Source organism: Somniosus microcephalus, chromosome 23, assembly GCF_052327205.1.
Source record: "Somniosus microcephalus isolate GS21.2 chromosome 23, FLI_Smic_1.0, whole genome shotgun sequence".
In the NCBI taxonomy this organism is placed as follows: domain Eukaryota; kingdom Metazoa; phylum Chordata; class Chondrichthyes; order Squaliformes; family Somniosidae; genus Somniosus; species Somniosus microcephalus.
In genome coordinates, this window is record NC_141009.1 from 35,945,488 (window position 1) to 36,221,014 (window position 275,527).

At 45.7% G+C, this 275,527-nt stretch overlaps 4 protein-coding genes across 6 annotated transcripts; all 4 read left to right on the plus strand.

Annotated features, from left to right (window-relative positions):
- Positions 1 to 589: 589 nt before the first annotated feature.
- Positions 590 to 5,948, plus strand: LOC147101819 (P2Y purinoceptor 4-like). The gene has a single exon (XM_085965780.1). The coding sequence runs from the start codon at positions 1,272 to 1,274 to the stop codon at positions 2,250 to 2,252; it is 981 nt and encodes a 326-aa protein (XP_085821906.1). The 5' UTR covers positions 590 to 1,271; the 3' UTR covers positions 2,253 to 5,948.
- Positions 5,949 to 22,443: 16,495 nt separating this feature from the next.
- On the plus strand, positions 22,444 to 53,457 carry LOC147101820 (lysophosphatidic acid receptor 6-like). The gene is made up of 2 exons (XM_085965784.1): positions 22,444 to 22,528; positions 51,953 to 53,457. The coding sequence occupies exon 2, from the start codon at positions 52,022 to 52,024 to the stop codon at positions 53,021 to 53,023; it is 1,002 nt and encodes a 333-aa protein (XP_085821910.1). The 5' UTR covers positions 22,444 to 22,528; positions 51,953 to 52,021; the 3' UTR covers positions 53,024 to 53,457.
- LOC147101821 (glutamine synthetase-like) lies at positions 22,508 to 137,311 on the plus strand. Of its 3 annotated transcripts, none has more exons than XM_085965783.1 (7): positions 22,508 to 22,528; positions 128,523 to 128,696; positions 128,824 to 128,985; positions 129,256 to 129,402; positions 131,653 to 131,780; positions 131,870 to 132,069; positions 136,443 to 137,311. In XM_085965783.1, exons 2-7 carry the CDS (start codon positions 128,531 to 128,533, stop codon positions 136,738 to 136,740), a joined length of 1,101 nt encoding a protein of 366 aa, XP_085821909.1. In that variant the 5' UTR covers positions 22,508 to 22,528; positions 128,523 to 128,530; the 3' UTR covers positions 136,741 to 137,311. The 3 variants fall into 3 exon arrangements, with proteins under 3 accessions (XP_085821909.1, XP_085821908.1, XP_085821907.1); XM_085965782.1 differs by lacking the exon at positions 22,508 to 22,528 and adding an exon at positions 53,648 to 53,733; XM_085965781.1 differs by lacking the exon at positions 22,508 to 22,528 and adding an exon at positions 128,298 to 128,436.
- Positions 137,312 to 195,322: 58,011 nt separating this feature from the next.
- On the plus strand, positions 195,323 to 262,671 carry LOC147101822 (arrestin domain-containing protein 1-like). The gene is made up of 8 exons (XM_085965785.1): positions 195,323 to 195,514; positions 213,569 to 213,679; positions 244,517 to 244,567; positions 245,920 to 246,074; positions 248,582 to 248,764; positions 252,674 to 252,850; positions 257,346 to 257,751; positions 258,012 to 262,671. The coding sequence occupies exons 1-8, from the start codon at positions 195,397 to 195,399 to the stop codon at positions 258,074 to 258,076; spliced, it is 1,266 nt and encodes a 421-aa protein (XP_085821911.1). The 5' UTR covers positions 195,323 to 195,396; the 3' UTR covers positions 258,077 to 262,671.
- Positions 262,672 to 275,527: the final 12,856 nt, after the last annotated feature.

The window sequence follows — 275,527 nt, forward strand, 5'->3', positions numbered from 1 at the left end:
ACCGATCCGAACCTAGACTCATGTCCAAATTCCTGCCCGCTCCCCGTAACCTTTAATTCCCTTTACTTCTAGGAAACTGTCTATTTCTGTTTTAAATTTATGTAATGATGTAGCTTCTACAGCTTTTTGGGGCAGCATATTCCATGGACCTACCATCCTCTGAGTGAAGTAGTTCCTCCTCATCTCAGTTTTGAAAGAGCAGCCCCTTATTCTAAGACTATGCCCCCTAGTTCTAGTTTCACCCATCATCGGGAACATCCTCCCCGCATCCACCCGATCCAAACCCTTCACAATCTTATATGTTTCAATAAGATTGCCTCTCATTCTTCTGAACTCCAATGAGTAGAGTCCCAATCTACTCAACCTCTCCTCATATGTCCATCCCCTCATCCCCGGGATTAACCGAGTGAACCTTCTTTGTACTGACTCGAGAGCAAGTATGTCCTTTCTTAAGTATGGACACCAAAACTGTACGCAGTATTCCAGGTGCGGTCTCACCAATACCTTGTACAACTGAAGCAATACCTCCCTATTTTTATATTCTATCCCCCTAGCAATGAAAGCCAACATTCCATTGGCCTTCTTAATCACTTGCTGCACCTGCATACTAACCTTTTGAGTTTCGTGCACCAGGACCCCCAGATCCCTTTGTACTTCAGTACTTTCCAGTTTCTTGCCATTAAGATAATAACTTGCTCTACGATTTTTCCTGCCAAAATGCATAACCTCACACTTTCCAGTATTGTATTCCATCTGCCAAATCTCTGCCCACTTACTTAGCCTGTCTATGTCCCCTTGCAGGTTTTTTATGTCCTCCTCACTCACTACTTTCCCTCCCATCTTAGTATCATCTGCAAACTTTGATATGTTACACTTGGTCCCCTCCTCCAAATCGTTAACATAGATTGTGAAGAGTTGGGGACCCAGCACTGACCCCTGCGGAACACCACTAGTTACTGATTGCCAGTCTGAGAATGAACCATTTATCCCAACTCTCTGCCTTCTGTTAGATAGCCAATCCTCTATCCATGCCAGAATATTACCCCCAATCCCGTGATTTTTTATCTTAAGGCCTGTTCCCTTCTAGCAGATTCACAAGTCATGGAGAGCACCTTGGCAAAATGGCCCACAGTCACCATTTTAAACTGGCCTGCTAAATTCCACAGGATCCGTCTATTTCCTAAAAGAGGAAACTATACCTCTTTGTATTAGTAAACAATATTTTTTATGAAAATTATATTTCAATTTCCTCCCAGGTTCAAGTGCTAAAGATGGATGACACATCCTCCACTTCTTCCTACTGGGAAGTGAGCTCCAATGGCTCGGCTGGGAGTCCTCCCTGTAGACCTGAGGAGATTGGTGCTTTCATTCCAATTTTTCTAAGTTTGGTCTTCTCGGCGGGTTTCATTTTGAACAGCATCAGTCTGTGGATCTTCTGGTTTTGCATCAAGAAATGGAGTGCTGGAATGATTCTGCAGTTCAATCTGGCTTTAGCAGATGCCATTATAACGCCTGCTGCACCATTTATGATTGTCTACTTCTCACTGTCGCACTGGCCCTTCGGACAATTTCTCTGTCAGCTGAAGGTCTTCCTGTTAAGCACCCACATGTACGGCAGTATTTACTTTCTCACCCTAATTAGCATACACCGGTACATCGCCGTTGTACACTGTACAAAGAAAACCATCTTTAAGGAGGGGAAGTTTGTAAAGCTAGTTTGTGCGGGAGTCTGGGTTCTTCTGTTTGCCCAAGGAATTCCATTCTTTTTTGTCCTCAAGACGACTGAAATGAACAATTCCACCCAGTGTTTGAACATACATCAGGATGAGCTGGTGGTTTTGTACTTTGTGTGGAACACAGCTATTTTCTTCACTGGCTACCTCATTCCGTTTGTTGCCTCCATCATTTGCTATAGCTTACTTGGCAGCTTCATTGTTAAATTGAACCCCAATCAACTCAACAGTAAATATATGAAGATGAAGTCCATGCGAATGATTATAGTGTCCCTGGTGATTTTTATAATTTGCTTCCTGCCTGTACATGTGTCCCGAACAGTTGGAATTACAATTAAACTCTTTCACCCGGATCAGTGTCAATTACTGAACGACATCGAGCTTGTTTATTACAAGTGTTTGGCGCTGTCGAGCTCAAATTGTTGCCTGGACCCTTTATTGTATTTTTTTGCTTCTAAAAAATTCAAGCAGTCATTCAGCAGTGTTGTGAGTTCTGTAAGATGCTGGAACAAGCAGTGAAAATGAGTATTTCCTTACCTCGTCTCCACTTGCCTGGATGAGTGCAGCTCCACCAACACTCAAGAAGCTCGACACCATCCAAGACAAAGCAGCCCACTTGATTGGCACCCCATCCACCACCTTAAACACTCACTCCCTCCACCACTGGCGCACCGTGGCTGCAGTGTGCACCATCTACAAGATGCACTGCAGCAACTTGTCAAGGCTTCTTCGGCAGCACCTCCCAAACCCGTGAGCCCTACCACCTAGAAGGACAAGGGCAGAAGTTGCATGGGAACACCACCACCTCCAAGTTCCCCTCCCAAGTCACACACCATCCTGACTTGGAAGTATATCACCGATCCTTCATCGTCGCTGGGTCAAAATCCTGGCACTCCCCCTCTAACAGCACTGTGGGAGTACCTTCACCACACGGACTGCAGTGGTTCAAGAAGGTGGCGCACCACCACCTTCTCAAGGGCAACTAGGGATGGGCAATAAATGCGGGCCTTGCCAGAGATGCCCACATCCCATGAACGAATAAAAAAAAATACTTGTAGCTCCAATCACTTGTTATCCAAGTCTGATGAAAGATCATCAACCTGAAAACGTTAACTCTGTTTCTCTATCCACAGATGCTGCCTGACCTGCTGAGTATTTTCAGCATTATCTGTTTTTATTTCAGATTAACAGCATCCGCAGTATTTTGCTTTTGTTCTTGTTTTCTAAACTGTACTTGGGTTAAATAAAACACAATTATGTATTTTCTATGATTAAAACTTAGCAATAATTAGAATTTATGCAGATCATTCTACTTTTACAATCACTATGAATATTAAAGTGAGGACAATCAAAACTTTGTAGAGGAGAGGGCAGCACGGTGGCATAGTGGTTAGCACTGTTGCCTCACAGCGCCAGAGACCCGGGTTCGAATCCAGCCTCGGGCGACTGTCTGTGTGGAGTTTGCACATTCTCCCCGTGTTTGCGTGGGTTTTCTCCGGGTGCTCCGGTTTCCTCCCACAGTCCAAAGATGTGCGGGTTAGGTTGATTGGCTATGATAAATTGACCCTTAGTGTTAGGGGGATTAAATACGTGGAGTTACTGGGATATGTGTTGGTGTAGGGGTTACGGGGATCGGGTGTGATATGTGTCGGTGCAGGCTCGATGGGCCGAAATGGCCTCTATCTGCACTGTGGGGTTTCTGTGATACTGTGTTTGGTACCGTTTATTGCCATTCAAGCTGCATTCTCCCCTAATCCAGCAGGTCGGTGACATGTTTGCAAAATGCAGTGGCAAAAAGGACAAAGCATAGTGAAAGTAAGAAGTGGAGTTTTTTTTAATTGCCAGTAACAGTGATAACAGTGAATGAAAACAGAAGTTGCTGAAAATACACAGCAGGTTCATCGGCACCTAAAATTCAATCAGAAATTATTTGCCACCACTGTTCTGATGGTGGTCTACATGTGTGACATTAACCTATTTTCAGAGACCCATCGAATCTGCCGTGTCTTTCGGCCATTTTCTACTTTTATTTCAGATTTGTAGTTTTTACTTCAATCTCTCTTCCTTGCCACCAAGGGGAAGACCCTCATTTGTGAAGGGGTGTCTCTGAGGACTTGCGACCCTCACCCACGCCCATCTGTGGAGCATGGACTAAACAGCAGTCCTGAGAGACTGAAAGCCATGATGGCTATGTGTGGGAGACCAGCTCCCTATTTCCTGTGCCTCAGTGATTTAAACCTGTGAGAATGATATTGCAAAGAGGAAATGGCTGGTGTTCCTTAAACTGGAGAGGGGCGATGTAATATCAACATTTGGAGAGCTCAGAAATAGCCAGGACAATTTAGATAGTTTGTATTCAAATTCAGTGTTTAAATAGAGTAAGTCACAATTCCCAGCGCTAAAAGAGTCAACTTTTTCTGAATGCACTCCTGTGAAGCGCCTTGGAATGTTTTACTATGTTAAAGGCGCTATATAAATGCAAGTTGACGTAAGAAAACTACTAGGCACTTGGTCTGAGTATTAAACAAGGCTTCAATCAACTGTTTTTCAACATGGAGATCTAGTTGTGTCCTTCACTAGTTCCTGTAAAAGAATGTCCTGAGCAAGCTGGGCCCATGCCCGAGTATTTATACTCTCCCTGGACAGCGCCACCAGCAGGCTGCCCAGTATTACTTCATCAGTCATTTCCACATGAATGACCAGATTCATGTCACAAGTTGTTGCTGATATTTAATTTGAGTTTGTAGGCGAACAATTTGCATGCAGAACACAGAATAGTTTTTTTAAATACCCGCATTTACCATATAAATGGTGAATAATACACATTGAATCGAATGTCTCTGTATGCCAGTTGTATTCTCTACTATTTTCCAAATATACACAGTATTTGCCGAAAAGGATTTCTACCCTGGGTGTTTAAATGTACAAACACTGCTACAAAATATCCTCAATAACAATTGCAGCTTTCCAATCATTGCTGCTTCCAAAAATGTTCTTGGAAGCTGTGAAATGAAAGATATCTGCAAGCCTCCCTAAACTGTTCCTGAACAGTTTATATGTCTGACAGTCACGCCCAACTGTCCTCAAGATGAAATGACTGAGTGGGCAAGTTCAGCAGGAACTGGTCAGTCAACAGCACCCCCTGCCCATCCATCTCTAATTATACCAAGGATAAATTATCCGAATGGATGAGAAGTCATGGCATGTGTGCCCCACAGCTCTTGCTGTATGCTCCTGGCATTCAAAATCCTGCACTCTGTGTCCAAGGAAAGAAAGAATTGCATTTATATAGCACCTTTCACAACCGCTGGACGTCCCAAAGCGCTTTACAACCAATGAAGTCATTTTTGAAGTGTAGTCACTGTTGTAATGTAGGAAACGCGGCAGCTAATTTGCGCACAGCAAGCTCCCACAAACAGCAATGTGATAATGACCAGATAATCAGTTTTTTTTGTTATGTTGATTGAGGGATAAATATTGTCCAGGGCACCAGGGATAACTCCCCTGCTCTTCTTCGAAAGAGTGCCATGGGATCTTTTACGTCCACCTGAGAGAGCAGATGGGGCCTCGGTTTAACATCTCACCCGAAATACGGCACCTCCGATGGTGCAGCGCTCCCTCAGCACTGCACTGGAGTGTCAGCCTAGCTTTATGTGCTCAAGTCTCTAGAATGAGCACTTGAACCTATGACCTTCTGACTCAGAGGCGAGAGTGCTACCAACTGAGCCACTAGCTGACACACAGGAATGCTGAAGATGAAGGTTAACCCTTTGTGTCGATTAGCTCCTACTCCAGGGCATTGGGCTTCACGATGACTGACTGACTGATGCCAGAACTCGTACTTAGAATGGCAGCAGTAGGGCCGAGCTCAGTGCTGCTGAACAGCTCTCTGAACAGTAACAGCTCCTCCTGGGTTGGATTGGGAAAATCTGGGAAGTTGAATCAGAATACACAGTAAATGATGGGAAGATTGAGGTCTGTCCAAGAAGCTCTTTTCTTATAATATTCATGCCTTTTATAGCTCAATAGCACCCTGATTTTACGGAATATAACAAAGAACTTCCTCCCCCTCCCCCTCCCCCATGCATTTTTCCAATAAGAAGTTCTTGGGTTTTGTCCACAAGCAATAACACAAAGTCACTGCACTTCCAAATAACTCATTTTGTGATGCTCTTTGAAATGTTAATGTGTAAAAATAATGGCTGTAATTAAATAAGCGGTAAAATAAATTAAGAAAAATACAAGCCTTCGTTCAAATGGCTCTCCTTGACTGCACCTAATCCAAACTGCATTATCTACATTTTTGCTCACTGCTCCATCTTATCTCGCTGTCTGTCGGGAATTCAGCGGCAGCAGCGGGGCTATAAAAGTCCCAGAGACCAGGTAAGGCCTCAGTGCGTCGGCGGGAATTCAGCGGCATCAGCGGGGCTATAAAAGGCCCCAGAGACCAGGTAAGGCCTCACAGTGTCGGCGGGAACTCAGCGGCAGCAGCAGGGCTATAAAAGGCCCAGAGACCAGGTAAGGCCTCAGTGCGTCGGCGGGTGTGTCAGCGGCAGCAGCGGGGCTATAAAAGTCCCAGAGACCAGGTAAGGCCTCAGTGCGTCGGCGGGTGTGTCAGCGGCAGCAGCGGGGCTATAAAAGTCCCAGAGACCAGGTAAGGCCTCAGTGCGTCGGCGGGAACTCAGCGGCAGCAGCGGGGCTATAAAAGGCCCCAGAGACCAGGTAAGGCCTCAGTGCGTCGGCGGGAACTCAGCAGCAGAGCAGGGCTATAAAAGGCCCAGAGACCAGGTAAGGCCTCAGTGCATCAGCGGGAACTCAGCGGCAGCAGCGGGGCTATAAAAGTCCCAGAGACCAGGTAAGGCCTCAGTGCATCGGCGGGAACTCAGCGGCAGCAGCGGGGCTATAAAAGGCCCGGAGACCAGGTAAGGCCTCAGTGCGTCGGCGGGAACTCAGCGGCAGCAGCGGGGCTATAAAAGTCCCAGAGACCAGGTAAGGCCTCACAGTGTCGGCGGGAACTCAGCGGCAGCAGCGGGGCTATAAAAGTCCCAGAGACCAGGTAAGGCCTCAGTGCGTCGGCGGGAACTCAGCGGCAGCAGCGGGGCTATAAAAGTCCCAGAGACCAGGTAGGTTTACCAGTCTCCAGTCTGGGAACTCGGAGGGAAGGAGAGAGGTAAAAAGTAATCCAAGTGTGACGTCACCAGAAAGCGGGTAAGTGATTGGTTGGTAAGTATTTCTCCCTTTTTAAGCTTAAATCTCTTTGGTTTATAGTTTCTAAGGTGTGATATTCACCATCTAGAATCGGGGCAGAGGGTATTTAAGAATAATATTAATAAATTTAATTAATTACATAGAATGGGAGATCAGGTGATGTGTTGCTGCTGCAATATGTGGGAGCTGGTGGACACCATTGATGCTCACGGTGATCACATTTGCAGTAAGTGTTGGCTGCTCGAGGAATTCCGGCTCCGTGTTGAAGAGCTGGAGTCCGAGCTTCAAACACTGAGACACATCAGGGAGGGGGAGAGTTACCTGGACTCTGTGTATCACGAGGTATTCACACCAATTAGATTAATTAATTCAGATGTAGTCCGTGGCCAGGGTCAGGATGGTGTGACTAGAAGTGAGGCAGGTACGGGGATCCAGGAGGTAGTGTTGGAGGAGCTGCAGCCCTTGCACTTGTCCAACAGGTTCGAGGCTCTTACTCCCTGTGAGGATGGGAACAGGGACTGCGGGGAGGATGAGCAACCTGGCCACAGCACCGTGGAGCGGGGGGCCATTCAAGTGGGGGGAGTTAAAAGAAATGTTGTAGTGGTAGGGGATAGTATCGTTAGGGGGATAGATAGAGTTCTTTGCAGCCGAGAGCGAGAGTCCCAAAGGCTGTGTTGCCTGCCCGGTGCCAGGGTTAAGGACATCTCCTCTGGACTGGAGAGAAACTTGGAGTGGGAGGGGGAGGATCCAGTTGTCGTGGTCCATGTTGGTACCAACGACATAGATAGGACAAGGAAGGAGGTTCTGCTGAGGGAGTTTGAGCAGCTAGGGGCCAAATTAAAAAGCAGAACCACAAGGGTACTAATCTCTGGATTATTACCTGAGCCATGAACGAATTTGGCTAGGACAAATAAAATTAGAGAGTTAAATGCGTGGCTCAAAGACTGGTGTGGGAGAAATGGGTTTTGCTTCCTGGGACACTGGCACCAGTACTGGGGCAGGAGGGAGCTGTTCCGTTGGGACGGGCTTCACTTGGCCAGTGCTGGGACTAGAGTCCTGGCGGATCATATAACTAGGGTTGTAGAGAGGGCTTTAAACTAACTAGTGGGGGGAGGCTCCTAGAGAGCAAATAATAAAAATGACAACAAAGAAGGTCCTAGACTTAGGTAGCAGTGGGGAAATTTAAAACCAGAGCGTGTCAGGAAGGGGCAGAAGGTATGGAGTAAAAGGTAAAGTGATAAAAAGGGCAAAAGCAGGAACTAAGTGTCACAAAACATCTTTGAAAGTTCTCTATCTGAATGCACGTAGCATTCGTAACAAAATAGACGAGTTAATGGCACAAGTATCTACATATGGGTATGATCTTGCGGCCATTACAGAAACATGGCTGCAGGATGACAATGCCTGGGAATTAAACATACCAGGTTATTTAACGACCAGGAAGGACAGGCAGGAAGGAAGGGGAGGTGGGGTGGCTATGTTAATAAAGGAAGGAATCACTGTAATACAGAGAAATGATATTGGGTCAAAAGATCAGGATAATGAAACAGTTTGGGTGGAGGTAAGGAATAATAAGGGGAAAAAAACACTAGTGGGCATAATCTATAGGCCTCCGAACAGTGGCAACTCTGTTGGACGGAGTATCAATCAGGAAATAGTTGAGGCTTGTAATAAGGGAACATCTATAATTATGGGGGATTTTAACTATCATATTAATTGGACAAATCAAATTGGGCAGGGCTGCCTTGAGGATGAGTTCATTGAGTGTATTAGGGATGGATTTCTTGAGCAGTATGTAACTGAACCGACCAGGGGGCAAGCAACCTTAGATCTGGTCTTGTGTAACGAGACAGGATTAATTAAAAATGTCCTAGTAAAGGATCCCCTTGGAATGAGTGACCATAACATGGTTGAATTCCATATTCAATTAGAGGGTGAGAAGGTTGGATCTCAAACAAGCGTGCTAAGCTTGAATAAAGGAGACTATGAAGGTATGAGAGCGGAATTGAGTAGAGTGGATTGGGAAAATAGATTAAAGGGTAAGACGATACATGATCAGTGGTGTACATTTAAGGAGTTATTTTACAACTTCCAAAAAAAATATATTCCACTGAGAAGAAAAGGGTGTAAAAGAAAAGACAGCTATCCGTGGCTAAGTAAAGAAATTAAGGATAGTATTCGACTAAAAACAAGGGCATATAAGGTAGCCAAATCTAGCGGGAGGATAGAGGATTGGGAAAACTTTAAAAGACAGCAAAAAATAACTAAAAGATTGATTAAGAAAGGGAAGATAGATTATGAAAGTAAATTAGCAAAAAATATAAAAACAGATAGTAAGAGTTTTTATAGTTATATCAAAAGAAAGAGGGTGGCTAAAGTAAATGTTGGTCCCTTAGAGGATGAGACCGGGAAATTAATGTTGGGAAATATGGAGATGGCAAAAACACTGAATGAATATTTTGTATCAGTCTTTACAGTAGAAGACACTAAGAATATCCCAACACTGGACAAACAGGGGGCTAAAGGGGGGGAGGAGCTAAACACGATCAAAATCACTAAGGAAGTGGTACTCGGTAAAATAATGGGACTCCAGGCGGATAAATCACCTGGACCTGATGGCTTACATCCTAGGGTCTTGAGGGAAGTGGCGGTAGGGATTGTGGATGCATTGGTAATAATTTTCCAAAACTCCCTGGACTCGGCAAAGGTCCCGGCAGACTGGAAAACTGCTAATGTAACACCCTTATTTAAAAAGGGCAGTAGACAGAAGGCTGGAAACTATAGACCAGTTAGCCTAACATCTGTGGTAGGTAAAATTTTGGAGTCCATTATTAAGGAGACAGTAACAGGACATTTGGATAATCATAATTTAAAAGGACAAAGTCAGCATGGTTTTATGAAGGGGAAGTCATGTTTGACAAATTTGCTGGAGTTCTTTGAGGAAGTAACATATAGGGTGGATAAAGGGGAACCAGTGGACGTAGTGTATTTAGACTTCCAAAAGGCATTTGACAAGGTGCCACACAAAAGATTATTGCTTAAGATAAAAAATCACGGGATTGGGGGTAATATTCTGGCATGGATAGAGGATTGGCTATCTAACAGAAGGCAGAGAGTTGGGATAAATGGTTCATTCTCAGACTGGCAATCAGTAACTAGTGGTGTTCCGCAGGGGTCAGTGCTGGGTCCCCAACTCTTTACAATCTATATTAACGATTTGGAGGAGGGGACCGAGTGTAACATATCAAAGTTTGCAGATGATACTAAGATGGGAGGGAAAGTAGTGAGTGAGGAGGACATAAAAAACCTGCAAGGGGACATCGACAGGCTAAGTAAGTGGGCAGAGATTGTGAGGTTATGCACTTTGGCAGGAAAAATCGTAGAGCAAGTTATTATCTTAATGGCAAGAAACTGGAAAGTACTGAAGTACAAAGGAATCTGGGGGTCCTGGTGCAAGAAACTCAAAAGGTTAGTATGCAGGTGCAGCAAGTGATTAAGAAGGCCAATGGAATGTTGGCTTTCATTGCTAGGGGGATAGAATATAAAAATAGGGAGGTATTGCTTCAGTTGTACAAGGTATTGGTGAGACCGCACCTGGAATACTGCGTACAGTTTTGGTGTCCATACTTAAGAAAGGACATACTTGCTCTCGAGTCAGTACAAAGAAGGTTCACTCGGTTAATCCCGGGGATGAGGGGATGGACATATGAGGAGAGGTTGAGTAGATTGGGACTCTACTCATTGGAGTTCAGAAGAATGAGAGGCGATCTTATTGAAACATATAAGATTGTGAAGAGGTTGGATCGGGTGGATGCGGGGAGGATGTTCCCGATGATGGGTGAAACGAGAACTAGGGGGCATAGTCTTAGAATAAGGGGCTGCTCTTTCAAAACTGAGATGAGGAGGAACTACTTCACTCAGAGGGTGGTAGGTCCATGGAATATGCTGCCCCAAAAAGCTGTAGAAGCTACATCATTACATAAATTTAAAACAGAAATAGACAGTTTCCTAGAAGTAAAGGGAATTAAGGGTTACGGGGAGCGGGCAGGAATTTGTACATGAGACTAGGTTCGGATCGGTCATAGCCCTGTGGGTAGCGGAGCGGGCCCAGGGGCCGTGTAGCCCGATCCTGCTCCTATTTCGTGTGTCTAATTCTGTTAGATTCAGGAGATGGTTCTATGATAGTTGATTGGCGGTTAGGATCAGATCAGCCATGATCTTATTGAATGGCGGAGCAGGCTCGAGGGGCCGATTGGCCTACTCCTGCTCCTATTTCTTATGTTCTTATGTTCTTATGTAAATGTCTGTCATACATCAGACAATTCAGTTAACAATGTCAAAAGTATAAAAAATAGAAACAGATGATCATTTTTTTTTGAATGGGAACTGGAAATTTCTAAGCATCTACCCAACAGCAAGCTTCCCTCACCAGCAGCAGCTCACTTTCAATTGACTTCAGTATTACAGCAATTAGAACAGGTAAGAAGCCAGTGTTAAGGACATTATAATGTTGGTGATTTGAACTTCTCTGTCAATATGCAGTGCAGTGACATCAACAACATGTGCATTCTTGTAGTTTTATTTTGATTCATAGAAAATTACAAAGTAATACGTCCTTTTGGTTCTTTTGTTTTATCTTGAGCTGAGACCAGAAGCTTAACTGGACCAGCCACATAAATACTGTGGCAACAAGAGCAGGTCAGAGGCTAGGTATTCTGCGGCGAGTGTCTCACCCCCTGACTCCCCAAAGCCTTTCCACCATCTACAAAGCACCAGTCAGGAGTGTGATGGAATACCTCCACTTGCCTGGATGAGTTCAGCTCCAACAACACTCAAGAAGCTCGACACCATCCAGGACAAAGCAGCCCACTTGATTGGCACCCCATCCACCACCTTAAACATTCACTCCCTCCACCACCGGCATACCGTGGCTGCAGTGTGTACCATCTACAAGATGCACTGCAGCAACTCGCCAAGGCTTCTTCAACAGCACCTCCCAAACCCGCGACCTCTTCCATCTAGAAGAACAAGGGCAGCAGGCGCATGGGAACACCATCACCAAGTTCCCCTCTAAGTCACACACCATCCTGACTTGGAAATATATCGCCATTCCTTCATCATCGCTAGGTCAAAATCCTGGAACTCTCTCCCTAACAGCACTGTGGGAGTACCTTCCCCACACGGACTGCAGCGGTTCAAGAAGGCGGCTCTCCACCACCTTCTCAAGGGCAATTAGGGTTGGGCAATAAATGCTGGCCTTGCCAGCGACACCCACATCCCATGATCAAATTTTAAAAAATTATGGGATTTTTTTTAAACAACACTCAAAACATTCATGTAAATCACAGACATGAGAATTGTTTTTAAAAACCCACAAAACATATTTTTAAAGTGCTTGCAAGAAACTGAAAACCAGTCTCTTGTAGAGTCGAGCTCTGTATTAATTTTAAAAAATTGTTTTCCGACAGCATATTCTTTTCAATCGTCTTTTTTTAGATTTTGCAACTCAAAAGAATGCTGACAAAGAGTTGCTGAGGAACGGTATAGGGCGAGATTGGTTCGGAGGCAGACATGCACAAGACATGAAACTTTGGGGACAGCTGATTAAACCGAGTTACCTATTGCCCTTCTCTGACCATTGGCGAATCTGCCATCTTCCAAAATGTGACATCTCTGCCCGTCGAATGCCATGAATGATCTCGTGGAATTGCCCTTGCTTTTAGTTCAAGCTGGGTTTTTGGGTGGGCCTGTATTTCCTGTCAGCGAAATGGCATCTGAACTAATGAAACAAGCCTTTTCAAATCTGAGGTTTCGGATGTCTGAGGTTAGAGGCCAAGAAGAGGGCAGAACTTGAGAGTGAAAATGGCAATCAGAAAATCAAGTATGTCACCAGAGAACGAAACTGTGGGACGCAAGGTTGGAGAAGTATTCAGGAGTTTAGCTTGACTTACTTTCAGTGAGCAGGGTGAAACTTTTCCGCAAGAGATTGAATGGATTAAGTAATGCCCAAGATCAAATAGACTGCTGTGTGGAACACAAATAGGCCAATCAGCCTTCTTTTGTTCAGTGCTTCCTGCAGTTCTTTCGTTGATAAGCTCTAAGCATCTTGTGATTTGGTTTACTTCAGTGTTGACTGTAATTTGCGTCCCCCCCGGCAGAGGGAGCTATGATTAGAGTTTTATATATAGACACAACTAATACAACAGGAACAACTTGCATTTTTATTGCACCTTTAATATAGAAAAATGTCCCTAAGAGGGGTGACCAATAGCTTGGTCAAAGAGGTGGGTTTGAAGGATGGTATTTCAGGAAGAGAGGGAGGTGGCGAGGCAGAGGCGTCCCGGGTTTAGGGAGGAAATTTCAGCGCTGCAGGCACGGCCAGCAGTTTGGGGCGATGAGAAAGGGGATGCATAAGAGGAACGGGAGTTTGTAAGGGAGGGGAAGGGAAGGAGCTGTTACAGAGATAGGGTGGGGCAAGGCGAGGGATGGATTTCAACAGAAGAATGAGAATTTTAAATACAAGACATTGGGAGCCAAGGTGGGTTCGAGAAACAGACTTGATGAGGTGGTCAAGGTTTGGTGTGGGATAGGATACTGGAAGCAGAGTTTTGAATGAACCAACTTTTATGGAGATTGGAGAATAGGAATGTGTACTGATGAGCAAAGGAATAGTCAAGTCTGAAGTGCAAAAGGCATGGCTCAGGGTTTCAGTGGCAAATGGGCTGAAGTCGGGGTACAGGTGGGCGATATTATGGAGGTGGAAGTAGACGGTCCTGTGATGGACGTAGTGTAGGGTTGAAAGTACAGCTCAGGGTCAAGCAGGACATTAAGGTGGTGATCAGTCTGGTTCAGCCTGAGACACTGGCCAAGAAAGGGGATGGAGTTGATGCCAAAGATCCGGGGTTTATGGCAGGAGCTTTGGTCTTCCTGATGTTTAGCTGGCTCAGGCCAATGTAAGACTGGATGTTGGAAAAGCAGTGTGACAGCATGCAGGCGCTGGAGGGGTGGAGAGAACTGCTGAAGCTGGGTGACATCAGCAAAGATGTGGAAACTGATTGCATTTCTACAGAGGGTATGGTATCATAATGGTTATGCTACTGGACTAGTAATCCAAGAGGCTCGGATGAATAATCCAGAATTCAAATCCCAACCTGGCAGTTTGAGAATTTTAAATTCAGTTTTAAAAATCTGGTATTGTAAAGGTGGTATCAGTAAAAAGTGACCAGGTTGTCATACAAACCCAACTGGTTCATTAATGTCCTTTCGGAAAAAAAACCTGCCGTCCTTACCTGGTCTGGCCTATATGTAACTCCAGTCCCACACCAACGTGGAAGTAAACTAACACACCGGGGTCAAGCTCCATTTACACACCAATGGGCCGATTTGAATATTTTGGGTAGCCCGCCCATTCTGGGGACCAAGACGCCGGAGGCATTTTGAGGCTCTGATCTAATCGGATCCGTCTTTCGGATGAGACGTTATACCGAGGCCCCGTCTGCTCTCTCAGGTGGACGTAAAAGATCCCATGGCACTATTTCAAAAAAGAGCAGGGGAGTTCTCCAATATTTATCCCTCAACCAACATAACAAAAACAGATTATCTGGTCATTATCACATTGCTGTTTGTGGGAGCTTGCTGTGCGCAATTGGCTGCCGCGTTTCACACGTTACAACAGTGACTACACTTCAAAAAGTACTTCATTGGCTGTAAAGCGCTTTGAGACGTCCGGTGGTCATGAAAGGCGCTATATAAATGCAAGTCTTTCTTTCTTTCTTTTAAATGGATCTGGCGTGCTGCAGGTGCCAAACGAGCATCTCGATGTAGCTCGCCAGGTTCAGACCGGCCCAATATCGGGAGGCCGCTGAGTCGGCAGCAAGGTTAGCGCAGGGGTGAGTGCGGCAATCATGGGAGCTGGGGGAGAGATCAGGCCGGCAGCAGCCCAGATTATTTTAGTGGGTCTTGGTGGCACACTCCTGCTTTTCCTGGCCCTACAAAAAGAATTTAACAATTCAATTCAATTCAATTTTATTTGCCATATGTAACTAGTACAATGGAATGCTTACTCCCCGTGGGGACACGTCAGCTATTTTTACAGCGCCGTGTTCAGAAAGTCAATTCTTTGGCATCCAGTGGCAGTGGGAGCACGATGTCCCTCAGCCGCTCCATACTCCTGGTCACCGCGGCCTCCTCCTCACTGTTGGCGGCTCGGCTCCACGTGTGGTGGTCTGCTTCTCCCGCTTACCCTCTGGCCACCATTCCCGGCTCCCCTCCTCCCAGTCGGACTGTGAGTCGTCGTGGCTGCTGCTGCTGCTCGATGCGCTGCGCTGCCTCCACCCGACTCGCCGAACACATCCTCCGGTCGCCGCGGCCTCCACCTCACCGTCGCCGGCTCCACGGTCCAACGGCCCGGGGCCTCCCCCCATTAATTAGTTTAAAGCCCTCTCTACAGCCCTAGTTATTCGATTTGCCAGGACTCTAGTCCCAGCTCTGGCAAAGTGAAGTCCGTCCCAACGGAACAGCTCTCTCCTGTCCCAGTAAACTGTTCTCCGCTCCGTAAAACACGTAAAAAACTCCGTAAAAAAAGTAAAACACTTACCTTTCCAGGGCCTCTTCGGCTAAATCATCAATGGAACTGGTCAGAGAGTACACAGTGCACAGTCCGACCAGTTCTATCCTAAAGTGGCGATCGGGCTCCAATGCATGTCACAGGACTCAATTGGCTCATTAAAAGGGGCCTGCTGCCTGAACCAGGCTAGAGCTTTGGTTGGCCAGTGACAGGACTTCCTGAGAATTGCCAGGGGCCGATCGTTGGTGTGAGCGAGGCGCTATGTCTGCCGACTTCATTTTAAGTCTGTTAACCGCCCTGCCAATGTTGATTTTTGTCAAGTTAAAATCCAACACCAACTTTCTCACGTGTGTGGTCTAACTCCATATCGCTCATAAAACCATGCTGACTCTGCTTGACTATATTATGATTTTCTAAATGTCCTGCTACCACTTCCTTAATGATGGATGTTAGGCTAACTGGTCGATAGTTGCCTGCTTTCTGTCTCCCTCCTTTCTTAAAATAGGGGTGTTACATTTGCGGTTTTCCAGTCCGCTGGGACCTCTCCAGAATCCAGGGAATTTTGGTAAAGTACAACCAATGCATCCACTATCTCTGCAGCCACCTCTTTTAAGACTCTGGGATGCAGGCCATCGGGTCCAGGGGACTTGTCCATCTTTAGTCCCATTAGTTTGCCTAGTACTTTCTAGTGATAGTGATTATTTTAAGTTCCTCCCCGCCCCACCACCCCAATAGCCCCTTGATTATCCATTATTGGGATGCTTTTAGTGTCTTCTACCGTGAAGACCGATACAAAATATTTGTTCAAAGTCGCCACCATTTCCCTGTTTCCCATTATTAATTCCCCAGACTCATCCTCTAGGGGACCAACGTTTACTTTAGCTACTCTCTTCCTTTTTATATACCTGTAGGAGCTCTTACTGTCTGTTTTTATATTTCTTGCTAGGTTACTCGCATAAGCTATCTTCTCTTTCTTTATCATTTTTTTAGTCGTCCTTTGCTGATTTTTAAAAATTTCCCAATCCTCTGGCCTTTCACTATTCTTCACAACATTGTATGCTTTTGTTTTCAATTAGATACCATCCTTTACTTCCTTAGTTAGCCACGGATGGTTCATCTTTCTCTTAGAGTCTTTCTTCCTCACTGGAATATATCTTTGCTGAGAGTTATGAAATAGCTCCTTAAATGTTTGCCACTGCTTTTCTACAGTCTTACCCTGTAATATATTTCCCCAGTCCACTTTAACCAAGTCTGCCTTCATACCTTTGTAATTACCTTTATTTAAGTTCAGGACACTAGTTTGAGACCTAGCTTTCTCACCCTCAAACTGAATTTGAAATTCCACCATGCTATGATCACTCTTCCCAAGAAGACCCTTCACGTCGAGATCATTAATTAATCCAGCCTCGTTATACATTACCAGATCTAAAATAATTTTCTCCCTGGTTGGTTCCACAACATATTGTTCTAAGAAATCATCCTGCATACACTCTAAGAACTCTTCCTCAAGTCTACCTTTGTCAATTTGTTTTGTCCAATCAATTTGAAGATTAAAATCTCCCAATCTTACAAGCCTCTATTATTTCTTGACATATACTCTGCCCTACAGTGTGGCTACTGTTTGGGGGCCTGTAGACCAATCCCACCAGTGACTTCTTACCCTTATTATTTCTTATCTCCACCCAAACTGATTCTACATCTTGATCTTCTAGGCCAATATCATCTCTCACTACTGCACTGATCTCATCCCTTATTAACAGAGCTACACCACCTCCTTTACCTTTCTGCCTATCCTTACAAAATGGCAAATACCCCTGAATGGTCCAAGATGGCGTCCGTGGCGGTCGCAGGGTAAGCGCTCTCCCTGAGTCGGTCGGCCCACTCCTGCTACAGACGCTGTGCATCGGCGCTGATGAGTTCGGCGAGTCAGCGGGGAGGCAGCAGAAGCAGCGATGGAGGCCACGACGACCCGCTGTAGCACGGCGGCCGGCAGCTCCTCAGCGGGAGGCTCGGAGGTCGAACCGGTAGGAGGGGAGGCGCCCAGTGGACCAAGGGTGGGAAAAGCAGGCCCTGGTAGGTCGGACACCGCAGGAGGCTCGGAGGTCAGACCGGGTGGAAGGAGAACCAGGGAGAAGCAGGCCCCGGGACGTCGGTACCACGGCGGCTGAAAATTGTCGGGCAGGAGTGCGGGAAAGGCGGAGCGAGGCGAGAGCGGACCCTATTGTGATGGCGCCGATGAAGATGGCTGCCGTCCTTGCGGGCTCCGTGTGTACCAGGCTCGGCTCGTTAAGAAAAAAGCATTTCACTGACTGGATTTCACTTGTTGTATTTGGTTATGTGACAAATAAAATTGAAATTGAAATTGAAATTGAATATTGAGTTCCCAGCCTTGGTCACCTTGCAACCACGTCTCTGTAATGGCTATCACATCATACCCATTTATTTCTATTTGTGCTGTCAACTCATCTATCTTGTTACGAATGCTGCGTGCGTTCAGATATAGAGCTTTTAATTTTGTCTTTTTACCATTTTTCCCTACTCTGACCCCCCATTCTGATGCACTCTTATGTGTATACGCTCTGTCCCTTCCTGTCACACTCTGGTTATCATTACCCCTATCGCTACTCTGCACTTTTGCCTTCTCATTTTTCTTTGACTTTTTAAATTTCCGCTCAGCGTATTTACACTGGATCATTCCAGATCTCACGTCTTCAAATTCCCCTCCCCCCTAATGTTAAACTGCAACGCCGAGCTTCTCAAACCCGAGCTACAGTTCACCAGCTACGGGAAGTCTTTAGCAGTTTGGGTTTCAAAGTCATCCTTCCTGTCACCGCCTGCCTTTGACCACCACGACATCATGGTACAATCTCTGTAATCAGTTCCTCCCACCAAATGAAGATGGTTTATTTTCTTTCACCATGAAATGATAAACTCGATAAATGCTGCACCCCCAGTGGGGAGCTACAGTCGAAGGGAGAATGGGTTGGAGATAGGACAACCTCATGTAGGTTCTTTGACATCTTTTCAAGCACAGTTTTATTAACTGTTAGGATTTCTCATTAGGTACATGTGCACTTCAGTGCGTTGTGACATTACCACACAGACTTTACAATAAGAAAACAATTTTGCAAACAAGGCGTGAGATCTGGATGATCCAGTGTAAATTCATTGTCCAGAACCACACTGAACGGCAGAGCAATTTGCTCTCAGTTCATTTTGTGCAATTATCTCAAGTCCTATGTCTTTTCGATAGAGAAAACTGAGCGTAACAGTAAGCAAGACCCACTGTAAAAATGAGCACAATGGTTGTGGGTTATAAAATGCCTATTTAAAAAAATATTTATCATAATTGTTTCCTGAGTGCTATACATATTTCTGCACAAAATTGTGAGGAAATATTATTCCAGTGAAAAACTGAGAAATGTCGCAGAAAATTGTTAGAAGATAATAGATTCTATGCTACAGCCCCAATCCTGGAACCTGCACCCTTGTGCCGGTGTGTGCACACTAGTAAATATTGTTCAAACTGAGATCTGAACCTGATCTCTCTTATTGTGAGTATTCAGATACAGTGTACGTTTATACATGAATAGCCCGCCTCCAGCAGTGCGCTAAATTAGATACTACTTGGACACCGTTTTTAAAATATATTTTTTCATTTTCTCCTGAATTGTTTTTGTTTCTCTCCTCGTGCCACACACCATTCCACAACCTGCTTCTGCACCTCTACTGCATTACATAAAATCTACAGCACAGAATCAGAATCAGGCCACCGGGCAGCACGGTGGCATAGTGGTTAGCACTGTTGCCTCACAGCACCAGAGACCCGGGTTCGAATCCGGCCTCAGGCGACTGTCTGTGTGGAGTTTGCACATTCTCCCCGTGTTTGCGTGGGTTTTCTCCGGGTGCTCCGGTTTCCTCCCACAGTCCAAAGATGTGCGGGTTAGGTTGATTGGCTATGATAAATTGACCCTTAGTGTTAGGGGGATTAAATACGTGGGGTTACAGGGGTAGGGTGGGATATGTGTTGGTGTTGGTGTAGGGGTTACGGGGATTGGGTGGGATATGTGTCGGTGCAGGCTCGATGGGCCGAAATGGCCTCTATCTGCACTGTGGGATTTCTGTGATTCTGTGATTTGGCCCAACTGATCTCTGCCAATGTTTATACTCCACATGAGCCTCCTCCCACTCTGTATACCTCTTCCCACCTTGCCCCCATATCCCTCTATTCCCTTCTCCCTCATGGATGCATCAGACCTCACCCTTAAATGCTTGAATGCCATCTACTTCAACCATTCCATGTGGCAGTGAGCTCCACATTCTCGCCACGCTGTGTAAAGTTGAACCTTTAACTGTGGAGCTATTTTAGCCACGGTTTTAACAACACAGATGTTAAACAAAAATAATTTTGCAATTGTCGAAAGCTCACATATATTGGCCCAGATTTTGTGGTCGGTATGGCGGCCTACTCTCAGAGTACGCCGCCATCCTTCCTTTGAAATCCACCGCAAGTTCGGGATTTCCGCATGCGTTTGCGGATGTACGAAATCCGGAACGTGCGGCCTGTCAAGGTACCCATTGACAGGCCATCTGCGCGGGTCACGGAAAAGCAATCGTTGGTGCAGAGTTGGGCTTTTTGCCCACCGACTGGCCAGCAATTGCGCACAGAAATGTTACGGTTGATGCAAACAGGCACAGGGCCTGTTTGCATCAGCGTAAGGGGATATCTAAGGCATTAATTAAACATTTTCAGATTGTAGATTATACACATATACTTTATGAAATGAGTTCCTGCAAATATTGGCCCGGATTACAGTTTTACTGATGTCTAAAATTATCAAAAAATTTAATTTTTAGTGAGGTTGGTGGAATGAAAGTAATTACGAATAAAATTCCAATTCTGTAAATTGTAATTAGATCAGATTTCCGGATTCCATTACACCTCATTACAGAATTCCCTTTGGAAATAATTAAAGTGGAATTCTGCTTTGTGATTGGAGGACCAGGCCCACGTACTCTTGCGCACCGCCTGCGTTCCTGGGATCCGTGGGCCATTACGCTGCCCTCCACCTCGCAGCCTCAGACCGCAAGTTTTCGCAGCCTTGCCACCAGCAGGTAGGTTCATAATTCTTTCGTGGGTCGGAGGTGTACTCCGGAGGGCCGCAATTTTTGGCCCATAGTAGTCCCGTATTTTACCAAATCTTCACTACTTGAATTTGAGAGCATGGTTTTAACATCATTGTGTCGCATTAATGCTTCAAATACAATAGATTTTGTTAACCCTCTTATTATGAGTCAGACAGGTTCATGTTAAAACGTGTCAGCTTTCACAGATAGAATCTTGGTAAAAATGTGTGTAATATTCCTTTTTTTTGTTTATTAACACAACACAATAATGTAAGAAGGTCCTCAAAGACAATGGGGGAGAAATTCAGTTGTTAGCGACACCCGTTAGCGCCTTAAGAGGGTGATAAGCAGGGCGCTAACAAACTAGCGCCCGGGCGCGGCGAGACCTGTGCCTCTCGCGAAATTGAGCGGACATTTTGCGGTGGCGCTAAACAATACCGCACGATCTCCTGCGCCGGCAGATCGTGACATCAGTCGAGTGCGCAACACCCCATTAGCGCCCCGGACCGGAAATTAAGTGGCGCCCCCTGCCTTGCCGCCTGCCGCTAGCAACGACAGGTTGAGGGGACCGTTATGCTGTCGGAAAGGGACTAGGGGAGCGCTATTTAAAGGCGACCACTTCCTGCCTTTTTTTGTCGGTGACATTTTTGCACCACGCATTCTGAGAGAGAGATAGACTTCTGGAGAGATTCAATGCTGTGTGAAGGAGTTTTGCAGGTTGGTTTTGATTTGCCCTTCCTTGTATCGATTTAGAAGAGACTATGGGGTCTGCACTCTGAGCTCTTCCCCTGGTTCTCTCCATTGTTCTTTCCAGCAGATTTGATGTACAGGTCTCTCCGGGCTGAGATTCAGGCCGAGATTCAAGGCTGCAATGAGCAGGATGTGGATGGAGAGCAAGGCAAGATCAACCCTCCCCTTTAAGATAAAAACAGAAAATGCAGGAGAAACTCAGCAGGTCAAGCAGCATCTGTGAAGAGAGAAACAGAGTTAACGTTTCAGGTCGATGACCATTCGTCAGAACTCCCCTTTAAGAATTGGACGGTGGCAGTGTGTCTGTGTTCCATTGCTGACTGACATCACATGAGCTTCGCCAGCGCTGTGAGGTAGCACCCCGCTCCTCTGGCTTCGCACCTTAAGAGAGGTGTGTAGCGCCTGATTTAGCGCTCCAATCACCTCCAGGGGCGATAGAGACGAATTTTGCAGTAGGCGGCGATAATTTGTGCCGGGCGCTAAACTTTGCGCCCGGCCGATAATCGCGCCTCAAACTGGGCGGTACTGAATTTCTCCCCTAATGTCCCTTTAAAACACAGTGAAGAAGACTGTACATATTGTGAGAATGACAAAACCCAATGGTGGTGGGGGCATCCATGTACTGTTGTCTCCATTTGTTACCCAGCTGTTGTATCTCCATTTTGCTTGACTGTCTGATGGTGATTGGTTACAGTCTGGGGGGGCGGGGAGGTTTATTCAACTCCTGCCAGTCTAGTGGTAATGCTTCCATTCAGTCTGACTCCTGGTGCTGCAGAGTTAAGTCTGTTTCTATTCCCTCCACTGGGAGAGTGCAGGCATCTCTGATCCCAACAGTATAGGCAGTCTCATGGAAAGTTCATTTTTTTGAACCTCCATAGCCAAATTTGAAACCCATGATATGCAAATAAGAAAGAAAGAACTTGCATTTATACAGCATTTAGGACATCCCAAAGTGCTTTACAGCCAATGATGTACTTTTGAATTATAACGTTGCAATGTCCTTTCACTTCGTAAAAATCTCTTACTTAATCATGTGATCATCACTTCCCATTTTCGGCATTAGATAAGTACTTTGTGCTTCAGTCAAACATCTTCACGGTAGAATTAATTGAATGCAAAGACATTTTGGTTTTTAGCATCAAAGGTAAGTGTTTCAAAAGATGTGCTATGTCGGTGGCATAAGTGTTCTGTCTATAAAAGCAGTTGCAGAAACAAGTTGAACCTTTATAGGAATTATAATGGTGGCGGTGTGTTAGCTACGGTTTAAATAACACAGAGATGGCAAACAAAATTATTTTTGCAACCATTGGGTATCAAAAGCTCATGTATATTGTATTCCAGTATTGTAACCACCTCTATTTGAGAGTACAGTTATAATATTATTGTGTTGTATTAATGTTTCAAATGAAATAGATTTTGTTAACCATCATATCCTGGATAAGTATTTATGAATATTGTACTGGACTTGCTGAAGTAGATTAAAAAATATATTCTATTGATTAGATTCCACAATTTAAATATTTTATGATTTGTATTTTGCATTTGAAAGCATCCATCCAGAACCTAAATACAATTAAACATTAAAAATTCAGTCACTAACCAGCCTGGGGTGCCTGGATGCTGAGTACACACCAGAAATCTTACTTGAGGTGACATATAATGGACAGAACTGATACAAGCTGCTGCTGTTCAAAATATTATGGAGCTCGTGGTTTATCTCCGTACAGATCTTTACCCTACTGCAGTTCTGAGAGAGTGCTAAGAACACAGCAAGGAAGAACCCAGTTGCACGGTGTGAGCTTTGATTCAGTTCAGCCTGGCCTATTCACATGAAATGATCATGGGACCTTTTTAAGTGTCAATATTGACGAGGGGATCAGTGAAAATATTTGATCAGAGGGAATTTTGACTGGTAGGACTCTTTACACAAATTTCTAAAGTAAAGGATTTAAGGGCCATGATTAGCCTTGCGGTTTGTTGGTCCCAGTGCTGGTACAAAGTACAGTTCCAAGCAGTGTAGCACCAATTAATTGTTTCATTCTGTACTTACGAGCACAGTTGAATAAATATTCATTTAACTGCATATCCTGGGGTTCTTCAGCACAGGCTTGCTGACCTTATGACAGAACACTGCAAAAAAAACTGTGCTGCAAGAACCTTTTTTTCTCTCCTGCTGCAGGACTATAAAAATTCAAAACTTCATCCACACAATTACAGTAAAGGTGAAGATCCTGTTCAATGGGGGTCAGCATCCTGTAAGTTAAGGGTTTGTGGGACTGCGACCAAGGCCAATGACCCACTAAAAAGATTGTTAGTGTTTTATTATCAGCAAATTCTGTAATTTGCTCCATTTTCAGTACTACAGAAATGCTGTAACACTATCAATAGAAGGAAAATAAATAAACCCAGGAAAGATTTCCACAGTTTTGTTCTGTGTTAATGACATTGTATGTATAGAGGGATGATTTGCAATGTTCATGATTTCTAGCTAGCAAGTCTGTTGTTTTAGAGGACTTTCATGATTTTGCCAAAAATAACAAACACGAAATCTTCCCAGTATCTTTACAATGTCACTAACACAGGAATCTTCTCCCAGTTTGCGTGCCATTGCTTAGCAACAGTGCGATGGCAATAAAGTTGGCTCTACAAGATTTACGAGAATGATATTCCAGGAATGAGGGACTTCAGTTATGTGGATAGACTGGAGGAGCTGGGGTTGTTCGCCTTGGAGCAGAGAAGGCTGAGAGGAGATTTGATAGAGGTGTTCAAAATCATGAGGGGTCCAGACAGAGTAGATAGAGAGAAACTGTTCCCATTGGCGGAAGGGTCGAGAACCAGAGGACACAGATTTAAGGTGATTGGCAGAAGAACCAAAGGCGACATGAGGAAAAACTTTTTTACGCAGCAAGTGGTTAGGATCTGGAATGCACTGCCTGAGAGGGCGGTGGAGGCAGATTCAATTGTGGCTTTCAAAAGAGTATTGGATAAGTACCTGAAGGAAAAAAATTTGCAGGGCTACAGGGAAAGGGCGGGGGAGTGGAACTAGCTGAAGTGCTCTTGCAGAGAGCTGGCACGGGCTCGATGGGCCAAATGGCCTCCTTCTGTGCTGTAACCATTTTATGATTCGATTGCAATGGTCTGGACTTCTTAATGCGAAATGCTCAATGTAAAGTCTGTAGGTTGTGCAGTAAATAACTTCAGAGACTTTAGAAGTACAAACAAAACAGGTCTTTACTATTCAGAGGTCTGGGCGATTTCTGCCCTAGTTAACGTATCACAACCCTTATATACTGGTGTGGTCACTATCGGTATTACAGTATACATGAGCCAATAAATAGTGCCACCCTGAAGTAGTGCTCTTAAAGGCGAACGGTCACATTCTATAGTTCCCTTAAAGGTAAACGGTTACATACACAACACTCCTCCCTTCCTAGCTTATTACTTACAGAATCCCGTTAAACATACAATCTTCAATTTTATATAAACAGGTTGCAGATATACTCTCGATGGAGTCAACGTCATATAACAATTTACAGATATACTCTCGATGGAGTCAACGTCATATAACTTCATGTTTAACATAACATAATAACATATATATCTTCATGTCAAAACAGATCACAGATTCAGTCTCTGTGGAAAACAGTTCATAGATTCAGTCTCTGTGGTGTAGTCGGTTCACATTGCTGGAGTGACTCATTCAATAGTCCTTCCATGGGTTTAACAGTTTGAACTTCCGAACTGAATTGGCTCCGTTCGGAGGGACCACGTGTGTGATCTGGTAGAGGTAATCATGGTTCAGATGGGTCATCTTCTGTTTTGACTTTTCCTTTTCTGCTTCTTGGAGACTCTCTGGGCTCCACTGTCAGCTGCCAGCTGTATGCGCAGTTCCTCCTTCTCTTCCTCCTTTTTCCGTAGTAGAGCCACCTTCTCCCGATGTTCCGTAGACTTTCGGTGCTCCTCCATGATTTCTGTATGGTGGGAGTCGAAGTTACAAGTTGGGCAGGACAGGACATAGTAATATTCGGAGTCGTCCTGAGCTAGGCCAGCGAGAGGGTCTTCTATGTCCTCCCTACCCAGCTGGACGTCAGCCAATTTTTGTTCCAAATCCAGACATCTTTCCTGAAGAGACTTCTTCATGTGTTCCGCTTCCTCTAACTTTTTCTGGGCTTTCAGCAAGTTGTTTACTAATGACCTCATTTGTGATTTTAATACTTCAACTTCCTTTGGAGATTGATTGATCGGACTATTCAATCCCTCTACCGGAGCAGTTGTTTCAGCGTTCTGTTGTTCAACCTTGACATGAGTCAGCGTACTTTTGGTATCTAAGGGTTGCTCTGCTGCCATCTTCTCAGTCTGTGTTGCAACCTCGGCTATTTCAATAACTTTTGAGAGCTCCAAACCCTTCTCCTCTGACGATTTAAGCTCATGTTCATGGCCCATTCTTACGGTCTCTGTGTTTCTTACAGTTCCCTTTTCTTCCACTGAAAAGATTTCCAGTTGCATCTGTTCTTCAAGTCGTTGGACCTCGGCCATTGCCGCTTCATATTTATTTTGTGTTTCCTTTAATAATTTAACGAGTTCTTGGACATCCTGAATTCCCTGTTCTGGTATGTCTTCCACCACTAATTTTTTTCCTATGGATTGAATCCCTAACGATGAGTCAGCCTTGGCCTGAAGCTCATCAAACATTTCCTGCAGACTTTGTAATTCTTGCTTATGGTCAACCTTTAGTTGTTCATGTTCTTTCACTAACACGAGCTTTTCGGAAGTTGCCAAGTTAACCCCTTCCAGGATTGTAGTCCGAGCCTGTTCATACTGTTCTTTCAACTCGTTACACTCTGCTTGCAACAAGTCGTAGAGGTGAACTGGAATACCATCCTGACTTCCTGAAGATTCCTCTTCCTTTGGATCGTTCTGTGTATATTCTAGTTCCTGAACAGCCTCAGGGAGATGTGATTGGTACTTGGCCACGATGGCTCTATGGTCGCTCTCTGCTTGAGCGAGCTGTCTCTGTTGTCTTTCCAGGGACTCCCATTCGGTGTCCCAGAACTTTTTCACCTTTTCCATCTCTTGTAGGAGACGGGCACTCAACTGTTCTAATTGTCGTTGTACTTTGACATAACGTTGAGTTCTAGCCCGGTGTTCCTCCATAATGCATCTGTCTGTAGCTTGAACAGACTCAGAATTCTCTGTCTTTATGCACGCCATCGATTTCCCAACCTTAGTCCATGAGTTCATGTTAATCTTGTTTTTCATTCATAAGCTGGACTTATCGTCTTCCGGCTCGGAGTCTGAGCTGCTTGTCTGCACCGAGTCCTCACTCGTCATTGCTTGTCGGTAGTGCCATTCCATGTCTATTTTCTTGATCCACTCCCGTCCCAGAAGTGGTGGTCCTCCCTCAGGTAGTACGTACAGATACATTCGTGGGTGTTCTTTACCCCTATCTCTCACCTTGACTCGTATTTTTCCCAGGGGGTATACATGATGCCCCGTGTATGTCTGTAATACGAATTTTGTATTTCTTAAGGGTATGTGAGAGAATAGCCGGTGATAGTCCTTTTGGTTGATGACGGATACAGCTGATCCCGTGTCCAGCTCCATTCGTACTTGGACTCCCGCTATTTTTAGTGTGACCCAGATCAACTGTAGATCAGTTACTTTACCCACATGGTGGATTCTCAGACTATCCAGCTCCTGGCTGTTTGGGTCTGAGTCTGAATTTTGTTCGTCTGAACTCTTTTCAGCCACCTGATGCACCTTGTTGTACTTTCCTTGTGGTGGTGGCTTCCTTTGCTTGTTGGTCTTCTTTCCGGACCTGCATACCTTCGCGATGTGACCCAGTTTGCCACATTTCCTGCACTCTTGGTTCTTAAACCAGCACTGATTCTGGTCGTGCGTTGTCTTTCCACAACGGTAGCATTTGGGAGTGCTTGTTGTAATTTGGTCCACCCCGAGTGCCGCCGCCTTTAGCTGCATTTCCGCCGTCCCTTTCGCTGCGGCTTCGTGCGATGAAGCTATGAGGACAGCCCTGTCCAGTGTGAGGTCGTTTTCTTCCAGAAGTCGCTTCTGCGTTCCTTCTTTGGCCAAGCCGCATACGAACTTGTCCCGCAGCGCCTCTGTCAAATTCCCTCCAAACTGGCAGTATTTCGCTAGCTTACGCAGTTCGACTAAGTATTCCGCATTGCTTTCATCTTGCCTCTGGGTTCTGGCGTAAAATTTAAATCGTTCAGCCAGCATCAACGGTGTGGGGTTCAAGTGATCCTTCAACACTGTTACGATCTCTTCGAAGGTCTGGTCCACTGGTTTAACTGGTGCTATTAGATGTTTCAAAAGCCCGTATGTTTTTGCTCCCATCGAATTTAACAAAGTTATTGCCTTGTTGTCATCCTCAATTTCGTTGGCTACGCAATATATTTCTATGCGTTCCACATACGTGGCCCAGTCTTCTATTTCTGCATTAAAGTCATTAATATTTCCTCGCTTAGGCATCTTCTTCTCTTTTTGAGAACAGTACAAGTATTACTTTACTTATTATTAATTTTCTTCTCTCTTCTTGAGAACACACCAGCCTTTCTGAAAAATCTTATTACTTTTCTGAAATTCTTAATAATTTCCAAGATGGCGGTTTCCCGCTTCTTCCTTCTTCTTCGGCGGTTTTCCCGCGAAAAATGGCGGCTTTCCCGCGCTTCTCAGCTCTCCCCGCCCACTTTAATGGCGGTTTTCCCGCGCTTGGCGGTCTTCACCCGGTCCCCCGATGCCGTCTGTCAGCCCGAGTGCGCCCCTTATCTATAATGCGATCGCTGGATCGCGAAGCGGCTGCCGGCCCTTATCTGTAGATCCGATCGCTCTCGTGGCTCTCGGCCCTTATCTGGAGATGCGATCGCTGGCTTGCAACGCCTCCCGCTCGGCTCTGGCTCCCCCGCTCGCGCGGCTCTCGGCTCCGACACTCCCGCGCCTACTCGCAGGCTCAGCGCTTCGTGGCAGCGGTTGCTGCACGGCTTCTCACATTGCCCGCGGTCCGGCTGTCACCCGACGCCGTTGGACCCGAATGCTTTGCCCTTCTCCTCCAAATACTTCTACCCCGTTTTTTTTTTTTTTTTAATTTATTTGTTTTAACTACTCACAGACTCTTCGGCCGCCTTGTTTTAGGCTGATTGGCTCGCTCAAGATGTGGTAGCAGGGTAATCTGTGCCTGTTGCTGCCGCAGCTTTGCTGTTAATCTTCCAGCTTCCAGTAAGTACTATACTTTTAGTAGACGGAGCCTCGTGTTTTCTTTTTGAAGCTCTCTGCTACTGGTTAGTCTTGCCGCAGGGTACGATCGGACTCGTCGCCACTGTAAAGTCTGTAGGTTGTGCAGTAAATAACTTCAGAGACTTTAGAAGTACAAACAAAACAGGTCTTTACTATTCAGAGGTCTGGGCGATTTCTGCCCTAGTTAACGTATCACAACCCTTATATACTGGTGTGGTCACTATCGGTATTACAGTATACATGAGCCAATAAATAGTGCCACCCTGAAGTAGTGCTCTTAAAGGCGAACGGTCACATTCTATAGTTCCCTTAAAGGTAAACGGTTACATACACAACACTCAATGTCTTTTGATTAGCAATCTATCGCATTCTCCTGCGGACATAGTCACTTCAAAATTCGAATTAGGTCATTTGGGGCTAATTACAAAAACTTCATGGGGCTCTTTGTCACTCCCGCTCCTTTTGGCCCCACAAAGGAAAGTTAAAAAAAGGTTACCTTCAATGGCATTTTTTCTGCTTCCACTCCTCTTCTGACAGCCCTTCACCTGGCTTGAAAGCCGCAGTGGCTTCCCTGTTCGAGCCGGCGTTAAAATTGCAGTCGGTGGCCCGATGATGTCATTGGATCCTGATCTACATATTTAAAGCAGGACCCTGCTGGCTTTGGGCTGGCAATTTAGCTGCCTGTCCCGAAGCGGCAGTAAAAATTGGAAAAATGGTGGGACATCGGCAAGTAATTCACCCGGTGGATTTTAACTGATTAACCAGGTTTACGCTGGGTGAGTAGAGTTAAAATCCACCCCATGGTGTCAACTGTTAGTGGAGAACCCCCCCCCCGACCCCCCCTGAAGCCAGCAGCCCAGTAGCCTCCTGAACATGTCACTGGAGAAACGCTCGCAGGAAGTATACAAAACAATGGAACAAGCTGGGTGGCCTCGCTTGTACAGCCCTTGAATTCCACTGAAACTGGAATAGGGAACCAGGTCTGATTGAGACGGCAGCAGGAGTAAACCTCAGCACAAGTGTTGGATACAGACCACTTAATGCAGAGCGCTGCAACGGAGTTTCTGTTTTTGGATCCTCCCTTTCTGTTTTTGGATCCTCCCTTGCAGCTGACCATAACCGAGTCACAACTTTGTCACTGGTGTTACCGCACAGGCCTCCCACACGATACCTTTTTATATATCAGACCAACAGGCAACACCAGAGTTCACATTAAAGAGTCGCACTTGGTTACAGGTCGTAAATGCCTGCTGAGCCACAAAAACTCGAATCGAGAAAGGTATTTTGATGCTTCTGTAAAAAAAGTAGTTAAGCTAATTGTTACCTGGTGATGATTTGTATTAGATAGACACTGAAAGTAGATAGTTGCTGCAAATGTGAACTGCAAAGTGGGGTAAAAAGGAAGTGAAGACCAGCTTATCACTCTACTAGTAAAATTATGCGTAGCACGAGTGAGCTGTAAAGCAGAATTAGTACAACTGCAGGTCAGAGTGGATTCATTATAGTTTCAATAAGAGCAGAGCAACAAACTGCTGATATAACATTGAAACAAATGCCAGTACAGAATAAAGCTATATTGAGATATGCACTGCTATCTTTAATGTTTGTGTCCATGTGTGTAAAATCTTGTATAATACAGGCTTCTCGTATGTCATCAATATAATTTCAGATTCAGTGTACTTCAGGATCGCTCACTTCTTTTTCTCTGGTTATGGCAGTTTGTGTAGAGTATTTTAAATGTGTTAATGAATGAATTATAATGACCCGTACAGGACTTTTACACTGACATTAAACAGTGTACTACCAGAGGAAATTCATTGTGTCCATGGGGATAGCAAATACATTTGTATTAAGACGGATCTTTTGTGCTGGTGAATTCTGTTGCAATGTGAGATTAAAATAGGAATTAAGGGCAGTTTCTCAGAGTGGTTGGAAGTGCTGTCCCAACAGGATTCTGTTCTGAGAGCACTTTTGTTTACTGTGTACATCAATGATTTGGATATAGAGCTAGAGCGCGTGCTGTCTGAATTTGCAGACAATACTAGAACAGGAGGCCCAGTAAATGATTCTGAGGACAAAAGGAAGCAGCAAGGGGACATTGATATTGATGGTGGAATGGACAAACAAGGGGCAGCTGGAATTTAATGTCAGTAAATGCGAGGTGGTACATTTTGGTCCAAAAATTAAAAGTAATTCTATTTTGAATGTGGGAAGATTTGATGATGATGAAGAGCAGAGGGATTTGGGAGCTTGGGTTCACAAAACATTAAAAGCAGCAGCTGGTGGATAAGGCCATTACACAAAATAGCGGAATACTGTGCTTTATGGCAAGAGGTATTGAATATAAACGTCGAGAAGTAATAGCGAATCTATATACAACCTTAGTGAGACCAAAGTTGTAGCACAGCATTCAGTTTTGGCCTCTATACTATAGGAAGGAAGTTGAGACAATGACAACGGTACAGTTCAGAGTCACGAAGATGCTCCCCGAAGATAGGGCTTTAAACTAAATAGTGGGGGGGGGGGGGGGGGGGATCCGCTGAGCAGAAATTTAAAAAGTCAAAGAAAAATGAGAAGGCAAATGTGCAGAGTAGCAATTGAGGTAATGATAACCAGAGTGTGACAGGAAGGGACAGAGCGTATACACATAAGAGTGCATCAGAAAGAGGGGTCAGAGTAGGGAAAAATGGTAAAAAGACAAAATTAAAAGCTGTATATCTGAACGCACGCAGCATTCGTAACAAGATAGATGAGTTGACAGCACAAATAGAAATAAATGGGTATGATCTGATATCCATTACAGAGATGTGGTGACCAAGACTGGGAAGTGAATATTCAGGGGTATTTGCCATTTCGTAAGGAGCAATTTCTTCTCTCAGAAGGTCGTGAATCTTTGGAATTCTCTTCCCCAGAGAGCTGTGGTCATTGAATATATCTAAGGTGGAGATAGACATATTTTTAAATGATAATGGAGTCGAGGGTTATGGGGAGCGGGCAGAGAAGTGGAGTTAAGGCCAAGACCAGATCAGCCATGATCTTATTGAATGGCGGAGCAGGCTCGAGGGGCCAAATGACCTACTCCTGCTCCTACGTCTTATGTTCTTATGTTCTTATGCCCGGCATGAGCAAAGACAAATACAAGGACAAAATTGAAAAATTGGGGCTGCTTTCAGGAAAGATTGCAGGGTGATCTGATAGAGATGTTTAAAATTATGAAGGGATGGGACAGAGTGACTTGCCTAAGTCCGAAACTAGAGTCTTAAACTTAAATAAAGCCAATTACATTGGTATGAGGGGCGAGTTGCCTAAGGTAGATTGGAATAATAGATTAAAAGGTATGGTGGTAGATAAGCAATGGCTAGCATTTAAAGAAATATTTCATAATTCTCAACAAAAATACATTCCATTGAGAAACAAAAACTCCATGGGAAAAATGATCCAACTGTGGCTAACTAAAGAAGTTAAGGATAGCATTAGATTGAAAGAAGAAGCTTATAATGATGCAAAGAATAAGAATAAGCCTGAGGATTGGGAGAATTTCAGAAACCAGCAATGGTTGACCAAAAAATTGATAAAAAGGAAAAAATAGAATATGAGAGAAAACTAGCAAGAAATATAAAAGCAGATTGTAAGAGTTTCTACAAGTATGTAAAAAGGAAAAGAGTAGCAAAAGTAAACATTGGTCCCTTAGAGGCTGAGACAGGAGAAATTATTATGGGGAATAAGGAAATGGCAGAAATGTTAAACAACTATTTTGGAGCTGTCTTCACAGTAGACGAACAAAAAGCATACCAAAAATGGTGGGGAACCAAGGGTCTAATGAGAGTGAGGAACTTAACGTAATTAATATAAGTAGAGAAAAAGTAGTAGAGAAACGAATGGGACTAAAAGCCAACAAATCCCCTGGACCTGACGGCCTACATCCTAGGGTTCTAAAAGAGGTGGCTGAAGAGATAGTGGATGCATTGGTTTTGATCTTCCAAAATTCCCTAGATTATGGAATGGTCCCAGTGGATTGGAAGGTCGCAAATGTAACACCGCTATTCAAGAAAGGAGGGAGAGAAAACACTGGGAACTACAGGCCAGTTAGCCTGACATCAGTTGTTGGGAAAATGCTGGATCTATTGTTAAGGAAGTGGTAACAAGTCACTTAGAAAATCATAACATGATTATGCAGAGTCAACCTGGTTACATGGTTTTATGAAAGGGAAATCATGTTTGACAAATTTATTCGAGTTTTTTGAGGATGCAACTAGCAGGGTAGATAAAGGGGAACCAGTGGATGTAGTATATTTGAATTTCCAAAAGGCATTCAAGAAGGTGCCACATAAAAGGTTATTACACAAGATTAGGGTTGGGGGTAATATAGTAGCATGGATAGAGGATTGGTAAATGGACAGAAAACAGAGAGTAGGGATAAACGGATCTTTTTCAGGTTGGCAGGCTGTAACTAGTGGGGTGCCGCAAGGATCAGTGTTGGGGCCTCAGCTATTTACAATTTATATTAATGACCTAGATGAAGGGACCGAGTGCAATGTATCCAAGTTTGCTGATGATACAAAGCTAGGTGGGACAATAAGCTGTGAGGAGAATACAAAGAGTCTGCAAAGGGATATAGATAGACTAAGTGAGTGGGCAGTAAGGTGGCAGATGGAGTATAATGTAGGGAAATGTGAGGTTATTCACTTTGGTAGGAAGAATAGAAAAACAGAATATTTTTTTAATGGTGTGAAACTTTCAAATGTTGGTGTTCAGGGAGATTTGGGTGTCCTCGTGCAAGAAACACAGAAAGCTAGCATGCAGGTACAGCAAGCAATAAGGAAGGCAAATGGCACGTTGGCCTTTATTGCAAGGGGGTTGGAGTATAAGAGTAAGGAAGTCTTGCTACAATTGTACAGGAACTTGGTGAGACCACACCTGGAGTACTGTGCACAGTTTTAGTCTCCTTATCTAAGGAAGGATATACTTGCCTTGGAGGCGGTGCAACAAAGGTTCACTAGATTGATTCCTGGGACAAGAGGGCTGTCCTATGATGAGAGATTGAATAGATTGGGCCTATACTCTCTGGAGTTTAGAAGAATGAGAGGTGATCTCATTGAAACATACAAGATTCTGAAGGGGATTGACAGGGTAGATGCTGAGAGGTTGATTCCCCTGGCTGGAGAGTCTAGAACTAGGGGGCCTAGTCTCAGGATAAGGGGTAGGCCATTTAAGACTGAGATGAGGAAGAATTTCTTCACTCAGAGGGTTGTGAATCTTTGGAATTCTCTGCCCCAGAGGGCTGTGAATGCTGAGTCTTTGAGTATATTCAAGGCTGAGATAGATAGATTTTTTGAATCTAGGGGAATCAAGGGATATGGAGATGGGGCGGGAAAATGGAGTGGAGGTCGATGATCAGCCATGATCCAATTGAATGGCGGAGCAGGTTCGAGGGGCCGTACAGCCTGCTCCTGCTCTTATTTCTTATGTTATGTTCTTAGTAGATAGAAACAGACTGTTTCAGTGGCTGAGGGTCCAGAATGAGGAGCAGTAGATATAAAATTAAATGTAAAAGATTTAGGACAGAGAGCAGAATTTTTTTTGCACAGAGGGTTGTGAGGCTGCACTAATGGTTGAAGCAGAGGCCATGCCAACTTTTAATAATAAGTTAGATGTGTGGTTGAAGAAAAGGTGCATGAAGAGATGTGGGAGCAGAGTAGGCACATGGGATAAGGATTACTGTTTGCATGGAGGATAAACACCAACATGACTGGTTGAGCCAAATAACCTGGTCTGTATTGTAATTTATATGTAATTGGATGAAAAGTATATTATTCTAGGATGTGAAAAAGGGGAAATGAATAGAAACAGAATGTGTTTCTTAACGATTGAAAGCTTCTCACTGGATCTCAGCCAATGGGCTACGTAAAGTCTAAGTTTGTGTTCTACCAGTTCCGCTAAGTACGGACATTAAATTAGCCAAATTGCCTGAAACACTTCAATCCTGACTAAGTATTACTTTCTGTAGTTAGGATCAGTAGTCAGTGACTTGTTCAGGATCGGATTCTATGTGACTTTCTCCTATTATAGCTTCTTTGCTAAATTGGTTGTTTGAAAGCCAAGGGCAGTAGCAGTTCAATTATCTTCCGAGGGCTGTCATTTTGAAACCGTGCAGTCATCCCACACTAACGTCTTGCTTCTTTGTTTTTTTAAAATATAACTATCACAACTGGATGAAATCCAAAATGGGCCGCAACATGTTTGGTTTCTTGTGACCACAATAACTTTGTGACTATTCAGTCAATCTTTGAATTCATGTGTCTTTCTGCCATTGAAGTGTTGCTTTTCTTCAAATTGGGCATTGCTGAGGAAAATTCAGTCTACACCAGTACTGAACATCAGCTGTTCTTTACCTGTGCACAATATACCTGTACCTGCCAGTTGATCTAACATACAAGTACAATTGAGCTTTTCAGACTGTTGGGATGGTCGTCGTTTGATGTTCCTTAGTAAATGAACCAATTCATTATAAATTTAGCACTGGAAATATTTTTGCAGTAAAGTAATCATTAATACAGAAGTCAAATTGAATGTAGTAAGTCAATGGGCTGTATTTTGTTACTGGGGCGGGCTGGGGTCGTGCAATTTGCTTTTCGTGTTAGCCACCCGATTCTAAATCGATGTGGGAGAATGATGCGATTTTAACTTAAGTGGGCAATTGAGTTCCAGCGTGTGGGAACCCATGGCCCAATGAGTTTTTCCAGTCTGAAAGTCGCCTCCGATGACGTCATCATTGCTGCTGCATTTAAGGTCTGCAACAAGCCTTGCTTCTTCTGCAGACTGCCAACCTTTTGGCCTTTCATGTTAGAGGGACCTGGAGGCAGAATGGCCAGCGAGAGACCTAGGTCTGCTCCCAGGTTTGATGACGTTACCCTGCAGGCTTTAGTGGAGGAGCAAGAGCCAATAAAGAGGTGCTCTTTTCTTCTTCAGGGAGGAAGAAGCCTCCCCAGCAGACCAAGGCTGTGTGGATCCAGGTGGCAGAGGAGGTCAACTCTTTGTCGATAACCCGCAGAACCTGGCTTCAGTGCAGGAAGAGGTTTCACGACCTCTGTGCACTGGAAAAGTGAGTATGACTTTCCCATCACCCTCAATCTGATCCCCATTGCCTCTCCTCACCAGCACTCAGCTTTAGCAATCTCTTCCTCCACATCCCACTTGACACTGACATCCATGCACCCTTTCCCATTCCCTCTCTCTCTATGGTCACATTTACCTAATTATTCAACTATGCAGCCCTCACACTCCCTATCACTGTGATGCTATGAAAACAACTTACAACACACAGGGAGGGCCCTTGGTCTTGCCACATCACTCCATCTTTGTCTCCTTCTAAACATCTATGCTATGGATTCTCTACACTCACTCCTTCATTCTCACTCAAACTCTACTTGTCTCCCTCATAGCAGGAAAAGAGAGCTCATAATAAGAGGGAAAGAGCGAGGACAGGAGGAGGGCCACCCTCAGTAGCCCAGCTCATCCCCTGGGAGGATGCGGTCCTGGAGATCGTGGGAGTGGAGGACGATGCGCAAGTGGGGGATGGACAGACAGGTGCATCACAGCAAGCTGGTGACAGAATAGTTTTCCATCTCTCTCTCATTGACATTACATTAGTCGCTGATAATGATTCTGAAGCTCTAACAGATGGACTTATGATCATCTGCAATATGCAACGTGCATGTAACCTTGGCATCACATCTCTAACTATTTCCTTCACTCCCCCACAGGACCATCGAGAGCCCCCGTCCCCACCAGCAAGGAGGAACAGCCTGAGCATCCAGACTCCTCAGAGGAAGCTGCAACCTCGGAGGGCGCAGCGTCAGCAGAATTAAGCACATCCAGTACCAGCGCAGACACTAACACCTCGGTGGGACCTTCGGGACATAGAGTAGAGTTGTCACCTGGTGTATCACAGCTGACAAGTGAGCATCAGCAGATTGTGCAGACAGGGACAGCAGTGGAAAGTCCTAGTTGGAGGGCGCAGGACTCTCCCAGCTCAGCTCAGCTGCATGTCGACCCTCTGCCTCTGGGTCCATCCACAAGATCAGCAGTGCTGGAACTCCAGGAACAGATGCAGGAGTCTCTGGCAGGTTTTGTCTCCAGGGTCACTGTGAGTGTGGAGCGAATGGAGGAGTCCATTGTGAACATGAGCAGAGCCTTTGTGGAGTCATTGGCGCATGAACGCATCACCATGGAAAGGATGGCAACCTCCATGGAGGTGATAAGTCGCCAGAGTGCAGAAAACATGGTGAGTGTTCTGAATAGAATGACATCTCTGGAGGAGCGATGGTCATCTACAGAACAGAGAAACCAGACCTTCATGGAAGTCCTTCTGAGTAGGACTGCCAGTGCAAATACAGGTCCCCATGGTCCCCCTAATGTGCAGCAGGGTGCTCTCAAGCCACTTGCAAGCACTGAGGTTGACCTGACCCATGAGAGGGATGATAGTGGCAGAGAACAAGGAAGTGGGGGCTCCTCTCCAGGCGCTCACACTTCCATGCCACTGACAAGTCCTCGGTCAGAGCCCCACCAGAGTCCCCACCCAACTGAGATCGGCGTCTCAACCCCTGCACAGCCACAGGAGCAGCAGACTGTTGGTGAGCCCTCACAGGTTCGTAACCCCAGAGGACGCTCGCCAAAGGTGTCGAGACAGGAGCAGCAAGAAACTGAGCAAGGGGTCTCCACATCTGCTGAAGCCACAGGAGAAGCACCACGTAGGAGCACGCATAAGAGAAAGATACTGCACAAATAGTCACAAGGGTAGTTACTTGGGTGAAATTTGATGTTTAATGTTAAAAAGCCATCAGATGGTTATTGTAAATAAAAAATCTGATGGCTACTGCTGCAGTTGTGGTGTGTGTCATTTCGCTAATGGGACTTCCACATTGAGGGCTTAGGATTACTTGCAATTGTCAGTATGGTGGTCAAATTGTTAGGAATCCGCTGGTTCTTGGCCATTGTCGAAGCTCTGGTAAGAAGCTGTGAGGCAGAAGTGCTTGATTGGCTAGGCTCTCGTCGGCTGGCCGATGCGGCCGAAGTTGCGGTAGGCCGGGCTGTGCCGGCGGCCGTCTTGGAAGACCGAGTCGGGCTGGCAGCCGGCGCGCATGTGTCACGTGATGCATGACGTCAGCACGTTAGGTCGCCTCTTAAAGGGGCAACGGCCCAACAGGTAAGTTAAAGGGGTAACAGCCCCAACAGGTAAGTTATACATACATAAGTAAGTTAAGTACATACAGTTAGGTAAGTTATACATGCATAAATAAGTTAAACTAAAAAAAGGTAAGTTATACATGCATAAGTTAAGTTAAAGAGAATTATGTATCTCAATGTAAAGGACAACCCGTGGGACCGCTACACAGGCCCCCCCAGAATTCACTTTAATGAAAGTCCAAGGATGAGATGGTCTGACGAGCTGGTGATGCTGTCTCGATTTGGTAGGCGAGGTATAAAAATACTGCTCGTTAGCGGATCCTTGCGCGCGTCATGGCGAATAAAACGTATCCGTCAGGCGAAGGACCATAGTAACGTGCGAAACAGCAGGTCTTGTCAGAGTGACGGGCAGGTTGGGCGGACGCGGGCGATGTCTCCGTTGGCTGGTGAGCGAAACCTTCAGGAGGCTGGAACGCACGGACGGTGTGTGCCATAGTGCTACGACGTGAACACAACGGAGGGTGAAGAGTTGCTGCGTTGATCAGTGATCGGTGAGGCTAGCAACTTTCACATGGCTGATCGCGGCCGCAGGATGCCCGTTGGACCCGTCCTCGATGTGTGCAGCTTCAGTCGACGTTTGCGTTTGTTAAAGGGAAAACTGGAGAAAGGTCGGCAACAGTCCAGGTTGTTGTTGCTTTCAGGAGGGGTTAACTCTGCCTGGAGGGCGGCAACACTTGTAACTGTTGTAAATTTAGGAGAAAACAGCCGGGAGGGCGGCACGCTTTTTGTTCACGCCGAATCGTGTAGTAGGTAACACAACCAGCAGGCTGAAGGGCTGGTGCGTCGTCGGCGGAGAAGGAGTCGTCGGTGTTCACGAGGGATGGGTTCTCGTGGTTCGCGAGGGATGGGTCCTCGTGTGGGAGGAGTGCGTCCTCGTGTTTTGCAGGGGTGAGTCCTCGTGGTATCCCCGTGGGGCGCGCTCCGATCTTGTGGGCCCGAACATGCTGTACCCCGCGCTTGGAGAGATGTATACTTGCTGTTGCTTTGGATGTAGAGGCGGACGATCCGTGTGGCGGTAGAAGAGTCGAATACGGAGACCGTGAGCACGTGCGTGGTCTGTGCCGCATCGATGTTCTCGGCGAACAGGGCTTCTACCTGCATAAAGCACGAGGGAGACCGTGGCTCCCTGGATTGCGGTAGCGACAGCAGAACGGCTGATGCTTCCATAGCGTGCTTCATTTGTGAAAGACGTTCACAAACCCACCAATTGTAGCGCTGGTGGATGAAGGTTGCCGTTGGTCGTGCTCTACCTTTGTGAAATCGTTCGTGAAAAACGGGCTCACCTCCAAGCTGCGCTTCCGTTGCGAAGACGTTCGCAAGGACGGGGTCGCTATTGGTGGAATCGGTGTTAGGCGGTTGCTGTTCCGTGGTTGTTCGTCGGTTGTGCGTTGGTCGTCTTGTGGGAAGACGAGGGTCAGGCTGCGTGTTGCTACCGTGAAAATCATTCACGGATACGGGTTCACCAATTGTAGCGTTGGAATTGATGAGCTCCCGTACTCACGTCGTGGGGTCACCAATGTAGCGGTTAAAGTAGATCGCCACTAAATAAGAGAGTTTGACTTCGACGAACTATTAACAAGTTGTTTATTTACAGGAGCAGACTAATTACAGCAGGTAAGATAGCAGGTAAGATGGCTGACTGTAGGAGCACCGTGGTGTAGGTCTTGTCCCAGCGGGGACTCCACGAGGAATGAGTTCGCAGTCCTGTGGAGAGCATGATGACGTCATCACGCTCTGCTGTGTGTTCCCGCGCTTTGGGAGTCACGTGACAGCGTCGTGATGTCAGCACGTTCGCGTGCGCTTAGGCGGTCCCGTGACCTGCGCCGTTGCTTCGGTGCATCTCCCCGGTACGGAGGCTGGCCGTTGAGGCCGAGGTCGCGAAGCCAGGCTGTGCCGGTGCTTGCCGCGGGAGCGGGAGATCGCGTCGCTCTCGTCGGCTGGCCGATGCGGCCGAAGTTGCGGTAGGCCGGGCTGTGCCGGCGGCCGTCTTGGAAGACCGAGTCGGGCCGGCGGCCGGCGCGCATGTGTCATGTGATGCATGACGTCAGCGCGTTAGGTCGCCTCTTAAAGGGGCAACGGCCCAACAGGTAAGTTAAAGGGGTAACAGCCCCAACAGGTAAGTTATACATACATAAGTAAGTTAAGTACATACAGTTAGGTAAGTTATACATGCATAAATAAGTTAAACTAAAGAAAGGTAAGTTATACATGCATAAGCTAAGTTAAAGAGAATTATGTATCTCAATGTAAAGGACAACCCGTGGGACCGCTACAATACCACCATATGCCAATCATGCCAGGAGCCTTTTACCAGTCCAAGTGGATGGAAATTTTCTGGGATTTTCCATTTCCGCTCTCCCTGGCCTGTGATTTTCCACCCAGGCTGGGGAGCAAGAAGTGGAAAATCCCAGCTAACGATTTAATAACTTTGATAAGTATACTAAGCGTGGAATAAAACACCACAAACTGGGGTCAGCTGTGGTAAATGATTGCATTGAGCATTACAAAAGGAAGAGTGCAAGTTACGTTGCTCTCATGTACCATCTATGTACCCCAAATGTTGAATGGTGTGGGCTAGATCAAAATCATTCTTAAGTTGCAAATAAAAGATTGATGGTGTAGGAGTCTACGTACTCCTAGCAAAAAATACTGAACTCGGAGAGGTTCAACAGAAAGGTTTAATTGTTGAGACTGCATGTTGAACACAAAAATGGCGCCAGAGACTACACCAAGTCCGACTGCCTTTCCTCAGTCCACAGCTTCGACTGTTCCTCCCCCGCTCTGGGCTTAACTATGTTGCAGATCGAGTTTCTTAAAGGTGTGATCCTTCTTAAAGGCATGACGCCTGATTTATAGTCTATGGACCGAAAAGCGGATTGTGTCCTTTCTGTGATCGGTACGCCACAATGGTATCATTCACCTTCTCTGGTTGAAAAGAAAGTGTGAAATCTGTGCAAGGTGCAAAGGAAAGGTCAGCTCACTGCAAATTACATGATTTTATATGTTGTCAGGACATTAGGAAAGTATTGATCAAGCAGAGCCCAGGGACCCAGGATACCAAGAACTTTTGGGGGCCCCTCTGCCCTCCTCGCACAATGCGCCGCACCCACCCCGCCCACCCTCGATCCATTAAACACAAATATGTCAGAAAATACACGACACAATATACTACGCTTCAATGAAGCGACTTAATTTTACAGGGGCCCCATATTTGGCTGGACAGCCATGTAAGCCGTGGGTCAGTGGGTAGCACTCTTGCCTCTGAGACAGAAGGTTGTGGGTTCAAGCCCCACTCTAGAGGCTTGAGCTCAAAAATCAAGGCTGACTCTCCAGTGCAGTGTTGAGGGACTGTGGCACTGTCGGAGGTGCCATCTTTGAGATGAGGTGTTAAACCAAGACTGCGTCTGTTCTCTCAGGTGGACATAAAAGATCTCGTGGCACTATTTCAAAGAAGAGCCGGGGAGTTCTCCATGGTGTCCTGGCCAATATTTATCCCTCAATCAACATCACAAAAACAGATAATCTGGTGATTATCACATTGCTGTTTGTGGAGCTTGCTGTGCGCAATTGGCTGCCGCGTTTCCTACATTACAACAGTGACTACACTTCAAAAGTAAATTGGCTGTAAAGCGCTTTGAGACATCCTGAGGTTGTGAAAGGCGCTGTAGAACTGCAAGTCTTCCTTCTTTTTGGACATGAGCCTTGTAGGCCCACGCATTAATCTGCCTCATGATGAAAAGTGGTCATTTGGGAAAAATACCAGAGAGCTGCTGGTGCCCATGAAGAAAGGAGGAAAAGTACGAGTGAAAAAGAGTAAGTATACTAAAACCAGTTGCACTGTCAGGGAGCTTTGCAAGTGTGTGGTGTTGAAGTGCTAACCTTTGCATCAGGTTCTGTGATCTATATTCTTCAACAAACCGCTACCCATTACTCTACGTTGTTTGCCACAGTCATAGCAATAAAAGCGAAATTTATTTATAATTCAATGCTTTTCACCATTTCTGTTAAAAGCACAGGAAACTAGTCGTTGCTGCTGCGCCAGACTGACAACAAATGGAATTAAGTCAGCGACATCATGTGTTTACTGTCTGCAGATCTTGCTGAATTAAATAATTGAACTGCTTTTAAGTATTTTCTTCAAATGTATTTATAAACATACTTAATTATTTACCCTTTTTGGTTATTCAACACCACACACTGCAGTATGTTCTCTTCTCTTCAATAACATTCACCGGTGTTCCACTTTGAACAGGCAATTTGCTTATGACCCACTGAGGTAGACCTTGACTTTGTGCGATTGTGTGGGTAACAGCGAGTCGGCAGCCCATTTTGCTTCACCCCTGAAGTCAACGAAAATAAAAATCACGAGAGATGTAAAATGGGCTGCCGACTCGCTGTCACTTGTTTTACACAGTCACACATAGTCAAGCTATAACCCATTGCCCCTGTCCCTCTGTAACTAGCCGGTGGGTGGTGCACGAGTGGCTCAGGCACTTTTTCAAATTACCTGTCTGAGATGAGCAGCTTGGCACGTGGGGGAATCGTGGCAAAAACTTAGACCTGACTGCTCCATGCTGCACCAACCAATTGTCTTGCCATTTAACATTACCTTGGTTTGACCGAGACAATACAAACAAAAATTCTACAGTTTTCTGAAGTAAAATAATGCCCAAATATTATTGAGCATAATCTGAGGCACATACCCAAAGTTGGTAGTATTGAAACTTGAAACAACACTTTTCATATGTCTATACAAGAACTATTCAAAGACATTTACTTTAGTCAAGCACATACGGCAATTGCAAAATCAAAATCCTCCTTACAGCGATATGCCGCTCCTAGGCCTAGAAATTCGATAGCACTGCGCCTACTTTCCAGGCAAAAAATGGATGCCTAAGCATCCAATATGGCGGGTGGAAACTACACGCTCATTACGTGCGGGAAGTGCGCCGCCTGCTGTACTGGGGAAGGCAGGAAAAGAGGCGTCCAGGGCTCGTGCATGAAACAAGAGTTAGACCCTTTGCAGGGGCCTAGCGCCTGTTTGAGGCTCCCTTTGTAAAATCGAGCTGCCCTGAACACAGCCGGTGCTGGGCCAGCTGCGTTCAGGAAAATATGGTCTGGGTGCGGCCTAACAGCTGGAGGCCGCCACCAAAAAAGGTAAGTTTAAAAAAAAATACTTATCTAAATGTGGAGCCAGATAGAACGGAAGTGCTCCTCCCGGCTCCACCTCAGTGCCGAAGTGCATTGCTGGGTCCCGCTCGGCTCTCCTCCTGATCGCTGCCACCTCCACCCAGTCGGCTCCCAGCGCACCCCACTCCGCGCCCCCCCCCCCCCCCAATCTCCCATAACTTTCCTGAGGGTCACTGGTGCAATGCAGCTGCCCAAAATTCCAATCCTCTTGGCTGGTGAGCTGTCTGTGATGCACAGTGTTAGATCCGTGATTCTGTGAGTATGCTGTTTTTCAATAACCACACGGATGCTGTAACTTAACGATAAACAGGTATTTACCGGAGGAGGGTAGTCTCAAGACTGGGGGTACAGAGGCATGTGCAAGGCTTATATGCAGGTGTGGTCACCGCCGGTACTACAGTATACAGGAGCTGTAAAAGTAGTTCTGTCTTAAAGGCACATACACTACAATTCCTCCCCTTTTTGATTAGTAGTACCCCTAATATTCAAATAACAATTAACACTTTAACATGTACATTAAACAACAATAGTCCATTTATAGATTCAGTCTTTGGGGCGGCTTCCTGACCCTTTCGGGATAGCGCCTTTCCTGAGGTTCTTGTTCTTGGTGCAGAGGTGATTCTTACCCCTTTTCATCGGGTTGTTCATCGGGTTCCACTGCTACTGGTTCTGAGGTAGATGCTACCGGTATGTCGGGTTCATCCCCAGGTACTCGAGACATGGGGTTGACGCGTTCCTGTGACGCTAAGATCTGATCGACGTGGCGTCTCACAATGTTCTCCCCGACATCCACTGTGTACATTAATGGCCCCTGCCTTGTGCATATCGTTCCGGGTTGCCATTTCTCTGTTCGATAGTCACAGGCCAAGACTGGTTGTCCAACATTGAAGCTCCTTGTCGGCTTCTCATTGATGTGCTGGAATTGTTTGTCCTCAACATTTCTTCGCACATTTGGTCTGAGCAAGTCCAGACGAGATCTCAACCTTCGGTTAAAGAACATCATGGCCGGGGTCTGGTTGGTAACTGCATGTGTCGCGTTTCGGTAGGCTAATAAGAAATTGTCCATCTTATGCTGTAGTGGAATTTCATCGTCGCACATGGCCTTTATCGCCTTCTTAAAGGTTTGTACGAACCTCTCAGCCAATCCATTTGTGGCTGGATGATACGGGGCGGATGTGTAATGCCTTACCCCATTCCTTCTCATAAATTTTTGAAACTCTTCGGACACAAACTGTGGTCCATTATCAGAGCAAATCTGCTCTGGCAAACCGTTTCTGGCAAATATGGTCCGTAGGACTGCAATCGTTTTCTCTGTAGTGGTTGAGGACATTTTTATCACCTCAGGCCACTTCGAATGAGCATCCACTGCTATTAAGAACATTGAGTCCATGAATGGGCCAGCGAAATCAATATGCACCCGTTGCCATGGAGAGGAGGGCCACTCCCATGGGTGTAGAGGGGCATGTGGTGGTGCATTTTGGATCTTCTGGCATCCTAAGCAGCTCTTAGTTAGGTCTTTGATTTGTTGATCGATTCCCGGCCACCACACATAAGCCCTAGCAAGGCTTTTCATTTTCACTCCCCCCAGATGACCTTCATGTAGCTCATTTAGCACTCTCTCCCTTAACTTGGGTGGAATCACCACGCTGGATCCACACATCACTGTCCCCTGGCATACTGACAGCTGTTCTCTTCTGGATGAGAATGCTGGCAACAGTGAGTCATAGTAACATAGAGATAGGAACAGGAGTAGGCCATTCGGCCCTTCGAGCCTGCTCCGCCATTCAATGAGATCATGGCTGATCCTCGTCTGAGATCATAGCTGATCTTACCAGTTCAGTACCCCGTCCCCGCCTTTTCTCCGTAACCCTTAATCCCCTCGCCATGTGTTGGCCATCCCCTCACCGTCAAATCATATACCCGAGACAGCGTCGGATCATTGCGGGTCTCCTTCTCTTTATCCGCGTTCGTTACTGGCAATCGTTCAATTATTGACGAATAAAATATCTCGATAGGGTCCACTGCTGGTGCTTCCTCCACAGTAGGCAGTGGCAGGCGCGATAGCCCATCAGCGTTCCCATGCTGTTTCGTGCCTTTATATTCTATTTCATATTGATTCGCCCCTAGAAACAGGGACCATCTTTATAACCGTTGTGCAGTCATCACTGGAACGCCCTTCTTAAGATTAAAGATGGAGACAAGTGGTTGGTGGTCAGTCAGCAAGGTGAACTTCTGCCCATGCAGATAGTGGTTGAACTTTTTTACTCCCCATACTAGGCTGACAGCCTCCCTGTCAATCTGGGCATAGTTGCGCTCGGCTGAGGTTAGTGACCGAGACGCAAAGGCTACTGACCTCTCCAACCCGTCTGGGAATTTGTGCGACAGCACCGCTCCAATACCACAGGGTGATGCATCACATGCCAAACGAATTGGTAGCGCTGGGTTGAAATGGGCCAAGACCTCTTTTGATGTGATCAATTCTTTACACTTCTGGAAAGCTCGTCTACGTTCGTCATCCCACTTCCATGGTACCCCTGTTTGCAGTAGGGTGTTCAGTGGATGTAATACCGTGGACAAATTTGGTAAGAACTTGTGGTAGTAGTTTACCAGCCCGAGGAACGACCTCAGTTGTAACACATTTTCCGGTGCTGGAGCCTTGACTACTGCCTCAATCTTTTCAGGGGACTTATGTAACCCCTCTTCATCGATGACGTGGCCACAATACGGGATCTGTTTCTGGAAAAACTCGCACTTGTGGCGATTAGCTCGTAGCCCATACTCCTTTAATCTGGTGAGCACCTTCTCCAAGTTGGCGAGGTGATCACTGTCATTTTCGCCCGTGACCAAGATGTCGTTCAAATAACACTGGGTCCCTGGAATCCCTTGCAGGACTTGATCCATTGCCCTTTGCAAGATAGCCGGTGCTGAGGCTACCCCGAACACCAACCGGTTGTATTGATAGAGACCTTTATGAGTGTTAATCGTAAGGTATTGTTTCGAAGCTTCTTCTACCTCCATTTGCAAGTACACCTGGGCTAGATCAATTTTGGTGAAGCATTTACCTCCAGATAGCGAGGCAAAAATATCCTCAATTCGTGGAAGCGGATATTGTACCGTGTGAAGGACTGGGTTCACTGTCACCTTAAAATCCCCACAGATGCGGACCTTCTTTGGTTCCCCAGGCGTATTACTCAACGACCTCTTCATTACAGGAATGATGGGTGTAGCCCACTCGCTCCAGTCCACGTTGGACAGTACTCCTGAACGTTCCAACCCTTCCAGCTCTGCTTCGACAGCTGGTCTGATCGCATAAGGCACTGGTCTGGCCTTAAGAAACTTTGGGCTTGCATTTTCCTCTATTTTAATCGTTGCTGTTATGCCTTTTAGTGTTCCTAGTCCCTCCTGGAACACTTCTTTTGCGTCAGTTAGCATTTTTGACAGTCGTCCAGGTGTGACATCGTCATCCTTTTTGGCCTCAACCTTCAGTGCCTGTATGGAATGCCAATCTAATTGTATCTTCCGGATCCATTCACGTCCTAGCAGTGGTGGTCCTCCATCTGGCAATACGTATATATCCATTTTAGGTATTTCCTGGCCTTTATATATCACTTTCACCCTTATTTTTCCTTTGGGGTAGACTTTTTGCCCCGTATACGTCTTCAAGACAATCTCTGTAGCTTTCAAGGGTATATGTGAAAATAGCCACTTGTAGTCCCTTTGGTTTATGACTGTTAGGGCTGATCCTGTGTCCAATTCCATTTTCACTTGGACTCCGTCTATCTTGAGTGTAACCCAGATAGTCTGATGATCCTCCATTTTGGTTACCTTATGTAGTTTCAGACAACCCAGCTCTTTGCTTCCGGAGTCTGTGTCACTTTTCTGTTCGTCTGAACCACGGTCCATCACCTGGTGTACCTTTTTGTACTTCTCCTGTGGAGATTTCTTACTGTTGGTTTTCTTCCCAGACCTGCAGACTCTTGCTGTGTGTCCTGCTTTTCCACACTGTCTGCACACTTGGTCCTTGAACCAACAATCCTTCTGGTCATGTGTTGTTCTGCCGCAGCGATAGCACTTCCCTGTTCCATAGGACATTTCATTGGTGCCATATTCTTGCGGTCTCTGTTGTATCTCTGCAGCTCCCCTTGCGGCTGCGTCGTGTGATACTGCCATACTGAAAGCCTTGTCCAACGTAAGATCCTTTTCTGATAGAAGCTGTTTCTGGGTTCCTTCACTTTGTAGCCCACACACAAACTTGTCCCTTAACGTATCTGCTAGTCCCGCTCCAAACTGGCAGTGTTTCGATAGCTTGCGCAGTTCTGTTAGGTACTCAGCATTGCTTTCGTCTTTGTGTTGGTTCCTTTTATGGAACTTAAATCGTTCTGCTATCAGCAGCGGTGTGGGGTTTAAGTGGTCCTGTAGGATTTCTACTATGCTTTCAAAATTCTTGTTCACTGGCTTCTCTGGGGTTATTAGATTTCGCAGTAACCCATAAGTTTTTGCACCCATGGAATTTAACAAAACCAGTGCTTTCCTAACATCTGGCACTTCATTCGCCCTGCAGTACACCTCAATACGTTCCACATATGTCGCCCAATCTTCGACTTCATTGTCGAACGTAGAGATACTGCCACTCTTCGGCATCCCCGGGTGTGATTTAACTGTCAAAAATGGCGTCTCCCGCGCTTCCCCTTCTTCTCCGCTGGCACAAAATGGCGTCTCCCGCGCTTTCCTTCCTTCCCGCGCTCGCCCTTCTTCTCCGCTGCGGCTTCTAAAAATGGCGTCTCCCGCGCTCTTCCTTCTTCCCCGCGGCTCAATGGCGTCTCCCGCACTCTCCCTTCTTCTCCCTGCGGACACTGTTCAGCCCCTGAGCCCTGGCTGTGCTGTGCGCGTTCTTTTTTTTTTCTCGACGCCGCTCGGTCCTGAACCCGGCTGTTGCTTTACCGTCTCTCTCTCCGGTTTTTTTTTTTTTTCTCGACGCCGCTCGGTTTTCAACCCCCCGGCTGCGCCCTGTGCGCTTCACCCTCAGTCTTACCCCGTCGACGCTGCTCGGCTTTCTCTTCGCCGTCGGTCGGCTCCAGCCGCCGCTGTCCGGGAAGGGTCTGCGCTGGACCTGTCGTCAGTCTCTTGCTGATCGTCGTGGCTGGGGAACCAAGCCCGGCTCTCCACAGCCTCCCCTGCGATGTTCACTCTCTGCCGGACGACTGGGCGGTTGCTCGTGGTCGACGCCCGTGTTCCTGGCCTCGACTTTTTTTGTTTTTTTGTTATACCACCCTCCCGGAGCGAATCCTCGAAGGGAAATGCAGAGTTGCAGGTAGATTTGAATCGACACTCGTCGCCACTGTTAGATCCGTGATTCTGTGAGTATGCTGTTTTTCAATTACCACATGGATGCTGTAACTTAACGATAAACAGGTATTTACTGGAGGAGGGTAGTCTCAAGACTGGGGATACAGAGGCATGCGCAAGGCTTATTTACAGGTGTAGTCACCGCCGGTACTACAGTATACAGGAGCTGTAAAAGTAGTTCTGTCTTAAAGGCACATACACTACACACAGCTGACATCTTCAGCTCACCAGCCTGATGTAAATGAGACCTGAGGTCCAATGTCGAGTGGGCCTTGGGCCTAACCATTCGGATGTAGGGATCATTCCCTGTGCCCAATTTGTACCAGCAGGTCGGCGCAAACCAATTTTGCAGGAGTGTGATGGAATACTCTCCACTTGCCTGGATGAGTGCAGCTCCAACAACAGTCAAGAAGCTCAACACCATCCAGGACAAAGCAGCCCGCTTGATTTGCACCCAATCTACCACTTTAAACATTCACTCCCTCCACCACCAATGCACCGTGGCTGCAGTGTGTACCATCTACAAGATGCACTGCAGCAACTCACCAAGGCTTCCTCAACAGCACCTCCCAAACCCGCGACCTCTACCACCTAGAAGGACAAGGGCAGCAGACGCATGGGAACACCACCACCTCCAAGTTCCCCTCCAAGTCACACACCATCCTGACTTGGAAATATATCGCCGTTCCTTCATCGTCGCTGGGTCAAAATCCTGGAACTCCCTCCCTAACAGCACTGTGGGAGTACCTTCAGCACGCGGACTGCAGCGGTTCAAGAAGGCGGCTCTCCACCACCTTCTCAAGGGCAATTAGGGATGGCAATAAATGCTGGCCCTGCTAGCGACGCCCACATCCCATAAACGAATAAAGAAAAAAGCTATAATAATCTCTGGTGCTGTCAAAACAAACCCAAATTGTAAGCAGATTCATGATGGGTTATAAGCAACCTAATGAAATAAATTCCTTCACTTAATTAATCGTTTGCCAGAGTAATTTCAGCTGCTATTTCTCAACTTAAATTCCTAGTGTGTGAGCATAATTAGCCCTTAATACCCAGTAAGAGCTGTTCCTTTCAGCGTTAAATTTATAAATCTTGTACTGTAAAGCAACAAGCAACAAGACTCCAAATAAGAATCTTATTGATGATCTTGTGTTTGATTAACGAGCCGGTGCCTGTGAATGGTCCTTTTAACATACACTGTGTGTACTGCTAGTTTCCCCACACTGAAAGTGTGCTTATACAATGCCAGTTACATGTGAAATTGTTTCAAAAATTAGCTGTATGATATCTCAAGACAAAATGACAGTGTTCAGTATTAGCTTTCTAAGTTGCAAAAAATGGAAAGTTAGCCAATGCACTGATTTAAGTCAATAACCTAAGGTTTTGCTCTCTGACTCCGGGGTTCCAGATTTCACTAAATTAAGTATGCAAGACTGGGGAAAGTAACCAACCAATGTTACATAGGTCATGAGTGAATGTAGTTGGGTGGGCGTAAAAGATCCCGCGGCACTATTTCGAAGAAGAGCAGGGGAGTTATCCCCAGTGTCCTGGCCAATATTTATCCCTCAACCAACATCACTAAAACAGATTATCTGGTCATTGTCACATTGCTGTTTGTGGGAGCTTGCTGTGTACAAATTGGCTGCCACATTTCCTACATTGCAACAATGACTACACTTCAAAAGCACTTAATTGGCTGTAAATTGCTTTGGGGCGTCCTGAGGTCATGAAAGGCGCTATATAAATGCAAGTCTTTCTTTTTTCTTGGTGTCATATTTGACCCTGAAATGAACTTCCAACCACATATCTGCAGCATAACTAATACTGCCTATTTCCACCTCCATAACATCGCCCGTCTCTGCCCTTGCCTCAGCTCATCTGCTGCTGAAACCCTCATCCCTGCCTCTGTTACCTCTAGACTTGACTTTTCCAACGCACCCCTGGCCGGCCTCCCACATTCCACCCCATGTAAACTTGAGGTGAACCAAAACTCGGCTGCCCGTGTCCTAACTTGCACCAAGTCCCATTCACCCATCACCCCTGTGCTCGCTGACCTACATTGGCTCCCGGTGAAGCAGCGCCTCGATTTCAAAATTCTCATCCTTGTTTTCAAATCCCTCCATGGCCTCGCACCCCCCCCCTCCCTATCTCTGTAATCTCCTTCAGCCCCACAACCCCCCAGAGATATCTGTGCTCCTCTAATTCTGCCCTCTTGAGCATCCCTGATTATAATGGCTCAACCTTTGGTGGCCGTGCCTTCTGTTGCCTGGGCCCTAAGTTGTGGAATTCCCTGCCTAAACCTCTCCGCCTCGCTACCTCTCTTTCCTCCTTTAAGACATTCCTTAAAACCTACCTCTTTGACCAATCTTTTGGTCACCTGCCCTAATTTCTCCTTATGTGGTTCAGTGTCAAATTTTTTGTCTTATAATACTCCTGTAAAGCACCTTGGGGTGTTTTACTACGTTAAAGGCGCTATATAAATACAAGTAGTTGTTGTTGTCATTTTACCTCAAATGAAGATAGATTCCTTCTCCAAGAGGTCTCAGATTCCTGGAAAGTAGAAACATCACTTTGTGGAGGTGGTTTTCTGAGATTTGTATTTCTGGGCACTCAATTAAGGTTGAAGTAGCCTGCCAGTGCTGCTACCACACAGGAAACCTGACAACTAGCTCATCCAAAATATAATTAAACTCGGATTCCCCAATTGGAATATTAGCATTCAGCTGGAAGGTAATGTGGATATTGCGTAAAATGGGCATATTCTCTGGAGTTTAGAAGAATGATGAGAGGTGATCGCATTGAAACATATAAAATTCTTAGAGGGCTTGACGGAGTAGATGCTGAGAGGCTGTTTCCCCGGCTGGAGAGTCTAGAACTAGGGGCCATAGTCTCAGGATAAGGGGTCGGCCATTTAGGACTGAGATGAGGAGAAATTTCTTCACTCAGAGGGTTGTGAACTCGCTAACCCAGAGGGCTGTGGCTGCTCAGTCGATGAGTATATCCAAGACTGAGATTGATAGATTTTTGGGCACTAAGGGAATCAAGGGATATGGGGATTGGTGGGAATGTTGAAGTTCAGCCATCTGATTGAATGGCGGAGCAGGCTCGAAGGGCCATATGTCCTACGCCTGCTCCTATTTCCTATGTTCTTATGAAACATATTTTTAAAATTGATTTTACACTCACTGGTGTTGTTAAGCTAGATGTAGCACAGACTAGATGTAATGTAAAGCTCCTCAGAAGAAAACCTATGCTTCGCTTTATTGCACTTCCATTTTATTATCTTGACCTTGGCCTACGTGTGGTTACCAAAAGCTATAGGACAAGCTCTAATCAATGGTGCTATTCACCAGGAACATTGTTACAATTACCTAAACTTGGTTTAGCCAACAAACCAAAAGAAAACATCTGAGGAGATTCCCCAGGGGTAGGCCACAATCCTAGTTTCATATTTAACGTGCATTTCTAAGCCCTAAAATGATTACAATTTTGTTTTTAATTTAAAAATATCTATTCACTGTTATTTTTCTAGGTAAATCAACCGAAGGGACCTGGTTAATCTGACAGCTGTGCTGCCCTCGATGCAGAAACACCTCTTATCATGACTTTTAACACTTCATTCAGCTATGCCACGTGTAAACCTCAGAAGCTGGTTGTCTTCATCCCTGCTTTTCTAAGCGTGGTTTTTATAATGGGCTTTGTGCTGAGTGCCTTGAGCCTGTACACGTTTTGGTTTCGATTCAAGAAGTGGAAAACCGGAATGATCATCCAGTTTAATCTGGCTTTATCAGACATCATCATAGCTCCAGCCGCACCGTTTATGGTCATCTCCTTCTCAGTTTCAAACCATTGGCCATTTGGACAGTTCCTCTGTCAGTTAAAAACATTCTTATTATGTATACATATGTATGGCAGTATCTACTTTCTCACTTTGGTGAGTGTGCACAGATATATCACTGTTATTCGCTTGGCCAAAAATAGTATTTTTAAGAACAAAAGGTTTGTGAAGTCTATTTGCGTGGCCATATGGATTTTCCTCTTCATTAGCGCATTGCCATTCTTTGTTGTCCTCAAAACGTCTGAAATGTATAACATTACCCAATGCTTAAGTGTGCACCAGAACGAAATGTCATCTATCTACTTTACATTCAGCGTGGTCTTTTTATTCCCTGGGTTTATCATCCCTTTTGGAGTTTCAGTCACTTGCTATATCCTACTTGGATCTTATATCGTTAAAATTGACACCAACCTTTCAAGGGGAAAAGCTATGAAAGTGAAATCAATGGTGATGATTGCTGTGTCTCTGGTTACATTCATGGTTTGCTGTTTGCCAGTACAGGTGTCGCGTTCAGCTGCTGTTACAATTAAATGGCTCAATCCTGAGAAGTGCCAGTTGCTACATGAGATAGAAAATATTTATTACACATCTTTGGTGCTCGCCAACGTGAACTGTTGCCTGGATCCTCTACTCTACTGGTTTTCTAGTAGGAAATTCCAAGAAGCTTTCAAAAGTACGCTGAGTGTATTCAGATGTCATTGTAAAAAGCAAAATCCAAGTTTCGATACAGATATTCCAATTGTAGCACCAAGACTCACCGATTAAACAATGGAATATTTTTACTACATTTTTATTCAAATGTGACGTATGGAATAAAAATAACTTATCATAGTGCTTATAATTACATTTTACTTGAAAACAATCATGTATTTTTTTGTGAATCTATCTGTGAAATGTAATAGATCTAACATTTTAGTATTCCCTACATTACAACAGTGAAGACACTTCAAAAGTACGTCATTGGCTGTGAGTGCTTCTGGACAGCTTGAGGTCGTGAAAGGCGCTATATAAATGCAAGTTCTTTCTTTATTCTGCAGACTAAAAGAGTTTATTTTCAATTTCGCTACACCTAGTAGCGAGAGAAAATCTTCCCCCAAGATGTTTAGTATTGTTGAGGGCAGCGCAGTATCTACCAATTCTTCATTAAGCTGGCTGTTTCTGAGACTGTTTCAATGGGGTGCTGGTGTGGGTAGAAAGGTTCTGTAAGTTTTTCTGGGTTCCACCTTACTGTTCTTGGCCAGAATTCACTGGGGCGTGGTTTCGGAGCGGGGGTAGGGTGGAGTTGTGGTCGGGGAAACCCAGAAGCGCAGGTTTCCCCGAACATTGTGGAGCTTTAATTCCATGACGTGTATGATTTTTCTTCCCCCCCCCCCGCCGCCGCCACCAGGTTCCCGGTCCGAAAGCCAGCCTGATTGACAGGCTTGGCTGCCTATCAGGCGAGGAAGCCTCCGGGAAAGGCCACAGTCGGAGAACGGGTAGGTTTCGTGGTGGCGGGGAGGTTGGGGAGCGGGGGGGAAGAGATCGTGGGGGATGGGTAGAGCGTGGTTGGGGAGGGGTCGGGGGTGATCGGGGTGGGAGAGGGTCAGGGAAGCTGAGAGATCACGAGAGCCGGAAAACCCAACCAATCTGAGTTTGAAAATAGAAAGCATGCTAAAATGGAGGCACACAGCCTCCTTAAAAGCTTTCAATGACCGACCCGCCTCCTGATAGTAGATTAGTCGCTCACCCTGGTCCCGCCTCCATTAAAACCAGAAGTGGGCGGGATCGAGGCGGTTTGGATTCCTGTTTGAAATTTTGAACATTTTTAGCTCCCACCCGACCCCAACCCACCCGTTTTTGAGGGTTAAAATGACTCCCCAATTGAGTCTCCGCCATTTCATTATATAAAGCTTTTATGCATTTAATAGTTCTCTTTTAAAAATAGCTACCAAAATTAATCTGTTATATTAATTCATTTTCTGTAATGTGAAAATGAACTTTGCAGTATTTTAGGCTATTAAATGTAACTAGAGATGGAAATTGATTTTCATGTTTAAATAGTGTGTTGGTGTAAGTGCAAAAGGAGCGATATCTATTCAGCCGCCGATTATACATCGCTCTCGATTTTCATTAGCATTGACTTTAATAGAAATTAAAATGGGGTGAGATGTATAACGGGCGGCTGATCCAATCTGCCCCTTTTACACTATCGCCCACACTCAAAATTACCTCCCGTCTGTGAGTCCTTTTTTGAAGAAACCTTAGTAGAGAAATAACACAGAGACTGAAAGCGGAGGTTGGATTTTTCACTTCATACTTTCTGCACTTCCTTGACAACTGTTTGTTCTTGTTCTTTGTTAATGTACATAAGTAAATCCTGTAGATTTGACAGGCAGTAAATTTAAAGTAATTGGTGGAAGGTTTAGAGGGGATTTGAGGGGAAATTTCTTCACCCAGAGGGTTGTGGAGGTCTGGAACTCACTGCCTGAAAGAGGCAGAAACCCTAACCACATTTAAAAAGTACCTGGATGTGCACTTGGGAAGCTGTAACCTGCAGGGCTACGGACCAAGAGCTGGGAAGTGGGATTAGGCTGGATAGCTCTTTGTTGGCCGGCGCGGACACGATGGGCCGAAATGGCCTCCTTCCGTGCTGTAACTTTCTATGATTCTAGACGGAATATAACAATGTCCTGTAACAATTCTTAAAGCAACATTACCAATATATTGGACATAGCTGTGTGTAAATTAATTTTATTTCTTAGCTTAAAGAATAACATGATTTGTTATCTTATGACAAGCCAAAGTAGAAATCCATGAGAAAATATTAGCATTTTGATGTTAATGTGTCATAAGTTATTTCTAAATGCCTTTTGCAAATGATGTTCAGTCACCTTTTAAATATCTTGTATAACAAATAAACCTGTAATCACCAGTTGGAGTTACAGAAGATTGTGATTTGATTATTTTGTTGAGAAGCCTTTAATATTCACTCTGAAGAGTTTGTTCAAGGTATATTTTTCCTCCAATAGTACCTTCAACCTAAAATTTTCCTGATATCTCTTTATTCAGCATCTTCATAATGGTACTGTAAGAGAGAAAAATAAATATTTCCATCCATAATTTCTCCTCTTACACTTGGATCTGAATTGTCACATTGTTATCAGACCTTCATTCAGGTGCAAGGAAACTCACCATTTTTCTGGCTTAACTGGAATTGTCCTGGCTTTGCAAATTTCGACCACCATCCCTTTACTTTAAGCTTTTGCTTTTCTTTGCTTCTCTTGTTCCCCAGAGCAGGTACCTCAACCACTCAAATGCTGCTGCCAATGTCTCTTGTGACCCAGTGCTAGGAGCTGAGAAAGGTCTGGAATGACTCGCTGTCATATTTCTTTCCCCTTCTCCCTCTGAGTGTTTGTCTTCCGCCATCGTCCTTTCCCTGTCAGCAGAGCCTAGAAAGGAGGGGCTCGACTGTGCACTGAGCACCAACAAGCTCAGCCTTTAAACTTCCACTTTCAATAAGAGAAATAAGCAGACTTTTTTTTTTTGAAGAATGCTGCATCTTCCCAAACTCTTTTCTCCTAGGCCACACACGTGGTCTTTTAACTGGTAAAAGGGCCAGCAGTATTCTCCCAGGTTCCTGTGATGCTGCTGTGTAAGTTGAGCTCAAGCGATGTTTCTTTTACACTTAGGATAGCACCTCACTTTCACTATGTAAAGTGTTTTTATAGAAACGATAGTCAAAAAATGTAATCTCCAGGGCAAAAGAAGACACCGTCCCCAGCTATGATCCAGAAATTCGTTATGTACTCACGACGGGAAAAGGCCATTAGGCCCATGTGGTCCAATTTATTCCTAGGCACATTCTTGTGTCCCCAACTCCTGGAAGAAGCAAAAAAGACAGAGACCTGTAGCCAATTCAGGAAGCCTCTCAGAAATTCCTCTCTGACCCCTCAAAGGCAGTCAGACAAGTACCAGTTGACAGTTCAGAGGCGTAATCAGATAAAAATGGATGCCAAGCCAAAGAAGGAGCTATGAGGCTTGGTCAAAGATATAGGTTTTAAGAAGTGTCTTAGAGGATGAGATGCAAGTGGAGAGATGGAGGGGTTTAGGGAGGGAATTTCAGAGCATGAGACTTCGGGTTTGGAGGCATGGCTGCCAATGGTGAAGGGGAATGCATGAGGCCAGAGTCAAAGGAATAGAGAGATGGTGGAGGGCAGCAGATTGTAGGGGTGGAAGAGGTTACAAAGATAGGGAGGGGAGAGGCTGTGAAGGATTTAACCATGAGGATCAAAAATTTAAATTGGAGGTGATGGGGACTGTGCTAATGTAGTATTTCATCTTTAAAAATCAGTGCTAAAAAAAATGTTGCCCAATTTTTCCTTTTTCTCCTGATACAGCATGAGATCAGATTTATGTCTCTATATGTTGTGTGTAAGGGTCGCAACATGAAATGAGTTTAGGCAATCTTAATCCACTGAAGCACATTATTGACGCAGAATGTAAAGAGCTTTACACTGCCTCTAACCATGATGTTATGATTCAGGTGTTCTGCCAATTCTCTTTAATTGTGCAAATAAAAAGCAAATAAAACCCTGCAAATCTGGAACAAAAATAGGAAATACTGGATACACCTTGGAGAGAACATATGAATCAGTGTTTTGGCCAGGCCCTTCTTCAGCACTGAAAAATGAAACTTAACAAGCATTTAACAGGATCAGTGAAAAAGGAGCCAGGAGGGGGAATAAAACAATGCAACAAATAGACACTCTAAGCAGACAGAGAAGTATCGGTTGAATGTCCAGTCGCCTGCTTAAAAGAAAAGCAGGAAATTATGAGATAATACAAAGGATTATCTTAGTCAGAAAATAGAAAGAAGCATTCAAGTATTTAAACAGGCTTATGCAGTTAGGGGCCCACCCAAAGATAAAGATGAGAAAGTGGAAGAAATTAAAAACACAGAAAGCCTGCAGGTCACGCCTGAAATTAAAACAGAGACTTGGAGATCTGGGGAGAGTGAGAGAAACCTTGAGGGAGGATAAGAACAAGAGTAGGCCATTGAGCCCCTCCAACGTGTTCTGCTATTCAATTATATCAATGCCTGCTCTGTATCTTAACTCCATCCACCTGCCTTAGTTTCGTAACCCTTAATACCCAGGTCTAACAAAAACCTATGGGGGAAAAATTCAGTATCGCCCCGTTTGGGGCGCCATTATCTGCCGTGCGCAAAGTTTAGCGCCTGGCGCTAATTATCGCCTCCGACAGCAAACTTGGCTTTTATCGCCCCTGGAGGTGATTGGAGCGCTAAATCAGGTGCTTCACACCTGTCTTAAGGCAGAAAGGCCGAGGAGCGAGGCGCTACCTCAGAGCACTGGCGAAGCAAGGAAGGGCAAATCAAAATAAACCTGCAAAGTGCTGCTCAGTACTCAAAACTCCTTCACACAGCTTTGAATCTCTCCAGAAGTCTCTCTCTCTCTCAGAATGCGTGGTGCAAAAATGTCACCAACAAGAAAAGGCAGGAAGCAGTCGCCTTTAAATAGCGCTCCTCCAGTCCCTTTCTGACAGCATAACGCCTTCTTCAACCTGTCGTTGCTAGCGGCAGGCGGTAAGGCGGGGGCGCCACTCAATATCCGGTCCTGGGCGCTAATGGGGCATTGCGCACTCGACTGACGTCACAATCTGCCGGCGCAGGAGATCGTGGCGGTAGTGTTTAGCACCGCCGCAAAATGTCTAGTTAATTTCGTGAGCGGTGCAAACATCGCCGTGCCCGGGCGCTAGTTGCTTTGCGCCCCATTAGCGCCCTCTTAAAGCACTAACGGGAGGCGCAAACAACTGAATTTTTCCCCCTATGAATCTTAGTTTGGAAATTTTCAATTGGCCTAGCCTCAGCAGCTTTTTCGGGGAGAGTTCCAGATTGCCACTACTGTTTGTGTGAAGATGTGCTTCCTGACATTACCCCTGAATGGCCTAACTCTAATTTTAAGGTTATTCCCCCTTGTTCTCAACTCTCCCACCAAAGGAAATAGTTTCTCTCTATCAAATCCTTTAATCATCTTAAACACCTCAATTAGATCACCCCTTAATCTTCTATGCTCAAGGGGATACAAACCTATACAACCTGGCCTCATAATTTAATCCTTTTAGCCTCGGTATCATTCTGGTGAATCTGCACCCCATCAAGGCCAATATATCCTTCCTGGGTTGTGGTGGCCAGATAGGGACCTGGAGTGAAAATGTGAAGAGTGGCAGCCAAGTAACATTTAGCAGAGGAGAGAAAACCAGAGTGGGAACAGTCCAGAGAAGATAAACAGGAACAGAAGCAGCCTGGAGAAATAAAATAGGAACAAGAGAGATTACTTTTTGTTTTAAATGGGGTCTAGAGGAAGCAGGAAAGTGCAGCACCAGAATGGGACCTGGGGAGGGAGGGTGAGGTGGCTTTTTAAATTCGCCCTCCAAATCAGAAGTTTTACAATGCAATCTCTTACTCCTGTGAGACATCCATAGTCTGCTGCCATCATGGTGTTCAGCAAATGGGCTGTGAACTACATCAATCTAAAGTCTCATTCATATTTTTTATGCCCAGATTCACAAATGTGAATTTGAGACAGGGTGCCCAGCCCTAAAAATACCTGCCATTAATAATGTTATATATTTTCTTATAAGCCTATTGAGAGGCCTTGCTTTATAAGTACTGATGTTCTTGACTGAAAAACCTAGCAGGTGATGATGAATAATCCTACTTTGTTCAAATAGGATGAAATTGGAGTGTGCATGAGTAGTGACAACCAGCAGAAAAATCTGCTTAAGTTACCTGCCTATATCAATGTTGCAAACAGAAACAGCATTTACTCCAAGCATGTATTTCAGAGTAATGTTGAAGTTTTATCTCTTGTTTCTAAAACTGGAGACGGGAAGTTTTAAAATGATCAATTAGAACACTTATTCAGAACAAAAAACCTGTGTCCAGTGACTTCAAGGTGCATGTTGAAATTTTTGGATAGTTTCAGTTGGCCACAAGAATGTACCCTGTTGTAGATAAGACAGCTGTTACAGCACAAAGGGGGAAAAATTCGGTACCTTAGCGCCTCACGTTAGCACCTTCAGATGGTGCTAATGGGGCACTGGAGCAGTATCGCGAGGGCGCGGCAAATCCAACGTCACACGCCAAATCCTGCTCCCCCACCCCCCTGCAGTGCTACCGCTAACAGTTATCACCAGAAACTTCAATGCCAGGTAGATCGTGACGGCAGTGAGTGTGCAACGCTCACTGGCCGCCCGATCCGCAAAATTGATTGTTGCCACCTACCTTAGTGCCTGGAGGAAACAGCGACAGGGAGAGCTGGTGTGAAGCAACAGGAAGCTGGCTCCAGAGACATTATTTAAAGGATCAACAGTAATGAGTCGCAGCTGTAGGTTAGTAGAGTTGCAATGCTTTCTTGTCAGTTTTACATAGTGCAACAGTGTCATTCGTCATTTCAAGGTTATTTAGTATCAGGAGTGTTGTAGCTACATTTATTCTTAAAAAAATCAAACTGTTACACTTGGTTACATTAATGTGGGCTGTACTGGCAGTCAACCTCGCCCTCCAGGATCTACGACGGAGGGAGCAGAGGCAGTGAGAAAGACTGGAATATGTGGCCAGTGGGAGAAGGAGGGCCATCAGGTCTCTCAACAGGAGGCCTTACCCTCCAAGGGTATTCTGAGAGCACTTCTCCTACCTCAAATTAAGCGAGGAGCAGTGTATTAGAAGGATCCGCTTCACCAAGGAGGTGGTCACAAAACTCTACCACCTCCTGCAACCAGACCTCCAGCCTCAGATCAGGGCAACCACAGCTCTCTCAGTGGCAGTCAAGGTCACCGTTGCCCTCAATTTCTTTACCAGCAGATCCTTCCAGTGTGCAACAGGAGACATAGCTAACATCTCACAGTTCGCCATCCATCGCTGCATCCAGGAGGTCACAGAGGCTCTCTACAGTAGGAGAAGGGACTACATTTCCTTCCCCATCACCAGAGAGAAGCAGGACGAGCATGCATGTGGCTTTGCCAGGATAGTGGGTTTCCCCATGGTGAAGGGTGCCATTGACTGCACCCACGTGGCTTTGCGGGCACCTCATAACAATCCTGAGGTATTCCGTAACCACAAAGGCTACCACTCACTTAATGTGCAGTTGGTGTGTGACCACAAACAGCGAATCCTCAATGTCAATGCCCACTATCCTGGCAGCAGCCACGATGCCTTCATCCTGTGCCAGCACTCTTCCAGACATCACGTCAAGCTCGTGGCTGGCTGCTCGGAGACAAGGGCTATCCCCTCTCCACCTGGCTCGTGACTCCCCTCCGCAACCCCAAAACTCATGGCCAGCACTCATATAATGAGAGCTAGGCTGCCACCAGGAACATCATCGAGCAGACCATCAGCCTGCTGAAGCAATGTTTCCGCTGCCTTGACTGCTCAGGAGGAGCCCTCCAGTACTCGGCTAAGTGGATGTCCCATTTTGTGGTGGTCTGCTGCATGTTCCACAACTTGGTCACCATGAGGGCCCAGCCCTTGCCACCAGGGATTGTGGAACCACCTCAGGAGGAGGAATAGCGAGAGGAGGAGGAAGAGAACGATGAAGGGGAGGACGATGAGGAGGAGGAACAGGAGCGAGGGAGGAGACAGCCACTCAATCGGCCTTCTGGAAGGGCTGTCCGTGACCGCCTCATCAGACTGTGGTTTAAATGAATTAAACCCCAGATCCCCATTGCTCACCACATCCCCATCATTGCATCCCTGTTGCAGGCCATATCACAGCGCAAAGCTGAAATGAGACACACCACAAAAGATTCCAAACTGAATTAATAAATTTATCAAAAATCAGTGAACACATATTTACAGCAACATTATTACCTATTCACCCTTGTGCAATCCCTTAGTGCCTCTCGTTACTGTGCCTTTGCCTACTCTAGTGCTCCTACAAAGTGTTGGCACAGTGGCTGCAGCAGGGCTGGTGGAAGGCTGCTGAGTGTCCGTGCGGGAGTCTTCAGATGGTCTTGTAGGACGCCCTTGACCAGCTCTGGACCTGGAAGGCCCAGCTGTGGACTGCACCACCTCAGCATGGGTGGCAGCAGTCTGGGTTGGCTGGATGACAGGCAGCGGCAAGGGCAATGGCAGAGTGGCAGTGGTGGGAACAGGAATGCTGTCATCCTGAGAGAGGACAGCAAGTTCCTGCTCCACTGACCCACTGCCACTCCCCCGGGGCAGCACCTTAGCATTCCTAGCAATCTGTCGCAGCACAGATTGCTGGCCTGCTGCGACACTGTGAAAGCCCCAGTCGACAGTGGTAGACCCAGCCACGATGGCAGTAGTCAGAGGTTGTGTGGCATCAAGCTGAGACTGCATGAGAGCAGTCTGAGATTGGATGCCACCAAGCATAGACTGCATTACAGCACTAAGACGTTGCATTGCTTCTGCCTGTGCTGTAATAGAAGCTGCCAGATCGCCCATCACACGTGGCATCGGGTCTGGGTCACCAAGGTCTCTCTGGGAGTCCACCATCCTTTGCAGACTGGAAATGATGGGCTCCATGGTGTGCACAGAGCTTTGTGCAATACTGGAGGTGGGCCCCTCCACGCTCCTTATCATTACTGAGAGGCTCTCAGGCACCCTTGCCAGGCATCTTCGTGTGCATGCCCATCACCCTTCTTCTAATTGCTTCCCCATCGAGGTCCTCCTCGGAGTCCTGTGCAACAGAACTCGTGCGCGAAGTTGCCCTCCGGGGAGCTGGCCCCTGAGCTACCCTTTCGCCCGGCCTTGCTGCAGTCCACTTGTCCCCGGTGCCTCACCCTGTGCAGATCCCGCTACTACACTAGCCTCTAAAGAAGGCGTAGTGTCCGTATCTGAGCTGATGCCTGCGGGTGAGACATGCAGTGACGTGGTGTGTTCTTCCTCCTCCTCCTCTTCTCCCACCTTGCTCTCTACGGTGCCCTCAGGGACAGGCTACTCAGGTGTTTGCTCATTATCTGAAAGCATAAAGGCACAAGAGTCGGGTTAAGGTGAGGTGAGGAGGGCAGGAAGGGAGAAATGCATGCATTCAGCATCATTAGCTGGAAGGTGCGAAATGCTTGTGGGGTAAGAGGGAAGTGGGATGTGAGAAGAAGGAGTAGGAATGAACATACCGTTATTGTCCCCAAGGGGGTCAACGTCGCCAGTGGCCATGGTGCCCACCACCTGTGTGTGGATCCTGGGGACTACAGTGCTGCCCGAGACGTGCGGCGCTACCTCCCTCCACATGATACGGAAGACTTGCGGCAAGGGCCTCCTGCCACTTGCCGGGTAGAGCACCGCCCTCCATCTCTCCACAGTGAACACCAGCATTTTCTGTTTTATTTCAGATTACCAGCATCTGCAGTATTTTGCTTTTGTAAATATTTTGTATGGTTGGTAATGGGAGGAAGGGCAGGCCCATCCGCAGCACCTAGAAAGAACATCTAAGTTGCTTATCTTCACAATATGAAAGTGTGTGACTGTGAAATATTCAGGAAATGACATGTGCTTTCTTGTTCTTGCAATCTTCTTGACAGTGCACTCTGCCCTCTCAGTATTCGAGCTAAGACCTGAGAACGAACGGTTGTAGCCATAATTGTGAGAAAACAGCAGTGAGTAAATAATATTACATTACATCTGTACTCGTGTAACTGCAAGCATATTGTATCAATATTGGTGTAACTTAGTATCTATAATTAAGTGTGGAAATTACTTGATGGTTTTCTCTGACATTATTTTTTTTTATTCGTTCATGGGATGTGGGCATCGCTGGCAAGGCCAGCATTTATTGCCCATCCCTAATTGCCCTTGAGAAGGTGGTGGTGAGCTGCCTTCTTGAACCGCTGCAGTCCGCAAAGTGAAGGTACTCCCACAGTGCTGTTAGGGAGGGAGTTCCAGGATTTTGACCCAGCGACGATGAAGGAACAGTGATATACTTCTATGTCAGGATGGTGTGTGACTTGGAGGGAAACTTGGAGGTGATGGTGTTCCCATGCGCTTGCTGCCCTTGTCCTTCTAGGTGGAAGATAAGGGGTAGGCCATTTAGGACAGAAATGAGGAGGAATTTCTTCACCCAGAGAGTGGTGAACCTGTGGAATTCTCTACCACAGAAGGCAGTAGAGGCCAATTCATTAAATATATTCAAGAAGGAGTTGGATATATTTCTTAAGGCTAAAGGGATCAAGGGGTATGGGGAGAAAGCAGGGACCGGGTACTGAATTTGGATGATCAGCCATGATCGCATTGAATGGCGAAGCAGGCTCGAGGGGCCGAATGGCCTACTCCTGCTCCTATCTTCTATGTTTCTATGTTTCTATGTCACGGGTTTGGGAGGTGCTGCCGAAGAAGCCTTGGCGAGTTGCTGCAGTGCATCTTGTAGATGGCACACACTGCAGCCACGATACGCCGGTGGTAGAGGGAGTGAATGTTTAAGGTGGTGGATGGGGTGCCAGTCAAGCAGGCTGCTTTGTCTTGGATGGTGTCGAGCTTCTTGAGTGTTGTTGGAGCTGCACACATCCAGGCAAATGGAGAGTATTCCATCACACTCCTTACTTGAGCCTTGTAGATGGTGGAAAGGCTTTGGGGAGTCAGGAGGTGAGACACTCGCTGCAGAATACCTAGCCTCTGACCTGCTCTTGTTGCCACAGTATTTATATGGCTGGTCCAGTTAAGTTTCTGGTCAATGGTAACCCCCCAGGATGTTGATGGTGGGGGATTCGGCGATGGTAATGCCGTTGAATATCAAGGGGAGATGGTTAGACTCTTGCTTGTTGGAGATAGTTATTGCCCGGCACTTGTGTGGCGTGAATGTTACCTGCTACTTATCAGCCCCAGCCTGAATGTCGTCCAGGTCTTGATGTATGCGGGCATGGACTGCTTCATTATCTGAGGAGTTGTGAATGGCACTGAACACTGTGCAGTCATCAGCAAACATCCCCATTTCTGACCTTATGATGGAAGGAAGGTCATTGATGAAGCAGCTGAAGATGGTTGGGCCTAGGACCCTGCCCTGAGGAACTCCTGCAGCAATGTCCTGGGGCTGAGATGATTGGCCTACAACCACCACAACCATCTTCCTTTGTGCTAGGTATGACTCCAGACAGTGGAAACTTTTCCCCTCGATTCCCATTGACTTCACTTTTACTCGGGCTCCTTGATGCCACACTTGGTCAAATGCTGCCTTGATGTCAAGGGCAGTCACTCTCACCTCACCTCTGGAATTCAGCTCCTTTGTCCATGTTTGGACCAAGGCTGTAATGAGGTCGGGGGTGTTGGTTTGTATGATTCACAGCTCCAGGCTGTGTGCTAAAATGGCTGAAGAGTACAGACAATCTGTTTTGAAGCCCTGCAGTCTTTTCTAGATTTTGTTTATATTCTCAAGATATGGGCAATGCTGGCAAGGCCACGCTTAGTCACCATCACTAGTTGTCCTGGGAAGGTGATGGTGGGCTACTTGATTCCAAATTCCTAAACAAAGTCATGCCCACTCCTGGCAATTCACTCAAACTGGCCTTGGCACTGGCTTGGGAGGAATGACTTGTGACAAAAAAAACCCCACACTTTTTGCCGAGTCTTGGCTTTGTGGCAGTCCCCTAAATTCAGTCATCAGGTATAGGCCCAGGATTCTCCACTTCAGCGAAATGCTGGTAGGCCACCCTTTGCCCTGGCTTTAGCTGCTGTGCGCACCCTGGGAGTAGACGGAAGATGACTGCAGCAGGCCTCGGATGTGTCTGCCTCAGCTGTCTGCCTCAGTGTAGCACGGCCGACAAACTTGGGGCTGGCCTGAAATCATTTTTTTTTTAAGTAGCGACTTGGTTTACAGGATTAATCGCCCTCCAATCAATGTGCAGTTCTAGCAGGGATTGATAGGCAGTATTCAAGTGGAACCCACCGTCCCTCACCTGGATGCTGGGACCAATTTGCAGCACACTTATTACTGCCCCAACTAAGAATAGCAAACTCAGTACAAAGTGGGGATAAAATCTGTCACCTTCCAGTACAGTACAGTTTCAGCTACTCACTGGTCAAGCCACCTGAACTTGTTCTGTCCTTTTTCATTTATTAAGCTAAATGGATACCTGATTTTACACAAGGGTGGCATAATCAGCAAAGAAACCTAAGTCCAACATGGGTAAGGTTGAGGAGGAAAGTTAGTCGAGTAAAGAAATTTAGTTGCTAAGCAACAGCACATAGTACAAGATGGGGCATAAATAGTCAGTGAGAGGGAAGTATCGCACACCAAGAACCAAGATGTCCGTGGAAGAGTGAAGGATGACAGTAGAGGATATTGTAGTCTAATCTCATTGCATTAGTTGCTCTTTATGATAATTGGATCTAAACCATCTCTTAAAAGTAGCAAATCAACCCAGCTACTGCACCCCCACCCTATTCCATGCAGAAGCTGAACATAAGTTCCCACTAGCAGTTCCTCACATAACACATGCAAGAGATGCCCAAGACTGGCCAGGTGCTTCCAGTCAGGGAAGTTGAAGAAATGGTCATTCCCTATCTGTTGGGCTGTTGCCCAACCCCGTCCCCACTGTAAAGGCCTAGGAGAAGGGCAGCTGCCCGCCCTCCAACAGGCAGTAGCACAGATTGACATTTCTCTGCCTGTTTGTGGATTTGGGCTGGAATCTCTTCTAAATGGAATTCCACAATCTAAAACAATTGCAGTATTCTTGCACTTCATGATTGCACATACCACAATTTCACATACTGAACATTACAGCAAACTTCTATCAAGAATGGAGAGCTATTTTGGAACAACCCCACCAAAAACCACAGGGAGTAAAACCACATACAGCAAATGTCTCAATCCCACCACTTCTCTTTTTTTGGTGTGTTTTTTGCCCTTTATCACCTACCCACCCCATGCTCCAAAGGCATTGACTTCTGCTTGGGTAGGGCTCCACTGTCACTGGCCCTCCAGTTCCTCACCCAAGTGGCAATTCTCCATGTAAGCCTGGACAGTGAGTGTTCACAAGGGTGTGAAAGGGGAGGGGTGAGCACAATTCTGTCAGTTCTGTTCTTGCCCGCTGTGCTTACTGGCACATTATTGTTCATTGACTAGAAGCCTTGCTGAGTTGTCTACTTCCTAACCTGGGACACTGAAACCATCTTAGCTGTGATAAAGAGAATCTGCAAAGATTGAGGGGGAGAAATTCGGTATTGCCCCATTTGGGACGCTAGTTTTTGAAATGATGAAAAATTAGCGCCAGGCGCTAAGGATTCTGAGCTTCTCCTAAATTGGCTGTTAGTGCTTCAGGAAAGAGCTGGAGTGCTAAATCAAGCGCTAATGACCTCAGTGGGATGCTACAGGAGCGCTACCAGCAGAGCGATAATGAATTTCAGGTGCTATGCCATCGGGAATGATCCTTCACACTGGCCCCTTCCAGCTTTTAAAGGGGAGGTTGCATTATTGTGCAGATCCTCATTATCAGCAGTTCTGGCTGTGAGCAACCCAATCCCCTGATCGTGATGGCTGATCCCACTCCCAGGGAGAGAGTACGTCGTTTCACGGACGAGGCATTGGAGGCATTGGTCGCGGGAGTGGAGCGAAGGAGGGCAGTGCTGTTCCCGGACACTGGAAGGAGGCCATTGCCCCAGGTCTTCAGGGCAATGTGGAGGGAAGTGACCCAGGAGGTCTCGGCCAGTAGTGTGGTTGTACACAGCCTGACACAGTGCCGCAAGAAATTCAATGACCTCACTCGGCTGGTCAAGATCCTACATACCAACATCTGAACCTCAGTCTGTGCACACTGCACAAACCGCCACCCCCCCACCACTCACCCACCAAGCATCTGAACCTACTCAAACTCACATCCACATCTCCGCCTTGCCTAAAATCACAGCTATTCAACTACAGCAGGCATATCTCCCAAACACATAGCCGGACTCTGACTCACACACATTCGTTTCTCTTACAGGCCAAGATGGCCCACATTAGGAGAGAGCAGCAGAGAACAGGCAGGGGTGATGTGCAGCTCCAGCAGCTTTCAGACCTGGAGGAGCAAGTGCTGCGACTCATTGGGCAGCAGGTGGAGGGCGCCGTGGCCGTTGGCAGCATCAACCCCCTTGGGGGCAACAACAGTATGTTCAGCCCCTCTCCTTCTCTCATCCTACTTCCCCCTCACACCACAAGCCTTTCTCACTTTCCACCTCCTGATACTGTCTGCATTCCTCGCTCCATTCCTGCCCCCCTGTCCTCACCTTAACACGAGTCTTGTGCCTTTATGCTTTCGGAGAATCAGCAACCAGTCGACCAGCCTGTCCCTGAGCCTCCCACTGAGAGTGAGGAAGGAGAAGAGGAGGAGGAGCAAAGCACCGCCTCACTGCATCTCTCACCCGCAGGCACCACCTCAGATACTGGCACTACGCGATCTTTCAAGGCAAGTTTAGTAGAGGGGTCTGCAATGGGTGATGCACCAGGGACGAGCGGGCTGCAGCAAAGCCAAGGGGAAAGGGTAGCTCGGGAGCCAGCTCCCCGAAGGGCGAGTTCTGCTGCACAGGACTCAGGATGAGGACCTCGATGGGGAGGCGTACACAAGAAGGGTGATGGGCATGCACATGGAGATGATAGGTGCAATGGCAAGGGTGCCCGAGAGCCTCTTGGCAATGGTAAAGAGCATGGAGGAGTCCGCCTCCAACATTGCACAGAGCTCTGCGCCCACCATGGAGCCCATCATTGGCCGTCTGCAAAGGATGATAGACTCCCTGAGAGACCATGGGGACCCAGACCTCATGCCGTGTGTCATGGGCGATGTGGCAGCATCCATTGCAGCACAGGCGGCAGCCACGCAATGTCTTAGTGCTGAAATGCAGTAACAATGATTGATGCCATCGAGTCTCAGACTGCTCTCATGCAAGTAAGGGTTTGCACAAGGGTGATTAGTTGCTGTATATATGTAGTTACTGATTTTTGATAAATTTATTTTGGAATTGTACTGATCAGTAACATGTCATTCTAGAATGGTACACTAGGTGGAGCTGTATGTTTAGTAGTGGGCTGCCCACGAGGCACTAGTCAAGATGGATACTGTATACAAGTCCACATGGCTGAATAAATGACTAGCACAAGCTAGTTGTTCATAATAAAAACGTCTATTCATTTATGAACATAACATGGTACCAGAAGTGGTAATATCTGCTGAATATTGCGAAACGCGACATGGAGAATTTGAAGCCACTGGAGGGTTTGAAACTCACGGGGAATGTCGATTGCAATTGGCGGACTTTCAAACAACAATTCGAACTCTACATTGCCGCCATCGGGTTCGGTACGAAGTCAGACACAAGGAAAATAGCGTTGCTGCTCATGGTTGCAGGCCCGCAGGTGATAGAGGTATTTAATACATTTGTATTTGATCAAGAGGAGGATAGAGAAAAGATGGACATTGTGCTAAAGAAGTTTGATACACATTGTTCTCCCAAAAAGAACGAGACCTATGAGAGGTACGTGTTCCGTTCACGGACACAGCAGCAAAATGTGACTTTTGATAGCTTTGTGACCGATCTGAAACTGAAAGCACAGACATGTAATTTCTCTGAACTAAAATCATCCATGATTCGTGACCAGACTGTGTTTGGTATTCATGATAAAAAGGTCAGGGAACGTCTGTTGAGACAAACCGAACTAACATTGGAGGATGCTGTGAAAATATGCCATGCCAGTGAGCTAGCTCAGCAGCACGCAAAGACTTTCAGTGAAATTAATAATTGTGTGATGGTAGTGAATGACAGTGCAGCTGTCGGTGCTGTGTCCTGCAAGGGGAAGAAACGTGGGTAGAACAGGAATGCAAAGCAATCGGAGGATGGAACTTTCAAATGTAAATGCTGTGGTTATCAGCACCAGTCAAGACAATGCCCAGCGTTTGGGAAAATGTGCACAAAGTGTAATGGAAAGAATCACTTTGCCAAACAATGCTTTTCAAAAGTAAAAACAAAGAAAGAACATAAAGTTAATGCAGTAAAAGAGGACACTGATTTAAGTGAGACATTTTTTGTAGGAATGGTGTCATGTGACAATATAGAAAAGGATACAGAAAATGTGCAGCCCTCAGGAATGGACAATGCTGAACATAAAGTTAATGCAGTAAAATAGGACAAATGGATGATGCCACTGCAGGTAAATGGAGCATTAGTTACATTGAAACTAGACACTGGGGCAAAAGCAAACTCAATCAGTATTAGTGACATTAAAAATATGAAAGAAAAGCCCAAAATACAGAAAAAGTCAGTACTACTGAAGAACGATAATGGACAGAAAATAGATAGCTTAGGTGTATGCAGACTTAAAGTGACAGTCAAAGACAAAGTGCATCATCTCATGTTTTCTGTTGTGGCTGAAGGACTTGATTCACTACTAGGTGACAAAGCTTGTGAGGACTTAGAACTGATCAAGCGAGTCTACCATATAAACTGTGCCATAAGCAGACCAGATGACTCAGTGGATTCTGTAGTGAGTAATTTCCAGGATGTGTTCAAAGGATTTGGAGTTCTACCATTCACTTACAAGATCCAGCTAAAGGAGGATGCTCAGCCAGTGGTACATGCTCCACGGAGAGTTCCAGCACCCCTGCATGACCGGCTCAAGAAAGAACTGGACAGAATGACCACACTAGGAGTCATCAGGAAAGTCGAAGAGCCAACAGACTGGGTTAACTCCGTGGTATGTGTAAAGAAAAAGAACAATGATCTAAGAGTATGCATGGATCCAAAGGACTTGAATGCAAACATAAAACGTGAACACTACCAGATTCCCAAGCGAGAAGAAATCACTAGTGAAATGTCAGGTGCCAGATACTTCACAAAGCTCGATGCCTCACAAGGATTTTGGCAACTAAAACTGGATGAACAGAGCACCAAATACTGTGGCCTAGAAATTGAGTTGACGCCGCGCCAGGGCTTTAGCGCCGGAAATTTAGCGCCGGCGCTAATTCCGTTGCGCGCGCCAAAAATTCAGTAGCGCCGCGCCCAGACGGCTGCCGGCGCTACTGGCGGGCGTGAGTGCCTCCCAATGGGCGCTGAGTGCCGAATTGCGGCGCTAATCCGGCGCTGCGGCACCCGATGCGGTGCGGCAGGCTGGGGAAGTGCAGGCCTCCTCCTCCCGTTAAGGAGGCGCTGCCTTCACCCGATCGCTGGCCGTTTGATTTTTTCAAAAATGAGCCCGGCACCTCGGACAAGTGCCGGGCTTGCAGGCCAGACGCATCTGTTCCGCAGGGGGGGGGTGGAGGAGTCCGGGGAGGGAGGTGCGGGCAGGCGGCCGGCGGGAAAGCGGCCGGCCGCCGCGCGACCTTAATGCGCCGGCACTAACTTGTGTAAGACTCGGTTGCCAGAGTCTTAGTTGCGGCTGCCACGGGCGAGGCGGCCGCAACTGAATTTCAGCGCTGGGGCCCGTCGGCATGGCAACCGGGACGCTGCGCACACCGATGACGTCATCGGTGCTGGCGCAGCGCTACCGGTGCAACGCCGCTTTAGGGCCCCAGGGAATTTTCCAACTGGCCATAACTCTGGCGCTAGTCCCTCTAGCGCCTCAAAAGCGGCGCTAAGGCTAGTGAATTTCTAGGCCTGTATCTTCAACACACCATTTGGCAGGTACAGTTTCCTCAGAATGCCTTTCGGGATAATATCTGCATCTGAAATCTTTCATAGAGTGATGGAACACATAATTGAAGGTCTGGAAGGAGTTCGGGTCTATGTTGATGACATCATCATCTGGGGCTCCAGACTGAAAGAACACAATGAGAGACTGACTAAAGTGCTACAGAGCATACGCTGGAATGGACTGAAGCTCAACAAAGCCAAGTGTCAGTTTGGCATCCAGGAAGTCACTTTCCTAGGAGATAATCTATCTGGTAAAGGAACAGAGCCAGATATGGAAAAAGTAAACGCCATACTCAACATGCCCCGACCCACTGACAAAAAAGGAGTGCTACGCATCATGGGGATGATAAACTTCATTGGAAAGTTCATTCCTAACTTGTCAGCCAAGACAGGCTGTCTGCGAGACCTGCTACATAAAACAAATGAGTTTGCATGGACAGAAAGACATGAACAAGAGTGGGTGAACCTCAAAACAGTGTTGACAACCACACCTGTACTCACCTTCTTTGACCCAACAAAGAGAATCAAATTGTCAATGGATGCATCAAAAGATGGCCTAGGCGCGGTCTTGCTACAAGCAGAGGGTGAAGATTGGAAGCCTGTTGCCTATGCCTCCAGGTCTATGACTGATTCTGAGTGTCAATACGCCCAGATTGAAAAGGAATGTTCTAGGTTTGGTAGTTGGACTAGAAAAGTTCCATGGCTACATATATGGACTTCCTACCTTTACAGTTGAGACAGACCACTGCCCACTGGTTGCCATCATAAAAAAAAAACCTGAATGAGATGTCTCCAAGGATTCAACGACTCATGATGAAGCTGCAAAGATATGACTTTGAACTGATCTACACACCAGGCAAACACATTGGCCCAGAAATTCCAGAACGGGGCTTGCAGCGCGTGCAAGCCCCGTATTTGCACTTACCCCGCGCTCGTGCCGATCAGCTTCTGGGACGCCTGAACTTGCAGAAATAGAAAGCACATTCCCGGGCAGCGTATGATGTCACGCCGCCCAGGAGTGCAGCCAGCGCGAAGCCAGGAGCGTGCAGTGTAAGTGAGACACGCCCCTTGAGGTCTCAGTTTCACTGGACACGCCCCCAAAGTTTCTGTCAAGCTGCTAAGGATTTTTACATGCAAAGCAGCAGTTTAAATAGGTTTTTGGAAGTTTTTTGAAGATTTTGGTAACTTTTATAAACTTTTTAAAATGTTTACATTATTTTGAGTAATCTGAAGTAGTTTTAAAGAGAATTAAAGCAATTTAAAGACTTTTAAAAGCCCTAAAAGAATTTTTTTAATTCCATTTATTTATTTAGCAATGTCGTCGTCATACGTGTCTTCACACTGTTCCCTTTGGGGAACTGTATGAAGTGGTGGAAGGATTTATGGCCATGATTAACGCTCATTCCGTGACCGTAACCATCTTTGAACCAGGCATTAGGGCGGTTAGTCCTATGGTGGGAGGGTTTTACGGGCTCCCACAAGCTATACAAGGAGGGGGGGGCCACCCACACCCACGGACGCAAATATCCCACTGGATGTCAACCCAGAATTTAGAGCCGGAGCTCCGACTCCACTTGCCGGGACTGTCTGGAGCGGGGTTCGAAACCCTACCCTGATCTGGCCCAGCGGCGGGGATCCTACCGCTATGACAAAGGCCCAATCCGATTAGCAACGTGAAATGGCAGCATAGGGCTCCAGTCACGGGGAGGGAAAAGGCACAGGAAACATATGGGTGTCACTTTTTGTGCGGAGTGGGCCTTTTGCATAGCAGTAAGCATCCCCGCCGCTGGGCCAGAAGGAGTAGGGTTTTGAACCCCACTCCAGACAGTCCCGGCAAGTGGAGTCGGAGTTCCAACTTTAAATTCTGGGTGGACATCCAGCGGGATACTTGCGTCCATGGGTGTTGGTGGCCCCCCCCCCCTCAGATGGGTTGTGGGAGCCCGTAAAACCCTCCCACCATAGGACTAACCACCCTAATGGCTGGTTCAAAGATGGTTACGGTCACGGAATGAGCGTTACTCACGGCCATAAATCCTTCCACCACTTCATACAGTTCCCCAAAGGGAACAGTGTGAGGATACGTACGATGATGACCTCTTGCGCAATGCACCTCCTTGGACCCTCAGTCGCAGATGCGAGGGGGCAAGTCGTGCAATTGTTAAATTTTTTATTTTATTGACATGTAAAATGTTGGCCCAGTAATTCCCTTCCAAATGCGCTAGTACGGTCGGGGTACTTACGCATCTGGCCGGATGAAATGCCGGTTTTCAGCATGCACAGTACATGTGGGGAAAACCGGCATTTCCTGTCCTCTGAACGAAGGGGTTCAGAGGCAGAACGCGTGCGACTGCACAGGCAGCGCGTGCGCAGTATAATTCGCCGCTTTCATTAATGCTTTCAGTGAGGTCCAGTCATTACAACTTACACATGAAAAAAGCATGGGTACAGTTGCTCCAGAGGCTGCGGAGGAAGATATTTCTTATCGTGGAGCTTCTGAAAGTATGTATGTCTGTATATATTCCTTTGCGTGTTATGTATATATTCCTTTACTTATGTGTGTGAATGTATTATTTAATTATGACTTTCAGAGAAAGTAACTTATTGGAAAATCATAATTAAAAATATACATTCATACACATTAGTCAAGGAATATAAAACATACATACATATACATAAAGGAATATATGTGGACATACATACATAACTCATTCTCACATTCCATTCACACAGCCACAATTGCTCCTTTTACCTACCGTTCTGAAAACCCGTTTAAAAAAAAAAAATTAAAGTTTAAAACTTACTTAAAATTTCTTAAAATAACTTCCCTCCCTTTCCCAAACCTAAATATTGCATTTCATAAGCTCCTCCATAAAATATATCTCCTTCCCCAGCCAATGAACAACTTTACACTTGCTTTTTTCAAGTGTAAGTTCTAAGGACTTACCCTCACTGAATCCATCAGTGAAATCTACAAAGTTCACTGCGCAAGCGCTGCCTGTGCAGTCGCATGCGCTGTGAATAGACCTCGGGTCTGGAAATGCCGGCGTTCCCCGCATGCGCTGTTCCTGCTGAACGCCGGCATTTCCAACGGCCAGATGCGTGAGTAACCCGACCGTACTCACGCTTCTGGCCTGGAATTTCTGGCCCATAGTGTTAGCAGATGCACTATCCCGAGCACCCATAATGAGCCATGTGAGCTCTACTGAGGAAGACGTGGATGTTCATGTGAGTATGGTCGCTGCTGCGCTGCCTGTGTCAGACACAAAATCAAAGCAAATAGCAGAAGAAACAGTAAAAGATACAGTGTTACAAACAGTAATAGAGAACATTCATCATGGTTGGCCAAAAGGTTCCTGTCCAAAGTACTATCACATCAGGTCAGAGTTGAGTGTTGCAAGTGGACTATTACTAAAACAGAACATAATAGTCATTCCACAGGCTCTATGTCGAGACATGCTCAAAAAGATTCATGAGGGACACCTCGGAATTGAAAAATGCAAAAGGAGAGCAAGAGACACTGTTTATTGGCCTGGCATAAATAAGGACATTGAGAACATGATAGGCAAATGTGAGACATGTCAGAAACACCGAAACAAACAAGCAAAGGAACCAATGATAGTGGCTGACTTACCAACAGCACCATGGCAAAAGGTTGGTATGGACCTTTTTCATTTGAATGGTAAAGACTATCTAATAGTGATTGACTACTATTCTAACTATCCTGAGATGGCGCTGCTCTCAAGCACATCAGCAAGCAGTGTCATAATGCATGTTAAATCCATCTTCGCCAGACATGTAATTCCCAGGATTGCCGTTAGCGACAATGGTCCGTGCTTCAGCTGTAAGGAGTGGCAACAGTTTGCAGCACATTATGACTTTCAGCACATCACATCCAGTCCTCTGTATGCTCAGTCGAATGGTAAGGCAGAGAAAGGTGTTCAAGTTCTCAAACAGCTACTGAAGAAAGCAACAGAAAGCAAGTCTGATCCTTATCTCGCCCTGCTGAGCTACCGAGCCTCCCCTTTAGACTGTGGTTCTTCACCTGCTGAACTCCTAATGGGTCGCAAGTTGCGCACCACGCTACCCTGCTGTGCAAAAGAAAAGCAGAGTAAGGAACTGAGACAGAGACTTCAACTGTTAAAGCTGAAACAGAAATCACACTATGACAAGTCATCCAAAACTCTGAAACCATTGACAAGGGATGATGTTGTCAGGATTGAGGATCCAACTGCATGGAACAGGAAAGCTACAGTTCTTGAGGAAGTAGGACCAAGGTCATACACTGTTAGAACTGAGGAAGGACAGATTCTCAGGAGGAACCGCACACACATACAGGCTCTCATGCAAACGCATCAGACTTACCTGTGCTGAGAAGATCCACACGTGAAGTAAAAATGCCTGATAGACTTAATCTTTGAGTACAAAGAAAACTATAATAAAAGAATGAAAAGCTTAGAGTTCATAAAGTAAAGCTTTGAAGATGTGTTGACTGTTGTGAAGATGTTAAAAGAAGAAAAAAAAGTTTATGTTTATAGAGCACTAACAAAAGTGTTACTGATATCATCTTTATCATTTTTCTTGAAAGTTGATTGATATTGATTTTGTTTAACCTCAAAGGAAGGGGGATGTAATGATCAGTAACATGTCATTCTAGAATGGTACACTAGGTGGAGCTGTATGTTTAGTAGTGGGCTACCCACGAGGCACTAGTCAAGATGGATACTGTATACAAGTCAACATGGCTGAATAAATGACTAGCACAAGCTAGCTGTTCATAATAAAAACATCTATAAATTTATTTTGGAATGTTGCAGAAATGGTGCTCTGTCTCATTTCAGCTTTGGGGTGTGATATGGAATGAGAAATTGATGGAATGATGGGGACTGGCTGAGCAACCGGGGAGTGGCCTCGAATTGATTGGAACCGCAGTCTGATGAGGCGGTCACGGACCGCCCTTCCACAAGGCCGATGGAGTGGCTGGCTCCTTCGTTGCAGCTGTTCGTACTCCTGTTCCTCCTCCTCCTCGTCCTCAGCCTCGTCCTCCTCTTCGTCTCCCTCTTCCTCCTCCTGAAGTGGTGCGACTATGCCTGGTGGCAATGGCTGGGCCCTCATGATGGCCAAGTTGCAGCAGACGACGACGAAAAGGGACGCCCGTTCAGTCGAGTACCGGAGGGCTCCTCCCGAGTGGTCAAGGCAGTGGAACCGTTGCCTGAGCACTCCGACGGTCTGCTCAATGATGTTCCTGCTGGCAGCATGGCTCTCATTGTATGACTGTTGGGCACGAATGTTGGGGTTGCGGAGGGAAGTCACGAGTGAGCTGGAAAGCGGATAGCCCTGGTCTCCCAGCAGCCATCCGCTAGCTTGATGGGGTAGCTGAAACAGAGCTGGCACACCGGTCTGGCGCAGGATGAAGGCATCATGGCTGCTGCCAGGATAGCGGGCATTGACGGTGAGGATGCGCTGTGTGTGGTCGCACACCAACTGCACATTAAGTGAGTGGTAGCCTTTGCGGTTACAGAATACCTCCGGATTGTTATGAGTTGCCCACAAAGTGACGTGGGTGCAGCCAATGGCGCCCTGCACCACAGGGAAGCCCACTATCCTGGCAAAGCCACATGCACACTCACGCTGCTTCTCTCTGATCATGGGGAAGGAAATGTAATCCCTTCTCCTTCTGTGGTCTCGTGGATGCAGCAATGGACAGTGAACTGCGATATGTTAGATATGTCTCCTGTTGCACACTGGAAGAATCCGCTGGCGTAGAAATTGAGTGCGACAGTGACCTTGACTGCCACTGAGAGAGCCATAGTGCTCCTGATGTGAGGCTCGAGGTCTGGCTGCAGGAGGTGGCAGAGCTCTGTGACCACGTCCTTGGTGAAGCAGAGTCTAAGCCTTCTAAGACACTGTTCCTCAGAGAGATTGATGTAGGAGAAATGCTGCCGGAATACCCTGGGAGGGTAAGGCCTCCTGTTGAGAGCCCTGTTGGCCCTCCTCCCTCTGGCCAAATTTACAATCTTTCTCTCTGCCTCCACTGCCTCCAATGTTGATGCTGGAGGGCGAGGTCCAGTGCCAGTGCAGCCCCCATTAAAGTATGGAAATGTTGCACTTTCAAATCTCATTGAAATGAAAGTGATACATTTTTCTGAGGCAGAAGACTCCTTCAAGTGGAAAATGTTGAAATCACTCAAAACGCCTGTTTGCCTTTGTCAAACTGACAAGGCAGCATTCTTTGCTGACTAAAAAAAACCCGGATGTTGACGCCTTTATATGTCGCTCCTCCAGCACTCATCCAACTGCATTCCGCCTCCTCTACCTGTCGTTGCTAATGGCAGGCGCTCAGGCCGGGGGCGAGAGTGAATTTCTGAACCGGGGAGCTGCGCAGCCGGATGGCGTCACAATGTCCAGGTGCAGGAGATCATGGCGCTAGTGGTTACCGCCGCCGCAAACCTCCACCTCAATTTCACAGGCGTCGGTACTATCGCTGCGCCCGGTCGCAAAGCCGGTAGCGTCCTGTTAGCGCCCCCTGGAGGCGCTAACGGGAGGCGCTAAGGTACCGAATTTCTCACCCTGAGAATCCAACCCAAGAACTTCTGGTTTGTATTGTCCAGTTATACTTTGCTTTTATCATCTGATCAATCAGATTTACTGATTTATTAAAAAAACTTTCATTATCTAAAGGATTAACCAATACCAATAGTGACTGAGCCATTGCATTATAACTAGAATCAAGGTTGTAAATGTTCACAATATGCAATCTGAATTGTGAGTCACTGGGGGAAAAGTTCAGTTGTTTGCGCCTCCCGTTAACGCCTTCAGAGGGCACTAATGGGGCGCAAAGCAACTAGCGCCCGGGCGCGGCGATGTTTGCACCGCTCACAAAATTAACTAGACATTTTGCAGCGGCGCTAAACACTACCGCCATGATCTCCTGCGCCGGCAGATTGTGACGTCAGTCGAGTGCGCAACGCCCCGTTAGCGCCCCAGACCGGATATTGAGTGACGCTCCCTGCCTTACCGCCTGCTGCTAGCAACGACAGGTTGAGGGGAGCGTTATGCTGTCAGAAAGGGACTAGGGGAGCGCTATTTAAAGGCGACCGCTTCCTGCCTTTTTTTGTTGGTGACATTTTTGCACCACGCATTGTGAGAGAGAGAGAGAGAGAGAGACTTCTGGAGAGATTCAACGTTGTGTGAAGGAGTTTTGAGTACTGAGCAGTACTTTGCAGGTTTATTTTGATTTGCCCTTCCTTGCTTAGCCAGCACTCTGCGGTAGCGCCTCACTCCTCGGCCTTTGCGCCTTAAGACAGGTGCAAACACCTGATTTAGCGCTCCAATCACCTCCAGGGGCGATAAAAGCCAAGTTTGCTGTCGGAGGCGATAATTAGCGCCAGGCGCTAAACTTTGCGCACGGCCGATAACGGCGCCCCAAATAGAGCAATACCGAATTTTTCCCCCACTATCTTTGGAAGCAAAATAGGGGTTGGGGAAGTAGAGCAACTTTTTTATTTAAAGTACATCTCTGATAAGAGGCAGCAAGGTAGGTTTCCATCTATAGGTCTAAGAGAGATTGAAATGATTTTAAACTGGTGCTTATCCCACCTGAATGAGGCACAAATAGCTCTCAATTCTCTGGTCTAAACTAGCTTGACTAATTATTCACAACTCTAGGTGCAAACTCTGATGAATCCAAAGAAGACTGTAGTGGTGGCAGAGGAAAACTGTGTGTACGTGAAAGTTAAAGGGATGGGGACAATTAAAGGGGAACATCACAATTGGGGGGGGCAAAAAATTCAGTCGGCTTTGAAAAGCCTTAAAAGACTTCTCAACCTGTTAATAACAATTTAATGGGACTCTGGCTCCAGTACTGGGACAGGAAGGAACTGTACCGTTGGGACGGGCTCCATCTGAACCAGGCTGGGACCAGGGTCCTAGCGGAAAGGATGAATAGAGCAGTCACAAGCAATGTTCTCTTTAAGCTGGGCAGCCATGGAGCTTCCGCGCAGCTGGCACACCGGCTTTTAAATGGTAAAAACCAGGCAGGCGCGGTATTTTGAATGGGTGGCGTAGCCCCTTAAAGGGGCCGCGCACCCAAAATAAAATTAAAGGGAACATTGGTTACAAGGACTTTAAACTAGTAAATGGGGGAGGCGGGGGGAGGACTCAGGTGGAAAAGGTTGTATAAATAATAATTCTAAAACAAATGAAAGGGAAGAGAGTAATAGTCAGAAATCACGTATCGAAGAGAGTAGAGTAATAGTCAGAAATCGCATATCCAAGTTTGCTGATGACAAAGATAGACGGCATTGTAAGCAGTATAGATGAAAGCATAAAATTGCAAAGAGATACTGATAGATTAAGTGAATGGGCAAAACTGGCAAATGGATTTCAATGTAGGCAAGTGTGAGGTCATCCACTTTGGACCTAAAAAGGATAGAACAGAGTACTTTCTAAATGGTTAGAAGCTAGAAACAGTGGAGGTCCAAAGAGACTTGTGGGTCCAGGTACATAGATCATTAAAATGTCATGGACAGGTACAGAATATAATCAAAAAGGCTAATGGAATGCTGGGCTTTATATCTAGAGGACTAGAATACAAGGGGGTAGAAGTTATGCTGCAGCTATACAAAGCCCTGGTTAGACCACGCCTGGAGTACTGTGTTCAGTTCTGGGCACCACACCTTAGGAAGGGTATATTGGCTTTGGAGGGAGTGCAGCGTAGGTTTACCAGAATGATACCTGGACTCCAAGGGTTAAATTACGTGGAGAGATTACACAAACTAGGATTGTAATCCCTGGAATTTAGAAAATTAAGGGGTGATTTGATCAAAGTTTTCAAGATATTAAAGGGAACAGATAGTGTAGATAGAGAGAAACTATTTCTGCTGGTTGGGAAGTCTAGGACTAGGGGACATATCCTGAAACTTAGAGCCAGATCTTTCAGAAATGAGGTTAGGAAACACTTCTACATGCAAAGGGTGGTAGAAGTTTGGAACTCTCTTCCACAGACAACAGTTGATGCTAGGTCAATTGTTCATTTTACATCTGAGATTGATAGATTTTTGTTAACCAAAGCTATTAAGGGATACAGGGCAAAGGCGGGTATTTGGAGTTAGGTCACAGATCAACCATGATCTCACTGAATAGTTAGAGGGGCTAAACGGCCTACTCCTGTTCCCATGTTCCTAATTGCCAAAGCTAATGGGCCAGGAGATTGAGAAGTGGCAGATAAAAAAAGGGAAAGGAAATCTTAGGTACAGACATGAGGCTGAAGGTAAGTGACCAACACACAAGTGTGTTGAAGGATGCTGCTGGAACTTGCCAGTAAAAAATGACACTTACTCACTTGCCATTGTTTGTCCAGCTAAGATCACCCTACCCATTAGGGCACTAGGCTGCAGAATTATCTGGGTTGAGTAAAAATAATCTCCAGCCCAAGAAAACCCAATGCTGTCTTCACTCCAAGATCAGACTTGCATACTTCCAGCAAGGGTCAGTGATCAGGAGCAGGAACCCAAGCTGATTTTCCCCCTCCCTAACCCAGGGCTGCTGAGGCCAACCACCACCCTGGCTAAGGTCAATCAGCCAATTTAGTACAGGTCAGGGATTGAACCAGAGATCAGTCTGAACTGCTCATCTGCACACTCGATAAATTCCCAAGCTGTCGGGGGAATCCCAATCTTATGGAGATTTGATGCTATTTCTGTAAAAGAGAAATTAGGTTTACTTGACAAACTGGAAACAATGTCTTGGACTATCTGGGGAATTAGTAGTTTCTTATTAAATTTGCATGTAGCTTATTAAATTTGAAAAGCCCATGGGATAAAAGGGGAAGTAGCAGCATGGATACAAAATTGGCTAAGTGATAGAAAACAGAGAGTTGTGGTTAATGGCTATTTTTCAGATTGGAGGGAGATATACAGTGGTGTTCCCCGGTGTTCAGTACTCGGACCGCTGCAGTTTTTGATATACATTAATGACTTGGACTTGGGGGGTACAGGGCACAATTTCGAAATTTGCAGATGACACGAAACTTGGAAGTGTAGTAAACAGTGAGGAAGATAGTCATAGACTTCAAGAGGACATAGACAGGCTGCTGGAATGGGCGGACGCGTGGCAGATGAAATTCAACGCAGAAAAGTGTGAGGTGATGCATTTTGGTAGGAAGAATGAGGAGAGACAATACAAGTTAAATGGTACAATTGTAAAGGGGGTGCAAGAACAGAGAGACCTGGGGGTGTTTGTGCACAAATCTTTGAAGGTGGCAGGACAGGTTAACAAAGCAGTTAATAAAGCATATGGGATCCTGGGCTTTATAAATAGAGGAATAGAGTACAAAAGCCAGGAAGTTATGTTAAAGCTATATTAAACACTAGTTCAGCCCCAGCTGGAGTATTGTGTCCAATTCGGGCTCCACACTTTAGGAAGGATGTGAAGGCTTTGGAGAGGGTGCGTAAGAGGTTTACTAGAATGGTTCCAGGGATGAGGGATAACAGTTACATGGGATTGTTCTCCTTAGAGCAGAGAAGGCCAAGAGGAGATTTGATAGAAGTGATTAAAATCATGAAGGGTTTAGATAGAGTAAATAAAGAGAAACTGTTTCCAACGACTGAAGGATCGATAACCAGAGGGCACAGATTTAAGATGATTGGCAAATGAACCAGAGGTGACATGAGGAAAACTTTTTTATGCAACAAGTGGTTAGGATTTGGAATGCGCTGCCTGATAGGGCGGTGGAGACAGATTCAATAGTAGCCTTCAAAAGGGAATTGAATAAATACTTGAAGGAGAAAATAATTTCAAGGATATGGGGAAAGAGTGGGGGAGTGGGACTAACTGGATTGCTCTTCAAAAGAGCTGGCGCAGACTCAATGGGTCGAATGGCTTCCTTCTGTGCTGTACTATTCTATGATTCTATGAGGCATTTATTGCTAAAGGCACTCTTAATGAATGGAAGTTGCCACTTTGGTGCCACGTTTTGGTTAATGACCAAGAAACTGAGCACACTCATTATAAAACGGTTATTGGGTTGAGAATGCTTAGTGTTTAATGCTTTAAGATAATTATAGGGAAGGGTAAGGATACCAAAGCAAGGGCTCCTTGGATGATGAGGGAGATAGAGAAGAGGATGAAACAAAAAAAGAGGGTGTATGATGAATGTCAGGTGAATTCTTCAAGGGAGAACCAGACCAAATACAATAAGTTGAGAGGGGAAGTGAAGATGAAAATAAGATTGGCAAAGAGAGAATTGGAGAGTAGAAGGGAATCCAAAAATCTTCAACCGGCATGTAAACAGTAAATGGGTAGTAAGAAGCGGAGTGGAGCCTATTAAGGATAAAGAAGGTGATATATGCTTAGAGGCGCAGGGCAAGGCTAGAATACTCAATGAGTACTTTGTATCGGTGTTTACTAAGGAGGTGGATGCTGACTGGATAGGCACTTGAGGGAAATAAACTTGCAGGGCTACGGGGATAGAGCGGGGGAATGGGACTGACTGGATTGCTCTACAGAGAGCCGGCACGGACTTAATGGGCCGAATGGCCTCCTTCTGTGCCGTTGTGACTCTATGGGCTGGATTTTGTCAATGGGGATGTGATGGAGGCGGGACTCCCACTTTTTGGGTTGTAGTCCCGCCTCCATCGATTTGTGGCCAACCCACACGATTTTCCCTTGATTGACCTTGTTGAGCCCACCCAGCGGGCTCAGCAGGCCAATTAAGGGACACCCGGTTACAGGTGACATCAGGGATTGACATTTCATCTGTCAAGAGCTTTTGACAGATGAAATATCAGCGTTTCACGGCTCTGTGACGCTGTCAAACACTGACAATCTGACTTCTAACTTGAGTCCTTCTCCACAGACTCAGTTAGAAATCGCTCCAGAACAGAAAGCAGAATGCTGCAACTTTTGACAGCTCGCAGCCATTCTGCTTTCTGTGCCGGTGAGATGAGGGACTCCCGATACCTGAAGGAAGGAAGCCTGCATTAGTAAGTAAAGGTAAGTAAAACTTATTTAAACACTTTCCACACACCAAACACACTTGCCTCTGCACTCATGCACCCATCACTCACCTGAACACCAGACATCTCGAACCCTCCAAGCCCTTCAGCTCGACGGTCCACCTCGCTAACTTGGCGTGGTTTGGAGCCGTCGGGAAGCCCACACTTCAGGGCTAAAAATAGGGATTAGGCCAAAAACTGCCTGTTAACTACCTATTAACAGGCAATTAATTGGCACTAAACCCTTTCCCGCCTCGGGGAGGCGGCTCCCAGCACAGGTTGGGTACCCGCCTCCTGGGAAACAGGCATGGAGGCGGGTTGGGGACGGGAAGGGTTCGTGCCCCCTGATTCTGCAATTTTCCCGCCTCCATGGCCCTGGGAAATTCGAGCCCTATGACTCTATAGGGCCATATACCTGAGTGGACAGATATACAACCATATTGGCTCTGTAAATAAGTTAGGCTCTGTACCAACTATTTTCTGCTTCGGTGGTAAGGACAATATAAATTTACTTGTTCAAGTATTTAGTGTCTCAATAAAAGCATCATACTGATGAAGTGCTGTCTATGTCAGAATATAGTATGAACCAGAATCATTGAACTAAAACTGCCACCAGGATTATCCTTATGTTGATGGTATTGGACTCCTGCAAATGTGGACATCTTGTGAGTCTGCCATACCGAGACTCAGAGCAGTGTTTTAATATGCTGCAGTAACTCTATTCAGTCACCGAGTGGTGCTATTATATCAAACATTATACCAACATCGATTGAGGGTTACCAATCTCGGGGTGTAGGCATTCTGGGAAGGCATCAGCCTTGTTTTCAGCCTCATGTTCTTCAGACTCCAAAAGTCTTGTATGTGTTTCTGTTAGTTGTATAACCTATATATCTATATTTAAAAGTATTCCTGGATCCCTGGATGACTATTCAGCTGTGGCAGGATTTCAGAGTGCCAGTCATGTCAATCTGACCTCAATGATCTATGAAATACTGCTTTCTGTTCTGAGCTCTGAAGCCTACTATTACCTCTTGATCCATAGGTTTCATCACTAAGTTTACACTGTTTTGTTTCAGACAATGCAAATCTTATTGCCATTTATCTTGAGGGTGTAATATTTATTGGTCTGTTAATATAATCTTTTTGGCCACACAAAGCTACTAAAAAATATTTTTAATTGTGTTAGCCGAGCTTTACCACAATTAGAGCAACTCATTGGTAGTGTGCCTGTGCTAAACATATTGAAAACACCAGGAATGGTGGAGTTTTGTTTCTGATTAACAGTGATAAGCGAATTGAAAATAGGCTAGATTATTAAATAGAACAAGAATATGTACTAAAAGTATCACACAGTATCTGTGGATTTTTTTTATTCGTTCCTGGGATGTGGGTGTCACTGGCAAGGCCAGCATTTATTTCCCATCCTTAATATCCTTTGAGAAGGTGGTGGTGAGCCGCATTCTTGAACCGCTGCAGTCCGTGTGGTGAAGGTTCTCCCACAGTGCTTTTAGGGAGGGAGTTCCAGGATTTTGACCCAGCGACAATGAAGGAATGGCGATATATTTCCAAGTCAGGATGGTGTGTAACTTGGAGGGGAACTTGCAGGTGATGGTGTTCCCATACGCCTGCTGCCCTTGTCCTTCTAGGTGGTAGAGGTCGCGGGTTTGGGAGGTGCTGCCGAAGAAGTCTTGGTGAGTTGCTGCAGTGCATCTTGTAGATAGTACACACTGCAGCCACGGTGGGCCGGTGGTGGAGGGAGTGAATGTTTATGGTGGTGGATTGAGTGCCAATCAGTCCTGGATGGTGTCAAGCTTCTTGAGTGTTGGAGTGAAGAGATATTTACTAGTCCTAGCCCCTTTGGGGTTATCCCAGATCAGGCATATTCCTCAGACGTTCACTTTCAACTGAAGTTTGAGGTAGCCGAATCCTAAAGATGCTTAACTGGGTCTAAAGGTCAGGGCTATCTCTCCCTAAAGGAAAGGAACAACCCAAGAATGTTATCATCCTCCAGATAGTGCTTTTAATAAGTTTAGCCAGACTGCAACGTCCTGGATATTATGAGGGTCCAGAGAACTCCTTCAGAATCACGTAACTCTTCACCAAAGAGTGTACAGAGATTGAGTTTGTGAGTTACTGATACAGAAGACTTATGTAAGACAATTCTAAAAATATAGAGATTTATTAAAAGAACCGACATGCAATTTACAGTTGGTGAATCAGTCAATCGCAACGTTAACAGTTCTAAAAAGAGAAAAAATACTATCTTATTATTAACAGAGAATCTTACTTTTAAATCTTAACTTTGCTACAGTATTACAGTTCTTAAAGTTTTCTATACAGGATATCCATCAATATCAAATACCTTTTATCCCCGAGGTACAAAGAGTTGTAGACCATTGAGCTGCCTCTGAAGCCGAGAATCGCCTTGCCCGATTAAAGCAAGTCTGATATCTCATTTGAGACTTCAATATTTATACCCTTTTTCAGTGGTATTTCCTTTTAAAGTTTCTGCTGATGCAAGTCAATTATCCCTATTCATCTTTCTGCCGACCTTAGCAATTCTTACTGCTATATCAGCTTGTAATATTCCAGAATATTCTGGGTTGACCATATAAAATGGTGTGAAGGGCAGGTGTTCCTTATTTTATGTTATCTTTACGAGGGCAGATGTTCCTTATCTTATGTGCCATCTTTACAAAGTTTCAATTAAAACCCCTTAATCCAGTATGGACCATTGTTTTGTTCCCAAATGCACCTTCTGTTTCAATAAGGTTATTTATTCAGGGTCAACAACTGTCTTATCTCAAAAGCCAGAATTCTTTCCTAGCTATTTCATCGTTAGGTTTCTAAATTTCCAAACCCGGTTTGTCATGTTTTAATAAGGCCAGAAGTTTTCATAAGATAGTGTTTTTTCTGAATAGGTTTTATGGCTTATTCCTTCACAGGAGTTGCACTCATCCAGGCAAATGAAGAGCATTCCATCATATTTATGACTTATGCCTTGTGGAAAGGCTTTGGGGAGCCAGGAGGTGAGACACTCGCTGCAGAATACCCAGCCTGCTTTTGTGGCCACAGTATTTATGTGGCTGGTCCAATTAAGTTTCTGGTCAATGGTGATCCCCCAGGATGTTGACGGTGGGGGATTTGGCGATGATAATGCCATTGAATGTCAAGGGGCAGTGGTTAGACTCTTGCTTGTTGGAGATAGTCATTGCCTGGCACTTGTGTGGTGTGAATGTTATTTGCCACTTCTCAGCCCAAGCCTGAATATTGTCCAGGTCTTGCTGCATGCTGGCATGGACTGCTTCATTATCTGAGGAGTTGTGAATGGAACTGAACACTGTGCAATGATCAGCGAACATCCCCACTTCTGACCTTATGATGGAGGGAAGGTCATTGATGAAGCAGCTGAAGATGGTTGGGCCTAGGACACTGCCCTGTGGAACTCCTGCAGCGATGTCCTGGGGCTGAGATGATTGACCTCCAACAACCACAACTATCTTCCTTTGTGCTAGGTATGACTCCAGCCAGTAGCGAGTTTTTCCCCTGATTCCCATTGACTTCAATTTTACTAGGGCTCCTTGATGTCACACTCGGTCAAATGCTGCCTTGATGTCAAGGGCAGTCACTTTCACCTCACCTCTGGAATTCAGCTCTTTTGTCCATGTTTGGCACAAGTTCCCAGATGTTAGTGAGGAGGACTTTGCAGGGTCGAATTGGCTGGGTGTGCCGTTGTCCTGTTCAAAGCCGGTACCAAGGTCGATGCCGTGGTCACTGCTACCAATGCTGTATATATAGGACAGACCAGGTAAGCAAGGCAGATTTCCTTCCCTAAAGGACATTAGTGAACCAGATGGGTTTACATGACAATCCGATAGTTTCATGGTCACCATTACTGGTGCTAGCTTTTTATTCCAGATTTATTTAATTTAAATTCCCCACCTGGTGGGATTTGAACTCTCGTTTCTGGATCATTAGTTCAGACACTCTGGAATGTATAACCAGTAACATAACCACTATGATATCATACCCATGATACTACCAAGCAGTTTGAAAACCTAAGTCTCGGCCAAATTTGAACTGAGAAGTATGGATTTAAGGCTAATTTTAAGATTGTATGGCATTGGGTCGGTTTTTGTTTGCTGAGATGTAATCTGCGCTCAGCTATCCAGTCTAAAAGAAACAAAGACTTGTATTTATACAGTACCTTGCAAATCCTCAGGACATTCAAAAGTGCTTCACAGCTAATTAATTACATTTGGAGTGTAATCACTGTTGTTTTGTAAGCAAACACAGGAACCAAAAATGCACACAACAAGGTTTTAATGACCAATTAATCTGTTTTGATGGTATTGGTTGAGGGATAAATGTTGGCCAGAAGACCATGAGAACTCCCTCCTCCTCGTCAAATAGTGCCATGGGATCTTTTTTGTCCACGTGAACAGGTAGACGGGTCCTCGGCCTAACGTACTGCACTGAATTTACTTGTATAGTTGTACATTTATATGATTCCTTTCATGTTGAAACTTCTCCAAGTTCTTTACGAGGTTACAAGATAATTCGGGATGAGGAAAGCCATTTTGCCCATCTTCATTCGTCCATCTCGAGAGATACTAATGTTCCCCATTGTAGCATCCAATTATTTCCTAAATGATTTCCAGGGTTTGTGTCTCCACTACTCTATTTGGAAGAAGTTTATTCTATGAGTTGATTACTCTTGATATGAAGAAGAATTTCATGATGCCAAATCTAAAATGATCTTTTACCAGTTCTGCTACCACAGTTTAATTTAAAGTAATATTCCGGGTTAGCTATTTGTCAATTTGACAATCTTTTATTCCTCACAGTCATCCTCCTTTCTACGCTGAAAAGCCCAAGTTTCTCCAGTCTTTCCTCGTAACAGACTCCTGATACTGGAGCTCAGACTTGTGGCGCTTCTCTGCACTGCCCCCAGTGCTTGAATGCCTCTTGTATTTACTTCAAGCACAGCAAGTGATTATGAACACTATACATGTGTTTTGTAAGTGTTTGGATGATATGGTCAAGCCTTTTATAGAATATTTCATGAATATTGCTGTAATATTTCATTGTTGATAAGTAACATACTAAACAAAATCTTGGGGGGAATTTTAACCCCACAAAACGGGTGGGTTGGGGTCAAGTGGAAGGTTAAAGAGTTAAAAAGCTGAATCCCGAACTGAACCCGTCTCCAACCCGCCCATTTCCAGTTTAAACGGAGGGCGGGCAGCCAACCTGCTCCCAGGAGAAGGTTGACCCATTTAAATATTATAATGAGGCTGGTGTGCCTCAGGTTTAACCAGCGTTTCAAATTTAACTGTGGCTGGTCGGGATTCGCAGGCCTCTGCGAACCCGCCAGCTAAGGTAAGGCGAGGACTGCGGGATCCAGGAGGTAAGTGCCTTCACACTTACTTCCTGCGTCCAGCGTCCCTGCCTCACCCACCACCCCGCAATGCAGACCCCCCACAAGGCCGCCGATCACCTTCCCGGACTCCCCGCCCTCCAATGCTCTGGCACCAATGCTTCCCTCCCACCCCCTCAATCCTTCGATGCTTCACCTCGCCCCCCCCCCCAATGCTCCAGCCCCGATCCTCTGATGCTCCACCGCCCTGATGCTCCGGCCCTTGACCCTCCGACGCTTCTCTTTCCACCCCCGCAACCCCTCCCCCCAACCCTGTCACCCTGATGCTCTGGCCCCCACTGCTCCGATATTCTCTTCCCCCCCCCACCGATGCCCTGATCTTCCAATGCCCTGCCCCCGATGCTCCAATTTTTCCTCCCCCTCCCCCTTGCCACCCCCAGTCCGATGCCCCAATGCTCCGGCCCCTGATCCTCTCTTTTTCCAACCCCCCCCCCCAACCCACCAATCCTTCTCTGGCCCCCAACCCCAACCAGATCCCTCCCTCCCTCCTCTCTGTTGCCTAGTGCCACAGGCCTACCCACCCGTAGCCAGCCAGCCTCTCCATCGGCTAACTCAATTTAGTCCGGGGATTAAACTTGGAACTTTCCTGGTCAGTGGGGTTCAGCTATTCATTAAATAAGCTCACTGAACCATGGTAGGACTGATTTATAATCATTTCTGCACCCCTCCAGACAATGTTCAACTGAAACAAATATAAAAGATTGTCTGGAAGCAATAGCAAGTTAAAGGCACTGATCAATGCCTATTTAAGGGTTAGATCTTGCTGCAGTACACTCACGATGTGAAAATTATATTTCTTCATTTGAGTGAGGAACATACCAGGAATGTCACTGAACAGGCAAGTCCGTTCCTGTGTCGTGCAATCTGCTTTTAGATCCAATATCCCGAAACCAGTGTAGCCACATGCACAACCTTAGTAGAAAACACCTTGCATACACTCACACAATACAGGTGAACGTACTTTACACATGCATATTTACTTAAAACATCCAGCACCATTCAGTAACCAAGGAAGTAAAGTACTCACAATGATCAAAAAACACTCGCACATTCTGCTTTTCATCTTATCGTTTTACCAACAAACGCACAAAAAGGTTAAAGTAAACATGCATACGCTGTGCGAACGAGTACTGCGATCACATGGTGTCGATTACTTATTTTCTATTTACAAATCAAAAATGCAATTCACCATATCTGGATTCCCGCTGGAAACACTGTCCTTAGCAAAGCTGCTTTTCAAATTAATTTCCTTCATTTTTTGAAATGAAAGGAAAACCCCTGAAAATAGAAAATGTGAAACAACAGAAAATATTGGAAATACACAGAGGGTCAATCAGAATCTGAGAGAGACAAAAAAAAGGTTAACATTTTAGGTGGAGCCCCTTCAGCAGAACCGGTTCTGTCTTGCACAATTTAAATTTTACTAAACCTCCTTGGACTGGTAAATGCCTCTTAAAATGAGTTGGATCAGAATTTGATGCCAGTTTGTACAAGAATACACAGCAGATCAGTCAATAGCTGTGAAAAAAAGACAAGTTACAATGTTTTGAGTGTGTACCCTTCATCAGACGCCAACAAGTAAGTCCTGTGTGGGGGATTTGTAACCTGGAGCAGCCCATGGGTTTAGGTGCGGATGGGGGGATTAAAGTGGCCAGAAATGTGTTCGTGTCCGGAAGCCAACTCCAATGCGCCGACTTCCAGGTCTAACTCGGGCGCATTTAGTAGGTTACTTGGAGCACCCTCCAGAGATGCGAGTTACCAATTTAAATGTTAATCTCCATTGTATCGATATTTCAACCTACAATCGAATTTAACAGCACAGCTATGGGTTTCCCAGGCTTCTTGAAACTTGCCATTGAAACCAAGGCGAGAACACAATGGCCATTCATGGGGCTCATTAAAAGTCAGGCAAATGCTTCATTAAATACTCCGTGCTCACAGCTGCTTTCTTACCTATACAAAAGCAAAATACTGCGGATGCTGGAAATCTGAAATAAAAACAGAAAATGCTGGAAATACTCAGCAGGTCAGGCAGCATCTGTGGAGAGAGAAACAGAGTTAACGTTTCAGGTCGATGACCCTTCGTCAGAACTTTCTTACCTACCACTGGGAAAGGTTTTGTTCAGGGCACTTGAGGTGAGAGGTTAGTTTCTAAACTTGAGGCTTTGAGACACAGATCAGGATGGTTGGCGCCTTGGCTTCCTTAGATTGGACCTCAGACCAGGAGCAAGGTGACCATCATCAGCAGCAGCAGCATGCTGTGGAGAGACCTGCAGGTGGCGAGCAGAGAGCGGAACAGCAGCAGAGAGGTCGAGCTTGCAGGAGCCACTACCCGTGTAACAGGGTGTACAGGCAGAGGCTCAGCTTCCTAGAACTCCAAGAGCAGTGCATCCAGAGGCACAGATTGTCACGGTAGGTGGTGGCAGACATCTGCAGCCTCAGAGAAGAAGATTTGCTCGATCTGGTTGCCACGCGTTACCAGTGGCTGTGAAAGTGACCACTGCCCTCAACGTTTTGCCTCCAGATCCTTCTTGGGCACTGCCAGAGGCATATCCAGGATCTCCCAGTCAGCTGCACACAAATGCATAACACAGGCGGCAGATGAAATTTAACGCAGAGAAGAGAATTTTGGTAGGAGGAATGAGGAGAGGCAATAGAAACTAAATGATACAATTTTAAAGGGGGTGCAGGAACAGAGAGATCAGGGGATGTATGTACACAAATCTCTGAAGGTAGCAGGACAAGTTAAGAAGGCTGTTAAAAAAAAAAAAGCATATGGAATCTTTGGCTTTATTAATAGAGGCATAGGGTACAAAAACAAGGAAGTTATGCTAAACATTTATAAATCACTGGTTACACCTGAGCTGGAGTATTGTGTTCTATTCTTGCCACCACACATTTTAGGAAGGCTGTCAAGGCAGTGCAGAGGGTGCAGAGATTTACAAGAATGGTTCCAGGGATGTGGAGAGACTGGAGAAGCTGGGGTCGTTGTCCTTCGAGCACAGACTGTTAAGGGGAGATTTGACAGAGGTGTTCAAAATCATGAACGGTTTTGATCGAGTAAATAAGGAGAAACTGGTAAAAGAACCAGAGGCGACATGAGGAAACAACTATGCAAGTTGTTGTGATCTGGAATACACTGCCTGAAAGGGGGGTGGAAACAGATTCAGTAGTAACTTTCAAAAGGGAATTAGATAAGGGAAAACATTTACAAGGCTATGGGGAAAGAGTAAGGTTAATTGGAGAGCTCTACCAAAAGGCCGGCACAGGCACGATGGGCCGAATGGCCTCCTTCTGTGCTGTATCATTCTATGATTCTATCATACCACAATAGCATAAAGAAGTCTGAAAACCTCACATTGTCACCATTCTTGCTCTATTTCTTCACTTTTAGCTCTCCTCCACTTTTGTTCCTCTCTGTACTATACTTATTCGCTAATGCGAGCAGAAGTCAGTGTAAATAAAATGGAAGACCCTTTTTACACCTGAAATCAATTTTTGCTCAGGATAATGTTCTCCTCCAGTTCTATCTTTTTCCCTGCTTTAACTTCGGTTTCTCCACGGGCGCCAGCTTGAGCAGAGCACGTTAATGCTGGGCTGCAAAGCTGGCGATTACGAGCTGTGCGCTTTCATGAATAATGGCTTCTAGTTAGTGCCTTTTGACTTTGACCAGTTGTTTTTCAAATGCAGTATAACATAGAAAACTAGCAAAAGCTGCCAAACAGGTTCTAAAAATATGCTATTTCAAGAATAGCCTGATAATAAGGCGAGGATAAGTGAAGACAAGTAGTGACAGGGACTTTGTAATGTAAATGCTCGGTATACACATTCCATTACTTTGTTTTGAAGAACGCACGGCATAATTCTTAGGCAGTCCCTCGGAACCGAGGATGACTTGCTTCCACATTAAAAATGAGTTTGCAGGTGACTGATGAGTCCAATGTGGGACCTACAGTCTCTGTCACAAGTGGGGCAGACGGTGGGTGGGGTGCTTGGGTTGACGTGCGCTCCTTGCGCTGCCTGCGCTTGGCTTCCGCTTGCTCCCGGCAAAGAGACTCGAGGTGTTCGGCACCTTCCCGGATGCTTCTCCTTCACTTTGTGCGGTCTTGGGCCAGGGATTCCCAGGTGTCGATGGGGATGTTACACTTTTTCAAGGAGGCTTTGAGGGTGTCCTTGAAGCGTTTCCTCTGCCCACCTGGGACTATCTTGACATGCCGGAGCTCCGAGTAGAGCGCTTGTTTTGGGAGCCTCGTATCGGGCATGCGGAAAATGTGACCCGTCCATCGGAGCTGATTGAGCGTGGTCAAAGCTTCGATGCTGGGGATGTTGGCCTGAGCAAGAACACTGACGTTGGTGCACCTATCCTGCCAATGCATTTGCAGGATCTTGCGGAGGCAGCATTGGTGGTACCTCTCCAGTGCTTTGAGGTGCCTGCTGTACATGGTCCATGTCTCTGAGGCATACAGCAGGGCGGATATCACTGCTGATCTGTAGACCATGAGCTTAGTGCCGGGTTTGAGGTCCTGGTCTTCAAACACTCTCTTCCTCAGGCGACCGAAGGCTGCACTGGCACACTGAAGGCGGTGTTGGACTTCGTCGTCGACGTCTGCCCTTGTTGACAGTAGGCTCCCGAGGTATGGAAAGTGGTCCACGTTGTCCAAGGCCTTGTCATGGATTTTAATAATTGGGGGGCAGCACTGTGTGGCGGGGGCAGGTTGGTAGAGGACCTTTGTCTTACGGATGTTTAGTGTAAGGCCCATGCTCTCATACGCTTCGGTGAAGGTGTTGCCAATGGTTTGGCGTTTGACCTCCGAGTGAGCGCAGACGCAAGCGTCGTCTGCATACTGTAATTCGACGACATAATTACATGACAGCCTGCAGGGAAATTCGAATGCTGACTGAATAACATTAGAGGTGCATTTTTGTGAGCGGGGGCCTACTCCCCCATAAAACGTTGGATTTCTACATTGAAAATGTTGCATTCTGGATAATTTTAAACACATTTATATTTAACAATAGATTTTTAATTTGCAAAAGTAATGTATCGATTTCCAACACCCAACCAGATCATTACTTCTCCCAAAAAGGACTCAACAGTCTCTTTCCAACTCCCCGTTGCAGAGCACAAAAGCACGCTACCGCCGCCCCCCCCCTCCCGCTCCCCAGACCAAGCTCAAAGAGACACTGGGCCGAAATTTCCTCCGCTATTGAAAAGAAAGAACTTGCATTTCTATAGCGCCTTTCACAACCTCAGGATGTCCCAAAGCACTTTACAGCCAATTAATTGCTTTTGAAGTGCAGTCACTGTTGCAATGTTGAAACGCGGCAGCCAATTTGCAGATGTAGATCAGGAAGGGCTCAGGTCCGCTCCCCTGTCTGAGTTAGCGGCTCTCAGCCGGGGTGGTGGTCGCACATTTCAATTAGCCTCAGTGCCAATTAGGGAGGGTAAATGGGCCATAATTCCTGATTCTAAGTGCTATATAGGGAGCCCTGCTGGAATTGCATGTGTTGACATTGAGCAAGGATGGGATTGTGGTCGGCTGTGATCTTACAGCTTGCTGACATTATCAAGGCATGAATATGTCTCCTTGAGTGAAATACCAGAGTGTGACTTATGTCTGTGGAACCATAGCCCAGAACAAAATACCTTCAGAAAGAAACAACTTGCATTTATTTCATGGGGCGGGATTTTCCCATTGGAGGCAGGTTTCGGTTCGGGTGGGTTCCAAACCCGCCTCCACTGTCAGGTGGGAAAAATTTGCGATTTTCCCCTAATTAGCCAGTTACTTTCGGAGGTGTGGATTCCCCTGGGCCAATTAGTCTTTTGGGACTGAAACTCGCCTCTGCTGATGTCACTTATCCAACTTCATTTAAGGGCTGTTTGCTGCCTTGGCTCATTCCACTGGTTTTTGGTCGATGCTGCACCACCTCCAAACTTTTTTCTCCTTGAAGAATGTGCAGCTCCAAGGCAAGGGCCTCCCTGAGGTTCTCGGATGAGGCGCTGGGTATGCTGGTTGAGGGGGCGAGAGCTAGCAGGGAGGTGCTCTTCCCCTCATCTGGGAGGAAGAGGCCTCCCAAAGAAACCAAGGCTGTGTGGGCCCAGCTGGCAAGGGATATAACCTCTGTGTGCAGATTGGGTGATTGTTTCTGTTTATTGAGGAAATGCCATGTGTGAATGTATTAAAATTAGGTAATGGCAAACTGTTGGCGTGATGGCATCTGCTATTTCGGCTTAGGCAGCTCCACATTGCGGGCTCTGCGGCACTTGCATGGTCAGGTTGGTGGTCAGAGTGAAAGGAGGCCACAGAGTCATGTCCATTGTCTATCATGTGTTAAGAAGGAGCCAAGCACATGTGCCACAATGGGCAACCTATGCAAATCTGGCCAGGATCAGTGCATCCCTTGCATCACGGGCAGACATGTGCTCACGTGCTGCCACTACTGCTGGTAGATTCGCCACCGCTCGGTCCTCCTCCTCCTCATCCTCACCTGAGGAGGCTATGAACTGAGCCACTTGCTCATCAGGAAGCTGCAAGCCACGACGCTGTGCCATGTTGTGCAATGCACAGCAGACCACGACCATTCTGGAGACCCTGGCTGCTGAATGCTGCAGGGCTCCACCTGATCTGTCAAGGCATTGGAATCGCATCTTCAGCAAGCCAATGGTTTGCTCGATGATGGATCTGGTCGAAATGTGGCTGGCATTGTAGCGTTCCTCAGTCTCGTTAGCTGCCCTCCTGTTCAGTGTCATTAGCCACTTCTTCAGGGGATAGCCCTTGTCACCAAGGAGCCATCCGTTAAGTTGGTTTGGCGGATTGAAGAGCGAAGGAACACTAGAGTGCAGCAGGATGAACGAGTCATGGCAACTACCACAGAACTTGGCGCAAACATGCAAAATCTCCTTCTTGTGGTTAAACACCAGCTGTACGTGGAGAGAGTGGAAGCCCCTTTGGTTGGCAAAGATAGCTGGGTTGTGATGGGGTGCCCTAACGACCACATGTGTGCAGTCTATGACGCCCTGCACCATTGGCAAGCCTGCCATATTTGCAAAGCCAACTGAATGCGCAGTTACACTTGCTTGATCCCTTGAGAAGAGGATGTAATTGTGCCTTTGCGAAAGGGGCATCTGCGTGATGCAACTGTGGGCAGCTGACTGGGAGATGCCGCTGATGTCTGCTGATGATCCCTGGAAGGAGCCTGAGGCAAAAAAGTTGAGTGCAGTGGTGACTTTGACAGCCACGGGTAAGGGGTGTCCACCCGTTCCTCTGGGCACCAGGTGTTGGTGCAGCAGTGCAACAACCTGTCGTGAAAGTCTCAGCCTCCTTTGGCACTGCTGCTCAGTCATGTTGAGATAGCTCATCCACTGTCTGTAAACCCTGAGGGGGGGTATCTCCTGCAGCGACGTGCTTCCATGCGCTGGTGCCTTCTGCCCTGTGCAGCATCAGGTGGGTGAGCAGGAGGTTGGCACTCCTGCTGCTGTTGCTGCTGAGCTGCCTGGTTCTGCTGCTGTCGTGGCTGCTCCTCATCTGAATCTGAGGTCCATGGTGAAAGGAAATAAATGGTTCCCATGCTGCTAGCAGATACCTCCATTGGGGAAGCGCTCAGTCCAAGCGGGGAGAGGGTCTTCCAAGGGGGTCCCACAGTTGAGAGATAGAAGCTGCAGCACCTCTGACTTTGGTAGGCCTGCTAAAAGTGCTGAAAGACGTTTGGAACAGAAGTTCTGCCACCTGCAACTGCCCAGCGGGCTCAGCAGGCCAATTAAGGGACACCTGGTTACTGGTGACGTCAGTGATTGACATTTCATCTGTCAAGAGCTTTTGACAGATGAAAAATCAGCGTTTGACAGCTCTGTGAAGCTGTCAAACACTGACAGTCTGTCATCTAACTTGAGTCCTTCTACTTAGGCTCAGTTAGAGAGCTCTCCAGACCAGAAAGCAAAGGCTGCAGCTATTGACAGTTCAGCGGCCATTCTGCTTTCTGTGCTGGTGAGATGAGGGACTACCGAGAACTGAAGGGAGGAAGCCTGTAAGAGAAAGTAAAGGTAACTAAAACATATTAAAACACTTCACACTTACCTCTGCACACATGCACCCATCACTCACCTGCACAACGGACATCTCGACCCTTCCAACCCCTTCACACCAATGGTCCGCCTCGCTAACCTGGCGTGGTTCAGAGCCGTCGGGAAGCCCACACTTCAGGGCTAAAAATAGGGATTAGGCAAAAAACTGCCTGTTAACTACCTGTTAACAGGCAGTTAATTGGCACTAATCCCCTTCCCGCCTCGGGGAGGCGGCTCCCAGCACAGGTCGAGTACCCGCCTCCTGAGACATTGGCACGGAGACGGGTTGGGGGCGGGATGGGTTCCTGCCCCCCCGAATCTGCAATTTTCCCACCACTCCCGCCTCCAAACCCGCCTCCACGGAGCTTGGAAATTCGAGCCCAAAATGTGGCAAAATAACAAAGGCCTGTCAAAATAGGATTATAGAGGCCCTTAATGACTATTTAAGGGTCTTAACTATCTCTCCCGACTGATGGAGGCAGGACCGAATCGCACCATCCAACCTGCCTCCGGCAAAATTGGAGGCGGGTTCCGAACCCGCCCTCACTTTTTGCGATTTTGTCAACTGACCCGCCTCCTTGGGGCTGGGAAAATCGCCCCTACGGATTACACATTCTCATGATGTCGCAGTGTAGTTTCATAGCCAAATTAGTACTTTTTGAAATATAGTAATGTAGGAAACGTGGCAGCCAAATTATGCACAGTAAGATTCCACAAACTGATATTATAATGACCAGATAATCTGTTTTAGTGATGTTAGTTAATGGATAAATATTGGCCAGGACATCAGGGAGAACTCCCCTGCTCTTCAAATAATAAAGGATCTTTTACATTCACCTGGAAAGGGCAGACGGGGCCTTGGTTTAACATCTCATCTAACAGATGACAACTCTGGCAGTGCAGCACTCCCTTGGTAATATGCTGCTAACCTAAATTATTTGCTGATGTCTCTAGAGTGGGTCTTGAACCCACAGCCTTCTGTCTCAGATGCAAGAGTGCTACCCACGGAGCCAGAGTGGACAGTATGAGGAAAATGGCATGGAGAGTCTTCCCCAATGGCTCTTAGGAGAGAGGAAGAGAGAAAATTGGTATAAAAACAGAAAACTCAGCAGGTCAGGCAGCATCTGTGGAGAGAGAAACAGAGTTAATGTTTCAGGCCGATGACCTTTTGTCAGAATTGGTATGCTTGACTCAAGAACCGTGAATGACAAGTGATTGTTTTCGTGTGACTGGCTTTCATGGGAGGAGCGAAGCAGTTTTAAACATAAATAGAAAGCAACCCTGCTTAAACAATAGGGAGAATGAGGAAATGAGTGATATTTTGGTCTCCCGATCCTGATTTCACAATTCTGCAGGTAACAGCTGTGATCCATGCAGTCCCTCCAAACAAAACATGGTATCTTGATTTTCAGTGCAAGTATACTGCCATAAAATGTAGCCACAGCACCTTTTAAATCCTGAATGAAACAAACTGGTTTGTACACAAAAGGCCCCGATTTTCGGCTTGTGTGGGGAATGGCCGGATTTCCCCGAATGTGGGGTTTCTGACACACACAAAAAAGTGTCAGCCAGCCCCACGCAATTTTCCCTCAATTGGCCAATTAATTCCCAGCATGTGGGAAGCCTTGCTAATTGTCTAAATCGTGTCAGAAATCCCCACAGTATGATGTCATCATTTGTGGTGTTTTCAAGGTCCATAGCAAGCACTGCATCCTCTGAAGGCTTCCAAATGAACCATACAGGATGGCAGAGGAGCCTGCAGGAGCTGTGGCCAGTGCCAGACCCCGAGCTGCCTTCAAATTCGACGAGGCTTCACTGCAGGCATTATTGGATGGGGTTAGGGCCCACAGGGAGGTCCTCTTCCCTAGGTCAGGGAGTAAGAGGCCTCCCACTGAGACCAATGCTGCATGGATGCAGGTGTCAGCAGATGCCAACTCGCTGGGAGTCACCAGAGGAACCTTGGCATTACATCTCTAACTCCTTCCTTTACTCCCCCACAGTACCATCCAGAGCCCCCGTCCTCACTGTGGAGGAGGAAGAGGCTGTGCAGCCAGACTCCTCAGAGGAAGCTCCAACCTCTGAGGGCACAGCATCGGCAGAAGTAAGCGCACCCAGCACCAGCGCAGACACTCACACCTCGGGGGGACCTTCGGGACATAGAGTAGTGTTGTCACCTGGTGTTTCACAGCTGACAAGTGAGCCTCAGCAGATTCTGGAGACAGGGACAGCAGTTGTAGGATTCGCAAAATCCAGAAAATACAGTCTAGATTGGTAAAACCCCTGAAATGGCCACATTGTGAGAACACAAGATGGAGTTGGCAGTTCTCATGGCTCAGTTCAAAAGGACACACCAGCAGTATCTTACAGCAGCCTGAGTCATCACCGATTAGAAGATTCCAGAACTTACTGCTATTGATATGATAATATGGTTACAGCAGTAACGAACTCGTAAACAAAAGTATTTGCACCTGGAGGTGCGCTAATTGCTAGCAAAATGCAAACCCATCTCTGCAATCGCTGAGCACAGAAAAAAAACCATTATCTGTACCAAACTCAGAGGGACACAGGACGGATCCCATCAGTTTCATTTACAAGACATTAAAATAAAGTACTTGCTTTTGTCAAAGCAGCCTGCCCATTATCTTGACAAAAGAAAACCCCTGATTTGGCGCCGAGATAAGGACAAGGAAACAGTATAACTGTGGAGGGAAAATCGACAGCAAGACTTCTTTTCATTCAGTGAGATTCAGACAGATCCATCACAGATTCACACAGACACGAGGTCAAGGACAGAGCGGGGAAGACCCACAAGATTGTGCAGGAGAGCAGATTCAGAAGTTCAGTCCAGATCCAAGACCATCAGGAGTTCGAAGGCCGAGTGGAGAGGAGACGGTTCGAGGGGTTCGGAGGACTTTCAAGATTGTGCAGGAGAAGAGATTCAGCCAGATCCACAAGATTCACCAGAAGCAGTGAAGTCCAAGTCCAGATACCATCAGGAGTTCGAAGACCGTGCGGAAGAGGAGACGGCTCGAGGAGTTCGGAGGACTTCCAAGTTTGTGCAGGAGAGCGGGTCCAGGAGCCGGTCCCATAAGGAAGATTGGAGATCCCGGACGTAACAAGGAGTACCAAGGTCCAGGAGGGTTTTAAAATTCTGGTGAGCATAAAGGCCCAACTCTACCTAACTGACATAGTTGAGGTATATTTTAGCAACGGGAGGGTTTGTAACATTAAGGGTTTGTAATTCAGGAGTGTGATTTATCCCTCGATGTGCTCATGCGCTTTTCCCACCCCCGTTTTAGTATACCGCTGATTAAGAATTGTTGTATGATTTAAGATAATCAAAGTTATTCCTTGTGTGTTAAATTTTAGTTCCCATTGGGAGACATGCTAATGATTTTTGTCTGAATTGATTCTTGCATTCTCTGTGTTTATTCTCCTTGAAAATAAAGATATTTCTGATTTAAAACTCACCTTGTCTCACCTGATCCATTTGTCTTCCGAGTCACAAGTTGGGCCACACATCAAGGTTGTCTGGCAATAAGCCCAGTGTCTAGAACCGGTGAGGGGGGAGCGCTTCAGAACCGCTCATGAGCAGTGCGAAATCAAAACCGATCTAGCACACCATAAGCTCGTTAAAACAACCCCTTACACAGTGGAGAGTCCTCGTCGGAGGGCGCAGGGCTCTGCCAGCTCAGCTCAGCTGCGCTGCATGTCGGCCCTCTGCCTCTGGGTCCATCCGCAAGAGAAGAGGTGATGGATCTCCATGCACAGATGCAGGAGTCTCTGGCAGGTTTTGTCTCCAGGGTCGTTGCGAGTGTGGAGCGAATGGAGGAGTCCATAGCGACCATGAGCAGAGCCTTTGTGGAGTCATTGGCGCATGATCGCATCACCATGGAAAGGTTGGCAACCTCCATGGAGGAGATAACTCGCCAGGGTACGGAAAACATGGTGAGTGCTAAAGCGCAGCAGGGTGCTCTCAAGCCACTTCCAAGCGTTGGCCCCTTCTGGCCTGTGCAGCTTCAGGTGAGTGAGCAGCAGCCTGGTGCTCCTGTTGCTGATCCTGCTGTTCCTGGTTCTGCTGCTGCCGCCTCTGCTGCTGGAGATCCTCGAATGGCAAGAAGGGAAGGAAAAAAAGGCGTCCCATGCTTCTCGTAGATGCCTCCGCTGAGGAAGCGCTGAGTGAGGGTGGCGAGAGGGGCTTCCCAGGAGATCGCATTGGAGAAGTGTGTGAGGCTCCAACCTTCCGCAGCTGTGCCTAAGCCTTGAAGAAGTAGCCCCAAACCTGCAACAACAAGGTCCTTCAACATACAAGTGCTGGCCCTTTAATTCGCAGCTTCTCCATTGACCTGCAGCTGACAGCGAGCAAGCCGGCAAGCTTCACGCCAGCTCTCAGCAGCGGGGTTCCCCGCAGGCGGGTTTCAGGTGGGGAAAGCCCCAAAGTCGCAACGGCCCGGGGAAATCGACTTCAACAAGCAGATAATTGCTTGTTAGTGCTCCGACCACCAGTCCCGCCAGCGGCGGCCGGGACTGAAGCGGGGTGCGGGGAAACGGCGGTCCGAAAGTCGGATGGGGCGGGGAATCAGGTGGGGGGGGGTCCCGACCCGCTTTTTCGCCGATTTTTGGCCCCCAGCCGCTTGAAAAGCCGCCGGACGGCAGCCAGAAAATCGGGGCCTTTCTCTGAACTGGCTTTAACTTTCAGCATTTTCAGCTGTGGGAAGAAGTTTAATCAACAGAGCCATTGTATGAACTAGTGCAATTCAATCTGGGATGAAGCCAATGAGACACATAGAGCAGTCATAAGAGAGAACAAAAAAACAAGCAAGGACTGGGAGCGGGACTGGCAAGGGGAGAGAGAGAGAGCGAGAGAGAGCAAAGAGGAAGGGAGGTGGAGAATGGGAGGGACAGGAGTGGGGGCGGGAAAGAAAGAAGGAGATACGCAGGAAAGGGATAGCTTGTGTGTTGCGTTTGCAAAGATAATCCAGAGGCCGTAAGCAGAGTTCAGTTCATGTTGCTTTTTAATGGCTGATCCACACACAGACACTCTCAGGCAAAAGCAATCGAATACCTATACACAATACAATGATAACAGCACTATCAAACTCCGTGTGCTCAGGCCAAGGCAATCGAGTACCTATCACCAATGTCAGACATAACATTTCCTCCCCCCTCACAGAATTTCAAACATGAAATGTAGTGACAAAGTCCTGTACGTGAGAACGTGTACGAACAGGCCGAGGTGTGGACTGGTGAAGAGCAGGCCAAAGTGGGGACTGGTGAGGAGCAGGCTGAGGCACAACATCTGCTTGGGGGTTGGCTGGCTGAGTCACATGTGCATCCCACCACTCTGGGGGTAAGGCTTGGGGATTAGGTCCGTATAATCCCGCATCAGGGGGTGCTGGCACCTTCCAAAGGCGGCTGGCATGCCACCAAGAGCCGTCAGTGAGGCAGAAAGTGGCTGGTCCAAGTTGGTGGCTGATTTAGAGAGGGGAGGACCAGAATAACGCCATCTTATTGTTGCGATGAGGCCTGCGGACTCTGACCCAATCGGAGACTGAGATGTTGGGCGCCTTGGCCCTCTTCGACTGGTCGAAGCAGAGTTTCATCTTCTCCTGCCGTCTAGCGACTGTGGCTTGAGCCGGTGGAGCAGGGCTCTGAGCTAGCGAGGGGCGGAGCCTGCCAAGGGGCAGCATGAGCTCACGGCCTAGCATGAGGGATGCGGGTGAGACCCCTGTAGTGGAATGCTGGGAGGCTCTGTAGTGCAGCAGTGTGTGGAGGAGGGCCTTGTCAAACGCACACCCCTGGGATAGGTGTGCTCTGAGGCCATTTTTCAGTGTCTGGTTAAAACGCTCCACCCCCCCATTTGACTCGGGGTGGTAGTACGCATATGTGACGGATGCCCTTGCTCTCAAGGTAAGAGGAGAGTTCCGAAGAGACCATTTGGGGGCCATTGCCTGTGGTGATGGCCTTTGGATGCCCCCAGCGGGAGAAGAGGGACTCAAGGATATCAATGATGACCCGAGAGGTGACGGAGCCCACGGCAGTGACCTCTGGCCATTTTGAGTGCAGGTCATAGGTCACCACTAGGAACCGTTGATGGTGGGGGACACCATGGATTTCCCCGCAGATGTCCAGCTGCAGGTACTCCCAGGGCTGAGAGGGCCAGGCAAGGGGTTGCAGGGGTGGGGGAGCTTGGTGGCCAGTCTTGCCTGCTGCACAGTCCTTGACCAGGGCGTCGATTTCCCTGTCGATACCCGGCCACCACACTAGGTCTCGGCATCGTTGTTTGAGCTTCACTATGCCCAAGTGGCCCTCATGCGCCATGGATAAAACACGTGCATGAAGGGCACTTGGGACCACAGTGCAGAGCCCACGTGCAACACAGGAGTCATTCCAGCAGGAGAGCTCCTCTTTAACTCTGGAGTAGGCAGACAGTTCCTCAGGCACCTTGCGAGGCCAGCCATCTCTGATGAAGGTGCACAGCTGGGAGAGGGCTGGATCCTGTTCAGAGGCTTCTTTGAGCTCCTGGAGAGAGACTGTGGTTTGGAGAGGCGTGTGCAGCATCTGGACGATATCCTGTTCCACATGTTCAGACCCGACGAGTGGGGCCGTAAGCAGAGTTCAGTTCATGTTGCTTTTTAATGGCTGATCCACACACAGACACTCTATGGCAAATGCAATCGAATACCTATACACAATACAATGATAACAGCACTATCAAACTCCGTGTGCTCATGTCAAGGCAATCGAGTACCTATCACCAATGTCAGACATAACATTGTGGTGGAAGGTGGATTATTATAATCTGCCCTCTCAGGTGGACGTAAAATATTCCATGGCACAATTTCGAAGAAGTGTACAGGAGTTCTCCCCAGTGTCCTGGCCAATATTTATCCCTCAACCAACTGATGCGCTATCAATTACCCAAAAGACTGAGGTTAAGCGAGTAACTAACAGGCTTTTATTAACAAGAGAATGAAGGTGTGCCTCGAGTGGTCGACCAGTCCAGAATACAGAGGGACTGTGGAACAGTCACCTTTATACCTGGACTTGTGGGAGGAGTCAGCCGAGGCATGTACAGACATGTACACAGTGGAATACAAACACCCATACAGGCAGGTATAACAGTGGTTTACCACATTCACCCCTTGTTTAAAAATGAGTCCGGCGGGGTGAAGTGTATTAAAAGTTTGTGTATTGGAGTCTCTCCGGAGGTCTTGTCTGCCGCTGTGATCGACGTGGCGACGGCAGGGGTAGTGAAGCTTCCGGCGTCGAGTCCCGCGTAGGCTGGGGCACTGGTGTGTAGTCCTCGTGGGGGTCGAGCGGGTCGCGGGGCCCAGGCGTGCCGTCTGCTGGGGTTGGATATTGGATCGTGGGGGGGGGGTGGTAGTGGGTAGTGGGTTACTGGGGCCCCCGAGGGTGCGAGCTCTCGTATGGAAACTGTGTCCTCCCGCCCGTCCGGGTACGCAATGTAAGCATACTGGGGGTTGGCGTGGAGGAGGTCGACCCTCTCGACCAGGGGGTACGTTTTATGGGTCCTCACGTGTCTTCTCAGTAGGACCGGCCCTGGGGACGTCAGCCATGGCGGTAGCGATGTCCCCGATGTGGACTTCCTTGGGAAGACAAACATTTTTTCATGAGGGGTGGCGTTAGTGGCAGTGCAGAGCAGTGACCGAATAGAGTGGAGCGCATCGGGGAGCACATCCTGCCAGCGGGAGGTCGGAAGGCCCCCAGACTTTAAGGCTAGCAGGGCGGCCTTCCAAACTGTCGCATTCTCTCTTTCCACCTGTCCGTTCCCCCGGGGGTTGTAACTGGTGGTCCTGCTTGTGGCAATACCCTTAGCGAGCAGGTACTGGCGGAGTTCGTCGCTCATAAACGATGAGCCCCGGTCGCTATGGATATAGCTGGGGAAACCGAACAGGGTGAAGAGGTCGTTCAGACATTTAATGACCGTGGCACTGGTCATGTCCGGGCAGGGGATGGCGAACGGGAAACGGGAGTACTCATCAATAATGTTGAGGAAGTACACATTGCGGTCGGAGGAGGGGAGAGACCCTTTAAAATCAACGCTCAGGCACTCGAAGGGGCGAGTGGCTTTTATCAGGTGAGCCCTGTCTGGTCTATAAAAGTGCGGTTTGCACTCAGCGCAGACTTGGCAGTTCCTGGTCATGGCCCTGACCTCCTCAATGGAGTAAGGCAGGTTGTGGGCCTTGATGAAGTGGAAGAACCTGGTGACCCCCGGGTGGCAGAGGTCATTGTGGAGGGCCCGCAGTCTATCGATCTGCGCGCTGGCGCAGGTGCCACGCGATAGAGCATCCGGGGGTTCATTGAGCTTCCCGGGCCGGTACAAGATCTCGTAATTGTAGGTGGAAAGTTCGATTCTCCACCTCAAGATCTTGTCGTTTTTGATTTTGCCCCTCTGCTTGTTGTTAAACATAAAAGCAACTGAACGCTGGTCAGTGAGCGGGGTAAATCGTTTTCCGGCCAGGTAGTGCCTCCAATGACGCACAGCCTCCACAATAGCCTGGGCCTCCTTCTCAACAGCGGAGTGTCTGGTCTCCGGGCCCTGGAGGGTTCATGAAAAGAAGGCCACGGGTCTCCCCGCCTGATTAAGGGTAGCGGCCAGGGCAAAGTCGGATGCGTCGCTTTCCACCTGGAAGGGGATGGATTCGTCCACTGCGTGCATGGTGGCTTTGGCAATGTCTTCCTTGATACGGTGGAAGGCTAAGCGGGCCTCTGCCATCAAGGGAAAAGAGGTGGACTTGATCAGCGGACGGGCCTTGTCCGCATAGTAGGGGACCCACTGGGCGTAATAGGAGAAAAACCCTAGGCACCTCTTCAGGGCCTTGAGGCAGTGGGGCAGTGGGAGTTCCATAAGGGGACGCATCCGGTAGGGGTCGGGACCGATGGCTCCGTGTTCCACAACACAGCCAAGGATGGCAAGGCGGGTTGTGCGGAATATGCACTTCTCCTTGTTATACGTCAGGTTCAGGAGTTGGGCGGTGCAGAGGAATTTTTCGAGGTTTGTGTCATGGTCCTGCAAGTCATGGCCGCAGATGGTCACACTGTCCAGATATGGGAAAGTGGCCTGCAACGCATTTTGATCTACCATCCGGTCCATCTCCCTTTGGAAGACGGAGACCCCGTTGGTGACGCCAAAGGGAACCCTAAGGAAGTGATAGAGGCGGCCGTTTGCCTCAAAGGCAGTATACTGGCGGTCCTCAGGGCGGATAGGGAGCTGGTGGTACGCTGATTTCAGGTCAATGGTCGAGAAGACGCGGTACTGCGCGATCTGGTTGACCATATCAGCTATGCGGGGGAGTGGGTAAGCGTCCAGCAGGGTGTAGCGATTTATTGTCTGGCTGTAGTCGATGACCAGGCGCTGCTTCTCACCGGTCTTAACGACCACAACCTGAGCTCGCCAGGGGCTGGTGCTGCCCTCAATAATCCCTTCCTTCAGGAGCCGCTCCACTTCGGTTTTAATGAAAACCCTGTCCCCGGCACTGTATCGCCTGCTCTTTGTGGCGATGGGCTTACAGTCGGGGGTGAGGTTAGCAAACAGTGGAGGGGGGGTGACTCTGAGTGTGGAGAGGTTGCACCTGGTGCGTGGCGGGCAGTTTGGAAGCTGCTGGCTGCGGACTGTGAGTGGGAGGTGGGGTCCACCGTACGCCATCGTAACACTTTTAAGGTGGCACTGAAAATCTAACCCCAGTAGAACGGCAGCGCAGAGGTGGGGCAGGACCAGAAGTTTAAAATTATCGTACACAGTCCCGTCTACTAAGAGTGTCACCACGCAGTAGCCGCCAATGTCCGCCGACTGGGACTCGGAGGCCATAGAAATCCGCTGGTGCGCAGGCAGGACTGGGAGAGAGCAACGCCGCACTGTGTCGGAGTGGATGAAGCTCTCCGTGCTCCCAGAGTCAAAAAGGCAGGTTGTTTCGTGACCATTTACCTTAATGTCCATTGTGGACCGGCCCAGTTGGTGCGGTCTCGCTTGGTCCAGCGTAACGGAGGCCAGCGTAGGGGTCGGTGTGTCGCTGCGGGTATCAGATGAGGCGGTGTTGGGGGCCTGCTGCGTCCCGGCTGGCGTCCAAGATGGCGGCGTCCATGATCCCCATGTGGCTGGAGGCGTCCAAAATGGCTGCTGTTCCAGTGGTTCGCACATGGCTGGGGAGGCCCAAGATGGCGGCTGATGTGCCTCAATAATTCCGAGACTCGAAGTTAGCAGAACAAAAACAAGGCTTTTATTAACTTAGAACGTAACACGTAAGAGAGAGAGATGCCTTCCTTCTGGAGACTGAGGCCAGACTGAACTAGCTTACAAGCGGGGCCAGGTATGGGCGGAGCCCTACACAGCACATTCCAGTATACAATACAGCACATTCCAGTACACAATACAATGAGGTCTGGGGGAAGGGAAATGACACTGAAACCGATCTCAGTCACAGGCAGTGGTGAATGGAATATTTGATCACATTCACCCCTTCTATAGATTTAGTCTGTTCGGGGGTTTGATAGTCCTCTGCGACCGACGTGGCTGTTGCGGTGCCGCGGGTGTCGGCTGGGTGTCCCCGGTAGCCTCCTGGGTCTCTGCCGGGGGTGCCGCCAGGGTTGTTGAAGGGGTAGTTGGTGGGGGTGCCGTTGGTCGGTGTTCTTCCGGGGGTGATGAAAGGGTAGTGGGTGGTTAAGAGTTGCTGTGATCGTCGTTGCCGCTATTGCCGTGGTTGTTGTCGATGCCGGCTGGGGCGACGTCTTTTATGGACACGGTGTCCTCCCTTCCGTCGGCGTGCCGGACATATGCGTATTGGGGGTTGGCGTGGAGTAGGTGTACTGGCTCCACGAGAGGGTCCGTCTTGTGGCCCCTCACATGCCTTCGCACGAGTACCGGACCTGGGGTGGAGAGCCATGACGGCATGGATATGCCTGAGGTGGATTTCCGGGGAAAGACAAACATTTGTTCATGGGGCGTGGTATTAGTGGCCGTACACAATAGCGACCGTATCGAATGGAGCACATCCGAGAGGACTTCCTGCCAGCGGGAGATAGGGAGGCCCTTGGTCCTTAGAGCTAGAGTGACTGCTTTCCATACTGTCCCGTTCTCTCGCTCCACTTGGCCGTTACCCCGGGGGTTGTAGCTGGTGGTACGGCTCGTGGCGATCCCCTTGGACAGCATGTACTGGCGTAGCTCTTCACTCATGAAGGACGCCCCCCTATCCGTATGGATGTAGCTCGGCATACCGAACAGGCAGAACAGGCTGTTGAGGCATTTAATGACCGTGGCGCTGGTCATGTCTGGGCAGGGGAAGGCGAATGGGAACCGGGAGTATTCGTCCACAATGTTCAGGAAGTAAACATTGCGGTCGACGGACGGGAGGGGGCCCTTGAAATCTAAGCTGAGCCGCTCAAAGGGCCGTGTAGCTTTGATTAAGTGGGCTCTATCTGGGCGGTAGAACCGAGGCTTGCACTCAGCGCAAGTGCGGCAGTTCCTGGTCAGGGACCGAACTTCCTCAATCGAGTAGGGTAAGTTACGGGACTTTATGAAGTGGAACAGCCGCGTGACCCCTGGGTGGCAGAGGTCGTTGTGGAGGGTCTGTAGCCGATCCCCGGTGGCGCTGGCACACATCCCTCGTGAGAGGGCGTCAGGGGATTCGTTAAGGGCCCCTGGCCGGTAAATGATGTCGTACTCGAAGGTGGAGAGCTCGATCCACCACCTAAGAATCTTATCATTTTTAATCTTCCCCCTCTGTTTATTATTGAACATAAACGCTACCGACCGCTGGTCGGTAAGTAGGGTGAAGCGTTTGCCGGCTAGGTAGTGGCGCCAGTGGCGCACTGCCTCCACGATGGCTTGGGCCTCCTTTTCCACGGAGGAGTGTCTGATCTCGGGCCCTTGGAGGGTCCTCGAGAAGAAAGCTACGGGCCGCCCCGCCTGGTTGAGGGTGGCCGCCAAGGCGAAGTCAGACGCATCACTTTCCACTTGAAATGGAGTGTTCTCGTCCACTGCCTGTAGCGTGGCCCGCTCAATATCCTGCTTAATGCTTTTGAAGGCGGCGTGGGCCTCAGCAGAGAGCGGGAAAGAGGATGCTTTCAAGAGGGGGCGGGCTTTGTCGGAGTAGTTGGGGACCCATTGGGAATAATAGGAAAATAACCCCAGGCACCTTTTCAGGGCTTTGGGAGTGTTGGGCAGGGGCAGCTCCCGTAGGGGGCGCAATCGGTCAGGGTCTGGTCCGATTTCCCCATTCTCCACCACACTGCCTAGTATGCAGAGGCGCGTGGTGTTGTAAACGCACTTGTCCTCGTTGTAGGTGAGGTTGAGTTTTTGTGCGGTTTTCAGGAACCTCTCGAGGTTCGAGTCGTGATCCTGCTGGTTGTGACCGCAGATGGTGACGTTGTCGAGGTAGGGGAAGGTTGCCTGCAAGTGGTGGTCATCGACCATGCGGTCCATCTCCCTCTGGAAGACCGAGACCCCATTCATCACCCCAAAGGGGACTCTGAGGAATTGGTAGAGGCGTCCGTTCGCCTCGAAGGCGGTGTACGGGCGGTCCTCTGGTCTGATAGGGAGCTGGTGGTACGCTGACTTGAGGTCGATGGTGGAGAACACCCGGTATTGGGCGATTTGGTTCACCATTTCTGATATGCGGGGTAGCGGGTAGGCATCTAGTAGGGTGTACCTGTTGATCGTTTGACTATAGTCGATCACCATCCATTTCTTCTCGCTACCCCTTACCACTACCACTTGGGCGCGCCACGGGCTGTTGCTGCATTCAATAATGCGCTCTTTCAGGAGCCTGTCTACCTCGGTCGCGATAAACCGCCTGTCCTCCCAGCTGTACCTCCTGCTTTTGGTCGCTATTGGCCGGCAGTTAGGGGTAAGGTTCGCGAATAACGAAGGCGGCTTTACCTTCAGGGTAGCCAGACCGCACACTGTGAGGGGCGGCTGGGACCCACCGTACTTGAGCGTGATGCTTTGGTGGTTGCACTGGAAATCCAGGCCCAAGATCACGCTCGCACATAGGTTCTTCATGATTAATACTTTAAAATTATCATATACAGTTCCGTTAACGCACAATTGTACCATGCAGTAACCCAGAATGGTCGATGTCTGGGTTTTGTCAGCCATAGAGATGGTACCCTGAGTAGGGACCACCTTTAGGGAGAGTTGTTGTGCCAGTTCTGGGTGGATAAAGCTCTCCGTGCTTCCACTGTCAATTAAGCATTTAACCCGGCACCCGTTTACCTCGATGTCCACCATTGATCTGGATAGCGGGTGCGGCCTGGTCTGGTCCACTGTGACCGATGCCACTGTAGGGCCCTGATCAATACAAGATGGCGTCCACGCTGTCTGCTCACAAGATGGCGGACCCCACGAGGTCGGGCAAGATGGCGTCCAAGATGGCCGCTCCCACGGCGCACACGCGGCGGTGGCGGGTTTTCCGGCGGTTGGTTTTCCGGCGGGGTTCCCTCTGCACACCTTCCCGAAGTGCCCCTTCTTACCGCACTTAAAGCAGGTGGTGCCTTTCGCCGGGCACAGGTTTCTGGTGTGCTTTGGCTGCCCGCAGAAGTAGCAGTTGTGTCCCTGACGCGTCGCGGCTGTCGTAGGGCTTCTGGGGGGAGAGCGGGGCCCAGCCGGTGTCGGGCTGTCGGGCGGGGAAGATGCCTTCCAAGATGGCGGCGCCCTCGGTGCACACGTGGCGGCGTGGACGGCGCGGGCTGAAGAGTAGGCGTCCGAGTTTCTCTGGGCCACATCCAGGGATCGCGCGGTGTCCGCAGCCTGTTTCAGGTCCAACCCCGTTTTTTCCAGCAGTCTTTGCCGGATGTAAGTGGAGCTGAGGCCTGTGATGAAGGCATCGCGAACAAGCTCGTCAGTGTACACTGCGGCTTTTACATCTCGGCACTTGCAGTCTTTGCCAAGCATTTTCAGGGTGCTTAGGAACTCCTCCACCGATTCCCCAGGTCGCTGTGCGCGGGTAGCGAGCAGGTGCCTAGCATACACCTCATTCGTAGGCTGCTGGTAATGCGCCTTTAAGATGTCGCAGGCGGCCAGGTACGTCTCGGCGTCTTGGATGAGGGGGTAAACCCGGTGGCTTACCCAATTCCGCAGAATTCTGAGTCTCATCCTCGCAGCGTCCGTAGCGTCTTTGGCGGCTGCGGAATTGTCCAGGAAGAATTCCATACACTCAAACCAGTGTCCGAAGCGTGCTGATGCGTCCGGAGCATGTTGATCCAAATCCAAACGTTCGGGTTTCAGGAGTTGATCCATAGTGTTGAAAAATAAGTTAATAAAATTGATGTGCCTCAATAATTCCGAGACTCGAAGTTAGCAGAACAAAAACAAGGCTTTTATTAACTTAGAACGTAACACGTAGGAGAGAGAGATGTCTTCCTTCTGGAGACTGAGGCCAGACTGAACTAGCTTACAAGCGGGGCCAGGTATGGGCGGAGCCCTACACACAGCACATTCCAGCACATTCCAGTATACAATACAGCACATTCCAGTACACAATACAATGAGGTCTGGGGGAAGGGAAATGACACTGAAACCGATCTCAGTCACAGGCAGTGGTGAATGGAATATTTCATCACAGCGGCCCGTACTGCCCACACGCGGCGCTGCTGGGGTTCGGGGTGGCTTTGGCCCTGCAGATGCTGGCGTAGTGTCCCTTCTTCCCGCAGCCCGAGCAGATCGCATTTTTCGCCGGGCAGCGCGCTCTGGGGTGTTTGGCCTGGCCACAGAAGTAGCATTTCTGGCCTTGGGACACTGCTGCGGTAGTTGGGCCGTTGCTGGGATGCGGCTGGGGTGGCACGGCGCTATGAGACGGTCCTACCGTGTCCCAGGCTGTCGTTCCCCGCGGCGTCCACGGTGCAGAGGAGTAGGCATCCATGCCCCGGTAGGCTGCGTCCAATGATAGTGCGAGTTCAGAGGCCTTGTTGAGGTCGAGGTCACTCTGCTCCAACAGTCGCTGTCGGGTGTAATTGGACCTGTGGCCCGCTACAAAAGCGTCCCGGATAAGTTCCTCTGTGTACACGGCGGCCTTTACATCCTTACAACCACAGGCCCGGCCAAGCACAGACAGTGCCTGAAGGTATTCCTCGGTCGATTCCCCAGGTTGTTGTTTACGACTCCCCAGGAGGTGCCTGGCGCACACCTCATTCACTGGGCGCGTGTACTGGTCCTTGAGGAGCTTGAGAGCAGCCGTGTACGAGGTCGCGTCCTGGATGACCGAGTACGCTCGGTGGTTCACTTTGGAGGTCAGGACATCCAGTTTGTCCTCATCCGATTTGACCGTTGCAGCGGAGGCGATCAGGAATTTTTCAAAGCACCTAAGCCAGTGAGCAAACTTGGTGGATGCGTCCGCCTCCCGATGGTCTAAGTCCAGGCATGCTGGTGTGAGGATCTTCTCCATTATAAAAAATCTTGTTAATAAAATTGATGCGCTATCAATTACCCAAAAGACTGAGGTTAAGCAAGTAACTAACAGGCTTTTATTAACAAGAGAATGAAGGTGTGCCTCGAGTGGTCGACCAGTCCAGAATACAGAGGGACTGTGGAGCAGTCACCTTTATACCTGGACTTGTGGGAGGAGTCAGCCGAGGCATGTACAGACATGTACACAGTGGAAGACAAACACCCATACAGGCAGGTATAACAGTGGTTTACCACACCAACATCACTAGAACAGATTATCTGGTCATTGTAAGATTGCAGTTTGTGGGACCGTGCTGTCATAATTTGACTGCGGCGTTTCCCACATTACAACAGTGACTACACTTCAAAAGTACTTCAGTGGCTGTAGAGCGCTTTGGGATGTGAAAAGCACTATATAAATGCTTCAAAAAGTATTTATTTGGTAGTGAAACGCTTTGTGACATTAGGATGTGTAATAAATAAATGCAAGATCTTTCTTTCTGAAGGTATTTTGTTCTGGGCTATGGTTCCACAGATATAAGTCACACTCTGGTATTTCACTCAAGGAGCTATATTCATGCCTTGATAATGTCAGCAAGCTGTCAGATCACAGCTGACCACAATCCCATCCTTGCTCAATGTCAACACATGCAATTCCAGCAGGGCTCCCTATATAGCACTCAGAATCAGGAATTATGGCCCATTTACCCTCCCTAATTGGCACTGAGGCTAATTGAAATGTGCGACCACTACCCTGACTAACAGCAGACAAGGGATCGGACCTGAACTCTTCCTGATCTACATAGCTCAGCTATTCACTGTGTGAGCCCGCTGAACGTGAGAGCGAGACCCTCCTCACAGTTTTCTTTTCGTTCAACATTTCCAGCTTTATTGTCAGTTTTATTTTTTACCTTTTTGTCTTTGGAGTTTTCTGAAACTGCCTTCTTTAAGAATTGTACATGGTACAATGAGAACAAGCAGTCACCAGTCAATTTAAGGTTACTTATAGATTTAGGCCTAGAAATTCAGTTGGCTGCGCCAGCCGTTAGCGCCTTAGGAGGAGTAGATCTCGAGCGCTAGGCGCTTAGCGCCCGGGCGCAGCGCGATCTGCGCCTCGCCCCAACTTCAGTAGACATTTAGCGCCGGCGCAAAGTCATTGCGCGCGCTCATCTGCGCGCGCAGATCATGACGTCATTTCGTCGTGCAACGCCCTTTGTGCGCCCGGAACCGGAACTTCACTCGCGCCGCCCCATTGTGCGCCTGGCGGCCCGAACGACTGTGAAGTGGAACGGTACACAGCCGAGGCGGGCCACGGGGAGCGCAAATTAAAGGGCACTCCTGCAGTAGAAAAGGCAGCCGTTTTGCAACACTCCTTGGAAGAAGAAGAAGAAGAAAGAGGAGGAAGAGGAAGAGGAGGAGGAGGAGGAGGAGGAGGTAATAATAATAATACACTAGTCTCGGCCTTTCAAAAAAACAAATCCACCCTCCCCCTTTAAGAGCTCACCGGAGCCAGAGTGTCTGCCGGCAATCAGCAGCTCGCCGCACCTGCCCTGCGCCCAACTTCCGGTGTTAGCGCCCCGGCCTGCCGGCTTAGCGCCTAATGATAGTCATGCATCGCCTGTTTTAGCGCAGCAGCAACCTCTTAGGGCAATGCAACTGAATATCGGCGAAGGGGGCTCGACTTTGCGCCGGGCGCAAACTTTAGCGGCCGCCTGACTTTACCGCCCCAAAAGTGGCTATACTGAATTTCTAGGCCTTAGGATTTGCTCCGAGATCTCCACTCCACTGCCATTTCCACGGTCAGTTTAATTGTGGGGCGGTATGCACAATAGGGTACATTTTGTAAGACCCTGTGGGTTTTCACACACAGCCAGTGGGATCACAATCATGGGTGCTCTGCCCACTGATTAAAAACTTTACAGTAACAGTTTGATTGTTTACAGAGTTGCTTGACTTTTATTTCTCTAGATTCTTTTTGCTTCCATGTTGCTTCCTACTCTCGGCGGTGAGCCCTAAGTCCCAAAAAGGCCTCTTTCATTTGCCTAAACATCTAACTAAACTTGTAGCATGATCAGAGAGCAAACAGTTTATTTCTGCCCTTGGTTTTGTCATATGATCTTACATGATCCCCTGGGCTGTAGGAGGCAATAGAATATCACCACACTAGACTTGGATTTTGGCTTTAACAAATTCTGGAGCAGCTGGCACATTTTACTTGGGTGAGAGGGTGGATGGTATGTCTTGAGATTTTTGAGCCAGGTTTAGTTTCACAGCCAGACCAAATGCATGGTGATGTCGCGGATATAGGATTGTATCGGGAGAGTGAAGGGGTTGAGAAACTGTCCAAGACCTAGTGGAGGCGAGGGCACCAAATGAGGTGAGGCAGATGTGGAAGTGGTTGGCACAGGCAGTAGGCCAGAGTGGAATTTGTGAGAGTGCTCGTGAGGACATTAAGGAGCGGTTTTTATTAAGGGCAGAAAGAGAAAGTGGAGGGAATTTGGGTTGTCTGTAGAATGAAGGAGGTGAGAAAGTGGTTTATGAGAGCTCAGTCAATCTCGGAGCTCTTGAGGCCCTATGTGATAATGAAAGGAGGAGAGCCAATATGGAGGGCAAGATTGAGGGCAGCAAAGAGGACAAGGAAGTCAACTGAGGTCAATTGAAGGAGGGGGGTAGTTGAGGATAAGAAGTCACTTGCTGCAGAGACTGAGGGTGGACAGGGAGAGAGAATTCAGTGAACAAATCACCCAGGGGCTAGGTGGGCAATAGATCAGCAGAATTTTGAAGGAGAGATGCGCAAGGTGGTAAAGGATGTGTTCAAAAGTGGAGAATACAAAAGCGCCAATTTACTCCTAGTACACACTGAGTGATTTCAGTATTTACTTATCAAAATTTTTACCCATTTTCTCCGACTGAAATACTCTCCGAGTGCAGAGTCGATGGGCCGAATGGCCTCCTTCTCTGCTGTACTAGTCTATGATTCTAAATACTTACAAACAAGCGATAAGGTTTGTGCTCTTCCACTGAGATGAACCAGAAATATTCCTGAAAGACATGACCGCTGCTGTGATACAAATCCACAGCTGCTGTCTGTCTTTTGGTACCTTGCTCAATAGGTCGGTCATCACGTGTGAGCCAAGCGAGTGTCAGACAACTATTCCACTGTGAAGAGCATCCCAGCTGAGGTTGATTCCATTGTCCTATGACCTCCACACACAATGTACACTTTAGCAGGGATTATTGGATAGCAGTGAGGCTTGGGAACCAACTGTTCCTCCATCATCGCCGGGTCAAAATCCTGGAGCTCCCTACCTAAGCATTGTGGGAGTACCTTCACCACATGGACTGCAGTGGTTCAAGAAGAAGCCCACCATCACCTTCTCAAGGGCAACTCGGGGTGGGCAATAAATGCTGGGCTTGCCCATATTCCCAGAATGAATTATTTTTTAAAAAGACGCAGGTCATGGCCTTTAGCGTTTACAGTACTGCACAGCTTGGACCTCATAATCCAGCACTGCAGCCAGCCATGCATTAGGGATGGGTATGCTGCTGAAAGGATATTTACTAGTCCTAGCCCCTTTGGGGCTATCCCGGATCAGGCATATTTCTCAGATGTTCACTTTCAACTAAAGTTTGAGGTAGCCGAATCCTAAAGACGCTTAACTGGGTCTAACGGTCCTGGCTATCTCTCCCTAAAGGAACAACTCGAGAACGTTACCGTCCTCCAGATAGCGCTTTTAATAAGTTTAGCTAGACTGTAACGTCCCGGATATTATGAGGGTCCGGAGAACTCCCCTCAGAAATGTAACTCTCCACCAAAGAGTGTACAGAGATTGAGTTTGCGAGTTATTCATACAGAAGACTTATGTGAGACAATTCTAAAAATATATAGAGATTTATTAAAAGAACCAACATGCAATTTACAGTTGGTGAATCAGTCAATCGCAACGTTAACAGTTCTATAAAGAGAAAAAATATGATCTTATTTTTAACAGAGAATCTTTCTTTTAAATCTTAACTTCGTTACAATATTACAGTTCTTAAATTTTCTATATAGGATATCCATCAATATCAAAATACCTTTCATCCCTGAGGTACAAAGAGTGGAAGACCACAGAGCCACCTCTGTAGTCGAGAATCGCTTTGCCTGATTAAAGCGAGTCTGCTATCTCATTTGAGACTTCAATATTTATACCCTTTTTCAGTTGTATTTCCTTTAAGGTTTCTGCTGATGCAAGTTAATTAGCACTGTTCATCTTTCTGCTGACCTCTGCAATTCTTTACTGCCACATCAGCTTGTAATATTCCAGAATCTGTCACATCTCCAGGTGTTCTGGGTTCACCATATAAAAAGGTGTGAAAGGCAGGTGTCCCTTACTTTATATGTCATCTTTACGAGAGCAGATTGTAGCGGTTCGTGTAGATCGCCACAAAATAAGAGAGTTTGACTTCGACGAAGTATAAATAAGTTGTTTATTTACAGGAACAGGCTAATTACAGCAGGTAAGATAGCAGGTAAGATGGCTGACTGTAGGAGCACCGTGGTGTAGGTCTTGTCCCAGCGGGGACTCCACGAGGACTGAGTTCGCAGTCCTGTGGGGAGCGTGATGACGTCATCGGGTTTGTGTTCTGACGTCATCACGTTGCTCGCGTTTCCCGCACTTAGGGCGTCACGTGATGCGCGTCACTGCGTCGCTGGCCGTTGAGGCCGAAGTCGGGATGCCGGGCTGTGCCGGTGCTTGCCGCAGGAGCGGAAGATTGCATCGCTCCCGTCGGCTGGCCGTTGAGGCCGAAGACGCTAGGCCAGGCTGTGCCGGTGCTTGCCGTGGGAGCGGAAGATTGCGTCGCTCCCGTCGGCTGTCCATGCGTCGCTCCCGTCGGCTGGCCGTTGAGGCCGAAGACGCTAGGCCGGGCTGTGCCGGCGCACGCACATCACGTCGTACGTGACGTGACGTCAGCGCGCTAGGGCGCGTCTTAAAGGGGCAATGGCCCCAACAGGTAAGTTAAAAGGGCAACGGCCCCAAAAGGTAAGTTAAAGGGAATTATGTATCTCAATGTAAGGGACAACCAGTGGTACCGCCACATAGGCCCCCCCAGAATTCGCTTTAACGAAAGTCCAAGGATGAGATGGTCTGACGAGCTGGTGGTCACGGTGGTCGTGCTGTCTCGACTTGGTAGGCGATGTATGAAGATGCTGCTCGTGAGCGGATCCTTACGCGCGTCGTGGTGAATAAAACGTATCCGTCAGGTGAAGGACCGTGGAGACGTGCGAAACAGCAGGCCTTGTCAGAGTGACGGGCAGGTTGGGCGGACGCGGGCGATGTCTCCGTTGGCTGGTGAGCGAAACCTTCGGGAGGCTGGAACGCACGGAACGGTGCGTGCCATAGTGCTACGACGTGAACACAATGGAGGGTGAAGAGTTGCTGCGTTGATCAGTGATCAGTGAGGCTAGCAACTTTCACGTGGCTGATCGCGGCCGCAGGATGTCCGTTGGGCCCGTCCTCGATGTGTGCAGCTTCAGTCGACGTTTGCGTTTGTTAAAGGGAAAACTGGAGAAAGGGCGGCAATGGTCCTGGTTATTGTTGCTTTCAGGAGGGGTTAACTCTGCCTGGAGGGCGGCAACACTTGTAACTGTTGTAGATTTAGGAGAAAACAGCCGGGAGGGCGGCACGCTTTTTGTTCACGCCGAATCGTGTAGTAGGTAACACAACCCGCAGGCTGAAGGGCTGGTGCGTCGTTGGCGGGGAAAGAGTCGTCGGTGTTCACGAGGGATGGGTTCTCGTGGTTCGCGAGGGATGGGTCCTCGTGCGTGAGGAGTGCGTCCTCGTGTTTTGCGGGGGTGAGTCCTCGTGGTATCCCCGTGGGGCGCGCTCCGATCTTGTGGGCCCGAACATGCTGTACCCCGCGCTTGGAGAGATGTATACTTGCTGTTGCTTTGGATGTAGAGGCGGACGATCCGTGTGGCGGTAGAAGAGTCGAATACGGAGACCGTGCGCACGTGCGTGGTCTGTGCCGCATCGATGTTCTCGGTGAACAGGGCTTCTACCTGCATAAAGCACGAGGGAGACCGTGGCTCCCTGGATTGCGGTAGCGACAGCAGAACGGCTGATGCTTCCATAGTGTGCTTCGTTTGTGAAAGACGTTCACAAACCCACCAATTGTAGCGCTGGTGGATGACGGTTGCCGTTGGTCGTGCTCTACCTCTGTGACATCGTTCGTGAAAAACGGGCTCACCTCCAAGCTGCGCTTCCTTTGTGAAGACGTTCGCAAAGACGGGGTCGCTTTTGGTGGAATCGGTGTTAGGCGGTTGTTGTTCCGTGGTTGTTCGTCGGTTGTGCGTTGGTCGTCTTGAGTGAAGACGAGGTTCAGGCGCGCGTTGCTACTGTGAAAATCGTTCACGGATACGGGTTCACCAATTGTAGCGTTGGAATTGATGAGCTCCCGTACTCATGTCGTGGGGTCACCAATGTAGCGGTTCGTGTAGATCGCCACTAAATAAGAGAGTTTGACTTCGACGAAGTATAAGTAAGTTGTTTATTTACAGGAACAGGCTAATTACAGCAGGTAAGATGGCTGACTGTAGGAGCACCGTGGTGTAGGTCTTGTCCCAGTGGGGGCTCCACGAGGACTGAGTTCGCAGTCCTGTGGGGAGCGTGATGACGTCATCGCGTTTGTGTTGTGACGTCATCACGTTGCTCGCGTTTCCCGCACTTAGGGCGTCACGTGATGCGTGACATTGCGTCGCTGGCCGTTGAGGCCGAAGTCGGGATGCCGGGCTGTGCCGGTGCTTGCCGCGGGAGCGGAAGATTGCGTCGCTCCCGTCGGCTGGCCGTTGAGGCCGAAGACGCTAGGCCGGGCTGTGCCGGTGCTTGCCGCGAGAGCAGAAGATTGCGTCGCTCCCGTCGGCTGGCCGTGCGTCGCTCCCGTCGGCTGGCCGTTGAGGCCGAAGACGCTAGGCCGGGCTGTGCCGGCGCACGCACATCACGTCGTACGTGACGTGACGTCAGCGCGCTAGGGCGCGTCTTAAAGGGGCAATGGCCCCAACAGGTAAGTTAAAAGGGCAACGGCCCCAAAAGGTAAGTTAAAGGGAATTATGTATCTCAATTTAAGGGACAACCAGTGGTACCGCCACAAGATGTTCCTTATCTTATGTGCCATCTTTACGAAGTTTAATTTATATCACATATCCAGGGTTGACCATTGTGTTGTTCCCAAAAGGTCAGCCACTCGGAGCCATCCCATTCTTCTGTTTCAATAAGGTTATTTATTCAGGGTCAACAACTTGTCCTGTGTCAACAAGGCCAGAATTCTTTCATAAGATACTGTATTTTTCTAAAAAGGCTATAGTATATTCCTTCACACTGACACCCCACTGGTAGCCAGCCCCCCCATGCCTCCCCCTACTCTCACACTGGCTGCAAACACCCCGTGCAGGTCAAATGCAGAGTGAAATGTGATCACTCCAGAGCCACATTGGCACCACACTGATTCCTGGTGGATGCTACTGTCAACTTATTGCTATATTTAAAAGTGGTTAAAGTCCGACTCCAGAATTATATCAAACCACTGCCTCAATTACATTAGGCTGATCAAAGCGAGCCACATTTGCACTTCACTGAGCAAAGGAAGATGCTGGTGTCACTCAAAGATGACATTTACATTACACTGATCAAAGCTGAACTCCAGTATTTCCCCAAGGCTATATTTATGATATGGCCTTGCTGTTCTTGAAAGCCCAATAAACTGAATGTAATGGACATTAGATTTTAAAGAATTTTGAACTTGAAGCTGTTCTGGCAAAACGAATCCAATTCACGTCACTGATGAAGCTCCACAGACTGGTAGGGGGCTGAATGTTAAATTCCTGTTTCATCTGGTGCATCTCTTGTTAGTACCACACTCTGCAGTCACCTTGCTCCATCTCCAAAAAAGTGCTGCCCCGCTTCAATTTGAAAAGTACTAAATTCCATGGATGCTTCATGGGCAAAAAGAACACCCTATATTATTCCAATCTGGAGATGCCTGATGAAAGCATCCAGTATATAAATGGAGCAGCTTGATCAATCCATGCACATGCAATATAATGAGTCAACAGGGCAGCCTGGGGTCTCCATATAACCACAGCAATGCATTACACAGAGCAATGGCAGACTGCTGAGAGTTTATCACGCTCCAAGGCCGCGATTTTGCCGACCGAGGTGGGTCCGGGGTGGCCGGGTTCGGTGTCGCGGTCCCAGCCCGCTGCCTATTGCAGCCCGCACTCTACAAGCGATTTTTTGTTGACTGGGCTTATTAAGCCCGACTGCAAGGTTCCCGGCCAATTAATAGGAAGCGGGTCTGATGACGTCATTTGATGACGTGCCATCAGCCGGTTTCCTTAAAGGGGCCATGTCCAAATTGATCTTGACAGTTCTGCTGTCAGTGTTCTACAGCATTGAGGTGCTGCAAACACTGACAAGCACTGCACAAAGGTGCACAGCTGCAACCAGGCTCTCCCACGACTCCCTCCAATTGCTTATGGAGGGAGTCACAGCACGCAAGGAGGTTCTCTTCCCTTCCCATAGGTGGAAGAGGCCTCCCCAAGAGATCAATGCAGCCTGGTTGCACATTGCACAGGAGGACACAAGCAGGGGTGTCATCGGGAGGACCAGGCTGCAGTGGCGCAAATCTTTCAATGATCTGAGCAGATCACGAGATGTTACAGCCAAGCCACACTCAACCTCATCCTGCAGTGCCACTCGTCACATCCCCATCACTCTGCCTTCCCTACCCTACTCCTGCACATCCTTACTCACACCAACTTACATTGCACCTCCACCCATCCCTCTCTACTACATTATCACTTCCCCATCTCACTAGCCACCCCTCACACTCACCCTCATCCTAGTCCAATCATACCAACTAACAACACACAAGGGTAGGCATCTGGGTGGTTTAGCCAATGTTCATGTGAAGTTTCTGTTAACGTGTTGTCAAACATTGAAATTTTATTTTCAACTCTTTACCTTATTGGACAGATCTGTGCTCACCTTTGGAAGTGGCTTAGTGAGTTGCAGTGAATGTTGAGACATAACTTCTCCCACCAACCACCGCCCCCCCGCCCCCAAATTATGATGAATGTGAAAGGAATGGCTTAGACATTGTAAGGATGCTTTATGATGCTGGTGTGGGATGGTGTTAACCTGGCACGTCATGTGGCAGCCAGGGTTTACAGCATCAAGTGAAGTAAATCTGGCCATGGTGATGCTATCGCTGGTATCCCGGGCAGCAATGTGGTCGGGTGCTGATGCCTTGTGTCCTGGGCAGCATCAGGTGATTGTGGAGAAGGTTGGTATTGTTGTTGGTGATGTTGATGTGCCTGGTGATGGTGATGCTGTGGCTGATCGTGGAGGGATTAAGAGGACCAAGGTGAGATTTTTTCAAGGGCACCGATGTTGCTGGAATAGATGGCAGCTGAAGTTGAGATGACAGAAGTGATCTGTCACTGGTGAGAGAGCTTGCTCCAAGGAGGTGACAGTGGATAGAGAGTTTACTCCAAACACTTCCAAACTGCATAAAGCTCAAAAGTGTCTTCCAAGTCCCGAAGGCTCAAACTTCTGACATTGGAAAGTGACCAAGCTGTGAAATGGTAGCTTGTATACCACTTTTGCAGCTGCCACCTATTCACAGCAATGGGGAGACATAGAGAACCCGACCTACTTACCTGATGTTAAAAAAGTGGAAAAATAGAAATAGACTGGCAAAATAGTAGTTAACAAGTGTTTAACAAGCATTTAATTATCTTAAATGCCTCCCCTGTCGCTTGGTGGCAGGTCTGTTCTGAAATCGCAGACCCGACACTTTGGAAATTTAAATGGAGGCGGGTTCAGAGCGGGTTCCCAACCCGCTGTCAATCATTTTGATTTTGACAGCGGACCCGCCTCTGAACCCACACTCTAAGTGCCGGCAAAATCACGGCCCATGGGCTTAAATAACTGTGTAAACTGCAAGAATCAAGCCCTGCAGCACACTCCTAGCCAATGGTTATTCTCTGTAGAATTTCCTACAAATCAACTGTAGATTATTTTGTGAGAAGCTTGCAATTACAACATTAAGGCCTAAAAATTCAGTTGCTTTGCGCCTCCGGTTAGCGCCCCCAGACTCTAATCCTCCTCTGCCTTTGCCACTCCACCGCCCACTGCAGTTTACTTTCTCGGTCAGGTCTCTTATGTCATGCTTGACTAATCAACTGGAATTTTTTGAGGATGTAACTGGTAAAATAGATAAGGGAGAACCAGTGGATGTGGTGTATTTGGACTTTCAGAAGGCTTTCGATAAGGTCCCACATAAGAGATTAGCGTGTAAAGTTAAGGCACATGGGATTGGGGACAAGGTACTGACTTGGATAGAGAACTGGTTGGCAGACAGGAAGCAAAGAGTTGGAATAAACGGGTCTTTTCTGAGTGGCAGGCAGTGACTAGTGGGGTACCGCAGGGATCAGTCCTAGGACCCCAGCTATTCACAATATATATTAATTGTGGTGTATGTGCCTTTAAGAGCAATTGTGGTGTATGTGCCTTTAAGAGCCCCAGGTGTGCGTAATGCCGGTAATTGCCACTTGGGCTATATAAGCCTGTGTATTGTGTATATCCTTTAGGAACCCCCCCCCAGACTTGCTTAGTAAATACCTATGAACCAACTCCTGTCTTCAGTGTCTTTATCTACACACGGACACTACAGTGGCGACGAAGTGGAAACGGACTTACCTGCAATTCGGCAGCACCTCAAGGACATCGATTCCTCCAGCGTCCAGAAGACTCAAGGAAGTAATAGAAACTGTGGTTTCACCAGCTGGCCAAGCTGGTGGCAGGTACTGCGCTAATACTTCCTGGGCGTCAGGCTGGGGCTCCAGCGGCGGGCTCTACAGCTGAGACAGGCAGCGAAATCGGAGGCAAGCAATAACGGACTGGGAGGGTGCACTCGGGAGACGGCCGGCGCGGCAAGCAGGTCAGCATTTAGACCTCCGTCGGGAACGAGTCTCCAACAGTGAATAAACGGAAACCACAGTAAAACAGCGTTGTTATCGGTAGCAGCGGCGGGAAAGCGCAGGAAGCGCCATATCATTGCTACAGAAAAAAAAAAGCGCGGGAAGCGCCGTATCTTTTTTGAAATGCCTAAGTCTGACAATATTGATGCTTTTGATAACGAAACAGAGCCTAACTTTGGCAATATTGATGTTTTTGATAACAAGATAGAGGATTGGACCACATATGTAGAAAGAGTGGAGGTGTTTTGCACCGCAAATGGAATAGAAGATGAAAAAAAAGCTTCAGTGCTTCTGGATCTAATGTTACGCAACTTAATCACTCCAGCCGAACCGATGGACAAGAATTTTGAGGAGATTGTTGATACCCTACACTGCCAATTCGAGGCAGGACTGGCAGATTCTCTGCAAGACAAATTCATCTGCGATCCCCTAAGTGTAGAAACACAAAAAAAGGTATCTTCTGGAAAAGATTTAACACTGGACAAGGCTTTCAGTGCAATAGGAGCGGCAAAGATACAGCAAAGGCCACAGGACTTCGGCACCCATGAAATGACACGGGGTTTTGAGAGATGTTATTGCTGCGGCAGATCCAACCATGACCAGAGGGATTGCTGGTTCAAAGAAAAAGCATGCAGGCGATGCGGAAAGATGGGACACATTCCACGTGTATGCCGATCTGAAAATAAAAAATCCACTAACGGGAAAAGAATCAATAAGGAAAAGCACAGAAAGGTACAAATGATGATGGACAGTAGCTCCAAAGACCAGAAGAGCGATAGCGACTCCGGGAACAAGAGACTAAGCTCTCTCAAATTACCTAATGTAATTGCCAATGAAGATTACCAGACCATTTGGGTTACCCTCATAATAGCAGGGTCCCCAGTTAAAATGGAGCTAGATACAGGATCAGCTCTAACCATAATAAATCGACGAGATTACGAGAGGCTATTTTCGCATATACCTCTAAAAGACACATCCATTATCTTAAAAACATATACGGGGCAGAAAGTATACCCCAAAGGAAAAATAAAGGTGCCTGTGGTATACAACGGCAAAGAAATACAAAAGTTGTATTTATACATTCTACAAGATGGTGGTCCACCGTTGTTGGGACGTGAATGGATAAGGAAGATACGTTTAGACTGGCACTCCATTCAGGCACTGACGGTGACCAGTAAGAAAAAAAACAATGATGACATCATACCTGAACGATTAAAAGACATCTTGGCCAACGCCAAAGAAGTGTTTCAAGAGAAACTAGGAACCTTGAAAGGCATCACCGCCTCAATAAAAGTGGAAGATGCAGCAATTCCAAAAATTTTTAAGGCAAGACCGGTGCCATACGCAATACGTCCGGCAGTCGAGGCAGAGCTGGAGAATTTGGAAAAGGCAGGCGTATTATCCAAAATAGATTGGAGCGAATGGGCAACACCCATCGTTCCAGTCATGAAAAAAGCATTGAAAAATAACTCTGAGGAACAGAGAAAAATTCGCATCTGTGGGGACTTTAAGGTGACTGTAAACCCGGTCCTTCACACGGTACAGTATCCTCTTCCGAGGATAGAAGATATTTTCGCCTCACTATCCGGAGGAAAACGTTTCACAAAAATTGACTTGGCACAGGCATATCTACAGATGGAGGTTGAGGAGACCTCTAAAAAGTATCTCACAGTAAACACACACAAAGGCCTGTACCAGTACAATCGACTGGTTTTTGGAGTAGCATCAGCTCCAGCTATCTGGCAAAGAGCTATGGAGCAAGTCCTGCAAGGGATTCCGGGGACTCAGTGTTACCTAGACGACATCCTTATAACAGGAGAAAACGACAACGAGCACCTTGCCAATTTGGAGCAGGTGCTCACTAGGCTGAAAGAACGGGGCCTACGAGCAAATCGCCCCAAGTGCGAATTTTTCCAAAATCAGATATCATATTGTGGCCACATAATTAATAAGGAAGGGTTGCATAAGTCACCTGAAAAAATTGAAGCAGTTATAAAAGCCCCAGCACCTGAAAATGTTTCACAATTGAGGTCATTCCTGGGATTAATAAATTACTATCATAAATTTTTACCGAACTTATCAACTAGTCTACACCCTCTTAATGATCTTCTACACACAGGAGTGATTTGGAAATGGAACGAAGACTGTAAACGTGCCTTCCATAAATGTAAAGACTTAATCACATCCGAGAAAGTTTTGGCTCATTACAACCCATCACTACCAATCAGACTGGCGTGCGATGCATCCCCTTACGGCATAGGAGCGGTATTGTCCCATAGGTTCCCTGATGGCTCGGAACGGCCGATAGCTTTTGCGTCACGCTCATTGAACTCAGCTGAGCGTAACTATTCCCAGATAGACAGGGAAGCACTCAGCCTGGTATGGGGAGTGAAGAAATTCAACCATTACCTACACGGACAAAAATTTACCTTGCTGACTGACCATCAACCCCTCATCTCCATATTCAACCCGAAGAAAGGTGTCCCCATTATGACGGCACAAAGACTACAGAGGTGGTCCCTTTTTCTAGGGGCACACCAATACAACATTGAATACAAAGGGTCAAAACAGCATGGGAATGCTGACGGTTTATCGCGCCTGCCGTTGCCAACGATAGAAGAGGCACCTACAGTAGACCCAGTAGAGATATTCCACTCTACCATAGTGGAATGTCTACCGGTGACAAATTCTGCCATTGAAAGGGAGACCAGAAATGACCCTACTCTCTCGCGGGTCTACAATTTAACAATAAAGGGATGGCCAGCACATGGCGAACCACTGTTGCCAGCATTCTCGCAAAGAAGAGAACAGCTGTCAGTGTGCCGAGGAACCTTGATGTGTGGATCCAGAGTGGTGATTCCACCCAAACTCCAGGATAAAGTGCTAAAGGAGCTTCACGAGGGGCATCTGGGTGGAGTGAAAATGAAGAACCTAGCTAGGGCGTTTGTATGGTGGCCAGGTATCGATGGAGACATCGAAGACACGACCAAGAGCTGCCTAGGATGCCAGAAGGTCCAAAATGCTCCGCCACAGGCCCCTCTACATCCATGGGAGTGGCCCTCATCTCCCTGGCAAAGGGTGCACATCGACTTTGCTGGTCCATTTATGGACTCAATGTTCTTAATCGCAGTTGATGCACACTCCAAGTGGCCGGAGGTAATAAAGATGTCCTCCACCACCACGGAAAAAACCATCACAGTATTAAGGACCATATTTGCCAGGAATGGGCTGCTGGAACAGATATGTTCTGATAATGGACCGCAATTTGTGTCCGAAGAATTCAGAAAGTTCTTAAAGAACAATGGGGTAAAGCACTACACGTCCGCCCCATACCATCCCGCCACCAATGGATTGGCTGAAAGGTTTGTCCAGACCTTTAAGAAGGCCATAAAGGCCATGGGTAATGAAGACATAAAACTTCAGCACAAGGTGGATAACTTCTTATTTGCATATAGGAATGCAACACATATGGTTACAAACCAAACTCCCGCCATGATGTTCTACAATAGAAACCTAAGATGCCGGCTGGATTTGGTCAAGCCCAACATCCGAAGGGACGTGGAGAACCGGCAGTTTCAGGGCATGAATGAAAGGCCAACTAGGGCCTTCCAGATCGGCCAACCGGTTTTTGCCCGGGACTACCATACCGAGAAATGGCAGCCTGGAACTATCTGCACACAACTAGGACCACTGATGTATACCGTGGACATCGGAGAAAGCATAATAAGGCGCCATGCTGACCAAATCATCAAGTCATCCGAAAAGGGACAACCTACACCACCACGCTATACATCTAACGATGAAGTAGAGATACCCATATCTACCTCCGATCCGGTGATACTGGAACCCGATGAACCCGACACTGGCCTTCAAGCCGAATCAGCCTTGCCAGAAGAACCTACTACACCACCAGAAACTACTACACCCCCGAGGCGTTATCCGGACCGAGTCAGGAAGCCTCCTGAGAGACTAACTTATAATTAATTAATACAGCAATGTATATTATTTTACATATAACATGTAATTAATAATTACTTAAAATATGATGTACTAGTTAGCTAGAAGGGGAGGAATTGTGGTGTATGTGCCTTTAAGAGCCCCAGGTGTGCGTAATGCCGGTAATTGCCACTTGGGCTATATAAGCCTGTGTATTGTGTATATCCTTTAGGAACCCCCCCCCAGACTTGCTTAGTAAATACCTATGAACCAACTCCTGTCTTCAGTGTCTTTATCTACACACGGACACTACATTAATGATCTAGACGAGGGAACTAGATGTAATATCTCCAAGTTTGCAGATGACACAAAGCTGGGTGGGCGTGTGTGCTGTGAGGAGGATGCAAAGAAACTCCAGTATGATTGGGACAGGTTGGGTGATTGGGCAGATGCAGTATAATGTGGATAAATGCGAGGTTATCCACTTTGGTGGCAAAAACAGGAAGGCAGATTATTATCTGAACGGCGATAGATTGGGAGAAGGGGAAGTGCAATGAGACCTGGGTGTCCTTGTGCACCAGTTGCTGAAGGTAAGCATGCAGGTGCAGCAGGCGGTTAAGAAGGCAAATGGTATGTTGGCCTTCGTAGCGAGAGGGTTAGAGTACAGGAACAAGGATGTCTTGCTGCAGTTGTACAGGGCCTTGGTGAGACCACACCTTGAGTATTGTGTGCTGTTTTGGTCGCCTTATCTGAGGAAGGATGTTCTTGCCATGGACGGAGTGCAGTGAAGATTCACCAGACTGATACCTGGGATGGCAGGAATGACATATGAGAAGAGATTGGGTCAATTGGGCTTATACTCGCTGCAGTTTAGAAGAATGAGAGGGGATCTCATTGAATCTTATAAAATTCTAACAGGACTAGACAGACTAGATGCAGGAAGGATGTTCCTGATGGCGGGGGAGTCCAGAACCAGGGGTCACAGTCTAAGGATAAGGGGTAAGCCATTTAGGACAGAGATGAGGAGGAATTTCTTCACCCAGAGAGTGGTGAACCTGTGGAATTCTCTACCGCAGAAGGCAGTTGAGGCCAATTCATTAAATATATTCAAGAAGGAGTTAGATATATTTCTTAAGGCTAAAGGGATCAGGGGATATGGGGAGAAGGTAGGGACAGGGTACTGAGTTTGGATGATCAGCCATGATCTCATTGAATGGTGGAGCAGGCTCGAGGGGCCGAATGGCCTACTCCTGCTCCTATCTTCTATGTTTCTATGTCCTTCATAGTCACAGCCCAACCTGTGCCCCAAAGCAACAAATCAACTTCACCTGAACACCACACTTGCTCATCAATCTTCATGCTCTACTCCACAGGGGATGGGCTAGGATATTTGAATTCAGATCTGTGCCTCAGGCATATTATTCCACTTGCCTGTGTGCCACAGTGGTTGAATAAATGTAACCCGTCAACTATGCGGATCTATTTGAATTATTCCCAGGCAAGGTATCAGGTCTAATTAAATGAATCAGGAAATGTCACGCCTCGAATAAAACCTCACCCTCTCCACACGCCAGCTGGCAATTCTTACTCCAGAACTGGGCGGGACGTTAATTTTTTTTAAAGAAAAACCTGTTGGCATCAGGCTGAGCCAGTTGGCGAGGGCAGTCCTCAGTGACAGGCGTCGTATCAATTCTGCCGTCGAAAGTTACTTTTTGTGGTGGGTATCAAAGCAACCCTATGCAGTCTTTACAAGAGCTTGCATTATTTGTAAATTAATCCAGATCTGATTGTTATACTTCTCAGAAGTCGACATGTCGGTGGCGGTAAGTTCCAAGCTGAACAAAACTGTGAGGGAGCAGTACCTGAAACTGCCCCAGGACGGGAAGGTGCAGCTTACTTTCGTGTGGATCGATGGTACCGGGGAAGATCTTCGCTGTAAAACCAGAACCGTGGACTGTGAACCAAACACCGTGAAAGGTCCCGCCTAATCTTAAGATCCTACATACACTCCGCATCCTCGGCTGATATGTTCTTTTCAGATGACTGTTCAACTCGGGCTGATTTTTTTCTCTCTCTGTTTTTGCTTTCTTCCCACCCTCACCAGAAATCCCGGAGTGGAATTTTGATGGCTCCAGCACCGGCCAGGCGGAGGGCTCCAACAGCGACATGTTTCTAGTTCCGGTGCGGATCTTCCGAGACCCCTTCAACCTGGATCCAAACAAACTTGTGCTCTGCGAGGTTCTCAAGTACAATCGGAAACCTGCAGGTGAGTCTGTGAAACGGAGCTTCACTGAACATTGCCTGCTTTGAGTTGTTGCGACCAAATCCCCTTTGGTGTTTGGAGTTGAAAAATATCTCCTGAAATTTTCAACATGTAACTTTATTTTGGTTTTGAAGCGCTAATTCTTAACCCTATTCCCATGGCTGTGTGAAAGACACTTACCGCCCCAGATTGGTGCATTCGTGATTTATCGGTGCACACTTGTCCAGGTCTGTTCTTGGGGTTTTGGGAGCTAATCGCTAAAATGCGTTGCAGAGACCAACCTGAGGTACACGTGTAAAGAGGTGATGGAAAAGACGAAGGACACACATCCCTGGTTCGGCCTGGAGCAAGAATACTCTCTGTTAGGAGTCGATGGACATCCGTATGGCTGGCCTCCAAACGGATTTCCGGGACCGCAAGGTGAGCAGAGACATCCTGCATTTGAAGCCAATTTTCTTACCTGCCTGAAAGAAATGCCCAAACCTGTAAAGGAGTCACGACAGATATGGACAGCGCATGTATATGGGGTGAAATTGGTGCAGGGTGAACCCTCAAGAGGTCTATATATCATTACTATGTCTTCTATTTTAATGTAGGTGCTTTAAAATAATAAATAGTCTGGCTTCTCCCAGCCTGCACAGTAACGTCCACCCAAAACCATCAGCATTCCTTTCGTTAATATCAGCAGCAGTCATTTCTACCCTTTGGGTGCGGGTTTGTTATACTGCCGCTCGCATGTCAATCCAAAGCAGTTTTGGGGTGCAAATGGGCGCGAAAGTGTGAGCATAACTTGGGAATCAGGAGCCGATCTGAGCGCACTATAGCCACTCCTCTCCCCGAGATGGACGCAACCCGCTTGCGTCTGTTTTGCGGGCACGAGTGTAGCGCAAAGTTGCACTTTTAAAAGCGCCTGGGTGATCTGCCTGGCAACTTATTAAAAGGTTTGCAGTGAATGTTTGTTTGATTTTCGAGAGAGTGGACTCTTCTGGCCGCGCTCTTCCCATGAAGCATTATTTGCGGGTTTGGAGCAGGGTTGTTTGTGCATTGAAGCACGCACAGAGAGAGCTGCATTGTTCCTGCGCCTGGATACCACTCAAGACTGTTGCTGGTCTGCAGTATAACAAGGGTCTGCTGCTCACACACCCACAGCTGGGAGACACTGGCCTCAGATCAGTAGCTGCAGTCCAACTGCAGCCTTCCTGCAGCTGCACAGACCCTTCTTCTAGAGACCCTGGAACTTTTCGCTGTAGTGCTGGGATGTCGCTAGAAATCTCAAGTTTGTGCCTGCTGGAGGCATTGGCCCATAATTTCCGATGCCTACGTGGGTACACGCTGTGTACACACCCGTAGGGACCTCGCAAGTGCCGGTTTCAGGTATACGCTGAAAATCGGCACTTCCGATCTGTCAAGAATCCTCTTCACAGATCCTCCGCCTGCCCTGGAGAAGGGCCTCTGGGTCAGAGAGTTCCGCTTTCTGCACAACCTCCGCCCGTTGAAATCACTTAAAAATCTTACGCCTGGTAAAAGCAGGTGTAAGGCGTAAGGCCTGCTTTTACCAGCTTAAGAGTTTAAAAAAGTTAAAAAATATATATTTTTTCACTCATTTATAATTTTTAAATACTTTTAGAAAAGGTAAGTTTATTTTTAGCCCCGTAAAAAAAAATTAATTATTTTTTTCAAAAAATTAAATTTTTGTTTAAAATATTTAATTTAATGATTTTAACTCATTTTTAAAATGTGATGGTTTTTTAAAAATTTATTCAATGTGTCTTTTTTCAGTGATCCCCATTCATATATTTAGTGCAGGGACTCTGCCTTCTCTGTAAAATTGTTGGCAGATTAGAATTTCTTCCACTGTAAACAACCACATCAGTTGTGTAAATAATTGTTCATTGGAAGCAAGGGATGTATATTCTATTGAGGGACTAGACCACTGCCACTTTCTGGGTTCTACTATCAATGCGGCCCCTGCTCCCCTGGCTTCAGTTTGTTACTTTACCACTACCCTTTATATCTATTTCCCATCCTCCTCTCTAATATATGTATACTGTTGCTGACACCAAGTTACTGCTTTTAAATGTCCTGCACTAATAGGGTCCATTTCCCCCCTCCCTCACCTTTAGCACACGCTGCATTACCCTGCTCCTGGTATATCTATTGCCTATATTTGTGGAAGGCAAAAAAAAACTCAGCAGTGGTAATATCTTTGTTTGCTTTGTCTACTCATTTGCAGTATTTGTTTATTTTCCTTGGCTAGTTCACCCGAAGCAGTCAAAGTGGATGAGTGAGGGAATCAATTGCCAGGGAGGGTGGGGGCAATAATGGCAATTTTCTGTTTCTACTGCCTTGTAAAGTCGCTCCTTTCGAATATAAATGGGGAAGGGTAGGAATAAACATTGTAAAGGAGATATTAAATAACCTCTTAGGTTGATTGGCTATGATAAAAATTGACCCTTAGTGTTAGGGGGATTAAATAAGTGAGGTTACTGGGATAGGGTGGGATATGTGTTGGTGTAGGGGTTACGGGGATCGGGTGGGATATGTGTCGGTGCAGGCTCGATGGGCCGAAATGGCCTCTATCTGCACTGTGGGGTTTCTGTGATTCTGTGAATTGTGTTGTAGATTCTGCACACTTAAGTTACTGTATGCTAACCAATTTATCTATAACAGGACCCTACTATTGTGGCGTTGGAGCAGATAAAGTCTTTGGTAGAGATATAGTGGAAGCTCACTATAAAGCATGCCTCTATGCTGGAGTGATGATATCGGGCACCAATGCTGAAGTCATGCCATCACAGGTATCAAGTTGTTCAGAGGTTGCATGCATACCTAACTCTTCACTAGGAATTTAATTAACCTATGAACTTGTTTATCTCTCTTCTTCCAGTGGGAATATCAAGTGGGGCCATGTGAAGGGATTGAAATGGGAGATCATTTGTGGATGGCCAGATATATCCTTCATCGCATTTGTGAAGACTTTGGAGTTGTGGCTACATTTGATCCAAAGCCAATAACTGGAAACTGGAATGGAGCTGGGTGCCATGCTAACTTCAGCACTGAAGACATGAGAAAGGAAGGAGGGCTCCAGTAAGATGATTTAAATTCTTTGTAACTGTATGTTGACAATTGAGAAACTAATGTCATAGGTTCAATGACATCAGGAAGACCTGTTGCTTAAGTGTAAGAGGCTGAGTTAAAACTGCTTTTAAAAATTCAATGGTTAATATCTGATAACTAATTTAAATATTGTTGATAAGTATCTATGGTGTTAGAACTACCCAGTAAGATGACGGTGATTAATTAACCTACTCAATTGAAATGCTGGGGTCCCTAAATTGTTCCAAGTTCATGATTAATCTTTGGAAGGATAATTGCAGTATTAATAATTGGTGGCTCTTGGCAAACATTTCCCTTATGTCACCACTCCCCATAACAAATATTAAACATAAAAGGATATTTATCCTAATTACCACTTTAAAGGTACTGATAGGATATATTGTGTGTCCCGAAGAGTTATACCCTCTATTTGCAGATTGAAGTTGGCGTTCTGTATCAAATATATGAACTGCATTCAACCAATTTAAATTCTTTTTTCTTAATTGCACTTCAGAAAACTGTCCAAGTATGAATAATTGGTAATTCAATTGCAACAATAACTTGCATTTATATATCTCCTTTAACTGAGAAAAACATCCCAAGGTGCATCACAGAAGCATAATCAGCACCGAGCAAAAGAAGGAGATATTAGCTAGGGTGACGAACAGCTTGCTCAAAGAGGTTGGTTTTAAGGAGGACCTTAAAGGAGGAGGGGGAGGTAGATAGGCGGTGAGGTTTCGAGAGGGAATTCCAGAGCTTAAGGCTTAGAAACTAGAGAAAGATGCAGGTTTTGGGTTAGGGTGGGGAACCGTTGGCTTAATGAGCATGGGGAAGGAGATGGATGCAACACAAGAACATCCATCTTCACTTCCTGCTGCATCTGTCCCTGGAAAAATTCTCCCCACCCCCTCCCAAGTAAATTATATCGGCACTTTGTATTTCCAACAGCAAAGCAAAATCTTTATTCTCTCCCATTGTGGTTGTTCCCTCTCGTATGGCTCCCATTTTTGTTCCCTCAAATGCAAGGGGTACAGACCTGAACGTATCTGGCACAACTGGTTCAGCCATCCATTAACCAATTTGGCTGGACCACAGTGAATGGTATCATACCTCACTCTCCTCTGCCAAAACTGCCCACTACTGCCAGGACTATCCTGGAGAGCAAAGATAACCCTCAGCTTATTTTCTTCTTAACCAACCATCTGCTTAAACCTCTCTCCTCTACACCCTCACCTGTAACAAGTGCAAGGAGATCTTGGAGTTGTTTGTCACTATGATTGAGACCATCATTCAGCTTCCCTTTGCTGCTTCCTCCCCATCCCCTTGCTAAACCTTCCCCCATGCTTGAGCCCTGAATGCGTGTTTCTCTCTCATTTCATTCCCATCTCCTCTCTCGCTCTCTCTGAGCTCATCTTGTCCATGAGAATCACCTCCTGCTCCCTTGACCCCATTCACACTAAACTGCTGTCCACCCAGTTTCCCTTCCTGGCCCCCATGCTAGTTGACTTTGTAAATAGCTCCATCTTCTATGGTACTATTTCCACCCCCAGCCCCCTCATCCCCACCCTTTCAAAACTGCTGTCACCACCTTCGACACCTCTGTTCTTGCAAACTATGGCCCCCATCTCCAACCTCCCTTTCTTCGCCAAAGCCCTTGAACATGTTGTCACCTCCAAAATCCGTGCCCATCTTTCTCCCAACTGCCTGTTTGAATTTCTCCAATCAGGTTTCCATCTCGGCCACAGCATCAAAATGGCCCGAACCAAAGCCACAAGTAATATCTGTAACTATGACCTTGGTGCAATATCCCTCCTCAACCTTTGAGCAGCCTTTGACACAGTCGACCACACCATCGTCCTCCAGTGCCTTTCCTCAGTTCTCCAGCTCAGTGCACTTCCCTCACTTTGTTCCACTATTACCTATCCGATCATAGCCAGACCATCTCCCGCAATGGCTTCTCTTCCTGCCCCTGCAACATTATCTCTAGATTCCCCAAAAACTCTATCCTTGGCAAGCTCCTCTTCCTTATCTACATGATGCCCTTTGGCAACATCAACCATAGACATGAGGACAGCTTCCACATGTGTGCTGACAACACCCAGCTCTACCTCCCCAACACCTCTCTCGGTCCCTCCGCCATCTCTGTTGTCAGATTGCTTGTCTGACATCAGGTCTCGATGAGCTGGAATTTCCTCCAGCTAAACATTGGTAAGACTGAAGCCATCATGTTAGGCTTCCACCACAAACTCGATACCCTTGCACCACCGATCTCTAGCCATTGCCTTAGGCTGAACCAGACTGTTCGTTACCTCAACCTCCTGTTTGAGCCTGAACTGAGCTTTTGACCCTATATCCTCTCCATCATAAAGACGGTCTACTTCCACCACCATAACATCTGGTGATTTTGTAAATGAAAATAAGGAAATAGTGGACATGTTGAATAATTACTTTGCGTCAGTATTTACAGTAGAGGAAGAGGAAACTAATATTGAATCAGGGATGGGGACTCACCAAAATAACAGTAATGAAGAAAATAATAACACTAAACAGTAACGTCCCCAGGACCAGATGGTTTCCATCCCAGGGGTTTAAAGGATGGAAGTAGGTGAGAACATTGCAGATGCCCTAACTATAATCTTCCAAATTTATCTCGATTCAAGAACTGTTTCTTTAGACAGCAAAATTGCACATGTCACTCCCCTATTTAAGAAAGGTGAGAGGGGAACCAGGGAATTATACACCAGTTAGCCTAACATCAGTTGTCAGGAAATTACTGTAGTCTATAAGGATAGTGACTGAACATCTTGAACATTTTCCGCTGATCTGAGAGAGCCAGCATGGATTTGTAAAGGGTAGGTCATGCCTGATGAAGTTGATTGAATTTTTTGAAGAGGTGATTAAAGTAGTGGACAGGGGAATGTCTATAGATGTTATTTATATGGACTTCCAGAAGGCATTTGATAAAGTGCCTCATAAGAGACTTTTAACTAAGTTTGAAGCTCATGGAATTGAAGGCAAATTATTGACCTGGCTAGGAAAATGGATGAGCGGCAAGAGACAGAGAGTAGGGATAATGGGCAGGTACTCTAATTTGCAGGATGTGACTAGTGGTGCCCCACAGGGATCTGTTTTGGGGCCTCAACTATTCACTGTATTTATTAACAACTTAGATGATGGGATAGAGAGCCTCATATCCAAGTTTGCCGATGACACAAAGATAGGCGGCATTATAAGCAGTGTAGATGGAAGCATAAATTACCAAGAGATATTAATAGATTACGTGAATGGGCAAAACTGTGGCAAATGTGAGGTCATCCACTTTGGACCTAAAAAGAATAGATCAGAGTACTTTCTAAATGGTGAAAAGTTGAGGTCCAAAGAGACTTGGGGGCCCGAGTACATAGATTGTTAAACAGATACAGAGCTGAACACAGTACTTCAGGCGAGGTCTAACTAGGGATTTGTACAGCTGTAGCATAACTTCTATCCCCTTGTATTCTAGTCATCTAGATATAAAGTCCAGCATTCCATTAGCCTTTTTGATTTTTTTTTGTACCTGTGCGTGGCATTTTAGTGATCTATGTACATGGACCTGTAAGTCTCTTTGGACCTCCACTGTATGAATGGCTGTTCAAAAGGTAGATTTTGGTCAATTGACAATATTAAAACCATGCAAGATCTGGCTGAAAAGCAATCAATATTAACTGCTGCTATATGACAGCTTTAAGAGAATTGCAGCAAATCAGTTGCTAGAAAGAGCAAATCTGCTCTGTGTAAAAGGGAGGGGGGAGACCAGCACGGTGGCATAGTGGTTAGCACTGTTGCCTCACAGCGCCAGAGACCCAGGTTCGAATCCGGCCTCGGGCGACTGTCTGTGTGGAGTTTGCACATTCTCCCCGGGTGCTCCGGTTTCCTCCCACAGTCCAAAGATGTGCGGGTTAGGTTGATTGGCTATGATAAATTGACCCTTAGTGTTAGGGGGATTAAATACGTGGGGTTACAAGGATAGGGTGGGATATGTGTTGGTGTGGGGGTTACGGGGATCGGGTGGGATATGTGTCGGTGCAGGCTCGATGGGCCGAAATGGCCTCTATCTGCACTGTGGGGTTTCTGTGATCTGTTGACTGCCTCAGCTCAGTCTGGTTGGTTCTCCAAATATGCTGCGTTGAAGGGCGGGACTCTACTGGACCATTTATTTTCTTCCACTGCCTCTCATTAAAATTTCATAACTATGCAAAGGTCAATACAGCACATGTGTAATGCATACTCTTCATTTTGTAGGAGATCCTAGGTTGAAATGACCCAGGATGACGGACTAAACAGACTCACATTTAATATTTGCATGTACAAAACATTTGATTTAGGTGTATTGAAGAAGCAGTTGAAAAGCTGAGTAAGAGGCACCCATATCACATCCACATGTATGATCCAAAAGGAGGGTTGGATAATTCCAGAAGGCTAACTGGAAAACACGAAACATCAAATATCCATGACTTCTCGGCTGGAATTGCAAACCGTGGGGCCAGCATCAGAATCCCACGTCAGGTTGGACAAGATGGTTATGGATACTTTGAGGACAGAAGACCATCTGCAAACTGTGACCCTTATGCTGTCACTGAAGCCCTGGTCAGGACCTGCATCCTAAATGAAACTGGAAATTAGCCAAAAAAGTTGCACTAAATGATGGGATTTAGAACTACAGGACTCCATAGTACCCATGAGGTTGAGTGGTATTTTATCCAATCCAAAAGGGTTCTCTTTTTGTCAATATCTCTTAAAAGCCAAGTGTTTCAAGTCTTTTAACCACTTACTTGAATGGCGATGTTCAATTCATACTTGTTCTATTTGGAAACTAGGTTGTACCTGTGTGTACATATAGCACATTTAATATTCTTACTACATTGATCAATGGAAAATATTATCAATCTTTAAGTCCAAACTGGATGAATATTCAGGGTAGCTGGAATTAATGAAACTTGATGTGCAGCTTTCTGATACCACGTTTTTAATCTTGGGATATCATAATTTCTATAAAATGTAGTCTAGAATATACTAAAGTTTGAATCTCTTCTAAGACACTCAAATGTTTTCAATATGAATATAGAAGGGGTCACGATTTAGCTTGTACTTTGAATTAGTATTTTTAATATAAAATAACAATATTATGTAGGTGAAATAGTTCATGTTTATTCTGATATTTCTCTTTGTATGGAATAAATCTTTTTGGACCGATGGTTATGCCTAAAAGTGTATGATTTTCAAATATTTGATAACTTCCTGGAATTTCATTTTAAAATCCTTTTTATATTTAACTTTTTTCCCCAATTTGTTTAGTCTTCCCCTTTTATTCTTAAGGTTCCAACTCTTGTAGTGCTACAGATGCACAGGTTCAACAATCCTTCAGCACTTCACCCAAATGACAACTCATTGCGAGCTTAAACTGAGCCAAGTGGCCAGTTTCCGTGCTGTAGGCTCAATGTAACAGTGAATATCAACCACATTAGGCCTTGTCACCGTGCCCGATCCTGTCCTTGTTGAACGGTCAGCCAAGGCCAGTGGATAGCAACCAGGAATGGAAATGTTTGCTGGTATTTTTTTCTCCTCTCTAACTCATAAGTACTGAATCTAATTCTAGTACCTCCACTGCTGTCCTGACTTGAGTTTAGAAACTCAGCATAGACTAGGAGTTGAAACTGGGACCTTTGTTCTGGTTTAGCATACACCCTCAGTGGTGTCTTTTACTCACTCGACTAGTGGAATAGTATCAGACTTGAAGTCTTCTAAATCCTTGTTCTCAAAACAGTTGAAGCAATGTTGTATTTCTCAATAAACAATAGGCCAGATTTTGCTCTCGGGGGCAAATGAATGGCGCCAGCCGTTCATTACATTTGCACTTTCCCACAGACTTTCTATGGAATTTTGCACTGGAACTTGCGGCGATTAGAGAGCCATTTCAGCGCAGCACCCTCTATAGGGGATCTGGGCCCTCTGAACAGGCCAAGCAACTGTATCTCCTTAACCAATCAGATTGGAATGGTGAATGAAACACGCATCGTCTAAACCAGGAAGTGTAAAGTAAGAATATTGAATTCAATGCCAAATCATGTACAGAAAGCAAAATAACGAGAGGGAAAGAAAGATGGGATTAAGAAAGGGAGGAGAAAAAAAAGACAAAGAAAAAGGTTTTTTTTTTATTTACATTTTAATTTTTTTAAGATCTCCAACAATGATTAAAATCTGAAGGAATGAGACTCCACACTTGTAAAAGTTCATTTTCAGGGCCAGAGAGGTTGTTTGGTAGTAAGACTTATCACACCATTAAAAATCCACTTGCATTAGAATGTACACACCTTAACTTTTTCTGGTGTGTTTAGTGAGTACCTAGTGAGTAAGTACAGCAGCTTCACACCATTCCATGTGTTTCAAGGCTGGGCCTCTTGGTGAGATATTGGTATAGCAAAGCTTCTGGAGGAGCAGGGCAACTCGGACAGCAACTTCCTGATTTCCGCGTTTAACTGTGTATATGTGGCCGCCGGTAGTTGCTGTCCGATTTACTCTTTAATAACGGTGACGCTTATAGCCTCACCATTATTTTTACTGCAAAATCCAAGCCAATGTCTTTTCAAGGCCATTCACGTGGATACTGCACCACCAGTTATTTGACATGGGTCTTTGACTATCATTTCCTCCAATCTTAACTCTTGATTTCAATCATATTATGAACAAAGCCAAGTGGAGACCGTGCACTTTCAAGCACATGAGGAGAGGTGGCAGCAAAGGGCTGTATAGAACCAATAGTCCTTTTTGAATAGGGCCCTATCACTTGCTGTATGAAGGGTTGTAGAATCCTGCCTTCTAATAGCATTCCATTGCTTACTTTTGCTGCAGGACAGCAAAAGAGGAGGAATTATTGCTGAATCTCTCCTCCACTATCATGCTGTGGGTGGAGAGTCTGATGTGCAGAACAGTGGGTCTCAAAGGTCAAAGGTGAAGGGGCAATTGACTGACAATTACCACAGGGCCCTTATAAGCATCTATGGGGTTGGGTGTAAAAATATGAGTCCTTTGGTCTGTCAGAGAACACTTCTTTTAATCGGATGTCTGTAAGTGCCAGTGCCCTTATTTTCTCATTGGCAAAAGAGAACAGGTGCACACCGTGGACCCAATATTTGCGGGGAGGGGGAAACCCGGAAAGCCTGGGGACGTAGTGTATCAGCAGGACCTCATTATCATTTTCTTCCGTTTCCTGCCCGACAGCTGGCCAGATTGACAGGCTGCCCAGCTGCGAGGTGGGAATGCCAGCTGTTGGGGACGGTCACTGAAAATCGGGAGAGATTGGGGCTTGGTGGGGTGGTGCGGAGGTGGGGGAGGGGTGATTGGAGCCTGGCAATTGGGAGGGAGAGATCGGAGCTTGGTGGGATGGTGCGGGGGAGGGGGTGGTGTGGTATGATTGGAGCCTGGCAATTGGGAGGGAGAGATCGGAGCTTGCTGGGATGGTGCGGGGGGGGTTGGTATGATTGGAGCCTGGCAATTGGGAGGGAGAGATCGGAGCTTGGTGGGATGGTGCGGGGGAGGGGGGGGTGTGGTATGATTGGAGCCTGGCAATTGGGAGGGAGAGATCGGAGCTTGCTGGGATGGTGCGGGGCGGGTGGTATGATTGGAGCCTGGCAATTGGAAGGGAGCTTAGGATCGGGACCGGGGGGGTGGTGTGGGTGCGGCGGGGCCAGAAACTGACAGGAAGTTTGAGATCAGGGCACGATATGGGGATCGCGGCAGCGAGGAGAGGATGACCAAAAACTTCCTTGAGGGGCTTGGGGGGGACACCACTGGTCTTTCTGGCTCGCAAGGAGTGCTCTAAAAAGCACGAATCTGCTGGAGCCGGCAGCTCTCGCCTCCATTTTGCTTCCCGAGACCTGGGAAACCCGGCCAGCAGCACTGTGGGACCCTGATTTAAATATTATAATGAAGTGTCCTGTCTCTCGAAGACAGGACAGACGCAGGCCATGCAACCCACTGCTGTAAGAATGGCGGCAGGCGCGTACACAGTGTGTTGGGTACACGTTCCCCGGTTTATTTTTTAACCCCTGCCTGTCGTAGTGGGGTTAATAGCAAGGTCCGTGTTTCTTGGAATCATTTTGACGGTGCATTTCAATGTAAGCGCATTGAGTCACGGTGTTTCTTGCTCCAGTGCATCTGTGTTGTGCCAGGTTTTACATCCATAATGCTTCTAAAATTAATGCATCCTTTATATTTCTCGCAAGACATGGCGATTGTGTACAATTTTGATACAGCTTGCTTTAAGAACCAAGTAAGAGGCCACTCATTGCATACTTTCTAATATTGTACTCCCAATCTCTCCCTAAATTAATCTGAGAAAACAATATAAATTTCTCCCAAACGCCAACCCCCCGCCCTGCCCCCCCACCCACCCAATGTTCCTCCCTGACCTACACCCCACAGTAACAAAATACTGCAGATGCTGGAAATCTGAAATAACAACAGAATATGCTGCAAACATTCAGCAGGTCAGGCAGCATCAGTGGAGAGAGAAACAGAGTTAACGTTTCAGGACTGGGACCCTTCGTCAGAACTGGCAAAAGTTAGAGATGTAACAGGTTTTAAGCAGCTGCAGGGGCAGGGAAAGGGGGAGGGGAGGAAAGAACACAAGGGACAGTCTGTGATAGGGTGGAAGGCAGGAGTGGTTAAATGTTGCAAATGGGGATGGCAGAATCATCAACAGCTGCCGCCTGAAAAAACAGGTGCAGAGGTTATGGTCTGAAATTGTTGAACTCAATGTTGAGTCCAGAAGGCTGTAAAGTGACTAATCGAAAGATGAGGTGCTGTTCCTCGAGCTTATGTTGAGCTTCGTTGGAACAGTGTAAGAGGCCGAGGACAGAGAGGTCAGAGTGGGGGTGGAGCGGAGAATTAAAGTGACAAGCGGCTGGAAGCTCGGGATCACCCATATGGACTGAACGGAGGTGTTCCGCAAAGCGGTCACCCAATCTGCGTTTGTTCTCCCCAATGTAGAGGAGACTGCATTGTGAGCAACGAATGCAGTATACTAAATTGCAAGAAGTACAAGTAAATCGCTGTTTCACCTGGAAGGAGTGTTTGGGGCCCTGGACGGTGGGAAGGGAGGAGGTAAAAGGGAAGATGTTGCATCTCCTGCACTTGCACGGAAAGGTACCGTGGGGAGGGGAGGGGCTATTGGGAGTGGCTGAGGAGTGGACCAGGGTGTCGTGGAAGGAGCGGTCCCTTCGGAATGCTGAAAGGGGAGGGGAGGGGAAGATGTGTTTGGTGGTGGGATCACGCTGGAGGTGGCGGAAATGGCGGAGGATGATCCGTTGAATGTGGAGGCTGTTGGGGTGAAAGGTGAGGACAAGGGGAACCCTATCGTGGCTCTGGGAGTGAGGGGAAGGGGTGAGAGCAGAAGTGCGGGAAATGGAATGCTCAACCACAGTAGAGGGGAATTCTCAGTTGAGAAAAAGGGAAGACATATCGGAAGCACTAGTATGTCTCACACCCCACAATGTCTCTCATGTCTCTCCTCTCTCTCTCTCTCTCTCTCACTGCACCATCCTTATTATCCCAACAGCAGTGGATCCTGTTAGGGATTTTTATCTGGAAAAATACAGCATGAATGACACCTGCCTAAAGTAAAGTTGGAGTATATGATTAATATCTGGGTAACAGTATCAATAACATATCTTAGCAATAGATGTTGATTATCTAATGTGTGCTTTATTTACAGTTTAAGATGTGCAAAGAAACCCACGTGTAAACAAGACCTTTTCTGGTGTAATTTTTTACAAGTTAAAATCGCTTGTCTTTAGTGAGAGTGTTGCAATATTTAGGTATGTCATGTTTATTGTGTATTCTTTAGTCTGTTTTGCAGTGCCTAAAATAATTTGAGAATTTCTTGCAGACCTGCATTGATATTGCAGATGTTTGAAATATTTTTTTACAAAAGGGGCTTGAAATGCATTGTTAGTATGATTTTTATCTTCACCCCCTGACGTGGAAGTTAACCTTTCCAAATGCTGAGAGCTGATATTTGACCTATGACGTATGCCATGATGTATAACAGGAATGTAGAAGGTTCACACTCTGGCACTGAGCAAGTTTAGTTTTGCGGTTTCACTCTTTTAAGTTTTTACTACAGTTCCTATGTGTGCTTTTCACTATTGCTGCAATTGTGCACATCAGAGAATAGAATCATAGAATGGTTACAGCACGGAAGAAGGCCATTCGGCCCGTCGAGCCCGTGTCAGCTCTCTGCAAGAGCTCTTCAGTTAGTCCCCCTCCCCCGCCATTTCCCCGTAGCCCTGCAAATTTCTTTCCTTCAGATACTTATCCAACTCCCTTTTGAAAGCCGTGATTGAATCTGCCTCCACCACCCTTTCAGGCAGTACATTCCAGATCTTAACCACTCGCTGCATAAAAAAGTTTTTTCTTACATCGCCTTTGGTTCTTTTGCCAATCACCTTAAATTTGTGTCCTCTGGTTCTTGACTCTTCTGCCAATGGGAACAGCTTCCCTCTATCTACTCTGTCCAGACCCCTCATGATTTGTAGTGTACATTAATGATTTAGATATAAATGTAGGAGGTATGATCAGTAAGTTCGCAGATGACACGAAAATTGGTGGAGTGTAGGAACGGAAGTTCCTATCCGAATAACGAAGTCCAACGCAGTGAAACGAAATAATTAAACTTTAATAAACAAAATACTTTAACTGATAACTACAAGAGCAGAGGTCAGCAGGTCTGTACCGCTCTCCAGCCTTTCTCAGACTGCCCTTAAGTACTGGAAACCGACGTCATGACGTCATCACGCTTTCCGCGCCAACTGGGGGTCACGTGATCGGCGTCATGACGTCATCACGTGGAAATACAAGAACCTACACACAGCTTAAAGGTGCAGTCCACAACTGTACTACAGAGTGGTTAAAGAAATGATTACAGATTGTTCAGTGTCTCTTGGTGGCTCCGCCACAGGCGCCCCCCCAGAATTCTCTTTAACAGACAGCATCAAACGTGCAGGAGGTTTAATTATTCTGCCCGAACGACTACGAACTTCAGACGCTGGATCATTAGAAGATGAGCCAACATTTGGCTGTGTCTGAAGCGGTACATCTGGGGTGGAGGAAACCGTAGCAGAAGGTGTAGACGAGGATGGAGCCGAAGCAGGCAATTTAAGGGCAACGGCGTTCGTGTTCATTATGAATATCTCGAAGAAAGTTGTCCAACGAGCTCGGGGTCACCAATGTAGGAACGGAAGTTCCTATCCGAATAACGAAGTCCAACGCAGTGAAATGAAATAATTAAACTTTAATAAACAAAATACTTTAACTGATAACTACAAGAGCAGAGGTCAGCAGGTCTGTACCGCTCTCCAGCCGTTCTCAGACTGCCCTTAAATACTGGAAACCGACGGCATGACGTCATCACGCTTTCCGCGCCAACTGGGGGTCACGTGATCGGCGTCATGACGTCATCACGTGGAAATACAAGAACCGACACACAGCTTAAAGGTGCAGTCCACAACTGCACTACAGAGTGGTTAAAGGAATGATTACAGATTGTTCAGTGTCTCTTGGTGGCTCCACCACAGGAGTGGTAAATAGCGAGGAGGGAAGCCTCAGGCTACAGGACGATATAGACGGGATGGTTAAATGGGCAGAACAGTGGCAAATGGAATTTAACCCTGAAAAGTGTGAGGTGATGTATTTTGGGAGGACTAACAAGGCAAGGGAATACACAATGAACGGTAGGACCCTAGGAAGGACAGAGGATCAGAGGGACCTTGGTATGCATGTACATAGATCCCTGAAGGCAGCAGGACAGGTAGATAAGATGGTTAAAAAGGCATATGGGATACTTGCCTTCATTAGCCGAGGCATAGAATATAAGAGCAGGGAGGTTATGATGGAGCTGTACAAAACGCTAGTTAGGCCACAGCTGGAATTCTGTGTGTAGTTCTGGTCGCCACACTATAGGAGGGATGTGATTGCTTTGGAGAGGGTGCAGAGGAGATTCACCAGGATGTTACCTGGGCTGGAGCACTTCAGCTATGAAGAGAGACTGGACAGGCTGGGGTTGGTTTTCTTAGAGCAGAGAAGGCTGAGGGGGGACCTGATTGAGGTGTACAAAATTATGAGGGGCATAGATAGGGTACATAGAAAGGAACTTTTCCCCTTAGTAGAGGGGTCAATAACCAGGGGGCATAGTTTCAAGGTAAGGGGCAGGAGGTTTAGAGGGGATTTGAGGACAAACTTTTTCACCCAGAGGGTGGTTGGAATCTGGAACTCACTGCCTGAAAGGGTGGTAGAGGCAGGAACCCTCAACATTCAAGAAGCATTTAGATGAGCACTTGAAACGCCATAGCATACAAGGCTACGGACCAAGTGCTGGAAAATGGGATTAGAATAGACAGGGCTTGATGGCCGGCGCGGACACGATGGGCTGAAGGGCCTCTTTCTGTGCTGTATAACTCTATGGCCTAGAAATTGAGTGGGCTTTGCGCCCATTTTGCGGCGCTAGAGGTCATTGCGCTGGACTTACAGCCGGTTCAGAAATTCCCTGGGGCCCTACCATCGGCGGTAGACCGGTTGCGCTGCGCCGGCACTGATGACGTCATCGGTGTGCGCAGCGTCCCGGTTGCCGTGGTGACGGGCCCCAGCGCCGAAATTGAGTTGCGGCCGCCTCGCCCGTGTCAGCCGCAACTAAGACTCTGGCAACCGAGTCTTACAGGAGTTTGCGCCGGCGCATTAAGGTCGCGCGGCGGCCGGCCGCTTTACTGCCGGCCGCCTGCCCGCACCTCCCTCCCCGAACTCCTCCACCCCCCCCCCCCCCGCGGAACAGATGCTTCTGGGCTGCGAGCCCGGCACTTCCCCGAGGTGCCAGGCTCATTTTTGTGAAGATTTTACCGGCCAGCGGGCGGGTGCAGGCAGCTCCTCCTTAACTGAAGGAGGAGGCCTGCACATCCCGAGCCTGCCGCACCGCATCGGGCGCCGCAGCGCCGGAATAGCGCCGCAATGCGGCAGGTAGCGCCCATTTTCAGGCGCAAACACCCTTCAGTAGCGCCGGCAGCCGTTTGGGCGCGGCGCTACTGAATTTTTGGCGCGCGCAGGGGGACTTAGCGCCGGCGCTAACTTTCCGGCGCTAAAGCCCTGGCGCGGCGCCAACTGAATTTCTAGGCCTAAGACTCTATGATTTTGAACACCTCTATCAAATCTCCTCTCAGCCTTCTCTGCTCCAAGGAGAACAACCCCAGCTTCTCCAGTCTATCAACATTACTGAAGTCCCTCATTCCTGGAATCATTCTCGTAAATCTTTTCTGCACCCTCTCTAAGGCCTTCACATCCTTCCTAAAGTGTGGTGCCCAGAATTGGGCACAGTACTCCAGTTGATGCTGAACCAGTGTTTTATACAGGTTCTTCATAATAACCACACTTTTGTACTCTATACCTCTGTTTATGAAGCCCAGGATCCCGTAAGCCTTTTTAACTGCTTTCTCAACCTGCCCTGCCACCTTCAACGATTTATGCACACATACCCCCAGGTCTCTGTTTGTGCACCTGCTTCAGGATTGTATCATTTAGTTTATATGTCCTCTCCTCATTCTTTCTGCCAAAATGTATCACTTCACACTTTTCTGCGTTAAATTTTATCCGCCACGTGGCCGCCCATTTCACTAGCCTGTCTATGTCTTCCTGAAGTCTATCACTCTCCTCCTCACTGTTCACTATACTTCCAAGTTTTGTGTCATCTGCAAATTTTGAAATTGTGCCCTTACACACACGTCCAAGTCATTAATATATATCAAGAAAACCAGTGGTCCTAGGACCGACCCCCATCATTCTTATGCAGTTTTTGTATGTTTTTTAGATTTTTTTGTAACTAACATACATTCTGAAATTCTGAAAAATCTCTCTTCCCTAACCTTTTCCAGTTCTGACGAAGGGTTTGACCCGAAACGTATACTCAATGACTGAGCCTCCACAGCCCTCTGGGGTAGAGAATTCCAAAGATTCACCACCCTCTGAGTGAAGAAATTTCTCCTCATCTCAGTCCTAAATGGCCGACCCCTTATTCTGAGACTGTGACCCCTGGTTCTAGACTCCCCAGCCAGGGGAAACATTCTCCCTGCATCTGCCCTGTCAAGCCCTGTAAGAATTTTGTATGTTTCAATGAGATTACCTCTCATTCTTCTGAACTCTAGAGAATATAGGCCTAGTCTACTCAATCTCTCCTCATAGGACAATCCCCCCATCCCAGGAATCAGTCTGGTGAACCTTTGTTGCACTTCCTCTATGGCAAGTATATCCTTCCTTAGGTAAGGAGACCAAAACTGTACACAATACTCCAGGTGTAGCCTCACCAGGGCCCTATATAATTGCAGTAAGACGCCTTTGCTCTTATACTCAAATCCTCTTGTAATAAAGGCCAACATACCATTTGCTTTCCTAATTGCTTGCTGTTCCTGCATGTTAACTTTCAGTGATTCGTGTACAAGGACACCCAGGTCCTTCTGAACACCAACATTTCCCAATCTCTCACTGTTTAAAAAATACTCTGCTTTTCTATTTTTCCCAACAAAGTGGATAACTTCACATTTCTCCACATTATATTCCATTTGCCATGTTCTTGCCCGCTCACTTAGCCTGTCAATATCCCCTTGAAGCTTCCTTGCATCCTCCTCACAACTTACATTCCCACCCAGCTTTGTATCAGCAGCAAACTTAGATATATTACATTTGGTCCCCTCATCCAAATCATTGATATAGATTGTGAATAGCTGAGGCCCAAGCACTGATCCTTGCGGTACCCCACTAGTTATAGCCTTAAACCCGAAAATGACCCGTTTATTCCTACTCCCTGTTTTCTGTCTCAATCCAATATTACCCCCAATCTCCTCAGTCCTAATTTTGTTTAATAACCTCTTGTGTGGCACCTTATCGAATGCGTCCTGAAAATCCAAATACACCACATCCACTGGTTCCCCCTTATCTATTCTGCTAGTTACAAGCTCAAAAATCTCTAACAGATTTGCCAAACATGATTTCCCTTTCAGAAATCCGTGTTGACTCTGCCCAATCCTATTATTATTTTCTAAGTGCCCTGTTACCACGTCCTTAATAATAGATTCTAGCATTTTCCCTACTACTGATGTCAGGCTAACTGGTCTGTAGTTCCCTGTTTTCTCTCTCCCTCCTTTCTTATATAGTGGGGTTACATTTGCTACCTTCCAATCCGTGGGAACCATTCTAGAATCTATGGAATTTTGGAAAATGACCACCAATGCATCCGCTATCTCTATAGCCACCAGTTTCAATACCCTAGGATGTAGGTCATCAGGTCCAGGGGATTTATTGGCTTTCAGTCCCATTTATTTCTCCAGTAATATTTTTTTACTAATACTAATTTCTTTCAGTTCCTCATTGTCGCTAGAGCCTTGGTTCTCCACTATTGACGGGAGGTTTTTTGCGTCTTCTTCTGTGAAGACAGACACAAAGGGCTCGATTTTAACAGCCCTGAGGAGGCGGGTTTGGAGGCGTGTCAGCTGCTAAAATTGGAAAAAAATGGCTTCAGACACCCAACCTGCCACCATCCCACCCCCATGCGATTTTCGTGAGTGTCTGTTCAGCTGCTCCCAAACTGACCCGACTCCAACGGCTGGGACAGGTAGTTAAGGCAGTTCAGAGCCTGTTAACTGCCTCAATAATCCTAGTTTGATCGAGGTTTCCCATTTTCCTGCCTCTGGCTCCTGTTTCCCGTCTTGTCAGAAACAGTCCTGCTGCAAGGAGACGAGTTGGTGGAGGACATGATCTGTAGTCATTATTGGTGCAGAACTTTAAAAGCACTCCTGTAACATGGCTTGCATTCAAATGTAACAACTTTGTTGTTGAAGGTTTGGGAAATGATTTTGTAAATCTTGTGACTGGTCAAGCTGACACACATCCGCTGTTTGAACTGATTGAGAATAATTTCAGGCCACTTTGAGCGTGCGCTTGCAAGCTTCTTGCCTCAACTGAAATCTATAACAATGGGATGGGAACGATTTACATCCTCTCATCCTGGTCGTCAGATTCGGAGGAAGAGCAGCGCGGCTTAGTGCTGCCGGATGAACAAGTGGCTCAGCATACAGCCTCCTTGGAGGAAGATGAAGAGGACAAGGAAGAGGATGAGGAGGAGGACAGGGAGCAATGCCTTGCAGGGCAAAATGTGGCCAATTCAGCAGCACACGACCACATTGCTGGCTGTCAGGCAAGGGATGCACTCATCCATGCCAGATTTGCGTAAGCTTACGCTTCAACCACAGGTGGCTGGCACATGGAGTTGAATATAAGTCTGACATTCTCAAAACCCCAGGCATCACCTCTCCAATAAACGGTGGTTTGCGCTCAGTGTCACCAGCAACATTCTACATGGAAAGCACCCTGAGCCCTCACTCTTGAGCTTCCATTTCCCAGAACACAGAGGCCACACTTTAGGTGATCTCAGCAGATCATTAAACCTTTTCCCACACTGAACCCATGCACACAGACCTCAAGCTCACCACCTTGGTTTGCTGAGGAGGCCTCCTCCTTCCGTTTCCAGGGAAGAGGAGCTCCTGACGTCCTCTAACTCCCTCAACAAGAGCATGGAGAGATCCCTCATTGAACCTGGGTGCAGCCTTAGTTATTGGGGCTGCCGTTCCTGCAGCAGCCAGCACCTTTAAGAGAAAAAAGCATTAATAGTACTAAACCAATGATTGGAACAAATCTGGCATCTTTTTCATTTCATAGTCAGATAATAAATTGATATATTAAAAAAATCATAAATATCTTTCTGGAATAATATGACCAGCAATTTTATTAATTAAATTTTGTTCAGAACAGACGCTGTCAACTCCCCTTTCTATAAAATACAGCACCAATACATCCCATTGACATTTTTTCCAATGGGGACATGGCCCCTTTAAATTTTCATTCAAACAATGCGTCATCAGACTCGAGAAACTGACCGCCTCCAAGCAATTGCCTGGAGGGACCCGCACGTCGGCCGTAACAAGGCCAATCAAATCAAAATAGTAACTGATGGGAGGTGGCAGCCGGGATCAAGTCAGAAAGTTGCCGAGCTGCAGGCCTGCCCTCAACCTGCCTCCATTAGTAAAATCGAGCCCAAAGTATTTGTTTAATTTCTCTGCCATTTCCTTATTCCCCATTATAATTTCTCCTGTCTCAGCCTGTAAGGGACCTACATTTACTTTCACTAGTCTTTTCCCTTTTACATACCTTTCGAAGCTTTAACAGTCTGTTTTTATGACTCTCGTTAGTTTACTCTCATATTCTATCTTCCCTTTCTTTATCAATTTCTTGGTCCTCCTTTGCTGAATTCTAAAATCCTCCCAATCCTCAGGCTTACTACTCTTTTTGGCAACATTATAAGCCTCTTCCTTTGATCTAATACTATCTTTAACTTCCCTTGTTAGCCACAGTTGGACCACTTTTCCTGTGGGGTTCGTGTGTCTTAAAGGAATTAATATTTGTTGTAAATTATGTATTAATTCTTTAGATGCTAGCCATTGCTTGTCTACGGTCATACCTTTTAATGTAGTTCCCCAATCTACCTTGGCCAACTCGCCCCTCATACCTACATAGTTTGCTTTGTTTAGATTTAAGACCCTAGTTTCAGATTTAACTAAATCAATTTCAAACTCAATCTAACATTTTATTATGGTCACTCTTCCCTAAAGGCCCCTTTACTACAAGGTTATTAATTAACCCTTTCTCATTGCACAATTTAGATCTAAAATAGCCTGTTCTCTAGTTGGTTCCTCAACATACTGATCTAGAAAACTATCTTGCATACATTCCATGAATTTGTCCTCCACACTATTACTGCAATTTTGGTTTGCCCATATGTAGATTAAAGTCCCCCATGATCACTGTATTACCCTTGTTACATGCGCCTCTAATTTCCTGATTTATATTCTGCCCTACATTACAACTATTGTTTGGTGGCCTCTAAACAACTCCCACCAATTTTTCTGCCCCTTGCTGTTTTTTAACTCCACCCAAACTGATTGTACTTCTTGATTTTCGGAGCCAAGATCCTTTCTCTCCACTGTCTTTATCCCATCCTTTATTATCAGGGCTACCCCTCCTCCTTTTCCATTTTGCCTATCTCTTCTAAAAGTTAAGTATCCTGGAATATTTAGTTCCCAACCTTGGCCACTTTGCAACCACGTCTCCATTATGGCTTTAGATCAAACCTGTTCATTTCTATCTGCGCTATTAATTCATCTATTTTGTTGTGAATGCTTCGCGCCATCAGATAGAGTGCCTTTAGCTTTGACTTATATCTATTTTTCCCTGATGTCACCTTAGTCACTGATGCCTTATTACTTTTGTTACTCTCTCTATCCCTTCCTGACCCACTCCGCTTATTTTTACCCAAATCTCTACTCTGCTCGAGAGCCTTGACATTTCTCTCGCTGCTTTTAAATTTACTCTTTCCTGAATCCTCCCACTCCCCCATCATTAGTTTAAAGCCCTGTCTACTGCCCTAGCTATTCAGTTCACCAGGACACTGGTCCCAGCCCAGTTTAAGTGGAGCCTGTCCCAAGGGAACAGCTCCCTCTTTCCCCAGTACTGGTGCCAGTGCCCCATGAACTGAAATCCCTTCCTCCCACACCACTCTTTGAGCCACGCATTTAAACCTCTAATCTGTTTGTCCCTATGCCAATTTGCACGTGGCTCAGGTAACAATCTAGAGATTATTACCTTTGAGGTTTTGCTTTTTAATTTGGATCCTAGCTCCTCAAACTCCCTCAGCAGAACCTCATTCCTAGTTCTACCTATGTCCTTGGTTCCTACGTGGACCACAACAACTGGAACCTCCCCCTCTCACCCCAAGTTCTTCTCCAGCCGCAAGGAGATGTCTTTAAACCTAGCACTGGGCAGGCAACACAACCTTCGTAACTCTCAGTCACGGCTGCAGAGAACAGTATCCCCCTGACTATACTGTCCCCTATCACAACTACATTCGCTTTCACTCCCCCCCCACTTGAATGGCCTCCTGCACCATGGTGCTATGGTCAGCCTGCTCATCCATCCTGTAGGCTTTTCCCTCATCTGCACAGGCAGCAATAACCTCATACCTGTTGGACAAGGGCAAAGGCTGAGGCTCCTCCAGCACTGCAGCTGGGGTCCCCTTACCTGCCTGAGTTGCAGTCACACCCTCCTGTCCCTGACCACTCACCAGACCTGTACCACTACCTAACCTGAGGGGTGTAACTGCCTCCTGGATCAAAGTGTCCAGGTAACTCTCCCCCTCCCTGATGCCCCGCAATGTCTGCACCTCAGACTCCAGCTCAACAACTGTGAGCTGAATTTCCTCAAGATGCAGGCACTTACTGCAAACGTGGTTGTCCAGGATCACAATGCTCTCCACAAACTCACATGCTGCAGTTGTGGCACACCGCCTGCACTGCCATCCCAAAATGACCTTGTTTTATTTAAATATAAAGGTAATTAAATTTGTATTTAGGTAACTTAGTTTACAGTGTAGTTTCTTGACTACTTATTTGATCTAGATTAAGTTAAGGGTACTGAACTTAAATATCTACCTGCAACACAAAGCACTACAAGCAGTGTAGGCAAAAAGCAACAACTCCTTCCCCCTCTTCTCCAAGTTCCCACTCTTTCCAAATTCCCAAATAAAACACACTGTTCAAACCCACTCTGTTTAATCCTGCTCTATGCTCTGTAGAAATGTTTATTTTTATACAGGAGCCTTACCCAATTTGCAAGGGTTGACTCAGCTCCACTGCTCCTGGTGATTCACGCCTATTCAAGACAAACACTTACAGCTGACTGTTCCTCTCTCCGCGGATGCTGCCTGGCCTGCTGAGTTTTACCAGCGTTTTCTGTTGTTATTTCGGATTTCCAGCATCCGCAGTATTTTGCTATTGTACTTACAGCTGACTGACAGTTAACTGCCACTGGCAGGCAGCTACTGTTAACTACAGTTTTTAAAGTTCTAGGTTAAAATCAAAATCTTAAACTAAATTTCACTTTTTACAGCTTCTACTTGTTGCTTATTTTTTTTAATAATCCCATTTTCAGCTGTATTCATCGAACTGCACCAAGTTACCACTCTTAAATATATCAACGAATATTTTTAAGGCAATTTTTTTTAGACAATTATATTTTTAATACATTGCCTGATTGCGCTGGCTCATGGCAAATTTTATGTTCAGCGATATGCAAATGAGTTTGAGCAGAAACCTGAAGAAAAAAATCCTTCAAAACTGGCACGAATTTGGGTGCAGTTTGCACCCCGATCACTGATTGTGCCCAAAGTGGAAACTCTCCCCTCACTATTGTGTTTAACGTTCTCTATCACCCACAGCAGCAATTTGTTTCTCAATTTTTTTTCTTTTGAAAATAGCTCCCCTATTAGTATTTTTCCTAATCTAAGCTTTGTGACAAAATCAAAAATATGCTTCGGGCTAATGCAGTGCAAACATGCCACAACATTATGGAAAGCATCAGGAAAAATCCCATTGAGGAATATGTTTTTCAAAGTACGAGCAACCAATGTTCCCTGTAATGTTCTGGGGGACCGCGCAGCCCCTTTAACAGGCTGCGCTGCCCATTCAAAATTCCGCGCATGCAGAGTTTTTCAATTTAAAAACTGGCTCACCAGCTGCGCAGGAGCTCCAGAGCATCGCGGGGTCACGCAGCTTAAAGAGAACATTGCTAGCAACCTCCTGTGGTGTTGCTAATGGCGAGTCGTCAGATAAGAACATATAAGAACATAAGAAGTAGGAGCAGGAGTAGGCCATACGGCCCCTCGGGCCTGCTCCGCCATTCAATAGGATCATGGCTGATCCGAACCTAGACTCACGTCCACTTCCCTGCCCGCTCCCCGTAACCCCTAATTCCCTTATCAGCTAGGAAACTGTCTATCTCCGTTTTAAATGTATTTAATGTCGCAGCTTCCACAGCTCTCTGAGGTAGCAAATTCCATAGATTTACTACCCTCTGAGTGAAGAAGTTTCTCCTCATCTCAGTTTTGAAAGGGCAGCCCCTTATTCTAAGATTATGCCCCCTAGTTCTAGTCTCACCCATCAGTGGAAACATCCTCCCCGCATCCACCCGATCAAGCCCCCTCACAATCTTATAGGTTTCGATAAGATCGCCTCTCATTCTTCTGAATTCCAATGAGTAGAGGCCCAACCTACTCAACCTTTCCTCATAAGTCAACCACCTCATCTCCGGAATCAGCCGAGTGAACCTTCTCTGAACTGCCTCGAGAGCAAGTATATCTTTTAACATAAGTACATAAGTATTAGGAGCAGGAGTAGGCCATACGGCCCCTCGGGCCTGCTCCGCCATTCAATAAGATCATGGCTGATCTTCAACCTCAACTCAACTTTCCCGCCTGATCCCCATATCCCTTGATTCCTCTAGAGTCCAGAAATCTATCTCTCTCAGCCTTGAATATACTCAAAGACTCAGCATTCACAGCCCTCTGGGGCAGAGAATTCCAAAGATTCACAACCCTCTGAGTGAAGAAATTCCTCCTCATCTCGGTCTTAAATGGCCTACCCCTTATCCTGAGACTATGCCCCCTAGTTCTAGACACTCCAGCCAGGGGAAACAACCTCTCAGCATCTACCCTGTCAATCCCCCTCTGAATCTTATGTGTTTCAATGAGATCACCCCTCATTCTTCTAAACTCAGAGAGTATAGGCCCATTCTACACAATCTCTCCTCATAGGACAACTCTCTCATCAATCTAGTAAACCTTTGTTGCACCACCTCCAAGGCAAGTATATCCTTCTTTAGATAAGGAGACCAAAACTGAGCACAGTACTCCAGGTGTGGTCTCACCAAGGCCCTGTACAATTGTAGCAAGACTTCCCTGCTTTTATACTCCATCCCCTTTGCAATAAAAGCCAAGATTCCATTGGCCTTCCTGATCACCTGCTGTACCTACATACTAACCTTCTGTGTTTCATGCACCAGGACCCCCAGATCCCTTTGTACTGTAGCACTTTGCAGTTTCTCTCCATTTAGATAATAACTTGCTCTTTGATTTTTTCTGACAAAGTGCATAACCTCACACTTTCCAACATTATATTCCATCTGCCAAATTTCTGCCCACTCACTTAGCCTGTCTATGTCCTTCTGCAGGTTTTTTATGTCCTCCTCACTCACTGCTTTCCCTCCCATCTTTGTATCGTTGGCAAACTTGGATACGTTGCACTTGGTCCCCTCCTCCAAATCGTTAATATAGATTGTAAAGAGTTGGGGTCCCAGCACTGACCCCTGCGGAACACCACTAGTCACTGATTGCCAGTCCGAGAATGAACCATTTATCCCAACTCTCTGTTTTCTGTTAGATAGCCAATCTTCCACCCATGCCAGTATATTACCCCCAATCCTGTGATTTTTTATCTTGTGCAGTAATCTTTTGTGTGGCACCTTGTCAAATGCCTTTTGGAAGTCCAAATACACCACATCCACTGGTTCCCCTTTATCCACCCTGTTTGTTACATCCTCAAAGAATTCAAGCAAATTTGTCAAACATGACTTCCCCTTCATAAAACCATGCTGACTCTGTCCGATTAAATTATGCTTATCCAAATGTCCTGTTACTGCTTCCTTAATAATGGACTCTAACATTTTACCAACCACAGATGTTAGGTTAACTGGTCTATAGCTTCCAGCCTTTTGTCTACCTCCCTTTTTAAATAAGGGCGTTACATTAGCAGTTTTCCAATCTGCTTGGACCTTTCCTGAATCCAGGGAGTTTTGGAAAATTACCACCAATGCATCCGCAATCCCTACCGCTACTTCTCGCAAGACCCTAGGATGTAAGCCATCAGGTCCAGGGGATTTATCCACCTTAAGTCCCATTATCTTACCGAGTACCATCTCCTTAGTGATTTTAATCGTGTTTAGCTCCTCCCCCCCCATAGCCCCCTGTTTGTCCAGTGTTGGGATATTTTTAGAGTCCTCTACTGTAAAGACTGATACAAAATATTTGTTCAGCGTTTCTGCCAACTCCATGTTCCCCACCACTAATTTCCCGGTCTCGTCCTCTAAGGGACCAACATTCACTTTAGCCACCCTTTTTCTTTTTATATAACTATAGAAACTCTTGCTATCTGTTTTTATATTTTTTGCTAGTTTACTTTCATAATCTGTCTTCCCTTTCTTAATTAATCTTTTAGTTATTCTTTGCTGGCTTTTAAATGCTTCCCAATCTTCTATCCTCCCACTAGATTTGGCTACTTTATATGCCCTTGTTTTCAGTCGGATACTATCCTTTATTACTTTACTTAGCCACGGATGGCTGTCTTTTCTTTTACGTCCCTTTTTCCTCAGTGGAATATATTTTTCTTGAAAGTTGTGAAATATCTCCTTGAATGTACACCACTGCTCATGTACCGTCTTACACCTTAATCTATTTTCCCAGTCCACTTTAGTCAACTCTGCTCTCATACCTTCATAGTCTCCTTTATTTAAGCTTAGTACACTGGTTTGAGATCCAACTCTCTCACCCTCCAACTGAATTTGGAATTCAACCATGTTATGGTCACTCATTCCAAGGGGATCCTTTACTAGGATATTTTTTATTAATCCTGTCTCATTACACAGGACCAGGTCTAAGATTGCCTGCCCCCTGGTTGGTTCAGTAACATACTGTTCAAGGAACCCATCCCTAATGCACACTATGAACTCTTCCTCAAGGCTGCCCTGCCCAATTTGATATGTCCAGTCAATATGAAAGTTAAAATCTCCCATGATTATAGCTGTTCCCTTATTACAAGCCCCAACTATTTCCTGATTTATACTCCGACCAATAGAGTTGCAACTGTTAGGAGGCCTATAGACTACGCCCACTAGTGACTTTTTCCCCTTATTATTTCTTATCTCCACCCAAACCGTTTCACTATCCTGATCCTTTGACCCAATATCATTTCTCACTATTGCAGTGATTCCATCCTTTATTAACACAACCACCCCACCTCCCTTTCCTTCCTGTCTGTCCTTCCTAATAGTCAAATACCCCTGGATGTTTAGTTCCCAGTCATGGTCACCCTGCAGCCATGTCTCCGTAATGGCCATCAGATCATACCCATGTGTAGTTATTTGTACCGTCAACTCGTCTATTTTGTTACGAATGCTGCGTGCATTCAGATAAAGAACTTTTAAATATGTTTTGTGACAATTTATTCCTGCTTTTACCCCCTTTACTACTTTACCTTTATCTTTATATATTCTGTCCCTTCCTGACACGCTCTGGTTTTTAATTCCCCCACTGCTACCTTGCTCTATTGCCTTCTCCGCTGACATTTTTATTTTTCGCTCTCTTGAAACCTCCCCCCCACTAATTAGTTTAAAGCCCTCTCTACAGCCCTAGTTATTCGATTCACCAGGATTCTAGTCCCAGCACTGGCCAAGTGAAGTCCGTCCTAACGGAACAGCTCTCTCCTGTCCCAGTACTGGTGCAAGTGTCCCAAGAAGCAAAACCCATTTCTCCCACACCAGTCTTTGAGCCACGCTCTGATTTTATTTACCCTAGCCAAATTTGCTCGTGGCTCAGGTAGTAATCCAGAGATTATTACCCTTGTGGTTCTGCTTTTTAATTTGGCCCCTAGCTGCTCATACTCCCTCAGCAGAACCTCTTTCCTTGTCCTATCTATGTCGTTGATGAGATTAGATGATTTATAAGAACAGGACCCTTTATATCATACATCAGTGGCTTGCTTTTTTTTAAATACTTTTCAGAAAGTGTGACCATGGTAACTTCTAGTTGTGGCAAAGTGGAAGGCGTGAAGCTGAATTCACATGACTAAAAACTTTTGTATATTTACTGTATTGCTCCTGGTAAATTGGATGACTCATTTTTATAAAGCTAGGAGTATTATACCATATAATGCACGTTGTATCATTCAACTTCTGAGGTGGACCTTATCCCTTTCAGGCACAAGTAAAGTCTAATTGCTGTTAAGCAAATGCAGGGTGGGCTTAATTAGAGTTTAGGTGCAGATTGGAAGATGCGTGTTAATTGCAGGCTCCAGGTCAATAAATGGCTTGCTTGTTGTCTTTTTTTAAAGGTTTCTTTGCATCTGTAATAAAATGTGATGTCTGCAGTGTGACAGATATGTTCCAGGTGCAAGACTTTTATATCTTTTGATATGCATTCACCTTCCTGTATCCACTTGGTTCAGTTGGTAGCACTGGGGCAAAAGGTTGTATAGTTTGACGTGCTAATCAAAACAGGTTTGCCAGCACAGTACAAATTACATTGAAGATGCTCTTCTTTGGATGACTTTAAATCAAATTTACACCACCTAGGTTCATTCTTGTCACTCACATTAATAGCTTTTGGGTATTGTAATCACACGCAGGCAGGTGCAACCCTGCATTATAGGCATTTGGCTTTTAGAATTTCATCACACGGCAAGATAATAGTGCTTTATGTCACTGTTGTGGCATAAAGTGCAGTCACACAGATTAAAAAATCTATTTTAAAATATCGTAAATTGTTGTGATTTGGGTCCTTTTTATTTACTTGTGCTGTCCTGTTTTGGACACTGGAAATTACTGTGTAACTCAATTCAATACACTGTGCAAATACATGTGCCTTAATTAGAGGGAGCTATATACTGATAATTTTATTCATCGGCTCCATGATGAGAGGGGAGATATTGATATTACGGTATCTTATTATTCTTGCTTTTTCGTGCCATTTTAATCCTGCTCTCTTGCAATTTTCTGTAAATTAAATGGTAGCTAATAGTTCAGTGGGTTAAGTTGATTTTTTTGATCACATCCTAATGATTAAGCTGCAGCACTCACTGATATACTGACTTATATGCGAATATCTGTGACCTGCACTAGCGGGTAACAGTAACAACAACTATTTGCATTTATATAGCGCCTTTAACGTAGTAAAACGTCCCAAGGTGCTTCATAGGAGCTTAACCAGACAAACACGGACATCGAGTCAAAGAAGGAGACCTTAGGACAGGTGACCAAATGCTTGGTTTAAGAGGTAGGTTTCAAGGAGCATCTTAAAGGAGGAGAGAGAGGTGGAGAGGCGAAGAGATTTGGGGAAGGAATTCCAGAGATTAGGGCCTCAGCAGCTGAAGGCATGGCCACCAATGGTAGGACGAAGGAAGAGGGGAATGCACAAGAGGCCAGATTGGAGGAATGCCGAGTTCTTGGATGGTTGTAAGGCTGGAGGAGGTTAAAGAGATAGGAATGGGTGAGGCCATGGAAGGATTTGAACATAAGGGTAAGAATTTTAAAATTAAGGTGTTGTTGGATGAGGAGCCAATGTAGGTTGGTGAGCACAGGGGTGATGAGTGAACGGGACTTGGTACGAGTTAGGATATGGGCAGTAGAGTTTTTGGATGAGTTCAATTTTATAGAGCCTGCTCCGCCATTCAATAAGATCATGGCTACTCTTTGACCTCCACTCCACTTTCCCATCCGATCCCCATATTCCTGATCCCCTTAGAGTCTATCAATCTCAGCCTTGCATACACTCAATGACTGAGCATCCACAGCCCTCTGGGGTAGAGAATTCCAAAGGTTCACAGCCCTCTGAGTGAAGAAATTCCTCCTCATCTCAGTCCTAAATGGCTGACCCCTTATCCTAAGACTATGGCCCCTAGTTCTAGATGCTCCAGCCAGGGGAAACAGCCTCTCAGCATCTACCCTGTCAAGCCCTCTAAGAATTTTATATGTTTCAATGAGATCACATCTCATTCTCCTGAACTCCAGAGAGTATAGGCTCAATCTACTCAATCTCTCGGATGATGAAGGGCAAGCACTAAACATGCTTTAAAAAGTCATGCTGAGACAAAGAAAAAGATTTTCTCTTTCAGAACAAATTCTAGGTCATTAATCCTATAATTACAATTACTGTTTGATGTGCATTTTATCTAAACCTGTCCACTAGGGGCAGCATTTGTGCCTCTCATCTGTTTTACACATTGTAAAATGATATAGGAGCATACAGGACTGGAAAAGATTATTTCAGTCTATTTGGCCGGCTCCAAAGTTAAATATATAACATGAATAATGTATCAGCTTGCCTACCATTACAATAGTTATATTTGGGAACCTATTTTTATTGGTTGATACAACAAAACACATCTCATTTGCCAAAGAAGTATTCTATTACAAAACAGATGTAACTGCCAAACAACAACAACAACAACTTGCATTTATATAGCACCTTTAATGTAGTAAAAGGTCCCAAGGTGCATCACAGAAGCATACTCAGTCAAAAATTGACACAGAGCCAAAGAAGGAGGCAAAAGCTTGGCAAAAAGAGGCAGGTTTTAAGCGTCATTAAGGAGAGAGAGAGGTGGAGAGGTTAAAGAAGAGAATTCCAGTGCTTAGGGCCTAGACAGCTGAAGGCATGGCCACCAATAGTGGGGCAAAGGAAATCGGAGATGCCAGAATTTGAAGAAGGCAGAGTTCTCGAAGGGTTGTAGGACATTAGATTCTAATTAAGTTCAGTATAGTATTATGTTAATCTACACAATGAAAAAATAGCACAAAATAAACCATTAATCTTAAAGAAACTGATTTTAAGTAGAAATAAAGGTAACAAATAGTTTTCAACTACTGGGTTGTTACTCAGGAAAAGGAAAAAGGAATTGAAGTCTGAGCGGTGCAGTGGAACATGTGACAATATGTCAGTTTGAATATAAGCATTTAGAAATACTCCTTTAAGTATCAAATGTTTTAGTTAAGCAACTAGTTAGATCTACATTGGGGGAAATTCAGCAGGAGGTTGGCGGCAGCGCTAACCGGTAGCGCCCGGCAGTGCTGCGCCGCCGGTGATGACGTCATCACCATGCGCAGCGCCCCGCTCGTGCCCTGGCCGTGATCTACGGGAGCGCCCCCTGACTTACCGCCGGACGCCATGTCCGACGGGGTCGGAGGGCCTACCTACGGCCGGGGAGGCGCTATTTAAAGGCGAGGTGCGGGGCGGCCATTTTTGTTGCTAGCCACCTGCCAGCACCTGCCTGCGCTCCCGTCCCCGGCCTCCTGAACACCGCGCCCCCCCCCCCGCCCCCCGCAGAATGCCTGCTGTGCTCCAAGAGCCCGGCACTTCTCTTGAGTGCCGGGCTCTTTTGCCAGCACTCCCGATCCCCGGGGGCCCAGCTGGGCCCCGGGTCGCGCTGCGCCAGGCCCCTCCCCTTTAAGAAGAGAAGAAAGGCCTGCAATACTGCAGCGCCCCAAGAGGGATGAGGGGCGATTCCAGTAGCGTCCCGCTTCCCTCTTGGGACACAATCACTCAATTTCCAATGTGGGGGCGCTAATTTTCTAGCGTCCCGGCGAGGTTAGTGCCCTAAATGGGGTGCTACTCAATTTTTATCCCCATGGATCTTCCTGGCAGATGCTGCCTGACCCGCTGAGCATTTCCAGCATTTTCTGTTTTTATTTTAGTTCTTCCTGGCAGTTAGCCTCAGCAAGTGTTTAAATTGGGAACCAGCAGCACCAACACTGCAATTAACCCTATATAATAGCCTCTAATGTTTATGTTTGGTTCCTTTACGCTGATCAGTACAAGTCACAAGATGGGTTTGGATGAAGAAGGCCTTTCTTTTCATTTTATCCTACCAGAATACCAACCCATCCATCTCCCCATTACAGCATCCAGCCATTTCTTAAACAAATCCACTGTACTGACTCTTCCTGGCAACCAATTTGAGCTGTTGATCACCATCTGTGTAAAGTAATACTCTCTGGTATTGATCCTAAATTCAGCTACACTGATCAGTTTAGTGCTGTTTATTCTACTGTTTAGGTACTGTACCAGAAAAATGTCCACGCCCACTTTGCATGCCATTGGGAACTAAATCAGCAACAGATTTAACGCAGATGTTTATTAGGCTTTAAATCCAGCTGAGTTCCTGCTCATCAACCTGACAGGCAAGAGCCATTCCAGAGTAAAGGTTTTAACTTTCAATACTGGTAAGATTAGCTCCACTGCACAGCTGATTTAACAGGTAATGTGTCACTTCAGAGTTTCCACCATGTACATGCCTGTGACTCCACTGCCTCCAACCCATCACAAGCTGTCGATGGGTAATTTTAGAAGACTGTAAACTATTTGACTTCACGGTTTGTCTCAGTTTATATTACCTCGGGTCTCTCAGTTACAATAGTGAGTGTTGGATCTCCACCAACCACATTGGCAGTTTTACTGAGATTAGTACTGGAAGATGCATCAACATAAAAGAAGGGAGATGTTAGATAGAAAGATAGAACGCGCATTTATATAGTATCTTTCACGACCACATGAGATCCCAAAGCTCTTCAGTCAATTAAGTATTTTTGAAGTGCAGTCGCTGTTGTAATCTATGAAATTGCAGCAGTCAATTTGTGCACGGCATGATCCCACAAACAGCATTGCGATAAATGACCAGATAATCTGTATTACTGATTTTGATTGAGCGATAAATATTGTCTGGGGTACTGTGAGAACTTCCTTGATCTTCTTCTACAAGTGCCATGTGATATTTTACATCCACCTGAGAGGACAGCGTAACATCTCATCCAAAAGACAAAAATCCGAAAATGTTAAAGTTCAAAACATTTACATGGTTTTCTAAGATACCCATTTCAGAAATCCAATGGTTTGGCAGGTCAGGTAGGTGTGTGGGGGAAGTTCGGAACTGCCAGATTACCTCGGCAGCACAGCAGGCAGGTTGCCTTTTCATAGTGATCAGCTATTTATCATGCTCAAACCCGGATCCGCCCAAATTAATCTTAACCAATTTGCAAAGTATTTACTGGAGGAAAAAGCTGATATGTTAGTTCATTATCGTACTGCAACGAGTATCCTTCAGGATTTTGAAATCACTGTGAGGAGAATCTTGGAAAGAAAGAAAGAAAGACTTGCATTTATATTGCGCCTTTCACGACCACCGGACATCCCAAACGCTTTACAGCCAATGAAATACATTTTGAAGTGGAGTCACTGTTATAATGTTGGAAACGCGGCAGCCAATTTTGCGCACAGCAAGCTCCCACAAACAGCAATGTGGTAATGACCAGATAATCTGCTTTAGTGATGTTGACTGAGGGATAAATATTGGCTAGAACCCCGGGATAACTCCCCTGCTCTCTGGACTAACAAATTCCTTGATTTGGACGATATCCTAGGGTGTTGAAGAAGACATGGGGAGGAAATTTGTGACTAACTGTAGCCATGAAAGAACCTTTGGTACTGGAGGTGTTCTACAGGATTAGAAGGAAGCAGGCACAGTAAATGTATTTAAACAAGAGGAGAAATCCAAACAACTGCAGTCCCATTACCCTAACTTCAAAAGCAGGTAAAATAATTGAAACCATTCCAAAGGGCAGGCTGAAGGATAACCTATTTAACAATAGCTTAACAAGAAACAGCCAGCCAGCAAAGAGTCAGAAAGGAAAGATCCTGCTTGACAAACCTCCTTGATGTTACATCCATCTGAACAGATAGACACAGCTTGGTTTAAATTCTCATTTCTACATTACAACACTTCAAAAAGTACTTCATTGGCTGTAAATCCCTTTGGGATGTCCGGTGGTCACGAAAGATGCTATATAAATGCAAGTCTTTCTGTCTTTATCTGAAACATGGCACCTCTGACAATGCCACACTTCCTCAGCTTGGCACTTAAGTGTCAGCTTAGATTCTGTACTCAAGTTCTGCAGTTGGGTTTGAACATGCAACCTTCTGACTCATAAGTAAGAGCACTGCCACTGGCCCAGATTGACACTACAGCCAATATTTACCAATATCCCCCACTGCCTTGTGGTACAGTAGCTTAGTGGTCATGGTACTAGTCTAGTAATCCTGAGGCCTGGCTTAATGACTCTGGAGGTGTGACTTCAAATCCCACCACAGGTAGCCACTGAGCGGCTGCAGGGCATTCTGGAGGGGGAGGGAGAACAGCCAGTGGTCGTGGTCCACATTGGCACCAACGACATAGGTAAAAAGAGGGATGAGGTCCTGCAGCAAGAATTTAGGGAGCTAGGTGAAGGATTAAGGAGCAGGACCTCAAAGGTTGTAATCTCTGGATTACTCCCGGTGCCACGTGCTAGTAAGTATAGGAATAGGAAGATAGAACAGATGAATGCGTGGCTAAAGGGATGGTGCAGGGGGGTGGGCTTTAGTTTCCTGGATCACTGGGTCTGCTTCTGGGAAAGGTGGGACTTGTACAAGTCGGACGGTTTACACCTGAACCAGGGGGGAACCAATATCCTTGCGGGGAGGTTTGCTAGCACTGCTGGGGAGGGTTTAAACTAACTTGGCAGGGGGTTGGGGTACAGAGTGGAGCAATAGTAGGGGGTGATTTACGGCCAAATACAGAGGGAAAAACAAGTCAGCTGGGAAGGCAGAGCAAATATGTGAAGGCAAAAGAGAATATGGCAGGGCTGGAAGGCATTTATTTTAATGCAAGGAGTCTTGCAAATAAGGTGGATGAACTGAAGTTGTTGTTGAACACATGGGAGTACGATATTGTTGCTATCACGGAGACATGGTTGAGGGAGGGTCAGGACTGGCAGCTCAATATTCCGGGGTATAGAGTCTTCAGGCGAGACAGAGGGGGGTGTAAAAGGGGAGGGGGTGTTGCAATATTAATTAAGGAGTCAATTACTGCTGTAAGGAGGGATGATATATTAGCGGGTTCCTCTAATGAGGCCATATGGGTAGAACTTAAAAACAAAAAGGGGGCAAGCACTTTGCTGGGAGTGTACTATAGGCCCCCAAACAGTCAGGGGGAGATAGAGGAACAGATATGTAGGCAAATCTCAGAGAAGTGCGAAAATAATAGGGTAATAATAGTGGGGGATTTCAACTTCCCCAATATAAATTGGGACAGTCAGAGTGTGAAAGGCTTAGAGGGTGCAGAATTCTTAAAGTGCATCCAGGAGAGCTTTTTGAGCCAACATGTAGAAAGTCCTACAAGAGAGGGGGCGGTACTGGACCTAATTCTGGGGAATGTAGCCGGGCAAGTGGTGGAAGTGTCAGTAGGAGAGCATTTTGGCGACAGTGACCATAATTCGGTGAGATTTAAGGTGGTCATGGAAAAAGACAAAGACGGCCCGGAAATAAGGGTTCTAAATTGGGGGAAGGCCGATTTTAATATGATAAGGCAGGATCTGGCCAAAGTGGACTGGGAGCAGCTGCTTATAGGAAAATCCACATCAAAACAGTGGGAGACTTTCAGAAGGGAAATAGAGAGAGTACAACGCCAACATGTTCCTGTAAAGGTCAAGGGTGGGACCAACAAGCAAAGGGAACCTTGGATGACAAGGGATATACAAAAATGCATTAGAAATAAAAGGGGGGCTTTTGGCAGTTACAAAAGACTAAAGACAGAAGAAGCCCTAGAGGAGTATAAAAAGTGCAGGGGCATACTTAAAAAATAAATTAGGAGGGCGAGGAGGGGCCATGAAATAACACTGGCGAGCAAAATAAAGGAAAATCCTAAGATGTTTTATAAGTATATTAAGGGCAAGAGGATAACCAGGGAAAGGGTAGGGCCCATTAGGGACCAAAGTGGCAATCTGTGTGTAGAGCCAGAGGATGTAGGCGGGGTTTTAAATGAATTTTTTGCATCTGTGTTCACTATGGAGAAAGACGATGCAGACATAGAAATCGGGCAAGGGGACTGTGACATACTTGAACATATTAGCATCGAGAGGGAGGAGGTGCTAGCGGTTTTAGCGGGCCAAAAAGTGGATAAATCCCCAGGCCCGGACGAGATGTATCCCAGGCTGCTGTGGGAGGCAAGGGAGGAGATTGCAGGGGCTCTGACACTAATTTTCAGAACCTCTCTGGCCACAGGGGATGTACCAGAGGACTGGAGAACAGCTAACATAGTACCATTATTCAAGAAGGGTAGCAGGGATAAACCAGGGAATTACAGGCCAGTGAGTCTAACATCTGTGGTGGGGAAATTATTGGAAAAAATTCTGAGGGACAAAATTAATCTCCACTTGGAGAGGCAAGGATTAATCGGGGATAGTCAGCATGGCTTTGTCAAGGGTAAATCATGTCTAACAAATCTGATCGAATTTTTCGAGGGGGTGACTAGTGGGGTGGATGAGGGAAATGCTGTGGATGTGGTTTACATGGACTTCAGTAAAGCTTTTGACAAAGTCCCGCATAGGAGACTGGTCAAGAAGGTAAGAGCCCATGGGATCCAGGGTGCCTTGGCGCGTTGGATCCTAAACTGGCTGAGTGGCAGGAGGCAGAGGGTGATGGTCGAAGGTTGCTTTTGTGACTGGAAGCCTGTGTCCAGTGGGGTACCTCAGGGATCGGTGCTGGGTCCCTTATTGTTTGTGATCTACATAAATGATTTGGATGAGAATGTAAAAGGTATGATCAGTAAGTTCGCAGATGACACGAAAATTGGTGGGGTGGTAAATTGCGAGGAGGAAAGCCTCCGGCTACAGGACGATATAAACGGGTTGGTCAGATGGGCGGAAAAGTGGCAAATGGAATTTAACCCTGAAAAGTGCGAGGTGATGCATTTTGGACGGACAAATAAGGCAAGGGAATACACAATGAGTGGTAGGACCCTAGGAAGTACAGAGGGTCAGAGGGACCTTGGTGTACATGTACATAGACCCCTGAAGGCAGCGGAGCAGGTAGATAAGGTGGTTAAAAAGGCATATGGGATACTTGCCTTCATTAGCCGAGGCATAGAATATAAGAGCAGGGAGGTTATGATGGAGCTGTACAAAACGCTGGTGAGGCCACAGCTGGAGTACTGTGTGCAGTTCTGGTCGCCTCACTATAGGAAGGATGTGATTGCTTTGGAGAGGGTGCAGAGAAGATTCACCAGGATGTTACCTGGGATGGAGCGCCTCAGCTATGAAGAGAGGCTGGACAGGCTGGAGTTGTTTTCCTTGGAGCAGAGAAGGCTGAGGGGGGACCTGATTGAGGTGTACAAAATAATGAGGGGCATAGATAGGGTAGATAAAGAGGAACTTTTCCCCTTAGTGGGGGGGTCAATAACAAGGGGGCATAGATTCAGGGTAAGGGGCAGGAGATTTAGAGGGGATTTGAGGAGGAACTTTTTCACCCAGAGGGTGGTTGGAATGTGGAACTCAATGCCTGAAAGGGTGGTGGAGGCAGGAACCCTCACAACATTCAAGAAGCATTTGGATGAGCACTTGAAATGCCATTGCATACAAGGCTATGGACCAAATGCTGGAAAATGGGATTAGACTGGACAGGGATGGATGGGCGGCGCAGACACGATGGGCCGAAGGGCCTCTTTCTGTGCTGTAAAACTCTATGGCCTAGAAATTGGGTTTTGGCTTAGCCAGGGCTTTAGCGCCGGAAATTAGTGCCGGCGCTAAGTGCCCTGCGCGCGCCAAAAATTCAGTGGCGCCGCGCCCAAACGGCTGCCGGCGCTACTGAAGGGTCTTAGCGCGTGGAAAAGGGCGCTAACTGCCGTTTCGCGCCGCAATTCCGGCGCTGCGGCACCCGATGCGGTGCGGCAGGCTGGGGAAGTGCAGGCCTCCTCCTTCCGTTAAGGAGGAGCTGCCTGCACCCGGCCGCGGCCCGCGCAAATCTCCTCAAAAATGAGCCCGGCACCTCGGACAAGTGCCGGGCTTGCATCTGTTCCGGGGGGGGGGGGGGGAGAAGTCCGGGGAGGGAGCTGCGGGCAGACGGCCGGCGGGAAAGCGGCCGGCCGCCGCGCGACCTTAATGCGCCGGCGCTAACTTCAGCAAGGCACCTTTTACAGAACGTTGCTTGCGGCTGCCACGGGCGAGGCGGCCGCAACTCAATTTCGGAGTTCGGGCGGGTTACCACGGCAACCGGGACGCTGCGCACACCGATGACGTCATCGGTGCCGGCGCAGCGCTACCGGTCTACCGCCGCGGAAGGGCCCCAGGCAATTTAGGAACCGGCGCCAATTGCAGCGCTAGGCCCTCTAGCGCCGCAAAATCGGTGCTAAGGGCACTGAATTTCTAGGCCTATGACTCTAAATTTAAATTCAATTAATTAAAATACATCTGGAATTAAAAACTAGTATTAGTAATGGTGATCACGAATACTACTGGATCGTTGTAAAAACCCATCTGGTTCACTAATGTCCTTTAGGGTAGGAAATCTGCTGTCCTTACCTGGTCTGGCCTATATGTGACTCCAGACCCACAGCAATGGTTGACTCTTAACTGTCCTCTGATGGTTCAAGAAGGTGGCTCACCACCACCTTCTCAAGAGCAATTAGGGATGGGCAATAAATGCTGGCCTTGCCAGTGACACCCACATCCCATGAACGAAAAAAAAACCCTGTGGGGCCTCACACGCAGCTGCTGGATAATTAGAAGATCACGAGTGCACTGCTCATGATTTTCCGTCCTTTAATGTCTGATTCTATTAAAATGCTTGTTCCTCTCCCGGTCTTTAATTCTAAAGAAGGACACTTTCTCTTTCCGGAATTTTCTGTGTTTGTTTCAGATTTACTGCCTTTGCAGTTTGATATTTTTATTTTAAAGGGTCGGGAGCTTTGCTGAGGGACAAAATGGCCTTATCTTGTTCTTAACTTTCACTTGTGTTATTAATTTTAAAAATCTGACCTGTAACATATATTTCAAAATGATGACAAAAAACTTGGAAGTATAGTGATCAGTGAGGATGATAGTGATAGACGTCAAGAGGATATAGACAGGCTGGTTGACTGGGCGGACACGTAGCAGATAAAATTTAACGCAGAAAAGTGCGAAGTGATACATTTTGGCAGGAAGAACGAGCAGAGGCAATATAAACTAAAGGGTACAATTCTAAAGGGGGTGCATGAACAGAGAGACCTGGGGGTATATGTACACAAATCGTTGAAGGTAGCAGGGCAGGTTGAGAAAGCAGTTAAAAAAGCTTACGGGATCCTGGGCTTCATAAATAGAGGCATAGGGCTGGATTTTGTCAATGGGGATGTGATGGAGGTGGGACTCCCACTTTTTGAGTTGTAGTCCCGCCTCCATCGATTTGTGCCCAACCCACGCGATTTTCCCTTGATTGACCTTGTTGAGCCCGCCCAGCGGGCTCAGCAGGCCAATTAAGGGACACCCGGTTACAGGTGACGTCAGTGATTGACATTTCATCTGTCAAGAGCTTTTGACAGATGAAATATCAGCGTTTGACAGCTCTGTGAAGCTGTCAAACACTGACAATCTGACTTCTAACTTGAGTCCTTCTCCACAGACTCAGTTAGAAATCTCTCCAGAACAGAAAGCAGAATGCTACAACTTTTGACAGCTCGCGGCCATTCTGCTTTCTGTGCCGGTGAGATAAGGATCTCCCAAGACCTGAAGGAAGGAAGCCTGCATTAGTAAGTAAAGGTAAGTAAAACTTATTTAAACACTTTACACACACCAAACACACTTACCTCTGCACTCATGAACCCATCACTCACCTGAACACTGGACGTCTCGAACCCTCCAAGCCCTTCAGCCCGACGGTCCGCCTCGATAACTTGGTGTGGTTTGGAGCCATCGGGCAGCCCATACTTCAGGGCTAAAAATAGGGATTAGGCCAAAAACTGCCTGTTAACTACCTGTTAACAGGCAGTTAATTGGCACTAATCCCCTTCCCGTCTTAGGGAGGTGGCTCCCAGCACAGGTCGAGTACCCACCTCCTGGGACATTGGCACGGAGGCGGGTTGGGGGCGGGAAGAGTTCGTGCCCCCCAATTCTGCAATTTTCCCGCCTCCAAACCCGCCTCCATGGGGCTTGGAAATTCAAGCCCATAGAGTACACAAGCAAGGAAGTTATGATGAACCTTTATAAAACACTGGTTCAGCCTCAACTTGAGTATTGTGTCCAATTCTGGGCACTGCACTTTAGGAAGGATGTGAAGGCCTTAGAGAGGGGGCAGAAAAGAATTACGAGAATGGTTCCAGGGATGAGGGACTTCAGTTACGTGGATAGACTGGAGAAGCTGGAGTTCTCCTTAGAGCAGAGAAGGTTGAGAGGAGATTTGATAGAGGTGTTCAAAATCATAAGGGGTCTAGACAGTGTAGATAGAGAGAAACTGTTCCCATTGGCGGAAGGGTCGTGAACCAGAGGATACAGATCCAAGGTGATTGGCAGAAGAACCAAAGGCGACATGAGGAAAAATATTTTTACGCAGTGAGTGGGTAGGATCTGGAATGCACTGCCTGAAAGGGTGGTGGAGGCAGATTCAATCGTGGCTTTCAAAAGGGAATTGGCTAAGTCCCTGAAGGAAAAAAAATTGCAGGGCTACGGGGAAAGGGCGGGGGAGTGGGTCTAGCTGAAGTGCTCTTGCAGAGAGTGGGCACGGGCTGAATGGCTTCCTTCTGTGTTGTAACCATTTTATCCTTCTAAGATTCGATTAGATTTCTTTTCAAATCCATTCTTGTTTCCTTTTGATTTGGTTTGCAGAAGTAGGACACTTATGAATATTTAATGAATATGTTTGAAAATGATATGTATGTGCTGTATCCTATTCTGCACCAAATACCGTTTACCCATCACCCCAGTCCTTTCTGACCTACATTGGCTCCTGGTTCCCCAACACCTCAGATTTAAAATTCTCACCATTGTCTCTAAATATCCTCCATGGCCTCACCCCTCCCTACCTCTGTAACCTCCTCCAGCCCTACAAGTCTCTCGCCGAACTTTCTGTTTCTCAAACTCTGGTCACTCATCCGCCCCCCCCGCCCCCCTTCATTCCATCATTGGTGATGTACATTCAGCCACCTAAGTCCGGCACTCTGGAACTTTCTGTTTCTCAAACTCTGGTCTCTCATCCACCACACCCCGCCCCCGGCCCCCTTGAATCCACCATTGGTGTTGTACATTCAGCTACCTAAGCCTGGCACTCTGGAATTCCCTTCCTAAACCTCTCCACCTCCCTCCTCAAGACTTAACCTCTTTGATCATACTTTTGGTCACATCTAATATCTGTCTTTGGCTCCAAGTCCACTTTTTTGATGATGCCTTTGTGAAGTTCTCCTGAAACATTTTTCTCCATTAAAGGCACTATATAACTACAAGTTGTTGTTATTGTAGTTAAAAGAACAGTATAGAGCAGTCAAAATGGTAGAAGCATGCAGAACATAGTGGTGAGTGGCCACAGATACATTACTAAGCAAAGATCTTAAAAGGGGGAAGAAAGATTGTTACAGCTGCTAAGTTGATTCGAATCACCAGTACCTAAACAGCAGCCCTGCTCTGTCTAATTTATTCTAATCTGTACAATAGCAAATAAATGTTCACTAGGCCAGAATATATAGAAACATAAAAACACTGAAGATAGGAGCAGGAGTAGACCATTCAGCCCCTCAAGCCTGCTCCGCCATTTAATGAGATCATGGCTGATCATCCAAATTCAGTACCCTGTCCCTGCTTTCTCCCCATATCCCTTGATCCCTTTAGCCTTAAGAAATATATCTAACTCCTTCTTGAATACATTTAATGCATTGGCCTCAACTGCCTTCTGTGGTAGAGAATTCCACAGGTTCACCACTCTCTGGGTGAAGAAATTCCTCCTCATCTCTGTCCTAAATGGCTTACCCCTTATCTTTAGACTGTGACCCCTGGTTCTGGACTCCCCCGCCATCGGGAACATCCTTCCTGCATCTAGTCTGTATAGTCCTGTTAGGATTTTATAAGTTTCAATGAGATCCCCTCTCATTCTTCTAAACTCCAGTGAATATAAGCCCAATTGACCCAATCTCTCCTCATACGTCATTCCTGCCATCCCAGGTATCAGTCTGGTGAATCTTCGCTGCTCTCCCTCCATGGCAAGAACATCCTTCCTCCGATAAGGCGACCAAAACTGCACACAATACTCAAGGTGTGGTCTCACCAAGGCCCTGTACAACTGCAGCAAGACATCCTTGCTCCTGTACTCGAATCCTCTCACTATGAAGGCCAACATACCATTTGCCTTCTTAACCGCCTGCTGCACCTGCATGCTTACCTTCAGCGACTGGTGCACAAGGACACCCAGGTCTCGTTGCCCTTCCTCTTCTCCCAATCTGTTGCCATTCAGATAATAATCTGCCTTCTTGTTTTTGCCACCAAAGTGGATAACCTTGCATTTTTCCACATTATACTGCATTTGCCATGCATCTGCCCAATCACCCAACCTGTCCCAATCATACTGGAGTTTCTCGGCATCCTACTCACAGCACACATGCCCACCCAGCTTTGTATCATCTGCAAACTTGGAGACATTACATCTATTTCCCTCTGTAGGAATTAAACAAGCAGGGTTGGGGTTATGGTTATTGTCTCTGGCCAGTCAGAAGCCTCTGAGCTGCTCCAGGGACCCCCGTGCGGTTTCGAAGCGCTCCCCTATTCCTGGTTCTGACCGCCGGACTTATTCGGTAGCGATGTAGACAGAAAAACGTGACTCGTGGTTCGGGTGCAAAACAGACCAGTATTTATTGAAACAAAAGAAAGAAACAACTTATAATCGATACAACACACCTATGCCTGGTACAGCACTTTTGCTTAACACAGTTCACTTATCGTTTACTGCTGCACTCTTTTGCTTAGTGGCTTTACTTAAATACAGCACCTTTAAATACAGCTACTTAGTGTTCACTACAGGACCTTTCTGCTAGTGCAACACTGTTACTTAAATAGGGGAGGAGAAAACGGACACAGCGAGGGAAAATCGACTAAAATCACAGTTCTAACAAAATTCCCCTTAGTTCCCACCCCTATACCTATCCTAAGTTGCCTTGTAATGGGCCAGAAAAATATATGCTCACCAATGAAAACGCCTGCTCCGTGCCCTGCGATCTTTGATCTTCACTGCCCCGAAGTAAAAACACCCCAGTATTTTAAACGTAAACTGCTGGTATTCCACTCCTTTAGGCAGGCTCCCAAGTTGTAGAGGGCACGGAGGCGAGGCTGCAGAGAGAGAGAGTCACTTCCTGAGAAGCTATCTTTTATACCCCATTTGGGGCCGAAACCTTCCTGCCCAGATCCAGGTGCATCTGGGCTGAACAAAAGGGATCCAAACTGTCCCCATTGTCTGTGATGGGTTTGGATGAATTACCCATTTATCGTGATGGGTTTGAATGGAGCTGTCTTGGTTTGGGAAAAAAAGCATGTCTATTTCCTTAATTGCTTGAGTAAACAAAGTCATTGTTCTGTGGTCAAACTGAAACCGCAGTCTCAAGTGGTTAATCCTTGGTGTAAACATAGTAGCAGTTTCTGTCGATTGTCTCTGCAGGGAGGGGAACTCCCTGAACTGCCTTTGATTGGCAGTTTAGTCAGCCTGTGTTCTGCCATGAGGTCGGGCAGCCATCTTTGATCTTCCCTTTTCAAATGTACACAGTCTGTGTCCTGACACGAGGTCGGGCAGCCATCTTTGATTCTCCTTTTTCACAGACACACACACAAGCTGCCTTTTTAATGTCTTTTGTCTTCTGCCACGCGGTCTGACAGCCATTTTGATCCCTGGATTATTAAAGGTATATTACCCAGGTATTCTTTAATCAAAATTCAATCTTCGGAACTGTAGGAAATTTCAAAAATTATTGTGAAATCCCTACACCTCATCTAGATCATTAATATATATCTGCCAGCATAACTGTTCTTTATGTCATACCCTGTTCATTTACTTGGAAGGACAAAAACACACTTGAGTAATTATGGGACTGTGGGAGACTACAGTCTCCCGCGTAAAGAAATAGGCAACACAGCGAGCTACAAGAAATAGGTCTTTACTCCAACTCTCACAATACAGTACTGAATTCGTAAAGCCCGCGAACCTGTGATGACTCACGGATTGGTCACCTGCTGGAACCTGATTGGTTTTCCTTCTCTCAGCAGCAGGCAAGTCTGAACATGCCTTATTCCTCTCAGCTTGCAACTGTCTTGCGGGGGGAGGGGAATATAGCAGTTAAAAGGGGATTATACAGGTTTATCTACATACACACGGTGTTTCCCCAATGTGGCAACGCCACAGTTCACTCGGTTTGTCCTACAGGTGAGGGAGACCACATAACTCACATGTGACCATGGCACCTTCTGATTATTTTGTTTATTCAAGACTATCTCAGTGTCCCGCCCCCACAAAAAAAGTTGCAATGAATCCTTTCATGTAGAATTTGAATGATGACTATTATAATAAGTGTTAGATGCTCTGGCACCAGTCATATACTGCATTTCAAGTCTGCAAAACTGTTTATTCAGTACATTGGAAGAAATTGAGGAAACATTTGAGCTTTAGAGGCCTTAAATGTTAAGTGTTGCTTGTTAGGGACATGGTAAAAACTATGACTCAATAGCAGCTGAACACTTTCCAAAATGTTGATCAAGTGTGTCTTTACAACATTACCGGTTAAGCAACGGTTGCCCCATCTCACTTTCAGAAAACATTACTGCTCAGAATTCAAAGCACAACTCCCTGAACTGCTCCCCCCTAATTGATTTTTCACACTACCTTCCTTCTTTAGTTCATTAGTACATTATTCAGGCTGGTTAATTAAGTGCACCAAGGGCAGTGGAAAATGATATTATGACTCTTTTAAAATACTGTTCATTTATCACTTCTCAGAAATAGTAATGATAGTTCAGTGATGAAAGGCCAGGAAATAGCTACATGACGCCCACAGAAGAAGCTAAATGTACTTAACATTAGTGACATCCTACTAAGGGAAATGTGTAGGATGAAAGATGAGATTCCGTCAAAAGTAAATATGAAGGCATTATCAAGACCATTAAACAGCTCACCATTAGGTTAGTAGATAATGTGGCATTATACTAAGTCATATAGGACAGGAGGATCCCAAATTCAATCCCTCAAGTCTCATCACTATCCTGTGAACAGTAGTGGAAACTAAGGCCGGAATTTTGCCGCTGCTCACGGGGCAGGTTTGGAGGTGGGACCTCTGGCAAAATCGCAAAGATTGACAGTGGGTCAGAAACCTGCTGTTAAGCCGCCTCCAAACAATCTTCCCAGGTGTCAGGTCCCCGATTTGTGCATGGAACTGACACCTAGCAGCGGGAAGAGGATTATAGGCACTTAACTGCCTGTTAACAGGTTGTTAACAGGCAGTTCAGAGGCTTTTTGCAGTTTTGACAGGTCTACTGCGGGCTTCCAACATCCAGACACCACGCCAGGGTAAATGTGGCGTGTTGTGGGTCTACTGTAATGCTTCTGCATTGATGACAGCTGCAGAAGTGGTGTGAAGGATCCAATGCTGCACTGGTGAGTTTCAGAGGTAAGAAAATATTGGGAAATTAATTTTTAATGCATTTACACTTTTCTGTAGGTGACAAGTTTTGGATTGTGTGTGTAGTCCCACCTCATTGGGAGAACCTCTCTCACCAGTGACAGATCACTTCTGTAACCTTACCTGCAGCTGCCATCTGTTCTAGCCGAAGGAGGGAGTCACTGGAGAGCCTGGGTGCAAAGGCTTACCTTTGTACAGTGATTGTCAGTGTTTGCAGCACCTCAATGCCGTCAAACACTGAAAAATCAGCTGTCAAAAGAAAACTGTGCATGGCCCCTTTAAGGAAACTGGCAAATGACGCATCATCAACTGACGTCATCTGACACCGGCTTCCTCTTAATTGGCCAGCAAGCCCGCAGGGAGGGCTTAACAAGGCCAATTGGCGCAAAATCGCGTCTGTGCATCTGATGTCGTTGGGGGCGGGACTGGAACCCGGAGGGCAGCTGTCCCGCCCCAAGCCGCATCGATAGGAAAAATCGCAGCCTAAGTGTGCATGACGGTGTAATATTTAAGCAAGAATAGGATTGGGGTCAGCTGTGATGCCCCCATGACTGAATAGCCTGCTCACTGTTCAGGTTCACATGAGTTGCTATTTGAGAAAGAGAAGGGGGAAAAGTTAAGATATCAAAACCAGAATTTTACTACCAAAGCAGGAAAAGCCAATAGAAAATTAGCTAAAGCATATAGAATCAATAGCTCATCATATTAAAATAGCTGGTTTGGAAAATATTTAACAAGTTTGCCTGAGAAAAGTGAAGATGGTGATGCAGTATGTTTTTTCTCCAGCTAATTTGTAGAAATCCTGCCAAAGCCCAGAAATAGAAAAAGCATATTGCTCAGTGCCTCTCCTGGGTTCACATAGACCTCTGCACCCAACATTTTAAGGGTTCCTAAGGTATCAAGTCTCAAATCATATCCTGTGGGCAGCAAGGCTCAAAAGGGAACAAGGTAGCTGGCAGAGCCTCAATTTATCCCATATTTATCTGGATGGAATTCACACCCAATATCTCTCCTAGTGACTTCAATGGAAGGGACAATGGAAGGGACAATCAGGTGGGGTATATCATGGGCAGCCAATTCAAAAACGCCCATTTTACACTATCATCTGAAGTTAAAATTACTCCAAGTCAATCCAAAATGTGAGAAGGATAGAAATAATAAATTAACAAAGCATAGTTGAATTTAATGAGATTCAGCCACTTGGTCAACATCTGAAGAATGCTAGATTTGAAATCATTTGACAAGAGTTGATTTGTTTCAGCTTTGTTCATGTGTAGATGATGTAGGTTATTCAGATAACAGATGAAGCGTTTCTCTTTCTATAATGATGGATAGTAGGTGAGTTAAGTCATCTGTTTGGATACACAGGGGTAGATTTTCCCGAACCTGTCGGGAAGAAGGCGGGACTTCTCCTTTCGGGTTTTTCACCCGCCTACATCGAATTCCGGCCATTCCGCGCGATTTTCCCTTGATTGACCTTGTTGAGCCCGCCCAGCGGGCTCAGCAGGCCAATTAAGGGCCACCCGGCAACAGGTGACGTCACAGACTGTAATTTCATCTGTCAAGAGTTCTTGACAGATGAAATATCAGTGCTTCACAGCTGTTTGAAGCTGTGAAACACTGATAGTCTGAGTTCTGACATGAGTCCTTCTGCACAGACTCAGTTAGAACTCTTACCGGCACTCAAAGCTGAAGCCTGTCACTTTTGACAGATCGCAGCCGTTCAGTTTTAAGTGCCGGCTGAGTGATGGGCTCCCTGTAGTGTATGTAACCTGCACCACCTTAAGAGGATACCTTAAGGTGATGGACTACTTTTTGATGGCTCCTGTACATTGTAGTACCGGTGGTGACCACACCAGTATATTAACCCTGCGGAGCAAAGTGTATCCCAGTTCAGCCCTGACCCTTGATCACTAAAGACCTGTTTAATTACTTCTGTAGTCTGTGTCCTGTTATTCAGCATAACTACATTTGAAAACACAGACTCAACAGTAGCAACGAGTCTGATCTTACCTAGCGGCAGTTTTGCATCAAAGGAAGCTTCGTCCTCTGAAACAGGCATCGAACAAGGGCATCCGCCCTCAACATCCTGCTGGGCACTGCATTGCACGGGAGGCCATCGGGAACCCGGGTTGGTTTCTGGCCACGAAGTCAAACATCAGTGAACATCCCTTCGACGACAGCGGCGGGTAAGCCCGATCGAGTGGCACGGGGGGGAAGTCGGCCGAGTTGTCAGTGAGAGAAGGGGAAGGAAAACGACGAAAAGGGCGGTGAACACAACCGCAGCCGGTGTCAGGGGCCGGACTGCAATCGGGGCAGAGACGCGCAGCAGCCAGAAAAGCGTTTATGACCACAAGGACCGCGGGAGCGGCGGGGAAAAAGAGCAGCAGCGCAGGGGAAAATAAAGGACCGCTGGGAGGCGTGAACGGCAACAGCGTGGGAAGCACCATTTTCAGTCGGCGGGGGAAGAAGACAAGCGCGGGAAAAGCCGCCAAGCGCGGGAAAAGCCGCCATCTTGAAAATAAAAAATTTAATAAATAAATAAATTAATAATAATAATATCCGAAGGGAAAGGAGAAACTCAGCAAGGATGCCAAAAACAGGTAACATCACTGCTTTTGATAACGATGTGGAAGATTGGGCCACTTATGTGGAACGCATCGAAGTTTACTGTACAACGAATGAGGTACCGGATGATAAGAAAGCACGAACCCTATTAAACTCGATGGGTGCGAAGACGTATGGGTTATTAAGGAACCTTGTAACACCAGACAAACAGGTAGGGAAGAGTTTCGCGGATATTGTTACTATCCTGCAAGAGCATTTAAACCCCACGCCACTGCTGATAGCGGAACGATTTAAATTCTACAAAAGAATTCGATTTAAAGAAGAAAGCAACGCTGAATTCCTAACCGAACTGCGCAAGTTATCAAAGTACTGCCAGTTCGGTACAGGGCTAGCAGACGCACTGAGAGATAAGTTTGTGTGTGGGCTCCTAAGGGAAGGAACCCAGAAGCGACTGCTAGAGGAAAAGGACCTTACGCTGGACAAAGCTTTCAGCATTGCAGCATCGCACAAGGCAGCAGCATGAGGCACTGCAGAGATACAGCAAAGGCCATTGGAATTCAGCACCAATGAAATGGCATTGGGCGCAGTAAAGTGCTATTGTTGCGGAAGGACAACGCATGACCAGAACCAGTGCTGGTTCAAAGATAAAGAATGCAGGCAATGTGGCAAACTTGGTCACATAGCGAGAGTATGCCGGTCAGGAAAGAAGACCAGCAGCAAAAAGTCACCACAGGAGAAGTACAAAAAAGTACACAAGGTGACAGAGAACAGTTCGGATGAACAGAAGATGGATTCAGACTCCAGCAGTAAGGAACTGGGTTGTCTAAAAATACATAATGTGGGTAACACAGCAGACCACCAAACTATCTGGGTTATGCTTCGGATAGCAGGAGTCCAAGTGAAGATGGAATTGGGCACTGGATCGGCATTAACGGTCATGAATAAGCAAGATTACAAAAGGTTATTCTCGCACATTCCCCTGAGGGATACGGAGATTGTATTGAAAACATACATGGGGCAAATAGTATACCCCAAAGGAAAGATAAAAGTAAATGTGGTCTACAATGGTAAAGAAAGTCAGAAAATGGACTTGTATGTGTTACCTGATGGAGGTCCGCCACTACTGGGACGGGAATGGATCCGGAGAATAAATGTGGACTGGCATTCCATACAAGCACTGACTGTAGATGCCTGTAAGGAGGACGATGTCAAACCTAAACCTAAATATTAGACGATGCTAAGGAGGTGTTCCAACAGGGACTGGGAACTGGGAACTGGGAACACTGAAAGGAATTACGGCAAACATCAAGGTTGAAGAACATGCAAACCCAAAACTTTTCAAAGCCAGACCGGTACCTTATGCGATACGACCTGCTGTGGAAGCAGAGCTGGAAGGGCTAAAACATTCAGGGGTACTGTCCAAGGTGGACTGGAGCGAATGGGCCACACCCATTGTTCCTGTCATGAAGCGTTCGTTGAGCAACAAGCCGGGGGAATCTGGGAAGGTTCGCATCTGTGGCGATTTCAAGATCACTGTTAATCCGGTTCTTCACACGGTGCAATATCCGCTTCCGCGGATTGAAGATATCTTCGCTTCGCCGTCTGGCGGGAAACACTTCACCAAGATAGACCTGGCGCAGGCGTACCTACAGATGGAAGTTGATGAAGCGTCACGCCAGTATCTCACGATCAACACACATAAGGGCTTATATCGGTATAATAGACTGGTTTTTGGAGTGGCATCGGCTTCAGCGATTTGGCAAAGAGTCATGGAGCAGGTATTGCAGGGAATCCCAGGCACACAATGCTACCTGGACGACATCCTGATTACAGGAGATAATGATAAGGACCACCTCGCGAATTTGGAGCAGTTGCTCATCAGATTGAAAGAATACGGGCTCAGAGTTAATCGCCAGAAATGTGAGTTCTTTCAAAAGCGAATCTCGTACTGCGGCCACGTCATTGACCAGGAGGGGCTCCATAAGTCACCTGACAAGATCGAAGCTGTTGTAAAAGCTCCTGCACCGGAAAATGTATCCCAGTTGATGTCGTTTCTCGGGTTGGTTAACTATTACCACAAGTTTCTTCCAAATTTATCCACGGTGTTACACCCGCTAAACACTCTTTTGCAAATGGGAATACCATGGAAGTGGAGCGATGATTGTAAGCGGGCTTTTCGAAAGAGCAAGGCACTGATCACCTCTAAGGAAGTGTTGGCTCACTTTAACCCAACGCTGCCTATTCGCTTAGCTTGTGATGCTTCTCCATATGGTATCGGGGCAGTGCTCTCACATAAGTTTCCAAATGGCTTGGAAAGGCCAGTCGCGTTCGCATCCAGATCATTGACCTCCGCTGAGCGCAACTATGCTCAGATAGATAGGGAGGCTCTCAGTCTCGTGTGGGGAGTTAAGAAATTTAACCATTACCTGCAAGACCAAAAGTTTACGCTGCTGACAGATCACCAGCCGTTGGTTTCCATTTTCAACCCTAAGAAGGGTGTTCCGGTAATGACGGCACAGAGGCTTCAGAGATGGTCCCTTTTCCTAGGGGCACATCAATATGATATTGAATTCAAAGGTACAAAGCAACATGGTAATGTTGATGGGCTGTCGCGCCTGCCACTACCTACAGCGGAAGAAGCACCGGCAGTTGACCCTGTCGAGATATTTCACTCGACCATCATCGAATGCTTACCAGTCACCAATGCGGCTATTGAGAGAGAGACCCGAAATGACCCGACACTGTCTTGGGTCTACGACTTGACAGTGAAGGGATGGCCAGCACATGGCGAACCACTGTTACCAGCATTCTCGGCCAGACGAGAACAGCTGTCCGTATGTCAAGGAACATTGATGTATGGAACAAGGGTGATTATTCCTCCTAAATTAAGGGAGAGAGTCCTGAAAGAATTGCACGAAGGTCATCTGGGGGGAGTCAAGATGAAAAGCCTTGCTAGGGCTTATGTGTGGTGGCCAGGTATCGACAAACAAATAGAGGATCTGACTAAAAGCTGCTCAGGGTGCCAAAAAGTTCAAAATGCACCTCCAATTGCACCGCTGCATCCGTGGGAATGGCCTTCAACCCCATGGCAACGTGTGCATATCGACTTTGCAGGTCCATTCATGGATTCCATGTTTTTGATAGCAGTAGACGCGCATTCTAAATGGCCAGAAGTGATTAACATAGAAACATAGAAACTAGGAGCAGGAGTAGGCCATTCGGCCCTTTGAGCCTGCTCCGCCATTCAACGAGATCATGGCTGATCATCCAAACCCTAGCACCCGGTCCCTACACCGACAACCATCCCACCCAAGCCCTATCCCCGTAACCCCGTAACCCCACGTATTTAATCCCCCCTAACACTAAGGTCCAATTTTTATCATGGCCAATCAACCTTAAGATGTCGACCACTACCTCTGAGAAGACAATCGCAGTGCTAAGAACCATATTTGCAAGGAATGGGTTGCCGGAGCAAATATGTTCAGACAACGGACCACAGTTCGTGTCAGAAGAATTCCAGAAATTCATGAAAAAGAATGGGGTGAAACACTATACATCTGCCCCATATCATCCGGCTACAAATGGGTTGGCCGAGAGATTTGTACAAACGTTCAAAAAGGCGATAAAGGCCATGAGTGAAGACCATATTCCACTACAACACAAGGTGGACAATTTCCTGATGGCGTATCGAAATGCCACGCATGCAGTGACAAATCAAAGCCCTGCCATAATGTTCTATAACAGAAGGTTGCGGTCCCGGTTGGATTTGTTAAAACCCAATGTGCGAAGGGAAGTCGAAAACAAGCAATTCCAGCATGTAAATAACAAGTTTCGAAATAGGACAACCAGTGTTGGCCAGGGACTATAGGGATGATAAATGGCAACCTGGAACAATTCGTGCACGACAAGGACCCTTGATGTACACGGTAGACGTTGGAGAGAACGTAATACGACGTCATGCTGACCAACTTGTGGAATCGAGAACAAGGGTCGACCCCATGTCTACGGCAGAGACACCAGTTGAAGAATTTATTGAGCCTGTAGCATCTACCTCAGACTCGAACGTACATGATGATGTTCAATCCATAGGAGATCAAGTGGATGAGTCACCCCAGCAACGAGAACCAGAGACCCCTGAAAGGCGTTATCCGGCCCGGATCAGGAGGCCTCCTCAGAGACTGAATCTTTGAACAGTTTTGTGTGTAAATTGTATATATGTTATCCATGTAATGTTTAATTTGGGGTGTACACTGTTAAGCTAAAAGGGGAGGAATTGTAGTGTATGTAACCTGTACCACCTTAAGAGGATACCTTAAGGTGATGGACTACTTTTTGATGGCTCCTGTACATTGTAGTACCGGTGGTGACCACACCGGTATATAAACCCTGCGGAGCAAAGTGTATCCCAGTTCAGCCCTGACCCTCGATCACTAAAGACCTGTTTAATTAATTTTGTAGTCTGTGTCCTGTTATTCAGCATAACTACATTTGAAAACACAGATTCAACACTCCCGACGTCTACAGGAAGAAAGGCTGTTAAGGTAAGTACAGGTAAGTAAAAGTTCTTTACACACTTTAGACACACCAAACACACTTACCTTTACACTCATGCACCCATCACTCACCTGAACACCGACATCGCAACCCCTCCAACTCCTTCAACCCGACGGCCCGCCTGCTCTAACCTGGCGTGGTTTGGAGCCATCGGGAAACCCACACGAAACCCCTCAAAATAGGGATTAGGCTAAGGCAGTTAATTGGCACTAATCACTTCCCGCCTGGTTTCGGCAGGTCCCAGTGCGGGGTGGGTACCCGCTGCCCCTAAAACTTGCGTGGGGCGGGGTTTTGGGCGGGATGGTGTCGGGACCCCCAAATTCGGGATTTCCCCCCCCCCCCCACACGCCTGAAACCCCGCCTGACGGCTCCAGGAAAATCTAGCCCATAATCTTTAGATATGTAGAATGCTAAATGGCTAATGTAACAGAAGTACAGCTGAGCTTCTGGAACCAACCTTTCAAGTAAGCTTTAAGGTAAAAGTGAGGTGGACATCTAGAACAGCACGCATGTGTGGTCAACATCCATAGGGAAATATGAAGAGAGACAACAATAATCAATAAGAGTAGATAGATTGAAAACCCCAGACTGAGGCAGTCAGTCAGATTCACCCGAGTACACAAAATATAGTCAAGCATTTGTTTTCTCTCGCAATATGTTTCCGTGTAGGTTCACAGAACCTCCAAAATCTGCATGTAAGTGACAAGAGCAAAAGGTGACTTCTAGATAGCATGTATGCTTGGGAGGACTCGTAAAAATCAACATTTCATTGTGCAGTACACACGTCTGCTGCATATATGACAAATAAAATTGAACTGAATTGAATTGAATTGCTTGGGCTAGTTTATGTTTCTCTTTCTCATTTCCTAAATTTTTTTTTTTATATACACACAGTATTTAGGCAACCCATATCTAAAGGACAAGATCAACTTTATATATAGGTGGAATAGTTTATAACAAGTTATCCAAAAAAGAAACTCAACACTCAGCTGTTGCAGTTGTATTCTGGCAAGCAAATTGAGAAACAAAATCAAAACGATACATAGAATTGCAACTGATTGGAAATGACAATCGCAACTGAAATTCAAGCGAATTAGTACATTGCAATAACATGACTAATTGAGGAGATGCAACAGTGGAAACAGAATGTGAACGTACATGCCAACCATCAGTGCCTGAAGCTAGCAATCACACTTCCAACCCTAGTGGCCAGCTGATTTGTAATTCAGAAGAAAAATCAGCCTATTTCATGCAATTGAAGGATATACTTGCCATAGAGGGAGTGCAACGAAGGTTCACGAGATTGATTCCTGGGATGGCGGGACTGTCGTATGAGAACAGATTGACTAAACTAGGCCTGTATTCTCTTGAATTCAGAAGAATGAGAGGGGATCTCATTGAAGCATACAAAATTATTACAGGGCTTGATAGGGTGGGTGCTGGGAGAATGTTTCCCTTGGCTGGGGAGTTGCAAGGGGTTTTCTCCGATACTGGTCTCCCGTTACACACAGTTCTTGGACGTCAGGATTTATAAGAACAAAATACACACGGCACAGGGTTTTTGGCTCAACCTTTGATTCGTTCATTTATTGAACACACACACACAATTACTTCCCTAGTATCAGGCTAACAACCCCAAAATACAAACCCCTACGCAAGGGTCATTTGTATCGACACAATATGACACAGTTAAACCCGTCCGTGATTTGACTGTTACATATAAAGTTACCCAGACTCAATCACAAAACCCTTATTGTGATCTGACTGAAACTCACAAACTTACTCAGACTCAATCATAAAACCCCCCTCTATGTGTGATGAAATATTCCATTCATCACTGCCTGTGACTGTGGTTGGTTTCAGGTTTCCCCTCACTATTGTATTGCCTGTGACTGTGGTTGGTTTCAGGTTTCTCCTCACCATTGTATTGTATATTGGAATGTATGGAATGTGTTGTGTGTAGGGCTCCGCCCATACCTGGCCTCTATGTAAGCCAGCTCAGTCTGGCCTCATATCCAGTACTGCAGAGCTCCAGATGGAAGATACCTCTCTCCACTGCGTGTTATCTTCTAAGTTAATAAAAGCCTTGTTTTGTTCCGCTAACATCGAGTCTCGGGATTATTGAGGCACATCAATTTTATTAACTTATTTTTCAACACAATGGATCAACTCCTGAAACCCAAGCGTTTGGATTTGGATCAGCATGCTCCGGACGCATCAGCACGCTTCGGACACTGGTTTATGTGTATGGAATTCTTCCTGGACAATTCCGCAGCCGTCAAAGACGCTACGGATGCTGCGAGTACGAAACTCGGAATTCTGCGGAATTGGGTAAGCCACCGGGTTTACCCCCTCATCCAAGACGCCGACACGTACCTGGCCGCCTGCGACATCTTAAAGGCGCATTACCAGCAGCCTACGAATGAGGTGTATGCTAGGCATCTGCTCGCCACTCGCGCACAGCGACCTGGGGAATCGGTGGAGGAGTTCCTAGGCACCCTGAAAATGCTTGGCGAAGACTGCAAGTGCCGAGATGTAAAAGCCGCAGTGTACACCGACGAGCTTGTTCACGATGCCTTTATCACAGGCCTCAGTTCCACTTACATCCGGCAAAGACTGCTGGAAAAAACGGGATTGGACCTGAAACAGGCTGCGGACACCGCGCGATCCCTGGATGTGGCCCAGAGAAACTCGGACGCCTACTCTTCAGCCCGCGCCGTCCACGCCGCCACGTGTGCACCAAGGGCGCCGCCATCTTGGAAGGCATCTTCCCCGCCCGGCAGCCCGACACCGTCGGGGCCCCGCTCTCCCCCCAGAAGCCCTACGACAGCCGCGACGCGTCGGGGACCCAACTGCTACTTCTGCGGGCAGCCAAAGCACACCAGAAACCTGTGCCCGGCGAAAGGCACCACCTGCTTTAAGTGCGGTAAGAAGGGGCACTTCGGGAAGGTGTGCAGAGGGAACCCCGCCGGAAAACCAAAACCCACCACCGCCGCGTGTGCGCCGTGGGAGCGGCCATCTTGGACGCCATCTTGCCCGACCTCGTGGGGTCCGCCATCTTGTGAGCAGACAGCATGGACGCCATCTTGTCTCGATCAAGGCCCTACAGTGGCATCGGTCACAGTGGACCAGACCAGGCCCCACCCGCTACCCAAATCAATGGTGGACATCGAGGTAAACGGGTGCGGGGTTAAATGTTTAATTGACAGTGGAAGCACGGAGAGTTTTATCCACCCTAAACTGGCACAACAACTCTCCCTAAAGGTGGTCCCTACTCGGGGTACCATCTCTATGGCTGATAAAACCCAGACATCGACCATTCTGGGTTACTGCACGGTACAATTGTCCATTAACGGGACTGTATACGATAATTTTAAAGTATTAATCATGAAGAATCTATGCGTGAGCGTGATCTTGGGCCTGGATTTCCAGTGCAACCACCAAAGCATCACGCTCAAGTACGGTGGGTCCCAGCCGCCCCTCACAGTGTGCGGCCTGGCTACCCTGAAGGTAAAGCTGCCTTCGCTATTCGCGAACCTTACCCCTAACTGCCGGCCAATAGCGACCAAAAGCAGGAGGTACAGCTGGGAGGACAGGCGGTTTATCGCGACTGAGGTAGACAGGCTCCTGAAAGAGCGCATTATTGAATGCAGCAATAGCCCGTGGCGCGCCCAAGTGGTGGTGGTAAGGGGTAGCGAGAAGAAACGGATGGTGATCGACTATAGCCAAACGATCAACAGGTACACCCAACTAGACGCCTACCCGCTACCCCGCATATCAGAAATGGTGAACCAAATCGCCCAATACCGGGTGTTCTCCACCATCGACCTCAAGTCAGCGTACCACCAGCTCCCTATCAGACCAGAGGACCGCCCGTACACCGCCTTCGAGGCGAACGGACGCCTCTACCAATTCCTCAGAGTCCCCTTTGGGGTGACGAATGGGGTCTCGGTCTTCCAGAGGGAGATGGATCGCATGGTCGATGACCACCACTTGCAGGCAACCTTCCCCTACCTCGACAACGTCACCATCTGCGGTCACAACCAGCAGGATCACGACTCGAACCTCGAGAGGTTCCTGAAAACCGCACAAAAACTCAACCTCACCTACAACGAGGACAAGTGCGTTTTCAACACCACGCGCCTCTGCATACTAGGCAGCATGGTGGAGAATGGGGAAATCGGACCAGACCCCGACCGATTGCGCCCCCTACGGGAGCTGCCCTTGCCCAACACTCCCAAAGCCCTGAAAAGGTGCCTGGGGTTATTTTCTTATTATGCCCAATGGGTCCCCAACTACTCCGACAAAGCCCGCCCCCTCTTGAAAGCATCCTCTTTTCCGCTCTCTGCTGAGGCCCACGCCGCCTTCAAAAGCATTAAGCAGGATATTGAGCGGGCCACGCTACAGGCAGTGGACGAGAACACTCCATTTCAAGTGGAAAGTGATGCGTCTGACTTTGCCTTGGCGGCCACCCTCAACCAGGCGGGGCGGCCCGTAGCTTTCTTCTCGAGGACCCTCCAAGGGCCCGAGATCAGACACTCCTCCGTGGAAAAGGAGGCCCAAGCCATCGTGGAGGCAGTGCGCCACTGGCGCCACTACCTAGCCGGCAAACGCTTCACCCTACTTACCGACCAGCGGTCGGTAGCGTTTATGTTCAATAATAAACAGAGGGGGAAGATCAAAAATGATAAGATTCTTAGGTGGCGGATCGAGCTCTCCACCTTCGAGTATGACATCATTTACCGGCCAGGGGCCCTTAACGAATCCCCAGATGCCCTCTCACGAGGGATGTGTGCCAGCGCCACCGGGGATCGGCTACAGACCCTCCACAACGACCTCTGCCACCCAGGGGTCACGCGGCTGTTCCACTTCATAAAGTCCCGCAACTTACCCTACTCGATTGAGGAAGTTCGGTCTCTGACCAGGAACTGCCGCACTTGCGCTGAGTGCAAGCCTCGGTTCTACCACCCTGATAGAGCCCACTTAATCAAAGCTACACGGCCCTTTGAGCGGCTCAGCTTAGATTTCAAGGGCCCCCTCCCGTCCGTCGACCGCAATGTTTACTTCCTGAACATTGTGGACGAATACTCTCGGTTCCCATTCGCCTTCCCCTGCCCAGACATGACCAGCGCCACGGTCATTAAATGCCTCAACAGCCTGTTCTGTCTGTTCGGTATGCCGAGCTACATCCACACGGATGGGGGGCGTCCTTCATGAGTGAAGAGCTACGCCAGTACATGCTGTCCAGGGGTATCGCCACGAGCCGTACCACCAGCTACAACCCCTGGGGTAACGGTCAAGTGGAGCGAGAGAACGGGACAGTATGGAAAGCAGTCACTCTAGCTCTAAGGACCAAGGGCCTCCCTATCTCCCGCTGGCAGGAAATCCTCTCAGATGTGCTCCATTCGATACGGTCGCTATTGTGTACTGCCACTAATGCCACGCCTCATGAACGAATGTTTAGCTTTCCCCGGAAATCCACCTCAGGCGTATCCATGCCGTCATGGCTCTCCACCCCAGGTCCGGTATTCGTGCGAAGGCATGTGAGGGGCCATAAGATGGACCCTCTCGTGGAGCCAGTGCACCTACTCCACGCCAACCCCCAATACGCGTATGTCCGGCACGCCGACGGAAGGGAGGACACCGTGTCAATAAAAGACGTCGCCCCAGCCGATAACGACAACAACCACGGCAATAGCAGCAACAACGACCACAGCAACTCTTACCCACCCACTAATCTTTCATCACCCCCGGAAGAACATCGACCAACGGCACCCCCACCAACTACCCCTTCAACAACCCTGGCGGCACCCCCGGCAGAGACCCAGGAGGCCACCGGGGACACCCAGCTGACACCCGCGACACCACAACAGCCACGTCGGTCGCAGAGGACTACCAAACCCCCGAACAGACTAAATCTATAGAAGGGGTGAATGTGATGAAATATTCCATTCATCACTGCCTGTGACTGTGGTTGGTTTCAGGTTTCCCCTCACCATTGTATTGCCTGTGACTGTGGTTGGTTTCAGGTTTCTCCTCACCATTGTATTGTATATTGGAATGTATGGAATGTGTTGTGTGTAGGGCTCCGCCCATACCTGGCCTCTATGTAAGCCAGCTCAGTCTGGCCTCATATCCAGTACTGCAGAGCTCCAGATGGAAGATACCTCTCTCCATTGCGTGTTATCTTCTAAGTTAATAAAAGCCTTGTTTTGTTCCGCTAACATCGAGTCTCGGGATTATTGAGGCACATCACTATGATTTGGCTGAAACATACAATCACCACTCCCGATCGGCTGTCTCTTGGAGTTGATTGTAGGCCTGAATCTTTCTGTTCGCTGTTCTGCCGTCGGCTTTCCACCCACACTGTCTTCGAAGTGATCTTACTTAAAACCAAAACCAACCTTCAGTATTTCCTGGCCCCTTCCTGAGCATATGATGGCCATATCAAAATGTGTGAATTGTCTCTAGCAGAGAACTCTTGATGGCTAATGTCCCTCGTAGTGTTGATTGATTAGAGATTTCTTTTTGACAATGCAACCCCCCCAAAGTGACTGCATGTGCGAAGTTGTTGGTTTCTGTTAGCATTCGTATTCAAAAGGCTCGAGGCCCGGCCCATTAACATAGAAACATAGAAGATAGGAGCAGGAGTAGGCCATTCGGCCCCTCGAGCCTGCTCCGCCATTCAATGAGATCATGGCTGATCATCCAAATTCAGTACCCTGTCCCTCCCTGCCTTCTCCCCATATCCCTTGATCCCTTTAGCCTTAAGAAATATATCCAACTCCTTCTTGAATCTATTTAATGAACTGGCCTCCACCGCCCTCTGTGGCAGAGAATTCCACAGGTTCACCACTCTCTGGGTGAAGAAATTCCTCCTCATCTCAGTCCTAAATGGCTTACCCCTTATCCTTAGACTATGACCCCTAGTTCTGGACTCCCTGGCCATCGGGAACATCCTTCCTGCATCTAGTCTGTCCAGGCCTGACAGAATTTTATAGGTTTCGATGAGATCCCCTCTCAATCTTCTAAACTCCAGTGAGTACAAGCCCAATCGACACAATCTCTGACACATGCACTGAAACTCATTATTCGGGGGCCATGGTCTAAGGTGGACAATGTAACCCCGTAAGGTACATGAACATGCAGATGTTCTTGTTCAGACTTTAGATTCGTATATTAGATTGTCTGTGATCCAATCTCTTGAAGGTTCGTAGTTTCGGCTGCAATGTTTGAATTAACCCTTTATTGCCGCGCCCTTTTTGCTGGCTGTGCACTTCTGGGTTTTTATATTTCATAGTCCAATATTTTAATCGTTGCGGGGGAGGAATCGATCCTGCAACGTCTAGAACCAGGGGCCACAGCCTCAGGATAAAGGGTAGGCCATTCAGGACTGAGATAAGAAGAAATTTCTTCACACAGAGGGTGGTGAATCTTTGGAATTCTCTACCCCAAAGGGCTGTGGAGGCTCAGTCATTGGGTATATTCAAAACAGAAGTCGATAGATTTCTGGCTAGTAAGGGCATCAAGGGATATGGCAATAGGGCCGGTGAATGGAGTTGAGGCAGAAGATCAGCCATGATCTCATTGAATGGCGGAGCAGGCTCGAAAGGCTGAATGGCCTATTCCTGCTCCTATTTCTTATGTTCTTATGACATTATCAACCAATGAGATTGGTTGGAGTGTGTATGAGAAAATATAGAGTTTGGGAGTTATCTAGAAGAGAGCGGAGACAAGGAGAAAGAGATTTAAACAAAATGAGAGAAAGCGTGAGAAAAGAGAACCAGAGGCAAAAGAGAGACAGATGCCATAATGAGAAAAGGGGCGATCGAGCAAAAAGTGTACACAGTCAATAGAAAGACACAGTCAATCATGCAGAATGAATTAGGCAGTCGGAAAGAAAGAGCCAGTAGCAGGAAGAGAGATTTTGGGCTGGATTTTCATTGTGGAGTCGGGTAGGAGGCGGGACTACAACTTTCAGGGTTGTAGTCCCGCCTCCATCAAGTTCTGGCCAACCCACACGATTTTGACCAGCAGGCTCAGCAGGCCAATTAAGGGCCACCCGGCAACAGGTGACATCGCAGATTGATATTTCATCTGTCAAGACCTTTTGACAGATGAAATATCAGCGTTTCACAGCTGTTTGAAGCTGTCAAACACTGACAATCTGTATTCTAAGTTAATTCCTTCCTCTCAGGATAATTTAGAGATCTCCCCAGAACAGAAAGCTGAATGCTGCAGATTTTTGACAGCTCGCAGCCATTCTGCTTTCTGTACCAGTGAAATGAGGGACTCCCGAGACTTGAGGGAAGGAAGGCTGTAAAGGTAAGTAAAGGTATGTAAAACTTCTTTAAACACTTTACACACACCAAACACACTTACCTTTGCACTCATGCACCCATCACTCACCTGAACACTGGACATCTCGACCCCCTCCAAGCCCTTCATCCCGACGGAACGCCTCCTCTAACTTGGCGTGGTTTGGAGCCATCGGGAATCCCACACTTCAACATTAAAAATAGGGATTAGGCTAAAAATAGGGATTAGGTTAATTAGCACTAATCCCCTTCCCACCTCGGGAAGGCGGGTCCCAGTGCGGGGTGGGTACCCGCCTCCTTTGAAACTGGCATGGAGGCGGGTTGGGGATGGGATGGGTTTGTGCCCCCCGATTTCGGGATTTTAACCCCCCACATGCCTCCAATCCTGCCTCCACGGCCCAATGAAAATCCTGCCCTTTGTTTTTCCTCTGTGAATACTACCATGGAAGATCAATTGCATAATTGTACATTACACAGTGCAACACTCCTATCATTATAAAGCAGTGTATTCTCCAATTTATCGTGACCAGCGCCATGGGAGGTTTGCTCCTATTAAACAGAACTTGCATTTATACAGTGCCTTATCATCTTGAAACATCTCAAACACTACACAATAAATTACTGGTGCTCTGTAGGCAAACACAATCAGGCCCTGAAATAATGCCAGCAGAAAAAATATTTAACGTTGGTTTGAAATTCCTCACTCTGCTATTTTTAATAGAAGTATTAACTAATTTATTTTATGGTGTGGAGATGCCGGAGTTGGACTGGGGTGGACAAATGTAAGAAGTCACACAACACCAGGTTATAGTCCAACAGCTTTATTTGAAATCACAAGCTTTCGGAGCGCTGCTCCTTCTTCACTTCACCTGAAGAAGGAACAGCGCTCCGAAAGCTTGTGATTTCAAATAAAGCTGTTGGACTATAACCTGGTGTTGTGTGACTTCTTTAATTTATTTTAAGCAGGCTAATACCTCTGATAAAATTGCACAGGGAGACTGACATGTTAAGTATTTTTCACTATGGCATAATTTCAGGCCCATAGCTCTATAACTGGATGGAAATCGAACTTCACTTATTTTAGGGTATTTAATAAGCAGTTCTCTCTTGCAACAGTCTCCCCATACTTTGAGTAGACAGGCCTCTTGCCCTCTATGAACCAGAAGCTGCAACCTTGTAATTTTCTGCTCCTGATGAGACCTTGTACCCTTTGGACTCGTACAAAACTTCACCCACCAGTGCCCTCTATATTTTAATTCTCTCTGAGCCATTCCAGAAAACAGTAGTATCAGCCCATCAAAGTCAAGTTGGGCTCAGATTCCAAATTAACTAACTGTATTTATTTACTGAAATTAAGCAAGTAGGACGTGTACAGAACAGCACAAGCTTATGTACAATGACAGCAGTAAATGATCTAATCTATAAAATGAAATCATACTCTTGACAGCAATGAATACAGTGAATGTTTTTTTTAAACCCGCAGTCTGTAACACTTTGCAGCACTTACTTTTGGTTCCACCTCATCCACCATGACCCTCATTCCCTTGCTTTTGTGACTGAGTCAGAATTAAAATCTGATTAATTGCCCATAGTGTATTTTGACCAGTACTCATTGTTACATTTGAATGCTTTTGACTTCTTTTATATTCAGATAAATTGCAATCCTTTCCTGATACATGCGGCAATCATGGAATATTTTTGTCCACAGTTTATGGGTCCTCACTTGTATTATATTATGTAACTTCTTTTAGGAAATATACCACCCTCAGAATGGCTTCAGCAAATGGATGCTGAGAAATTGTCTTATGTTATTCAGGCTTTGCCTGACATATATTAGAAAGAATCCAGTTAAACTGTTGATGACCAATAAGACACAGTTGTTACATTCTTGGGTTCAGCATTGTACACCTGCCCCCATTGGTGACTCCCTTATTCCTAGGGCCTCCGAATGTGCTTCCAATATCTAGGTAATGCGTAGCGAGCCCAGGGATTGAACAAAAAAACATTGTTACTCTATTTCAGCTACTGGCTATAAGACATGCTGTCATACAATCTTTCTTGACTTTGAAAGATGGTAGAATAAACACTGTTCTTCACTGTAGCATAGGCTATAAACTGCCAAAAAGATTATTAGACAGTGTAAGATAGCTATGTAGATGGTAGAATGCATCTATATGTGTGGAACAAACTCTTGCTTCTGATACTGAAGTTAAATATGCTAAGGAATAACACACCAATCTTTGGGCTAGAAATTCACTTTGGGCCCGCCAGCTGGCTAGCGCCCAGAAGTTAGCGCTGCGCGCGGAGCCAGTTGCGCCCGTCGGAAATTCAGTTTCTGCGCCCCAAGTCGAAACCGGCCGCTATTCCAGGGTGTGCCCGCCCCCGCTTGGGGCGCTGAAACTGAATTTCGGTGCGCTAGGTGCCGCAGCGCCACCCGCTGCGGAGCGGCAGGCTGCGGTACTGCAGGCCTTCCTCCTTCTCTTAAGGGGGAGGTGCCTGCAACGGGGAGATCGCCGCTTGATAGTGCCGGCAAATGAGCCCGGCACCACGGAGAAGTGCCGGGCTCCCGGAAAACAGCCGGCAATGCCGGGGTGGGGGGGGCGAAGGTGGAGGAGGCCGGGGAAGGAGGTGCGGGCAGGCGGCCGCCGAAAAAGCGGCCGGCCGCACCTCCGCCTTAACTCGCCCCACTAAGGCTGCAGGACGGCCCCGTCTTCACATCGTTGTTTGCGGCCGCTGCGGAAGAGGCGGCCGCAACTAAATATGGGGGTCGGGCCGGTAGCGGGGCGGAACCGGGGCACTGCGCACACCGATGACGTCATCGGTGTCGGCGCAGCGCTACCGGCTACCGCCGCTATTACCGCAGCGCTGAATATCAGCGCAAGCTCCTCAAGTGGCGCAGAAGCCCTCTTTGGGCGGTAACTGGGCGCAAAGCCCACTGAATTTCTAGGCCCTTGTGCTTTTTCCTAACATGTACACAGACTGGATCAGATTTTTTTACCATATACAAGATCACAAGATAGTTATAGATGAGGCAAGCCATTCGTCCCATCTTAGTTCATCCATCCATAATGACCCTACCCCCTGGGTAAAACCCTTTTTTTGGTTGTCGCAGAATCCAGTTGTGTGGTTTAAAAGAACATTTTTTGGGACACTTTTCTACTTCCAGTGAATAAACCTATTTCTGAGGTTGAATCACCGATTCAGTGCGAACACTGCACCCAGTAAGGGTCAGGTTACCAATTACTGACTGGGAAGTGTGCTATTACTGAAAATTCTGTGAAGTTACTCAAAAGGACTCAACTGACTGGTTTGTCTGCTTAACCTTTTCATGGACTGAAGTTTGAGCTTTATCCAACAACTGATCATTTAAATCTTCTTCTTAGGCAGTCCCTCGGAACTGAGGATGACTTGCTTCCACATTAAAAATGAGTTCTCAGGTGACTGATGAGTCCAATGCGGGACCTACAGTCTCTGTCACAGGTGGGGCAGACGGTGGTTGAAGGGGCGGGTGGGTGGGGTGCTTGGGTTGAGTGCGCTCCTTGCGCTGCCTGCGCTTGGCTTCCGCTTGCTCCCGGCGAAGAGACTCAAGGTGTTCGGCGCCTTCCCGGATGCTTCTCCTTCACTTTGTGCGGTCTTGGGCCAGGGATTCCCAGGTGTCGATGGGGATGTTACACTTTTTCAAGGAGGCTTTGAGGGTGTCCTTGAAGCGTTTCCTCTGCCCACCTGGGCTCTCTTGCTGTGTCGGAGTTCCGAGTAGTGCATTTAAATGCTATCCATGACTAAACCTGTTACAAAATTGTCTGGCTGGTATTAATCTTTCTCCTAAGTAATGTGGGTGTGTAGTTGTAATTATATATATAAACCCAGAAACAATAAATCACTTCTATTGTTCACCCAAGGCATGTTATCTCAGATTACTTGCTGCTCGAGGTCAAGATTCAGTTCATAGGGAGTGGAAGCTGAGTTTTGCATTGGGCACAAGCAAAGTATTTGGTGACTAGTCAAATTATAATGACCATGTATTATTTTTCATTGATTTGGAGGGGCGGGGGTGGGGGGGTTCAAAGATACATTTTCCAGATACATTATTACACATGATGAACAGCCGCAGAGCTAACAACTGTAAAGTGGCGTGGATTAAATCTGACCCAAATAACAACATACTGTATTGCAAATGCTGGAAATATGAAGTGAAAACAAAGAAAAAACAGGCTGGAAACACTCAACAGGTCCAGCAGCAACTGCGGTGTCTGCTGAGGCTCAGTGGGTAGCACTCTTGCCTCTGAGTCAGAAAGTTGTGGGTTCAGGTCTCACTCCAGGGACTTGAGTGCCAAAATCTAGGCTAACACTCCAGTGCAGTGCTGAGGGAGTGCTGCACTGTTGGAAGTGCTGTCTTTCAGATGAGACATTAAACCAAACCTGAGAGTCTGCTCTCTCAGGTGGATGTAAAAGATTCCAAGGCACTATTTATGAAGAAGAGCAGAGGTGTTATCCCTGGTGTCCTAGCCAATATTTATCCCTCAATCAACATAACAAAAAACAGATGATCTGGTCATTATCACATTGCTGTTTGTGAGAGCTTGCTGTGTGCAATTAGCTGCTGAGTTTCCTACATTAAAACAGTGAAAGACTTGCATTTATATAGTGCCTTTCACGACCTCAGGATGTCCCAGAGGGCTTTACAGCCAATTAATTACTTTTGAAGTGTTGTAATGTATTATCACATGGTTTGGTATGCACATACTCAGTTCGCTCTGGCATAATAAAGCAAGCACATGGACTAGCAACTCATTGTGTCTCTGTCCTTCATTTGTTCTACCCAAGTATATTACAAGTGTAGTCACTGTTGTAATGTAGGGAACGCGGCTGCCGATTTACACACAGCAAGCTCCCACAAACAGCAATGTGACTACACTTCAAAAGTACGTCATTGGCTGTAAAGCGCTTTGGGACGCCCTGAGGTCGTGAAAGGCACTACAGAAATGCAAGGCCTATAGTGTTAACAGAGAGAATGTTTCCACTTGTGGGGAAGAGTATAACTAGAGGCCATCAATATAAGATAGTCACCAAGAAATCCAATAGGGAATTCAGAAGAAACGTCTTTACTCAAAGAGTGGTGAGAATGTGGAACTCGCTACCACAGGGAGTGGTTGAAGCGAATAGTATCAATGCATTTAAAGGGGAGGCTGGACAAGCATATGAGGGAGAAGGGAATAGAGGGTTAAAACATAACATAAGAAATAGGAGCAGGAGATTTAAATGAGGAAAGACGGGAGGAGGCTCGAGCGGAGCATAAACGCCGGCATGGACTGTTTAGGCCGAATGGCCTGTTTCCGTGCCATATATCCTATGTAAGTCTTTCCTTCCGGGCACTTCAGGTATGGGCCCTTGCCCAGAATTCAAATGACTGTGATCTGTGATTATAATGTTGGGGCTGGGCCCTGGGTAGAAGGATGGTGGCCACTCCCTCGGTGGTGGGCGGGCCTTCTGCTGGCGCGTGCGCCGTACGGCCGATGGGATGGGAGGGTTTGGTTGACGTCGCGGGGGAGGCGGGGACGCGCTGACGTCATGGCGTTTGTGCGGCGGGTTCCGGTTCAGTCCAGCGGCGGCTGACGGCCATGGGGAAAGTTCAGGAGTTGAGCGTTGCGCTGAAGAACAACAAAGTGGTGTACAGCCCCGCGGAGTTCATCTCCGGCGAAGTGAGGATCAAGCTAGCCGCGCATCTCAACTTCAAAGGTCAGTCTGCCGACCCTTCTCCTCTTCCCCTCGGCCACCGGTCGAGGAGCCTCAGCCGCTCGGATAGCGGGGCTGCAGTCTTGGGTGAAGTTGTGGTTGCTGGGGGATTTGTTAGAAGCTGCCTGGAGACGGGAGGATTGTCCAGTGTCCTGGGTGGGGGGTGTGTTGCTGCTTGGTTAGGCAGGTCAAGAGGTCGGAGGAAGGGGGGGAGGGACAGACAGAGCCTTTTTGGCATTGAGAGCTTTTACAGGTGGCAAGCCAGACCAGTGAATGGGAGTGAGCCGAGGCTGCAGTAAGGAGTTCAGAGGCACCAACAACACAAAGCCACAAGGATACAAGTGAGAAATGGATGGGAAAATGTAGAAAACGTTAATCTGGAGAGAGACAGACCTGAAGGGGGAAAGGTTGCTTGTGTGTGTCGGGATTCTTTTGATCAATACTCATATTTTAGAGTGGGAGGGATTGAGGGGTTACTGCTAATGTATTTATGTACTATGCAGAGCAAGCTTTTACATAGTTTCATAGAAGAGATAATGGATACTCTCGAGCAATCACAGCAGTCATTTGTGTGATAAACTGAGTGAAGCTTGAATGTTTTCTAACTGTTCTCTGAGCTCTGAACGACTGACACGTTGAAACTGCTCCCATGAGCTGTTATTTTTAAAAACTATATCTGGAATCCAAAGTGCAATTTTGTTTTGTTTTCCAACAGCATGTGTAATTGATGCAGGACAATGTCCATTATCAAGATGCTCATAACTGATAAAATCACCAAGTTTGACCAGTGATAATCAATTGATTATTGGGAAATAACAGGTGGACATAGTATGTAGAGTTTAACAAATGATTGATACTGGGTTACAAGTAATCCGGTGCTGGGTTTTGGTCAGTTAAACAGCAAGAGAAAAGTTTGAGGGGTTTATCACTTCAACCCTAAGATGAAATTGTTGCTAGACTCAATATTTTGGTATAGTTGAAACCTGTAACTGATATTGTAGGTGGGGCTATGGGGACATAATGTAGGATATAAAAAAGGTTTAAAAAACACATTTTTTCACAATATAAATGATCTAGACAAGGGAACTAGATGTAATATCTCCAAATTTGCAGACGACACAAAGCTGGGTGGGCGTGTGTGCTGTGAGGCGGATGCCGAGAAACTCCAGGATGATTTGGACAGGTTGGGTGATTGGGTAGAAGCATGGCAGATGCAATATAACGTGGATAAATGTGAGGTTATCCACTTTGGTAGCAAAAACAAGGCGGCAGATTATTATCTGAATGGCAATAGATTGGGAGACGGGGAAGTGCAACGAGACCTGGGTGTCCTTGTGCACCAGTCACTGAAGGTAAGCATGGAGGTGCAGCAGGCGGTTAAGAAGGCAAATGGTATGTTGGCCTTCGTAGCGAGAGGGTTCGAGTACAGGAACAAGGATGTCTTGCTGCAGTTGTACAGGGCCTTGGTGAGACCACACCTTGAGTATTGTGTGCAGTTTTGGTTGCCTTATCTGAGGAAGGATGGCAGGAATGACGTATGAGGAGAGATTGGATCGATTGGGCTTGTACTCGCTGGAGTTTAGAAGAATGAGAGGGGATCTCATCAAAACTTATAAAATTCTAACAGGACTAGACAGACTAGATGCTGGAAGGATGTTCCCGATGGTCGGGGAGTCCAGAACCAGGGGTCACAGTCTAAGGATAAGGGGTAAGCCATATAGGACAGAAATGAGGATGAATTTCTTCACCCAGAGAGTGGTGAACCTGTGGAATTCTCTACCACAGAAGGCAGTTGAGGCCAATTCATTAAATATATTCAAGAAGGAGTTGGATATATTTCTCAAGGCTAAAGGGATCAAGGGGTATGGGGAGAAAGCAGTGACCGGGTACTGAATTTGGATGATCAGCCATGACCGCATTGAATGGCGGAGCAGGCTCGAGGGGCCGAATGGCCTACTCCTGCTCTTCTATGTTTTAATACAAGGATCATTAATGTTTATATTAATTGAGTTTTGGATGTATTGAGCAGGGTATGTTGGAGCTGATGAAAAATTTCTAATGATGCACTGTGTGCGGAATGGTGTGGGGAAGAAATGTTGTCACGTAACAACTACTTGCATTTAGTGACTAATACATGAAACACCCAAGGAGTGTCACAAATAGGTACAAGGAAAATGGGCACTGGGCCTAAAGGGCGAGGTTAGGAGACATGGCCTGAAGCTTGGTCAGAGAAATGGTTCTTGACCAGGTTTTTGGAGGTGGAGCTCGGCACTTTCAGTTCGGTGAGGCAGCTGAACATTCTGCCACCATCGAGGGGAAGCTGCTTGGATTCAGAGAAACCTGTCGTGAGAAGAATGGAGCGTTTGGGAGGCGATAGAGGGCTGGAGGAAACTGTAGACAGAGTGAACCAATATATATAAGAATATGTAAGCTGATTAGAAACCAGGCTGTGTGTTTTTCTGCATAGTCACTGTGACAAACTGTTACTGAAGCTGGTGAATCAACAAGTGTTGTAATAATGATAATTTAAATATTTATATGGCGCATGTTCATTTTATTGTTCATTTCCAGCTCATGCACTTTAAGCAAATAACCTGCTTATCTTTGCTGACCGAGGAACTGGGCTAGGCTATTCAGCCTGTCGAGCCTGTCCTGCCATTCAGTTAGCTCGTGGCTGATCTGTATCGTCACTCCCATCTACCCGCCTTCGTTCCAGAACCCTTAATACCCTTGCCTAACAAAATCGATCAATCTCCGTTTTGAAATTTTCAGCTGACCTAGTCTCAACAGCTTTTTGGGGGAGAGCGCTCCAGATTTCCACAACCCTTTGTGTGAAGAAGTGCTTTCTGACCTCGCCCCTCAACGGCCAATCTCTAATTTTAAGGTTATTCCCCCCTTGTTCTGGACTCTTTACCAGAGGAAATAGGTTTTCTCTATCTACCCTATCAAATCCTTTAATCATATTAAGCACCTCAATTAGATCACCCCTTAATCTTCTGTATTCAAGGAAGTGCAAGCCTAATCTATGCAACCTGTTCTCATAATTTAATCCTTTTAGCCCTGGTATTATTCTGCAGGCCAATATATCCTTTGAGGTGGGGTGCCCAGAACTGAATGCAGTACTCCAGGTGGGGTCTAACCAGAGCGCTCTACAGCTACAACATAACTACCATCCCTCTTGAGATAAAGGCCAACATTTCATGAGCTGTTTCAATTATTTGTTTATATCTGTCCACTAACTTTGTGATTTCTGTACTTGGACCTGTAGATCTCTCTGTTCATCCACAATTTCTAGCTTCTTGCCATTTAGAAAATACTCTGATCTACCTTTCTTGGGTCCGTTCCCACATTGAGCTCCATCTGCCACAGTTTTGCCCACTCACTTAATGGGATTGTTGGCGAGAAATATATCTGTTTGTCTGGCCTGAGGACGGTGGTTCACAACAGCTACAACTTGCATCGAATCGCAATTTAATGTGGAATAAAAAGTCCCAAGGTGCTTCACAGAAGCATAAGGAAAAGATAAATGCTGAGCTAATGAAGGAAATATTAGATGTGACCAAAAGCTTGGTTGCGAATATGAAGTTTAAGGGGGTTTTAATGGAGGGAGAGGTAAATGGAGAGGCAGAGAGGATTAGGGAGGGAATTCAAGAGCATGGGGCCTCAGTGGCTGAAAGCATGGCCTCCAATGGTGGGGCAAGGATGCACAAGATGCCAAAGTCAGAGGAATGGAGAGTTTATTTTGCGGCAAGGGGAGGAAGAAAGAGCTAGAAATAGGGAAGGGCGAAGCCATGTAGAGGTTTAAACACAAGTTTCTGAATTTTAAACTGGTGGCATTGAGGGACTGTCAGTCAAAAACAGGGGTGATAGGTGAGCGTGACTTGGCGTGGAGCGGATAGACAGCAGAGTTTTGGATGAGCTGAAGTTTACGGAGGGCAGAGAATGGGAGACCGGCCGGGAGAGCTTTGGAAGAGTCGAGTCTGGAAATGACAAAAGGCATGGATGAGTGCTTCAGCGACATATGGGCTGCAGAAGGGGCGAAGGTGGGGGATGTTCGAGGTGGAAGTCTGCAGTCTTTCCGATTGAGAGGATATGGGGTTGGAAACTCGGCTTGAGGTTGAATAAGATGCTGAGGTTACAAACAGTCTGGTTCTACCTGAGACAGTGGCCATGGAATCGCTGACAAGAATACAAAGATTGTGGTATGGGCAGGTGACGTTTGGTCTTAGCAATGTTTAACTGGAGGAAATTGCGCTCATTCAAGACTGGATGTCGGATGAGCAGTCTGACGATTGGGGGTCCAAGGATAGACCCTCGGAGGTAAAGATACGAGACAGGAACAGAAGCCATGGCTGCTGTTACTTTGGCTGCGATCAGATAGATAAGAATGGAACCAAGCAAGTGTCGTGCTACTGAGCTGGATAACGGAGGAGAGTTGTTCAAGGAGGATGGTGTCGTCAATCGACCGCTTCAAAGGCTGTAGAAATCACAGAATCACAGAAATCACAGAAACCCCACAGTGCAGATAGGCCATTTCGGCCCATCGAGCCTGCACCGACACATATCCCACCCGATCCCCGTAACCCCTACACCAACACATATCCCACCCGATCCCCGTATTTAATCCCCCTAACACTAAGGATCAATTTATCATAGCCAATCAACCTAACCCGCACATCTTTGGACTGTGGGAGGAAACCGGAGCACCCGGAGGAAACTCACGCAAACACGGGGAGAACGTGCAAACTCCACACAGACAGTCACCCGAGGCTGGATTCGAACCCGGGTCCCTGGCGCTGTGAGGCAACAGTGCTAACCACTATGCCACCGTGCTGCACGAGGGGGGATAATGCACAATGGCCACAGGATTTCATTTGTGAACTGGTTTGGGCTATTTTGGTGCTGTGGCCGGGATGGAAACCTGAGCATGGAGTTGTGGGAAATGGATTTGGGATGTGACAACATATTCATGGATTTTGGAGAGAAAGGGGAGATTGGAGATGGGACTGTAGTGTACAACGACAAAGGAGTCGATGGTTGCTTATTTGAGTAAGCAGGTAATGATTTTGAAAGGAACGGGGGGACAGTAGCTGAGGAGTGGGAACCATTTACAATGTCAGCTAGTATGTGGGTCAGGAAAGGAAGTTGGGTGGAAAAAACACAATTATAAGTAGCTGGCAACAGTCTAAGCATGGAGAACGTAAATGAAATCCATGAAATAAACATGGCTTCGTACCTCTTCAGAAAAATTATACTTAATGGTGCGGGTCAGGAAGTGTGCTCTTAACTACTGCATTTACAACTACTTTATATGTCCAAATGGAGAATGCTTCACTCAAAGCATCCCATCCTTTATAAAAGTTGTTCTTTTTATCAGTCAATTCTAAAAATGTTTTCAATTTTATAAGGCTCGATGGCAGCAACGTTTTGCAGGAGCCACAAACGTCTGTTGGCTAAGAGGTTTGAAATCTAAAGCTTGGATAAGGCAGCCAAAAGAAAGCAATGTCATTAGCTTTTTTCCAAGATGCTCAGTTTACTGTATATAATGGTATCTATGGGCACCCTGCTTCCTTCACCAAAGAAAGGATTGTTAAAACTAGTTAATGAAGCAGTTTCTTCCTCTAACCCATTGTGCATTCAAACATAATGGAATGAATTGAGTGTCTGCCTACTTAGTTTTAAAAGTGGGCCAAATCAACTTCTCTTATTTGGCATTAAGGGAAGTGCTGTGTGCATTATCTACAACAGTTAGCAAGTGTGCAGTCCGAGTATGTTTGGAGGTTTAGTCAGACTTCTTCACAGGATGTTGTTAACTTGCTTTTTAGTTGCTCTATTTTGGGTTGCACTTAGAGTAGCCCGCAATCAATGACATACATTAGCTCAAACTGCAGGCCACAAAGTGTACATTGAATACTTGTCAGTCTGCCAGGTCATAGACTTCTGTTAAGTGCATTGCAAATTTACCAATAATGGGGGTGTGATTTTGTTAAGGAAACCAGTAAATGAATCAAACAATATTACAGAAGAGGTGTTGCTTTACTGTTCTAGTATGAAACACATGAATTTAATGTATCTGGCGAAATTCAAAGCAGTTGAATTATGTATAGCACAACCGAAGAATAGGTGTGTTAAGAGACGCCTAAACAAGCTACTTCTTCCTCAACTAATTAAATTCAATACTCTCTTTATCTGCAAATCTTCCACAATGCTCCCCACTCTACCTGTGCAGCCTTTCCCAGCCTTGCATCCACTCCCGGTTCGGAGACTCTGGCTTCCTGTGCCTCACCCACCCGCCCCCCCACAATCTGGTGTCCGCTGTGGCTCAGTTGGTAACACTCTTGCCTCTGAGTCAGAGGTTGAGAGTTCAAATCCCACTCGAGGGACTTGAACACATAATCTGGGCTGACACTCCAGTGCAATACTGAGTTGCTGTCATTCGGATGAGACCGAGGCCCCAACCAAGATCCCATGGCACTATTCAAGAAGAGCAGGGGAATGCTCCCCGTGTCCGAGCCGATATTTATTCCTCAACCAAAATGTAAAACAGATGATCTGGTCATTTATCTCGTGGCTATTTGTGGGAGCTTGCTGTGTGCCACGTTTCCTACATTACAACAGTGACTACACTTCAGAAGTACTTCATTAGCTGTAAAGCGCTTTGGGACGTCGTGAAAGGCACTATATAAATGCAAGTATTTCTGCTATAGCAGAGCCGTCGGCCGTATCCGCTATGGAGCTACTTTCTGAAAGCCCTCAGCCAGTCTAACACTCCCTGCTTTCTAAAACCTTCTCAAAACCCACCTCTTTGACTACTCTCCTAATTGTCCCACAAAGGCTCGCGACTGTTCCATTTCTCCTGAAGCGGCTCAGGCCATTTCACGGTGTTAAAGTTGCTACATAAGCTTATGTTGTTGAAGTGCAGTACTGTGCATGAGAACTCCTGGCAAGCTAGTTGAACAGATACAGCGTAGATAAAATTGCTGATGTTAGAAACCATTGCAGCACAGCGAGGGAGGGGAGCACATTCAATATTCTGCCCCCATTCCCATGTGGCAGAGATACTGATTTTCAATATAAAGACTTGAGGTGGTTCGAGTTGGAGGCCAGGTGCTTCCCATGTTAGATGACTAATTGGGAACAAAATGGGAGTGTTTTTGGGCTTAAACACAGACTTGACTGTTCGCTTTGGTTATCTTAAACCAAGTGCTGGATTCGTGCCACATGATTCATTAATAGATGCCTGGGGCATGGGAAACATCAAAGCAGGCAAAAAGTAGCAGTGAGTGAATATAGAAAATAAATAGCTAAATGAGTATCTGATGGTGTAGTTGAGTTTTATTTTTTAGTATCTGGCTATTTCAAATATGGTAAGAGTTGTGAGATCAGAATACTTGACAGTATAAGGAGGGATATGGAGGCTGTGCGTTTACAAGAAAGGAGATTGTGGTCCAGGAAGAAAGATACACTAGTCAAGGAGATCAATTGTGTCCTCTGTCTGTCTTTATATCCCCCACACCCCAAAATAGAAACACTCATCAACCAAGACTTTTGTCTCTTTGGTCACCTGGTGCACAGGCAAACAGGTTGGAGGGTCTCCTGGTAGGTCTACTCCTGGATCTGGCAAGATCTGCTGTGCACAGGTGCAGACTGCATAAGATCACCGGGGAATGGGTTTCCCACCACATGCCAATGTTTCAATCTCTTAATGCAGTCAGGGGACATGCAATATAACTACACGGTGTGCATGGGTTCACTAAAAGCTCTCCATGACTGGTGAGCACAGAGATCCCCAAATTTTACTTGACTCTGATTTCCCAGTGGTTGTATCAAACTTTACTCGCATTTACTTCTGGTTTGGGCAGGTTATCAAGGAACTGAGGTAAAAATTAGTGTTACATTCCTCCACTGTGTAGAGTGCAAAAATGCACTAACAAATGTAGACTAGGATTTTTCTTTTGGTGGAGGAATTCAATATAGCATTTTTTGAATGTTTCCTTCTGCTTTAAAGCTGCTGTTGTGCTGAGTAAACCCCATAGTCATGGCACCTACTCCTGACTTGTAGCTCTTGCACAGCTAGCTGTAGCCTGAATCAACTTAAGGGGATCGTTGAGCCCAACGGCCAGGAATACCTGTTAATGTTTTTCCGGGTCTTCTCATGGCCAGACTTAACATTCCAGCAAGTTTACTTTTATTACTGCAGGATGCGTGAGACCCGTGCTGTCAGCACATTATCAAAACACTAATGAGATGTTTGGACGTTGTGACAATAGGCTTTTTCTAGATGGAACATAGGAATTGATGGACGATAAAAGACCAAGGTCTATCTAGTTTGCCATCTACCATCCTGGTAGTTGGATGATGCAGTGATAATGTTGACTAATCACAGCAATCAAGCTCTTATCAATCGGTCTACATCAGATCCAGACGTGATGCGAGGAGAATCCCAGTGGTGGCGAGTTTTGGAAACCATAGGTCCAAAATCATCTGTTCCTCGCAAGCACGCTCCACTTACCACATGTCACATCTCAAATTACCTGTATTGAATCCTAAAATGATGTTTTCTGAAAGACATGTATCTCATTTGCATGTGAATGAATCAATTCTAACTGATTCCACCGTCTCCCGCGGGTGCCTGTTCCATAGATTGACCCACTCGCTCACCGAAATATTGTTTCCGCACATGAGTTTTGAATTTCCCCCGCTTCAAGTGCAGGCCATGTCCTCTGATTCTAGTGTTCTGGACAAGGTGAAATAACTGGTCATGGTCTACATTATCTAGTCCCTTTAGAATGCTAAACATTCATATCACCTCTCAACCTTCCAGTAAGAACTTGCCTGATGGATAAAGATAAAATCATAAAAGTCTCTTGTAATCCCTCCCATCAGTTACAAAATTACTACCTTTGCTATGCAATCAACTATGTTTTTAGTTCAATTATTGCTGGTCATCGCCTGGACAGTCTATTTAAAGGAAAATATCCACCCCCACGGGCTCCCAAAGCTGAGGTTTACACTGAAATGCAAGCTGTCAAGAAAATTGAATTTTCATTCCTCTCAAACCATTCTCTGATGCTGCCCCTGTCCAGAGGGTGCAATTAACAACCATCTCCCCACTCCGTTGTAGCAATACAACAAATCACTTTGCAGATGTCCTTTTTCAACCCAAGTGGGGGGGTATCTGGACATGAGTGAAAACGAAGTCATATTAAATCATGAACTAACGCTGTCTGATCATGTTTTAGATGTCTGTTATTTGCTCAGTTTTCATGCTACACTTGAACTGTAGAATTTCTGCTATCTCAGGTGATGCATCATATTGAACAATATTTACAAACCTCTTGTTTAATACCTCTCTATTTAAAATAACACATGTTTGTTTAAACCCAGGTATTACGTGTTTAAAATCATGAAGGGTTTAGATAGAATAAAAAAAGATAGAATAAAAAAAGAGGAACTGTTTCCAATGGCTGTCGGGTCGATAATGAGAGGACACAGATTTAAAATGATTGGCAAAAGAATCAAAGGCGACATGAGGAAAACTTTTTTACGCAATGAATGAATTAGAATTTGGAATGCACTGCTTGATAGTGATGATTACAGCTTCAATAGTAGCCTTGAAAAGAGAATTTAATAAATACTTGAAGGTGAAAAAATTGCAGGGATATGGGGAAAGAGCGGGGGAGTGGGACTAACTGGATGGCCGCCTTCTGTGCTGTAGTGTTCTATGATTCCACAGTCAATTTTCTTGAATCTCTTTAAAAAGGTTTTCCATTTCTTTAAGCTTATGTAGCAATACGAGGCAAGCAGAAACTCCCCCCCCCCCCCCCCCCCCCCCCAAAATAAAACTGCAGGAAACTCTCTGGTATCCGGCACCGACTGGACCGGGATGGTGCCGGTTGATAAATTCCGAATAACGGAGAGGTATATCTACCGAGGCTATTTTTAACAAACAAAAATAAAAATATCTAGAAATATATGCAGTATAATTGGGTACTCACCTACAGAATGTTGTGTTAAATGGATGGTGGAAGATGCTTGATTAAGTACAGTAATGCCAGTTGAGGGTAATCCATAACTCTTTAATTACTTAACAGTAAAACAAAACTTTTAAACGACTGTATACTGTAGTTTTTCAGAGTGAGAATTGTGCCGGTTATTAGAGTCCTGGATAATGTTTTCTTTAGGTGCCGTTTAAACGAGAGTTTCCTGCGCCAACATAACCATGTTTACTCGGATTTAAATGGTGTACATTTTTTATTTATATATTTATCTTTCTATTTGAGTTCCGATTCTCCTCCTGTCAGCTGGCATTAGACTTTGAGGCCTCTATGAAGATCTTTAGAAATCCAATACTGTCTTGTACTGTACTTTGGTCTGTCAAGTCCAAGAAACCCCATTGCCTAAGTTGCTAAATTAAACCACTGTTGCCTTTCTGGTAGTAAGAGGGTTCATATTTTCACAACATGATCAATAGCTTCTACTTTTTTAGTGTTGCGCTGAATTTAGCCTTTGTACTTACTGAGGGGGAAGAAGAACTGCCTCTTTAGAAAGGCAGAGGAAAATCAAATTAATCGTAGCACTGCAACTTTTATCATATGAAATACCGTCTGATATGCCTATCAATTAGTCCAATAAAAGGCGACGAGTTAAGAACGTAACTGAAGGTTTTTATTGGCTAAATAACAGAGCCCACCCTCGTGGGTGATCCGATCCAACAGGGAGGAATACTAGCCAGTCAGCTACCTTTATACCTGGGCAGGTAATGGGCGGAGTCGGAGGTGGTCAGCCCAGGTATAACAGTGCGACAAGAGGCGACCTCGTGTAGTGATGTGACAGTGAGAACAGTGAGAACAATATACAGTGATAACTATAACAGTGGTTTACCACACCGTCCTTGTCATTTTTAGCATGCAGCTAAAGTTTAGTTTGTACGGTTATTTGGAATTCTTTCCACCAATTAGCTTCATTTTTTTCTCAATCACAGACTGGCCTAGTCAACAACAAACACAATTGAGCTTGTGACATTTCTATTTTCTACACCGGTTATCCTGGTGGCCTTTGAGTGTGGCTGCCAATTTACTCATGAATTATGTACTAAACCTGCTAACAACTGGGTCAGGACTGTCGAAACTCATTTCACTTCTATACCACTGAGAGGAATGGAAATGCTTCCCGTCACATCAGTCTGAGATGGATTCAAACTCTGGTTTCGGAGCTGAATGGGTAGCTGTGAAGCATTGCACTGCACAGTTTCTTAAAATGAGTAAGATTTGGATGATGGGTCACTTTTACTGTTACTTTGGGAATAGTTTCTACATTGCAACAGTGACGATACTCAAAAAGGTACTTACAGGAAACTTTCTGGTATCCGGCACTGACGGGACCGAGCTGGTGCCGTTAGATCAAAACTGCCGTATAAACCAGCGGCAATGTTAAAACACACAGAGCTTTTCAGCTCCGTGTGAATCAACAAACCCTACAGCTTAGCAACAGCTTCAAAACAGTCGGCTGCAGCTGCAAGCGTCTCTAGTTGAAGCTGTTGCTTAGCTACAGACCTTGCAGAGCCTGACTGGGGGGAAAAAAAAAGCAACGAGAAGTAAAAAAAACTTATAGAAAATGGCTCCTGAATTTTGCCGGTAGATAGAGTACGAAAGTTTCCTGTATTTGGTTGTAAAGTGCTTTGGGACGTCCTGAGGGTTATGGAAGGTGCTATATAAATGCAAGTCTTTTAAATATCTTTGTAGGAAAACTACCTGCAATTTTTATTTGGGGACGGGGAGGCAAGTGTTTATGCCTTCCCCAAATGTTTAGGTTGCACACCCTGCTGTGTATGTTCAAGAACCTCCAGCAGACAGATGTTTTCTAGAGACACATGTACCCAGCTAGTGTGCAACCACAGCTGGGAGTTAAAATGTGAGTAAGTTCAGTTCCTTTTCTTTCCAAGCTGCACACCCCTTGGGTCCAGACAGATGACTTGTTCCAGACTTCTGCAGTGCTGTTATAAGCTACCGCTATGGAGGAGTGTGCAGAATGGTCTGGGCTGATTTTCTCTTCAGTCTCCCAGCCCTTCTATTAAGCAGGTTCCTGCCCTTTGCTCAGCAACACCCACAAGTGTGGTGGAAATTGACACCTGCGTGTTGTCATGGATATGCACTTGCACTTTCTGCGGTGTAGCACCTAGTGCTGAAATGTGTCAATTTTATTAAGGTGACCTAACGCTGTACCACAAGAGGAGTTCAATAGCACCAACTCTGGATGAAGCATCATTCAAACAATGATACGTGACTTGTACCTGGACCTGTTCATGTACTTCCTGACAATGATACATGTACTTCCTGACAATGATACGAGCACAATTTGTCTGTTCGGAGGTATAAGTGACCTGGTTTTTGTGACCTGGCTGTTTACTTATTATTTCTGTTACAAGTGACTGTTCAGCAGCCAAAGAAAGGAATGGTAGTAAATGACCTGCATTGATGATGATTACATTCAATACATATTAACCCCAGTTATTATATTATGCAAGTGTAGCCAGAGTCTTGTTTTTAGAAACTACATGAGGAAGTAAAATAGGGATGTTGATTCTCAGGGAATACTGCACTCTGTTACGTTATTAATGTGACGCTGATTATATGAGGAAGCAGGCTAATTTTGATAACCAGCTTGCTAATATAGCAGCAACAGCACAACCTCACCCTCCCCCACCTTCCTTAACAGCTTCATTTATAATCTAATATAAATTGTAGCTCGGTGCAAAGATTCTATCATGAGCTTCTGATCTTGGCAGTGTCATCTTGGAAATTTAGCAGCGTAGGTTTGTTACGCCCTCCTTAGTCAGGGACAATAGGTCCGAGTGGACCATAGGCAGTGCCCCGTACCCTCTGACAGTGACATAGACAGAGGTTTGGGTGTTGGTTAACTCTTCACCCACTCAACTGAGAAGTGGTATGAGCATGAGGAAGGAATGGTGGGAAAAATAAATTAAAAAGCCAAATAAGAAACATAGTTGAGATCAAAAGTCTTGTTGAGCCAGCTAGTATGAGTATGCCACTGTTCTGTATATCTGTCATTATCATTGACATTGTCTTGATGACAAAGCAAGTGTGCGTTTGTCATCTCTTTTCCAGTTTGTTGTTTGGTATTGATTGAAAAATAAAATCTAAATTGGTCGGCATTGGGCCCATCCGTTGTTTGCTTGGTCTGGAGGAAAACATATCTTGAGGTGATTTTTGCTTTGATTTTGCACCTTTTAAAGGTAAAATTGATGAAATTTAAAGCAGAGGAGGACACCAACCGGGCTGTGGATTGCATAGAGCAGCAGGATTAGTTTTGAATTGCTCTCGCAAAGAGCTGGCACAGACATGATGTGACTAATGGCCTCTTCCTGTGCTGTAAGCTTGTATTACGCAATGGTTCTTTTTGTACTTGTATATTTTTTAATTCTATTTTGTGTGATGGTTTATTCAAGCTTAAAAGGCAACTTGATTACAGACTGGTTAAAACTAGATTTATATCTCGGTGGCCACAAGTTTGATCCAGAGCTCTCTGGTATCTCAACAGTTACAAAGCAGCCATGATGAAGTCACTTTTGCAGGGTTTGGTTTAATTAATGTATTTTTCATAAAATGGTAGAAGCATTATTTACACTGTGTACAATCACATTTATTTCAGATCGGAATAGCTCAATCTCTTATACCGGACCAATTTTAGTAGGACGAAGCAGGTACCTTACTATCAGCTCTCTGCTAGTGTTGCTCTGTGACCTGCTGCTCAGAGCTGCATGAAAACAAGCTGCGGTTATTTGCCTTTTTGTTTGAGCAAATGCCCTGTTCCTGTGGTGGAATCATTGAGCATCTGTTGTTGGGGGGGGGGGGGTAAATTACAAATGTATTAAAACTAACAGATAAGCAGCAGTGAAGATGGTACAGCAGATTATAACGGTTTAGAGTGTACCTCCTTCCCTTCAGAAACAAAATAATCGAGTGAACTCTTGCTAAAAGTTGTCCTAATATTGGACCCGAGATGGTGTGTCCTAATAACTGAAGTTCTTAATTTATCCTCTCCTCCAACGCCACGCGCCCCCCCCCCCCCCCCCCCCGGCCAACAAAATATTCTCTTTATTATGAATAGGGCATGTTCCCTCAAGTATAACCCAGGTACCCTTTTGAAGTTCGACTAGCAAAATGTAAATGAAAAATGTAGTTTTCAAATCAAATAAAGCTGCCTGTGACGAAATGTGTTTTGCCCATGATGTGTTTAGTTTTGCCTTTTTATTGCAGTACCTTTGGGGTTAAAACCAGGCTCACCTTAAAGGAAAACCCACAATGAGAACTGCGTGCAATAATCTGTGCAACTCCCAGATTGGGGTATTTCTTTACATGAATTTGGTTTTAATCCTAAAGGTGATGAAAAGGCAGAATAAAAGTAAAACATGGACAAAATGTAACATTTTGTCACACTTTCCTCTATTCTGCACCTCCTGAAGGAGCTTAACATTCCTCCATTATAGACTTACAAATGCTTTGGCAACTTCAAAAAATATTTCAAAAGAACTACCTTTTGTCAGACTGTATTGAATCACCAATTTGACTTGTGCACTTGTATATGCATTTAACCACAACAGAATTTTTGTATTAGGCATTTCGATCAACCTAATTGTAATCTGCTGAAGACGAGCTACCTTATGAACTTGCATCAGGCCACGGGCGTTCCCTGTCCGGCCTCACAGCTAGGGCTGTGCGATGCAATGTTCAGCCATGGCCATAGATGCTCGCCTGATTTATAGTTGGTGTTAGATGAACCTGAATCAAATATCTGTGCAGTTAGCGTTCTAGCATAACCTAAAATACGTAGTAAAAATATTAAGAACTTGAATTTATATAGTGTCTTTTGTGTCCTCTGGGTGTCCCACAATTCTTTGCATTGAAGTACAGTTGCAGTTATGTAGGCAAATGCAGTTGCCAGACAGTGCACAACAAGATCCCAGAAGCAACAACCACAACAAATGACCAGATAATCCTTCTGGTAGGGTGGCGGACACTGGGAGAACTCCTAGTTCTTCTGAGCAGGCAAATGGAGCATCTTGGTTTAACGTCTCATGTGGAAAAACAACACCTGCAGTAATGCAGCACTCCCTTCATACTGCACTGTAGTGTTAGCCTTGATTATGTACTCAAGTCTGTAGTGGGCTTGAACCCACAACCTTTTGACTCAAATATCAAATATTTTAAGCGTGCTTTCAGATGAATTGTCAACTCCTTTTTCCTAAATCAAATAAAGCCTTCCAGGTGCGAACCCATGTTATCGCTTGGAAATAAAGTGACTTGCGGAAACTAAGCCAATCAAATGGATTCTGAAGGGTAAGTTAATGTCATAACATGGATTCTACCAACTATCGTCTTGGCAACGGAAAATGGTGATCTTGGTAACTGAGTTTTGATAGATGAATCATGGAAAGTTTCACCATTGCTCCTTCCTGTTTTTTCACGTGTAGTTGGTTTATGAGCAGACAAATGCTGCTTTTTATATGCAACTTCAGGCAAGTTCTTTTGTGCAAAGGAAGATAGCCTTCCAGAAATGTCAAATGTACTGTTTTCATCGAGCTAGAATTTATATTGAAGGTTGACGGGAGATGTCTGATTTGTCAGCATTAAGGTAGCCCCCTTATTTTGGCATGTGATCTTTTTTATTAAAGCACTCCCAAGTTGTTTACTTCTGCAAAGCCAAGGTAAAACACTGCTCAGCAGTGTTGAGGTGTTTTGGATCTCTGGGAACATTTCAAAATGTGTTTTTCCATCCATTGGAGTTGCATCACTGTGAGGCATCAGTTGATCGAGTGTGCTCCTGTTAATCTACAGCTTTTACAGTATGATGCTTAAAATGTATCAAATTTATGGAAAAGTGGTAGTGTAGCTGATAGGTTAATCTTGCAGCTGATCAGAGGTTTTTGGTCTTGATAGTAATGCCATTAAAGTTAAAGAATTAATGCTGAATTTATAATATTGCATTATGGTCATAATATGCTATTGACCATAGGTGACTGAAGTACAGTAGTATTAGTTGATGGAGCGTTGGCCAGACCTTGAGATGTTCTGTGTCGGTTACAAGTTAACTCTTTTTTGCAGTGCTGTGAATTTTATTCAGTACTGTCTGACAAATTGTTGATTTGAGTTATGTATTGGCGACTGTCATCATTTTAGCCATTCGAGTATGACCTAGCCATAAACGTAATCTATTTATCTTGCATCAACTTTCCCGGCATACTGTGATTTAAATGGTTTTTGGATCACTTAACCAGCATCCTGCCTGTTATTATACAATATAAAATGGACCGAATAAAGCCACGCACTTGCCATATTAGTGCGTGTCTGTTTTAAAAAAAAAAAACTTTGGTCTGTTTTTGTAGTTATGTAGAAAAAATACTGGAAAATTAGCCCAAAAAATGCTTGCTGTGGGAGGATTTGAGGTAGTTGAATTTGTGACTGCTATAAGCCTTGTCCCTTCTGCTGATGAATCCCTCCCACAGTATAGGTAAGGCAGTTTTGCCACGATACAGGCAAAAAGACTAAGTGCCAAGAGACATTGAGAAGTACAACAGAAATATTAGTTGGCACAGCATTAATTGTAGTACCCAGAGTAACTTTGATAAGTTCACCGAAATCTCCATTCCTGAGGGCTGCTATTTTGTTACTCCTGACCTCAGATTTTTGCGAAGATATGGATCATCAATGCAGGGACATTGGATTTCTAAACTGTGGTCTTCTACATGTCGAATATCTGAAAACTGAACTCCAGTAACATTGAATTGGATTGTATATACCTTTTGTGCAAACCTGAATCAGTAATTTTTTATGCCTGTATGAAAGGGTGGCAAACAACATATTTTCCAGAGCTCGTTCCGCTCCAAGGGTTGTAATTTAAACAAAGCATCTATTTTCCCCAGGTTTTTCAATGCACCAACCCACTGAGGGTTTTTTTTAATGAAATGTATATTTTCAAATAGGAAGGTTGTTTACAGACACCAAAGATGTTACAGAATCTACTCTATGATTTACATTACTGACTATCAGAAATGACTCTGCCTTTGGAGCAAGCCACCCATACAAAAGCATAACTTCCTCATTGCATGGCTTAGTATTTACTTTGTGAAAATTCAGAGAGGCTTTTGTGAAAAACAAATTAAAAGTTCTGTCAGTGCCTCAAAGCAGTTCTTGTAAACGGGCACTTGTTTACTGATAACAGCTATAGCCAGTAAATGAGAGTGAATGCACATTCAGAATATAAAGTATACTCTGATTAATCAAATTCTTTCTCCTTTCCGTGGGAGACAATTTAAACAAATTTGTCACGATGGCTTATTGCTAGTAGATTCTGGCGACTTTCTCTGCCCAGAATGATTTAAACCCAGGCATGAGTAAAACTGCACAAGTGTTTCTCTCGGGGGGGCGGTGGGGGGGGGGGGGGTGAATTGAAGTGTTTTTTGGGCGGGTTCCATGTATTTCTCAAGTTCTACAGTGTTTAGCAAGGCCGGCTTAACACTGAAATGAGGACCACATACCATTGCTTCTAAAATCATGTTTGTATTAATAGCAGAGCTAGTGGCAGGTGAGAACTACCCCTGCTACTGATGTCACACTAATACCATAATATAAAGGTGAGTTCCATGTCGTTGCTGTCCAGGACCTAGCTTTGAGTGCAAGTTGATGGAACAAGAAATTGGATGGTTGAGGGAGTTCTTTGTATTGATTGTCCAGGAGCAACTGGCAGCACGCTGGTGTAATTACAAAGAGCAGAGTGGCACTTGGAGGTTTTCTGCTGTCGGATGAATCCTCCTCTCCTGGAGCTGGACTAACGATGTAAACCTGCTTTAACACTTTTGGACCAATAGCTGACAGAAACAGTCTTGCAACTTTGCAGTACCTCCAGCACAGCCAGTCTAATTCATTATTGTTTGCAGAATAACATTTGTTTCTCTTTTTTTGTTTTAGTTCACTTCATAGGCTTGGTGTGCCATACTTCTAACTTTTATATGCATGTTCCCATTTTTCTCTCTCCTAGCTGTGAAAGTGAACTGCATTGGATCCTGTGGTGTTGCCAACAAAGCAAATGACACAGCATGGCAGATGGAGGAGCAGTACTTCAGCAGCACACTTGTTGTTGCAGACAAAGGTAAGAGTTGCCCTCTGAGAGTCTCATTGAAGTAAAAGGTTTGAGACAGTGTATTTGATATTTGCTGTGACATGCAATATGTTCATGGCATTGCTCGTGTATGGTTTAATTCAAGACACGGTACTAGTTAGCTTCTTTCTGATTCTATTGGGTGTCTAAGTATCTTAGTCATTGAGATGCCCAACCAACGCTGAAAATTTAATGGGGAATAGGAATAAATCAGCTATCTTAGTTTTTTTGTTTAAAGTCTTCCGGTTTGTTTAAACAGGTTAACTATAAGGTATCTTAACCTAGTAAAATTAATATATCTTTCAGTTGCTTGAGCATGCTGTGCATTTTATTTTCCAGTGAGTATCTAGTCTATCATTATGGGGGGTGGGAGGTTAGATGATGTGACAAGATGTGAACTTGAATGGCAATGTTCAGAAATGTGGATTTAGGGCAAGGGAGCTTAAACTATATACAGGAAACTTTGTTATCCGGAGGCTAAATGTCCAGCAAGCTCGAGCCACCGGCAAAAATCAGGAGCCGTTTTGGAAGTAAGTGGGCAGAGATTTGGCAGATGGAATACAATACTGGAAAGTGTGAGGTTATGCACTTTGGCAGGAAAAATCATAGAGCAAGTTATTATCTTAATGGCAAGAAACTGGAAAGTACTGTAGTACAAAGGGATCTGGGGGTCCTGGTGCACGAAACTCAAAAAGTTAGTATGCAGGTGCAGCAAGTGATCAAGAAGGCCAATGGAATGTTGGCTTTTATTGCTAGGGGGATAGAATATAAAAACAGGGAGGTATTGCTGCAGTTATACAAGGTATTGGTGAGACCGCACCTGGAATACTGCATACAGTTTTGGTCTCCATACTTAAGAAAAGACATACTTGCTCTCGAGTCAGTACAAAGAAGGTTCACTCGGTTAATCCCGGGGATGAGGGTGTGGTCATATGAGGAGAGGTTGAGTAGATTGGGACTCTACTCATTGGAGTTCAGAAGAATGAGAGGCGATCTTATTGAAACATATAAGATTGTGAAGGGGCTTGATCGGGTGGATGCGGTGAGGATGTTCCCAATGATGGGTGAAACTAGAACTAGGGGGCATAATCTTAAAATAAGGGGCTGCTCTTTCAAAACTGAGATGAGGAGAAACTTCTTCACTCAGAGGGTGGTAGGTTTGTGGAATTTGCTGCCCCAGAAAGCTGTGGAAGCTACATCATTAAATAAATTTAAAACAGAAATAGATAGTTTCCTAGAAGTAAAGGGAATTAAGGGTTACGGGGAGCGGGAAGGAAATTGGACATGAGTCTAGGTTCGGAATGGTCATGGCCCTGTGGGTAGTGGAGCGGGCCCAGGGGCTGTGTAGCCTGGTTCTGCTCCTACTTCTTGTGTTCTAATTCTGTTAGATTTCAGGAGATGGTTTTATTCCTGTTCCTGGCTGGGGTGGAGATCGCCTTTACAGAAGGTAAGTACTGTAGAAAATATAGGGACAGAATGACCTCCTGGACGAGTTTCGATCACCTAGATGGGTCGGAGAGGAATTTCCCAGATTTTTTCTCCCAAATTGGCCATTGGGTTTTATATCTGGTTTTTCGCCTCTCCCGGGAGATCACATGGGTTCGGGTGGGATGGAGAGTGATAGAAGATTTGAGGTTAGGATCAGATCAGCCATGATCTTATTGAATGGTGGAGCAGGCTCGAGGGGCCGATTGGCCTACTCCTGCTCCTATTTCTTATGTTCTTATGTTAGGTTTTTTTCTTCTCGTGACTTTTTTTTTCAACAGTCAGACTCTGCAAAGTCTCTGTAGCTTAGCAACAGCTTCAGAGAGACGCTTCCAAGGTACGGGCCGACTGTTTAGAAGCTGTTGCTAAGCAACAGTGTTTGTTGTCAGATACGGAGATGAAAAGCTCCGTATGCTTCAACATTAATGCTGGTGTGTCCGGCAGTTTTGAGGGAACGGCAACAGCTCGGATAGCACAAAGTTTCCTGTATTTGTGTTCAAGGTTGTAAGTGCACATGGAGAATTTAGAGGACTGCATAATCGGCTTCTTCGCAAGTGACCAATGCATTCTTATAATATGCTTCAGTTTCCAAATTCTTTGTTGTATTCGAGGAAACAACTTGTATCTCACTTGAAGAAACATTCTTGTATAACCACACAATCTCTTACTTAGCTTATGCAAAGGCCAGATGCTGGAAATCTGAAATATAAACAGAAAATTCTGGGAATACGCAGCAGATCAGGCGGCATCTGTGGAGAGAGAGAGAGTTAATGTTTCGGGTTGGTGACATTTCGTCAGAAGGTCACCGATCTGGGACGTTGACTCTTTCTCTCCACGGATGCTGCCTGATCTGCTGAATATTTCTAGCATTTTCTGTTTATATCTCCTACTTAGTTTGTTTTGAATAACTAACTGTCTGGAAACTTGAATTTGCTTGTGTCGCAATGACCATTTGAGCTGGGAAAGAACTGTTTCGTGGTGCGGTGAGCATCATAATTGGGGCTCCACCAACTGATTGTGTAAATAACAACACTTGCTTCACCGGAGAGTCCCTGGTTCTTGTTCCTGCTTGGAACTACCTGCCTCTGGTAAGAAACCTCGAATCAGTGACTCATCAGTTCTTTGGCAAGTCGCTGGATTGCGTACGACAGCAGAATTGAACTATTTAATTGCAGCCTTGGATGTATGAGATTGATATTAACCAGTTTGGATTTCCCCTTTCCCTCCGAACTGAATATTCCAAATACCCTGTTCGTGCGCTTCCTCCTATACAAAAGGACATTTCAGATACATTCTGGAATTTAGTTTTTTTTTGCATACAATGTGCTGTAATATACCAAGAAGTCTTTGACCTTTGTGTGCCATTTTTAAAAAAATCATACAATATTTATGTTTGGGCCCAGAAAGGCAGAACAAGATCCTTGGAAATCATCTTCTAAATCTACTAAGATTATCCTTCCTGAGGTCTGCTGGCCAACTGCAAGTTAAGTAAGGAGTCTAATTTGGGCTGCAGGAAATGGTCTGAATCAGAGTTAAACTGTAGTGTGAAACATGTAATGGTTTAGATGGTTCTTGTACTAAATCCTGTTTGCAACTTGATTCTGAAATTTCAAGATAGTAAACCAGAAAATCTTTCAGTTTGGGAGTGATCAAATTGCATATCCTCTTGTAACCTGGATTATCCAAAGTCACCTTTTATTTGAAAATTATAAATGGTAATACTGAAACCAGAATTCTAGTTTTGGGCAGTCTGTATTAGCAGTGCCACAAGCAGGATCCCATGGTTCAGGGGGTGTCATAGAATGGTTACAGCACAGAAGGAGGCCATTCGGGCAGTCGAGCCCATGCCGGCTCTCTGCAAGAATACTTCAGCTAGTCCCACTCTCCTGCCCTTTCCCCATAGCCCTGCAAATTTTTTCCCCACTGGTACTTATCCAATTCCCCTTTGAAAGCCACGATTGAGTCTGCCTCCACCACCCTTTCAGGCGGTGCATTTCAGATCCTAACCACTCGCTGCGTAAAAAAGTTTTTCCTCGGGTAGCCTTTGGTTCTTCTGCCAATCACCTTGAATCTGTGGCCTCTGGTTTTCCACCCTTCGCCAATGGGAACAGTTTCTCTCTATCTACTCTGTCCAGACCCCTCATGATTTTGAACACCTCCATCAACTCTACTCTCAACCATCTCTGCTCTAAGGAGAACAACCCCAGCTTCTCTAGTCTATCCATGTAATTGAAGTCTCTCATCCCTGGAACCATTCTTATAAATCTTTTCTGCACCCTCTTTTTAAGGCCTGCACATCCTTACTAAAGTGCGGTGCCCAGAATTGGACACAATACTCCAGTTGATGCCGAACTAGTGTTTTATAAAGGTGGTTCATAACTTCCTTGCTTTTGTCATAATGTGTCATAATATTGGACCACGAAGCTCCCAAGGTCATTTCTTAGTCTGTGTTGTGCATTCCATTTGAAGCAACACTGGCATTACAATTAGTCCCAATTTCTCTGCAAGGAAGGGAGAAATTAGTTAAGGTTCAATAAGATTAAAATCCAGTGACTCTCTGCTGGAAATGCATATTTGGATATCTGATGAAAACGGGATTGTGCTTAGTTACGATGAACCAAGTGCCCAATAACCTGCTAGTGCTCTCTGTCCAGGTTCTTGCAGTCCCATGAACAGGGTACCAGAGGGCTGCTGGTACACTTGGAGTGTATCTCAGCATGAATCATACCTTCAAGTGTGGACCATGGTGAGGAGGAAATTGGAGGGAAAGTTTGAAATGGGAAAAAGTCATGGGAAATATTTGAAGTTAGCTGTCTTTTCAGAACTGTAAACATCCTCAGAGAGCTTGAAGGGATAATAAAGTCCGAGCCCCTTTAGGGCTACCCTGGATCAGGCGTATTTCTTAAGACGTCCACTTTCATCTAAAGTTTGAGGTAGCCGAATCCTAAAGATGCTTAATTGAGTCTAAAGGTCCGGACTATCTCTCCCTAAAGGAAAGGAACAACCCGAGAATGTTACTGTCCTCCAGATAGCGCTTTTAATAAGTTTAGTTAGACTGTAATGTTCCGGATATTAAGAGGGTTCGGAAAACTCCCCCAGAATTCTGCAACTCCTCACCAAAAAGTGTATAGAGATTGATTTTGTGAGTTTTTGATACAGAAGTCTTATGTGAGACAATTCTTAAAAATATATAGATTTATTAAAGAACCGATATGTAATTTACAGTTGGTGAGTCAATCGCAACATTAACAGTTCCAAAAAGAGAAAAATTACAATCTTATTATCAGAGAAATTACTTTTAAATCTTAACTTCACTACAGTATTACAGTTCTTGGTGCTCTACAGGATATCCACCAAAATCAAATACCTTTGATCCCTGAGGCACAAAGAGTTGGAGACTTACAGAGCAGCCTCTGAAGCCAAGAATCGCCTTGCCCGATTAAAGCGAGCATGTTATCCCATTTGAGAGTTCAATATTTATACCCTTTTCCAGTGGTATTTCCTAAAAGGTTTTCTGCTGATGCAAGCTAATTATCTCGTCATTTTTCTGCCGACCTCTGCAACTCTTACAGCCACCTCAGCTGGTAGCATTACAGAATCATGTTTCATCTCTAGGTGTTTTAAGTTTACCATTTAAAAAAAAAAGTGTGACGGCAGGTGTTCCTTATTTTATGTCATCTTTACAAGGGCAGATGTTCCTTATCTTGTGTTTCTTTACAAAGTGTAAATTAGAACACATTCATGGTGAACCATTGTTTTTGTTCCCAAAGGTCAGCCTGTCGGAGCCCTTCACCTTCTGTTTCGATAAGGTTATTTATTCAGGGTCAACAACTGTCTTATCTCGATAGCTTTCAAAGCTATTTCATAGTTAGGTTTCTAAATTTCCAAATTTCCACACCCAGTTTTAATAAGGCCGGAATTCTTTCATAAGATAATGTATTTTTCTGAATAGGTTATATGGCTTATTCCTTCACAAGCTAATAGTCGTTTACCAAACTTCCGCTGGAGTGGTTGAATATCTAAGAATGGTCGCGGAGCAATAGATTTTGTTACATGAAGTCTGATTAGGTGCTGCACATGCAGCTAGTTGCTCTTAGACTGGTAAATTTATTTTTTAATATTTAAAATGTTTTTTGTAACTTGGGACTGTATTGGCATAGCTAGTCCTAGCTGTAGTGTATGTAACCTGTACCACCTTAAGAGGATACCTTAAGGTGATGGACTACTTTTTGATGGCTCCTGTACATTGTAGTACCGGTGGTGACCACACCGGTATATAAACCCTGTGGAGCAAAGTGTATTCCAGTTCAGTCCTGACCCTCAATTACTAAAGACCTGTTTAATTATTTCTGTAGTCTGTGTCCAGTTATTCAGCATAACTACATTTGAAAACACAGACTCAACAGTGGCGACGAGTCTGATCTTACCTAGCGGCAGTTGCATCAAAGGAAGCTTCGCCTCTGAAACGGGCATCGAACAAGGACATCCACCCTCAACATCCTGCTGGGCACTGCATAGCACGGGAGGCAATCGGGAACCCGGGTTGGTTTCTGGCCACGAAGTCAAACATCAGTGAACATCCCTTCGACGCCAGCGGCGGGTAAGCCCGATCGAGCGGCACGGGGGGGAAGTCGGCCGAGTTGTCAGTAAGAGAAGGGGAGGGAAACGACGAAAGGGCGGAGAACACGACTGCAGCTGGTGTCAGGGGCCGGACTGCAATCGGGGCAGAGACGCGCAGCAGCCAGAAAAGCGTTTGTCCACAAGGACCGCGGGAGCGGCGGGGAACAAGAGCAGCAGCGTAGGGGAAAATAAAGGACCGCTGGGAGGCGAGAACGGCAACAGCGCGGTAATCGCCATTTTGAGTCGGCGGGGGAAGAAGACAAGCGCGGGAAAAGCCGCCAAGCGCGGGAAGCCGCCATTTTGGAAAAAAATAATAATAATAATCATATCCGAAGGAAAGGAAACTCAACAAGGATGCCAAAAACGGGTAACATCACTGCTTTTGATAGCGATGTGGAAGATTGGGCCACTTATGTGGAACGCGTCGAATTTTACTGTGCAACGAATGAGGTACCGGAGGATAAGAAAGCACTAACCCTATTAAACTCGATGGGTGCGAAGACGTACGGGTTATTAAGGAACCTTGTAACACCAGATAAACCGGTAGGAAAGAGTTTAGCGGATATTGTTACTATCCTGCAAGAGCATTTAAACCCCACGCCGCTGCTGATAGCGGAACGATTTAAATTCTACAAAAGAATTCAACTTAAAGAGGAAAGCAACGCTGAATTCTTAACCGAACTGCACAAGTTATCAAAGTACTGTCAGTTTGGTACAGGACTAGCAGACGCACTGAGAGATAAGTTTGTGTGTGGGCTCCTAAGGGAAGGAACCCAGAAGCGACTGCTAGAGGAAAAGGATCTTACGCTGGACAAAGCTTTCAGCATTGCAGCATCGCACGAGGCAGCAGCACGAGGCGCTGCAGAGATGCAGCAAAGGCCATTGGAATTCAGCACCAATGAAATGGCATTGGGCGCAGTAAAGTGCTATCGTTGCGGAAGGACAACACATGACCAGAACCAGTGCTGGCTCAGATAAAGAATGCAGGCAATGTGGCAAACTTGGTCACATAGCGAGAGTATGCCGGTCAGGAAAGAAGACCAGCAGCAAAAAGTCGCCGCAGGAGAAGTACAAAAAAGTACACAAGGTGACAGAGAACAGTTCGGATGAACAGAAGATGGATTCAGACTCCAGCAGTAAGGAACTGGGTTGTCTAAAAATACATAATGTGGGTAACACAGCAGACCACCAAACTATCTGGGTCATGCTTCGGATAACAGGAGTCCAAGTGAAGATGGAATTGGACACTGGATCGGCATTGACGGTCATGAATAAGCAAGATTACAAAAGGTTATTCTCGCACATTCCCCTGAGGGATACGGAAATTGTATTGAAAACATACACGGGGCAAATAGTATACCCCATCGGAAAGATAAAAGTAAATGTGGTCTACAATGGTAAAGAAAGTCAGGAAATGGACTTGTATGTGTTACCTGATGGAGGTCCGCCACTACTGGGACGGGAATGGATCCGGAGAATAAATGTGGACTGGCATTCCATACAAGCACTGACTGTAGATTCCTGTAAAGAGGACGACGTCAAACCTAAACGACTGTCCAAAATATTGGACGATGCTAAGGAGGTGTTCCAACAGGGACTGGGAACACTGAAAGGAATTACGGCAAACATCAAGGTTTAAGAACATGCAAACCCAAAATTTTTCAAAGCCAGACCGGCACCTTATGTGATACGACCTGCTGTGGGAGCAGAGCTGGAAGGGCTAGAACGTTCAGGAGTACTGTCAAAGGTGGACTGGAGCGAATGGGCCGCACCCATTGTTCCTGTCATGAAGCGTTCGTTGAGCAACAAGCCGGGGGAACCTGGGAAGGTTAGCATCTGTGGCGATTTCAAGATCACTGTTAATCCAGTTCTTCACACGGTGCAATATCCGCTTCCGCGGATTGAAGATATCTTCGCTTCGCTGTCTAGTGGGAAACACTTCACCAAGATAGACCTGGCGCAGGCGTACCTACAGATGGAAGTTGATGAAGCGTCACGCCAGTATCTCACGATCAACACACAAGGGCTTATATCGGTATAATAGACTGGTTTTTGGAGTGGCATCAGCTCCAGCGATTTGGCAAAGGGCCATGGAGCAGGTATTGCAGGGAATTCCAGGCACACAATGCTACCTGGACGACATCCTGATTACAGGAGGAGATGATGATAAGGATCACCTCGCGAATTTGGAGCAGGTGCTCACCAGATTGAAAGAATATGGGCTCAGAGTTAATCGCCAGAAATGTGAGTTCTTTCAAAAGCGAATCTCGTGCTGCGGCCACGTCATTGACCAGGAGGGGCTCCATAAGTCACCTGACAAGATCGAAGCTGTTGTGAAAGCTCCCGCTCTGGAAAATGTATCCCAGTTGAGGTCGTTCCTTGGGTTGGTTAACTATTACCACAAGTTTCTTCCAAATTTATCCACGGTGTTACACCCGCTGAACATTCTTTTGCAAATGGGAATACCATGGAAGTGGAGCGATGATTGTAAGCAGGCTTTTCAAAAAAGCAAGGCACTGATCACCTCTAAGGAAGTGTTGGCTCACTTTAACCGAACTCTGCCTATTCGCTTAGCTTGTGATGCTTCTCCATATGGTATTGGGGCAGTGCTCACAAGTTTCCAAATGGCTTGGAAAGGCCAGTCGCGTTCGCATCCAGATCATTGACTTCCGCAGAGCGCAACTATGCTCCGATAGATAGGGAGGCTCTCAGCCTCGTGTGGGGAGTTAAAAAATTTAACCATTACCTGCAAGGCCAAAAGTTTATGCTGCTGACAGATCGCCAGCCGTTGGTTTCCATTTTTAACCCTAAGAAGGGTGTTCTGGTTATGACGGCGCAGCGGCTTCAGAGATGGTCCCTTTTCCTAGGGGCACATCAATATGATATCGAATTCAAAGGGACAAAGCAACATGGTAATGCTGATGGGCTGTCGCGCCTGCCACTACCTACAGCAGAAGAGGCACCGGCAGTTGACCCTGTCGAGATATTTCACTCGACCATCATCGAATGCTTACCAGTCACCAATGCGGGTATCGAGAGAGAGACCCGACACTGTCTCGGGTCTACGATTTGACAGTGAAGGGATGGCCAGCACATCGCGACCCACTGTTACCAGCATTCTCAGCCAGACGAGAACAGCTGTCCGTATGTCAAGGAACATTGATGTATGGAACAAGGGTGATTATTCCTCCTAAATTAAGGGAGAGAGTTCTGAAGGAATTGCATGAAGGTCATCTGGGGGGAGTCAAGATGAAAAGCCTTGCTAGGGCTTATGTGTGGTGGCCAGGTATCGACAAACAAATAGAGGATCTGACACAAAGCTGCTCAGGGTGCCAAAAAGTTCAAAACGCACCTCCAATTGCACCGCTGCATCCGTGGGAATGGCCTTCAACCCCATGGCAACGTGTGCATATCGACTTTGCAGGTCCATTCATGGATTCCATGTTTTTGATAACCGTAGACGCACATTCTAAATGGCCAGAAGTGATTAAGATGTCGACCACTACCTCGGAGAAGACGATCGCAGTTCTAAGAACCATATTTGCAAGGAATGGGTTGCCGGAACAAATATGTTCAGACAACAGACCACAGTTCGTGTCGGAAGAATTCCAGAAATTCATGAAAAAGAATGGGGTGAAACACTATACATCTGCCCCATATCATCCGGCTACAAATGGGTTGGCCGAGAGATTTGTACAAACGTTCAAAAAGGCGATAAAGGCCATGAGCGAAGACCATATTCCACTACAACACAAGGTGGACAATTTCTTGATGGCATATCGAAACGCCACGCATGCAGTGACGAATCAAAGCCCTGCCATAATGTTCTATAACAGGAGGTTGCGGTCCCGGTTGGATTTGTTAAAACCCAATGTGCGTAGGGAAGTCGAAAACAAGCAATTCCAGCACGTAAATAACAAGGCCACTCGGCGTTTCGAAATAGGACAACCAGTGTTGGCCAGGGACTATAGGAATGATAAATGGCAATCCGGAACAATTCGTGCCCGACAAGGACCGTTGATGTACACGGTAGACGTTGGAGAGAACGTAATATGACGTCATGCTGACCAACTTGTGGAATCGAGAACAAGGGTCGACCCCATGTCTACGGCAGAGACACCAGTTGAAGAAGTTATTGAGCCTGTAGCATTTACCTCAGACTCGAACATACATGATGATGTTCAATCCATAGGAGATCAAATGGATGAGTCACCCCAGCAACGAGAACCAGAGACCCCTGAAAGGCGTTATCCGGCCCGGATCAGGAGGCCTCCTCAGAGACTGAATTTTTAAACAGTTTTGTGTGAACGTTATATATATGTTATCCATGTAATGTTTAAATTGGGGTGTACACTGTTAAGCTAAAAGGGGAGGAATTGTAGTGTATGTAACCTGTACCACCTTAAGAGGATACCTTAAGGTCATAGAGTCATAGAGTAATACAGCACGGATAGAGGCCCTTCGGCCCATCGTGTCCGCGCCGGCCATCAAGCCCTGTCTAATCTAATCCCATATTCCAGCATTTGGCCCGTAGCCTTGTATGCTATGGCATTTCAAGTGCACATCCAAATGCTTCTTAAATGTTGTGAGGGTTTCTGCCTCCACAACCCTTTCAGGCAGTGAGTTCCAGACTCCAACCACCCTCTGGGTGAAAAAGTTCTTTCTCAAATCCCCTCTAAACCTCCCGCCCTTTACCTTGAATCTATGCCCCCTAGTTATTGACCCCTCTACTAAGGGAAAAAGCTCCTCAGCATCCATCCTATCTATGCCCCTCATAATTTTGTACACCTCAATCATGTTCCCCCTCAGCCTCCTCTGCTCCCAAGGAAAACAAACCCAATCTGCCCAGTCTCTCTTCATAGCTGAAGCGCTCCAGCCCTGGTAACATCCTGGTGAACCTCCTCTGCACCCTCTCTAACGCGATCACATCCTTCCTGTAGTGTGGCGACCAGAACTGCACACAGTATTCCAGCTGTGGCCTAACCAGTGTTTTATACAGCTCCATCATAACCTCCTTGCTCTTATATTCAATGCCTCGGCTAATGAAGGCAAGTATCCCATATGCCTTTTTTACCACCTTATCCACCTGTTCCGCCGCCTTCAGGGATCTGTGTACTTGCACACCCAGATCCCTCTGACCCTCCGTCTTGCCTAGGGTCTTTCCATTCATTGTGTATTCCTTTGCCTTGTTAGTCCCCCCCAAAGTGCATCACCTCGCACTTTTCCGGGTTAAATTCCATTTGCCACTGTTCCGCCCATCTGACCAACCCATCTATATCGTCCTGCAGACTGAGGCTACCCTCCTCGCTATTTACCACCCTACCAATTTTTGTATCATCCGCGAACTTACTGATCATACCCTTTACATTCATATCCAAGTCATTAATGTAGACCACAAACAGCAAGGGACCCAGCACCGATCCCTGTGGTACCCCACTGGCCACAGGCTTCCAGTCACAAAAACAACCTTCGACCATCACCCTCTGCCTTCTGCCACTAAGCCAGTTTTGTATCCAATGTGCCAAGGCACCCTGGATTCCATGGGCTCTTACCTTCTTGACCAGTCTCCTGTGCGGGACTTTATCGAAGGCCTTACTGAAATCCATGTATACCACATCCACTGCGTTACCCTCATCCACACACCTAGTCACCCCCTCAAAAAATTCAATCAAATTAGTCAGACATGATCTTCCCTTGACAAAGCCATGTTGACTATCCCTGATTAATCCTTGCCTCTCCAAGTGGAGACAAATTTTGTCCCTCAGGATTTTTTCCAATAATTTTCCTACCACTGATGTTAGGCTCACTGGCCTGTAGTTCCCCGGTTTTTCCCTACTACCCTTCTTGAATAATGGTACTACATTAGCGGTTCTCCAGTCCTCTGGCACATCCCCTGTGGCCAGAGAGGTCCTGAATATATGTGTTAGAGCCCCCGCAATCTCCTCCTTTGCCTCACACAGCAGCCTGGGATACATTTCATCCGGGCCTGGGGATTTATCCATTTTTAGGCCAGCTAAAACCGCCAATACCTCCTCCCTCTCGATGTTAATATGTTCGAGCATATCACAGTCCCCCCGCCCTATTTCTATGTCTACATCGTCCTTCTCCATAGTGAAAACAGATGCAAAAAATTCATTTAGAACCCCTCCTACATCTTCCGGCTCCACACACAGATTGCCACTTTTGTCCCTAATGGGCCCTATTTTTTCCCTAGTTATCCTCTTACCCTTAATATACTTATAAAACATCTTTGGATTTTCCTTTATTTTGCTTGCCAGTGTTATTTCATGGCCCCTCCTTGATCTCCTAATTTCTTTTTTAAGTATCCCCCTGCACTTTTTGTACTCCTCTAGGGCTTCCTCCGTCTTTAGCCTTTTGTATCTACCAAAAGCCCTCCTTTTTTTCCTAATCCATTCTCGTATATCCCCTGACATCCAAGGTTCCCTGTGGTTTTTGGAACCACCCTTGACCTTTACGGGAACATGTTGCCATTGTATGATCTCAATCTCCCTTCTGAAAGCCTCCCATTGCTCCGATGCGGATTTTCCTACAAGTAGCTGATCCCAGTCCATTTTGGCCAGATCCTGCCTTATCCTATTAAAATCGGCCTTCCCCCCAATTTAGAACCTTTATTTCCGGCCCATCCCTGTCCTTTTCCATGACCACCTTAAATCTTACCATATTATGGTCACTATCACCAAAGTGCTCACCTACTAGCACTTTTTCCACTTGGCCGGCCACATTCCCTAGAATTAGGTCCAGTACCGCCCCCTCTCTTGTAGGACATTCTACATGCTGGCTCTAAAAGCTCTCCTGGATGCACTAAGAATTCTACACCCTCTGAGCCTTTCACACTCTGACTATCCCAGTTAATATTGGGGAAGTTGAAATCCCCCATTATTATTACCCTATTATTTGCACATTTCTCTGAGATTTGCCTACATATCTGTTCCTCTATCTCCCCCTGACTGTTTGGAGGCCTATAGTACACTCCCAGCAAAGTGCTTGCCCCCTTTTTGTTTTTAAGCTCCACCCATATGGCCTCATTAGAGGACCCTGCTAATATATCATCCCTCCTTACTGCAGTAATTGACTCCTTAATTAATATTGCGACACCCCCTCTTATACCTCCCCCTCTGTCTCGCCTGAAGATTCTGTACCCCGGAATATTGAGCTGCCAGTCTTGCCCTTCCCTCAACCATGTCTCCGTGATAGCAACAATATCATACTCCCATGTGTTTATCAACACCTTCAGTTCATCCACCTTATTTGCAAGACTCCTTGCATTAAAATAGATGCCATCCAGCCTTGCCCTTATATATTTGCCCTGTCTACCAAGCTGACTTGTTTTTTTCTCTATAATTGGCAGCACATCCCCCCCCCTATTTCAGCTCCCCTCTGTATCCCATCCCCCTGCCAAGTTAGTTTAAACCCCCCCCCCCCCCCCCCCCCCCCCAACAGTGCTAGCAAACCTCCCCGCAAGGATATTTGTCCCGCTCTGGTTCAGGTGCAACCTGTCCGACTTGTACAAGTCGCACCTTTCCCAGAAGCAGGCCCAGTGATCCAGGAAAGTAAAACCCTCCCCCCTACACCAACTCTTTAGCCACGCATTCATCTGCTCTATCCTCCCATTCCTATACTTACTAGCACGTGGCACTGGGAGTAATCCAGAGATTACAACCTTTTGAGGTCCTGCTCTTTAATCTGTTACCTAGCTCCCTAAATTCTTGATGCAGGACCTCATCCCTCTTTTTACCTATGTCGTTGGTACCAATGTGGACCACGACCACTGGCTGTTCACCCTCCCCCTCCAGAATGCCCTGCAGCCGCTCAGTGACATCCTTGACCCTGGCACCAGGGAGGCAACAAACCATCCTGGATTCACGTCTACGGCCACAGAAACGCCTATCTGTTCCCCTTACTATAGAATCCCCTACCACTATTGCTCTCCCACTCTTTTTCCCCCCTTCCTGGGCAGCAGGAGCACCCCCAGTGCCAGGAAGTTGGCTGCTGCTGCCTTCCCCTGGTGAGTCATCCCCCTCAACAGTATCCAAAGCGGTATACTTGTTTGAAAGGGGGATGTCCGCAGGGGTTCCCTGCACTACCTGCCTGCCTTTGTTGCTCCGCCTGATGGTCACCCCCTGTGCTGCCCTACCCTGAGGCGTGAACAACTCGCTAAACGTGCTATCCACGAGCCTCTCAGCATCGCGCATGCTCCAAAATTCATCCACCCGCAGCTCGAGCGCCGCAATGCGGTCTGCAAGTAGCTGCAGCTGGATGCATTTCCCGCACACATGGTCGTCAGGGACACTGGCAGCGTCCCTGATTTCCCACATGGAGCAAGAGGAGCAGAACACGGGTCTGAGCTCTCCTGCCATGACTTACTCCTTTAATTAATTAAAAAATTTATTCAATACCCCAGTTACAGGTATACTCTAGGGCGCTTTATTTACCAACTGTCCCCACTACACCAGAGACCCTAGAAATTTAACACCACAGAAGTCAAGCTTGTATTGAAAAGAGAGAACTACTCACCAACCAATCACTTACCTGCTCCCTGGTGACGTCACACACTGATTACTTTTTACCTCTCTCCTCTGCTGTTGATTTGGTAGGCCTCTGCCTTGGCGCCGGTTTTTAAGCCGGGCTCCTCCTCCGCTGCTGCTCTCCCCCGAACTGGTCGGGCCTCTGCCTTGGCGCCGGTTTTTAAGCCGGGCTCCTCCTCCGCTGCTGCTCTCCCCCGAACTGGTCGGGCCTCTGCCTTGGCGCCGGTTTTTAAGCCGGGCTCCTCCTCCGCTGCTGCTCTCCCCCGAACTGGTCGGGCCTCTGCCTTGGCGCCGGTTTTTAAGCCGGGCTCCTCCTCCGCTGCTGCTCTCCCCAAAGTCCAAAAAGTGATGGACTACTTTTTGATGGCTCCTGTACATTGTAGTACCGGTGGTGACCACACCGGTATATAAACCCTGTGGAGCAAAGTGTATTCCAGTTCAGCCCTGACCCTCAATTACTAAAGACCTGTTTAATTATTTCTGTAGTCTGTGTCCAGTTATTCAGCATAACTACATTTGAAAACAGACTCAACACTAGCCATGTATATGTATGGCTGTAAGCAGGTATTTTTTTGCTCAGTCATCATGCTCATATCGGAAGCATTTTCTTGTACTCTGAAGTTTAGGACCAAGATTCTCGATGTTTGGTTTGACTTTCTTTAAGCATAGTGTTTTTACAGTTGGTAATTAAAATGTTAGTTCTGTGGTAGTAAGAGACATTGATTAAGAAGCTTATATAGTGTATCTGGCAGCAACAGATATGATCAGTTAAAGCTACCAGGAAACGTACCTTATTAAAGCATGCTTTTAATTATTCCTCTTCAGCCTTTGCATTAATTTGCAAACATTTATGAGGTTATATATTATGACAGCATGTTTGGTGTTCTGAGAATTGGGCTTTTTTGGGTACACCATTCCCAACCAGATAACATTTGGAGGAAGTAAAAGTAAACATTCTGTTGTGTTGCAGTTCTTGTTTTCCTCCGTATATTGGACCCCATTAAAGGTGAGAACATTTGGATGAAGGCTGAACTTTATTTTTGTAATTTATTTTAAATTGGGATGCTGTTTCTGTATATCGAGGCCGATATCCCTTTTAATATTTGACCAAGATGAATTAAACTTGATGGCAAGTAAAAATGAGTTCAGTTTGAATTTTGAATAAATTTGACATTGATCAGAGAATTTTTAAACCTGTTCTCTGAAGTTGGAATCATAATACATTTTAAGAGGAAATCCAGAGACAACCATTATGGTATCAGCTTTTCTACAGGGAATGAGTGTGTGATTTAATTGGGTTAGTGGATGCATTTAATGAGTAACTTCCCAGACCTCCCCTAACCTGGCAACCTCTCCCAAAGGATTTATTTCCCGTCTACAGATGTGTTTTAGCAGATGTCATATTTGCTTCACTTGTTACTATAGTGCAATATGTTTGCATAGCTCGAGTCTGCAGAATGTTGTTTTTCTTCCTTTATCCAGTCATGCACAGTATTCTGAGTTGTAGGATCATTGCTCTTGCTGAAGTTGATTAACAAGGTGGATTGTTCTAATACAGTTGTAATCTAGATATTTTTAAAATTATTTTTTGCTTCAGAAGCTCATGTTTAAACTAGTGAAAAGTAAATTTAAAAAGGATCTTAGAAGAAATTTATTTCCTCAAAGGGTAATAAATGTTGGGAATGACCTAGGTAAGTTCGTAGAATCAAAAAGGTCAGGTACTTAAAGAAACAGTTGGATGTTTGGCTGGGTGAATTGAAATATTAGTGATGAGGTTGATGGCATGAATTGGACTTTACTTGTTCATGACTTTAAAAAAAAAAGTCAATAATTTATTTTTATTTTTTATGTTCTTGTGTTGATGGTGGTCTTGAGCAATAGAGGGATCTTGTTCATTGTTTCCTGCCATAGTCAAACAGACAAGAAAGGTGTCAGATTTATTCTCTGGTCTGTGGAAATAGGCCAACTCTAGTCGCTCTGATCTTGTGAATTTGGAGCTCATTTCATTGCATGCAGGCGTGTGCTGGGAGACTGTGTAAGAAGGAGACTGAACAGTTGTGGGATCTTTGTGATGTAGAGTGACCTCTTCAGAAGAGTCGAAGTGCTCAAGCCAAGTAGCTCTTTGCTTTCGAGGTACAGAAACTTCCACTCTGAGGGTGTAAAGCAGGTACATTTAGACTTGGGAAATGCAAGGTTCTGTCTTATGCTGGACCTTGAGATTCAAAGCCTCTTGCATACTGTTCACAGTAGTCACACTGCTGCAGGTTACTGAATGCTGAGTGTGCACCTCACAACAAGCTAAACAGAAAATGCTAGAAATAGACAACAGGTCTTGTTGGCATCTGAAAATACAAAAAATACAGGCTAACGTTTCAAGTTTCACCCTGCATCTTTTAAAGATCATGGTTCATTTGGGGGTTTAATTTCATGTGCTGTAGGTCACCAGGCAGCCATTTGCTACTTGTGTAAATGGACTGCTATGCCACTGGGAGATTGTGGGGAGGCAATTACTGCTGAGCTGGATTCTGCCTTGACCCAAATTCCACATGTGTATATCCACCAGGACCAGTGGATACTGAGGAGGAGGGTGGATCCCTGGCTGAAATTAGGTAACTCAGTAGTATTGAAGTTGGGACCTTCCTTGTATGTATGGCTCAATAAAGCACATCACAAGGTGCATTTATACACTGAACTATTGGAGAAGTTCTAATGGTGTCCTTTTTAAAATGTCAATGGGTACCCAGTTGGGAGCATCAGTACAATTAGTGAAGAGTGAACAACAGCCTAGCTAAAGTGAGGGGTTCTGAAAAACTTATTGTTAATTCAGCAGATGATAGCTCCTACTGGCTAAAGTAAATACATGCACTGCCCAATGTGGTGTGAAGACAAAGCATTGATCCATGGTTTGGCTGAATCAGCTGGACTTGACTATGGTGATGGTAGAATGATAGTTGGCCTTGGTGTGCCTAGGCAAGGGAGGGCTTAACGTTGGGTGCAAACATCATCTGGTTTGGTGAATGTGTATATATAACTATTCAAAAACAAACCAGAAAGATCATCCACTCCATTCTTTCCACTATCTCTGCCCAATCCTCCTTATTATGACATTACCCCATTTATTTAATCTCCTGAGGGAGAGTGCTGGAAAATGGCTTCCTGATCCCCAAAAGGTAAGTGTGCAAATCATCTATTGACCCTGTGTCTTTCAAATTCAAACCTAGCTAGTTGCTTTCCATAGATTGCATTTCTATAGTGTGAGCAACACATTGCTTGAACTGTATAAAACATTAGTTAGGCCACAGCCAGAGTACTGGGTACAGTTCTGGTCACCACATTACAGGAAAGATGTGATTGCACTAGAGAGGGTACAGAGGAGATTGAGGATGTTGCCAGGACTGGAGAATTTTAGCTATGAGGAAGAACTGGATAGGCTGGGGTAGTTTTCTTTGGAACCGAGGAGGCTGAGGGGAGACTTAATTGAGGGGCCTAGATAGTGGATAGGAAGGACCTATTTCCCTTAGTAGAGAAGTCAGTAACCAAGGGGCATAGATTTAAAGTAATTGGTAGAAGGATTAGAGGGGAGTTGAGAACTTTCTTCACCCAGAGGATGGTGGGGGTCTGGAACTCACTGCCTGAAAGGGTGGGAAAGACAGAAACCCTCATCGCATTTAAAAAGTACAGGAAACTTTTGATTTACTGGCACCTAAATAACCGGTAATCTCGGTTAACCGGCAAAATTCAGGAGTAGGTTCAGGTAAGTTTACTTCTGCCTTCCTCGATCTGTTGCTGTGCAAGGGTATGGCTGCAGCTGTTGCTAAGCTACAGAGACGCTCGGAACTTGTGGCCATTGTTCTGAACCTGTTGCTAAGCAACAGGGTTTGTTGCTTTATACGGAGCTCTTGTATCTTTTACTATAGCTTTCGGTTATCCGGAATTTTTGCTGAACCGGCACCACGTCGGTCCAGTCGGTGCCGGATTAAAAAAAAGTTTCCTGTACTTGGATATGCACTTGAAGTGCCATAACCTACAAGGCTACGGACCAAGAGCTGGAAAGTGGGATTAGGCTGGATAGCTCTTTTTCGGCTGTCACAGACATGATGGGCTGAATGGCCTTCTTCTGTGCCGTAAATTTCTATGATTCTCGCTGCATTGTGTCTGCTGTCAATCCCCTTTATCCAGTAAAAAAAAACAGATCAGTCCCATGAGCCTCTCCTTAAAACTTAATGTGTTAAGTCTCAGAATTATTCGTCATTCTTCTCCGACTCATTCCCAATGTGTCAATTTACTTTTGAAGCTAGGATACATTGGCATATAAAATAATTTATCTAAAGTTCAAATAACTTGTTTTGATTTATAATCAAATGCCCTTGAGATATATCCCAGTTCTTGATTAGCTTTCTTAACAGCAACTTCACATTGACTGGTACTTTCAGTGAATGGTCAACAGCCACACCCAAATTCTTATCTTTTTCCACTGTTAATGAGCAGCGTTTTCATTGTGTACATATATCCTGTTCCAGTGTGTATAACCCTCCCTTTGTCTACTTTTAAAGTAATTTGCCTCTCGAGTCTGGTTTCTTAATTCGTGCAGATCCTTTTGAATGTAGTCACCTTCCTTGACCTTGCCACTTCAAAATGTTGCAAGCACAGTATGTAGTGCGAGCAGAGTGTGCACAGCAGACCCTAATCCTTGCCCAAATAATTATTTTACCATTTATCACCTAATCGATTTCCAAACCAGTTTTTAATCCAATTGTGTAATTTGTCAATAATTGTATGAGTCTTCACCTTTTAAAATCCTCAATCAGAACTTCATTTAGATGCCTTTTGAAAATGCTCCAGTGCTTTCATCTAACTATTCATTTACAGGAAACTTTGTCATATCCGGCACCGACTGGACCGAGCTGTTGCCGTCCCATCAAAACTGCCGGACAAACCAGCGCTAATGTTAAAACATACGGAGCTTTTGAGCTCCGTATCTAGCAACAAACCCTACAGCTTCTAAACAGTCGGCCGCAGCTTGCAAGTGTCTCTGTAGCTAAGCAACAGCTTCAGCTAGACCTTGCAGAGCCTGACTGGTGGAAAAAAAGCAACGAAAAGAAAAAAAAACTTACTGAACCAACTCCTGAATTTTGCCAGTGGATCAAGCATTCTGGACAGTTAACCTCTGGATAAACCAAAGTTTCCTGTATTTGCTGAAAACAAATTGTGAAGGAAGGCTTTTACTACTCTTGGTGTCACTTTTTCTCCCATGATCATATATCAATGAAGAGGGACAGCGACCTCCTCTCTCGACCAGTACCACTCTGCAACTTGCTAGGAAGCGTGTGAATCACCTTTAGCAGGGTGACCTGTTGTGTTCTTTCTCTGCGGACTCCACTGAGCACACTTGGCTTTTTTTGGGGCGTGAAATGGCAAAGGCTGCTGCAGTTCTTTTTCCATTTATTGATTTGAATGGGCGTTGTGAAAACTGGCCTGAAGAAAGCAAGATAAACATTGTCACTTCAATCGAGGTGACATCACACTAAGGAATCCTTTGAAAAGCATAGAAACTCAAGAGAAGTGTTGGCAATGAAGTGGAAAATATTGAACTGCCTTTCAAAATGTATGCATTTTTGATTCAGGTTTTGAGTGGACTCAACTTCATACATATTTTTATTATTTGAATTCCAGGACAGTAGTTTGGAGTCATGTTACCTTTTAAGTTTTGACACCACTTCAAGAAGAAACGGCTTTAAATACTAAGACTGCTTTAGTGAAGAAGTATTCATTTTCATGTTTTCAGGTTCCACTTTCATCAAATTACTGATGGCTGTCCTAAAGCTGTTCCTTTCCCTATATCTTCAACATTTGAACGCTGACTATTGCAGCTGTGGCTCAGTTGGTAGCACCCTCGCCTCTGAGTCCGAAGGTTGTGGGTTTAAGTCCCACTCCAGAGACTTGAGCACAGAAAATCTAGGCTGACACTCCAGTGCAGTGCTGAGGGAGTGCTGCACTGTCGGAGGTGCCGTCTTTCAGATGAGGCCCCGTCTGTGTGCTCAGGTAGACGTAAAAGATCCCATAGCACTATTTCGAAGAAGAGCAGGGGAGTTCTCCCCGGTGTCCTGGCCAATATTTATCCCTCAATCAACATCTAAAAAAACAGATTATCTGGCCATTATCACATTGCTCTTTGTGGGAGCTTGCTGTGCGCAAATTGGCTGCTGTGTTTCCTACATTACAACAGTGACTACACTTCAAAAAGTACTTCATTGGCTGTAAAATACTTTGGGACGTCCTGTGGTCATGAAACGCGCTACATAAATGCAAGTCTTTTTCTTGTAACTGTTGCTATCATAAGAATGTGGCGTATTTGCATAGTGTCATGTTGATGTGCATGCACCATTTGTGCAACATCAGCCACGCAACAAAGCACCACATTGAAAAGAATGCAGCCACCAATTGGTCCATAAATGGCTGCCTGTAAGCGAGAGTGGGAGTCCAAAATGCCCCAATAAATCTAGTAGTGAGTTCATGCTAGTGCTCTGCCCTTTTGGAGAAGAAACAAAAGCTCCACTTAACATTCTTTGTGTGGGAATGTGGTCAAATACAGTGTTTCATTGTTTGTATGTAGTAGGTTGTGATACTTAGCATATTGCTCCCTATGCTGTATGGAAGGATTCCAAATCAAAACTGAAAGTGAGTTATGTTTTCTTGTGTATAAACTCTAGTGGTCGAATATATGTGTACAGATCATTCTGCTGCCATCTATGACGAGAAATGTCACCTGGGGTCATATAGAAATTAGGTGTATACACAATTATTTTGGTCAAGCAACCTCCCCTCTATTGGTGGAAGCTTTTTGTAGAGAAGTGGATAGATATTTGAAAAAGAAAAATTTGTAAATGGACAGTTATTTCAGAGAGCCAGCACAAGCTTAATGAGCTGAGTGATCTCATCCTATCCTGGAAAATTCTTTGATTCCACATTGTTCCCTTTAGTTCTCTTTCTCGTAGCAGTTATCCCCATTTTCAGGAATATTGATATTTCTCTCTACTGAAAATAGTGCATTTTTGCAAGGTCCATGGTCCTGGGAAAGCTTCACAAAAATTTGCTATAGTTTTGATGAAGTTGCTGACGCTAGGTGTTTTTTACACCTTCAGTGGCCTAAGCCATACCTTGGATGTGTGACTTTTGATTACCTTGTCTTCAAACTGGCTAATGCCCCTTTTAAGGATCGATAAAAATCATGTGTGCTTAAAAATGACAAGACCTGCATTACATGGTTGTGTTGTCTTCTGCTATTGTGCAAATGTCACCGCTTGTAGCCTTCCCCAGACTCGGCGGAAGGGCTGTTTGATCATTTGATTTGCTGAAAGGCTGTCACACCCACTTTGTCAAAGCTTGATTTTTTTTTCAATGTGGAGAAACCTGTAGTTTTGCTTCTTCCAAGAAACATAGCGACAGATCCCATTCAAAGAATTAGGTTGGGTAAATAACACACTCTGGAACATTCTAGGAAGCCTCTCAAGCTCATCCAATCGCTTCAGCATTCATCAGCAATTGGTTCAGCCTTGGAGTTCGACAACTGCTCCACTGGTGCCAGAACAAGTGGAATGATTAAAGTCTTCAACTAACAAACCAATGGTGTTATCGCCGCAGTTCATCTAGTGGTGGACACTATCCAACACGACCACCTCCAGCATGGATCGCTAAAGGTCTTCATACTGCCCGTGCATTGCAGTTGAAGTTGGCTTCTGCTAACAAACATCCTCACTGACATTTGTTGTGAAAGTAAATTGACTGATCAATCAAGAAACCTTCTCCGAGACATCTCTGAAGGATTCTTTTGGTATCACATTTTTTGCCAGCATGAGTTTTCCATAATGTATGGCAGGCATTGTACCAATGGCCCAATAGCTTCCTGTCGGGTTCCAAGACTACTCAACGCTTTAATGTGGAAAGATCGGGGGGATTTTCCCAGGTTGGCAGGATGGATATCCCATTTTGCCCAAGGAAGGAGTGTGCCCTTGCGTAGCATCTACAGGAAGAGTAAACCTAAGCATTTTGGAACAGGATTTTGAAATCTCATTCTTGCAGAGCCACATTGTTGGAGCTTAATATCCCAAAGAGCCTGAGCACTACTGACTTGGTTATGGACGTGATGGAGATATACTTGCAGGAATTCACCTGTCACCACCTTTGTAGTCTATTGCCAAAATAGTGTTGGAAAATCTGCGACAAATTGCCACTGCCACTTTGAAAGTAGACAAATTATGGAGTTCCCCTAGCCACTGGGGAAACTTTGTTTACACAGCCTGTAGCAGACAGTGGAAAATCCCCAGAGAATGACCATGCCCATTACGTGGGGGGTGTCAGAAAGCCTGTACACTGAGGCAGAAGATTTTAATATCAAAGGATCTTGCAAATGAGAATGATATTGTACCAGCCAGTTTGGGTTAACTTTTGTAAATATGTGCAAAAAGGGATACTATTGTTGCACTAAAAGGCTTTACAGCAGGCAGGGCTGCTGTACACAAGTTTATAAAAATGTAAGAAGTCACACAACACCAGGTTATAGTCCAACAGCTTTATTTGAAATCACAAGCTTTCGGAGCGCTGCTCCTTCGTCACCTGATGAAGGAGCAGCGCGCCGAAAGCTTGTGATTTCAAATAAAGCTGTTGGACTATAACCTGGTGTTGTGTGACTTCTTACATTTGTCCACCCCAGTCCAACTCCGGCATCTCCACACCATTATAAAAATGTGAACAGGCAAGCTGCTCCAGTAGTTGATTCCAGCAGCCCCAGCAGAAGGCCAGGACAGTGGTCCAACGCAGCTTGCTGCACAGCAAATGCATTGTTGGGAATTTCATTGTTCTGTGTGAAGTTCCAAGCTTAAGGCCTTGTACAAGCTCCTCTGAGGGAGAAGATTCCTTTTGAAATTACCTTGCAGTGCTTGAAAAAGCACAAGCAAAGCCTACTCATCATATTGGGTGCAGCTCCTAAAACTTTATGCTCAGCTCCATCTACATTGCCTTCAAGGCAGGCAAATTACCTTCATTTTGGTCTAAATGAGGCTTTATTGCAGTATATAAAAATAAACCAGATAAAGTTGATGGCAAGGAAAAAATAAGTTGCTCTCTCCACCGTTGCAGTGATTTATTGACTACAGCCTCATGGGTGGAAATTTAATTGGGGTTGCAAGTGGGACCTTGTTACTTTGACAAGTAAGGATAAAGAAAAACTTAATCCATTAAAAGAAAAAAATGATCGTGCATTATATAAAAATGCCCTTTTAATCTTTGGGGAATCTATTGTTTTGGCAAAAGATCATCGACTTGAAACGTTAACTCTTTCTCTCCACAGATGCTGCCTGACCTGAGTATTTCCAGCATTTTAGTTTTTATTGTACTGCAGTGGTTGTTTCAAAGTGAAATCTATAGGAATTCATGCTAACTGTTATAACAATTTTGTGTGGCCTATGAAGGTTTTTTGGTTAAAAATTGTGTTGGTTTAAAATTAAAATACATTTTTCAAGTTCACCTACAGTCAGATCCTGAATGGCAAACCTGACACAACAGGAAATTTTTAAAAAGGCTTTCATTTATAAAGCGCTATTAACGACTTCAGGACGTCCCAAAATGCTTTACTGCCAATGAAGTACTTATGAAGTGCAGTCACTCTTGCAATGTGGGAAACGCGGCAGCCAATTTGCACATGGCAAGCTCCCACAAACAGCAATGTGATAATGACCAGATAATCTGTTTTAGTGATGTTAATTGAGGGATAAATATTGGCCAGGACACCGGGGATAACTCCCCTGCTCCTCTTCGAAATAGTGCCGTGGGATCGTTTACGTCCACCTGAGAGAACAGATGGGGCCTCGGTTTAACGTCTCATCCGAAACGTGGCACCTCTGACAGTGCAGCACTCCCTCAGCACTGCACTGCAGTGTCAGCCTAGATTTTTGGATTCATCTCTGGAGTGGGACTTGAGGCGAGGGTGCTACCAACTGAACCACTGGCTGACACTCGATGATGATACTTCCGATATTTGTGTTTCCAAGTTCCTGCATTTTTAAGATTAAATTTTTGTAGAAAACATTCCTGAAAGTACAGCTGTGGCTGCCTTGTTTTCAGAGGCCTGGTCTAATGATCCAGAGACATGAATTCAAATCCCACCACAGCAGCTGGGGAATTTAAATTCAGTTAATTAAATAAATCTGGAATAAAAAGCTGGTATCCGTAATGGTGACCATGAGACGATCGGATTGTTGTAAAAACCCATCTGGTTCACTAATGTCCTGTTAGGAAAGAAAATCTGCCGTCCTTACCTGGTCTGGCCTATATGTGACTCCAGACCCACAGCAATGTGGTTGACTCTGAAATGGCCGAGCAAGCCACTCAGTTGTAAAAAACCGCTACGAAAAACAATAATAAGAATAAAACTGTACGGACCAACCGACATTGACTTTGGCACTGGCTACGGACATGACAGCGTCACACCCAGCCCAGTCAACCTTGCAAACTCCTCCTCACGAATATCTGGGAACTTGTGCCAAAATTGGGAGAGCTGTCCCACAGACGAGTCAAGCAACAGCCTGACAGTCATACTCACCAAATCATACATTTCAGCCAATGTCCCAGACTCCTCCATCACCATCCCTGGGTACGCCCTGTCCCACCGGCAGGATAGACCCACTAGGGGTGACGGCACAGTGGAGCGAGTGGCCTTGGGAGTCCTCAATATTGAATCCGGACCCCATGAAGTCTCATGGCTTCAGGTCAAGCATAGGCAAAGAAACCTCCTGCTGATTATCACCTACCGCCCTCCCTCAGCTGATGAATCAGTACTCCTCCATGTTGAACACCACTTGCACTGAGAGTAGCAATGGCACCGAATGTACTCTTGAGTGGGGGACTTCAATGTCTATCACCAAGAGTGGCTCGGTAGCACCACCATGACCGAGCTGGCCAAGTCCTGAAGGACATAACTGCTAGACTGGGCCTGCGGCAGGTGGCGAGAAAACCAGCACGAGGGGAAAAACCTACTTGACCTCGTCCTCACCAATTGACCTGTCGCAGATGCATCTGTCCATGACCGCGTTGGTAGCAGTGACCACCGCACAGTCATTGTGGAGACGAATTCCCGTCTTTACACTGAGGACACTACCAACTTGCTAAATAGGACAGATTCAGATTAGATCTAGCAGCTCAAAACTGGGTATCCATGAGGCGCTGTGGGCCATCAGCAGCAGCAGAATTGTATTCCACCACAATCTGTAACCTCATGGCCCAGCATATCCCTCACTCTACCACTACCTTCAAGCCAGGGGACCAACCCTGGTTTAATAAGCTGTGCAGAAGAGCATGCCAGGTGCAGCACCAGGCATACCTAAGAATGGTGTGTCAACCTTGAAAAGCTGCAGCACAGGACTACCTGCATGCTAAATAGCGGAAGCAGCATGCTATAGACAGAGCTAAGCGATCCCACAATCAACGGATCAGATCAAAGCTCTGCAGTGCTGCCACATCCAGTCGTGAATGGTGGTGGACAATTAAACAACTAATGGGAGGAGGAGGCTCCATGAATATCCCCATCCTCAATGATGGCGGAGCCCAGCATGTGAGTGCAAGTGTCAAGTTTGCAACCATCTTCAGCCAAAAGTGCCAAGAGGATGAGCCATATTGGTTCCTCCTGAGGTCCCCACTATCACAGCAGCCAGTCTTCAGCCAATTCGATTCACTCCATGTGATATCAAGAAATGGCTGAGCGCACTGCATACAGCAAAGTGCTATGGGCCCCGACAATATCCCGGCTGTTGTGCTCCAGAACTAGCCGTGCCTCTAGCCAAGCTGTTCCAGTACAGCTACAACACTGGCATCTATCCGACAATGTGGAAAACTGCCCAGGTATGTCCTGTCCACAAAAAGCAGGACAAATCCAATCCGGCCAATTACCGCCCCATCAGTCTACTCTCAATCATCAGCAAAGTGATGGAAGGTGTCGACGACAGTGCTATCAAGCGGCACTTACCGATAACTGCTCACCGATGCTCAGTTTGAGTTCTGCCAGGACCACTCGGCTCCAGACCTCATTACAGCCTTGGTCCAAACATGGACAAAAGAGCTGAATTCCAGAGGCGAGAGTGACTGCCCTTGACATCAAGGCAGCATTTGACTATGTGGCACCAAGGAGCCCTAGTAAAAGTGAAGTCAATGGGAATTGGGAAAAACTCTCCACTGGTTGGAGTCATATCTAGCACAAAAGAATATGGTTGTTGGTCAATCATTACAGCCCAAGGACATGGCTGCAGGAGTTCCTCAGGGCAGGGTCCTGGACCCAACCATCATCAGCTGTTTCATCAATGACCTTCCCTCCATCATAAGGTCAGAAGTGGGGATGTTCGCTGATGACTGAACAGTCTTCAGTGCCATTCGCAACTCCTCAGATAATGAAGCAGTCCATGCCCACATGCAGCAAGATCTGGACGGCATTCAGGCTTGGGCTGATAAGTGGCAAGCAACTTTCACGCCACAAAGTGCCAGGCATAGACTATCTCCAACAAGCAAGATTCTAACCACCGCCCCATGACATTCAACAGCATTACCATCACCGAATCCCCCACCATCAACATCCTGGGGGTCACCATTGACCAAAAACTTAAACTGGACCAGCCACATAAATACTGTGGCAACAAGAACAGGTCAGAGGCTAGGTATTCTGCGGTGAGTGTCTCACCTCCTGACTCCCCAAAGCCTTTCTACCATCTATAAGGCACAGGTCAGGAGTGTGATGGAATACGCTACACTTGCCTGGATGACACCAACAACACCACAGGAGCTCGACACCATTCAGGACAAAGCAGCCCGCTTGATTGGCACCCCTTAAACATTCACTCCCTCCACCACTGGCGCACCGTGGCTGCAGTGTGTACCATCTACAAGATGCATTGCAGCAAACCTCCCAAACCTGTGACCGCTACCATCTAGAAGGACCAGGGCAGCAGATGCATGGAACACCATCACCTGCAAGTTCCCCTCCAAGTCACGCACCATCCTGACTTGGAAATATATCGCCATTCCTTCATTGTCGCTGAATCAAAATCCTGGAACTCGCTCCCTAACAGCACTGTGGGAGTACCTTCACCACACGGACTGCACTGGTTCAAGAAGGCGGCTCACCACTACCTTCTCGAGGGCAATTAGGGATGGGCAATAAATGCTGGCCTTGCCAGTGACGCCCACACCCCATGAAAGTATTATTTTAAAAAAAAAGCTCAGCACTTCCTCTTAACCTTCCTGTGTATCCCAACCTCCAGTGGGTGCATGCCATTAGAGGTTTAGGACCATGTCCTACCCAGTCCATGATACAGTAGATAAACCTTTTTTTAAACCTGGCGTGTAAACACGAAGAAATAAGCAGTTCATGTTGAAATTGACTCCCTGCTTTTTTTTTAATCCTTTGCCATGAACATTGAACATTTTAGACCTTATCAACTGATTTCAAGTTTGATGCTTTATGCAAAGCATTAAATGTGTATACTGTCTCATTTTAAGTAACTTTCAGCAGTTTATTTTGGGCCGTTCCTAATGTTAGAAATAGGAAATAAATCTGCTAAAGGTTTTAAGGAGCGTCTTAAAGAGGGGGAGAAGTTTAGGGAGGGAATTCCAGAGCTTTGGGCCTAGGCAGCTGAATGTACGGCTGCCAATGGTGGGGTGAAGGAAATCGGGGAGACCTGATTTGGAGGAATGCAGGGTTGGAAGAGGTTACAGAGATATGGAGGGGCGAAGCCATGAAGGGATTTGAATACAAGGATGAGAATGTTAAATTTGAGGCGTTGCAGGACCAGGAGCCACTAGGTCAGCAAACACGGGTGTGATGAGTGAACGAGGCTTAATGCGAGTTAGGATACGGGCCGCGGAGTTTATGGCAGGTGGAAGGCTGGCCAGGAGAGCATTGGAATATTAGTCTGGAGGTAACAAAAGCATGGGTGAGGGTTTTAGCAGCAGCTGGGCTGAGGCAGGGTGGAGACTGGAGATATTATGGAGCTGAAAGGAAGCGTTCTTGGTAATGGAGGGTATAAGGGTTCGGAAGCTCAGCTCCGAGTCAAATCGGAGACGAGACCGAGGTTGCGAACAGTCGATTCAGCCTGAGACAGTGGCCATGGGAGTGGATGGAATCGGTGGCTAGGGAAACGGGGTTTGTGGCGGAGGCCAAAGACAATGGCTTTGTTCTTCCTAATATTTTAATTGGAGGAAATAGTAGAAATGTTTTGTGTATAGTCTCACAGGAACAAATGCAGCTGTGGTCCGAGTTAAAATATATAATCTGACATCCTGTAGTAGCGCTGAGTGGAGATTATTCCCACACATGCTAAGTGAAAATAAACATTTCAGCTCATGAATGTTCGGCAGGTGGGAATGATTCCTGGTGTTGTAAGAATTTACAATCTCCAGGTATTGATAAAAATGTAAGTTGCCCCAAGAATGAACAGCAGACAATTGGAACTATTAAAAAGTGCAGGATCACTTATTTCTTGAGTAAACGTTAAATGACAATTCACCAAAACAGTACTACAAGACTTGATTTACTAATGGAGGCTGCATCACACAACACTATAATACAGATTACAAATGGATGTGCATTACATCAATATTAGTGTTGCCATTTTTCTGTATTTTACATTGCAAAATAGCCCCTCTTTGGGCACTGGTTCAAGTGTAATGATAGAGTGCAACTGACTGTATTTCATCTAAGTAAACAGAAACTGATCTGGTTACCACAAATGCAGCAACCAAAACCTGTAAGCATGAAGACTTTTACACAGAGCAGTTCACTCTGAAGTTATTGAAAGGCGTATATGATTTCTCTCTTGCCCTTCTCGACCTGTCTGCATCCTTTGACCTGGTTGACCACACCATCCTCCTCCAAAGCTTCCCTGGGTGGGACTGCCCTCGCCTGATTCCATTCTTATCTGTCCAGTCGTAGCCAGAGAACATCCTGCAATTGCTTCTGTTCCCGCTCTTGCACCATTACTTCTGGAGTGCCCCAAGGATCTATCCTCAGCCCCCTCTTATTTCCCATCTACATGCTGCTCCTCGGTGACATCATCGGAAAACACGGTCAGATTCCACATGTACGCTGACGACACCAGTTCTACCTCACCACCACCTCTAGCTCCCTGCACTGTCTCTAAATTGTCAGGCTGGTTGTCTGACACCCAGTACTGGATGATCAGAAATGTCCTCCAGTAAGAAAATAGGTCATTGTTTTTGGTCCCTGCCATAAACTCCCTTCCCTAGCCACCGACTCCATCCTCCTCCCTGGCCACTGTCTGAGGCAGACCCAGATGGTTCGCAACCTCTGCATCCTATTTGACCCTGAGCTACGCTTCTGACCCCATATCCTTTCCATCACCAAGACCATCTACATCCACCTCTAATATCTCCCGTCTCTGCCCCTACCTCAGCCCAGCTGCTGCTGAAACCCTCATCCATGCTTTTGTTACCTTCAGACTCGACTATTCCAATGCTCTCCTGGCCAGCCTGCCACCCTCTAAACTTCAGTTTATCCAAGACTCTGCTGCCTGTATCCTAACTCGCACCAAGTCCCATTCACCCATCGCCCCTGCTAGTCGCTGACCTATATTGGCTCCTGGTCCAGCAACACCTCGATTTTTAAATTTCTCATCCTTGTGTTCAATCCCTTCCATGGTCTTGCCCTTTCCCATCTCTGTAACCTCTTCCAGATATACAAGCTTTCGAAATCTCTGTACTCCTGCAATTCTGGCCTTTTGTGCATCCCCAATTTCTATTATCTCACCATTGGTGGCCGTGCATTCAGCTGCCGAGGCCATAAACTCTGGCATTCTCTCCCTAAACCTCTCTGCCTCTATCTCCTCCTTTTAAGACTCTCCTTAAAATGTATCTCTGTGAAACACCTTGGGACGTATTACATTTTAAAGGCACTATATGAATGCAAATTGTTGTTGTGTAGCACATTTATAATATTGAATTAAAAAAAAATCTTTACAAGACCAATTTTGTGGTAATTTGTGCAATGTGGTACAATTCCTGATGAAGTTCTGGTAAAAGTTATTGCAGTAAACAAGATAGCCATAGTGGAAGTGAATTTAATAACCTGACGTTTTAGGTTATATAGAATAATTTTAACATTTTTCCCCTGTCTCTACAGGATCCCTGATAGCTGGAGAGTATACTTACCCCTTCCAATTTCTTCTCCCAGGTAAGCATATGTTTATATATTCCAAAAGGTTTTAGTATTGCTATTTGTTAAATTACTGCATGGTGTAAAACCTTTTGTCATATGAGATGCCAGTAGCGGAGGCCATTTGGCCCATCATGCCAATGCTCTTGTTACCTCCGTGTGTTAGAGCTGTCTACTCAATTCTCATTTCCCTCTTCTTTACATGTTTTCTTAAATATTTTTCTTCCTGTTCAATCCCTTTTTTAACGACATTGTCACATCTTTTTGTGTTTGGTAAATAAGGAAGTGACATTTATTTTAATGCTAAAACAGGCAAAGTTTTAACTTCCATCCACAGTATCTACTGTACTAAAGCGATTTAAAAAAAAAGCTATGATGTAAATTTGTGAGTTATCACAATTCTTAATCCACAAGCCATCTGTGGCTGAGGAAGGGCAGGTTGGTAATTTGCCCTCGGGCTTCTCCAAATGGCGCTGTACAACCAGCCACCAGCAGCTGGTTTATTTTATTCCAGCGTATATCTCCTTGTTTAATTTTTCTCCATTTTGTAACTTCCACTCTTGCTGTGCAGAAGATGAAAGCTCTAGTTTGTATTACTAATCTAGAGCTTTGGTTATCAAACTTTTCAGCGTGAGGAACCACCTTGGAAATGTTGACGCGTCCTTGGGCACCGCGCCCCCTGTCCAAACTTTCAAAAGATAGTGCTAGCTACCCAAAAGAAAGCAAAAATTTCAGAAACATTTGCAAATCAGCTACTTGTGGTTTGAGATAATACCCAACCCCAGATACAAATCTGATGACCTTGCGCATCCCAGTTTAAAAGCCTATGACCTCAAGGAGACAAGTCAAGACAGCTGGGAGGAAAATGTACCTTGTTATGCAAGTGTTCTAATGTTTATGCTCTTCAGCATTTCTGTGCCAAAGGTATTAAGGGATGTGGGGCAAAGATGGGTATATGGAGTTAGGTCACTGGTCAGCCATGGTTTCATTGAATGGTGAAACAGGCTCAAGGGGCTAAATGGCCTACTCCTGTTCCAAGGTGCCATGCTCTATTCCATGTCCAAGTGGTCAGGTATTTCAGCTGTTGCCTGGCTTCTGGCAGATTTCCTCCAGAGCTATTCACGAGAAGGTGTGGCAGAGTTTCCCCTCTCTCCTTTTCTCCTTTGGGTAAACACATTCCCCAGAAACACCTGATTGAGAATAGGAAGAATTTCTGGGGACGACATTTATGTGTCTGTGAGCACACCAGCGTTTAAAAACTTTTTTGATTTTCATATCCTAATTACTTTGAAAAGGAATGCAGTAGGTATGATCGTTAAGGTGCTGAATTAACATGCATTTAACGTGCAACTTTTTTTCTCTTTTCAAAGCGACTGCTCCTACTTCATTTGAAGGTCTTTTTGGGAAGATAAGCTATCGCATCAGAGCTACAGTAGAAACTGCACGATTCTCGAAAGATTATAGAGCTGAGAAGGCGTTTTACATTCTTAATCTGCTCAACCTGAATGAGATCAGTGATATTGAGGTAAATTGATTGTCTTTGAATAGATTGCAACAATGGCACTTAATTTATATACTGATAGAATTAATTGAAAGATTTACTGTCATAGTAACCATGATTATTTTGTACAGTGCTAGTTTTCAATATGAACTATCAACAGATATGATTAATATGTAAATTATTTTTAAAATAAACTGTCCGTATTAAAAGGAAACCAAGTCTATTTGTAACCATGCAGGCCTCTCGTATTCATTTGTGAATTGCTCGCCGGCATAGATTTTCCACTAAGTGTAATTTAGACTTAATTGGCAGGTTTTAGACAGATTCAAATGCAAATTTGCTGTTTGCCCCAGTTTTCCATGGTCAACTTGGTTCTTCCACTTTCCCCCTCATTTCTGACATGTGATGGAACTAAAACTAAACTTAAAATGTTGGTCTGGTGCTGCTGGTATGTTCTCACGGGTTTGTTCTCAGGATCTCATTGCTGCTTTCTGTGGCTGGAAGGATCTACGCATGTGCCAGGACAGGCATTGAGCCGAGTAGGGGAGGGGCCCTTGGTATGCATTAAGATTTCACGGGACAGCATGGCAAATAGCCTCTCCATCCCTTGTACAGATGGCCATTGTAATTGTGTGTGCTGTAGTGATAAATAGGAGCTGAATCCTGGGTTAATTTGATCCCAGTTTTCTACCATGTGTGGGGGTTCAGGTTTAAAAGGATGGATTCTGGGGCCAAGCACATGTGGTTTGGCTTGAAACTGGTTGGAAACTACATATGAACTCGTGATGAAGGTAATTGATGAATAATTGAAGGCTGCAAGCGCTGGCTGGTTCAGTTCGTTCCTGGAAATTGAGTCATAAAATCAAACAAAATTAGGACTCTGAAAACTATTATGGTATTGTCTTCTGAGAGAAGGTGTTAATAACACCTTGCTCCAATTATTGGAGCTTCATAGCTGAATGCCTTACTGTACATATAATTATTTTATGATTTTTGCCATTCCCATTTGTAACATTTTATCTTTCCTGCCTCTTACAAAAGTACATATGTTCTTTCAATTCCTTCCTCCCCTCCTAACACCCCCCCCCCCCACCCCCCTGTCTCTGCACCTGCTTATTATCTGTTACATCTCCAGCTTTTTCCAGTTCTGATGAAGGTCCCAGACCTGAAATGTTAACTCTGTTTCTCTCTCCATGGATGCTGCCTGGCCTGCTGAGTATTTCCAGCATTTTCTGTTATTTCAGATTTCCAGTATTTTGCTATTGTATAATTGTTTTATTAACTGTATTGGTTAGGGTTGGTCCATTTGATTGTTGTTCCCTGGAATTAGTGAGTGGGTAACTGAGGTAATCGTTCTGCTCCATTAGAGCCGTCGGTATCGGAAGTCACTTGACCACTGTTCGAAATGTTAGATTTGTGTTGACAATATCCAAAGCAGGAATGTACAGTAATGGTATTTAATGGGGTGCATTGAATGCTTTTGTAAATTGAAGGCATTGCAGTTGACTAAGGAGTTTAAAGTTAGTGATTTGTTGAAGTGATAACTGCAACAGATTATTGCACTTTACGAACTCACTAAAATGAGCAAATTTTATTAAATGCTGATAAAACAATCAAAATTGGCCTTCTGTAATAAAGGTGAAATTTAAGACTACATTTGGCTACAGAGCAAGGAACGCCACCCAAGCGGAGATCTTTTAGCTATCCAGTGTAAATGTTGTGGTTCATCCATGGTTTATGCATTAAGAAACAGATGCCTTTTAATAAAATAAAACTGATTGTTTTAAAGCTTCTACTTGTATATTCTTTGGTAACTAAGAAATGTCTAAAATGTTTTCTATGCCCTTTACACTTGTCTGTGCCTCCTCTTCTGATTTCCCCCTTCCCTCAACCTGGTTCTCCCTATGCCAGATTAAGGATTGATGACCTGCCTGTGTTCTGTTAATGCTACTCTGACTGTAATTACATGGAATGACTTTTACTTTTAAGTTGAAGCTAGCCGCACTAGTTTCACTAGGGATCTTTATACCTGGAAGCAGTTGAGAGAGATGATTCAAGAGCTTTCGGTTTAGATCTCGAGTAGGATTGTGAAATGATGACCCACTGTACCATACAATTTGCCTCTTCTCTAATAACCAAAAAAATTACACCATTGCTTCATCTAACAGATGGTATGTGAGCATATATCTCAAAAAAGGGAGTCAAGTGACCCCCTCTGCAGTGGCGTGCTTTACAGATGCTTTTAAGGATATATTTTTCAAAATACTAACTGACTTAAGAAAACTACTAGGCACTTGGTCTGAGTATTAAGCAAGGCTTTAATCAACTGTTTTTCAACATGGAGATCTAATTGTGTCCTTCACTAGTTCATGTTAAAGAATGTCCTGAGCAAGCTGGGCCCATGCCCGAGTATTTATACTCTCCCTGGACAGTGCCACCAGCAGGCCCCCCAGTATAATTTCATAAGTCATTTCCACATGAATGACCAGGTTCATGTCACTAACTTTTTGGGCTTTTTTTTTTCTTAACAGCAACCAAATGTTACAACTATGACCAAGAAGTTCAGCTACTTGATTGTGAAAAGTGGGGTTGTGGCTTTAACGGTGAGCACTGATCTTAAAGGATACACTTCAGGACAGATCATCCAGCTTACCACGGCTATCCAAAACAAGTCTGGGAAGGATATGGGTAACGTTGTCGCTAGTCTCATCCAGGTAATCTATAGATCTGTGCTGAATTACAAGCTTTTGCAGTCTTGAATTTTCAGTCATTATATGCTGAAGTGACACAACCACTGTCGTGCCTTTATGATTACTAAAATCATTAATGAAAAATAACTCAAATTCTGTACAAAAACCTAATAATTAAAACTTAATGTTACTGAAACTAGAATTTGCCCCGTGACCATAATTTTATTTCGTACAACAGATGTACTTTTTCTCCTTTAAGTTCTGAAAAGTTAGCAGCAGGAGCTAACTACAAAGTGAATCAATTTACATAGCAAATGCATAGGAACTTGGCATTTGATAATGGTAATTTACTAAAATGGTGTGTTCTAGTGAGCGAGTGTGCGGTTAAGACACGCAAAATAAATTGTGGTTTATATTGAATCCATTAAACTGAAACATGCATTGCTTCTGATTAAGCAGGTGTGACTTATGAAGCCAAGGTGAGCTTATCTTCTGAAGTTTAATAGGTGCATCTGAAATATAATCCCCATTTGTATTAATGTTTTGCTTGGAGCTCATTTTTAATTCATGTCTCAGTTCCACTATCTCTTTTATTAAAAAAAAACTTTCCAGTTCTTTTCAAAACCGTTAGAAATCTTCTACAGTTTTGATTAAAATTTGAGAAATTCTGGGACTCCAATTCAGTGTCCTTTTTAAAAGTTGACCAAAGTCCTGTAATTATGTGCCTTCAATTGCGCACAGAATAAAACACAAATGATCAATGGTAACATCCTGGATTAACAGATTGTCTCGTTCAAATTTCTGTTACGTTGGTTTATGGAAAGATTGAAGTAAAAACATAAACACACGCCAAAGTTTTAGTAGTATTTGCTGTGCTGTTATGTATTGTAAGCACTCACATTGTACTGTGTGTACATGCCAGTGTGTACTGTCTGTATTTCCACTCTAATAACGTTTTGTCTGTCATATCACCAAGCTGTAGATGGGTACCACAGCATGTGAATTTTCTGGGCTTTGAAAATGACCTGAATTATAGCTAGTTTTGAGATTTCCAGTTTCTTAGATTTAGAATTCTAGGACTTTCTACTTTCATACAAACAGGGGTAGGTCATTCAGCCCCTCAAGCCTGTACCACCATTCAATTAGATCATGGCTGGGAAAAGTGCCTTTTGTCCTAACTTCTTTAAGGGAAAGGCTAAGATTCACTGCAAAGCAAGATGAAAGAAATTATTTAATTACAGTGATTAGTGTTTGAATGCACAAACAGTAAGTATTACCAGATTTAGATTAAGTTGCAAAGGCCATTTGAGGGAAAATACTTAAACTCTGCTTCAACAGTAATTGTTTTGCTGTTTGTGTTTAACACTTAAACAAATACAAAGCTTCAACAGTAATGTTTACCCCTCCCCTGCTCTACCAGTATACTTCTAATGAAGATAACTCTCCCAAAGTTCACTTTAATATTAAAACGATCAGCATACATGTACATAACTTGGCGCTTAGGCAGAAGTTTAGAGACTGCCCCCACTCCATCTAGCTGGACAAACCAAATTTGAAACAGAGTATTTCAGTGACAATACCTGCTTGCATATTGTGCTGAGCTGTCTGCGAGTGGCGCAGGCTCCCCAAACACATTGCCAGCTGCAACCTGGAAGTAAACTTGCTGTGATTCACTAAGGCCGGCATCCAGGAAATGCTGGTGAAAATGGGGCTTCCCAGTCATCTGCCTTGGTGAGTCACAGGAAGTTTACATTTGGGCTGCAGCCAATTATGAGACCTATACATTTGGAAACACTGACGTCTACAGGTAACAGGCCTGCGAGATATTCTGTGTGGTTATTGCTGTCACCGTTAAAGGCGGCTTGGGGAAAACAGAGCTTTGTTGGTTTTTACCATTACCTTAAGAAGCTGTTCTAGAATTGATTTGTGGGAAACTGGATTATAATCTCTCTACTGCAGGCTTATTCTCCTTTATAACTTTCCACGAATGGCGGTAAAATGTTCAGACCCATATAGTAATTCTTTTTAAATGACTGGTAATGTTACAAACAAAAGTGTACATTAAGTTTATAATCAACTACTTTAAACTCATTTGCCTTATATGAATGTGCAGCTCTGTTTACTTAATCGAAATATACATTTCCCCCCCCCCCCCAAATAGTTGGTTTCCATGAATTTGACTTCATTTCTATTGGTGGCCCTTGTCAATTTGTAGTCTACATGGATTTTAGCAAGGATTTTGACGAGGTCCTACATGGCAGACTGGTCAGAAAAGTAAAAGCCCATGGGATCGAAGGGAAAATGGCAAGTTGGATCCAAAATTGGCTCAGTGGCAGGAAGCGAAGGGTAATGGTTGGGTGTTTTTGTGACTGGAAGACTGTTTCTAGTGGGAATCTGCAGGACTCAGTGCTAGGTCCCTTGTTTTTTTGTGGTTATATATCAATGATTTAAACTTCAATGTAGGGGGCATGATTAAGAAGTTTGCAGATGATACAAAAATTAACCATGTGATTGATAGTGAGGAAAAAAGCTGTAGATTGCAGGAAGATACAATGGTCTGGTCAGGTGGGCAGAAACGTGGCAAATGGTGTGGTAAACCACTGTTGTTAGTATTGTTGTTCACCACTGTTGTTAGTACTGTTGTTCACTCTTGCATATTGTTGTACTTGTCTGTGCATGCCTCAGCTGACTCCGCCCCTGGCTCCACCCTCATGGCTGGGTATAAAGGTCGCTGCTCGGCAGCCTCCGGCCCTTTTGGATACCAGGCAACCACAAGAGGCATGCTCTGTTCTTTGGTAATAAAAGCCTGTTTATTACTTTCTCAATCTCCAGCCTTTTGTAGCAATTGATAGTGCATCAATTGGAAATCAATCTGCAGAAGTATGAGCTAATGCATTTGGGGAGGGCTAACAAGGCAAGGGAATACACAATGAATGGTAGGACACTGAAGTGTAGAGGGACCTTGGAGTGCATGTTCACATATCCCTGAAGGACAGGTAGATAAGGTGGTTTAAAAAAAGCATACAGAATACTTTCCTTTATTAGCCGAGGCATAGAATATGAGAGCAGGGAGGTTATTCTCGAACTGTATAAAACACTAGTTAGGCCACAGCTAGAGTCCTGTGTACAGTTCTGGTCACCACATTACAGGAAAGATGTGATTGCGCTAGAGAGGGTACAGAGGAGATTTATGAGACTTTTGCCAGGACTGAAGAATTTTAGCTATGAGGAAAGATTGGATCAGCTGGGGTTTTTTTTGGAACAGAGGAGGCTGAGGGGAGATTTGAGGTGTATAAAATTGAGGCCTAGATAGAGTGGATAGGAATTTCTTATTTCCCTTAGAGAGGTCAATAACCAGGGGGCATAGATTTGAAGTAATTTGTAGAAGGATTAGAGGGGAGTTGAGGGTAACTTTTTTCAGCCAGAGTGTGGTGGGGGTCTGGAACTCACTGCCTGAAAGGGTAGTAGAAGCAGAAACCCTCGTCGCATTTTAAAATTATTTGAATATGCACTTGAAGTGCCGTAACCTACAAGGCTATGGACCAAGAACTGGAAAGTGGGATTAGGCTGGATAGCTCTATTTTGGCCAGCACAGACACGATGGGCCAAAGGCCTCCTTCTGTGCTGTAAATTTCTATAATTCTACTTCTAATACAGCCCAGGTTTATGAATTGCAGTACTTCATATTGCATGAGTGACATCCCTAATAAGGATCCTAATGTCACAAAAGACCATGGCTTCACTTCTGCAAGTCGCTTTCCTTGTTTTCAGTGTTAATTTATGATTGAGCCCTTGTGGTACTGTGTTCACCTTTCTCTTTAATTGGATTCTTAGTTATGGGAACTCCAGTTTTTGAATGAGTACATTGGGTTATAGTGTTTAATTTCAAATAAATGAATATCTCTGGATATCTGTTTTGATGTTTTGTTACAGAAAGTTACCTATAAATCCAAGCGAATGATCTATGACCTGCGGACAATTGCAGAGGTTGAAGGGTCAGGAGTAAAGTCTTGGAAACAAGCCGAATGGAAGGAGCAGATCATAGTGCCAGCATTACCTCAGTCATCGCTACATGGTTGTAATTTAATACAGATAGATTATTTCATTCAGGTGAGCACGATGTTGATTAAGTACCTAAACCCCAAATAACAGCCGATCAGAGGAATTTGTCTACTCATCCCTTCTTTTCCTCCTTGCGCCCCAAAGAAAATACAGTAATTTTTAAACACTTGCTAGTTGCGGGCCTTGGCAGTAACTGTTGAAATACATAATACTGTAAAATAAGGCAGCTCAGAGCTTTGGCACCCAACAACAACTTGCATTTATATAACCCCTTTAACATGGTAAAACATCCCAAGGCGCTTCACAGGAGTGTAATCAGACAAACATTGACACTGAGCCAAAGAAGGGGATATTGGGGCAGCTGCTTGGTCAGAGGTAGGTTTTATGCAGTGTCTTAAAAGAGGAGAGAGGCAGAGGTTTGGGATGGGAATTCTAGAGCTTAAGGCCTAGACACCGGAAGGCACGCCGCCAAAGTTGGGAAGAAGGAAGTCGGGGATGTATAAGAGGCCAGAGTTGGAGGAATTCAGAGGTCTTGGAGGGTTGCTGGGCTGGAGGAGGTTACAGAGATGGGGAGAGGTGAGGCCATGGAGGGATTTGAATACGATAAGAATTTTAAAATTGTGGCTTTGGACTGGGAATCAATGTAAGCCGCCGAGCACAGGCGTGATGGGTGAACGGGATTTGGTGCGAGTTAGGATACAGGCAGCAGAGTTTTGGATAAACTCAAGTTTATGTAGAGTGGAAGTTGGCAGGTGAGCATTGAATAGTCGAGTCTGGAGGTAACGAAAGAATGAATGAGGATTTCAGCAACGGATATGCTGAGGCAGGGGCGGATACATGCTGTATTAGAGGTGGAAGTAGGTGGTCTTTGTGATGGAGAGGATATAGAGTCAGAAGCTCAGCTCTGGGTCAGATAGGACGCCAAGGTTGCAAACAGTCTGGTTCAGCCTTGGATAGTGGCCAGGAAGGGGGATGGAATCAGTGGTTAGGGAATGGAGTTTATGGCAGGAACCGAAGACAATGGCTTTGGTCTTTCCAGTGTTCAATTGGAGGAAATATTGGCTCATCCAAGACTGGATATCGGGCAGACAGCCTGACAAAACAAAGTCAGTGGAGGGGTTGAGAGAGGTGATGAAGTAGAGCTGGGAATCATCAGCATAAATGTGGAATCTAACGTCTCTTCGAATGATGTTGCCGAGGGCAGCGTATAGATGAGAAATAGGAGGGGGCCAAGGATAGACCATTGGGGGACTCCAGAGGTGCGGGGACTGCAAGAGAAACCATTGCAGGAGATTCTCTGGCAATGACTGGATAGGTAAGAGTTGAACCAAGTGAGGGCAATTCCACTCGGTTAGACAACAGTGGCGAAACATTGGAGGATGATGGGAACGATAGCATAGTGGTTGTTACTGGGCTAGTAATCCCGAGGCCTGGACTAATGATCCAGAGACACGCGTTCAAATCCCACCACGGCAGCTGTGGAATTTAAGTTCAGTTAATTAAATAAATCTGGAATATAAAAACTAGTATCAGTAATGGTGACCATGAAACTACCGGATTGTTGTAAAAACCCATCTGGTTCACTAATGTCCTTCAGGGAAGGAAACCTGCCGTCCATACCCGGTCTGGTATATGTGACTCCAAATCCACAGCAATGTGGTTGACTCCAGCTGCCCTCTAAAATGACCTAACAAGCCACTCGGTTGTACCAAACCACTACAAAGAAGTACTGCAGCGGTTCAAGAAGGCGGCTCACCACCACCTTCTCAAGGGCGAGTAGGGATAGCCATTAAATGCTGGCCTTGCCAGCGACGTCCACATCCCGTGAACGAATGGGGGAAAAAAAAGTGCTAGGCTGCAGATAGCCCGAGAAGGATGAGGAAGGTTAATGCATCACAGTCACAGAGGATGTAATTTGTGGCTTTGATTTGACCTTTATCTATAGAGTGTTCAAATCAGTATGTGGGTCGAAAAATCTTGTGCAAACATTCTGATAGAGATTGTCATGTTAAAATATACACAGGTAGGGGTGAAGCATTCCAGTAATGCCATTGTGTGTCTAATAAGATTTCCAGTGCTCATCTGATCACTGACCTGTATAGCTCCCTGTAAACAAATCATTGAAAATGCTTTCAGTGTTTATCATGCAGTTGCACGGTGGCATGTCAGTCAGATCCACCCGCCAATTTGTTTACCCAATTTTCCTGTGGGTAAGTTTTATTTTTGTTTTAAGCTATTGACTTAAATTGGCTTTATATTTTATGCATACATTTTGATCTTTTTTTAAGCCTCTTGCCTCTGACCCACTGCTAGAATTTTTAAAAATTGAAAGATTGACTCGCTAACAGCCTTTTATTATCACACGCAAACAAAACCAATAAACCCTAACACCGCCTGGGGGTAGCCCTGGTTTATTTCCACAACCATGAATTTATTTTCAGCCAACTGTGCCCCTTTATTTATTTCAAACTGCTACTGTTACTTTCCTCCCATCGTGAACTCTTCCCCAGTCACTTGCTCCACTTGCCCCTGCTGTCTGTTACCACCTAAGTGCCTATAGTCTCCTCAGTACCCATTGCCTACCACCCAATCACCCATTAATGCTGCAATCCCCACTATCTTCCCCTGCCCACTATCCATCTACATGGTTTAGTACCCTCTCAACTCATTGTCCCCGAGTACAGCTCTATTAATTACCACCCATACCCAGTCTTTTCCTCAATACTATTTTCTCCCCAATTACTCATCTTCCCTAATTGTCACACAGGCTGTCACTCACCCTGAGAATTCACCATCTCCATCTTCTCCAAATGCTGACAGTGCTAATAATCTTTCCCTGCCCCCAGCTACTCGCTTGCCTTCCTACTCCTTCACTACTCTGCTCAAACTACTCACCACCCCTTCACAACTAGTCACTTCCCCATTCTCCTGAACTACTACCATTCAATCTTCTAAATTGTTACAAACTCGATCCCTCTAACCCCAAACTACTTATCCTCTCACTTAGTATCACCAGTGCCGCAACACATCCCTTTAGTTGTGAAACATCGTACCCTCTGATTTCCTGTGAAATCCAACAGTTGTATATAATGTATGGTAAGGTGCGTGCAGATGTTCCTGGCTAGTGTAATCTTGCTGGTAGCGTGAGTGAGGAAGCATTGTTTAATATACCTCACTCGTGCTAGTAGGGTTATATTGGGCAGGAATACCACCACATGCAAAGTCGTGTACTCTATAATTCATCTTTCTCCTCCTTCTGACATGTTGTAAGATTTGGATCACAGGTCACACACAGATTACCCAAAGGATCTTAGGAGTCATAGGTCATTTTATTAAGGAGAGGCAGTTCAAAAATAATCAAATTCAAAACGCAATCAGGATAAACATAATAGACATACAACCCATAACAGATGAGAACAGTTGACCGGCCCCAGAACGGACGGACGGATGGGGGTTAAGACAGAATGGTGATCTTGGATCCCTGCAACCTGAGGCAGTGGTCTCTTCCTCTTTGGTCGTCTCCTGAGCTGGTGGAGGTGTGAAGCCGAAGCTAGCGCGAATCCACCCTGAGAAAGCTCTGCCCCTCGCTGCCTATTTTACCCTTTCGGCTGCCCGTTTATATACTTTATTTTGGGGGGCCGGTGGATACCTTGAATCTGTCATTGTTTAATCACTTTTACCCATTTATTTGTCCAATTACAGAGGAATAGGTACCTACGGCAAACCCCTCCCAGACTCATGAGGTCATTCCTCTGCTTACCTCATGTTTGGACGTCTTGCCCTTTCTCCTAGATAGTTTGTTTATCATAAGGCTTCTTACTCGACTTCTTATCAGGCCTAGCTATGTCTACATGAAAGCCTGTTTCTGCATTATGCCCTCGTAAACGACTTCGGCTCTTTGTGCAACTCCTTATCTGACATGATTGGAATCCTTCTGTGTCATCGGCTTATCCTGGCTGCTGAGCTTGACAAACCCATTTCTTTTATAAAACCATTATTTTTTTACAATTCAGTTTCTTTCAATTCATGATTTCTTACAATGTGCTCAGATACAGTTCTGCAGGCAACCATTTGGTATTGTGTCCAAGGGACCATTTTTCATGTGTAAAGCAAGACAATGACTGTTGGTATACTGTTTAACTATGGAGAGTATCCCAGCTGAAAGTGATCCTGTTGCCAGCACATGCAGTCTTTCCAGCACGGGTCACTGGTTAGAGATCAGGAGTGAAAATACTAGCTTTTTTTTTTTGCATCTTGTCCTCGCTAACCCTGGGCCCCGAGTCTCACCTGCTGCCCTGGCTGAATTCAGCCAGCTTGGTACAAACCAGGGAATAAATGTAGCACCTTATTGTCTGTCACTTAGTTTTGCATCAGGAAGTAGTACTTTGCCCTCTGGGCCATCAGGGGAATCTGATCTCTCATCGTCATTTTTTTTGTTTGTACCTTTAGAATTCTACTTTATTTTGTACAATAAGATTGTTTCAACTTTTCAAAGATTGTAGGAAAACTGAAATAAAGCAAGACTGTGTTTGTGTTTTGACAGGTTTCTTTCCGATCACCAGAGATTTTGGTCAGCTTGCCAATTTATATTGGAAATATTCCGGTGAACAGTCCCCCACTGACTCCATCCAGGCAATCCCAGCCTGCCCTAGCCACAGTGATGCCCACAGCTCCGCCAGCTGAAGATGTTGGGGCTACTGGTTATCAGCCCATGGACAGCATCATTCTTCCAACCAAAAGCCACTCTCAGCAGCAGACTTTATCGCCTCATGCTTTTAGCTACACGTCTGGCGTTGAAAGCAATCCTAGTGGGCAGCTTCCTGGCCCCATGCTTTGTATTTCAACTGGTGCTACAGTCCCTTACTATGCAGATGGACCTGTTGTTGCAGATCTTGCTGAAAATCCTCTGATTTTACCTCCTGAATATAGCTCATGGGCCTATCCATATGGTAGGTTGCCTGCTTTTTTTTTTGTAAATCCTGAGAAATGTAGAGCACTTTCTAGCTTATTTATCTTTTCCTTTGATTATATTTAGCTAAACTAGCAGCATTGACTTAATAGCATATACTACTCTGGTTATAGATTTCCTACTTTAACTGTTGGCATTCTCTTATTTTAAAGGTTTCTGAACAATTGAGAAAACCAATAAGCTTTCTTACTCAAGAAAAACATTTGATGGATATATAATTTGCTTTTTGTCTTTTAACAGACCCTCCCCCAACATACGAGGAGAGTTGCAGCAGTGCTAACTCCAGCATGAGCACAGGGAATTAATCTGCAACAAACTTTCAAGAGGTAGTGCTGTTCGTGTACAGAAATGCCTTTTAGTTACGTTTTACTGGAAAACACAGCCAAACTTTACAGATGCACTGCTGAAAATGTGTTCTGAGATTTTGTTGTTGCGATGCATTATCAAGGACCACAGATACTTCTCCAGCTTGGAATGCTCTCTGCACAGTCTGCCTATTTACTGCTCCCATGCTGGACTTTACTCAGACACTGACTATTTTACTGTAATAATGTGTTCACTTTTCTTATTGATCCTTAGTTTTGGGATGATGAACCTCGAAGGGCATAGCTATAAATGTTAAATGCCTCCAGCTTCATGTATATAAATAATAAATACAGTTTTACTCTTGTTAAACAGCTCCACTTTATAATTGTGAATTGAAAGGCTGTTTCTGTAATCAGTCTAGTTTCTGTAGAGCAAGCTGGAAGCTATGTTTAGACAACTCTGAGCCTTAGGAACCAAGGTGCAATGATAATGCTTGCTCCTTTAATATTGGTTGCTCAGGTAGAGAGAAAGGTCCTGTTGCAGGCGGTCTTTGTGCGATAGAAAATCAATCCCAATTCTAATCAAGTTTGAGCCCTCTTTAGTACTTTTTGTACTTCTCTATGTAGTAGTTACATGCATCACAGGCTATGTGGCTAAGCTTGTGTAAGCTGACCTTTTTAAAGAACCGATACTAACCAAAATGAGTTAGGGATCCTTTCATTTTGAAGTGTTATGTTTCTATAATATGTTGTTTCACGAGAGAAAGAGATATCTATATATACTGTATTTATAAATTTTAGTATGTTTTGGTAAAGTTGTGGCACACTCTTTAAACTAGCACAGAAAAATGGCAAGTTTGAAATCCTGCATGGTTATTTCGTAATTACAACTTAAGCCTTATTGAAGTCAGATCAAAGCCAAACCACTCACTGGAATGTTTACTTAACATATTGCAATTTTCTACTACAGTATTTGTGACATTCAGGATTAAAACTTTGTGCTAAGTTTCAAGAGGTGCTAAATAATGTTGTTTAACCTCCATAAGCACAGGTTTAGTATGGAAGGATACTTTAATGGCAGAACCAAGGCGCCTGCAGCAAGTGACCTCTTGCAGGTAGATGGTTTCTCTGGAATTGGATTCCCTTTTATTAATGGCATAAAGTTTTAAATGCTAAAAAATCGGACTGTGCACATGGATGCAAGATTCCCAGTAACATGTTGAACGAATTTTTCACATTACTGCATGAAGTCTGAATTTGCATATTTACTCTTAATGGGGACAATTCCCATCCAAACTGCTGATGAACCCATGTGCTGCAATAGGTCCAGGAGTACTGGCTGCAGGCTGCTTTTCTTGCTGGAGGCAGGAGCCCCCATCAGTACTCTGGATGACTCGTTTACAAAAGGATATAGGTTTATGAAGGGAGGGGGTGTGGGATGGGCACGGGAGGACGCTCGACTCTGACAGGACTAGTAGAAATTACTGGGAACCTTCTTTGCAGGGATGGGGTGGGTGGAAGTAGGGAGAGGAGCTGAATCTGAAAACTATGCTTATTTGTCCAGCACCACGTTGTCCTCTTGCTGAGCTTAGTTCAAGGTAACCACCACATCACTAGACTCTTAAAGAATGAAGCAAAACACACCAAGTCTGTGATTTGTATTAAAGTCTAGGCAGCTGGTGATACTAGTGATCAAGCTTGCTCTCATACTGCTGCTATTCATGTGTAATACAGAAGGGATCTGAATTTTATTCTGCTAACAGTTTTGTCAACAGGTTTGTTCACCGAAGTGTATTTCAATTTGGGGGGGGTGGTGGGGTTGAAAAATGAGGCTGGAACAAATCTTATTTTAAACTTAAATATTATGAGATGTAATTTTAAATTGATTTTCTTACACTTTGTAAGAAGAAAAATGAATGAAGGGAATTATGATATGACTTTTATTTATGAGCTGCTTGTTACTGTTTAGCGCATATGTTCCAACTCTCCTGACCTCTGTATCGGACATTTTGTTCTATTGTATGTATATATTCTTCTATTGATGTATAGGTACAAATTTATAAATATTTTTTAACTAATTCCGAGTGCAGGTTGACTAAACACATGCTTGTTTCAGCACATGGGTCAGTTGGAAATTTGCAGAGTATTTTGCTGAATTCCATGGAGATTATTGAAATCTGTGGAACAATTTTCCCCCATCCCCAAAGTTATCACACCCATCTACTTAATGAAATCTTTAATGTATTAACAAGCAAAGCTTTCACATTCAGTGAATCGGTTCAGTGTTTTAAAAATTGGCCTTTTTCCATAATGCTTCATAACTCTGGCAGTATGTCAGAAGATGCCATTTTTCTGAATTATCACATAGATCTTGTACATTGTACTAGCCTGATTAGAATAGATGATGTGCTTTGGGCATTATAGGAATGAGCACATGGGTATTCCAGTGCACTGCACCATGGAGTAACTGAAGTTAAATTTGAGTTCTGCATTTGAGCTGTACAAGTTGTTCCGAGGCACCAAGCAAAAACTGGTCTGTACCCCACAGGGAAGGAAAGCAAATTGGCTGCGGTGGGGTGGGGAGACTTTCTAGCAGCCAGTTATCCAGCAGCATTGGCTGATGCTGGAATGCAGGTTAACTTGCCTGTACTTGACCAGGGATGGTGCACAGCGTGAGAGACCCAAGAGCAAATAAAGGGAGGAAAGTTTTGCCTCTCTGTTGATACGGGCCTAATGGGCTGGTGTCACTGGCCACTTAACCGAGGCAGTTAATTTGTGTATTTTTTTTTAATGTGTTCTGTAATGAAGAAATAATCACTTGGTGGCTGCCTTCTGATCAGCTGATCTAAAATCATAACTGCAAAACAGGAAGTCTAATTTTTTAATGCAAATTTTATTAGAAAAACTCAGGACTTGTAGATCTTATCATAAATGGTAGAAAGTGAAATATGCACAATTCCACAGGCCCTGCTCTTGATTATCTTAAGGAGCTAAACTGTCGTGTATTTGCTGTGTTGAGTAAACTGTTGCAGGCATATGCTTGAGTACTTGGTTTGAAGGCCCCAGGAAAATTAAATTGGTCACATTTACTCAACTTAGCTAACCTAGGGTGAAGGCTTCCTCATTTTAACTTGTGATACTAATGCGTTTCTTACTAAAGACCAAAGGTGTTTAAATATATATCGAAGTGCTTAGACTTTTTATAACTGTCGCATCTGTTCAGTCTCAAGCCTCAAGAGAAAATGCAGAAGAGAATGTGAACTAATCTGCAGCGATAGTGTTTTTCTGAAACGTCTTCAAACTAAGCAGATGTCCTTAATTGGATTTTAAAATATCACCCAAAATACATTGGGTAATAAAGGTGGCGGCAAAGAGGGAAAGACGCTGTAGTTAGAACTCTAATGTGAAGGAGTAGATTTTCTTCTTCGACGCCAGATGTAAGAGCTTGGCAGGGTGAGGCCTTATCACAAAATGGATACAAGCTTCTCACTATTTTCAATCCATTAAAATAAAATGGCAAGCAGTTTGTGCCTAATTTTGCGATCAGGTGTTCAATCCTGGCAATGAAGAGGAAAATCTACTCTTGTGTGTAAATGCTGTTTTCCCCCTTTTTGGGTCGAGTTCAACTGCAGAATGGTATGTGCGTTCATCCCATTCTCTTCAGCTTTCCTGCTCCCTTGATATTTTTAAATGTAGTTCATATCCTATAGGGAGGAAGTGAAGTAGCTCTGAGGATGATGCCTTCCACAGCCAGAAAATCTAAGGGTCTTTGCTTATACAAGAAAGTTTGTGGTATTAAAGAATGGATGAAATTTGCACCAGTCATTTAAAAGGGAGAAAATGGTATCCTATAAACGCCAAGCTGTTTTACTGCACTCTCATATCTATCTGAGGGAATATTGTTTAAAATTTTAACCTATTATCAGTATTGTGCCTTTTTTGTACTATCTAGGACACTAAAAGTTAATATTCATCTTAACAGGAGCATTTCCCTCATGCTGCCTCATCGAGGACTATAAATCCAGTGGGGATTCTAGTAATGTACATTTTGTCTAACTAACTATATACATTTCATTCTATGTTTGACATTGTTACAACTAGGGAAAGAAGTTCTGCTCTCCCCAGCATCTTCACTCCTGTTATGACATTAACTTTGAGGGCCCTCAATCATGACTTTTAAATGTGCTTAATTAGGTCTTATCAATTGTTGTCTTATGCACTGGAGCAAATTAATTGCCTTACCAACAAAATGTAGTTTGATTCTACCTACTGGACTAACTATTTAAATCATGCAAATATTTTTACTTTACTATTCTAATTAAAATAAATGTGATTATGAACCAAGCCTACAACATGTTTCTTACTGAAATGAACAGCTATTTGCCTTTTCGGAATTAAGGGTTTGTGCTAGATGTATGTTTTGAAATAGATGCTCACTTTGAAAAGCGCATGTTCTTGGAAATAGAAGAAAGAAAATATTATGCCAAAAATTGTTCACTCCTCCCTCGACAACACCACTACTTCCGAGTGGAACTTATCCTGCTAAAGGATCGTCCGAGATAGAAAATTACTTCTGTCAGTATTGGTGTAAATCACTTCTGTCAGTATTGGTGTAAATCAATAAAATGTTACCAAAAATGACCACATTTTTAAAACTATTTAATACGCTATGGTTTGTATATAATTGCATTTCCTAAGTTCTAATGTATTTTGTGATTTGATCTTTTTAATTACTTAAGAGCAACCCGAGTACTGAGGATTTTGGATTTTCACTACCAAATTTCATAGCAAAAAATTTTACTGCTGTTCATATAAAACAGCTTGTATGTCATCTTTCTGAAGTAAAAATGTTCCCCTTGCACACTTTGCACAAGCAGTTTTAGGAGGGTACAGGGACCTGAACTTGCAATTGTCATAATAGTGATAGGCATCTGTTTCAGTTTGCAACAGTACTAAATCTTGTACATCAGTATGTCCCAGTTAATTGTTTTTGGATTTCTTCTCCTTCCCCACCCTACTGTGGACAAGAATGTTCATTTTTCACAATCCATGATTCACATTTTTGTGTATCTGGGGGGAGGTGTGGCAACTGCAGAGGTGTAAAATTGTTTTGAAAATCTAATTAAATTTCCTCAGTACTCTCAAATGCTTAGTACTATTTTTTTCCCTGAAAATGAATCTTTCCTACTGTATGGATTTTAACAGGGTTCAGTTGTATTGCACCCTGTACAACAGTGGCTTATGCTGTACTTGGAAGGAAAATGACTTTAAACAGTACAGGTGCACACTTTTGGTTCATAGCTTTATGAACTTGATTTCTGTCTTTTTCATGTAGAAATTACTCATTTTGAGCTCTTCATAGAATGCATTGGCGTCAGTTTTTCCCCCAATGCTTTTATAATACTGTTGATTTATTGATGCACCTTAGTGTTTTAGAATTTCATGTAATTGTTTGAAAATGTAAATCAAGAGTAGTCAGAAACACCATACTAATAAATTTTCTTTCAAAAATATTTCTGTGGCTGTTTGTGAAATGTTGCAGTTTACAGTAGGCGACCTAAGATTTTCCTCTTGGAGACTCGAGCTTAGGAGTGAATGACGAGTGAATCTCTGCCTGTTAAAAAAAAAATCACAGTTTTTGTCAGTGCCTTAAAAGCCGACACATAATCGGCCACATGGACTGTCCCACCCTGAACAGTTTGCTTTGAATGGCCTAAGCTGCTGCTCCGTGACGCATGTCAGAGGTCCGTTTAATGCTGTAACCAGCTGTTAAAGTGTAGAAATCTCCCAGTTTGGGCCGGTTGAGTTACTTGCACTAGCTGCTTGGATATGGTGAGGGTAGATCTTACAAAATCCTTGGGGAGGTGGTGCAGGTGGGAGGTGAAGGAGAGAAGTCGTTTTGGTGCTTAGGTTAAAACGGACAGGAATGTACAGAACTAGAAAAGATCATTTTGGTTCATCAGGCCAGCCTATGTAATTGAGAGCAGATTATTTGAAAAGACGGTACGTGTTTCAGCAGTACTAAAGAGCAACAATGCTGTTGCAAAATCTTGTTCTAGAATCCTATCCTTTAAGAGTATGACCACCAAAGTGTTTGATACTAGAGGCAAAACTGCACGGAACTGCTGAACAGTGTGCCATTTAGTTCTGTTTGCTATTGAGAGAGTGTCTATTTATGCCAAGCTTCTGGTTTCTGTTGACATCATACTACTACCAGATAAAAATCAGTACTGGTGTTCAAAATCAAACAGAATAATGGCTGGCTTTGAACAAACCTTGAAGTATGATGGAGCCAAACCGTCCTGTAACATGAGCTCTGGGTTCAGATCACTTTTTATAAATGCAAAGTTGTCATCTGAAGCCTGAGCTTGTGTTACAGCTTTCTAATACAGTATTGGAATTAGAATTTCTCTCTATACAACTGCTAATTATTTCCAAGGCCGCAGTAACAATGGCCCAAACAGTTGCCCTTCTGTGAACATTGCGCTCATTTTCTATCCACCTCAAAAAATCTGGAATGGGCACAGAATGCAGCCAACTTCTCTGGGAATTAGGTTGGGACTGCCCACTCTCCGAACTCTTGGCAGCAGAGAGGAGACTTCATCCCATCAACTTGGTCTGGATTTTAACTAGCAACAGAGGGGTTAGATACTTGTAACTTACTCCTTGATGTTTTATTGCATGTCATCTGTCCAATCTATATTAGATTTATATGATGTATATATGGGGCCTTGCATTTTAGTTTTCTCACTTCGAACACCATTAATTTTTTTTATACCTTTTTATTAATACTGGCACATTTTCCCTTTTGGGTTATTTCACAGGGTAACATATCACTAAACTCCACTTTGTGTGTTGCATCCATGATGTCATTTTGAAATTAACACCTGTTGTCCTTTAATCTTGTAACTTTTTTTTCAAATCCAATTTAGCAACGCTAAATCTTGAAATAATATTGTTTCAATTTTAGGGCAGAACATTTTCTGCAGTTTCTCCTCAGTACATTATTCTGAAGTTTAGGTATTACATTTTATATTTTGATGTCATTAAGATTTATTTTAAATCAGTTTTGTTCTTTGGATGTACACTAACTCTATTTGAATAGAAGCAGTGAACAGAGAAGGTCTCTGAAGGTGAAGCTCTGTATGGTGCTTCTACAGTTGCAGCCTGACTGTCTGAAGGTAGGTGCAACTTTCAAATAGTTTTGTTCTCGATCTTGCAAACAAAGTGCTTTAATACTTTGAAAGCATCTGGCTGGCTTCCATTCTGGGCATTCACCCTGGGAGATACTGAGAACTTGTGTGTGGAAAGTTATTCCCAGCATCCTTTTAACATTTTGCTTGGCCATTGAAAATCGAACTTGGGTCTCTTCCTTTAATCACAATCCTGTCCTAGTTTGGGTGTGAGCATTTGTAAATGGGATGAAATAATTTCTGTAACAGCTGCTTGTATTTCTATAGAACGATAGCAAAATACTGCGATGCTGGAAATCTGAAATAAAACCAGAAAATGCTGGAAATACTCGGCAGGTCAGGCAGCAAATGTGGAGAGAGAAACAGAGTAAACTTTACAGGTCGATGACCTTTCGTCGGAACTGGAAAAAGTTAGAGATGGAACAGATTTTAAACGAGGGCAGAGACAGGGAAAGGGGGGAGGGGAGGAAAGAACCAAAGGGAAGGTCTGACAGGGTGGAAAGCAAGAGTGATTAAATGGCAAAAGGTATGATTGTACAAAACAAAAGGGACAGGTAAAGAAACAAAAGCTGGGTCGAGAAGAGGTGTAAATGGGAATGGCAGATTCATCAACAGCTGCCATGTGAAAAAATAGGGGCAGAGGTTATGGTCTGAAGTTGTTGAACTTGATGAGTCCAGAAGGCTGTAACGTGCCTTATTGAAAGATGAGGTGCTGTTCCTTGAGCTTATGTTTAACTTCATTGGAACAGTGGAGGAGGCTGAAGACTGAGAGGTCAGAGTGGGAGTGGAGCGGAGAATTAGAGCGACAAGTGACTGGAAGCTCGGGGCCACCCTTACGGACTGAATGGAGGTGTTCCGCAAAGCGGTCACCCAATCTGTGTTTGGTTTCCCCAACGTAGAGACCACCGTATCGTGAGCAGTGAATACAGTGTACTAAATTGCAAGAAGTACAAGTAAATCGCTGTTCCACCTGGAAGGAGTGTTTGAGGCCCTGGACAGTGGGAAGGGGGGAGGTAAAAGGGCAGGTGTTGCATCTCCTGCGCTTGCAAGGGAAGGTGCCGCGAGAAGTGGAGGGGGCGTTGGGAGTGATTGAGGGGTGGACCAGGGTGTTGCGGAGGGAGTGGTCCCTTCGGAATGCTGAAAGGGGAGGGGAAGATGTGTTTGGTGATGGGATCACGCTGGAGGTGGCAGAAATGGCGGAGGATGATTCGTTGAATGTGGAGGCTGATGGGGTGAAAGGTGAGGATGAGGGGAACCCTATCATGGTTCTGGGAGGGAGAGGAAGGGGTGAGAGCAGAAGTGCTGGAAGTGTATTTCTATAGCTGTCTTTCTTTCCCTGGAAACATTTCAAAGTGTTTCATATTAAGGCGGGAAATGTGCTGTGCCAGTAGGAGAGGAGAGAGAATTCGGAGGGTGATCAGATAGCACAGTCAAAGAGGGGGTTTTGAAAGCAGAAAGAGAGATGTGAAGGCAGAGGAAACTAGACTGGGAGTTTCAGAGGGCAAGAGCATAGTGGTTGAATGAACAGAAGGATCAGGAGACAAGGAGTGGTCTGATAAGGGATCAGAGGATTTATGCAGGGACACAAGGCTGGAGGCAATTACTAAGGTAGTGTGGTGTGAGGCCATTCAGGGTTTTAAGGTGAGTGCAAGAATTTTGATGTCAGTGGAGCTTGCGAGGTTGAGGATGATGCAAGGTTAGGATTTTATGTGGGTGAAGATGCTGGCTGCAGCATTTTGTAGAAGTAGTAACTTGTGGATGGTTGAGATAGGGAGACTAGCTAGGAGAATGTTGGAGAAATCGAGCCTCAAAGTAATCATAGAATTGTTAAAGCACAGTAAGAGGAAACTCGGCCCGTGCGGCAAGAGCACATATTCCTACCGTAAAATCCGGGTCCATGTGTTTCAGAAAAGGAGGATTAGATGTCGTTGGAGAGAATGGAAGTGTTGAAGGTTGGCTTCGTAAAGAGAGTTGATGATGGCTTTCAAGGAGGTGGGTACAGTGCCAGAGAAAAGAAACTGGTTTGCTATCTGCACAGTGAGGAGGTGAAGTGGCATTGTCAGAAGGTGGGATGGAAAGGGATTGAGGGAGCAAGCATCATAGATAAGAGATGGGGAGATATTTCAGAGAACTGGATGGCTGAGGGCTTTGTTGGGTGTACGGTAGGAGGAAGAGCTAGGTCAGTTAGGCAACAGGAACGCAGATTGGTTCAATTTTTCTCACACACAAGTCTATAGGTTTCTCTTATTTGGAGTCAAGTGTGATGTTGAAGGATGTAAGGAGTGACATCTAACGAAGCAGTTCGTCATAGGTGGAGAAGGGGAATTTAGAGTTTGTACTGCCCAGGATGATCTTGGAGTAGATATGATCAACAGTACAACTTGAGGTGCTCCAGTTAAATCAGGCAGTGGATGGACAGGGTTAAATGGCAAGTTTGTGAATTTCAAAGAGGAAGGGTCTTAATGAAATGGCCTCATTTCTGTCACATGCTGGAGAAATAAGGATGCGATTCTTTCAATACTCTTGGTATTTTTCAAATTTTTGTAGTTATCTTTAATCAGTTCCCTGTTTTAGTTAGATTTCTTATTTAGAATGCTATTCAACAGTACTTGCAGCTGTTGAAATGTATCCAGAGACTGCTGAATTGTGACGTTCTTGGTCATGTGCAATTCAGATGACAGCATATTTCAGAGCTATTGAACTGATGAGTTCAGCTCATTTTTGCAAAACATTTCATTTTAGAAAGCTAGGTGAGCCAGTTTCTGCCTGACTTTATGACGTGAGTCACCTGCATGTTATGTTTGAGGTTGTTGTATCTGTTGCTTTGCATTTTTTGATTCAAATCTGAACTCCAAACAAATCGGAACTTCCTGCTGCTGTAGGTTGTAAAATAATTACGGCTGTAAACCAATCCGACCACAGTATCTCTGCAACGTTGTGATTTTTTATGTCGCTTTTTCACGTGATTAAAACCTACATTTAAATATTTGTTAGAGAACCCCAGTGCCTGTCGTCTTTGCTTTCTGCTGCATCCTCACAGAAGTGTTTTCATGTCTTAATTCATTTTCTGCCAACGGTTCCATGATAGTTTTTGCTTGTTCACAAGTGCTCATTGTACAACTCGGCCATTTTTTCTTTCAAGAGTCGTACAATACTCCCCCTGAACAGGCCTTCTCCCAGTGACCAGGAAGGCTATGTCTTAGGGTTGCCAACTCTGGTTGGATATCTTCCTGAAGGTTTTATTGCAGGATATCCCGTCTCCCACTGGCCCGCCCCCACACTCAAGCCATTGGTCCGCCAGCCTGTCCAGCATCATGACGCACCTCCTTCCCAAACAAACAGGCACTTCATGATGCAATTGGATGATTCTTGACTGTTAAACAGCCTTCCCCCCATCCCCCCCCCACTCCAATATTTTTTTTAGAACTAATAAACAAGTGTTCACAGTAAATTTTAAAAATCCACAATTTTTTTCATGCCCCTATGATTTTTCTCCTGGGTCGCTTCCAGCAGTGTCCTGGAAATTAATCTTCAATTCCTGGAGACTCCAGGATAAACCTGGAGGGTTGGCAACCCTAGTATGTCTGCCAACTTTTGACCTTGCAGATGTTTAGTAAACGCCCATGGACTTACTCTGTCTAGAGGAGGTTGCAGGAGAAGGTTAAAGCAAGGTCTTGGAGCGATTTGTAAAAGTGGACAAGGATGTTCAGCTTGGTGTGCTAGGGGTTAGGAAGTCAGTACAGGTTGGCGAGGGCAGGGTAAATGGGTGTGCAGGACAGGATGTAGCCTGCAGAGTTTTGGACAAGGTGGAGTTTGTATATGGTGGTGTTCAGGACAGTCTCTCAGATCTCTGCAGTGAAAACTCAGTTTTGAAGTACAAATTTCTTTGATCTGGCACTTCAAGTGAATCTTTTGCTAGTTCCTAGATTGGGATGCATGTAGCTAATTAGATAGAGCTTGCCTACAGTCTTGAATTCAAGATACAACAGGACTCTTGCTACATATGATTTTAAAAAGCTAAAATTTCAATTTTCATCACCCCACAGAGAACCGGCACAATGTAATTATTTAGGTAAATGGTAGCCTTTCAGTAGTTAGACTAATTAGAACTTCTTTGCCACATTAACCCACAAATAATGTTTTCATTATGGGCAGTGTTTGCTGAAATTAGTATCATTTTTTGCTTTGTGTAAAAAAAAGAATTTAAACACAGTTTGGAAATCATTACACTCTTCGCACGTGCAAAGGAAGTTGTATTGCTGAACTGCAGTTTTCATCTCTGCCCTGGGTATATGATTGCTTTCTTTGACACATACTAATGATGATTCTTGCCATTTCAGATAAATATAAAGCAGATGTGACTATACATGACAGAACATGCAATTTATTTGTTAAATCATACATGTAGCCGGGGCTATAGCTGTAGAAACTATTTCAGTGATCTAATTATATTCAATATTGTTTAAGTAGTTGTTTATCATAGCATTCAATATTCAAGTGCATAGAATCACCAAACAGTGCCAGCCTCTACTTGGCTGTAGTGTAGTGTGCCTGAGAGATGGTCTATAGTTCATTTACATGCCTGTGGTGCAATAGGCTGTGACTTAGGTGCTCATATCCATATGGTAATACAGAACTTCAATGATACTCTTTTGAGAACCTCATTGGTACTTTGTTGAGAATATTAAAGAAAAGAAAGACTTGCATTTATATAGCGCCTTTCACGACCACAGGATGTCCCAAAGCGCTTTACAGCCAATGAAGTATTTTTGAAGTGTAGTCACTGTTGTAATGTAGGAAACACGGCAGCCAATTTGCGCACAGCAAGGTCCCACAAACAGCAATGAGATAATGACCAGATAATCTGTGATGTTAATTGAGGGATAAATATTGCCAAGGGCACCAGGGATAACTCCCCTGCTCTTCTTCAAAATAGTGCCATGGGATCTTTTACATCCACCTGAGAGCAGACAGGGCCTCTGTTTAATGTCTTGTCCAAAAGGCAGCACCTCTGACAGTGCAGCACTCACTCAGTGCTGCACTGGAGTGACAGCCTGGATTTTTGTGCTCAAGTCTCTGGAGTGGGATTTGAACCCCACAACCTTCTGACTCAGTCGAGAGTATTACCAACTGAGCCACAGCTGTCACATATTGTAATATTTCTCTATCGGAACTATCTCCAACAGTGGTGATATACGAGCACAGTTCAAATATCTCACGTTGTGGACAGGTCAGGTGTGCTTGCACATTCTCAATTGGTGAGCTCAAGGGTTTAGAAATCATTGAGATAGCATGTCACACAGCAATAGTTAATTCTACTTGAACACAAGGAAGTCATACTTCACGGGGGCAAGTACGTACTGGAAAATCTCTGCAAGTTTCACTTCAGTAAAGTGGGCACAAAACTCTCATGTCTGAATTTTTAATTAGTTTTCATCAGAGGTAAAGGCATGAATATGACTCTAGTAAGATATTGAACACTTATTGAGTACAAATAGTTTTAAAACCATGGATTATGGATAAATGAGCACATTGGCACGAGCACAAAATTCTAACTTAATATTTTTCATTCAGTTTTGGTGTATTTACCCAGCCCATATAATCTTTGAATAGTTCAATGCAAGGGATTTTTTTTTTTTTTAATGTTGACTGAGAAAAGGCCTTTTATCCTTTCAAGCTTGTTAGCACTGGTGAATTTGTATTGAAAACCTGTTTTTTTTTCTCCCCAACCTTAAACTGCAGCCTTTATCTGTGACCATCTTAACTTGCATTTTAGCTGTTATCAGCTCTGCGCTTGTCTGCAACAGAAACATTCTTTCACTTTTGAAAGCATTCTTAAGCATACATTGCAGTAGTTGCCTGATTGATCCACAAGTAATCCCTTCACAGCTTGTTTAAAGCAGTACTGTCTTGCAAACCGGGGATCGAGAACAGGTGGAGAAGCTGCACAATATTTTTATTCCAATCATATCTTGTGCAAATTGTGATATTTTCTTTCAGAGTGTTACAAAGTATTTACAGCACAGAAACAGGCCATTTTCCCAACAGGTCCATGCCGGTACCGGTTTATGCTCCACACGAGCCTCCTCCCACTCCTCTTCATCTAACCCTATTGTTTTTTTTTACAAATTGGCTATTTTCCAAAATAGTACAGTACTTGAATTGTTTTATGTTTTAATGCCACAGTGTCAGCTGTGGAACTGCTTCAAAGAAGAACAGGGGAGTTCTCCCTGGTGTCCTGGCCAATATTTATCCCTCAATCAACATAGCAAAAACATATTGGCCCAGAACTTCGGGTCTCCACAGGTGAGTACGCACGGGGTATTCAGCCGTAGGCCCAATGGAAGTGCCGGTTTCCTGCATGCACTGCGCATGCGCGGTAAACCGGCACTTCCGTTCCCCTGAAAGAAGGGGTTCAGAGTTCGAACGCGTGCGCAGGAGAGGCTGCGCGTGCGCATCGAACTTACGTTTTTTTTGCAGGTTTTCCCGGGAGGGTAAGCCTCCAGAATTTACACATTTAAAAAGCAGGCGTAAGGCCTGCTTTTTACAAGGTAAGTGGTGAATTAATTAAAATTAAAACATTTTTTCCACAGGTTTATTATTTTTAAAGAAAGGTAAGTTTATTTTTAGCCCCGTTAGAAAATTCCAAAAATTTAAATTATTGTTTAAAATAGTTTTCATGTAATTTATAGTTTATTTTAAAAATGTGATGGTTTTTTAAAAATTTATTTGAAGATTTAGTGATCTTTTGGGGCTCGTAGTATTTCTAAGTTTGACAGCACTTCCTGTCAAACTTATGAATGAAGTATTCCCTGCTCCGATTGGCTCCCCATGGCCCACGTGATCCCAGGGAACGCATCGAACTAACTGTGCCCCTGGGATACGCAAGCACTGCGCGCTGGCAGTTGGAGCAGGCCCAGGATTGGAATTCCACGGGGGCCCACAGCTCAACGGCCGGTGCGCTAGGTAAGTGCAGGTCGGGGGCTTGCACCCGCGGGAAGCCCCCGACCCGAATTTCTGGGCCAATATCTGGTCATTATCACATTTCTGTTTGTGGGAGCTTGCTGTGCGCAATTGGGTGCCACGTTCCCTAAATTGCAACTGTGACTACACTTCAAAGGTATTTCATTGGCTGTAAAGCGCTTTGGGACATCCTGAGGTCCAGTCTGTCAAACACGGGGGCTCCACAAGGATGTGTGCTGAGCCCCCTCCTCTACTCCCTCTTCACCCACGACTGTGTGGCTGTTCATGGTTCCAACACCATCATCAAGTTTGCGGATGATACCATGGTAGTAGGCCAGATCACCAACAACGATGAGTCAGCCTACAGGGAGGAGATCCAGCATCTCGTGAAGTGGTGCGCCGATAACAACCTAGCCCTGAACATCAAGAAAACCAAAGAAATCATTGTGGACTTCAGGAAGTCTAAAGGCAGAAGTCACACCCCCATCCACATCAATGGGGCTGTGGTGGAAAGGGTGGACAGCTTGAAGTTCCTCGGAGTCCACATCACGGAAGACCTCTCCTGGTCCCTCAATACCTCCTCTCTGGTGAAGAAGGCCCAGCAGCGCCTATATTTCCTAAGGAGGCTGAAGGGATGTAACCTGTCACCCCTGATCCCCTCTAACTTTTACCGCTGCACAATAGAGAGCATCCTGACAAACTGTATCACAGTATGGTATGGCAACTGTAGCTACTACGACCGGAAAGCCCTGCAGCGGGTAGTCAAAACTGCCCAACGCATTACCGGCACCTGGCTACCGACCATAGAGCACATATACCAGAAACGCTGTTTACGGAGGTCACGGTCCATCATCAAAGACCCTACCCACCCCAGCCACAGTCTGTTCGCCCTCCTGCCATCTGGGAGACGCTACAGATGCATTCGCACCCGTACGACCAGATTTAGAAACAGCTTCTTTCCCAGGGCTGTCATCCTACTGAACTCCACAAATAAACTCTAAAGCCTGCACATCTGCCAATGCACTTTATTATGGTTATGTTTATGTTAATGTATTACAAGCCAAATGTATGTTGAATGTTTAAATGTCTTAATCTAAATGTACACTCTCGGGAGCCGCAAGCCTACATTTCGTTGTACTGCACTTGTGCACTAACAATGACAATAAAAGTTGATTTGATTTGATTGATTTGATTTGAAAGGCATTATATAAATGCAAGTCTTTTTTCTTTCAAAGTTCAAACTAATCTATTTATTCTCCTTGTCATATCTTCTTGCACATTTGATTATCAAAATTGTGCACATGAATATAGGTATTGCCACACAGATGTTATATAAAGTTAGCCACATTTCTGACCTTGTTTTGCACATTTCTAATTTATCTTGGCAGCAGTTCTGCTTGCAGAATTAGGTGATCCTTTCCAAATTCCCTACTTGTTCTATGTTGAATGTTTAACATTGCTTACAAGATGAATGGCTAATGAGCTTTGCATCAATATGTATTGATAAACCCCTATCCACATTACATGCCTTTCCCAATCATTATCGCAATGCTGAGGTTCAGATCTCAATAGTATCTTCCTTCATAATGTTCCCAGGCACAGGATTTCTATTTGCTTGACTTTCACACTTTTTGATCCCCATGTCTACATTTTATGTAGATTATGACAGATACCCAAGAACAGACACCCAATGAACCCCCCTCCATTAGTGACTTTCCCCCCATTCAATAATACCTATTTATGACTGGCTTCCAACTGCTATTGTACAGCAGGTTTCAGATCCCCTGTGCTTGTCTGACAATTGCTTATCTTTCATCTTTTCATCCATCTCCCATGTTCTTTGCCAAACACATTTTAAACTTAATTTATGGACCCCATTTTTTTCCCCCTCGCCCTCCTGTTCCAATGCACCTGGCAGAAAAGCTCGGATGTGAGCTGCTGATGTTTTCAAGTTGGCATCTTGCACTGAGTTGCACCTCACTTAGCAATTAGCAGATGATCCTGAAGTCGCAGGCCATATCTGTGCACTGGCCTATTGTTATTTAGCTCATTTTTGAAGGTTTGCTGCTTTTCAAAGATCTATTGCTTCATTTACAAACAATCTTCCTAGTGCTAAAACTGCACACAATCCTATAAATTGGGAGTTACAGCGGAGCAAGGAAACGGTGGATATTCTCAGTGCAATGCTATAAGCTTGGTTTCTATACTGTGTTTGGTAAGATTTTTTTAATATAACTTATTCTTGGGATGTGGACATCACTAACCGGGCTGGCATTTGTTGCCCATACAGTTGATCCAGTAAATATTTGTATCTGTGGGCTGATAGTTGGTTAATCAAATATTGTAACATTAAAGTACTTAGTGTAACATTCTTTGATCCATTCAATAAAAAGACATCTGGAGTAAGGGTGGGGGGTGGTGGAAGAAGGTCCTCATTAATGACCAGGACTTGTCTCTTCTGTTCTCTGCCATGCCTATGTATCCTGAATTCCCTGTGTGTCCATTCACATCTTCAATTTCATGTGGGACCTGAGCCTATGACTTCAATCTTTGTTTTTTCCTCTCTGCCCCTCTCAGGCCTTACTCTCCTGTCCTCTCCTTCCTGTCACTCAGTAATGCCACCTTTCATTTCACCTCTCTGATGTTTTGCCCCCAATCCCTACTCCAACCCATCGCGACTCTTCTGCATTCCTACTCTCCTGCCACAGTTCTAGCTTTGAATCCCCTTTGGATAAGCCCATGGATGCTGCTTCTCCGCATTCTCTGAAAGATCCCTCAAAGCACCTGTCGCTGCCTCCTTATGCACAGCAACTCCATCTGTCCCATCCTCCTTTCTCACCCAATGTGCCCACTGGGAGCTAAGCTCACCTTACCATCCTGCAGACCCCGCTCACTGCCACCTCTGGACTCTGCGAGCAGATTAAAAATCGCTACTCATCTCCGCATTTCCCGCAAGGCGCCTGTCATTCACCACATTACTGTGGGTGATTGCATTGAAATCCTGGCTTTGGCTGAGACTTGGCATACAGGTGGTGACATGTTGCCTGCCATACTTCCCTACCTCACTATACTTTCACCATCTTCCTTACCCAGACTGCTGTGGTGTGACACTCATCACCAAATCACTTCTTCCCCTCCCCCCACTCCTCATCTTCCCTTGTTTCACCACTCTCGCCCAAGTTTCTCCCCAAGATGTCTTCCCTCCTTTCTCCATCAGCCTCTGCACTGAGCATCTCGGCACCCCTTTCTCTCTCCTCTGAATTCACTTTCTGCCTGTCGTCCCTAAACCTCCCCC

What these genes read in the sequence shown, in the direction of transcription:
- LOC147101819 (XM_085965780.1), top strand. Translation starts at nt 1,272, where the DNA reads ATGGATGACACATCCTCCACTTCTTCCTACTGGGAAGTGAGCTCCAAT.
- LOC147101820 (XM_085965784.1), top strand. Translation starts at nt 52,022, where the DNA reads ATGACTTTTAACACTTCATTCAGCTATGCCACGTGTAAACCTCAGAAG.
- LOC147101821 (XM_085965783.1), top strand. Translation starts at nt 128,531, where the DNA reads ATGTCGGTGGCGGTAAGTTCCAAGCTGAACAAAACTGTGAGGGAGCAG. An exon ending in CGGATTTCCGGGACCGCAAG is followed by an intron (nt 129,403 to 131,652) that starts GTGAGCAGAGAC and finishes TATCTATAACAG; the next exon opens with GACCCTACTATTGTGGCGTT. An exon ending in CTGAAGTCATGCCATCACAG is followed by an intron (nt 131,781 to 131,869) that starts GTATCAAGTTGT and finishes CTCTTCTTCCAG; the next exon opens with TGGGAATATCAAGTGGGGCC.
- LOC147101822 (XM_085965785.1), top strand. Translation starts at nt 195,397, where the DNA reads ATGGGGAAAGTTCAGGAGTTGAGCGTTGCGCTGAAGAACAACAAAGTG. An exon ending in ACTTGTTGTTGCAGACAAAG is followed by an intron (nt 213,680 to 244,516) that starts GTAAGAGTTGCC and finishes CTGTCTCTACAG; the next exon opens with GATCCCTGATAGCTGGAGAG. An exon ending in ATGAGATCAGTGATATTGAG is followed by an intron (nt 246,075 to 248,581) that starts GTAAATTGATTG and finishes TTTTCTTAACAG; the next exon opens with CAACCAAATGTTACAACTAT.